Source organism: Dermacentor variabilis, chromosome 1 (genome assembly GCF_050947875.1).
Source record: "Dermacentor variabilis isolate Ectoservices chromosome 1, ASM5094787v1, whole genome shotgun sequence".
NCBI classification, from domain to species: Eukaryota; Metazoa; Arthropoda; class Arachnida; order Ixodida; family Ixodidae; genus Dermacentor; species Dermacentor variabilis.
This window is the reverse complement of record NC_134568.1, coordinates 230633434-230892546: the sequence shown is the minus strand read 5'-3', so window position 1 is coordinate 230892546 and position 259113 is coordinate 230633434. Positions and strand designations below refer to the sequence as shown.

Sequence of the window (259113 nt, the reverse complement as noted above, 5' to 3'; positions counted from 1 at the left end):
ATCGCACTCGCAGGGCTCCCCCGGCTACTCGCCCACGCCCACGCTATTGTCGCCCACGCTATTTGTGCGGATGACATTACTATTTGGTCGACACGGGGTTCCGACGGAGCCATCCAGGACCGACTGCAGCAAGCAGTCGATACAGTTTCCGAGTACGCGAGAAAATGCGGCTTAAGATGTGCTCCGGAAAAGTCGGAGCTCATAATCATTCGCCCCCGGAGCCGTTCCTCTACTCCCCCTATCACTGTGCACGTGGATGGCACACCGATACCACAGGCTAATCGTGCTCGTATCCTCGGCCTACACGTCCAAGCGGATGGCAGGTCAAACTACACTGTTTCCCTTCTATCCAGACAGATTGAGCAAATTCTGGCCATGATCCGGAGGGTCTCCAACAGGCGCTATTTGGTCGACACGGGGTTCCGATGGAGCCATCCAGGACCGACTGCAGCAAGCAGTCGATACAGTTTCCGAGTACGCGAGAAAATGCGGCTTAAGATGTGCTCCGGAAAAGTCGGAGCTCATAATCATTCGCCCCCGGAGCCGTTCCTCTACTCCCCCTATCACTGTGCACGTGGATGGCACACCGATACCACAGGCTAATCGTGCTCGTATCCTCGGCCTACACGTCCAAGCGGATGGCAGGTCAAACTACACTGTTTCCCTTCTATCCAGACAGATTGAGCAAATTCTGGCCATGATCCGGAGGGTCTCCAACAGGCGCTCGGGCCTTCGAGAAGAGGACCTGCTGCGCTTGGTGGAGGCATGCGTGGTCAGCCGCCTTACATACCATCTCCCATTTCAGCGGTTGACCCAAGCGCAACAACTTCGCATAGACGCAATGATTCGCAAAGCGACGAAGCTGGCCTATGGCCTCCCGAACTATACTTCCACACGCCGTCTCCTTAACTTAGGGACACATAACACACTAGGCGAGCTGCTAGAGGCACATTGGGTCAGCCATCGCCAGCGCCTCCTACTCACTCCTACTGGCCGCCATCTTCTCACAGGGCTAGGATACTCTGTCCCACCCCTTGAGTCTGAAACCCGCCCAATGATCTTGTCGTCAGCGATACGCCAAGCACTAAGTATTCATCCATTGCCACGTAATATGCACCCCGAGCATGACAAAGGGCGGCGCAAAGCCCGTGTCCGATACATTGGCCGCATGCTTGCAAACATCCCAGAAACACATACTTTATACACGGACACATCACGCACTCATGAGGGCTATATACCTCGGTAGTTTTGGATAGCACCGAATCCCTGAGAGACTCTGCTGCAATGCGCGGAACAAATGCCGCTTACGGAGAAATTCTCGGTGTTGCTCTTGCAATTCCATACGCCATCCGTGTTCCTGAGGAAGTGTATATATTGACGGACTCACAACAGGCATGCCGGGCGTTCCTATCAGGACATGGCATCCCGAGGGCGGCGCACCAAATTCTCAAACAGATCCCGCAAAATACACCAACCACACCTCCCCGCATCCACTTACTCTGGACCCCTGGTCATACCTCGCTGCCGGGTAACGAACGCGCACATACGGTTGCCCGAGAAATTTCCCTCCGGGCGACTCGGCGTGGTGAGGCGACTAGTTCAGAGTGGGGGGATCCCTTGCTTCGTTACAATGACATACTCCGTCATTATACACGCATTCGTCGCACCCACGCCGCACCACCGCCGTCCTTCTCGCGGGAGGAAGCAGTGGCATTACGCCAGTTACAAACCGCAACTTTTCCAAAGCTTGTCTCTCTCAATAAATTCTACCCACACTGTTATGCAGATCGTTGCCCTGGCTGTGGCAGCTCGCCCACAATCTTCCACGTCACGATTGAGTGCACTGCAAACCTCTTTCCTCCCTTGCCAACTCTCCTTTACCCCCTACGCAACAAAGAGTTGTGGGACGATGCCCTCCGCGACGGACCTCCCGAGGTCCTCCGAGCTGTGATACAACGGGCTAGAAACATCGCCGGAATCATCTTAGGGACCCTGGACTGAGGGTTCCTCCCACACTGCTCTCGCCATTCAAATATTATTAATAAAGATGTTTTACTCTCTCTCGGCAAGACGTTGCGGGTCTTCTGAGAGAGGAGGTCGTCACCCTCACCACGCCCGGACAGAGAAAGACGGACTGAGCTTGCTCACGTTCTGCGGTGAAAAACGCGGTGAGTGGCGAGGAATCTGGGGTTGCATTCTCGAAGCTATCATATTCAGTGATGCGAGCACTCAGCAAGATTTTCTTTAATTATGGAATTTTACATGACAAAACCACTTTCTGATTATGAGGCACGCCGTAGTGGAGGACTCCGGAAATTTCGACCACCGGCGGTTCTTTAACGTGCACCTAAATCTAAGTACCGCGGGTGTTTTCGCATTTCGCCCCCATCGACATGCGGCCGCCGTGGCCGGGATTTGATCCCGTTGCTCAGCAGCCTAACAGCATAGCCACTGAGCAACCACGGCGGGTTCAGCAAGATTTCGCGTGACTCGGCATAGGACGTGTCGGCGTCTACGGCCGAAAGTGTTCCTCACACAGTGCCAAACACGCTGTCTTAGCACAGTTCCAAGAATGCTGTAGCCCGTAGACACTCACGCGTCAGGTGTTGAGGCAGTGCAAATCTCGCGAGAGCTAGTGATTGTGTCTCCGAAAGTCATCGGGAATTGTACTCCTGGAGCTCTTTTTGAGTGGCATACAATGCATCGTGAACACGGCACGGAAACAGCGTGAAACAACGGGAATTTTCTAATCAGTTCCAGCGAGCACATTTGTATAACTTCTTGTCTAAGAACAAAGGTTCTGTCCCAAGTATTGAAACAGGAAAATGCCTTGACAATGGCGTCCAATTCGTGAAGCTATGCAATGAGAAATACTATTGTAACTTTCTTACAAAACCATTAGAAATATGAAGTGACTTAATCATCTCACTAAGTGTTTGAGGCTATGGTTCTACATAATCTGGTTCACTACATATGACTGGTTACAAGCTTCTGCAGTTCGACAACTCAGGCACATATCAAATCTGGGGAGCCACACTTAAACAGCACTTAAGGTTTGAGGTCGCTTAAGGTTTGAGGCCTCGGTCGCTTCAAGGAGACTTTAACACGATTGTAAGTCTGTTTTATTGGCACTCGTAGGATTACGCCTTCACCCCGGAGCTCCAATATTTCAGAGTATACATTACTGCAGCCTTCGATGTCACTTTGAAACTGATGTTGCTGTCTACATTGGGATTAGCACAGGGAATTAGCACATTTGCTGTTGATGCACAGCAAAGTGCATCAACAGCAAAGTCTACACGGTGATTTGGAACACGCGTAAAGAGGGACGGGATGTTACCGTTGGTGACTGTTCATGACGGGATGTCGCTATAATGTGTTTTTGCTGGTCCGAATGACACGGTGCACCTCAACAACGATGAGAGTGCTGGCAATTCTTCGACGCTGTGCGATATAACGTAAGCAGTCGTTCCCACGCACCTAACTTGCCGACCTCCCGCTTGTATAGCCTTTGAAATTGAGAGGTACATTTCGAAGTTGGGTGGTGCTAGATGTCGAAGGCGAAAGAGGTAGTGGCACCAGTCCACGCATTGATGCCTTAATCACCGTGATATAGTCCGAGGTGTGCCATGTTGTATAGATCAGGCGAGATGTGTGGAGAAGAACACTTGCGGAATGTTGCATATCGTCTATTACTTCCCCTGCACCGTATAATGCAGTCTCCTGGTGCCCCCTGTGCGCTTATGACCCCGGCTGACACCGGACAGTGGGCGAGGCTCAAATATGCAAGACTCTGGAAGATATAGAGAAATATGGTTCAGAAATTTGTAGGACCAGCACTTCAATTAAGCACAAGGAATAAGACGCACGCATTGCGCTGCTATGTCTAAGCGCTGGTCCCACAAATTCCTGAACTATGCCACGCGTAATGAAACAAGGTTCTACGTCATTGAAATATGTCGGTTACCATACAGATGTCTGGCATAGGAGAGCCAGTGGATTCTCTAGTAAACAGCCCTTGCCCATGCGAAGACTGTCTAAGTTTATGATGGAGGCTACACCTTTTTTTCGTTCACGTATACTGGCGATGCAGACAGCACAAATTTCGTGCTGCCCTTTTCTTTGTCGCGGTTTTCTTGTAACGAGTGCACAGTGCATTCTACGTGAAAACCGGCGATGTTAACGGTATGCGCCTGGTATGAGAATCCAGTTAGTGGCTAACCTGAAGTCAAATAAATCACGTGGTAATTGAAGTGTGAATTATTTTGCAGCGGGACAATAACGTTACGCTTCCATCTATTAATAGATAGTTTTAGAATAAGGTTTGTCACCTGACGTACGTTAAACGTAAGCACCTTTGCGGGACGTTACGGTGCGTGTCCTTTCAAGTCTTTTAGTTTACCGTGCGGAAACGCAAACGTAAAGAAGACGTTATAAAATAGGGCGCCGTCCGGTGCCTCGTGCCAAACGTATCCAATCCAAGACGATCCATTAACGACCATCCTGCTGTTGCTATGTGGACGCGTCTCGTTAGGCCTACCGGCGCCAGAATCGCCGAACCATCTCAGAAAATGGACGCGCTATGCGCTCATAACTAAAATTTCAGTTGAGTTTAGAGAAAGCGAAAGCTAATTATGATAGTTACTGGCGATCAACGCGAGTGAGAGCGTAGCCATAAAGAGAATTCACGCTGAAGCGGGAGCCATGGGTGCCGCCATGTTCGACAACGCTATTTCTTAGCGTCCGTAGACATTACGAACGTTAAACTCGCCAAATAACGTACGTTATCATAGCGCACGTAAACCACAGATACCCAATAACGTTCCGAGCATGCGCAGTGACGACGACGCTATTTCTTTACGTACGTAATTTTTTTACGTTTGGTTGCAAACGCTAAACTAAAACTGTCTATTGTCAGCCTTGCTCGTAAGCAACTAGTGTTGCATGTGGCATGTAGTCTGTTGGGTGTCGTTCGGTCGTTCGGAATGCAGTCTTCACTTCCTTTGATCATGCTCCACACAGTAATAAATGAAGATCAGCACTCGCCCTCAACTGAAGCACTTCGACCAGCCTGTTGTTTCTTCATTCCAAATGAGTGTTAGTTTCTTTGGCACCGAATTCCCGAACGTTGACATCATAGTACACTTGTGTGTTGTCAATGATCACGAATGCAGTCAGCATTAAGACAAAGAATTGAACCAGTTTCGGCATGGTGACTACCTGCATGGATGCATTTCTCGGCAGTTAATGAAAGCTGAATGTCATCAAAGAGAAGTGCTACTGACCAAAAAAGTTTCACCGTTGTTTCTTTTTTTTATTTCAGAGCCAATATGATTTTAACAATCCAACAATCGAGATGTGTTATTAGCCAGACAAACTGGCAAGCAAAATAAATTTTCACACATCAGGATAACAATTAGATAACGTGCCCCTATTTTCTTAATCTTTTCTTAACCGTCAGCGCTTATTCGCGTTTCATCAATTTTCTGCAGAAAGAAATGCACTGAACATGAAAGTGATAGTTACTCTTTATATTGACAATTTCTGCGAGCCATTTGGTGATCGTATGTTAAAGGAAACCTTAAACTGTATTTTGCTTGTGTTACTGAAGGACATGAGGAAACTCAAGTGTTGACAATTATTACGTTAGCAATTACCAACATTTTTTTTTCACATTTAACAAAACGTAGTAGCTGTGCGCAACCCCTGCTGAAAGCAAGCGTGAAAAAAATGTGTGACTGGACCGTCACTGTCGGAGCCTTTTTATGAGAACGGCAAGAAACTCCATGTAAATAATTCTGCATGTCTCATATTGCTCGCTCTGTCTATCTATCTCTCAACGCCTATAATGAATTTCAGGCCTGGGATCATGTAAAAGGCAACGAGAGGATATTGAAAAATTACCTATTCACTGAATCGATGCTAACGACCTCACCTTCCAGTGTTGAAGATTGGACGTAAGATGCCTTTTCAGCACAGAACTAATGACAAGTTTTGGACACTCAACGCGGATTAATTTTGGCAAGAAACACAAATTATAACAATGACAAGAAACTGAGAGGCAGGACACAGACTGCAACTCGCAACTTTGATTTCGAACAGGAGAAAAGCAGATCTGACAACGCATTACAAAGGGATATTAAAATAAGCTCTACTGGAAAACTGCAGTTCCAGAATACCAAGAAGGCCAGTGTAGCTTGGGAGCGGAGGCTTAGTACGTGAGAGAATGCGCAAAAACGAAAGAAGGATGCCGTCGGCACTCGAAAGTTTCTGCATTAGCTGACCGCGACGTTATGAATTCAGACAGCGTCTGCTTAGATAAGTTGTGGCCAGACGAGGAGCAATTTCATTCTGATGGAACTTAAATTGGTTGAATGAACTCAAATTGGCATGTTTCGAAAACAGTCGTGCGCAGAGACGACCAACACGGGCAAATATACTTTGAAAACAGTGACTTCACATTAATCTACCGGCACTGCAGTTTGGGTGCCAAGTTCATAACAGTAAACCTCGACCGTCCGTTCTACCCACTAGCAATAAACCCCATTACGCCAAGTAAAGCCCGTTTCATATGGTGCGCATTTGACTGCGTTTTCGCACTTGCGAATTCGCAGATGTGGCAAATGGGCTGTCGGACCCTTCGTGCGTGCGATTTTTCGTAGTTCGAGGTGCTGAACTTCTCTGCGAAAACGCACATGAGGCAAGGACTGGGAACCAATCACAACGTGGATCGTAGAGACGTCACTGTGGCCTTCCTACTTAATTTTTGTTTTGATAAAGTAACGCACTTAAACACTAAGAACTTTCACAAAAACAGTTTCTAAGTTGCTTTACTTTGTTCTTACCAAAGCAAACTGACGCCAAGAATAATTCAGTCCTCCGCTAGGTGCTCGAGAATGCCAAAAATTGCAGCTGCCGCTCTGGGCGCATGTGAAACGGCAATGCGAATTTCGCATTTGCGGAAATCGTAGCTGCGAAAAACACAGCGTAAGATCGCACCATGTGGACCGGGCTTAACTGCACATATAAAGCTTTGAAACAAGGTCTAACTTCTGCAGAGATGTTTGTTACTGCTCTTTAGAGTCCCATTAAGTAAAAAGGAATGCGCCTATATTCCACACGGTATAAACTCGGAAAGTAAGAGTATATCTCACCATTTCAATCCTGGTCAAGCAAATTGCCTTTGTCGCAATTTCTGTTGGTAGTCTCTGTAACTGTTGCTGTTTATTTTTTTTCTTCTCGAGACGAACCGATCAGGCCAGCAGAACGCTTCATCAGTTACATGTTGTTGGGCTATGAACAAATTCTTGTCCGCGGTAGAAACAAGCCCTGCCTACACGTTTCTACCTTGATCAGTAAAACAAGTGCGCTTAATGATCATTGCCGTATCTCTTGTTAGGTTCCATAAGAATGTTTTTGCGCTGTCCCATGAGGTGAAATAAAGGTACCGCTTTTACCGAGGTGTACCACCTGACTGCTGAGGAACTGTACAAAATGTGTACAAAACGATTGCATCACTGCAACATACCGCCCAAGAATATCTCCTCAGTACCAAATAAAGAAATTGCCTTATAGCCCACGCATGCGCTACCTTCAGAGGATATATAAAACGCTTCCATTAGCTCACCAGTAGAGGAATCATTGCTTATCTTGATCCGACCACAAATGTATCCGAGTAGACACGTCGATGGGGGTAACGACGATCACAGCGCATCGCCAAATCTTGTCTCAAGATGATTACGGTACTTTCAGCGATGACGGCAGGTGTTGCAAATCTAATACAACTACAGCACGACAGAAAGACAAAGGACACGAACGAAGTGAACACACGAAGCGCTGACTCTAGTGCAATTCTAGTTCTTGGGCTACCGATGGTGCCACCCGTTGCCTTCCATAGGGTTCCTCGCGTGACACGTGGCATATATTTCAGGGTTGGCGTCCCTTGTTGCTGTTCAGGCCTTCGTGCTTGTGATGCCTCCTGAGGTTCTCTTGCAGAATTGCGCAGTGCAAGAGCACTGAATGTACATCACATAGCGATCCCTATGAATAAACCGTTGTGGCAGAATATGGCATTTGTGAACACTGCATAACATTAATTTTATTTATTCAAGGTCCTCGCAGTCTCCGAGGTGGAGTATCGGGTGTTTATTTTTGAAATATTAACGTGTTTACTGATGTGTTTGCAACAAAAAATTGTCTACTGCTAAACGACTAAAATTAGAATAGTATGCTAACTAAATGTCCAGGGAGAAGCGAAAACGAAAGGCTTCAAGATACTTAGTTGTTGAGCTTGTTGGCGCATGCATGTTATTTAGAATGAAAACAGTGCAAATAATAGGTAAAAAAGGGGGGCACTGCAGTGTCTGTCTTTCTTTTGTTGCCTTGTTATTTGCACCGTTTTCGTTCGAAAAAAAAAAAAAACTAAAGGCATACCTTGCTTGGAGAAAGTACCTGCTCTGACCTACCATTCTGTGAAATACATTCTGATGAAATTTTCAAGCTGTGCACAGTGAATAATAAGGTACCCTATAGTGTTAATGAACGAAAATTTATGGGATGTATGGGGACGAGTGATGGATGGGATGAGTTTAACGCAAGGGACGACGTAGCATTAAAGAATGATGGTTAAAAAACATGAAAATTTAGAGTCCTCATAACTTTTCCCGCTTCCGCTCCGTGGGGAAACCAGTGAAATTATGTGTCCTGACTTCTTTTAATACATCGTTAAACAGATTCATAGATATATTTCGACGCTGCTTAAACTTCGCCTATACTTGGTTTTGTTTAAAGGCAACTTGATTTTCTCTGGATCATTGGGAGCAGAAGTCTTAAACCGGCGAAATCCATCTGTTGCGTGAAGAGAGGTGGACAGCAGTTATTGTTCGTGAAAAAAAGAATGTGCGTATATTTTATTAAAATGTAATCAATAGACGAATAAACAAATGCGCTTGCATTTTAAACTGAAAAAATTGTCTACGACATTATTCAACGAACCAGCTAACAGAAAAGGAAATATATATATATATATATATATATATATATATATATATATATATATATATATATATATATATATATATATATGTGTGTGTGTGTGTGTGTGTGTGTGTGTGTGTGTGTGTGTGTGTGTGTGTGTGTGTGTGTGTGTGTGTGTGTGTGTGTGTGCAGTTCACACGCTGTGGACATTGTGCATTGCCTAGGTGACAAGTCGAGTACTCTGTTGGTTCACCTTTTTCAATGTACATTTATTGGAGCATTCATCATTAAATGGTGGGGCGTAGACCAAGTCAAATCACACGTTGCAAAGGTGTGGTTTTTATTGCTTTATAGATTAAATGCGCGCGTAAACGAAGGGAAGAAATATGGCAAGGCAGGAGCAACGACAGGAATCGGCAACATTTTTTATATACATATATTTTACCGATTGCTCCAACTTGTTTGATGGCTGAGATCAAATTCGAACTAGAATTACGTTTTTTAAAAATACAACCTTCTTCACATTTCTTCAGCTGGTCTCATAAGTTGAATATAAATTTCTAGAATGCCTCGGTAAGTTTTCATTTTAGTACTGCGTAGACCGCTTGTTCAAAGAAATCGTAGCAAGATCACTGCATTGCACTGAAAACTAATATTTTCTATTGTAGTTTAATTTAGAAAGCTTTCATAACCTCGGTACACCACAATTGTGTCATGTAAAATTCCATTTCATACGACAGTATTCAGGGCACTCTATTTTGCAAAGACGCCAATCTCTTGTGCCAAACCCCTTGAACTGTAAAGCCGATTTTGCATTTCGCCAGTGCTCCCGAGTCTCCAAGTAACCCGAAATTTCAAACATCGGCCAGCGAGAGCAATCGCATGTAGCTTCGTCCATTTCTAAAAAGAGCATGATGTTTAGCGGTTGCAAATATTTCGACTCCACTCCCACACCGCGGTAACAGCAACATATTTTGCATCAAGCTTTATATTTTATCATAAATCGTTTAGTTGCTTTTTACAAAACACGTCAACATACGAGAAGTTCGTACAAAGGCACATTTCCTGTTGGCTAGATTAGATGGCTCAGAGCTTCATTTAGCCTTAAAGTAGACGTATATTTGCCATTTTTTAAATACCGCAATGTGCACTGCCCAGGACAGTTGATCCAGTCCGGCACCTTGTATTCAAACGAAGATTTGCAGGTAATTTCTGCTTTCTTATGACACATTAGCTGGAAAACGTGCTGTGTTCGGAAGTTTTTGCCACTGCAGAAACATTTGCCACAGCAAATAAGAATAGGTGGATGAGGCAAAAAAGGTCCGCAGAGGTTTTCGAATGCAGCATCGCAAAATGGGGCCGTGTTAGGGTTGGCGTCTGACACCACGTGGCGACAGGTCATTCGCCCTACCCTCTGAGCCGGAGCCCACGGGCGACCTCATCCCCTTCACCCTACCCTATGAGCCGGAGCCCACGGGCGACCTCATCCCCTTCACCTCTCATGGTCGTGGCACCGTGGGTGCTACCTCATCCCCTTCACCTTCTCTTGGCCGGACCCCACGGCGCCGGAGAGGTCATTCACCCGACCTTCTCCCCGGATTCGTCGAAAAGATGATCGACTTCTCCTTCCCGTGCTCGGTATTGCAGGAGGAGCGGCCCTCTCTCCGTGTCTGTCACGTGTCATCGACGGAAGCAAGATCCCGCCCACACTTGTAGAGAGCCTATTTAAGGGGCTCCGAAATGTACTTTTGAGAGACTTCATACTTGAGACTTCATACTTCATGCTTTTCTTATTTTCTTTCAACTACCTTTGAATAAACAGTGCAAGTTTCGCACTAGCAAATCGTCTCGCCCCTGCTTGGTCGCCATGATCTACCGGATGCCTGCAGCCCGCCGACAACGCCACGCTACCCAATAAGTAATGTCGGTCGAGCTTCGATAGGCAGGCGCCGCTACTTCTCGGCAGCAGTACGGTACGCTACCCTGGAGTACGCAACAGCCGCAAGGTTTGCTGCCTCGCGGCTCCATTCTAGTATTGAAGTAAAACAGCGACGCCAGCACGCACACGTTCATGTTAAAACTGTCTAGGTTCAGCATAGCAAAACGCATGCATGTGCAGCAGTATGCGACCTGTGCTTGCAATGCGCATGAGCAGAACGTTGAGCACACGCTGACAGTGCATAAACCACTGCCCAACTGCACACAATATTTATGCCTACGCTAGCCTAAACCACTTTTCATTGATTAACTTACTTCATTAGAAACGAATGAGATACCGCAGCATCGTAGTTGCTTTCCACTCTCCCGTGACATAGCAAGTCGCGCATACCATCCAGCATGGATATGCATAGATGTACAATGACTACAAGAGATAACATGGCTTTTCAGGGACTAAAACAATCAGTCCGCATTATAATATGTTTAATAATGTCCCGCCGTCCGATTGGCGAACGCATTGACAGAACTAGCAACACAAACGTCGTGATGTCAACGGTTGTTTGTTGTGACAACGTGTGGGCGTTTTGGACATTACGTCACGCTAAAGCGAGGTTATCGCAGAAAGTGATCGAACAAGAGTGCGGCTAAGGTTTCCTTGACGGGATTGCAGCAGGACAGCGCGACTCACAGGCAAATTAGCAGCCCTTGCATTCAAAAACCACTTGAACAGCGCCTCTTCCACGGCTTCAAAGGCAGGAGACCGCAGCTTCTTCCGGCTACCTTTCACGCCACGTGCGACAGCGCCAGCGATGACTTCTTTGCTGCTAAGGATTGTAGAGAGGGTACTCGGCGCGATGCCGAACTCTTTGGCCACTTGAGTTTTCTTCGTGCCTGACGCAATAGCCCTGATTATGGCTGCCTTCTGATCCAAGGCGATAACTTTCCGTTTTAGCTTCAAGCTGCTGCCATTAATTTCTCTGTCGTGAAACTGGCGACACGGCTGAAAAAGCACTTACGGACAGCGTACGGAACAACGCAAACAAAGGCACGCAACGGAACAGACTCCACACTCACGCAGACAAGGAGGATCTCCTCCCCACCACCATGTTTGGGTTCCGGGCTGGACTCTCTACCCAAGACATCATGTGGCAGATACAACACGACATACTCGACCCGGGTCCCATCCGGGCGACACGCACCATTCTCGGCCTCGACGTTAGTAAAGCGTTCGAGAACGTGTCGCACGCTTCTATACTGACCAACCTCTCGCAGATGAATGTAGGCACTCGCACCTACAACTATACTGCCAACTTTCTTCACAACCGCACTGCTGAACTCCACATTGGAGACCTCTGCAGTGACAAAGTCACCATGGGCACCCGGGGAACACCACAGGGAGCTTTGTCCCCGTTCCTATTCAACATTACTATGCGAGGCCTTCCCACACTTCTCGACACCATACCCCACATTAAGCACTTAATATACGGCGACGACATCACCCTCTGGACAAACTCTGGCTCGGACGGGGAGATACAAGATTCACTTAAACAGGCAATCGACACCGTCCACACTTACGTGCAGGCAAACGGTCTCGTTTGTTTGCCCACCAAATCTGAACTGTTAGTTATACGAGACAGGCGTCTTCGCCGACCCGTCCTCGACCCTCAAGAGCCGATCACGCTCCACATTGCCACCCACCCCATAGCCCCCGTACAGACCATCCGCGTTTTAGACATGCTGGTGCAGAACAACACGCAGAACTCGGAAGCCATCCAACGCCTCCGAACCACAGCCCACCAAATCAACGGCCTAATACGCCGCATTGCCACTCGCCGCAGGGGAATGCGGGAGACCGACCACTGCCGCCTCACACAAGCCTACCTCATTAGCAGGATTGTCTACACATACCCTTATCACCACCTCCGCCGGAAAGACGAAGAGGCGGTAAATAGCATCATCCGCTCGGCGTACAAGGCGGCAATGGGACTGCCCCAGTCCGCCAGCACACAGCGTCTCCTCCAGCTTGGAGTATACAACACAGAGCTGATAGAGGCACGCAAGACTGCACAGATACACCGTCTTTCCCGCGCCGAACACGGTCGTTACATTCTTAATCGTCTTAACATCAACCCTACAGGTGACATCCACCCCACTGCTCCCCTCCCGACTGGAGTCTGCAGTCGGCTGGTCATCAAACCCATGGCCAAGAATATGCTACCCGGCCGCCACGATAGGCGCCGCCAACTGAAGGCAAAAGCCTTAGACGTCACCTACTTCGCCGACGAACATGCCATGTACGTGGACGCGGCGAAATATAACACATACGTAGCCTGCGTAGCGACGCCAACCACCACTCTCATCAATGCTGCTACAATGCGCACACACTCCTCCACCGCTGCCGAAGAGGTCGCGATCGCGCTAGCCATCGCGGATCCCCGCACAAGCACGGTTCTCACTCTAAACAAGCCATCTAAAATTTCTCAAAAACTCACTCTGTCTCCCCGCCGCACACATCATCCGCGGTTGCGCTCTCGACAGAACTGTAAGCTTAGTGTGGGTGCCTGCTCACGCGGGGAACTCTGGGAACGAAGGGGTCGACCGTTTAGCCCGAGGCCTAACTAACCGGGAGGCCGGCCCCTCGAACCAAGATGCGCTCGCAGAGGCCCCCAAATCCTATGTTGACATTACCAACTTCTACAAGGAGACGAGACGCGTGTACCCGCCTCCCCACCCCGACCTCGAACGAGCGCAAGCCACCATGCTTCGCAGACTGCAGACGGATTCAATTCTCAGTCATTCTAGGCTTTATCTAATCACTGGAGGGGATTACGACACCGTCTGTACTAAGTGCGACAATGGAGTGTTCGCCACTCGGGCACACATTCTCTGGGGATGCGAGGGTAACCCTCCCCCACAATCATTACTGCCAGCTCCCTCCGAGGAGGGTCGGAACCAGCTGCTGACGAGAGCAGACAAAAAAACGCAACTCGCACTCGCCTCGTGGGCCCAAGACGTCGCCCCCAACGTTACTAGACTAGGTTCAGTTGTCAAACACTCCGTAGGCGCCGTACATTGCGGGTCATCGCTACTAGATAATCTAGTAACGTTGATTGCGGGTGGCCCCTTGTCTTGGTTTGCCGCCAGAAAGCGTGAGCACCGCAAGTAGCTCTACGCGGGCGCAGCTCTGCGTTGGCGAAGGGGCTTGAGTCCTCAGACTTCGCAACTTACGTACTCAGCAAGTGTTTTCACCGATGCGTCTTTAAATGTTTGTATAGTCTCACGTTTAGGAGATTGATTAAAAAACTTTACGTAGCTGTGAAAATGCTGCTGCGCTGCCCCAGAGTGCGCTGTGGAGTCCTTAGTCCAGGGCCGCAGCAGCCCCGGCCGTCCACTGCGCTCTATATTAATCAGCTGTTGCTGATGAGTAGCTCTAAGTAGCTGATTAGTAGTTGTAATCAGCTGTTGCTGCTTAGTACTAATTAAGTATTAATGTGAACGCATGTGGCGATGTTAGCGCGACCACACGATGGTCCAAAAAAGTCACGGGAGCCCAAGCGAACCAATCGAGGCAGTTCACGACGCCAGTCAAGGCAGAGTGAATTAGGCGAAGTTAATTAAGGCACAGTTAATTAAAATAGAGTTAAGGCACTCGAACCCACGGTCGTTGAAGCCTCGACCTTTGGTGGTGGCAACAAATTACACAAATAGATGAACTAATTTATTAATGAGTGAATTAAGAAGTACACTAACAATTATTGGATAATTATAATTAATAATGAATTAACCACGCATTACCTAACTAGGCGGATTTATAATAATTTCAATATCTCAAAGCTACGGCAAACATTACCTTGGTTGTGCCCAGCTACGCGGCATTCGCATATTTTAAAACTGGCTGAAGTTAGCTGGGACACACGGTATATACACACTCTCAGCACTTCATTTCGGGATAAAAAAAATGAAGCTAGCACTATTTCTTTCATCAGAGCACCGCATTCACAAGTGCAATGTTGAAACCTGCGTGAGCTTTGCTCCCTTGCGAGCAGACTTGCACATTCAAAGTAAGTTATCGCTGCAGGAACGGAGCATAAATATGCATTCGCGTCACCAAATAAAATTGGATGATACGGCCCGTAAGCTCTTCAAAACGCACACGGCATTTAAAACACATTAGAGTGTCGCAAAAGTGCACCGAGACTGCAGCAAAACACGCATGTATACAACGCGCCAAAACACATAAACAACGGACAGTGCTTCGTCGCCCTGTCCGCGCCGTGCTGACCGAGCAAAGTGCGACAGCAGTGCCACGAGATGCGAGGATCGGTGGTGGGTCCACGCAGTCACGGGAGTTTGAAAACTGAACCTAGGCTATTATAGTAACGTTGGTCGCCCCCACCTGGGAGCCACACTATGCCTACCTGCCCTACCTTCCTACCCTACAGTGGCAAATAAAGTTGTTTCTCTCTCTCTCTCTCTGCACGCAACGGACGGAGTGGCTTGGCTGCTTGGCCAGCTTGGCTTGGTCTGGAGCGTTGCCAGATGATGAGGGGCCGCCGCGGGAGATTTGAACTGACGCATCGGAGGGCCGCAACGCGTCGCGCAATTTAAGAAATCTATATGTTTTGTACAAAGCGGATTGTTAGGTGCGATTTTGGAATGAAGATTTTTCGTTATATCCGTTGATCAATGAATCTTTTTTCGTTAAAACGAAATTTAAAAAACACGGGTTTCTATGGGGACTTTCAAGGGGAATTACAATTCTTTTGTGATATCCATTATTTCGTTATAAGCCGTTTCGCTATAACGAGATTTAAGTATATATATATATATATATATATATATATATATATATATATATATATATATATATATCAACGCATGAAAAACTAGACAGTTGCTAGCCGCACTTTGTCCTGTAAACTTAATTGTATCTCTCGCTCTTACTAAAAATATAAATTTTGGGATTTTACGTGTCCCAGCCACGATGTGACTATGAGGCGCGCGTCTCTGTTATTCGTGTGTAGCTTTTCTATTCAGTAAATTTTCAAAATTAACATTCAAGCGAATCACCTCGAGTGAGTGTGGTAAATTTGGCTTTGATCGTCCATCGTAAAGCATATAAACGCAAATAGCATATAAACGAGTGTCATGTAGTTGATTTTCATTTCAACTTCCTCTATGACCAACATTTGCCCATGATAATTCATGCGTAAGCTTTCCAATTATTACGCATATTTCTGCTGCAACAGAGTTTTCCCTATTCAGTCGTACGTTTCAGAAGTCGTACGTTTCACTGCGGAAAAAAAAACATCTAAACGAGATGCTGAGCTATATTTACAGGGGCATTAGGTATGCATGACATGCGCATAGAACTTGTGCGTGCTGCTATGAGGGGAAAAAAACACTGAACGCTCTTGTTCATCGCTACCACTTGTAAGCATACTTTAATGTCGTTAACGGTAGCTACAAATGCTAGAGGAGAAGCCAGCTAGGTTAGAAAAGTAATTTCTACATCTAATAAGTTTATATGGAATATTCAGTCCACTGCCTTTTGTGACTGCTTGGAAGCGGTAACTCAGAAGGAAATCAATTTGACAGTGCGTGGGTGTGGCTGTTTCACTTCAGCATTGTACTACATACAAAACGTCGAAAATAGTCCGTGCAACGCTCATTTTACCCGGCCTCGTACCAAATCAGAGAGAGAGCAAGGACAGGAAAGGCAGCGAGGTCAACCAGACGAGCACCCAGTTTCCTACCCTACACTGAGGGTGGGGGAAAGAGACATAGCAAAAAGGGAGAGTGCATTGAGTGCGTGTGGGAGGATGCACAGGAACTCTAAACACTCCAAAAAAAGTTTACACCCTTTGCAGTGTATATTTGCCACACAACATCACACATAATCGTCATCTGTCTTGCCCGCATTTGCTTTCTTGAAAACGCTGCGCTCGTTACATTCCTGTCGAGAATTCTCTGTCATGCTGATAACGCGCATGCCGTTCGTGACCTGGAAGTACCGGGCTCGGAGCGTTAAAGGAAATGCGGGCAAGAGAGATGACGATTATCGTTGTGTGGCAAATACACCCCAAGGGGTGCATTTGTTTTTACACTCTTAAAACGGCACCCTTTGGGGTGTATATTTGTCCCACAACGATAATCGTCATCTGCCTTGCATGCGTTAATTTCTTTCCTTGAAAACTCGGCGCTCGCTACTATCCTGTCGAGAATGCTGCGTCACACTGATAACGCGCATGCCGTTCGTGACTGGGAAGTACCGGGCTCGCAGCGTTAAAGAAAGGAAACGCGGGCAAGGCAGATGACGATTATCGTTGTGGGACAAGAGAAGCCCCAAAGGGTGTAAAATTTTCTAAGAGTGTAGAGTGTACACTCTTCACTCTCGAAACAGTTGCACCCTTTGGGTTGTGTGTTTGTCGCACAACGATAATCGCCATCTGCCCTGCTTGCGTTTCCTTTCTTGAATATGCTGCGCTCGCTACTTTCCTGTCGAGAATCCTACGTCACGCTGATAACGCTCATGCCGTTCGTTACTGGGAAATACCGGGCTCGCAGCGTTAAAGAAAGGAAATGCGGACAAGACAGATGACGATTACTATTAATTGTGTGGCAAGATACGTCCCAATGTGTGTAATTTTGCTTAAGAGTGTATAGACTGCTTTTATGCTCAAGAGAACGGTATGCCAGGAAGCGGAGAAAAACAAATTGAGCACATATTACTAGAATGCCCCGCGTACCGCGACGAGAGACAATTTTTTGAGCACCATATGGACGTGATTTGCCACGAACCGTTAACGTTACCGAGCATCTTAGGTCCAATGCCCGGCCTTTCAAAACAGCGACGGGTTTTGGATTTATTGTTCAAATACCTGACAGAAATTGGTCAAATAGGAAAGCTTTAAAAATTGCATCCTTCCTATACAAAAGCCTAAATTAACCGCCATGTCACTTGTAAATATTAGTATCAGGTCAACTCGGACATTTCATATTTATTTTTATCCTGTTTTTCTCCCACTCTTTTCTGGAATCTTTTAATCCCATTCCCCATCCCTATACAGAGTAGCATGCCAGCGGTTATATAAGCGCCGGCAAAATTCTCTGTTTTTCTAATAAAGAGCCCTCTCTTAAAGGAAACGCATTTTGGGAGAGCTATCAAAAAGGGCTAGGTAAAAGGAAAGGCGGCGAGATAAAACGACTCCCGAAAGCGAAGGAACGTCTAGCACTGACAAAAGAGCGGATTGCCGCCGGGATGATGGGACCACTGACATACAGTATGTCGCCATGACGTCGCCGCCAGCCGCGGGTGGTGGCCCGGTGGCTAAAAGGCGGGCGCAGACGGACGGTCGCTACAAAGGGCTCCCCTCCTGGTCTGCCGAGCTAAAGGGACGGAGAAAAGAACGGAAGGGTTAAATTTCGAGATAGGCTGGCTTCACGCAGTCACATTGTGTATAGTTTGCCGCGAACGACAGAGTTATGTCGGAACTCGAAACCACCCGAAGGGTGCCGTTGTAGGAAGGAGTCAGTTCTTGATGGTATCGCGTCGCAGACAGAGACGCGTTGCTGTCAATTGTCAAAAAGCTAAACACACGTTAGTTGCGGGCGACACATGGGGATCGACGTCGGCCGAAGTTGGTCGAGCCAGGAATTAACGTAGCCTCTCAAAGTGTTGCGGGCACGCCGGCGGAGTGTTGCTGTGATGCCGAAGCCCTCGAGTGGGACGCTGATTGATTACCCATAGAGCATCTCAGCTGCGCCGACTCCGAGGTCGTCCTTTATCGCAGCCACAGTAGCACGAGAGGCGGCTTCACCCAGTGCTTTCTATTGAGCGTGGCGGTCAATGACGCTTTGTCGGTGAAGGCGCTCGACCATGCCCTAGCTCGCTTGGTGCGATGAAGCTGAGGTGTTATGAAGCGGTGTGCAGAGCAGTCGTGCAAGGGAAGAAAGACGCGAGCTTTGCAACTGCCGGCCTCGGTTGGTGGTAATCTGAAGTGAAGGCGTGACAACAACGGTGGACAATGATTAAACATTGTTGGAAGTGGCGCCCTGTGTGTGTGTGTCTGTTCCTTCTTCGTCCACCGTCGTTGTCGCGCCTTCGCTTCAGATTATGCTTAACCAACACGCCCAATTATCCATCCTAACGGTTGGTGGTTATGCGCAGAGGGCAGCCGTACCGCAACATCAACGTAGCAATAAATGTTTCCGCCATCGTCTCAACCGTGATGTCTTGCAGCGGAGTTGCCTCAGGCCACCTGTAGTGCCGGTCGACACACGTGAGGAGGTACCTGAATCCTTGGCAGAGAGGAAGAGGTCCCACCAAGTCAAGTGCACATGGTAAAACGTCTCTCTAGTGGCTGGAGTGGCTGTACCACTGTGCGCGTGTGCCAAGCATCTTTGTTAATGTCTGACTGAACGAAGTGGCTCATGATAAGCCTCTAAGCCTGCGACGCTCCGATGCCGGGATGGCTTAGTCCACGCAGGAAATCAAATATTGGCCGCCGAAACTGATAGGGCACGAACGGGCGAGAGACTGCCTAAGATGTGTCGCACGTCACCAAGTTCAGCGAGCTTGAGCGACGAGTTTTGCTATATGACGGCTAGGGCGCTGGTGCTTGAAAATAATAATAATAATAATAATAATAATAATAATAATAATAATAATAAAAAACTATCAGACGCCGCATCGATCCGAGAGAGTGCATCAGCTGCCTGATTTTCGATACCAGAGGCTTGTGGCAGATGTCAGTAGGAAATTCAGAAATAAAGGAAAGTTGTCAAAGCTCGTTCTGAGTAGGATGAACTGTTGTTCTTGAAGACGAAGGTTAAGGGCTTGTGATCAGTCAGAACGTAAAATGTGCAGCCTTCAAGGAAGAAACGGAAATGTTTGAGAGCGCAATATATGGCCACACCTCTCTCCCGAAGGTGCTGCAGAGAGCCACTGTAGGTTTCCGGTGCTTTGAGAAGAAGCCAAGTGGCTTCCAGTCTGTGCCGTGGTGTTGCTGCAGCACCGCACCCACTGCTTGTGATCGACACGTCTACCATGATGCAAGTTGGCACGTTGGGTAATGGATGAATCAGCAGCGTTGCGCTCGCCAACCGTGTTTCGGTTTCCTAAAAGGAGTGCTTGTGCTCCGAGGACCAGTGGAAGATTGGATGGTTTCTTGGAGTCGCGACAGCAGCAGGTCGATAAGTGGCTGAAGAACTTACGCACAGGATGGTACGAATTAGGCACCTGTGAAAATCTATGAGCTCCAGAAACTCGCGCAACTTTCGAAAGGAAGTTGGAGAGGGGAAGTCCTAGATTGCCCGCATCTGCGATTCCAGTGGCATGATGCCTTGGGGTGTGATGCCTTTGGGTCTGATGTGATGGCCATGAAAATCCAGGGCTTCAACTCCCAAAATGCACTTCTGAGGTTTTAGGACCAGGCCATGTTCGTCGTCTTTCGAAGCGAAGGCGAAGGTGCTCTTTGTGCTCTTCTTCTGTGCTGCTTGCAACTAAAATGTAATCAAGATAGACAAAAATATATGGCTGTTCACACGCGACCTCATCCATTGAACCTTTGGAAAGTTTGTGGTGCATTCTTCAAGCCGTAAGCTCAAATAGGCCAAATGAGGTTGCAAGTGCCATCTTCGGAGCGCCATTGCGTTCAATAGGAATTTGATGGTAGGCAATCACCAAATCGATTTTGCTTTAGATTTTGGTTTTTGTGAGCCGACTGCCGAAGTCATGTATGTGCGGAAGAGGATACTGTTCCAGAGTAGTGACAGCATTCAAAGCCCCGGTAATCACCTCAAGGCCGCTAGTCGCCATTGTCCTGCTTTGGTATATATGCAAAGGCGAAGACCATTGCTGGAGCAAGGACAAATAATGTCAACCTGACGCATATGTGCTCGAACTCACATTGGGCGACATCTAGCCACTTTCCCGCAAGCCTCTGTGGACAGGCGGCAACAGGTAGACTAGTGGTGATGATGATGTGTCACCTTGTGTTTCACGGGCAGCTCCTTATTTCGGAGCTTCATAAGTTGGGGGCACTCAGCAAGTACTTTGTTGTACATTGAGACAGGCCAAAACGTAGATCCCAGAGGAGCAGGCACGTACGCAGGATTTTTTTCGGGGGGGGGGGGGGGTAAGGGCAACCACAGGTAACTTTTCTATGCAAATGAGGGGGAGGGTACTTGTGCTAGCCCAAATGTGAATAATGCCCATCATTCGCCATAGAGACGCGTAAAGCTGCAAAAGAGAATTGGAATAACTTGTTTTTCACAGGTATACGCCTGTGAGATACACCTCTTCTTTACTTGGCAAACAAAGAACATCAAATGGACTCACGCATGAAAGATGCGCAGGAAGAACCTTGCCAAGAACAAGTTAACCAGCGAAAATGCAAAATAAAGATTTGTAGTAGCGTTTTTTTAATTATCTCTAGAAGAATTATAGAGAAATGTATATTTGCGGAACAACCAGTTCTTTTGGATCCCTCCTTTGCTCCTCTACCAAATGCCAAAACAGACTCGTGTTGTTATTTGGGAAGTTGCGTAACGATGTGTGGTCACCAGTCCCGTACAACCGCGTAGAGCGCAGGACGCTGCGGTTCTAGACGTACTGCGCCCACCGCGGAAAGTTAGAAAAACACCCCTATTAGCACAGCAGGGAAGTGGCTACGTCAGGCGACTCGATAACTGTAGAATAGTCATTCAAAACACACGGAATTATTCTCCACTTACGGCGCCGTTTTCTCTACTTCCTTTTTAAATAAAAAGACGTTCATCCATAAATATTTTCACCAACAATTTTCGCTTTTCCTCCCTGTTTGGTTGTTGCCTTGGCTTTCTACCTTAGTAGATCGCTTAATTTCTAATCTCCTTGCGACTATTGTTCCCAGTTGCCAATTTCGCACGAGAAGTGCTGTACAATTAGGGAAGAACCAGACGAGGTAAGGGGCGACAGTCATATTGCTTATGCGTTGAACGGTTATTGCAGGGCCTGATGATGGACCCTGTTTCGCAAAATTTTATTTTCCACCTTATCTAACCCATGTCACGGATATATATATGGTTCCGAGGATCTGCCAGCGTCGCGGCGAGCCGTTACCCGAGGAAATAATGAAGCAAAAGGAAAAGTTAAACGCAACTGGCATTTTCTCCGGCCGCAACTCGTTCCATGAGCATACAGACTAGCTCACTATGAACAGAGTCCCTTTCCTGGCCCCTGGATCAGTCTAAACGAAGAAGGTTATTTGAACTAACGAAGCAACAGCGATGCGCGTGATCGTTGAATAGATGCTGACATAAAAATTGTGTTGGGTATTATAACTAAAATATTGTAATTAAAACAATAAACTAGGCCCTGCCTGCTGCAATCGATGGTGACAACTGAATTCATGATGAGTTAGTCGCGCGGGCACCGAATCGATGAGAAAACTGGTCTCCACACCCCAGGAGATGCCGATAACTACCGCCCTCCAAAAGAAGTGAAAAACATGACAACCATTCCACTCTGTGAAGATGCAACGGCAGCGAAAGCTGACGAGAGTCAAAGCTCTCAAACGAAAAGCAGTGTTTCACGTCCGCTGCGGGTCGGCCTGAAGCAACGTTACTCTAGTAACGTTGGCCTGTAAGATAGTGCAATATCGGACCGACCAGCGGCGGAGGTGAAGCAGGCGTTAAGCACTCCCCATACGTGGGCCGATCTCGAAGTTAGTGCAACACCGGGCCGACCCCCGGCGGAGGTGAAGCAGGTATTAAGACTCCCCATACGTGGGCGGATCCCGAAGATAGTGCAACACCGGGCCGACCCTCGGCGGAGGTGAAGCAGGCATTAAGCACCCCCCATACGTGGGCCGCTCCCGAAGATAGTGCAACACCGGGCCGACCCTCGGCGGAGGTGAAGCAGGCGTTAAGCACCCCCCATACGTGGGCCGATCCTGAAGATATAGTGCAAAACCGGGCCGACCTCCGGCGGAGGTGAAGCAGACATTAAGAATTCCCCATACGTGGGCCTACGTGGGCCGACCCTGAAGATAGTGCAACACCGGGCCGAGCCCTGGCGGAGGTGAAGCAGGCGTTAAGCACGCCCCATACGTGGCTCCATCCCGAAGGCACTGCAATGCCAGGCCGACCCCCGGCGGAGGTGAAGCAGGCATTAAGAACTCCCCATACGTGGGCCGATCCTGAAGATAGTGTAACATCGGGCCGACCCCCGACGGAGGTGAAGCAGGCATTAAGAACTCCCCATACGTGGGCAGGTCCTGAAGATAGTGCAACACCGGGCCGAGCCCTGGCGGAGGTGAAGCAGGCATTAAGCACCCCCATACGTGGCTCCATCCCGAAGGTAGTGCAATACCGGGCCGACCCCAGGCGGGGGTGAAGCAGGCTTTAAGCTCTCTCCATACGCGAGTCCGTGCCGAAGATGTGTGCCATTATCGAAGATATGTGCCAAGATATGTGCCATTGATCTTGGACCCTTTTTGCACTATCACCAGGAACGGGCCACATGATGATTTTTTTCTGTTACCGGACGCCAAAAAAACCTATGGAAGTTAGTCATACACTGCTTTCGCTGTAAAAGGCAGCAACATGTTGACCGCCGAGTAGATTGATTTGTCGGCGCTTTAGGAATGTGTGTGAGGAGTGGTGGCGTGGGCGGATGGGGGGTGGGGGGTATGCCGCTTAATTTTGAGGAGGGGGGCGCCCCCCCCCCCCCCCTGAGTACGTGCCTGGCATCAGTACAAGTATTTCAAAGCAACTTCTCGTGTTTGGGCCGTTGTGGCTCATTAGTTCTTGAAACTTGCCAAGTTCAGTCTTTAGCTCTTATAGATTGCAATATATAGTAGTGCTTTACTGATAAAAGATTAACTAGATCAAGGACACCAATTCATGACATCACAACGAGCTGGTGTGGGAACTTCAAGGTGACGTCCCTTGCGTCACCACCAGTATTTCGCTCTTGTCTCTTCTGGCTTGCCAAGCCTTTCCTCACAGCAAGTAGGTTTCTTTCATAGTGTACAAGGGTAATTTACTAATGCGGCACACTAATGCAGCACAATTAACTTTTCTTTTTGGGCTTAAGGTCCCTAATAGACAAGATTTCAACATTTATTCAACTACAGAAGGAGAGAGTGTAAGCTTTTATTTTCAAATCAACAAGATTTGAGTCCGGCGTCTTCTTAAAGGGTCTGGGCACCTGCCGCGGACACGGTTCCGAGACCTTGTCTCGAAGCGGCTTCCTTGGCTCGCTGGACGGCTCAGAGTTGTGCTGTCAAGTTCGGGCTGAGCAGTGCGGTTTTCCAGCGCGACCGGAGGCTGGCGGTGGAAGAGACGGAGGGGTCGGCACTGCCCGACTTGTTTGTTAAGTCCCGACATGCCCATAACATGTGATTTAGTGTGGCAACCTCGCCACACGCAGAAAGGTGTTTGATTTGAAGCATTAGGCTGACATTTTGTCAATGAATTTTCTGGGCCTTCATATAAGAACGGATTTCTAATTGGTGCTGGCATACTAATTTGGTGTTCCCTTTGATAAGTAGACCACGCTGCGCATGTCATTTCCCAGGTATTAGTTATCGACAGCTGCCAACATTATTAAGTAACAACAGTAAACTCCCAAGCTTGTGCAGTATCGGATTTTATTGGACAAAATTCGTAAGCATGTTTGTGCTAAATTTCATGGTATTCAGTCTTTGATTCGATATCTGGCTTTTTCTTCTTGATTCAATCTGATATTCAATTCAAAATATCATATGTTTGGTATTTACACATGCCTGACAGATGTGTCAAGGTCTTCTATGATATTATTATTATTGTTTATTACATATATTTAATGTAAATACTTTATACTGTACATCCAGTAGTTAACAGCATATGAAAAGTTGTAAATTGTTAGCATAAACACAAAGGCTTAATTCCTGCCAGATACATTTGCAATGTGAAATTGTTTCTATGCAATGCGCTTCACGAAAGAAAAAAAATTATCCATCCAACTGACATAGCACAATGTTACAAAGGATACCAATATGGGCTTCTCAGAAAGAAAGCTTTGCGGGGCAAGAAAAAGAAGTCTGCCCAGGTCCCAGGGATGAATCCAAGACAAGTGTTTTTCTGGGGCAATCACTCTACTATAGGAGTTAACCAAGAGGCTAACAGAGTGTATGGCAAGGCTGAATTAGTAACTTGGAAGCACACAGACACAGACCACGATCTGTTTGCAGCACACTTATACTTTTTAAGCACTTATATGATCTGCTCCATCTTGAACAAAAATGCGCCCATAATATTGTCTAAGTAAGGCACATAACACATCGTAGAATAATGAAAGGGCACTTACTAGTTGAATCGCTGAAAGTGGAGGGACCCTTTTCAACACTCTTGGTACAATTCTTGCTGTGCTAGACACCACGTGGGAACGCAGTCACCAAAAACTACAATACTGACAGAAAAAACTGGAGGACGTTTAAGCTTCGCCTTCAAGAGTGGAATGCGATAGCATTCAGAGATCCCCGACTACTTCTCATGCTTCCCAGCAACTACAGCTTATGTAACCGTAATGTTTACCGGAAAACGCTGGTGGCGAATGCTATGCACGAAGGCGAGCTGTATGGTACAAACGCAACCTTTTGCATGGGTTAATTCCAGATTTAGTGCACAGCTGCGCCCAAGAAATTACATCATTTTCAGGTTTCTGTTATTGTTTTGCACTTCTAATACTTAAGCCTGAGAAGATTTAACATAAAAGCCATGCATTGTCAGTGTCTTGTTTCATGACATTTCTTTGTGGGCTGTCATTCTCAATATTCCGAGAAGTGACAACTTTGTCAAGAACGTAACACACGGTATGATCAACTTTAGTGATAGAATGGTGTGGCAATATGACCCCATTATGCTGCATGTCATATAGCAAGGCATGGCATATACATATACCTAAATATATACGGAAATTTTCGCTCACGGCCAACTCCGCCAACACCAACATCGGATTTTCTGTGACACGGGGCTCTTAATGCTATTGCGTTAGAAACATTGTAGAAACTGCTTCAGGTAGTGGTCAACACTGCAGTTATGGTGTGAAGCCTCAATTCTTCAAAAGCACAACAAATAATTTTTTGTATCACCTTTTAATGTGATCAGTTTAAAACATACATACAGACATGGAAAACAGGGGGAAGGCGGGAGATGAAAATTCAAGACGATGAGAAAACGAGAACAAAGTGAAGGCAGGAGCCAACGTTTTGACAAGTGGGCTTGTCTTTTTCAAGGCAGACATGAAGTAGGAGGCACTAAACACTACTGAAATTGAAGGTAGTGATGATGAGCTATTGCCAACCACTCCCATGTGCATCAGACAGCCTCGTGCAGTGATTAAAGCCACACAATGACCGTGTTCCTGAAAGCTGGCCATGTTCCACTAAATCTGCCCATTCGATCCACTAGTCTGCACTTCTCTGTATTTGACATTGGTTAAGCCTCATCCTCTACAGTCACTTCTCTGGGAATGTAAGCAGTCCCTCTTACCTCCTCTTATCCTCAACTAATTACTTAGCCTTGAGTGGCAGGATTGTGGTGTGGATGCATGTGTCAATGGTCTGTGGTAACACATGAGCTTTGATGACATGAGCTGCCTCCTGCTTCCCTCACAAAGCCAAGTAATACACTTGGCACATATATTTAACTGATCACATTAAAAAGTGATGTAATTAACTATTTGTTGTGCTCTCGTTGAATCTAGGCTTCATGCCACAATCAATGGGTTAACATCAAAATGAAAAAAAGAAAAAGAAGTTACGTCTGCCCTCATTTATGAATTATTGCTACCCACAACAGCCACCCCAAGAACTTGGTCGAAATCTCGGTATGTATTGTGCCAAAGCTGAATAAAGCATCCAGACAACACTTGGGGTTCAATAACAAGATGTATTATTTAACATGTACATATCTCAATCAGTATATGATCAATCAACACAGAATAACATTTATAGGTGTTGCCAACAATTAAGAATAAGTAACACAAATGGGACATTAGAGAAGAACACATTACAACTGAAGCATGGTACTCCTAATATTTAAATTGAGCATAATAAGAACAACATAACACACACACAACCAGGTGAAAAATATATGCAGTATCTCGGAGATAATTTCTTTTTAAGGAGCCTAGTTTTCCCGCTTTTCAAAGTCCCATATTAATGTGTCATGTGAATTCTAGCAGATTTTGACAAATGGAAGAGCAAGCACCTTTCTGAGAACATTAATAAGCCTGTTTAAAATATCATTCTAGGATGACAATTATCACATGCACCAGCACCGCCACACTGTTATAAGTTATGTCCATCCTAAGAACTCCATGCAGAGAAGTGAAAGCAATGGGTTACGTCAGCCAAACAGGGACCACTTAACTCTGCCTGGGAGAAAGCAGAGATTGCTCACAGTGAGCCACTGATCATACTGCAATCCTTGCAAATGGCATTATGCATTGGAAGAATAGCAGTGGACAATGGATGAGTCCTTTACCCATTTCTCATTCTTGGATGGCTCACGCAACCCAGTTTTCACTGTATTGCATAGAAGGTGAGGCAATGTGTATACAGTCTTGTTAAATGATAAAATAAGGGCATAAAAACAATGGTGTTGCGACACTAAAAAATTAAGGCATTTTTGCCACATCTTGTATATGGCACCAATCACACAACCATCACTGTAATATGCATCAGCCAATGCCTTTTAAACAGGAAACCTTCAGTTAGAATCTTAGCAGCAAAGCTTCACTTGAAGCTAGCAATATTCTGGAAGCTATACCATCTCAAGCCGGTGCACACGCAACTTGTGAGAGCATCTGCACAGGACGGTCAACAGAAAAATGTAGTTCTGGGGGCAGAATTTTGGCTGAACAAAACTAGTGAAAAATTCCTCTTTCATGAAGTAGCACCTTAACATAGGTATGCTAAAACCCTACCAATACTACACACAGTATATATGTGCTTGTTGTGCTGTTATCTATGAAGGCATCAGTCATTTGCGCAAGCAAAGCACCAGCTACTGTGGACTGCCTTCAAACCCAGGCCATTCTTTAGTTACAGAGTGATTAGATTGGAAGTTAAATTGCTTGCTGCACCAATGTTTATTGGTAGAACCAAAATGTCAAGGACACCATGGAAGACTGAAGTGCCCTGAACTTGCAAATAAGTGCCTTTTGACATATTTGAATGATGCAATGAGTAAACATCCTCATTTTATACACTTTCAAACAGCACTACTGAATGTGCTTTTAGCAAGCTAATGAACATGCATACATCCCAATGATAGCAAATGATAGCAATGCTTTAGATGCAGCATGACTTTTCATTTTTAAGCAGAGTAAACTGCACAGCACTGACTTTCTAAAAGAAGTAATGCTACAATTGCCAAGATGATAATGTGACAAACAGTTTGTCTACAGGTACATAAACACAGTTTTTAATGTAGATATTGGCATGCTACCCTCTTTGTGCTATCATCTTCGTTAACAGTATTGCACTTTAAGTGTCCACTAGGCCAATTTGTTTTAGACTTTCCTTCAAATAATGTACAAACATCTCAAAGGCTTTCCAGTATACTATAGCCACAATAAAATACAAGACCATTATTAGACATGGTTTGCATAACAGTAGTTTTAGAATAGGGAACCGAGAACTGGCAGTACACAGAGCTTCGGCTGGCCAGCGTTGGGTTTACAAGAGTAAGATGGCTTTAGAATAGCAAATGATGTGCCTGTTATCCATTTGGTGCATGCAATTTGATGCAAAGACAATATCTGTACTATGTCTGCCTGCTTCAAGCTCTAGAAATTAAAACTGAGATAAAGAGATGAAGCTCTTTACATAATAATCGCTTGTTCCTGCTGATCTGTGCCAGAAGGATTAAAACACACTGCACTTGTTCTGACATTGCATTTCCATGGTGGTGAATCCATAGGGGGCACATACAACCAAGTTAGAGAAACAGTTATTGTAATGCAGTCTTGAACAGCATTACTCTAATGCTCAATCTTTGTGGCAAAGGTAAGATGATGGAAAGCAAAAGGCTGCTGTACCAATCACTTCTTCAGAAATTAAGGCACAGTGCACAGCAGAATAAAACAGCAGTAAACTAGTGGCTTCTGCAGTGACCAGTGCCACAACATTAACCAAAGTCAGCTTTGCATGGATGTGCCATTTTTCAACTTCTTGTAGGTCAAACACTAACAGAAATTTTAAAAGGTGGTTTGTGCACTGTGCTTCCGCAGCAGTGAAAGGTTGCTCAGTTGCATACCCAAAGTGATAGGGTCCTCTGTTCTGAAGCCTTCTGAAACAAGTTCTAGGACAATTAGCTAGTTGTACATATTAAGAAATTATAAAATATCTTAAAATCTTAAACAGCAGCACAAAGCTAGAGAGAGCGACAGAGTCGCAATACCTCCTAAAGATGTATCAACTATTAATGTGGGTAACTTCACAAGGAAGTTGCAAAATTTAGCGAGCTTTCAGTCAACTAACAACTTTGCCCTCCTGGAGTGTTAGTGGTTTTTTCAGTGATGTAAATAGACTATAAACTATTCAAGGAAAATTCTTCAAGGAATCTTCATTAAGTTTAATGAAGTTCAATGCCTCATTCCCATTTTATCCCAAGGAGGATAGGCACCTCTACTTGTCAGTATTTACAAAATCATACCGAAGAGATTAGTGAGCCATCTGGGCACATCAAAGCTGCTTGCCTAAATGATCTGATACAGTTTCTGATACAGTTTTAGGAAAATTTGGAGTTGCTTTGCCTTTTTGCATTTCAACTGCTGACTCACCAATGCAGCCATTAACTTAAAGCTATAGTTTAAAAAATAATAAGGAAGACATCTACGAACAAAGCAAAATTACAAGTCATCATCATCACTTTGCAACTTAAATGGGGCGTTTTGGGCTGCAAGCTGGCGACATTGTTCAAGAAAAGTTACCAACACTGAATTTGAAAAACAGCAACCTATTTACGGCATATGACATACAGTGACCTAAGACGGAGTCATTAATAAAAAATAACACAGGTGGCCAAGTCACCTGCAGTACTGCCTTTCAATGGTTCAGAGTTCTCATAGGTAGTAGATGTTACGGTTTTTTACTTTATTCTTTTTTTTGGTATGCAATCATGAACCAATAAACATTCTCCAGCACTTGCTCTGGCTGCCAAATGTACAAGCTATTGTTTACAAAACAAGAAGCAATGCTAGAAAATGTGAAAGAATTACTAGCCTATGCCTTCCTTACTGCTGTACATTAAGTGTTCTCCTAATGTCACAAGTGTGAGAAAAATGTTCACATTTATTAACCAAAATTAATCTTGACTAGTCCATAATTCTACTGAAAATTGCAACTGCTAACACGGTTTAACTAACAACACAGAGGCTGAAAACTTACTGTGTCATCAGCTGGACAGGTTCAGCTTTTACAATCAGCAGCGTTCAAAAGTTACAATGTAAGCTGTGCAGCAGCATCTGCTCAACATGTGCACTACACTGACCTACATATAAACTCAAGGCTGGCAAGCTACAGGTAATAATGAGTATGTGTCTCAGATAGTACAGTTACTAATCTGTACAATAATAAAACATACTAGAGCATTTTTTTAGCAAAAGGAATGTTAAAACCCAAACAACGTAACAAAGTAAAAACAATCCTGAGCCAAGTCTTACCAAATATTCAACATAAATCATCAATAAATGGGATATAACCAAAACCTGCAGAAAGTATCTGAGCAAGAACATTTTTCTCTTTTAATTAACAGCTACATCAGCTTCAAGACAACTACATGCCAAATTTTCTGCGATGTAATTAAAGATTACATGCAAAGCATTACTCAGAAAAACAACAAACACTTGCAAAACACACCACAAAACAGAACCACTAATAATTTTAAAAAGTTTACTTACCTTATCTGTACTAAACAAATGCCACTAATAAGTACACAGGAGCTTATTAAGAACATTAAATTCACTTCAACTAACTTTTTATGTAATGTTAGATGTACACCACGCCAATTGCAGCTTATTCAGCTTGTCACATGCGCCTGTAGTAACAATGTGACCTCTTATAAATATTTTATTGCAAAATGCATTAATAGAATAATGACAATAAAAACTATTCACCTTAGAGGAGGTTCAGAGCTAAGTTTCTTCATGTGAAATGGCCACGAAATGCTTGGTGCTGCTTTGTTCTTGTTTTTTTTTTATAAAGAAAGCAAGTTGAATGGAGTCTACTACACTAAAGGTTATTCACATAAAATTTGCACACTAATTTTGAATGTGCCTTGAAAGGTTGCAATTTGGAAATCCTCACATCAATAAAACACTTACACAAATTAGTTGCACCAGTGATGCCTTAGTCTAACATTGCAAACAAAAGTATGGAGACAATGTAAAAAACTATAATTTTTTTTTCTGGCACAGCCCTAGAGCCAACAAAGTGGACATGCACTGCATTGGTTGAAATGCATAGTACATGTCTTTTGCCACTTCATTTCAAGCTGTATATCTAGGCTCACAAAAATTAGTTCTTTTTCTCATAGCCCCCATGGTCTACAGACTTTTGCATGTGCTTGTACCTGTTATCCATGAGAAGGAAAGCAAAAAAAGTTATTGGGTAAAAAAAAAAGTTTCGAAGGTGCATTTTTAGTACGTAGTATATACATGCCCAGAAACCTGTAGCTAAAGCTACATGTAACAAGAACAGCTGTAGAGAGCAGCAAGAAAGAAAGAAAGAGAAGACAGTACACAAGCACCGGAGTAATTACATAAGGAAGCCCAAAGAACATGTTGTGCCACCTGGCTGCTCAATCAAAACGCTAGGTACTACAAGCGACAAAAGTTTTCACGCAAAGGCTTCTGCAAAATAAAAACTGAGTTCCCACATATTTTGTGCCTACAGCCAGTAGAGCAGTACAACAATGTGTCAGCTGCTCATAATAGTGAAAGCTGTAAACCTGAAGTTCAGACTACATGCTACAGAAATATTCAGCTTTATTGCATATCCCGTGCCTTGTAAACTTATGCTGATAGTACACACTAATTTAATGAAGCTCTTGAAGGTAGAATTTACCACTGTGAATAATACTAGTGCTTTTGCAAGTGGAGTAACTATGGTTAGTAGTACTTTAATTCTCATCTCATCAACATTTTAGTGTATGTAAGCAAATGATAAATATGTTGCTTATGTGTACACAGCATGTGTCCCAAAATACACCTCCCATCCCTCATGTGTTCAATTCAATGTGTTAGCATAATATTGCAACAATGGACATCAATCTGTGTGACGTGTTGCACCTTCAATTCTCAGCCACCATGCATACAGTAAAAGCTCGTTAATTTGAATTCTGCGGAGATGCTACAAAAATTCACATTATATGAAATTCAAACTAATGGAAGTCAGAAAAAAACTGCTCGGTTAAGGTATGTATATAGTCCGATGTAGCCTGAGCACGCACGCACACATGCTACGTCACGTTGGCGAGAACATCTATAGTTTGACGCACTGGAGCAGCAAACGTAATCGCATTCGGTCAACGCGGTCTGACATGCCGGTCATTGAGATAGCTCTTGCTCCACACTCCACAATGCTCAGCGCAGAGAAAAAACGTGCCCACGCCGCTTCGCCCAACGTTACTAGACTAGGCTCAGTTTTCAAACTCCTGTGACTGCATGGACCCACCACCGATCCTCGCATCTCATGGTGCTGTCGCACTTTTCTCGGTCATCACGGTGCAGACGAGGCAGCAAAGCACTGTCAGTGGCTATTTACATGTTTTTGCGGTGTGTATGCATGCGTGTTTTTCTAGTCTCAATAATTTTTGCGACACTCTTGTGCATGTTGAATGCCGTGTGTATTTTGAGGAGTTTACGGCCCATATGTTCAAATTTTATTCAGTGATGCGAATACATTTTTATGTGCAGTTCCTGCAGCGAGCACCTGCCTTGAATGTGCAAGTAAATTCTGCTCACAAGCGAGCAAAGCTCACGTAGGTTTTAACATTGCACGTGTGAATGTGGTGCTCTCATGGAAGAAAATAGTACTAGCTTCATTTTTTTTTTCATCCCAAAATTAAGTGCTGAGAGTGAGTATACATCGAGAGAAGGTGCCTTTTATTTATTCCTACTGTTTTAAAAGTGCAGTGATTGGCTTGCTGACCTCAACTGCTGATGAGTAGCACCTAATTAAATTATACATTAAATAATTATATTAACCGATTGGCTTGCTGACAGCTACAAGTGTAGATTACTAGCAACAATTTATACTAATTAATTAATTGTTTAGTTACATGATTAATAAATAAAATTCAAGGGGCATTTAGTTATCCCTACGTGGATGAATGCGAAATCACTGCCACCGCCAAAGGTCGAGGGCTCAACTCCCACAGAAGATAGTGGGTTCAAGTGCCTTAATTAGCCATATTAAGGGGAAAGCCTTAGATCTCTATGTTTCAAGGTTGCACTGTGACATACAGAAAATATCACATGACTCAAGGAAGGCCAGAAGCAAACCCAAGCATGTCCAACCATGTATAAGAGATGATTAATGATTAACAAAGTTAATTAATTATTGATTAACGATTTGATTAAAGTGAATTAAGGTCAATTAAGGTGGATGAAGGAGTATTAAGGCTGAATAGGGTGGACTAATGCGGATTAAGGATGACAAAGGTGAATTAGAGTAGGCTTTACAAGGCTTTTGCCTTCGCATCTCTTAGGCGATAGCTAGGGGCGCCTGGGACTTTATTAATTTTGCCTTAATTAACATCAAAGTTAGTGGGTTCCACTCCTACCAATGGTCGTGGGTTCGAGTGCCTTATTCAACTCTATTGTCATTAACTGTGCTTTAACTAACTTCGCCTAAATTCAATCTGCATTGTTAACTTTCGATTAATTAACTACGCCTGAATTGATGTCACCTGCCTCGACTGGCTGCCTTCGGCTCCCTTGACTTTTTGGACCATCGTGTGGTCACATCAAACTACGCCGGATTTCCCGTCTCATGAGCTATGTAATGTGTTTGCATTCATAATTAATTACTACTAATGAGCAATAGCTGATTACACCTACTAATCAGCTACTTACAGCTACTCATCTGCTACTATTCAGCAGCAGCTGATTACTAGAGTGCAGCAGATGGCCAGGCCTGCCGGGGCCCTGGACTAAGGACTCCAACAGCGCACTCTGGGGGAGCACAGCAGCATTTTCACAGCTCAGTAAAGTTTTTCAATCAATATGCTAAACGCGAGGCTACACAAACATAAAAAAGACACATCGGTGAAAACATTTGTTGAGTTTGTAAGTTGCGAAGTTGAAGGACCCGAGCACCTTTGCCAACACAGAGCTGCACCCGCGTAGAGCTACCTGCGGTGCTCCCGCCTTCTGGCAGCAAATCAAAGATTTGCTGCCAGAAGGCGGGAGCACCGCAGGTAGCTATATCCGCCCCCGCAGGTATCTATATCCGCCCCCAGCGCATATATCGCTGGCACTGGGGGCGCCAGCGATATATGACGCCTACGCAGAGTTCAACAACTGAACCTAGTCTAGTAACATTGGCTTTGCCAATGGTCACAGACAGCCTCAACGACAGCCATTCAAAGCGGTGTGCGGGTTGGCGATTGTTCTGCATCTGTGACGAAGAGAGTTGCCGACGGTGCGCGCGTCGAAGTCTAGAGGGGACGGCATTTCTGCTGGCGCAGCGTAAGCGGCCTCGCGTGACTGGCCGCAAGCAAGACGCACCGAAAACGTTGCACTATAAATGCACCTCTGCGACGTCGATGCGTCCAAAAACCTACACTCTTAAAGAAATGTACACCCTTTGGGTGAAAATGCATCTCTCTCCAGTCAGGCCTAAACAAAGGGCCGCAAATGGAAAGAGCAAAGCTGCACGGCGAAGCCAGCGTTGCCACCGTGCTCCCGTGCATTGGCACTCTCCCCATCCACGATGGCGCGGAGTTCGAATTATCGGTGGCGGTGCAGATTTCAGTGTGAATTAGCAGGATGCGTTACATATGGCTTTCTCTGCATTGTTGGATGGACCGCGGCAGCTACTTCAAATATCCGAAATTCTGAATTAACGAGTTGTGAATTAACGAGAATTTACTGTATGAAGCTCCGAATATGCAGTGTGCAACACAAAATTTATATTACCGAGTACATCCTGCTTGCAAAGTCATATAAACATTAAACGTCAAAAAGTGGCAGCAAATAGGTGATCACAATATTTTATCTAGCAAATGAGAAACACCCAAATCGTAACATCCACATACAAACACTTCATCTTTTGCAGATGACAACCAGATGACACAGATGCCCTGTTATATGAATTTATGCACATTGGCACAAATTTTTATACATGTTGATAACATCACTGCCATTGTACAACATATCACTGCATTTTTTATAGGAGAGGTAATGCGACCTTAGTGAAGACTGACACCAGGAAAAAAAAAATATGATTTCCTTAAATGCTGAATCACCAACCCTTTAAGAAGTCTTCTTGCATATGGTGATCAGAGACAGACACTGACTGGCAATTCTTATTTTATGTATTAATCCATGACAAAAGATAAAACAAGGTATATTAATAAGCAGGTTATTAATGTATTTTTCTCACAGAAATATCAGTTCAACTGCACACACAGTAGATGCTGGTGATGCTACAGTGATTCAGTAGACAGGTGCAGCATTAGTGCAAGTATCAAAAGAACATAAACAAAGCCATAGATAGCCTGCTGGGACTAGAAATTGGGGCATTCCCACAATACAGGATTAGCAACACCTATTCAATTTAAGGAATACTTGTAGCTAGGAAACAAAAGCTTCACCTTGTTAATTACTTCAAAAATGCAGCAAAGCATATTAGTTGTCAAATATTGGAAAAAGAATCTCCTTAAATGAGTGAACTAATGGCATGTCTGACTTAGGTGCATTGGTGCAGTTTTTCCTGGCTTTTCTATACCAAGATGTGCTTCGATTGCATTTCATCAATTTGACTTGTGAGAGCACCTCCTCTCCAGGTATTTAAATAACTGTCCCAATGTAGTCCAGTCATACATACCAGGAGTGACCATGTCAAAAAGCAGGTAATCTAAAAGCAAAAGTGTAACAAAAACACAAATGCCATGCACATAAGACTTCACAATGGACACATGGGACCTATACAAGGACAAATCTTGTGCAAGTTTATGCATTTGTGCTGGGTAATTTTGCATGATACATGCATTGAGAAAATCAGCAATGTCCAAAACAACACAACAATGAAAGCACACCAGTCTCGTCAGCACTATCAATATGGATAACAAATAACACAGTGCTCCTTGGGAGGCGTTTGCTGCCAACTCTCCATGTCTTGTTCTAGTGTCACTTCAGATCACATCACACCAGTTCAGACTGTAAAGGCAAGCTTTAGGAAAATAGGTCTTATGTCAGGTCACCCCACTATAAAAATAAGTTTGTTTGGTCTTCTTTCTTTTTTTTTAATACAGAAATATTCCTGTGCTCGATTACCTACTGAAAATAATTATCTCAAAACTAAACTTTTAGAACATTAGCACCAAGCATCGAGCAATATTTCTTGCCTGAAATATTGCTCAATGCTGTTATTCATAGGAAAAAGACAAAAAAGATTAGACAAGCCACTGCAAGGCAGCAATAATGTTTCCTTTCTTTCTCACCCATTTCATTACTTAATAAAGCACTTGGAATTTGAGCATTCCTGCTGCGCAGGTGCAACAAAATAGGAGAGTTGACTTGGTACACAAATGTAAGCACTGTCATCTTAAAGGCAGACAAGAAGGGCACAAACTGCATCTCCAGCAAGGCATGCTTCTACAAAGCACCGCTTTCAGGGCTCAGGTGTGCACAGACAGGCTGAAAGTTTTTCCAAAAGAACCAACTGGGACCTCCTCATTAGACAAAATATGCTTAAAGCTGCACAGAGGATACACTAAAATTCCGCATAGGATAAGTACCATTAAAAACTTAAAATGATGGTAAACTTTGCATACAACCTTTTGCATGTGCCTGTTTTCATTACTCTGCAACATCAGTTATTCTGCTTACCATAGTCTCTGGGCAAGTTCAGCGTAGGTGTAGTTGTGTGTGCCTTTTGATATATGTACAGATTTACAGCATAAATTGGACTACATGACTCATCTCCACAAGTAGTAGAAAGTTCTGATTATTTACAGTTAAAATACCACAGAGAAAACAAGCAAATACTCTGACTTAGGCACGGTTCAACTAGTGTCAAGTTTCATATGTCAATCAACTAAAACTCATAGAAGACAGTACTTCTGATGCACTAACACAGACTCAGATGCAAAGCGCCTTTCTCAGGTTACATTATAGAGTCCTCATAATAATCTTAACGGAAAGCACATGAGCAAGCATCAGTTTTATAAGCCAACAAAGCTACACGACTAGGTAATTATACTCAAGTAAGGTGTTCCCTCCTGCAGAGTGCCCAAGGCACTGGGAACATTTAAAATATACTACTACATACTGTATATGATTTAAGAGCAGCAAGGTTAAAATATGTGTAACAAGCCACAGTTAATTCAGTATAACACATTTCAGATAAGGTCCTAAAAATATTACAGAACACCAAACACACCAACTGCCACCAATAAGGCATCAGGAGGATATCTGACAGGGAAGATGCTTCATGCCATCTCAGCAGTTACCCTACTACAAACTCCAGAACTCACGTAGAGGCACTGAAGCATTGCTGAATGTTTTTCCACAGCAATATCTGAAAGCAGGCGCCCAACTAAGACATCACTGGCAAGTGATCACCATGTAGAACCACCAGTCAACTTCACACAGTTATAACACAGGAAAAGAGGGAGCCACAGAGCCAGATCTCAAGGCCCAGTCTCAATTATATGGCACTGCATAATGACATGCATTTACGGCTGATGCAAATTCTCGGATGAACAACAAAGGCAGCAGCCCCAGATCTCTTATGCTGGCCAGGTGTAGTGACAAAAGGGCCGGTGGCTCTGTTTCTGGCACCTGCAAGAAAGAAACTGGCTGTCACAGGTAAGCTTATTCACCTTAACACAGATCCCTCTCAAGTTTCCTTCTTTTCTTTATCGGATAATGTTCTTCACTAAAAAAGAACAAAAGACTGGCCTCGCTCTGGCCCCCAGCAGTTCAGTAGCCTAATGTCAAATCAATTTAATAATGATTCAAGGGAAGTTAATAGCAAGCTTTTTTTCTTGCAGATAAGAACAATCATCGTAAAAAATAATGCTGCTTGGAGGTTAAAAAATCATAAAAATCATACAGATTGAAAAAATATTACAAGCTTGTTACAACCATAATTTTCACGAAATAGCCAAGGTCAGAACAGTTATGCTAGGTTATATTTAAATGCATTTAAGTAACGTAAATGTTGCTACACCTTTCATTGTTGCAAATTAAATCAAAAGATGTCACAGGCATCTTTTAATTTAATTAAACGTGCCTGTGCCGCAATACTTCATGAGACGCCGGTGGCGGGGCACTCCCCAGAGTGATGCCATGGGCTCCCGTGTTCCCACTAGCAGTGGCCGCACCTGTACATGTGTGTTCTTTTGCGCTCTGAACAAACTTACCAAGATTATACACTGGTTTTATGAAGATTGTGATGGTGCACAGAGGAATCCTGAATGAATAAGCCAGTTAGAAAAAACTGTTGGCGACTGCATTTTGAGTCATTGCTCATTCATGAGAGATCGACCCTCCCCCCTTTTTTTCCTGCAAGGTATCACAGCTACATCAAGTACATCATGAAATCACCCACTCCTGAAAAAACAACACCCTTGTACATGGAAGCAGCATGTTCAGCAGCTGAACTGCTTTACCATCTCTGCACAGCACAGCTAGAAAAGACAGGTCCAGCACTGGGGCGTCTTGAGCAACGGGGCATGACAGATGAGATTTAAAATACTAAAGCTTGTACGGATAAATTTTGACCACCTGGGATTCTTTGACATGCACCTAAATCTAAGCACACAAGCGCTGTTGCATTCCACGCCCCTGTAGAATGTGATTGCTGGAGGAGGGATTCTATTTTGTGACCCTGTGATCAGCAGCAAAACAGCATAACAACCATGCTACCATAGCGAGTTTTAGGAGTGAGGCGGGTACTCACATGGTTGCCGTATGCACCTACTAAGCAATGGCTTGCTAGAGCTGCCCTTAACATCTGCCTTAAAGATAAATTAAATTATAGGGGGTAATGCCCTGAAGCACTTCACAGGATATGAGATATGCTGTAGTGGGTGGCTCTGGATTAATTTTGAGCACCTGTGTTTCTGTACCGTGAACCCAAAGCACAGAAAACAAGCATTTTTTAGATTCTGCCGCCATCGGATAATGGCCACCGCAACTGAGTGTCAAACCCTCAAACTCGAGGTCAGCAGCAGAACCACTGAGCCACAGCGACAGGTAACACTTAAACATAGCAGGAACTTATTGCAAGTCTCCCAGCATAGAGCAGGTGTGCGTAGTAACCATTTCTTGGCCAGCAGTGTACAGTAAAACCCCATTGATATGTTTTAGGGAACCATGTAAACAGAATGCAAGATCCAGAAAAATGCAACATCTGACAATGCTTGCAGCTGAATTGCTGATAAGACACACAGAAACCTTATTTGCAGTTGAATAGGAAGCCAACAAACTACGGAAAACCCAATCAGTAAAACTTGCTACCACTGCCTGGCAGTTAGATTGAATGGTAAACACCTTTTTTGAAGTGACTAACTAACAACACTAACTGAAGCGTGTAATTTCAACCTAGTGCTTGGGGTAAATCTTCGATAACAAAAGCCTCTTTTCGTGCACTCACAGCCCTTTTTCAGTTTCTGCGCAGCCTTATGCTATATCAAAGCAAGTGCGCAAGGTATCGAGAGACATGAGACAGCACCCATGAATGTGTGTGTTGTGCCAACTGCTTGTGCCTACGTCCACCTCTTGGCTTTTGACTCCATCAATAGTTTAGATCGGTGACTGGCGATGATCTGAACATGGCTATCGTACTGTGTTCTGCATGGCAGGTTCTGCAAAATAACCGCTATCAGTGGTGACATGTGATGGGCAACATAGGTGCCGCCAACAAACAATACAGTGTCAGTGGTGTGTTGGTGCAGTTTTTGGACGGAACAACCAGGAAAGGAAACATAACAAACAGGAAAAACAACTTAACAAACCCATGTCTATAGAGACACTAAACGTGATTGGCACTTCAGAGCATAAGCGGAGAAAATGTAACAAAACAGAAATGTATCAAAGAAGCTCTACTGTACTTAATTTGCTTAATTTCTGCCCCAAGGCCGAACTGCAACACTGTTGTGAAGTATCACTGATACGAAAGGTTTTACAGAAGGTCCACGGGAAAGGAAAACAGTGTAAATTAACGTCTTACTGAGTGTGTGTCTGGGGGCAGGTAAGAAGTCATCATACTGATGCTTGGCCGTTGGGAATGTCAGTCAGCAGCTGCACCAGGAGTGGGGGCAGATCACTGACAGATCCACCCCAGTGCCAGCCACATGGGATCAATGGATGACTGAGGCCCTCTTGCACCCGACGGATGCTACCTGTATGCACCAAAAAGCCAGCCACAGTACAATATGTGCTGTGTTCAAAATAGATAAGTAAATTATAAGAAGAAACACAAATGAGGTGAACCACACCAATGTAGAGTGGGGAAAATAATTTCTTGAGCAAATAATTTCGTTCGGGACCATTTTATACAGCTCTGCAGGTACATTTGGTAAACATTGCTCCATCTCGCATCTATCAAGCATTAGCTGTTTTGCACCTTCAAGGTGTGATATCCTTGGGATTCTACTTACGCACAAGTGTCATGTATTCGTTCCTCTGAAGCTCATCCTGCTTGTCGCAGTAGCTCAACAGTTAAGTTGCTATTCTGCTCACAACGGTCCATTGACTCTTCAACCTTTCTACACTCTTGCGACTCCACTGGTCAGCACTGCTGCCGGAACTTATTCTAGAGAGAATCATTGCTGTACCTTTCTGAGAATACAAGGGCTTGCAAAAGCTGAGTTATGCAGATACAGCAGTACACACCAATTAATTTGATTCCGCTTAATTATATTTTTCTCTTTATTCAATCCCTCTTAAAGGTCACCATTTTATTTCCCAGTGAAAGGACACAAATGTGTGTGACATCAGCACAGGAAAACAGGAAGCCTAGCCATGAAGAAAATTTGGGAGAGATGTACATTTTGCAACACGTGAGCTTGACTTAAGTGAGCCCCAAAAGTGTATGTGCACGTAGCTAATAACACAGTCACACACTCGCTTTTAAAGACCATTGAAATTGAAGTCTTTTGAAATATTGTTGTGGCTCGGGGTAGTGTTTAGGCCAAGAATCCTCCAGGCACAGGGATGAGTACATCCAGGAGTAGGAGTGAAGGAAAAAGGTTTATTTTGCATTTACACTGGCTCCAGATATGGAAACTCACTCAATGTAGGAACACATTAAACGTCTTAATCATATCTGGACACGTTAGTACGCTCTCACTTCATCAAACATCTCCGCTTTTCAAACAGTTCTTTTCCCTAGGAGACTAGACTAGGGAATCTGATGACTGTATCTCGGCCAATCATAATCATCGAATTGGTTGCAAACTCCATCCCATGATATTGCACCGTTCCGCCGTCTCCATCTCCTATGGTGCACCATCGCCCCCGCATACGTTGCAATCGCCTTGCAATCTGGGAAACCAAGGTGGATGCAGTTCCCACGGTACTTCTCGACATTGGTCCCTTTTATCAATTAGTGGACTCTCAGTGACGGTCAGCTTGCAGTGACCCTTCACGGCTGTTACCCCATCTACAGAATGCGTCGGTTATTGTTCCTTAAGGCAAGCTTCTTTGTTGACCTGTCAACAGTCTGCATCAATGTCTGGATGGGTGCTGAAGAAAGGGGGGAAGTGCCTCACGGGAAACACCTAAGGAATTTCCTTTGCCGTGTTGAAACATAAGAATATGCACGCCTGATTGGCCCCTTTGTGTGAGCATGCAGAAGGGATCCAATAAGGCTTGGAGTTTTCAATGATCTCTGATTTTTATGTTTATTAAACCATGTGACTGAGGCATAAGCAGAGACTACGATGCCTCTAAGGCATTACAGGTATTTTTTTTAAAGGGGCACTTCAACACTTTTTATCGAAGCCATACAAAGCATTTCAAATGAAAGGACAGAATTTTAGAACTATTTTGCAGCAAAAAGTATTTCAATGCGTTAGTAGGCGCAGAGTTAACGGCATTCAAACGTCACCCTGCATCCCCTCCGCAGTGCTCCTGCTCCTTCTTCAAGGGCTTCCACTGCGTAGGCTACAACAGAGCAGGATGGTGCCCACAATGTTTTGCTCACCAAATCCCACAGTGGCAAGCAGTTTAAATTGGGTTTTAGATGGTCACATACACAACACTACTTCTGGTTATGGTGCCAACAACACGCTAAGTTAAATTCGAAGACAGCCATTTAACAAGGATTGTCAAAGCCACTCATCTTGTTTAACCGGCGCCATTCATTTTGACCACTCTCACCACCTTTGCAGCCCACAACTTCACACCGAAGTAGGTGTTTCGCATTCATTTTTATTCAAAGGCCAGTGAAGTGCATCTCCCACAAATTCCACAGCCTGGAATGCGACAAACAATGTCTGCACCACTTGTGTTCAAGTGAGTAAATCAGGGTGTCTACCTACCGGGAAAACCGGCAATTATCAGGGATTTTGCACAGTCTGGAAATATTCAGGGAAAACTCAGGGAATTTGTGTTTATATCAGGGAAAATTACCGTATTTACTCGAATCTAGGCCGACCCCGATTCTAAGCCGACCCACTAAAGTTCGAAGCCAACAAAAAATATATATATATTACCTTGAACGTAGGCCGAACAAAAAAAGCGAGGATAGCGTTCACAAAATGCAAACAGCATTTATTGAATCTGAACGTGCAGAGCTCATTCAACGTTGTTGTCACTGTGTTCCTTGTAACTGTCACCTTCAAACAGTGCACAATCTTAGGTACCATCAAGCGCATTAGATATGCTGCACTTTTTAAAGGCGCGCACGATCAAAGTACCTGGGATGTTGTCCCACGCTGCAGCTACCCAGCCCGCCAGCTGCGATAGCGATGCACGTTTGATGCGGCCTGTTGCCGTTAGCATGTGGTCTTCGTCAGTCAACCAGTCCAAGTAATATTTCCGCAGACGATCCTTCAAAGGTTTGTTGATGCTGACATCAAGTGGCTGCAACTGGCCCGTCATGCCGCCCAGTATCACAGCGAGGTCCGTGTGCGCTTGGGGGAGCGCAGCCTTCATGTTGTCGGTCAAGTGCCCACGGTAAGAGTCGACAACAAGGAGCAAGTTCTTTGTCAAAAGAGCTCCTGGACGCCATCGCCACACAATCTTTACTCACTCTTCCACCATCGCACCTGTCATCCACCCGTTCTCATTTGCTGGCACAATGACATTTCTTGGGAAAGTTTCTCGAGCAGGCAGCGTCATCCTTTTAAATATCATATAAGGAGGGAGTTTATGCCTTCAGCTGTGGAGCACGGCATCACAGTTGCGCGCTGCTTCTCCTAGCCTGCAGAGCGCACTTTCACCTCCTTGGCACCCTTTTCATTCATGGTGTACGTCACTGGCATATCAAAATACACAGCCGTCTGGTCGGCGTTGATGATTTGCCCAAGATTGTAGCCTGCCACTTCTCTCTTTCGCAGCACGTAGCACTGAAAAGCCATCAGCTTTTCTTTGAATACATTTGGCAGCTTCTGGGTGATTGAAGTGCGACGTCAGAGGCTGAAGCCGAAGCGCTTCATGAATTTCTGAAGCCAGCCCTGGCTGGCTTTGAAATCCTTTGGCGTTAGGCCTCGCTCCCTCGAAAGTTCCCTAGCTTTCGCTTGGAGCACTTCTGTTGTCACTGTAAGGGCAGCTGCATTTTTAGTCCGAACAAAGTCGGCCAAAACTGTCTCCACTTCGTGGTGACGGCCTTTCTTTGGTCCGCTAAATGCCATCCTTGTTGCAGCGCACGCAAAAAGCTGCTGTCGTTGTCCCCTCCAATGACAGACGTTTTTCTCGTCGACGCCGAAGTCCGGCCCGGCATGAAGGTTCGACAATGCCTCTGTGGCTATCACGACTTTTCACTTGAAAGCGGCACTGTAGTGGCATCTCCTGCTTGGTGCCATAGTGATAACATCACGCTGCACACCAATACGGCCGACACGACACAGGCCAAAATGGCGACCTCGCGTGTGTACAGTAGGCTACTGGCACGGCTAGTAGCGGCTGCGATACTGACTTTTCTATATGGCGCTAGCTATGCACCATATTTAGCAGTTTCAATGAAAAACTGGCACGTTAATTAATATCCTCGAAGCTAAGCCGACCATAGAGTTTGGAATAGGATTATTTGAAAAAAATCTATCGGCCTAGATTCGAATAAATATGGTAGCTATAATTTTATTGAAAGGGAACGAAAGCCGTGCTAATGCTGATCGAGTAACAGAGAGGAATTGTACAATTCGTCTTTGACGCTGCGTCATCGCCTGAAGGAGTTGCCAGTGTACAGTCAATGACAGATTTTCCGGACAGCCGATTTTTGCTACATGCCCGATAATTTGGATGGCTTCACAGCACCACCATGTACCCCATAGAGTCAATGTATAAGAACCAGGCACGTACCCATGCCCCCACCCCTGAAATTAAGCGGCATACCTCTCCCCTCCCTGCCCACGCCACCACTCTTCACACCCATTCCTAAAGCGATGACAAATCAATCTATTCGGCGGTCAACATTTTGCTGCCTTTTACAGCGAAAGCTGTATATGACTAACCTTCCATAGTTTTTTCGGCATCCGTCAACAGAAAAAATAATCATGTGGGCCGGTCCTGGTGATAGTGCAGAAAGAGTCCAAGCTCAATGGCACATACCCCTGTGGGCTCGGGAACCTGTAACGCACCCTTCGGGACCTTCGGGGTGGGCCCACGTATGGGGAGTGCTTAACGCCTGCTTCACCTCCGCCGCGGGTCAGCCCAGCATTGCACTACTTTCGGGATCGGCCCATGTATGGGGAGTGCTTAATGCTTGCTTGACCTCCGCCGCAGATCGGCCTGGCATTACACTACCGTTGGGATCGGCCTACATATGGGGAGTGCTTAACGCCTGCTTCACTTCCGCCGGGGGTCGGCCTGATATTGCAGTATCTTTGGGCCGACCCACAGTGGAGGTGAAGCACTTAGCTTTTTGTTTGAGAGCTTTGACTGTCGTCAGCTTTCACTGCCATTCCATCTTCACAGAGTGGAATCTTTAATTTTTTGCTGCTTTTGGATGGCGGTAGTTATCCGCATCTCCTGGGGTGTGAAGGTCAGTTTTCTCATCGATTCGGTGCCCACGCAATTAACTCGAGATGAGTTCAGTTGTCACCATCTATTCAATGATCACATGCATCGCTGCTGCTTCGTTAGTTCAACCTTCTTTGTTTAGACTGATCCAGGGACCAGGAAAGGGATTCGGTTCGTAGTCAGCTGGTCTGCATGCTCGTGGAACGAGTTGCGGCCGGAGAAGACACCAGTTGCGTTTAACTTTTCCTTTTGCTTCATTATTTCTAGAGTGGCGGCTCGTTGCGATGCTGGCAGATCCTTGGAACCATATACCAGTGATATGGGCTAGATAAGGCGGAAAATAAAACAATGTGAAACAGCATTTATCATGAGACCCTGCAATAATCATTAAACCAATAAGCAATATGACTGTCACCCGTTACCTAGTCTGGTTTTTCCCTAATTGTACAGCACTTTTCGAGCAAAATTGGCAACTGGAAACAAGAGTCGCAAGGAGTTGAGAAATTAAGCGATCTACTAAGGGAGAGAGCCAAGGCAACAGTCAAACAAGAAGGAAAAGCAAAAATTTATAAATTTAACCATTGTGAAAATATTTATGGATCAACATCTTTTATTTAAAAAGGAAGTAGAGAAAACGCCACCGGAAGTGGAGAATAATTCCGCGTGTCTTGAATGACGCTTCTACAGTTATCAGTCGAGCCGCCTGATCTAATCTTCCGCGGTTGGCTCAGTACGTCCAGAACCGCAGCGTCTTGCGCTCTACGGGGTTATACAGGTCTGGTGACTATGCATCCTTACGCAACTTCCCAAATAACAACACAAGTCGGTTTTGGCACTTAGCTAACAGTAAACGAGGGATCCAAAAAAACCTGTGATTGTTCTGCAAATATATATTTCTCTACAATTCTTCCAGAGCTAACTCAAAAAATGCTACTAGAAATGTTTATTTTACACTTTCGCTTGTTTACTTGTTCCTGACAGTGTTCTTCCTGAGCTTCTTTCATGCATGAGTTCATTTGATGTGGTTCCTTGTTTGCCAAGTAAAGGAGAGGTGCATCTTACAGGCATACCTGTGAGATACACCTTATTTCAATTCTCTTTTACGGGTTTACGCATCTTTATTGGGAATGGTGGGCATTATTCACATTTGCACTAGCAAAGGTACCTGCCCCCCACATTTGCATAGAAAAGTTACCGTGGGTACACCACCCCCCGCCACCCTTCCCGAAAATAAATCCTGGGTGTCCGATAAGAATGCTAGGTCGAGCTGCTTCGACGTTAGCTATTAAGCTTTTTGGCGTTCGAGCCGTATTTTTTCTTTAAAGAATTTGCCGCTGTCAGCAATGGCACCAACTCCGCCTTTGTAATCTTCGCGATTGACTTCGAAGCTCAGAAAGTACGGCGCGTTGCATAATGCCGGTTCCCGAAATTCAGCTTCGCCTCAACACAGAACTTTTACGCGGTGAAGCATACGCCAAGTATTGCGGTGAAGCTTAAGCGTGGGAAAGGGTAATGGTCACGGAACACGGTATGTATAAATACACGCGTGCACCCGCCGTCTCCTATTACAATAAATCGGACGTGTACAACTGGGCAAGAGGATGCTTCAAATGGTCCATGGGGCGAACGCGCGGCGCAGGACAAGAACAGAAAGGACCGATGCATTGAGGAATGAACGGGCAAGGAAGTGTGCCACCACTTCTTTGAAGGGGCTTGAGCTCAAAAAGCGAAGTGTTGGCTGACGCCGAGATGCAGATGTCCCTCATTACCAAAATAAACGCTTTAAAGCAGTGAAATGCAACACTGAGGCGTCGTTCGCTGGCTGAGAGTATGTCAGGACAGTTGAGGTTGACTTTCCAGTTGCTGAGAGAAAATCTCACTTGCGACAAAGTTCTCGCCTGAAACCAATGAACTTGCTATAAGTTGATAGATATAGCTCATATTCGAAAATATTTGATTCTGTATGCATCTCTTTTCATTCGTATTTGAAAATGTTTGACTTGATTTACAATGGGCTTAACCATTTTTTTTTCGAAAATATTTTATTCATTGTGCATTTTACTAACGTCTCCCTTCTGTTTTCTTTTTGAATAAAATAAACACTATTCCTCACTATTCAACTGGATTAAGTCGTTTTTAATTTTTAACATGCATACTAGAGAGTGACAGCATCGGGCAACATGGTGTTCGTCAGTTTTGACATAAAACAGAGTTCTGTGTCTTTCAGGGAATTTTGCAAAAGCACTCAAGGAAAACCTGGAAAACTCAGGGAATTTGGAAATGTCAGCTTGGTAGACGCCCTGGTCAACGCAAAAGTGAAAGATACACTGCACCGCGCAGATGCGCACTGTGATAGTCATAGAGTTTCTCACTATAACACCTAGAGGGAAATCTGGTGCCACCGTCTACGGGAGTTTCCTAAGGGGCACTGTGCCGTCATGGGAATGACGGTGTATGTGTCTGTGAGGCTTGTGCTGGCTGGTGTTGTAAGAGGCTTTGTCTAAAACGTGGATATGGTTACACAAGTAACGCATTCTTAAAGTAAAATCTTCATAAAATGTTTCCATTCACGCATCTTACATCTTTACTCACCTACAATGCATGACCAAGCGAAGAAAAGCAAGACATATGAGAAACTGTTTCAAAGTGAGCGCGAATCTTGTCGTCTGTCCTCTAACTTTAGCGGCCCGCTGATACTTTTTATGTATCATGTAATTGTATGTGCAATAACAAGTTCTCATAGTCAAACAAAGCATGTTTTTGTGTAATAATAAAGCTAAAACAGCTTTTTATGTGTTGTTTTAGTAGAAAATGAATGATTGTGACAGATGGAATGGTGCTTGCCTGGCTCTCCGAGAACGATGCCAATCCGAAGTCACAATATACCAGCATTCCCATGCGTACCACAGCGCAACAACGCCAGATTCCCCTCTAGGTAATATAGTGAGAAACTCTATGGCGATATTAGTCGGCAAAACTTCAGCAACGTCACGACTCGCCACAGCCTTGTGGAGGCAGCAAAACTCAAGCAGACGACGGCTGCTGAATACGGGAAATACAAAACTGAATTTTGTGTGAACACTGAATGCAGCGGTACAGTCGACTCCCGTTAATACGAAGTTCACGGGCACCGCAAAAAACTTCTAATTAAATGAACTTCCAATTAAGCACAAAACACAAAAAACAGCACTTTATTTGTGGCGAAATCGAGTATTTTCTCTAAGAAAAATAGTCGGTCATCTTGCTTTGCTTCTTCTTGCCAAATCGCGCTGCTGAAAGCAAGTTCTGCAGGCTGTAGATGTGGCGGAACGCTTCTTCCGCGTTACCTTCAGCGGCAAAGAAGCGCTCCGCGAGAGCAAGGCCCGCAGCTACATCGGCAGCCGTAGGCTGCGGCTCGCCTTCAACGTCATCGTCGCTTTCCTCGGTCGCTTCCTGGGGCCGAATAATCTCTACGATTTCGCTATCCGTCAGCGCACCGCACGTTTCGACCGCCTTGTCTACGGCGACGTAATCTTCACAATTGCCGTCCCCGAGAGCATCACCAAAATCAGTGCCGTCAAGCTCACTTGTTGACGCTTCCTCCGCTGAAATTTCAAAGGCATCCACCGAAGAAGCTGCCACAAAACCGCAAGCCCTGAAGCAGTTTGCGATTGTTTCTTGCTTCACACGATCCCATGCTCGCGCCAACATGTGGATGGCACTAAGCAGGCTCACCTCGTACTTTGTGGAGCTATCCATACACAAAATCATGCGCTCGAGGAGGTGCCGCCTGTACAGGACTTTAACATTCTTGATGATGCCTTGGTCCATTGGCTGCAAAACAGCCGTTGTGATTGCAGGCAAAAATGCGAGGCGTATTGCACTCAAGGCTGGCACATTCACGTGAGCACTGCAGTGATCGACAAGGAACAACACCTTGCGGTTCGAAGCAGCAAACTTGCAGTCCAATTTGCTTATCCAGCTCTTGAAGATTTCGGCCGTCATCCACGCTTTTTTGTTGGCCTCATAGTCCACAGGCAGCGTCTTCACGCCTTTAAAACATTTCGGCTTCGCGGCTTTCCCGATCACAAGTAACCGACATCGTTCCGTGCCAGTCATGTTTGCCGCGATCAGCACAGACACTCTCTCCTTGCTGCATTTGCCCCCAGCACAGTCGTTGTCCTTGAATTTCAGGGTCTTCTCTGGTAGAAGCCGATATAGAAGAGTGCAGTCTCATCTGCAGAAGAGTGCAGTCTCCCTAATCCAAACCAGCAGAGCATTCTCCAACTCTGGGTAAGCGCCGGTGCGCATTCGCTTCCGAGAAGTCTTGAACTTGTCGTTCTCAAATGCATCCATTATTGTGCGCTTGTTCTTGATGTAGTTTGAGAGCGTGTTCGGCTTGATCCCGTACTTCCGTGCTATGTCTTGTTTGGCGGCACCTCCCTTCTCAACTTCCTTCAAAACCTTGACTTTCGTTGCCAGGTCGAGCGTGCGATAAGAGCCATGGTTTGCCATGGCTATAAACTGCGCGACTAGGTACAGTCAATTCCGAATCCCTTGTGGAACAACCTAGCCTAAGAGCTTCCCGCACAAAGGCGCTCGACCAACACACGCCTCGACGCTGCGCACGCTGCAAGACTAATCTCGCACAATCTCGCCACTGCCAGTATGCAGCGCTGCGTGCATCTATGGCACCCGCGAAGCCTCCGCGATCAGCTCCGGCCACGCGCGGCAGCCGCGCGTGGCCTCCGGTGGGAGCCGCTTCGCCTCCCGCCGGAGTTGATCGCGGAGGCCATGGCAGCCGTAGCAATGAATAATCGCGCCGCTCCAAGAAGGATGGCGTTGCGGGCGGCTGCGGTGGCAATGACACCAACGCGGAGCACGGAACTGTTGCAACACTTGAAAAATTGCACATTCTACCAAAGAATGATGGTCACCTCGAGGATCCCGGCTGAAAATTAACTTCGAATTAAACAATATTACTGGATGAGGACTTCGAATTATCGAGCGATTTCTTCTATAGGATTACATGCAAAACTGACGGGACCAGCACTTCACTTCTAATTAACCGAAAATTCAAATTAAGCGGCTTCGAATTATCGGGAGTCGACTGTATTTCGTAATATTTTAAGACATCAAGTATCATGAACATTGTTAATGTTGAAAACACTTTCGTTGCCACTAATAAAGTTAATATTGCTCGTGACGTTCTCACCCGTCTAGCCTATAGTCATATGAGGGTGCCATGGTGACATCATGTGCAGTTTAGATGGTAGGGGTTTGAGAGAGCCACAGAAAAGCATGACCGATCTTCACAGAGGTGATCAAGGCAGAAAGCTGGGCTAGTTGGTGTGACATCATTAATCAAAAGACTAGCGCAAATAACAGGGACACAGACAGAGGAGGGGACAGGACGAGCGCTCGTCCTGTCGCCTCCTCTGTCTGTGTCCCTGTTATTTGTGCTAGTTTTTTTATTAATGAAGTTTACAGAGGCATTGTGCGTTCCCCACTGCATGGAATTGAGTAATATTTGGCTCAGGTGTTCACGGACGCATTTTCTCTCGTCTAGTATGATTTATTTACAACGGCCAAAGAGCGCCGCAGAGCCCATTTTAGGATAAGACTTCAAGAATGTCTTTGATTTCTAATGCTCAAACTTTAAATTTCTAACAAACATTTTACATGCATTCCCTAAAGTTACAGGAGTTTCCTGAATAATCTCAAATGTCTAATTTGTTAACAGCCAATACTATGAGATAACTACCAAAAACACCATGCACCATATTTTAACTGGTTCTACTAAAACAAGGCACCATAAGTAATGGAAAGTATGGAACATGAGACAGCAACGCACAATGTAGCTGAAGGCAAGGAAGATTCTCTGGCATACCTGTGCAAAACTTGCGCAACTTGCTGGAGCACCAGATTTGTGTTGTATCATGGGGCTTTAACTTGCTTGGCCATAGCAGGTGAAACCCCATGTCCGAAAGCATTCGTACAGCTGAACAACATGCAAGATAAATACATAATCATAATACTACTTTATTTAATGGCAGGTTATATACAACTCTGCATCCAACATGTCCAATACTAATGCTCTTACCACGAAAATAAGGGCAAAGGAAACATGATGGAGACAGGCGACAAGATAGGACCTAGTCACCTGCAGTATCTCCAACCGGAAGTATTCAGTCATAAAATGTTCATGCTCTATTTCATTTTAAAGAATTTATGAAACATGGTACTGTAATTGATACATGAAGTTCGAAATGCAAAAGTAAATAGACAGCTGGAAAGAAATACGAAAGAAAATTTTACAAAAAAAAATTAAATTAAAGCACGTAACTAAAGAAATGTACACTAGGCAAATTAATGAAAGTGACATGTTGCAAATGTAAGTGCTCCCGAAAACGTATGCAAGTCTGAAAACTCCAATTGAGCTGATCTGAGACATGACACCATAAATTTTACATGCAAGCTAACTTCAGAAGTGAGAGATCTTAAAAGGTCTTAGATGACTGTCCTTAGAGACAATGGGCAGTCATTTGGTATGGTAAATATATGGTAAGTCATACTTTGAAGTAAAATAGCAATGGCAACTGGACGATTCCACAAGAGATTAAAACAGGTCCAAAAATGGATATTTTAGATTCCAATGAATATTTCATATTTTATGTGCATACCACTTGGTAGCATGAAAGTTAACTTCGTTTCTCTAGTAGTAACTGAACAATTTAGGAGGAAAAAAATACCCAAGTTCTTCAGTGTGGAAGCACCACTTTTATGCACCAGACACTCTTGCAAAATTAAGATAACAAATATGAAATGTTACAGCTACAAAGAATACGTTCTTTTTGTGTAAAGCATATATGTAAAGAAGAGTAAGCTAGCATTACTTGAGGCTTCTGGGCAGAACAAATATTTTTGAAATTTTTCTAAATAGGAGACACTTTTTAAAAGTTGCAACTTTTTCAGAATTTTAAAGCCAATGTACGTAGCTTTTTGAATCCTGGTGGACTGGGAAAACTTAATATGTTCAACAATTGTGATGAATATTGCTGCTGTAGCACAAATACATATTTTTACAAATTTTTGCCTCAAATTTCCCCATTTTGACAAAAATGAACCCTATTTAAAAATAAAATTTAAAAAATGTGTAATTTTTCTCAGAATATAGCAAACAGCTGTTCACAGACACTGGAAAAACAACATTAAAAAACTTGTTGCTTTATTTGTTTGCAACGACAATATAGGTGGTAGAAATGAGAACTTTACCAGGACGCAGCCGTATGCTAAGAAAACACAATTATGATTTCAAGCACGGCGTTCTACAATGTCGAACTTTCTGCTGCAATTTCAAGCATTTAGTCCTCTCCTTGGCCATCGTTCGTGCCCCTGTGTTGTTTGCACTCTCGAATGAGGCTGTTGTAAAAGTAATTTCTCTTCAACATATTGGCAGAGTGTACTAGAATGGGGAGTGGGTCCACAGGAGGATGCGGCAGACAGAGCAAGTGAAGAAAAAAACGTTGAAAATTTTGGCAGTGCTTTAGCTGCCTTAATCAGAAGCTGCACCAACTCCAGTTGTTTTGGATGCACTGTCTTCTGTTGTCCACTTGACAACTCCAAGACAGGGCGCTGCACATCCCATCTCGGAGGCAATGCGTTAGATAATAATGTTTCAGGTATAGGCAATGGTAGCATCATCTGTGATTTCATAAAAGGAATGCCTGAGCATGAAGCACAGTGTCAACCTGATGCGGACTTCCTCTTGGGTCAATCAAGTACACTCTAATCTTGGCCTCTGCTTTGCGCACACGAAAGTACAGTCAATTCATGCATCGGATTGTTATCAGTAACTACTAAATCGACTAGAATTCACTAGTTTCGGTTTTGAGGAGGCACTGGCAACATGGCCGATGACTATGCTGGTGATGTATCAGAACAAAAATATCGATTTATGCTTGACTCGGTGGCCAAATTACACACACGGCGCGCTGTAAGACATCCAAAATTTCAGTCATCCTTGTACATTAATTTTATGAAGCTGGTGGCGGTGCCGTGAAGCTGTTCAAATAATCAAGCATGTATAAATTATCATCCGGCGACTGTGCCTGCCATGCACATGATGACAACCAGGTCTGCCAGAATTGCTTCAGAATCAGAGAAATGCTGTCTTTTTTTGATGTCTCCCCTGCTGAAATGGTTCATGAATTTGTACCAGAAGAAGATGAAGTTGGAGGCCGAAAGCAGTACGTACACTCACCTGAAACTTTGCCTTGCATGCACTGCAGAAGTCACATTCGCAATGTAGAAACTTTCATCCACAGCAGAAGCACGCTGAAATCGGTTGCACTGCAAGGGCCAAATGTCACTTCGAAGTGCCTAACCCCCATTTGAACCCTTCAGATACAAAACGTGGCATGTGGACTCAATGACAACTTTATGGCAACTTTAGCCTATGAGGCATGCTCCTCCTACCAAGAGCGAATGAATGGAAGCTCTTCTTCCTAATTCGTCAGCCTATGTGAGATACAAATCCCGACACTGCCGCAAGAAGCATTGAATATGGTCAGCACCAGATGCGCATGAAAGAAGATGGTCGAGTCCAGCAAACATCCAGACAGCTGTGGATTACTGTATGAAAGATGAACATGGATGTTCTTGACAGATTCAGACTCGGTGGGCATTGCCCAAAATACTGAATTACTAACAGAGCCAAAACACAAAATGGTAACCATGAAATAGAGAGCAAGGAAGCAACACATGGCAGTGGAGAGAGGGTGGGGTTTCCTAGGAGATAATGGAACTCAATTGGTGAGAACTTTCCCTTGAGATGCGGCTTTATGGCAGCATGCACCATGATGCTGTCAAGCCACACCTCAGCGCTAAATTTGCGTAGAACCAGCACTCCACATTTAGTGTTAAATTTTTAGAATTCTCAATGCAGGCTATATGCGCAAAAATATGGTACTGTATCACATGACAAATTAGTTGGTATAATTTGCACTGCTGTTTAAAATCTGGATTGCCAGAGACGTGGCGCTGCTGCAGCCATATTGCAGCCCTTTCAGCCTTACAGATGTGCCGGTACGTTTTTGCATTTCTGTCCTGCCACGTTTCTTTTGACATTTGTTTCGTCAAATAGGAATGTGAGGACCACATGCATCCATGCAAATATTTTCATTTCTGCACAACTAAAAGTAAACCGGTGAGTTTGTTTCATAATATCCAAGAAAAAAAAAACGATGCTGGAGGCACGTTACCTTCAAGAACACTCGACACTGAAAGGGTTAAAACAGTAACTGAATCTATTAGCCTCGCAATAAGGCGGAGGGTGACTTCGAGGCTAAGGATTCTGGGAAAAAAACGCCTTATATTTGAATAAATATGCCGGTATTTGTTTTAACTGATGGGAACAAAAGATATGTTGCCAAGAGATTTATGACCTCATTCGGTATGAGAGATCTATTGTCTCTTTAAGGAGGCCAATCCAGATGCACCTATTGGGCTCTCAAAAGTTTTATTCCCTCTGGCTGAAAATGGTTCTTCTTGCTCCACAACAAGAAATGTGCCTTTGCATTTATTGCGCCAATGCCACACAATGTGTTTCCACGCTAGATGATGTCACTGATTATGCCTACAAAATTGACCACTTCAAAGAACTGTCTTTGCACCTCGCCTACAACTGACTGTTTCCAGGGTGATTGTGACTATTATGCAAAGGAGGATGCTTTGAATACTATAACTATGGGTATCTCTGAATTGACAGAGGTAAACTATGCAGTGTGGAAAAATGGAGAAATCGTCAAAAAGACAGCACAGGCGACTTTACTTTCTGCAGGAGCTCAGTGTATGGCTTGTTGGTGGATCACCCATGATTAAATAAGGCACATTTGAGCATCATCAATACACGATGCCAAACAGAATCAACAGCACAGATCCTGTGTCTTCCACTTTGACTTTGCCAAGAATTGGACAGCTATTGTACCGAACAAGGTACAGTCCTATCATAGGCACAAGGAACAGGTATCTCTATTCACATGTGTTGCCATCAGATGATCTACTCAAAAATTAGCTTTCATCAGTGATAACACATGCCATGATGCTGCGCATGCTTGCTTCGCACAGGAAAAATCTGTGAGTGTATGAAGCAAGAACTTCAGCCCGACACACATGTTACACACGTCTGATGGTGCCAGTAGTTACTTCAAAATAAGTACAGTAAAACCTCGTTAAACCGTACCCGCTTAAACAGTAGTTTCGGTTTAAAAGCAGTAAAGTCAATTCCCCAACTCAGCGGCCATTGAACATAATGAATTTTGTATCCGCATAAACCGTACCAGCTTATTGCGTACGCATCGGTTAAAATGTAGCGTTTCCACTTTTCGTCGCGCAAACACGGCGGTGCGTCGTCTCCATCGGGCGGCCCGGCAGAACAACAAGCCTCAGAGATCGGTACAACGGCCTCCAAGCGCCCTGTGCGTTTGCACGTGAAGCCACATCAACATCAACATCATTTCAACGCCTGGTCAGGGGACAGGGCCCTTTCATTGAAGAACAGGTAGTGGCGGCAAATGTAGTGATTAGGGAGTTGGGGCGAGCCCTCAAGTGTGATGTGGTGGAGGTGAACAGAATGATTGGGAGGAAAAACTTCCCCCCTTTCGGCCGAGATGGCATTCACTACACTACACCGGCGGGATGGCAGGTAGGAACGAGGGTGGGTCGTAGGGCTCAGGCTTTTTTGCAGGCACGCAGGGCGACCCTGCAAGCCAAAACGTAAAAGATGAAGGACAGGGGAGGGGGGGCAGGACAGGAGCACGGAGGAGGAAGAGGAAGAAGAGGGCAGTAAATGTGGGGTTCATCAACATGCAGGGGGGAAGAAATCGCATTAAGTGGGACGAAATAGAAGAACAGTTACAAACGTAAAATTTTCAGGTATATGGAGTTGCAGAAACCCATTTAAGAGATGAGGAAGAGCCACCATTCATTGCGGGATTCACCTGGGTTGGGTGCAACAGAAAAAGGAAAGAACGCAGAGGAGGAGGCCTTGGGGCGCTAGTGAAGGGACAGGACTGGGAAAGGGTAAGGGAGAGCTGCAGTGAGCACATGTGGCTCAAGGACACCGTAGGGAATGTTGAGACAATCCTGGGAGTTGTTTATCTGAAAACGGGGAATGATTTGAAAGAGGAGAATGCAAAACATTTCAAATGTATGGCCAAGGACATCAGGGAGTTAGCTATGAAACGGGAGATAATCATCCTAGGGGACATGAATGCACATTTGGAATACTTTGACGGCGGGGCGACAGATGCAACAGGGCAGATGCTAGTAGATTTTTGTGAGGCTCATGATTTTGTGATAGTTAATACTGAAATTAAATGCGACGGGAAAATAAGATGGGTAAGAAATAACACCCACTCGACAATCGACTACTGCCTAATGTCCCACAAGCTGTATGAACGGTTGGGATGTATGGAAATTGATGAGGAAGGTACAAAAAGCCTGGGGAGTGATCACAAACGAATCAAAATCAGTTTTGGAAGGACAGCACCACTGGTAGAAACTAAAGAAAGGAAAGGTATGAGCAAATTGAATGACAGGCAGCTACAAGAAGTGGCCAAAAACATTGAAAGCATGGTATCCAAGCAACCGCAAAGGGCATGGACATAAAACGAGTTAATAGGTATTTTTAAACGAGAGCTAGAGAAGGGACAGATTAGGAAACTAGGAAGTAAGCAGGGAAAATATAAACCGATAAGCTGGTGAGACCGAGAAGTTAAGGAGGCCATAGAGCAACGCAAAGATGCGTGCAGAAAACACAGAGCAGCGAAGAAAAGGGGAGCCACACCAGAAGAGGTGGAGACAAAATGGGAGGATTACCTTGCAATGAAAAGAGAAGCATTGGCATTAATTCAAGCCAAGATAGCAAAAGTTGGGGTACAGTGGATGTTAGAGATACGAAAAAAAGACAGAAATGCCTCTAAGAAATTTTGGGAACACATAAAGCAACAGAGCAAGAAGACAAAGGTGGTTCAGCGCTCACTGACCACACCAGAAGGAACAAAGGTAGAGGGAGAGGAAGCTCAGGAATATATTAGGTTAACAATAGAGGCAGCATTTGCAGAGCCAGTGGGTAGCGAAATGGAGAACAATGACAACAGCAGGACAGAATTAGAGGACGAGTACAGAAAGATGACAAGTAAGGAATGGGACAGAATTGAACACAAGGTTCCCGTGGGAACAGCGACAGGACCTGATGGCATACCTATGAAATTGATAAGCATATTAGGCCAGAAAAGTAAATTAAAATTACGACAACTTATTGAACAAATAGTAGTAGGGGGAGATGTTCCACAGGACTGGAAATCAAGCAGAATGATATTAGTTTACAAAGGTAAGGGAAGCAAGGACAACATTACACCCTACAGGCCAATAACTATCACATCAGTCATATACAGAGTAGCAATGCAGATGGTGAAAAGGAGAATGGAGGAATGGGCAGAACGTGAAGAGATCTTGGGAGAACTGCAGAATGGATTTAGAAGAAACAGAAGGCTAGATGATAATTTATTTGTTATAACACAGTGCATAGAGATAGCGACAGCCAGGCAGAAACCGCTATGGATAGCTTTTTTAGACATTAGAGGAGCCTATGATAATGTAAACCGAGAAAAGCTATGGAGCCAGTTGAGGGAATATGGTCTAGATAGAAAGATCATTGAGTTCCTACAACAAGTTTATACAGATAATGAGGTAGAGATAACATGGGAGGGGGAAACTACAAAGCCAGCTAAAATGAGAAGAGGTCTCAGGCAGGGCTGTCCATTGTCGCCTCTGCTCTTTATGATCTACATGAGCCAAATGGAAAAGAGACTAGAACAGAGCACAATAGGAACTGACATAAGCTATATGCTGGACGGGCAGAAGGTAGCTCAAGTACTAGCCGGACTGATGTATGCAGATGATATTGTACTGCTTGCTGACACCCGAGTAGGGCTACAGGAACTAATGAGCATATGTGGAGAGGAGGGGGGAAAATTGGGACTACAATTCAGTAGAGAGAAGTCTGGGATAATAGTATATAATGAAGAAAGGGGGGAACCATTGGAAATACAAAGCACTAAGATTGATCATGTTGAAAAATACAAGTACTTGGGCATATGGCTAAACGAGGGCAAAAAGTACTTGGAAGAACAGGAAAAAATTATTATTGAAAAAGTGAAAAGGAACTCAGCTGTAATGAAACACAAGGCACTTTGGAACTATAATAGGTATGAGGTGGTTAGGGGCGTATGGAAAGGGGTTATGGTACCTGGCCTCGCATTCGGAAATTCAGTACTGTGCATGAAATCGGAAGTTCAGGCATGCATGGAAACGAGACAGAGAAGTGTAGGCAGGTTGGCCTTAGGAGCACACGGGAACACCCCTAATGAGGGAGTGCGGGGGGACATGGGATGGACGTCATTCGAAGGTAGAGAGGCAATAAGTAAACTAAAATTTGAACAGAGACTCCCAGCACTGGAGGAAAAAAGGTGGGCAGGAAAAGTGTACAAATATCTGTACATGAAAAGTTTGAACACAAAGTGGACACTCAGGACGAGGAAGCTGAGGAATAGATACCTACAGCCGAGGGAGGGGGTCCAACGTGGTTCTAGTGTGGGAAAGGAGGTGAAGGAGACTGAAAGAAAAATGTGGGAAGAAAGAATGCTCGGAAAGCCAGCGCTATCAATGTATAGGGCACAAAAACAGGAGATTAAGAGAGAGCTCTTATTTGATAACTCGCGGGGCAGCTCACTATTATTCGAAGCTAGGACGGGGGTTTTGAGAACGAAAACATACAGGGCTAAATTTGAAGACGTGGACCTTCGGTGCACAGCTTGCGGAGCCGAAATGGAGACCACTGAGCATATAGTTCTGAGATGCACAGACCTTCGCCCGACCCTGGCAGAGGGAACAGTGGCAGATATGGAAGGGGCATTAGGTTTTCCCGGGGAACGAGGGCAAATAGACGAGAAAAGAGTGGCAGTAACGAAGGGGAGGCTAGAGGATTGGTGGAGGAAGTCAAGGGATAGATAATACCATAAACTGGGGAGATAATGTTTCCTCTACTGTTTTAGATAGTTATTTTGGGGGGAGGAGGGGAGTGAAAACTAGGTTAAGGAAAAGAGGATATAAAGAAAGGAAAAAAAAAATAAAATGGGAGAGGGAGCAAAAGGCTAGGTGGCGCCAGCCGCCGCCCGTTACAAAGGGTATAGCCGCCATCCATCCATCCATCCATCCATCCAGCATGGACGCCGTGCCAGAGAGCGTTGTGGCGTCGTGCCAGCGAGGACTCGCGTCATGCCGAAGCTAGGATAAAAAAGACGCCGGGTGCTCAGCATAGAAGAAAAATTAGACATCGTCCGTGCTACCGAACGTGACACGAAGAAGTTGGCGCTGGCCCGCGACATGGATCTGCTGTTGACTACAGTGTGTGGCATTTGGAATGCGAAGTTGCTCGGCAGCGCTGCTGCGACCGCGAAGAGATGTCGGCTACGAGGTTCAACTTTTCACCATCGTTGCCGCTGTTGTTGCCGAAGTGTCAACTAGCGACAGTGATGAGGACGACACAGAAAGCGACAGCACGGGCTATTCAGGCCCGACAGTGGCAGAAGCTGCGCGTTACGTCAGCCTCATGAATGCGATCGTCGCAAGGAGAACAGGGGCGCGATAACGTAACTATTCCAAACGAAAAGTTTTCCGAACTCCGGCACCCGGCAATGAAAAAGGCGTTCCGGGACTTATGCAGCACTACTGTGCGCGTGCACGGAGAATCGTAACGCCAACGAGGAATCTGCCGTGCGAGTGTTTGCCGAGAGGAGGGGGGCTGGCTCAGAAGCTGGCACGCAGCTTCAGTAAGTTTGAGGCCGCTGTCGTCGTGCTAGGCCGCCGCGACATCAAACGAAAATAACACTTACGTCCCGCGAAGTGAATAAATACTGCATGTTTTTTCTCCTTTCATTGCACTCTCTCTGAGTTCGGTTTTCGACAGGTAAGTGGGCGATCTCATGCTATTTCGCTTAAACAGTACTACCGTTTAGTACGTACTTTTTCCGAGCTCCAGCCGACTACGGTTTAACGAGGTTTCACTGTACCAGTTTTACAAGTTGTCACAGAACAACCACATGTCAACTAAGTGGCTTTTTTCAGCCACAGGACATGGCAAAAACTCTTGCGATGGTGTTGGAGGCTTAGTGAACCACCAAGCCTCACTCTACAACCTAAAAGTAACGAGCACTGTTGTCATTAAAAAATGGTGGTGCAGGTGATTGCAACGCTGACGCAAGTAAAATTGCTTTAAACAGATGCAAACGATGTAGAGAACTTTCGCTGAATGATATGTCAAGTGCGCAAGTGCCATGATCAGAGTGGGCCAGCCATGCGAAGACAACAACGATACGCAGCAGCAGCTGCACGAGCGCGTTGAAGAAATAATTCGAACAGCAACAACAACAAGCGAGCAGAGAGGAAATAAGAAGAGGCCAGGGAGACGTGGAACAACAAGCCTGTGTGGAGGAAGGAGTTCGCCAGTGCTCCAAGGCACAGGAGTGAAGTCGTCGGGCGCGAGGCCCTAGCTTCGAGCCTTCTAATCACACGCTGTTAAAAAACGAATCAGTGTAAATCTTTGCCACGTGTTCCAAGCATACAGTCTTGGCCTCTTTGGTTAAAAGAACATCAAAGCAAAACACTATATCAGTTTAGACGGATAAAGCATTCTTTGAAAACTTCATTGTCGTTAATTTAGAAATAGCCTAAATAACCTGGTTATTAGAAGAGAAAATGAAGGTCACGGTTTCAGTTTTTGAATTTCGTGCCGAATTCCCAATGCCGGTACGCCACTGTGACATCACAAATTACAAAGTATTTTCTCATATAAGGGCCAAATTGGCTCAGCAAAAGATGCTGAAACTCGCCATGTTCAATCTTTGTCTCCTTTAGAACACAATGCAGTCTATCATTACTGCTAAAGAATTAACTAGGCCCTAGAAGGTGCTGTCGAAATTCATAACGTCAAAGCGAGCTGGTACGGGAATTTCAAAGAGGCATCGCCACCCATCTTTTGTTATTGCACTTTTACTGGCTTACCAAGTGTCTTACCGTGGTAAGGGTGGTGTTTTCGATATTGTAGAAGAGTAGTTTACTGCTGCAGAAGAAATTGTTTTTCTCTTTACTATCCCTTTAGGCAGCCCTGATGGCACCAATTTTGATCGCGTTTCATTAGTGTCTCAATATGCTGCAGGCCATATGGAAAATATTGTAGGTAATGGAGTGACACAATTCAGTCACACTACGTAGTAATACATATATTAACACTCACACTGGTGAACATATGGCGATCGGGGAACAAGTGGCAAACCAAGCGTGGACAACTTCATCGTCCTCTTCTCCCTTCGAGCCAACACACCAAAAAGTAGTAGATGCTACAGGGCCTTCCCCCTAGTGAGGAAGTAACGGGGCTGCTGAGCTGTGCGAAAGGAAGATATGAAGGTTGTATCTGTAGCAAAACGCACTCTAGGACAGCGATATGTAGATTCAAAGGCATTTGCGGTGGCGTGCGTGCTTATCGATTAATTGCCTAAATGAGCCGGTTTAAGACGGTCAATGTATACCGTGTCTTCGTGCCGGTTGATCATCGCTGTAAAGTGTTTGGGCATATGGTTGAGTACCCTGAAGGGGCCATTGTGTGGTGGTTGTAGCAGAGCAAGGACTCCGTCTCGGCGTATGAAGCTGTGTGTGCAGTCGCTGAGGTGCAGGTTGACAAACGTGTTCTGATGAATGGGGCGAACAGGTAGTGGAACAATGGTATTCATCATTGCTTGGAGTTGGCTTACATAGTTGGTGATTTCGAAGGGTACAGGTGATGACTGTGTACCAAAAAACTCTCCGGGCACGCGGAGTGTTGTGCCAAAAGCAAGTTCTGCCATAGGACACTACATGTCGGTCTTCAGTGCAGTCTGGAGGCCGAGCAGGTAATGTAGGTAATGCCGTAAGTAATGGAGTGACGCATTCAGTCACACTATATAGAAATATATATACAAGGTGTTTGACATAACTTGAGAAGGGATTTAAAAAAAGTGGTTAACCGCAACTGAATGAAACCAACGACATATGGTTTGCCGTCACGTGGCACTTTTTAGGATATTTTTCATATTACGCTTAATTAGTTCATTAACTAAGATCAATGATGCAAAAATTTTTATATTCTCTTTAGGGCCAAGTGCGTTTCGTCACGTTGTAGAGCCAATTTCAAAACAACCGATGCAATTTTTTGTGGTAACGCACATGCTGCGCGGTGATTTTTTCCAGATTTAAGCCGGCGAAATATGAAATAAAACCACGTGACTGCGCTTACACCATAGGCGCCGACTATGGGGGGGCTCCAGGGCACGAGCCCCCCCTCCCCTCTCAAACACACACCTAAAGTGTCATTACCAGATTTTTGTCCCCCATATCATTTGATGTTTCTTTTGACTTGCCTGTGCCTTTCCACTTAAAATTTTATTGTGGCTAAAAGCTTACTGCATCACTGTTGGCACGGACATGCACAACTTTTAATTTATACATATATATATAACGATCAAATTATCTATAACGCAAGTTACGCACATTTTCGGGAAGTAAAATGAGCAGCCCAATTTATTGACATATCTTCATTCTTATGCAAGCGAATGAGTATTGTACATAAACGCGCTTTTATAGTGAAATATTCCTCGTAAGGCCAATACTGTGCTGCCTTTCTCTTGCGATTATTGCCACGTTTAGACAAGTCAGAGTCACTTTTTTCTTTCTCCCAATGCCTCTTTTTATTAGCACCATGCTGCATCCTGGCAAAGTCCTCACTTCTACCTATATTGTCGTTGCAAACAAAATAAAGCAACATGTTTTTTAATGTCCTTATTCCAGTGTCTGTGAACAGCGTTTTACAAGTTTTTGACAAAAATTAAAGCCCAGTTTTTTTTACTTTGCTTTTTAAATAGGGTTTGTTTTTTTCAAAACGAGAAATTTTGGGCAATTTGTGCTACAGGAGCAATATCCAACACAATTGTTGAACAAGGTAAGTTCTCACAGCCCGTCAAGTTTCAAAAGGCTAAATGCATCGGCTTAGGAGATAAAAATTCAGAAAAGTAGAAAAATTTAAAAAGTAGTACTGCATATTTAGAGATTTTTCAAAAATATCTTCATTTTGCCCAGCAACCTTGAACAATGCTAGCTTACTCTTTACGTATGCATCTTAAAAAAAAAACATATTCTTTATGGCCATATATTTCTTATCTAATATCATTGTGAATTTGTGAGAATGCTTGGTACATGAAAATGGCACCTCCACACTGAAGAATTGTAATGTTTGTTTCAGCCTAAATTATCCAGTGACTAAAGAAAAAAAGTACTTTTGTGCTAAGAATGATATGCACAGAAAACATTAAATATTCTATGGAATCTAAAATATCAATTTTCGGACTCTTTTTGATCTCGTGTAATCACCTAACAAACAAAACAGATGTAAAAAAAATTTTTTTGACTGCTCACCGTTTTCAGTAGGTGGCAAATCTCCCATCAGAAGAATGTTGTCCTCGCCTACAAATTGTCATTAAAAAAAAGGTTAATAATGAGAACTTGCACTAGTGTAATGTATGTCATCAAGGTGACCAGGAATATAGCTTTATAAGTTACATGAATAAATAACACAATTTACTTTAGTATATTTTTTATTAAATCATTTCACGACAGTGTTGAAAGACACAAAAAATAAGCATCAGTGTGTACAAGGGCTCCTAAAATTAAGCAGATAACAAAAAAGGTTACGATAAACACACCAGGTGGATTTTTTTAGAAAGCTTTAAAAAAAATGCTATATCTAGAAACATACATATATCAAGAGTATAGGTTTTATGCCACATAAAGTACTATGCACAAGTGCACTACTGTGCACTTGTGTGTACTGTGCACTATGCACTACTGAGACATTCTTCAAGAACAGCAAGAAAGTGACTTTTAAACTGCAGTTGTAACTTATGCAATTTGTAATTTATGCAATTGTAGCTGAGCTGGATCTCTGACTAAATACAGAGTAAACAATTAATCATGACAGAAAGATTTTGTGCCAGTGCTCTCATAGGGTAACTTCTAACCAGGAGAAAAGCAACAACATACCGCGGAGTCTCTGGCTGATAACTGCAACAAAGCTGGGAAAGAGGAGGCTTATGTCATGCGCCTTGAGTGACCGCAGCAGAATGCTTACAACGACAAACTCCAGCCCAGGTGCCTGTCAAAGCAGCATCAACAATACCATGTGAGCGCTGTCCATAATAGTTCACATCAGATGACAGATACCAAAAGTCTAGATATATTTTTGTTGTGAAAGCAGCAAGCTATAGTGGTAATCACAACTTAATACTATGCAAAACCAAATTTGTTAAGACAGCACGCCACTAGAACAATAAAAGTATTTTCATGTTACTGCATCATTAATGAAAAGATATGTGACTGTGAGATGTTCCTAGAATAAAACGAACTTGAGTTGGGTAGAAGTGTTTGAATGGCCTACTTTCCCTGTAGTTAATAAAATAAACTGCTTCAAGTTTTTTTGCCTACATTCTGCAATGAAGAGTTAATTACAACTAGTGAGAAGTTATGAATACAAGATGATGCAGAAAAAAATGAGTGACACTCCTACCTTGAAGCGAGCAACACAGGGGCAAGGCCCCGTAAGACCATTGCTGGAGTCCAAGTCAACTGCATAGCATTCGGAGAGTCGAATTCCCTGCCGACCACTGAACAAGAAGCCCGAAAACTGCAAACACACCAAAGACATCCACGCACCAGGTCAAAGCTTTTCACATAGTCCATTATACCTGAACCAAGTACACTGTCGGAAGTTAGAATGTGTTTATTTACGTACTGTACACATACTATATAGCAGTACCTTTCTAACATCTATTCTTTCTGTAGAAACGTGTGAATGGACAAAGTTATATCAAAGTTGACGCAGTTAGGCTTCCTTCGGGCTCTCAATAACAGTAAAGAAATTACACTAAGGCTTTGCAGCATGCAGCGTGCATGCATGGAAGCTGCTTAAGTGACAGTGACGGAAAATCATAGTTTCTAGTCGCTGCACACAGAGGTTTAATGTGAACGCATTATATGCCCCACTCAGCAAAAATCTGTCATAGTTGGCGGGACCAAAAGATGGTACCAAAAATGGTCGACAGCGCAAAGAGTAAAAACAAGTAAAAAAATGCTTCGATTGATGTCGAAAACCTCGCGGAGGTTCCTGTAAACAAAGTAAATTATTGGCTTTGAAAACGAAATTTGGTAAATTTAAATCTGGGTGGGAATCGAACCCGGGCCACCGGGGTGCAAGGTGAGCACGCTTCGCCAATGCCATGGCGGCTCCACAGTTCTGGCTGACTAAAGGTGTCGCCTAGTGCGTGCGTCATTGGTCATGTGATGGCACAGCCAATGGGGAGGAGGTGGTGCCATGTCATTAGTGTATAATATGAGCGTGTACATGGCATTCTGAGGTTTACAAATAGTATAATGCTTTCACATTCCCACGTGCAAGCAGTCTCAAGTGTCTCTCCCGAATTTTATTTCTATCTTTGCTTTTCAAGAATGGCACCAATGTGTTACCGTCTCTGTTTTGCCATTTTGTGCCACTACTGCACTTCTTTACTTTCAGCTTGTGTGCCCACAGTACGGAAGCGTGCCACCACTGTAATTGTAAGAAGATGGTTGGAAAAGCTATCACTACTATCCAAGGACTGCACAAAAATTAAATAAAATGAAACATAGAAAGTAAGAAATGGCATGTAGTTTTTGGTGTAGGCTCTCAATTCTGACAGGGGAGAAAGAAAGGGAGGAATGTCTGATGCAGATCCTGGTTAAGGAAGTGGGGCACTGTATGGGGAGGATCACATGCCGCCTCACAACACTGTCTTGCAACATTTCATTAGCCTTTACAGTTGAACGCCTTCATAACAAAGTGCTTGGGACCTTCAAAACCATTCATTATAGAGGCCACTTCGTTGTAGAGGTTGCACACCGCACATCTCGCAGCAGAATCAGGACAGAATTATTCCTTCAATATAAAGGTCGCTTCGTTGTATAGGTGCTTGAGTGTATTTCTGTTAGAAAAGTTCCCGTAGAATCATGTAGACTACTACATTGTTTTGACAAAGGAATCCTTCGCTATCCATTAACATAACAAAAAGAAATTTCAATACCAAATGTTTCCGGCTATTTTACATCACCTATTCAAAATGATGCTGCATACTGCAATGGATGGCAATTTAAAGGTCCCGCATCTTGCGCCATCTGACTAAGTGCCAAGCATCATCAAACTCTATGCTGCACGCAGCCCACCTTTTGCACAGTAATGTCTCTGCTGCACAGCTATACATGAGCTACATGTGTTGCCTACCATGCGCTGGTTGTCAGTGTGTACTCTGGCTCCTTGCCTAAAGATTACTTCTACAGGAGGACAAACGAGTGCAGTGGACATAGCAGCAATATAGAGTTAGCAACCTCATTGCAAGCGCTTTCACTAGCTCTCTTGAAGTGTGTAATGACAAAAGTGTTAAGTACTGCAAGACCCATTCTTATGAACATGCAACATGTGAATGATTGTTTGAAAGAACAGAATCAGCCAACCACAATGCTAGTCTGGTGCACATAAAAATTACTTTAACACGGCCATGCGTGGCAGAAATATATTTTTCAACCCCATTTGCACAATCAACAAAACTACAGTGAACTTGTATAAGAAACTATACAAAAAAAAAATCAGCATATCATGCATTCATCTATAATGTTTGATCATCAACATTACAATGAATTTGAGGACCAGAAAGTGTCTGATAAATTGTGCAGCCAGCCCAAAATACAAACACTTAACTGTGAAAAAAAAAAGTTATTGCCCTTCGTTTAGCCAGTGGACTTTTGCAGTGTTTCATAGTTTCTAATTTTGCATTCACATGATCTTAACTCTTTTGTTATGATAAGAAAGCATTCATTTTTTCAGGGGTCTGAGAAAAATTTTTTTGTCACCCTAGATAACACTTTAGCATATAATGTAGCATTATAAATTGTAGAAAACTTATAAGCATTTCCAAATACAGAAGTTGCAAGAAATAAATCTTAAAATAGTAAGCAATATTTTGCAAAGCCGGCATTTTCATGGCTACATAAAAAAAAACTGTAAACAGCATATCTTGAGAAAAAAAAGTCAGAAGTAATTCCGAATATACCTTTCACAGATAAATGTTTCAAGAACACCACCAACTGGCCCAAGCTTCTCTTCTAGTACACTGAGAAAATAATCAGCACACAACTGTTCTTTGGATAAAAAACGAACAAATAGTCTTTCCAATGCCCAGGCCATGCAGTGAAGTAGTGCCTCAAATTCGTGAGGAAAGGTAGACTATATTTCTGACAGCAAGTGTTCATTTTTCGTTTTACTGGTGTTAAGGGGATGGAGTTAAGTGCACCTGCATGCAAGGGCAGAGATGATGTGTCCCCACTTGGCGGATCAGTGGCTTTCATATACCCTCGACCATCCGGGCCACCTCATTCTTTGCTGCTTCCTGGTAGAGGGCCTTGTCAGGACACATCGGGTCAGCCAACTTAGAGGGTCATGGGAGGGAAACCACTCCTTGGCGTAGTGGGGATGAATGTAGAACAAAGGAGAGTAGGATTTGCACATTCCACACATAATCCCATCGCACACACCCGACAGAGAAGCCTTTTCATGTTGATGAGCGTAACGATGAGTGACACCATGTCCCAGGTGTTTGGCATCTGTTCCACTCATTGCTGCACAAACTGAACCGTAACAGACTGCCCCGCTGCCGAAGGAGATCCTGAAGGGCAGGGGATGACATCTGCTGGCCAGAGAGATGCTGCAGATCGGTGCTTGTAGTCATCGTCTGTTGTCACACAGCTTCCTTGAGCACGAAACACTGTGGGCGTTTTCTCACGTCGCTCAATATCTCAGTCTGAGTCTAAATGCCTCAGAAGACTCTGCAACAGTTTCCCGTTCATAGAATGCGCCTGCAGTACTACACCGAGATTCAGCCACTCAGGCAACAAGCACAAGACAAATGCTCGCTGAGCTCCCCCACATTTATTTCCCACTCAAGAGTGACAGTTTTTCAGAACTTACAGCAGCACTAAATGCACACGTGAATTTGTTATATGCTTCAAAAGACATGAATCAACCCAAATGCGCAAACCAAAATGAGACCCTTCCAATCCCTACGTCACAAAGAAAAAAAGACGAGTTTCATGAAACGTTTGAGGCTGATTCTCGATATAGGGGCTTCGAATCAAGCCAATGGCATTGCCATTGGGAGTCCCCTTTTTCTAGCATATCTCAAAAGAATGTTGCTGTAAAATGAGAATTCAGCGCAGGAGAAAGCCATTCTTAGAAGACATTCTCTGCAACCATTTGAGAGGACAATGATCTGTTTCAATGAAGAATCTCAAGCCCGCATGATAGTAAGACAATTTTTGAACAGCCCATACGAGACATGCACGCTGTTTCTGAGTGGCGCTGTACGCCTGTTCTCGACTAGTGAGTTTCTGACTTGCGTAAAGGATGAAGTGTTCCTCCTCACTCTCACTCTTTTGGAATAGTATGACGCCCATGCCTCACTCGCTTGCATCGCATTGAACCACAAATCCCCTCGTGCAGTCTGGCGATCTTAGCAGAGGCTGGCTTGTCAGCACACTCTTCCGGGTGTTCAAAGCGGATTCCCTTTTTTTTTGTCCCAGAGGACGCTCTGTGGCTCAGTTTTTCGAAGAGCATCACTCAGAGCACTAGCTAGTTCAGAATACCTAAGGATGTACCACTGATAGTGCTTGGCGACCCCTAAGAAAGATTGGATATTGGTCTCTGTGCAAGGCTGTGGGAAATCTCGTATCGCAGCCACCTTTAGCTCAGAGAGACAGCGATGGCCCTGCCTGATTACATGACCGAGATAGATCACTTAGCCGGGAAAATTGTGGTCAAAATATTAAGGTATCCCTAGGCTGTTACTGGAAGTGGGCCTACTGTGTAGACTATGAGCCGGCGAAAGGGCTCAGTGATGATCAGCACTAGTTTCAACGGCGCTCTTGCCTTTTCACCCAGCTTCTCCACGTGCTCACATGTGCTGCAAGTCCTTACGAATTGCTCTGCATCACGGAAACAACCTGGCCAATAATACTCTTGTATTAGTCAAGCCTTAGTTTTCTTGACACCTAAGTGACCAGCCCAAGAGCTTCAGTGCTGCAAGTGCAAAAGATGTCGATAAGCCTGAGGCACTATAAGCTGGGCAAATGTGACACCCCTACGATCAACATACTTCCTGTACAGTAGCCTGCCTCTTCCATAAAAATTCAAGTTTTTCCATGCCACACCTTCATTTAGGTTGCTTCAGATGTTCTGTAGGCTGGGGTCCTGCTTTTGCTCGGACGTCAAAGCTGAACTGTCTATCCCTAACAGCCGCTGTAGGCCTTCTGAAACAAACCTGGTGACTGCTCTTCCAATAACTTGGCTGCTGCCACTACCGGGACCTCTGCCTGTGCAAATCCAAACTCCTGCGGTTCGAACTCTGTGGCATTCTCAATCTCCACTTTCTGAGGTTTCGAACAGCCGTCCACCTCCGTTAGTGGCATTTCTGCGACTGCTTTTGCAGTTAACTCAAGAGCTTTTGATCTCGTTAGTGCCATCACACCAGCCTCTCCGAACATTAGCCCTTTCTCGTGCAGATTCTGATCCGACCTAATTGAGAACAGGTAAGGGTACTGCGGAGGAAGCGTAGGCGATACGAAAGCTCCCATCTCAAGTGTGCTGGAAGACATTCACTGTGAGCTTCTACAGCTTGCTTAATCCAGACGCATTCACCCATGAACATCTCAGGTTCCACATAATAGCTGTGAACCACGTCCATAGGGTCCATAGTAGCCGCAGAGTCACGCAGTATGCGACGTGGTTTCCTGTTTACCAAAAGTTTGCAAATGTACGGTTCGAGCAGCTTCATGTTCTCATCACTGCAACTGACCGATAAAAACACTACCACTGCCTTGTTACAATGTGCAGCAATGAGTCCTGGTTTGTGACAGTTGTAGCAAAGAAAGGGTTTCCTTGCTTCCAATTTCTTTGGCTGCTCTGCCTTAACTTCAGGGGTCCCTTCCTACCAGCAAGTATTACATTTTGAGGTACCCTCAATCATAGGCTTGCGCTTTCTTTTTTTCGGCCTGGGCTTCAGCCTGCTGAGCCTGAAATTGGCATAGCCTTTTTGACCGTCGCTGACTTCGCGAGCCCGACACATCACAAATTACTCGGCTAGTTCAGCGGCTCTGGCTAACATGCTAACTTCTGGCCTATCTTGAACCCAGTACCTCATGTTCTCAGGTAACCGGTTATAAAATTGTTCCAGTGCAAAGCACTGAAGAACCTTCGCGTCATCACCATAGGCTTTTTGTTCCTTGAGCCATTTCCCCATATTTGACATTAGCTTATGTGCAAACTCTGTATAGGACTATTCCTAGCTTTTTCCATTAAGTGGAACTTCCGCCGGAATGCTTCGACTGACAGCCTCTACTTCCTCAGCAAACTGGACTTTACCTTATAATCCCAAGCTTCCTCTTTGGTTAAGCAAGCGATTACGTCCATTGCCTTGCCAAGTAACAGTGTGAGCAGATGCTGTGGCCACAATTCGTGGGAGAACCCTTGCTTCTTGCACGTCTGCTCGAAGGTGACAAAAAACAAACCAATGTCCTCTCTAAGCTTAAAAGGCCACATTAGCTCTGTCATTCTCAACGATACGTGCTCTCCTGCACTGTTTCCTTCGCTCCTCTGCCCTGCTGCTCGAGCGCGTTCCATTTCAAGCTCAAGTCGCTTCAATTCAAGTGCGTGTTCGCTTTCCTGATGCTCTTTCTGTTCTTTATGTTCCCGTCCTTATCAGTGGCATCCAGGCGCAACTCCTTTGCCAGCTCAAACTGCGGTTTACGCAATGATTTCAAATTCATGGCTGTTTACAGTGCTATTCTCTCTACTGTACACAACTATCTTGTCGCAATCTAACTAAGCGACAATAGCTTGAATTAGTTGTTCTGTTCTAACTCTTCAACTAAACCTGACAAAACTCGGCAGAGAAAGTCTCACACTCCCCACCTTGCAGCCAAAAATCCGGCTTAGACCACAGCAAACGCTGCATTCAGTTGCGACTTGGTGGACGAGGCTCGTAGATCCATATACCACCGCTGCCACCAGTTGTTAAAGGGAGGAGGTTTTGAGATCTTCAATAGTGTTTGCTTAGAGCTCGAAGCAGGCTGATCATCAGAAAGGGTTCGGCAAGGAAGATGAGGTGATGTAAAAACAAATAACGAGTTTAATACATCACTACAGGTAAGTGGTGCGCTCCAAAAAAGAAAATACAGAATCTTTCAGCGTGTGTCCACCTGCACACAATGGCAAAGAAGATGTGTCTCCACGTGGTGGCTCGCTCGCCTTATTATACCTGCCACCATCCGGGCAACCTCATTCCCTCTTACTCCCTGATAGAGGGCCTCGTCAGGCCACGGAGGGTCAACCCACACAAGATGGACACGGAGGGAAACCACTCCTTGGGGTAGAGGAAGTGAACGTAGATCACGTCAGGTCAACCCAAACAGAGGAACAAGGAAGGGAACCACTCCTTGGCATAGAGGTTGAACGCAGGAAAGAGGAGAGTAGGATTTGCACATTCTGCGCATAATCCCATCGCACACACCCGATGGACATGTCTTTTGACGTTGACAAGCATGACGATTAGGTACACCGTGTCCCAGGCATTTGGCATCTGTTCCATTCATTGCCACACAAAGCGAACCGTAACACTTGGCACTCCAGATGGCACATCTTGCAGTTTCACCTCTTCTGCACCTTCAAAGGTTGGCGTTGAAGTTTGGCGTTGGCGTTGAACAACAGTTTTACTGACTGTCGTATGGCTGTGGTTTATAAAATTCCCCTTCGCTGTGGCCAGTTCTACGTAGGGCAAACAGGACGGTGTATCAATCAGAGGCTAATGGAACATAAAAGGTTGTTAACCGGTGGATCGCCTTCTAATCTTTCGCTACATTGCCGAGATTGTAACTGCACGCCAGAGTTAGATGAATGCGCGATATTGTACAGGCATAAGAATGAAGATACGCGTCTTATGGTAGAGGCATGGCATATCTATAATGGTGGAAGTGCATGCGTGAGTCAGCCTTCGATTACTTTACATAAGGAAGAGATTAAGTGCCTTAACAGTTATCTCTCGCGTAGACCGGCACGTGTACCCGACTGACACGTGGTGTTACCATTCCTGAGCATGCGCAGATGAGTTTTGTGTCTTCCTTCTTTTTTCGCCTGTGCTCCCTTCAGTTGATAGTCGGCGTTCGTGTTGTCCACTTCTCTACTCTTGTGTCCTGTCTGCATGCCTCACTTCTTTTTTTGCATAATAAGTTCTCGTACCAGTGTTGTCCAATAATTAAGGCAAAAAAAGCAATAAGTGACCTTCTTCAACAAAATTTATTTATTTCTCAACATAAGTCCCCTTGGAGCGTTACACACTTGCTCCAGTGGTGTTCCATTTTTATGATCCTGTCGGAAAAGTAATTTGTAATGAGGCCACGAAAATACTCATCTACAGTGGCAATGACTTCCTCATCTGATGAAAATTTCTTATCCCCAAGCCAGATTCTGACGTCTGGCTAAAGAAAATTGTTACAGCTAAAGAAAATTGTTACACAAAGCCAAATTTAAGATAGGGAGAATGGGCCAGCAGTTCGAACACTAATTCATGCAATTCAGCCATCAATCGCAACTGCAGAAGTGTGAGCCAGTGATTTTTCTGGGTGAAAGAGGACCATATTGTGACTCCATTTTGGCCTTTTACTTCACAGCTCATCATCAAACCCAATGAGAAGTGTCGCATAAAATTCTCTGTTGACTGTCTCACCCTTCTGCAAAGTCAATGAAAACTATGCCTTGTGAATCCCCAAAAACAATGGCCACCACCTTCCCGGCCAACAAAACGGTCTTCGCCTCCTTCAGGCCCCTTCTTTGACTGCTGTATCGACTTGGGTGTGTAATGATGTATCTATATCTCTCTCATCCACGGTCACAAATTGACACCAGATGTCTTGTAGATTGTGTGTGAGCATTGACAAACACTGCTATGAAATGTTTTTACGCATGTGCTTTTGGTCCATGGTTAACAATAGTGGCACTCATTGTGCACACAGTTTGTTTTTTCACTGAGCGCCATCTTGTGTTAAACTACCAATGAGCCTACTTGACAAGAGCCAAACCTCAGGTAGGTAAGCAAGAAAAGCTTTGCTTCAAAGAAAAAGAAAATGAAAGAATGCATGTTCTGGCACACAACAGTTGAAGTACCGTTAAACCTCGATATAACAAACGTCAATATATTTAAATTTTAATAACTTTTTGTCCAGAGAACACCATGTATTTAGAACCTCAATATAACAAAGTGTGTTTTGTGGGGACTTGTCATATGTAAGAGGCATGTGGCACAAAAAGAAAAGAAGAGGATGATGTGCGCCGACCGGTCTGAACAGCACAAGCCCTCGAGGCGTGTGACCCGGGGTGTGATCGGAGGAGAAGCGGTGCCAAGCTGGGATTATCGACGTGGCTCTGGGCCAAGAAGGTTGGAGTGCCAGCTTCGTACTGGTGACGGGACCCATGGAGGTTCGGACAGGCCTGTGACGCTGGCGACCCAGGGTGTGGCCGTCGACCTCGGCGACGTTCGAGCGAGGCTCCCTGGACCTACTGCAGCCTCTCACGGCAGTGTCGGGCACTCCAGGAATTGGCTCCCCCTTCTTCGGCAGACCAGCACGGACGGTAGGTAGTCCCCGGGGCGTCCCGCCGGCACTCGGAGAGGCAGCGGCGGAGCCCGGTGTTAGGCCTAGCCAGGCAAGCCTGAGTATTACATCACCGACATAGTTCGGGACGCCGGCATCTGAGACGGAGGAGCTGGCCGGCCGATACCAAGGAAGCAAAACTTGCGGAATTGGCGGGAGCACTGACGGTGACCAAGAGCCGGCGCACATCGGACTTGGAGTGACGTACGCCAATGGAACCTTGTAAGAGCGTTCTTTTTTGCTAGTGTGCAGCCATAAGGCCAGGGTTGCCGGACTTTCACGCGAAATGCGCTAAGGACGCACGTAGGCGAAGATAAGGACACTGTTTTGGCTAAGCAAGTGTGGATTTTTATTTTTTGCCGACTGAGTTTTGACTTTTCCTTTTCGAGTGTGTTTTATTTTGGGGTTGTTATTAGTAAAGTCTGTTTGCTGTGCTCGCCTGCATCTCTAGACTCCATCTCTCCCAACCTCCGCACGGCCCCAAGATCAGTGTGACAGGACTCCTTTGGACCCCCTGCTCCGTTTCACACGCGACTTAGGCCATTCGCTCGCGCAATCGCTAGGGGTATGCCATTTCAGCCTTGTTTTGGATAGTGTAGATTCCCTGCGGCTGCTGCTGCCGGAGAGATGCAGAGCCTGCTGCTTATGCACACAGCTCACACTGCACCATGCGCCACACGTATGAACAGAGCCTGAGGAGTTGGGCTCTCTCACCCTCTCTTTGGCACCTATATCCTTCGGCATCTGAGGTACGCGGGCACCTTAACCCAGCAGACACTTTCGGTGCTCTTGGCTGTCGGACGTGTGGACCCACTTCGAAAGCAGAAGCGTCACTGTCGAAGGCGGAAGCGAATAATCCTATGATGGAAAAATAATGCCTTGCAATCATTTAGGCTGCAGCGAAGTTTTGGCCTTACATATATGGCAGGCACTTCAAAGTGGTAAGCGACACACTTCAAAGAAAAAAACGGAGTTGAAAGTATAATAGCACAGTCACTGTCAATAAATGGAAGCGCATTATTCTGACGGAAAAACAGTGCCTTGCAATCATTTGGGCTATGATTAAATTTCGGCCTTACACATATGGCTGGCACTTCAAATTGGCAAGCGACCACCACACCTTCTGTTGGTTGGCAAACTTAAAGGGACCCTGAAATTATTTTGATGGAATTGTACAAACAAACTGAGTTGTTAGAGTAGGTCCTTCTGATCATTAAGTGACCCATTTAAGTGCTCGGCAGAAAGCACGAAATTTATTATAATGTGTAATGACGAAAATTGCACAAACGTTACTATGGCCGTATGGCTCTTGAAGTGAGGGAGATAAAGACCAAAGGGTCGGTGTCGCTGCTTTGGCTCGCGCTGTCATTTGGCCGGGACTGCTTGGCTGCTATCTGCACTGGACCCATAACCCACTAACAATCAATAGACCTCGTAGCATTTGGTGAAAGTGCGGGGTACCCGAACGCCTCGCCCTGGAACTCTGGAGCCGCACTCTGCCCACCACTCCCGCCAAGACCATGCCAGATGACGCCGGTGAGCGACCCACTTCAACTGGACCAGTCACCTGCGCTGCCGTTCATCAACGAGACCCAGCTGCATTCAGTGGCACCGCCGATACTGACGTCGACGACTGGCTTTCGTCATACGAACAGGTGAGCAACCACAACAAATGGGACAATCCGACAAAACTCACCAACGTTATTTTTTATCTTGCGGATGTATGTCACAAACCTCTGGTTCCGAAACCAAGAGGCCACTATTGCGACATGGAATGGCTTTAAAACTGCTTTCGTGGAGGTATTTGGCCGTCCGGCTGTGAAAAAGCTTCGCACCGAACAATGCCTCTGCCAACAAGCGCAACAACCGGGCAAGAATTTCACTAGTTATATCGAGGACGTCATCGATCTCTGCAACCGAGTAAGCTGCATGATGACTGAGGAAGAGAACATTAAACAACTCCTCACGGGCATTGAAGACAAGGCTTTTCAAATGCTCCTGGCTAAGAATCCTACTACCATTGCAGCCGTAGTCACCTACTGCCAAAGCTTCAACGAATTACGCTGGCAACGAGCACTCGCTCACCAAACTGTTTCTCACATGGCCTCCCTTTCCAGTTTGGCGACTGCTCCCAGACAGAATGATGACGGGTCTCTGCTACCTCAAATCAAAGCTTTCATTCGTGAAGAGGTGACCGGTCATCTCTCACTGCTACCTCTCATCCAGGAGCCTATCCAACCTTTGTCCTCGGCCGTGCAGCAGGCCATCCGCGAGCAAGTTGCAGAGGCTTTTCCGCCAGCCTACCAGCACACTCCGGTTGCCGCACCGCTGATGTACGCTGAAGTAGTGTCGCGTCCTAGACCAACGATACTTCCCTACCTGATGCCACCACAGCGCCCAGCACTTTTCCATGTGCCTCAAGTGCCCCCTCAGTACTTCTGGCCGCAAGATCCATGGTGCATGCAGGACATGTGGCGTGCTTTTGTCGCCGCCGCCTGCCACGTCTGGAAGTCGTCGTTGATCGAAATGTACCTGCAGCCCACCAAGATGCTGATTCGAACCCATTGCCAAACTTCTGGACCGATCGCCAGAACTTTAGCAGCCGTCGTTCACCATCACCGCGTCGCCGTTCGATATCACCGATGCGTTGTCGCCCGCCTTCCAACAAGGGTACCTATGTGCTGCAGCTTCGGAGGCAAGAGCTGCACAATTGTCGAAATGCCCAAGATCTTCACTATCACCGCAAAACATTGTAGAAATACAAGTTGAAGGGGTCACTACATTCGCACTCGTCGACACGGGCGTTGCCATTTCAGTCATACATGAGGCTAAGATCAGGAAGGTCACCACATCACTTTCTGGCCTTGTACTTCATACTGCCACCACAGAGCCTGTCGAACCTTCAGCCGCATGCACTGCTAGGATCATTATTCAGGACTTACTTTACACGATTGAGTGCCTTGAGCTGCATTATTGCTCTCGTGGTCATCCTGGGATGGAACTCTCTCTCGCATCACAGAGCCGTCATTGACTGCACCCGTGCCGAAATTGCTCTGTCTCTCCTTAACAACACTCTGCTGGCCGCCTCTCCCGCCCCTGTAAAAATTATTGTCGCCGCCGATACTGATCCACTGCCAAGCACCTCAACACCAGTCCCTTTGTTTTGTCCATCTGCACCCGACGCCAAGGTACTGTTCACGCCCTCATCTACTTTTCTTCATCACAAACCTCTACCACTTCCATCTGCGTTCTTGATGTAGATGCTGGCATAACAATTATGCTAGTACACAACCCGTTCGCATACCCGCTCGCTCTCCTTTGCGACAAGTCCCTCGGCTCTGTCGAGCCCATTGACATATCCGAGTGTTTGGATGTGCCGGGCTCCTATTCTGGACTCTCGCTCGATGCCATGACACCATTTCCGAAGAGCACCCAATTGGTTAGCCATGTCTTTGATTCATGCGGTGATGCCAACCTTTCCCTTGAAAACCACGAGCAACTTATGTCTCTCCTGGATAGTTTCTGCTCTTCCTTCGCCTGTACGAAACATGCCTTGGGTTGTACTGACAGTGTTTCGCACCACATCCACACCAAGTCCCATCCTACCTTCAGACAAAACCCTTATCGCGGCGGAGCGGCGTGTAATCAACAACCAAGTGAATGACATGCTCGAGCGTGGCGTCATTCAACCATCCCAGAGTACGTGGTCTCATCCAGTTGTGCTAGTGCATAAAAAGGATGGTTCTATTTGATTCTGTGTCAATTACTGCCATCTCAACAAAGTCACACGGAAAGATGTCTACCCCTTACCCTGAATTGACGATGCACTTGATTGTTTACAAAGTGCCGAGCACTTCTTGTCATTAGACCTGCAATCTGGTTACTGGCAAGTTAACATTAAAGTTAATGTTAAAGTTATTGTTTCGATTCTGAAATTGGCCTTTGCCTGATTATTCGAACCTGACCAGTCAGCATGCATGCACCTAACCCCTATGTAGCTCCAATAGTGACCCCTTTTAGTGGCAGCATGTCTTGGCGGAGCTTAGGGGACAATGAACATGTTCAACACATGCCATCTCTCTTCAAAATCGCTTATTTTCAGCATGCCCTAGGATGTCTGAATACAGTATTTACCTGATTCTAACGTGTACCTTTCTTCTAGAGCGCAGCTCTTAGATGCCCATTCCTGCAGCAAGCGTTGGAATCGGTGGTGTAACCGAGCGAACGAGCACAGCAAAAGATAAAAGACGCGAGCCACGAAAAGTGGAGACCAATGAGAGCGGCCCCTTCAGTGACGTACTTGTGGCGGAACTGGTGTCATGAGGACGCCCAACCACTCAATGCATACTCGTATCTGGTCTCAGCCGGACCGCTTGTTTCGTACTATTGTCTGCTCACGTCAGCGCTCGCTCGTGCTTGTTTGGTTTGCTTGGTTTGGTCTCATTCACGCTTGTTTCGATTGTCATGGTTTGCGATTGTTTTGTACTCTCATTGTATGCGCAACACGAATTGTGTAGTACTTTCTGGAAGCCAGGCGGCACCAGCAATTACACTGGAACCTTCGACGAATCATGTATAAAAGCTGACGCACTTGACCCACAGATCAGATTTTCAACGATTGCTGTCTCTGTTACATGTTTATCTCAAAATCTTTGGTTCAATATATGAAAACCTGCCTCAATATATGAAATGAAAACATGTATACAGCTGCACTCAAATTTTGCATTAGGGAGTATCTTAAGCGTATGTGAATGTTTCGCAAGAAAATTGGGCCGAAAATTGGGCCGAAAATTGCCTGCGCGGTGGAGTCGAATATGAAACCAAAACCAGCTTCACAGTGTGCGTGCTTTACTGCATAATCTGGATGAACTGCGGCGAAGCTGACTTTAGGAAATCGGGGGCCATTGTGCAACACGTATTATACCCTTGCCCATTTTTCTTGCTAAAATATTGGGTGCATGCTAGATTTCAGCTTTTATTAGGTGCTTAAATGTTATTTCTATGTTATTTTCTACTTTGTGCACATAGAAAATGGGCGTGCATTTAATTCAGGGGCGTGTTAGAATCAGGCAAATACTGCCAAATGAATCAGCGTTGTGTCTTGGCATTTTTTTTCTGCATCTTGTTTAATTCAACCCAGTGGATAATTCAATAAATTTTGTCAGTCCCATTAGGGTCAAATTAACGGAAGTCGACTGTATAACAAAGCAAATTGCTCATTTAACCAACTTTGTTATATCGAGGTATAACTGTATATTACACAGATGAAATGCAATAATTAGCCAAATATCCACAAGAAACATGCCCCCACAAAGCTAATGATTTCCGTTGATATTCCAGAATGGAATTGGGGAAAAAACTTCCATGAGAAGTTGGCAGCACTGGAGGTGAGTGAAAAGGGAGTTTTGTGTTCATTCACAAATAGAGCTACTATTCATAAGCAAATTATGATATCAATTCTCTGTCCATCTACAATCATTTGTGATTTTTATAAGTGGGACAATTACACTTAAGTTTAGCCATCAAATATAGGATGCTGCATTTCATTGTAGCTGAAAGCAAGCGTAGCACCAAAAAAAACTTTATCAGCTCTAGAATACCTCTCAGCAAATGAAGAAGCTGAAATCTCTAATCTAATATGCTTCACTCACCAGGCCAACGGGTCCAGAAGCAGGTAGGGGCGTTGCTTGATCCCACTGGCGATCATGAGGCTCCCATGAGGCTACTGCACTCAGCTGAGGGTCATTTAGCTCTTGCACTACCTGGACAGTAGACCACACAACACAGTATGGTTTTCCCAGCTTGGATGCCCAAGTTCAGAATACTCACAGTTTCAGAAATTCAGAAAGCAGAGAGAAACAGCCTATCAACACACATTCAATTGTTGTTGTTAGAGATATGCCACCTGAGACATTGCAAACAGTGCTTTGCAAGCACTGTTTGCAAATGCATAATGAATAATTTACAGGGTTTAATCACAAGATTATGCCCAGTCTATGATATGTCACAGTGGTAGGGCATCAGGTTAATTATAACCACCACAGGTTGTTATACATGCACCTAAACTAAGTATTGCGGCATTTTCACATTTCCCTTACTGATGCAGTTGCCGAAGCCAGGAATCATACCCTGTGACCTTGCGTTAGCATCAAATTGCTGTAGTTGAGGAGCCACTGCAGCAGGTAAACGTGCAATTCCTGTTCAACTAATGTGCCCCTATGCAACCTATTCGTGAAAGGTATTTTGCCTGTGTTTAGAAACAAATTCTCGCCAAGATTAGCACACAACTTGCTTCCTAAATTATTGTAAAACACTGTGCAAATTTTTCAAGCTGAGAACACTGAAAAGCTTACAAGCACATGACCATTTTGAGCAAGGAATGCTGCAGCTCCTAAAGGATTTAGTTCTTAAAACAAGTTTAAATACGAACCACTTTATAGCCCAAGCTTCAGCTACAACACAGCTTTCAAATGTGGTGAGGATGATAATTAGCTTGTCTCAAAGAAAATAATTAAATTATGGGTTTTTATGTGCCAAAACAACAATCTGATCATGAGGCATGCCGTAGTGGGGCGCTCCACATTAATTTTGGCCACGTGGGGTTCTAAAAAAAATTAAATTATGGGGTTTTACGTGCCAAAACCACTTTCTGATTATGAGGCACGCCGTAGTGGAGGACTCCGGAAATTTTAACCACCTGGGGTTCTTTAATGTACACCTAAATCTAAGTACACGGGTGTTTTCGCATTTCGCCCCCATCGAAATGCGGCCGCCGTGGCCGGGATTCGATCCCACAACCTCGTGCTCAGCAGCCCAACACCATAGCCACTGAGCAACCACGGCGGGTCACATGGGGTTCTTTCATATGCACTCAATGCATGGTACACGGGTGTTTTTGCATTTTCCTCCTATCAAAATGCAGTTGCGGTGGCCAGGATTTGATCCTGGGACTTCATGCTTAGCAGTGGTCTCAAAAAAGCTACACGACCGTCTTTGTTTTCTCTCTTTGCTGCCATGGTATACAATAATGCAAATTTTAAAAAATCTCGAGCTAACACTTGTTACTCCTAACACACATTTGCATGGCTAAGACATGCACCAAGTGCCTTGTATCATAATGTTGGAATGGCTCTGTTGAAACTTGCAGCTCAGGCTTTAAGAAATCTGTGTAATTTAGCAACAGCAATTATCAAAGTCTTATGACATAACCTTAAAAACACGCAAGATTTTCATGAATATTTGTATCTAGTGTAATTCAGTGTCATTATCAAACAAGCAGGCAAAAGGAATGTGCCTACCAGGTCAAGAGCATCCCTTGAACAAATTTCTTGGCAGGCGATGATGGCAGTTCTGAAAATAGAAAGCACAGAAAAGTTTCAGATAAGGTGAGGCTGAGGTATCAGCACAATTTTAAAGTCACCAATCTTTATCTGGTAAAACTTACGCAAGTGCAATATTGCACTTTCGCTTTCTTTGACAACCTGTAATGCAAGGTTTCAAACACCTTAGCCTTGTTAACAAATAAAAATTGCCCAGAATTAATAACTAATAGATCTGAAGATATCTTGAGTGATGAAGGTTAGTCTAGAAATACAAGTAAACTCTTGGGATAAATGCAAATGCTTCACTCATGAAATCAACCTGCAAAAATGGGCCTCTAACTAGTACTCGGTTAGATTTATTAGATGTGCATACATATAAATTTGAATGTTCCACTGGAGAGATGGTGCAGATACTATTGTTATAAAGTGTTAGCCTACCTAGTAAAGCAGAATACTCCTTTCTGATATTGAAATATTCATAAAAATGCAGATCCTAAGTACTCCGGGGATTAATATCACATGAAGCATTTCACAGCTAGCTGGCTATCAGCATCATTTAGGGTTCTGCAAATCATTAGCAGATGTACTGACATGTTTGCGTAAGGTGAGCAATTGTGTGTGTGTGTGTGACAACAGCAACAAAGCGTCAATGACAGTGGTGACAATGGTACAACATTGATGGCATGAGCACTGATTTAGTAAAAGAAACATTACTATTAAAGGAAATGTTACTACCTGTTCCATTGTGATTTGTGCCAATCCTGAAGGCAGTACAACATGGGGAAAGCAGGCGCACTGTCACTTTTGTAAGCAGCTTGCTGCTGGGGGACGTGATGCACAGGAAGGACAGTGGTAAGTTTGACAATTATTCATGCATTCCATTCATGCGTCTGTGGGCTAATGGAAACTGGCCTGCATGCACATGCCCTCGCTTTTTAAAGCACATTGTTGCTCTAAGGTATAATGTGTGTGTCAATCATCCAAAATCACTAGTTGGCATTGGCAAAAAAGCTGTTTGCAGTCATCTGTGGCCTAGTGGGTAGAGAGAGCATCGGGCTGTTCTGCTGGGGGATCCTGGTTCAGACCCACGATTGGACACATAATTTCTTTAATTGAAGAGGTACAAAATAAGGCGAGACAGGAACCTACCAGAATGCTTCACATCAAAATGAGGATAACGTTTGGACGGATAAATCACTTGTATGCATAATGAACACCATCAAGTATAACCAAGGTTACAACTTAATCCTGCAGTAAACAGCAGAAATCTGCGTGCGTGCATGCATGCATGTGTGTGTGTGTGATCGACGGTTCATTTATACATGCGCTCCCACCCACCAATCTCAATGTCATCATCATCATCATCATCATCATCAGCCTGGTTACGCCCACTGCAGGGCAAAGGCCTCTCCCATACTTTTCCAACTACCCCGGTCCTGTACTAATTGTGGCCATGTTGTTCCTGCAAACTTCTTAATCTCATCCGCCCACCTAACTTTCTGCCGCCCTCTGCTACGCCTCCCTTCCCTTGGAATCCATTCCGTAACTCTTAATGACCATCGGTTGTCTTCCCTCCTCATTACGTGTCCTGCCCATGCCCATTTCTTTTTCTTGATTTCAACTAAGATATCATTAACTCACGTTTGTTCCCTCACCCAATCAGCTCTTATCCCTTAATGTTACACCTATCATTCTTCTTTCCATAGCTCGTTGCGTCGTCCTCAATTTAAGTAGAACCCTTTTCGTAAGCCTCCAGGTTTCTGCCCCGTACGTGAGTACTGGTAAGACACAGCTGTTATAAACTTTTCTCTTAAGGGATAATGGCAACCTGCTGCTCATGATCTGAGAATGCCTGCCAAACGCACCCCAGCCCATTCTAATTCTTCTGATTATTTCAGTCTCATGATCCGGATCCGCAGTCACTACCTGTCCTAAGTAGATGTATTCCCTTACCACTTCCAGTGCCTCACTACCTATCGTAAACTGCTGTTCTCTTCCAAGACTGTTAAACATTACTTTAGTTTTCTGCAAATTAATTTTTAGACCCACCCTTCGGCTTTGCCCCTCCAGGTCAATGAGCATGCATTGCAGCTGGTCTCCTGAGTTACTAAGCAAGGCAATATCATCAGCGAATCGCAAGTTACTAAGGTATTCTCCATTAACTCTTATCCCCAATTCTTCCCAATCCAGGTCTCTGAATACCTCCTGTAAACACGCTGTGACTAGCATTGGAGAGATCGTATCTCCCTGTCTGACACCTTTCTTTATTGGGATTTTGTTGCTTTCTTTATGGAGGACTACGGTGGCTGTGGAGCCGCTATAGATATCTTTCAGTATTTTTACATACGGCTCGTCTACACCCTGATTCCGCAATGCCTCTATGACTGCTGAGGTTTCGACTGAATCTAACGCTTTCTCATAATTTTAGGAGGTTGTGGCCAAGTACTGCACCAGGGTGGCCAATCCTGCTCTGGTGAGGGAGTGCGTTACCGGTTCTGGTCACCGGAATCAGGACACACTCCAGACCTGTTTATGCAATTTTATCGACACGCGGATTTTTTTTTTAATCCGGTGGAAAATTGCGCGGCACCGGGATTCGAACCACAGACCTCTTGGACGCGAGGCGGGTGTTCTACCTCTACGCCACCGCAGCACTGTTGTACGCTTCTGCTATTTCTCTTTCCATATGGCTTATACCCACAAAGATGATCATTATACAGACGCATGGTTTGTGGCAGAAAACTAGGTCAAAATCTCTTCACCAAATTTTTTACCAAGAAAGTGGGAGATGCGAGTCTTACAGAAGTAAATACAGTAAAATAACAACCTGCACTGGAAAGCATTAACTTGACATAAAGCTCAAATATATTCAGTAAGATTTTGCATATGCCATAATGCTACAAGGACAACAATGCCACAGGAAATGGACCCTACACTACAAAGAAATACAGAAAGTGGGTAGGAACAGCTGCCTATCTACATGCATTCAATTACTGCTACTATTGCTATATTTGTATTTAATTCTGAGCTGTACAATTGGAGGTATGTCACTAGCGACATACAGTGGAACAGCAACAATGTGCACAAGAACTTTCTTTCAGCTAACAGCTAAGACAACTATTCTGGATAGAATGGCAACAAAATGTGCGATCTAAATGAACTGTTGTATAGTTTATGCTATGAAAAGAGCAATTTATAAAGAACGTGTATTGAAACAAAGATTGGCCACAATGATGGTTGCAATGTGCCTTGACACTTGTTTTGAATGCAAATGTACAGGTGTGGGATATATTAAAATGGTAGAAAAACTTTAAAACCGGCACCAGGATATGGGACCAAGCTGGTTAGTGTTTCATGGTGCTATGTACAAATCACAGCACACAAGCGGACAAGAAGGGATGAAGAAGTGCACTGGAATTTCTGTGTCTTTTTCAGATGCATTGCAACCTATCAGATACCATTCACTGCAGGATACTAAAAGAGCACATGCGCAAAATAAAAATCTACAACAAATAAGAGCTGCACCTCCAGGGACACTAAAGGCCACACTGGTGCATTACTGTTCTGCATCCATGTAGTACTTGTTTGCCAATAACTCTTGAGCCAAAGAAAACTAGAATTGAAGGCTAAACCTTCTTTGCTCAACTATTCTTGCTTTAAAACTGCTAAAAGAATGCCCAGGAATGGCGCATATTTTACTGTATATTTGCCGATTTGGGCTTTCTGTTTGCAGAAAAAAAGCCTACGAAAGTGGTCAGGTTAAACTCTTTTCCAATTTCTGAATGGCATGCAATTTTTTTTATCGACTGCCAACAAATAATTTGTCTTGGCAAGGCTATTCCATAAAATTCAATGTTACTAAAGCTGCCGGAATCTGAAGATGGCATCATAACACACCCTAAAGGGACTAAAGCAAAACACTAAATCAGTTTAGACGGATAGAGCGTTCTTTGGAAACTCTGTTACCGTTAATTTCGAAATAATAGCCTGATTATTAGAAGACAAAATAAAGGCCAAGTTTCAGTTTACAAAATTCGCACCGAAACCCTAATGCCAGTAGGTCACTGTGAGGTGACAGATTTTAAAGCATATTTTTTTTTGTATTTAGGCTGCATCGGCTCTGCAAAAGTCCCCTTTCATCAATTGCCAGCCAATAATTTGTTTTGGCAAGGCTATTCTATAACTGCCCCCCCCCCCCCAATGTTACTACAGCTGCTGGAATCTGAAGGTGGCATCATGACCCTCCCTCAAAGGGACTAAAGCAAAACACTAAATCAGTTTAGACGAATAAAGCATTCTTTGAAAGCTCTGTTACCATTGATTTTGAAATAATTGCTTGACTATTAGAAGAGAAAATAAAGGTCAAAGTTTCAGTTTATGAATTTTGTGCCAAAACCCCAACGCCAGTAAGTCACTGTGAGGTGACAGATTTTAAAGTATTTTTTCATATTTAGTCTGCATTGGCTCTGCAAAAGTTCTCGAAACTTGCCATGTTCAATCTTTGGCTGATTTAGAACACAATGTAGTCTATCTTTACTGCCAGAGGATTAACTAGGCCTTAGAAAATGCTGCCAAAATCCATGACATCACAGCAAACTGGTGCGAGAAATTCTAGGAGGCGTTGCCACCCGTCTTTTGTTATTGCGCGTTCTCTGGCTCACCAAGTGTCTTACTGCGGTAAGAGTGGCGTTTTTGATATTGTAAAAGAGTAGTTTACTGCTACAGAAGAAATCATTTTTCTCCTTAGTGTCCCTTTAACCTCAGCTATCTTTCTATTCACTTCTTCAGAAGTGAAATCTACCAGTCTGGCTCAACAGAACATTCTCATTTATTGTCCCTTTAGGCTGCTACTATTGAAAAGTCATGAACTTGAATAAATATGTGTGGCAAACTTAAAATAACTTCAATAAAAAGCGATAATAAGGCACCACCTTGCTGGAATTTGAGGCAAGAGGTAGCTGTAGAGTGAATTGTGTCTAACTCTGAACAATGCAACAGGTACTTGAGCTCCCATATCAGACACTCTAAAAACGAATTGTGATGGCTTATCTTATCCATGCTAGAGGCAGCACATGCGGCAAGTGCAACGTCAGTATTCTGACAATAACATAGATGTGACAGTAAAATTCACTGAGTAGCAGGAAATGCGGAGTATGTACCCCTAAAGATGGCATTAAGTAACTCATGCTACAAGCGATACTGGCAGCATGAAGCAAGTACTGAATAAATGGCACCTTGCTTTGTAACAGCATAGTAGCAAGTAGCAAAAAAAAAAAAAAAAGCTAGCTGTCCTTTGCGTTGCAGTGCCCTGACAACAGCTAGTGGTACAGTTTGATTTTGCACAACAGCAAACTTGTAAATACACAGTCAATGAAATCATTTCTTTTATTTCTTCCTGAACACTACAGTTTTTATACACTGTATACTTTAATGCCACAAACTGCATTGGCTAACAACACTAGGCGAGTCTTACACCCCAAAACTACTCCTGGGCTGTGAGTGATTTTGGCAGAGACCTCCAAACGAACTGTAACCACCTGAGGTTCTTTAGGTGGTGCCTAAACCAAGTCACAAATGTTTCTGTCTTCCACACCCATCAGAACACAGCTGGCATGACCAGGAACCGAATCTAGAGCATTGTACCCAGCAGCAGTGTGCCACAGCCACAATGCCAGTATGGCAAATGGAAGGCCATTGCACTGTAGATCAAACACCTGATCACATTTACCTGACCACAATAGTTTACCTCCCCACATATTACTGGAACGTAAACCATCCAAGCTTAGGCAGTTACTAACAAACAATTTCAGTCTTGCTGCTTAACATATTTTGATTGATTTACTTTGTAGCTTTTCCTTGCATTGTTTTTATTGGTTGTATATTACTGCATCGTATAAGTTGTATCCAGTTGCATTGTATTTTTTTATTGACATCACATGACTATGTTTCTGGTTTTGTATTCCTCCCCCCCCTTACGTAATACCCCAACAGGGGATTTAAAGGGATACTAAAGGCAAACACTAAGTCAAGCTAAAGTGATAGATTAGTGCCCGAGAATCTCTAGGGCGTCAATATTATCGCCAACAGAGCCTTAATAATTGAGAAATTGAGGTAAATGCAGGACATGATTAGACACTCACCCAGGACATTCACGCACTTGCCTGATGACAAAAGCACTTGTCAGTTAAATTCTGTCACTAGTACTGAACTAGTCGAATAAAACATCCTTGTATTGTATTACAAGATGAAATGAAATGCTACTTGTCCAGTTCTATTTAATTTTCAGAAAAAATAACAAATTGAAATTACCCTTGACAATGACGTGGGCGGTCGAAAGGTTTCATTTTCGCTCAATTCCACGTCGCCCATGCTCTTGCGTTTCACTAGTTTCGTTATCGCATAGTGATGCGCTGGTATTGCTAGCTCACGACACTCACACAAACTGCATGTAGCAGAGAATTCAACTTCCATGTGATGTCGCGGAATGCCCGAACGCCATTTGACCAAACAACAGCTGCAGTGGCGGATCCCCCTTGGTCTTGGCTCGATACCGCCGGCTGTCGGGTGCTGTTTTACTCACTGGCGGCAGCACAGGGAAATGATGATGTATACAATGTCACCGCTCCCCCGGTTTGGTGGCGGGAGATATGAATTTCGAAAAAGGTATTCGGACCCGTCAGATGTCATTTTGCTATAAACGAAGTCTTTTCTTGGCACGAAACAAGCATTGTGAGGTTTCTGGAATAGCATTTAAACAGTTCATGTCGACTTAGTATTTGCCTTTAGTGCCCCTTTAAAGGGCCCCACACCAGGTCTGGCCATTCTGAGCTGACAAGGGCAGACCATACATTGAGTGATAACGATCAGGTCTGCAAAGTATTACATTGCAACGCGCCATAGAAAGATCTGAAATTTCAAACCGAACGCCGTTGTTCCTTCTCCTCGCGGCCGCCGTGCTCCAAGCTGGAGGATGACGTACTCGCGTCCCTGCGCCTACGTACTTGAGTCTGCATGTGACATTGCTCGTGGTGACACGTGATTTCGAGAAGTATTCAAGAAAACATCTGTTATCTGTGTGATCTGTTGCTGCTTGACAAATTGAAGTTCAGAGAAATAATAAAACACACAAACGGAATGTCTGCATGTATTTTGTTTTACTTCGCATCGAAGCAAGAGAGATGTACTTCTGCTGCATCTGCTTGTTTCACAGTCGTGCGGTCATGTGCATAGGTACCGAAACTATGTCATTTTCTATCGTGCTCCAGCGCGTGATCATGCTCTGCGATACGCTTGTTCTGCCTCAGTATTCGTGTAGCACTGAATTATACCCCTAGTCATGTTTCCTTGTGCACAGCGTGCAAAATCGTGCACAGCGCGAACGAGACAACAGCTGGAGCGCGGTGCCATCAGCGAAAGTGCGTAGTGCCAAAAAAAAAAAAAAAAAAACGCAAGGAGAAAAAAAGGTGAAGACGTATGTGTCACGCGATCCTCGAGGTCTGTTACGGGAGAACACAGGGAAGGAATTTCGCTTGCGAAGGCTGCTAGACGGGGCGAGTGGAGAGAGTGTCTTGTTTGGCAGTGGAGCCTGCCTGCTGAAATCATGGGTGTGCGGCACTGAAATATTTGTATTTCAGCTGTTAATCAGCCGATTTGAAAAATTTTTCGGCAGAACGCTCCATAGAGGACACGTAACAACTTCCAGTGTATAACCAAAATTTGCTATGAGGCCTGGTGAGGGGACCTTTAAGGGTTAATAAATTATTATTATTATTATTATGATGATCTGAGGATTAAGGTTCTCATAAGAAAACAATTCCTACGAATACCTGCAAGAGGCATTTTGGAAAGCCAGATGGCCAAATTTCTCATGGCTTCTGTGGTTTCTCTGTAAGAACTTCTCCAAGAAAAGCTTATTGATAATGCTAGAGGCACATTATGTTGCCTAGTGAATTACTCATTCGTTCATGCTTTAATTGGTAGGACTTGCTAAAGTTACAGATACCGCAGCTTGAGAGGAATGCACACAAACCCATTCTCCAGGGCAGTGCGGCAGACTACTTCGAGCACTCCTAGGTTAGATGCCTTGTCACACGTGAGGCCAGCCAGGTTCCAAAGAGCAACCCAGAAGGAACCCACAGGGCCCGTCTCAATGCGGGCAGCCAACGGCCGTTGGCTCAGGGGTGCCACCAGCCGATACAACTCCATATCTCGCAAGGGGCTACGTTGAGGAACACCCACTCGTGGGGAGCGCGAGGACGGAGGCCCACGCCGCACTGTGATCTCAGATCGAAAAACCTGAGAAAAAGAAAGCAGTCTTCACTGCACCAACAATTAAGAAATCAACATTTTAAGTTTAAAAGGTAACGCTCCCAAGAATTGTGCTGCTCAAGTTCTACATAACACATAGTGGGCAGGAGTTTTGGTACATCTAAGCAAGGTTAACACCAGCCCCTCCACAAACAATGCACTCACTTGTTCCATTTAGTGCAGAGAAAATAATTTTGTAGATGCAGAACACTGGAAGTAAAATATGCATCAAATGGCATAAAAGGCTTCTGCTTTCTTTTAATATGTCCTACATTAATGGTACTTTTAAGTGGGTGAACAGCTACACTCAAATATTCTCGAAAAGTGCTCTTGGAAGGCCATGAGGGCTTGTGAGCCCTAACAAGAGCATGTTGGGAGCATTTCTAAATGATCCTGTTCTGGGAGCTCCCAGAATGCTCCGAGAATGATCCATTTCTGGAGGCATTTCGGAATGAGCCCACAATAAAGAAGCCATAAGTTTCTAAATCAGTCACAAACTAAGTACCATTTTCATTGTTGCATTAGAACAAGCATAAAAATTTACTCAGTGTATGAAACCTTTACACCAAATACAGCAAATGAATGCAGTCTGTTGACCTTGGCCCATAATTATTACCTACAGGTCAATTTCTTTTTCAAAGCAAGGGACACTAACATGAATCTTAAATTAGCATGCTGTGCAGCAGTGACTAACTAAGTTTCTGACACCTCTTATTATGAAAACACAGTTAAAATCTCACACCTGAACTTACATTAGTTTGTCTTACATTGAGCACAAAAAGTGCAAAAGTGTGAAAGCCCCACCCTGCCACCTTCCACCTATGTGGTAGCTGGTGGACCTCCCTGCGACCACAATGTTTTTTCTGCCTTTCTTTTCTTTAAGGTTTCCACAGGTGGCAGCATTATATAACGATGGGTGTTGCAGCATAAACAGCTTTCCTGCATGTGATGCACATTGTCTAATTAGCAGTTAATTTCGTTTTATTTTCAATTCTGAAGAAAGTTATGTTTAAATTAACTCAGTAAAACTAATTTGTCTTGTACATCAACACAACAGAGTAATACTTTTCTCCTCCAAGAAGCCCACATATCATAATGGGCACGACAACCAGATACTGAACACAAGATTAGTTCTTCAATCCTAGCTAATGCCACTGGTCTTTTTTTTAAACATCACTGAAGTATTTTCATATCATATCCATGGTCCAGATTTACACTGGAGCCAGGGCATATAACACATTAGTTAGAGAAGAGAAAAAAATTAGGTGGTAGCAACTGAGCACTGAAGCTAAGCAACAAAGCATTTCCATCTGGCCTACACAGTTAGGTTTGTCAATCAAAAGTGTTGAAGCAAGCAATAAAATAGTCATACTTGGAGACGCGAGGCTCCAACACCAGAAACCAGTGCCAGATCTTCAACCTTTTTAAATCCCCCGATGGCTTGACGGTAGTCAACAATGTTGCGTGCAATGCATCTTGTGACACCTGGCAGTGTCATCAGCTCCTCTTCTGTGGCAGTGTTGATGTTCAGGAGTTCCCAGCGTAGCTCTGTGTCCAGTACATGGAAGGTGGCACTCAAGTTGCGGCTGTGTGGGGTGAAAGGCCTGCATAACGACGAGAACCGCCGCCGCCTCGTGCTTCCTGTTGGGTGTGCCTGGCCCATAATGCTGCCCACGTCAGTGTTTCTTCTACCGCATCTTGGCTGCATAAAGATGGCAGTCAATCCCTTTAGGACCAAGCCGGTCTGCTCTGCCTGCAAGTTCAGCCATGTGTTATAGTGAATTTCAATGGCATAAATGACTGTAAATAATTTATTATTTTTTAGCTCTGTTAAGCCCAATCTGCAATTCTATAGTAATTTGCAGATACTGAATTCTGCAAAACAGAAGAATGTATAGTGCCATATGGAATACAATGTGACATACAACATGGTTTCATGACAATAATTAATCACAAACTGTAAGATATTAATAAAACCTGCATAAATTAAATCTCCATGAAAGTTACCTATGTTGTTTACAGTATTGCTTCAGTGTTGTCCTAAGGATATTTGAACCAATCAATCACATCTGGCAATAATTTCACATGACATAAATATAATTTCATGTGACACAGATGGCAAGATCACGTATCCAGTGGTAGGGCAGGAGCCTATAAAAGCATATGTGCCCACAACGTAAGGCACACTACATCCCATTAGAAAGAAAACAAATAAGGAAACAACAAATGTGAAAGAATTTGAATTGAAAAGAAAAACACATTGTGGGGAAGTGGTTAAGTCGCACACATAGAACAAAAGACACAAGAGAATAGATGGACGTAAGACAATGACACAAGTTTAACACAGGTGGCATTAAACAGACAAAGTTATGACATGAAATAGACTGTAAGCTCCTATTCGAATCTTGTATTTGCATTCAGGATTGTGAAAATAGTTATATTTTTAAACGCAAGAAACACTAGTAGAATGGATGGATGTGCTGCAAGTCCAGCAGATCTGGACATGAATGGTCAATGTCATGAATGTCTATGTATCAAAAAACTGCACTTCCAATGGAAAATTCAAACTACCATGTGTGCAAAACAAAGCAAAATTTGAGATTCAAGAACTGAGTGCATATTTCCAAGAAGGAATCCCAAATAGGATGAGTGCTTCAAACAGCAAAGCTTTCTGGAGCATGACTGCCATAATAGCTTGCTCTCCATTTGTACACCACCACCCTACTGTTGGGCCAAAATAAACACTGATTAAAAGAACACACCTGAATCACCATTTCAACCATACTACAGCTTGCACATCATTTTTTAAAGAATAATGTATTGTTTCTCCAGCCACCAAAGGCAAGCGAAACATAATGCTGAGGTTTACACACTAGGAGGCAAAATTAGCTTTAGAAGACATTCACCCTGCAACTGCTGCTAAAGAAAAAGCAGGGAAAGAAGCTTCTGCTAATATTATCTTGATACGGTTATTAGTACAAAGAAAAATAATGGTATGAAGAGGAAATGCTTTAGTCTGCTCTATCTTTATTTAAGTTGATAATGAAAACTTTACAGTATCCCCCCAAATATTATAACAATGGTGTGGGCAAATGTTCGAAGTTTTGAATCTAAACTGAATATAGCATTGTCTTGCTGTTGCCGTATCAATGCATTTACACGGCCTGCACGTGGAGGGTTAGATGGTTTTTAGAGACACGCTGTGTGTTTGGTTGCAAAAACATCAAAACCAAGTGGATGCAAAGTAACACTGCACTCAATCGGCTCTGCAGGAGCAAGAGCATAGTTCTGGCTTCTGCTGCTGGCATGCACACTTTGCTCACACACATTAACATTCCTGCCGAGCATCTGTGTGCAAACCACATTCTGGTGCACACACTACGCTGGGAGGAACAAACTCTAACCATCAAGGTAAATTTATCTAATCCTCTCTTTGGGGCGCTTACCAACGCCGATGGCTTCCTTCAGTTTCATCTCATGCACAATTGAGATGCGGCAACTGCAAATGTTGTTAGAAGTGCACCCTAACCACGGCAGCTTTCTGAGGCGCCTTCAAGCAAAACTGCCAAATTTTTCTTTTTCGACTTCTAATCTTTCATTTTTTTTTTGGAGGGGGGGAGGGGTAACCATTTATTTAGTGTTTTAGGAAAGCTAGTCATACAGAAGCCATTCATCATCGGAAAGTTTCTTTGTAGCCAGGCTCTAAAAATGCTGAGAGGCTATTTGTACAGTTTTTTTAATGACAATTGGTGACCTTATGCTTAAATGTGGTCCTTTGTACCTGATTGTTAGCAGTCTTTTTTGCACTGGTCAATATAGGCATCGCGCCCAATTATACCAAAATATATATTTCTGCCGGAAATGTATGTGCCCCATGTTTGACTATTCAATATTTGATTAGATATTTGAAACTTACTATATGCATTCAATATGTATTTAAAAAGGTTTATATTTGCTCACCTCTATATAAAATATTTTCCATCCAAGGAAAAGTAAAGCGTGCGCAATGCATCTCAGTGCAAAGAAAATGAAATGAGCCAACAATAGTTTCTTGCTCTGTCAGTACGACAAATGGCTTACAAGTTACAGGACTGCATCACCATAAATCAGTCACAAAAAAGAAAGCAAAAAAAAGTGTGATCCACATTGTCAATACAGTAGCAGCTATGGAGATAATTTATTGTACTTCTCAGGCTACTTTGAAACTGAAATTACTTACATTTGTAGCACATATTTTCTAGAATTGTGATTTAGCACTCCATCTCTCAATAAGTTACTTCAGTTAAGCCTTTTAAACATCTATCAAATCATAAATGTCCCAAAAAGGAAGTATGAAAGAAAATATGAAAGCAAACTACTCACATTCATCCTCACCGATAATGAGCAATGACCATTGCAATATGTGCTTTGAAATGCAAGAAGTTACAACACAAGGGTTCAGGTAGAGCAGAAAAAGCAAAGGGCTACAATGACAGATCTCTTCCGACTCCCACAAAGTGTATGAGGACACACGAACTAAGAGCTCCAAGCCCTTGACAGCCTCCCTAGTGTTGGGCGATGACAAAGGTCACGACAACAACTTGTCAATGGCAGTGCCACGTTATCTTATTATCGGACAGCAGAGCGTCTGAAAGTCTTATCAAAAAGCTGCAGAGATCAAGTTCTGAGGTATACAACAACCATGTACATTTATTATCAGTTGTCAATAACATTACACTTTGGCCATACGACAGCAGGTATTATGTACTCGTTTGCTTCTGCTGCTGAGAAGACAGCAGTCGTTGGACAGTGCGACGAACTTCCTAGAGAATCCTCAACATTTAGACAGGTGCAGCAACTGACATACATGGTGACCATTTTGAAATTTTACGGAATTTAAAAAAAAAATTGTGTATCGCAGATAACACAATTCTAGTGCTTGAGCTGGAGGATTATTCAGAGAGGTGGACATTACTTGCAAGGAAAATGGAAACACATATTCAACTAATTAACAAAAACTCACTAATTAACTTCTTAATTACTTTACAACACATATTGCAATTATTAATTGTAGCTGGTGAGTTTGCAAGGCGTTTACACTTGGAATAAGTTGCCAGAATGACACCAGTTTGGAGATATGCACCATCAAACCCCCCACAAAAATACACTGTTCCGCTTAATTTTTTCAACTCTTTTATGCATTGAAGCAGAAAAGTTAATCGAATGCCCATATATATCGTCCCACACTTTCGGAAATAATACATCTCGAAACTGGAGTCCTGGAAATTAATTTCAAGTGAATATGTCTTGCAACCTCACCAACTAAAAATCATATTACTAAGATCTTGATGAAGGCTAGTTGGTTCATATTTAGAACTGAGGTTGAACAGCGCGAATAATAACCCGCCGTGGTTGCTCAGTGGCTATGGTGTTGGGCTGCTGAGCACAAGGTCGCGGGATCGAATCCCGGCCATGGCGGCCGCACTTCGATGGAGGCGAAATGTAAAAACACCCGTGCACTTATATTTAGGCGCACGTTAAAAAACTCCAGGTGGTCAAAATTTCCAGAGTCCTCCACTACGGCGTGCCTCATAATCAGAAAGTGGTTTTGGCACGTAAAAACCCCATAATTATAACAGTGCGAATAAAACAACGTCACCAGGAAACAAGTACCACAGACAAGCAAATCTCTGTGTTATTTGTTTCCTTGTGTCCTTGTTTTATTTGCGCTGTTCAACCTCAGTTCTAAAATTCATAAACTGCAATATGTGCCATACAGTAATAAATAAGTTAATTAGTGAATTTCTGTTAATTCATTAAATATGTGTTTGAATTTCTCGTTCTACAGGTTTTCCCGCTCAGTTTAATCCAAACGTCATTGAAAATAATCCAGGTGCCAGCCAATTTAATCTGAGCGCCAGCATTTTTAATCCAAGTGCCAATAATTTAATCCAGACGCCACCACATTTAATCCCAGCACCATCCGAATTAATCCGCGTGCCAACTCATTTAATCCTTGCGCCAGCCATTTTAATCCAAATGCCACACATTTTAATCCCAGTGCCAGTCAATTTAATCCTGTTGGAAATTCGTTGAGAAACGAATAATTCTTGCAGAAGAGGTCGTAACAGGCGTCATGAATGCCGTCTATTCATTCATGTGATCACCATATTGCCGTCAGCACTATAGGAGCAAAGTTGCCACGCTACCGGTGCCGTCATGGCTGCTTCAGAAACACTCCCGTGTGTTACACCGCTCGCTCATTTCCTCCTTTTCGAGTCGCATTTCCGAGTGACAAGAGTGACCCACATAAATGAGTCAGAATCGTGACGGACATTACGCGAATTGGGTTGCGATCATGACATACGATTTCCTTTCCTATCGTCTTGCATATCGATCGACATCGTTCGCAAGGGTAAAAACTGGCTCATCATTACTCAGGCACTTGACATGATCACTAAGCGATTCAATATAGCTCATTAAGCTTGTGTCTTGCATACACTCTTATGCTTCCAACCAACATACATATCAAACGAAATGGTTCTCAGAATGTAACAGCTTATTCTTGAGTGACATGACTAAGTCACTAGTGACCTACTCGACGTCACCGCCGTCGCACATCTTCTAACCTGCCTACTAACATATCGAAAGAAATCACTTTCAAAGCTTAAAAACCTGCTCCCTATCATTGACTCCAGTGACGTGATCACTAATGAAACTCGTGACGTCACCACGCTTCTCATGTATGCACTATCCTAAACTGCCGGCATGTTTATCAAACGAAGTGCATGGTTGGGTGAGAACAATGATGACATCATGTGAGTCACTAGTGATCACCTTATTGGCTGCGTGATAGTGAGCCGGTTATTACCCTTTATAAGCCACTCCGTTTGATATGCATGCCGGCAGTTTAGGATAGTGCATACGTGAGAAGGGTGGCGACGTCACGAGTTTCATTAGTGATCACGTCACTTGAGTCAATGATAGGGAGCAGGTTTTTAAGCTTTGAAAACGATTTCCTTCGATATGTTAGTAGGCAGGTTAGAAGATGTGCGACGGCGGTGACGTCGAGTAGGTCACTAGTGACTTAGTCATGTCACTTAAGAATAAGCTGTCACATTCTGAGAACCATTTCGTTTGATATGTATGTTGGAAGCATAAGAGTGTATGCAAGACACAAGCTTAATGAGCTATATTGAATCGCTTAGTGATCATGTCAAGTGCCTGAGTAATGGTGAGCAAGTTTTTACCCTTGCGAACGATGTCGATCGATATGCAAGACGATAGGGAAGGAAATCGCATGTCATGATCGCAACCCAATTCGCGAAATGTTTGTCACGATTCTGACTCACTTATGTGGGTCACTCTTGTCACTCGGAAATGCAACTTGAAAAGGAGGAAATGAGCGAGCGGTGTAACACATGGGAGTGCTTCTGAAGCAGCCATGACGGCACTGGTAGCGTGGCAACTTTGCTCCTATAGTGCTGGCGCCAATATGGTGATCACATGAATGAATAGATGGCATTCATGATGCCTGTTACGACCTTTTCTGCAAGAATTATTCGTTTCTCAATGAATTTCCAACAGGATTAAATTGACTGGCACTGGGATTAAAATGTGTGGCATTTGGATTAAAATGGCTGGCGCAAGGATTAAATGAGTTGGCACGCGGATTAATTCGGATGGCGCTGGGATTAAATGTGGTGGTGTCTGGATTAAATTATTGGCACTTGGATTAAAAATTCTGACGCTCAGATTAAATTGGCTGGCACCTGGATTATTTTCAATGGCGTTTGAATTAAACTGAGCGGGAAAACCTGTAGTACCATCCACCTCTTCAAATAATCCAGCTCAAACACAAGACTTATGCTATCCAGCACAGGCAATTTTTTAAATTTCTGTAAAAACTAAAGGTCATCTTCCCGTAAAATGCACTAAATATACACCGGAAGGGAATATACATTATTCAGCAGAAAACAAAACTCATCACAACTAAGACTAGCCACCAGAGTGATCACTTCACAGGTGCACAGATGAGCTAGCAGTTGGGACAAGTTATTTGGCATGTAGTAAATGTGGCAGAACAGGTTTCGCATTGCATCTCTGCAAGCAAAAATGAAGCATAATGTTGAAATCAAACATCTATGAATTTGTACAAACAGGTCCTGAAGGCAATGACATCAGTAAAGGTGCCCGAGCATACAATATTAAAGGGATTATGTTCCCCACATTCAATTTCAGAGGATATTAGAGAGAAAACTGAACTACACTTTGTGATGAATAATATCTCAATGGCAAAAGGTACAACAGTTGTTCCCTAATTAGGCAAATGCGAGAAATACTTGCTTTACTAGATCTTGCCTTTTCTTTGGACTTTTTACAGACATCTGTCTAGGATTCTATTTGAAGTTATGCACCCAGCTCGTAAATCCCATGAACAAAACTTTTTCCATGGAACCTGCACCAAATGTATGGTGAGGAAAAGCCCAGCAGGGAAGATATTGACAAACTAAACGTAAAGACCGGAATATTAACAAAACTATCCCAATAACCTGTAGGTGAAATTGGTCTTGCAGTACACTTGGCTTATTTTTTTCCCGGCCAAAGCAATTACATACACCTTCAAGCACTACCAAATACATATTCAATAAGCCCATTATAAGTCACATTTGTGTACAAACACACTGCTAGAAAAGCGGGTTTTGCATAAATAGTTAAACAAACACCGCCATACCACTTGATGATGTGGTTATTAATGACAGTAATGTATTGCAACTGCGGTAATTTAATGTTTACTGGCTCAGGCGCAGCTGACGTCAAAGAGCGCCAATGAAAGTTTGGTTCTGCGCGGGCCTACGAACGATCATCCGTATCACCGTTATAGCCATGGTGATGGGATTGCTAAATGTGCGAAGACTCGGTGGTGTTCTACATGCGTAAATTCGGCTTTACAAACATTTTCACAATATCAAATTATTCTTTAAAGTGCATTCCATGTGTCAGTAGTAGTACATATGTTGGGAACAACTAAATCCAGGGTAAAACCTTATTCACAAGTCTTCTAATAGCCACGATAAGGAAATGGGCGTTGGACACAATGTAACCAAATGACCAGTAAAATATTAGCAGCTCATCAGTACTTCTGAAATCCGAGTAAACGGTTTCCAACAGACATGATAGCAGCAAGTCGCCAGACTTCCTTGTAAATCACGATCCGGTCTGCCAGCTCAAAACATGTATGCAGAGAAGATATAGTGAGGAAAACAAGCCGTAAACACTAAACAATATGAATGTAGAGTGTTAAATGAAACACTCGGAACAGTTGGACTGCGCAAAAGACCTCGCATGCGATTAGCGCACGGCAAATAAAATGACTGCAAGCTATCGCATGACAGAAATCGCCATGATAACACTAACAAACATAACAGCCTATCATACTAAAGACTGGTCATACGTACACGGAGAAGAGCTTAGAGTCGGGTAAGAAGTGAGAAATGCGATGTTTGTACGGGCAACGAAGCCCATCATTTGAAACACAGTCCGAGCTCTTATTATACAAAAGCGAAATGATCAGAAACCAGTATGATCGCGAAAATCGAAGTTTTCTCACACATGTTCGGCGACTTCTTTATTTCTCATATATTTTTTAGCGCAGCAACACGCTCAGTAGACAAGGAAATATTCACAATAAACGTACCGAGTGCTGCAATCTTTGCCTTCGGTGCTAGGTGCACATTGCGATGTTTAGCAACATACTATTCATTGAACTATCACAAAACGGTATGATCGTGATTAATATATATTTAAAGCCGCTAGCAAACAGCCTTAAGAAGAAAGTTTACAACGGCACCGACACCACCACCCTTACTTCACCAAGCGCACACCTTCGTACAAACCAGAGCAGCTGACATTTTCGACCTTCGCGACACCTGCCGGAGTTTTTGCTTCTCTACGACTGGCTATGCGTACTTAGGCAGAGCACGATGCACGGCTCTAGTCCTATGTCTAGCCGCTCACGGTCACGAAGATCGATCACGATTAAAATGAAACTAGATCGTTCGCACATCGGCACTACATTAATTATTCTGTTTAGGAGAGGCAAATTGCCTGTAGGCTATGTTGAGAAACTGCCAGTCAATGGTCGCGCTGCATATTAATCGATTCAGCGTCTTCTCCGCGGCAGTTTTTAAAGTGATCATAGGCAGGTATTTTTGTTAACTAGCTTGCGGAATTTGCAGAGGCCGGCTGTTATTGGCATACTCATTTACATTAGTAACAGCCTTCAAACGTATTAATAAAAAAAGTACCTGCTATATTGCAGAGGCTCTTGATATTAGGTAGCTGTTGCAGTATTCGAAGATTATCGAGAAAACATGCATGAATCAATTTTTGCTTTCAGCAAGCCGTATTCTTCAGCATACATGTATGTTAACATTTTATACGTACCTGTTGTCATGCGGAAACGATATAATTGGTTCGCGGAAGTATTCCGGTGTGTATATTTTTCTTTTTTTCCCATCAATCAGTAAACACATAAATGAAGGCTCCTTGTATACAGCACAATTTTATTGCACATTCACACATTAAAAAAGGCCAGCCAGGGAACTGCACTCAACCTCTCATTGCAAAACAGACAACAGTGCTCAAAAGTGCACTTGCCCACCCCCCCATAACGTAATCAATAAAATATACTCCTCTTTTACACATTTGCGATATCTTCTAAATATTTTGCACAGCCCCGTTCAGTTTGTACTGCAAAAATATAAATACTAATGTACATGTCTAAGGCACTGTTGCATATCTAGTGACAAAAATACCTTAATGTATTTGCAATTCCAAGCTTGCATTAGTAGCATATGCTTATATTCCTTACCTAAGCTCCTGCTGTGGCCACAAGAGTGCTGCATGTGATGCATAGTCGACAAACAGCTTGAAGTTTTTCAAGTATATATGTTTCTAGCTCCAGCTGCATAATAATGATTTCAGTGCTTCAGTGTGCAATTCCAAAACAAACAGATTCTGCACTACTAATAAAATAATTAACAAGTCATCTAGCACGCTTAAATGTCAGCAAATTTTGGGCCTGGAACATACAGATACACATCCCCAAGGAAATTAACAACAGATGCTACAGACCATCAGCAACAGCCATACTAATAAAAGCCTAATACTATATTTTCTGTACAAAGGCTTACACAGATATGCAACTAACCTCAAAAATATGATTTGTGTATGAAGTCAAACAAAACAGTTAAATTAAGACAAACAGTAAGAGGCAAAAAGAAAAAATCATAACACAAACTTGAACCATAAAACAAAGCACTGCAGTGATACCAAATCTCAGTAAAGAAAAGGCAGTGGGTGGTCTAGAAAAACACCAACCAAACCACAGCAAAAGTTCTATAAATGTTGCCTTTCTGCCAGCACATCACATTAGCAATATTTTGTAAATAGATTATCACATGATAACACTAGTTCAAAATATTTGTCACTATTCTAACTGCTGTATACATATATATACTTCCTAGCTCCCAGAAGTATCAATTGGCCATTACAGCTGTTACAATCCAAACTCACTGCACTCTCAATATAAATAATGTACTGACCAAGTTCATGGTTTCAGCTGGCATGGGGCATCTTCCAAGTGCTGGCAATACTTTAGTCATATTGACTGGTGGTTTTTAGGTAAGCATAAACACTGGCTGCAGGAATACAGCTGTGCACATAAGGCAAATTTAACAACAACTTGTACTCTATAATGTTAAGTGCCTCTGCAAAGGAGGGCCACCGAAGAACAATGTGACATTTTTGTCAAGTACCACTATTGTCGGAAATCTAACAAAAACGTTTTTTTTTTTTTTTTCAATTCTGGGGTTTCACATGCCAAAACTATGATCTGATTATGAGGCACGCCATAGTGGGGGGCTCCTGACAAATTTTTACCACCTGGGGTTCTTTAACGTGCACCCAATGCACAGTACCACAGGTGTTTTTGCATTTCACCCCAATCTAAATGCGGCCGCCATGGTCAGAATTCGATCCCGCAACCTCATGCTTATAGCAGCACAACGCCAAATCCACTAAGCAACTATGGCAGGTCCAGAAACGAATGTTTTGAGCATGCACTTAGATAGAGAAAACATTTTTTTTAATCACTCAAACATTACTTTCTAATATCGATTTCTCATAATTCTAGAAGAAGGCTGTAAACTTCCAGTTTCATGGGACAAAAATAATCTCCACTATAAGAACAAGAACTGCCATGATTTTGTCACCACAGTACCAAAACTTACACATACACACACAAACTTGAATCTTAACAAGCTGTTTGTCATGATGATTTGCAAAAAAGACAGCAATGAAAATTCAGAGACTGAAGTGCAGTGTAGAGTGAACACACAAGCATGTGGCATGAGAGAATTTCCCTCAGTGGCAAGTTGGAAAGCACATGGCTCTGCAGCACATGATCTAACGCAAACAGAGCTGGTTTTTCTTGGCATGCTGGTACAGTGTGGGCCACTATTAAAGGGAACACCCAAATGTGCGGTTCTCACATCGTTGGCAATCTAGCTGCAAATGTTAGCTGAAGCTATGCACTGCATGGGGGTGTAGAAAGGCGCCAGAGCCACCAACCACAATTTACCTTGTGGTGGTGCAAAGCCATGCAATTGTATATTTGCCAGATGCAAAAATTTATACATGTTATAAACTTATGCTGTCTTTAACAGTGGGCTGTACTGTACAGAGTATAGGCATCCTTTCTGCTTGCAGCTGCAGATGGCAAATCCTGAGATGTGAGCTAAGTGTTCTTGTATTGGCTCTAATAGTAGACCACACTATGCAACACTAAACAGTAAATGAGTCTCTCAACCTTTCTGATGGCATCTGTACAATGATATAGAGACCAAGGACAAAATATTAGTTTTTAATTATCCTGGAAAAAATTATAATTTTTTTTTTTCTATTTGCCACTGGCTCAGACAGGAGAATGCCTAGCCATTATCACCCTTAGTGGCCAGTAGTAAGAATAATGTAGAGACAAGCAAATGGGACTGTTATACTATTACATGAGCTACTCTATTATTACACTCTAAACAATCCAAGCAAATGTTCGTTTCTTTTAAGAAAAAACCAAACAAACAAAAACAAATGAATCTTGTTTGAATTTTAAATACACAGTTGTGCAAAAAAAGCAACCAATCTACAGAGCAACAAATAAATGTTCCCGAGATAGTTGCTGTGTCAATAATTGTCAAGTGGTCAGAATTAATCTAGAGCTGTCCACTATGATGTCTATCATAGCCTTTTTGTTGCTTTGGGACCTTAAATCTCGCCAATTATATTTCCCATCCTATTGAATGCTTTAGTTTTCCGACATTGACGGGGAATACTCACTTGAATGAATCACTCTTAAAGCTAAAAATCTGCAGAATCATGCAACAAAATTTCTATTAACAGATTTCATAACAAACATTAGACAACCTTCATATGTTACAACAAAACATTTAGCAAGGTGCTTACTAAAAAGGAAACCGATGGAAAAGGATTGTCATCACATCACTAATGCCTTACAGACGTTCATACAAGACCCAGGGCTCTTTCATGGCTGTGGCATTTGTTATAAACTAAACTGCGCGGTTTAATGTCCCAAAGCTGCACAATACACTATGAAGGCCAGCGTAGTGAAGAGCTCCAAATTAATTTTGACCCCATGGGTTTCTTAATGCGCATCCAAAGCACAGTACACACACATTTTGGCACTCCACCCCCCTGGAACACAGCAGCCTCATGCTCAGCAGCACAATGCCATAGGCACTTAGCCACTGCTGTGGATGGCATTTGCTGCAACTACGTGCAATAATGCACATAAGACCATTTGTAACATTTCGGTTTGACTGACTGTCACGAGTTCCTAAGAGAAAAATGCAGAGTCTTGGCTCACATGTCAGTTTTCCTGATAACACGTGTGTGTAGAATCAGAATGCACCAAAAATATGTGCATCCTACTGCTCACTCCCCTCTATGAAAAATCTTGTTTTACATGGCATGTTCTTTAAAACATTAAGCCATGAAAGCGCTGCTGTCAAGGTAGAATGTTGCTTGCAAAATGAATTATCAAGCTTATGAACTACACATTTCTAAAAACTTTCATTAGAGAATCTAAGAAAAATTAGTTTAGCCTAGCATTCAGAGCCTCACTAATGAGTGATTCAAGATTTTCCTTCAAGCTATTTGTGTGAAATAAAGCCGCGACAGTCAATCACAAAACACTTACAAAAGCAAATTCTTCTGCATGTAGCAAGAAAGTGGCCATGAACAATCAAGTGGATACCATACGCACACATCACAAAAGACACAGCGAGTAAAGTCTGTCTACAAGTAAAGTGATTTACTATATAAAAATATTTTCATTAAATAAAGGCATTAAACACATTTATAAATAAAAATAAAGCTAATGTATTGTCTAAGCTAAAACAAAACCATAGAATGGTGTGAGCAAACTGCAGTATGCTACTGCAACACAGTGAAACAGTGTTCACCGATATTTACTTTGCTTTTCACACATATCAAATATACGTCTAAAAAATGAAGTTCTGTACACCAGTATACAGTCAACATGTAAGCCGCCAGTTCACTGCAGTGACTGAATTTCAGACATGGGAAAGCACTGCTTACCACAGGTGTAAAATAATTTCAAAATATTTAACTTATGAGAAAGTAGCCTACCCAGAAGCAAGACCTCCAGGTGTTTCCATTCTAAAGTATTTTATTTCTCTGGGGTGTCCCCAAAGATAGTATACAGTGTGCCCTCCATGTCTATGAAAAACGGACCTATGACTTGTGCTAATTACAGCGAAGTGAATAATTCCTCATGGCAGTGCTTACGACATATGGCCTTTTGTGCATATCCTTTACAAGGCTGTGCGAAACCAGATACAGCACCTTTCCAGATCTGAGTAACAGAAAGGTCGTGTAAACAAAGTGTTAGCTGTTTTTGATACTATAAGTATCATATTTTACAAGAGGTTCAGGTGAAAGACGAAAGATGTACAGTTGCAGCGCTAAACAAAAAGCACATCACAGCACAAAAATGGAACATGACCAAGCACAATGGCCAAAATGTGCGTTAAACTTCCAACAGCGTGGACATGTTCAGCCTCGTGACTCAGAATGCACGAGGCTTGTGGCAAGCTTCAAGCACAAGGAGCAAGGCAATGGGCCCTTCGGCAACCAAGGCCCATTTGTTCCTTATGTCTCTGCACCAAGATGCGTGGCTTCAATCCTCAGCTTCAGCAGCACTTCTTGCTCACATTCCTTTTGAGGCTAAGCTTCAGTTCTGGTTGCCGTACTCCTTGGGGTACGGGCACCTTCATGGCTTTAATTTTACAGGAAAAGAAAAGAAAAAGAAGCAAATGGGAAGGACAAGTTTAATGAGTATTAGGCACATGAAAGAAAATTACACTTGTGGCAAAAAGTAGTAGTCAATATATCGGGTGATCCAATTTAACTGAAACAGGTTTTTTAAAAATAGCATTGAACCAATACAATAATGCTTTCTTCACTATTCGTTCTTTCAGTATGTCGGGTGCTACATGGTTAAGCAGCCAGTAACAGTGTTTGTTAATCATCAAAGATATGTTAATTAGTTTTTGCCATAGTCGGAGGAGGACGCTGCAAGAGGCAAAAGAAATTTACATAATTTTAAAAACACCATCCCCTGTTAAGGTATGCGTCAACAAATCTTCCTGTTTTGTTGCTTCAATACCAAACCAGAGCGTACAGGCAGCACTGGAAGCACTGCCCACGTTATTCTCGACACTGTCATGACGTAAAGCAGCTTGCTGCGATGACCTGCTGAGGTGCCCAATCTGTCGTTGCACGTTTGTACAGCAAGAGATGGTAGATCCCCAAGACATGGGCTAGGTGAGATAAGATAAGAGGTGCACACAGATGGTCAACCTGTTGACATAAAGAATCCAAATGAGGCAGGAAGCATCTTGTGGGAAATTCTTCCAGCACACTTCATGCACCTTGTTTACCAATCAAAGCAAGAAAAGGTGAGTTTTTGTCGCTAACTATCTTAACAATGGATGGTGTTACCACATAAATTGCTTTTGCCTCCTGCAGTGTCCTCCTCCAATGCTATCATTGCAATGTTGGTATTAAAATCAGTAATTCAAAAGTTCATTAATCAATGTTAGTTAATCGGTAAATGGACTATGAAGGTGACTCAACGACCTAGTTTCCGGCGTGACAAAAGAACAAATGGCGAGGGATCACCACACCGGTTAAATTTTATATTTTAAAAATCAGTTTCCATTAAAATAGAAAAGCTGTTTTTTTTTTGTGCGTGTGTGTGTTTAGGTGCATGCATGTGCATGCAAGTGTTTGTGTGCCTATGTGTGTGTGCACGTGTGCGTGCATGACAGTGCTGATTTTAAAGTAGGGACAGCACTGTGGGGGGGGGGGGGGTATTCCGTAAGTGTCCACCTAGTAGACTGTCCATTTCTGCTGCTGCTGAAGAGCCAATTGGCTGGTCTTGGGTATGAGCGAGAAGGATACCGATGCACACAGCCAGCCTCCTTCTCACTCGTACAGCTCCAGCCAATCAATGGAGCCCAAAATGGACAGTTCACTAGGTCAGCTCTTACAGAATACCCCCCTCCCCTCCCTCCCAGGTCAACAAAGAAGTGACTACAAGTAACATCTATTTCAGCACAGCACCACAGATGTACGAGAGTTCATTTGTGTCCCTAATTTCCCCGGTCAAACAAAGGTTTAAGGTTCCAGCTCTGAGTCAATTCAATATTTTCATAAACTACAATGATTTTTTTTTAAAAATGTGCTTTCTCCAAAGCACTACAGACTAAAACATTGTGTCTGCTTCAAGGAATCAACAATTTTAACCTTATGCAGCCATTTAATAGCCTACTAGCCTATTCATTGGGTGGAACTGCAAGCAGCCTACTAGAGGGTGCCAGCAATAAGCCCCAGCTGAGACTGTTTTCCTACTCCTCATCTGGGATAGCATGCTATGTACCGTCTTCAGGCTCACATCATCAGTTCTAATTAAAATTATTGTTTCCTTCTCTCCAAATAGAATGATTTGAAATAGCTGTAGAACTCTGACCACAGTTGTATGGCTAGGTGGACTTATTACCATCACACTTGTGAGCTGTAGTACGACACATTACTACATAAACAAGACTAAAGGAATTAAATATATAGCACAGAGAAAAGGGAGAGGGGGTGATGAAGAATATATAGTTATATGTTGATTCGCAAAAATAATTGACTATGTCCCTTATTTTTACAGCGGCAACACTCATTTTTAAGTAAATGATGTACGATATATGTATAGCAAAACTTCTCGGAACATAAACATATATCTAAGCTGTCACATATACATAAAATAACAGGTCCTGTCATCCCAACTACCTGTATAAAACGGGTACTTTTTTTAGCAGATGAGAGGGTAAAGATGCATCAAATAAAAACAAATGAACATGGTGTGCTTGTATCTAGGGAATACAGTAGAACCTCCTTATAATGAAGTCTCATCAGTGCCATAAAAACTGTCACTGTCTAAGAATTCTCGTTATAATAGCAGTCACCAATTTAGTCATTTATACAGGAAGAAATTTTGTTTGGACAGATACAGTTGATCCTCATTTAAAGCAGTGTAAATTTACACTTGGCCAATAAGTACACTCGTGAGCAAAAGTATACGGACCACAGGGTCGTTGATAAAACTAAAATTTCTTTGTAATTGACGTGCATAAACTGAAATTGACGAGTACACTAGAAAGTTTATAACATCAAGTTTGGGCTGCGGTCCTCAATTTAAAAATGTATTCACAGGCAGAGGAAAAAATCGGCTTTATCGCGCAATCCCTGGTCTGTATATATTTGCTCATGGGTGTACTTATCACTCTCCCTGAAATGCTGCAATAATGTCGGTCTATTCTGTTTCTCTCATTCATTGTTTCTCACAATGAAAACCAAATAACCAAACAGAAAAGGCACACACAAAAAAACTAACACCACAAGCATTATGCCTTTTTCATGTGCCCTCTATGTGGGGTTGTTTGGTTTATGCTGTGATTGAGAATGAAGCATTACCAACTAGCTCAATTTACCTTCCTTTAAAGGGACACTAAAGGCAAATACTAAGTCGACATGGACTGTTTAAATACCATTCCAGAAACCTCGCAATGCTTGCTTCGTGCCAAGAAGAGACTTAGTTTACGAGAAAATTGAATCTGAAGGGTCCAAATACCTTTTTTGAAATTCAAATATCCCACCACCTAATTGAGCAAGTGGTGACGTTGCATACAGCATCACCACCCTTTGCAGCCGTCGGTGAGTAAAACTGCCCCCGAGAGACGGCGATACCGCGCCAAGACAGAGCAGTTGACTCACCGCTGCAGCTGCTTTTTGGTCAAGTAGCGTAAACCATTCGGGCATCCCGCGACATCACATGGATCATATTTGGGGTTTTACGTGCCAAAACCACTTTCTGATTATGAGGCACGCCGTAATGGAGGACTCTGGAAATTTCGACCACCTGGGGTTCTTTAACGTGCACCTAAATCTAAGCACACGGGTGTTTTCGCATTTCGCCCCCATCGAAATGCGGCCGCCGTGGCCGGGATTTGATCCCGCGACCTCGTGCTCAGCAGCCCAACACCATAGCCACTGAGCAACCACGGCGGGTGACATCACATGGAAGTTGAATTCTCTGCTACTTGCCGTTCGTGCAAGTTTTGTGAGCCAGCAGAACCAGCGCAGCACTATGCGATAACTGAATTACAGAAACACTGAAGCGTGGGCGGCACGGAATTGAGCGAAAACGAAACCTTTCTACCACCTGCATCGATGCCAAGGGTAATTACAATGAGTTCTTTTTTCTAAATATAAAATAGAACTGGACAAGTAGCATTTTATTTCATCTTATAATACAATACAATGATGTTTTTTGCAACGAGCGGTTGAGTACTAGTGACAGAATTTAACTAAGGAGTGCTTTCGTCATCGGGCAAGTACTTGAATTTCCCTGGGGAGTCCCTTGTCATGTCCTTCATTTACCTCAATTTCTCTATTATTAAGGCTCTGTTTGCGATAATATTGATGCCTTAGCGATTCTCGAGCACTAATCTATCACATTAGCTTGACTTAATATTTGCCTTTAGTGTCCCTTTAAACACCATTTCTACAATTCCTTTTAGACATACTTCAAGCTACACAAGCAGGCTGATGAAATTGTCCCGTCTTTTTTGCATTCATTGCTCACAGCTCAGATTATGTGAAAAGCTGCGGTAATCTGACTCCCCTTCACTTTTCCTTGGTAACCTCGTCATCACCATCCAGCAGATTTTTGATGGCAGCACAGGCGTGAAAGACTCGGTTGAGTATTGTCTGATGAGTACGCCAGTTGTTGGGGTTTATAATACTGCACAAAATTTTAAGGATGTAAGAGTCCTCTATATGCATGAAGCTTGATAGTAGTTTGTGACCTTGCATATCACTATGGACTGCACAATCATTATTGCGGTCAGATGCAGAAACATCAATACAGAAGTCTGTGGCTTTTTGGAAGCAACCCGCAATGGTCTTAATAACATACCAATATAGTAAATAGGCTTCCTCATTGCAGTAAAATACATGGATGTCTGTACAAGATTATTTAGGGCAGCGGCTACTCTTCATTACACCTGTATATTCACAACTTGTGGTTTCACCGTAAGAAGGTTCTACAGTATTGCACCAGCTCAACCTCCTTACAACTCCGTCATGGGGTAAAAAGTGATCGCTATAAGAGAACCTTGCCAAGGGCTGACTTGTCCTCAAACTCAAAACGCAGTCAACAAGATGATAGATTGACTATTAACTTTTGAATGTAACAAATCACATTCATTGCCAGAAATTGCTAACTATGATCTTTAGTAGTGTTGGCCTCATGATACATCAGGTTTGGGAGGCTAACTGCACATTTACGGAATGCAACCTAGCAAGGGGAACACGCAGTTGTACTGCACGCTAACAGTTTAACTTATACGTAACCTCCATCACAAGTTCGGTCCACTAAGCTCATGCTTCCGTTCTGGATTTCTACTGCACTGACTACCTCTGTCACTTTAAGTCTGGTGCAAATGAAGGTGGACACAATCAGTGCGAGTAGCCACAATAAACTGACACTCACTTCAAAAACCAAGCTGGAAAAAAATAATTTAAAATAAAGCAAGTGCTTAAAGCTTTTCAAGAACCATTAAGAAATAAAAAATGAAGATTATGTTAAACTTGTGCACGTGGCCATACAGTCTTTAAAGGGACCCTGAAACGATTTTCTACAAACGTACTGAGTCGTTAGAATAGGTCCTTCTGATCATTAATTGAAACATCTAAGTGCTCCGCGTAAAGCATGTAATTTATTATAAGGTTTTAAAAATGGACATCGCCGCCAATCGCAGCACACTGCTCGGCGAAATTTTAAGCCACCCCTACCCATATGACGTCAGTGGGGCGAGCTATTTGATTTGCTGACCAGGGTGCGTGGTCGATAAGTTTTCCAACTTTATGGTAAACAAATGATGTTCGTAATAGTTGGAATGTTAGTTAATTTGTTTTTATAAAAAGTAAGTAACATAAAGAGAATGCACAAGAACAATATTTCAGTACGCTTAAGCACTTCCGGCACACTGCAAGTGTCATCTGCTTGTGTTACAACGTGCTCCGTCTTTGACGAGACCTCCGCAGTCAGTGTCGGTCTGTCTTTTCGCAAGCGCTATGATTCGACTTTGCTGCGTTGTGGACTGCAAATGTAGCGACTGGCAATAGGTCAAGCTGCGATATTGTGTCCTTCTGCAAGCCAGTAGACGAGCGGACTGGCTGCAGCGCATTGGACAGCCGCTATCCGATGGGCGCCAGGATTTGCGCGATTGCAGCCGTCACTTTACACCGGAAGATTACTAATGCAATAGCGTTTCGCGAGTCCGGTATTAGGGTAAACGCAAGCGCAAGGGGACAGGGCCTGGCCGTGTCCCATTGCGTGTCGTTTCAGGGGATGAACAGAAGCACAAATGTGAATGGTCTGCACAGTGCAGCCACTTGGTGGCATAGAGCTCAACCACACACATTAGCAGTAACAAAAAGTATTCTTCTTTGCTGCTGGCGTAAATTTTTCGCAGGAGTGTAATCGTTAACACATTGTTTTTGGTAATGTTTAAAATGTTTACACTTGGTTAGAGCAATATTAGCTCTTTCTTTGGCTGGTTAAGCTCTGCGCCAACGGGTGGCTGGACCGTGGAGACCGATCAGGCAGCTCACGCACGTCTACGCTTCATCAATTCCTTCATCAGCTTGAGTGTTTATGCTTCCACCGTTCGGTCAAAACGTTCTGCTAATGTGTGATTACCGGAATACCAGACATGTTTGGCGCTACGACAGAATGCTCGCAACGCACGCTGCTTCGATAGCTCTCACTTGGGGTTGACGGCCAAGCCGCTAGCGGAGACGTTTTGCACGGGTGGGGGCGGGCTCCAAAGCAACTGGTAGTGGACAATGTGACGTCGCATCGTGACACAGAACCAGTAAAGACAGAGCTTAGCCGCGATCGCTCGGCGAACGAGTTGAGGAGGAAAAGCATGGAGGAGGAGGGTAACTTGTAATCGCTTGTAGCTCCATTAATACGTAACACTTCACTTAAATTGTGGTGCGAATGTTCTACTTAAGCTGTACCCTACACGTCTACAAAATTTGTCTGAACCGTTTCAGGGGCCCTTTAACGAGGCACTTGGTTCTCAGTGCATATGGTACAGTGTGCAAGGTAATAAGGTAGGGAACTTAAAATTTGAAACAGTTCCAAAGATCACCATAAATACTCTCTTATGCATTGATCATCTCCCGTCAACTTCCAGGCATACATGCTAGCAAAGCTTCTGATGTGTATCCCATATTACAAGCCAACTGGCAGTGGCACAGCTGTGTTACAGTTCAGTTCATTCTAATCAAACTGGAAAATAATCCAAAATTTTCTTCCAGGTATTGGTTATTGAGAAATTGTGCATGCTCAGAAAGAAAAGTATAACAGGGGCTGTTATAAGCGGGTTCGACTGTATGACAATATTTTGTGGCTGGAATAGTCCGTCTGTGCTCACTTTTACACAATATATTTTTTACTCACCAATTCCCATGAAAAGTTCCTGGATATTAGTGGCCTTAAGAGCACTAGTCTCAACAAAAACTGCGCCATGCTGGTGGGCATATGACTCTCCAGCTGAAAGGGGCACATGCACAAAAAAGAGCAGATGTAATATGTGTCACAAAACAGATGAAAATTATTTCAAGCTGCAATGCCAACACAGACTACCTGCAACACACAGATTAACCAGTGTAGACAGTTGCCACACATTCTTACCAATATGCACTCATGTGTTCCATTTATTCTGCCTCACATATAATGACATCTAATTTAGTAGTGCCCAAACTGCAAAACACTGCTGATATTACAACACCCAGGCTCACCTATGGTACCACCCTAGTACCTCAAATAGCATACATAGTTGGCCATAAAGCGTGCTTTTTTCTTAAGGTCCCAATATACAATGATGTAAAAAAATTGTCAAATTTGATCAAATACCATTTCAAAGTGTATAACTGAATTTTACGTGTTGGTAAATAAAATCAAATGGAAATCAAGGTACATTTATCTTAATAATGTTTGCAGTGTAAAATATAGACAGCTTCATTCTGAATTGATAAATCAGATATTTATTCAGTACATCAAGCAGGATGCACATAAAGTTGACCCTTTTGCATAGATATTGTTTACAAAAGTTATAGTAATTCTAAGCTTGATACACGCACAAGAACTCCGCCAACAAAACAATAACTCAGTGCTAACGTGAAGAACAAAGATAGGAGTGCATGTAACAAGTGCCATCTCCCAACTAAAATTTTATTCGTACCTACCCAAAATACATACACATACAAAAGGAAAAAAACTTATAAAGCAGACTTCTGTTAATTTAACCCCGAAGAGACCGGCGAAATTGATCGAATTATCCAGCGGGTCGAATTAAACAAGATGAAGAAAACAACGCCAAAACACAGTGCCGATTAATTAAGCAGTATTTACTTGATTCAAACACGCCCCCGAATCAAATGCATGCGTGCTTTCTGAGTCCAAAGTAGAAAACTAACATATAAATGGCATTGAAGCTCCTAAGCAAAATATAAACATAACACGCACCCGATGATGTAGAAAGAAAAATGGGCAAGGGTCTACTATGTGTTGCACAATGGTGGCAAGTTTCCTTATGTCCGCTACACCGCAATACAGCCGTGCTATGCAGTAAAGCATACAAACGCTACAAAGGTTTCACATCCGATTGCGCCGTGTAGGCAATTTCTGCCCCAATTGTCGTGGTAAAAAAAAAAATGGCACAGGTTAGAATCGGGCAAATAGTAATCGGACATTGTGAGCTACACCTATTACTTGAAAATATTCATAGGCTTGCTGAAAATAGGCGCTTCTGAAGAGAGATGATGCGTGTTCAATGTATTCATCGCCCCTAGCTTCGCCGGCCATTAAAAGGGGTCACTAATGGAGCTACATAGTAGGAGTCAAGCACGTGCATGCTGACTGGTCAGGTTCGAATTATCAGGCAAAGGCCAATTTCAGAATCGAAATAATGAAAGTTTGCTCACACAGAAATGGATGGGCGCTGGCCGGGACCTTCGGTCGAGATCAAGTTAACCGAAAAGTCGAATTAACCAGAGTTGAATTAATGGAAGTCTACTGTACCACAACACAGAATTACTTGACTTCTTGCTGTGTTGCAGTATATGTATTTCTTTTTCTCCCTTTCTTCTGTATGTGTGCATATTCCAGGTAAATCTGAATAAAATTTTGGTTGTGAGACAGCACTTGTGTTGCGTACTCCTATCGTTGTCTCTTGTTTTAGCGCTGAATTTTGTTTGTTCAAAGAATCCTATCAAACTAGCCTGATTTGATGCCTTAATTAAACAAAATAAGAACACATTATTTTTTAACCCAGCCCACCCCATGAATAAACTTTACTCAAATATTACTTTCCCAAAGTTTAGTTGCACTTTTGTGAACAGTATTAAACAGCTGCTACGAGTTCATCATAATCATGAAATTGCAATTCTCTAGAGTGCTTCTTCAAATAGCAAAACAAACAGATGACACTTGGAATGAGGCACAGTGAATAGATAGGGAATTTTGAGACTTCAAACCAGGGCTGCGAACTCGATAGAAATTTCTTCAGATTAAGGTAATTTTCAGGTCCAAGTGGGAATAAGGAAAATCTTGCTAGTTTGAGGGAAACATTGGGTTCCGTATATAGCTGGAATTTTAAAGGTAATTTATATTTTTTTCCAAGATAACGTCGAATATCAGCAGCTTTGGCTATGTTTGGGCTACCACCTCCAGCTGTTTGGCGGTTTGTTCTGTGATCATCTCGTAACACTAGAGCCCTCGAACAATATTTTTCAGCAAAAATTAGCAAAAAAGAAGTTATTGAAGCAGTACATGTTCCGATGAGGTGCATTACATATAAGCGAAAGATGGGATTTCATTTGTCAGTTTGGATCTCTCCCAGTAACACTTCACCTTGCCAATTTGTTTGGCCACGGTTTTAGCCCACAGAACAAATTTTTGTGAAATGTGAGGTGTAAAGGCTATGTAATAATATTTCTCATCGTAAAAATGGACTTGATGACAAAAACAACAAATATTTAGCATTATGTAATTATTTGGACAAACGAGGGAAATTTCGACAGGAATAGAGAAATTTCATGCATCAGATAGGGAAATTCTGACTTTTCGTGTTGGCAGCCCTGCTTCAAGCTCACGTTTATGTACAGAATGTTTTCGTATGTTTGGGCCAGAACACTGTCATGCAGGAGCAAGATGTTTTTCTTTATTTTTTCTCATGGCTACACACAAATAATGCACGACAGGCACCCACTGTTGTAAGTTTTGGGTAGTAGGTAATCAATCAGTAGAACACCATTCCAATCCCAACTATTTATGGCCATGATATTTGCTGCAAAGGGCTATTTAAATTTTATGGGCAAACAATTTTTGTGCTTCCAAGTCTTGATCTCTTGCTTGCTATTAACCCCAAGAAGTTTGAGTGGAAGCTTCTTGTGTGTGACGTTGGCTGGGAGACTGCTGCGCTGAGCACTTCCTTGCTACATAGAGGCTACTTTACAGAGGTTTAACCTGCCCTGCTCGAGTTTTTAAAGTGAGACTGCAATTTGTACTACAAAGTACAAAATATACAAATGCACTATTCACCGTGAGAATAGGCAAAGTAACCATGTGGCAGGCTGTTGGAACCTGGCTCAGTGTGGATTACTCCTCAAATCAATTGCTAGCCATCAGTGCACGTGCATGTACAGCATGTGTATCTGTGACAACTTTGTTCCGTGAGTGTAGTGCCCTAATACAATTAGGCAGGCAGGCAGGCTAACGAACTTCAATATAATGAAATTCTCAATATAACGAAGTATTTACCTTTTCATAACCTATTGTTCATAGAACACCATACATTTAGAACCTCAATATAGTGAAGTGTGTTTGTATGCGATTTCAATATAATGAAATTTCACTGTCACCACAAAGGAATGCCGAGACAATAAATGGAAACTTCCGCGGACGCAGATGGTCAAATGATTGAATTACAAGCGGCTGTTTGCAAACGCATTTCTTAAATCGCGCACCACAAGACAAGAGCAACATCGAAGTGGAGCCAAGCTGCATCATGTTCTGTATGAAGTCCAAGTGTGATAAAATCGTATTGCGCCCACGCACTGTGTGCTTTAGGAACGAGTGAAAGTGTGTGAGGGTGAGACAAGAAAAATGGTGGCTACACATGTGATGCCTTCCCATGCAAGCAAAGGAAAAGGGCAGCGATTTCGCAGTAACGTGATCAAGCGTGTGTGAGGAGACGGGGGGGGGGGCAAAGTGGGGGGTAAGATGGCACTTGCCTCGCTGTGGCTGTGCATGGCTGTAAGCGTGGCTGAGCGCATACACAGCCACTCACCCTGCTTTAGAGGTAATCTAATATTAGAGGTAATCTAACATTAGAGGTAATCTGCAACGTGTACAAAAAGTGGGCGTGCCGAGATGGCATGGCACTATGCAAGCTGTCTTCCCATGCGTTTAATATTGAATATTGCATAATCTCAAGTTTTGGCAACCCATTGGAGTGAGAGGCAGATGAAGCATTTGCTCCCCACTGCCAGCACTTTTCCTGATAGCATCGTCCCAGTGCGAGCGACGCTATCAGTTGCGGGGCCGGTGTGGCTAGCTTCGCTTAATTCATACCACCAATGTCGAAGATACCGTCGACGTACACAGCATTGTTAAGATCGGCCAGCTGGGTTAGTGACCTAGCCTCTCCTGCTCCACTGTGATGAATGGCTTCGTGAAGCTAACAATGCCTCACCCTCGGACAGACCTGCGGCGCCCGGAAGGCAAGACACCTTTGGTGGACCAGTTGGTTCACTGTCGCCTTCACGGACCCATGGGAGCAAGAAAACCTCGGAAAAAAAGTGTTCTAAGGTTTTCCGCCACGGACTCTGGTAACCACCACGGTCATATGACGGATGCTCCAGCTAACTGCAGGGTCATACGAGGAACCAGGACGAGCCAGCTTGAGTCGAGCATGGCAATCCCAGTCTACAAAGCTCCCCTCCTTTTTGTGTGTTCAGTGAAAAAAGCTGCGGGAGTGATTGTGTGAACCCTCGCCCTCAACACGGGTCCTTCGACTTTGGACACTCCGAATGGACAAAGGGGGGCGGCAGTTCTCCCTGGCCTAGGGATCTAAGGACAGAGGGGGAAGGGAACTTTTTTGGCTCCTCGGAATGCTTCACTAGAGTCATGCTAGACTGATGAGATGTAATATTCTCCACTTTTCATGTAGATATTGTAAAACCCAGAACTCCTCGTACTCGATGAGAACACACTCCACCTTTCAACAATGTCCTCAGTGTGGATCAGTCGGACGACGGCATGGGCCAGCTACCCCATTTGACATGCCAGACCGCAACTCTTACAGCATGAAACTATTATTCGTTGCCTACTCCCAAATTCATTAAAAATAATTGTTTTCTCATTCAAATTTGCTTTTTTCGATTGCCTGATAATTCGGAAAATTCTGCGACACCTTTCAGTGTAAGAAAAATCGATCGGCGACTGTACTTGTTTGCATAAAATGTCGAATTTCAATACAGAGAAATTTTGGTATAACAAAGAAAATTGCCAATTTTACCGACTTCGTTATATCAAGGTGTAACTGTAGCTTGAACACCCTCTCCCAATGAACTGCAGCATTGGGCCTTGCGCTGTTATCTCTGCACTGTGTTGGCCTGTGTCCAGTGCCCCCTGTGTGCTCGGTCGCATACTCCGTCATCCACGCAAATTTGTTTTGTTGCCGTCCAGCATTTTAACATCATGGAAGGCATCATGGCATTAAGTATGTGATGGATCAGTAATAATAAATGGCCGGGCATTATACAAGACGAACACAGCCATAAAGCACAAAGGAAGTGTGAAAACAGAGGATGTGTGGCTGAGTGCCAGGTTTGCCTGATGTGCTTATTTTACTTACAACCGGGATATTCTCCCCTTTTCACATAAAAAGTGATGATCTAGCAGAGTACCGTATCATCAATTTACTGCAATCGGAAGGTTTCAGCACCAGAAAATCGACCAATTTGCAGCAAAGCAACCCACCAATGTGGACCGCTTCACAGTGAATGTATGCTCAATGCACACCACCGGTCACTCATCCACAGGTTTTCGGCAATGTTTGGAACCTCTAGTACTGTATAACAGTGGGAAAAAAAAAAAAACAGAGGGCAAAGCAAAGTTATGTAGTCATGTGCTACAACAAAATTGATCTTTATTACTTCCACTTTGCCATACATCACGAAGGACTAAGCTCGGGCCCCTGCACATTAGCCAGCTGAGTATCCGTGTCAAGAACAAGGAATACAAGCTGGTCGCACAATTTCTTGATGCAGAGTTCTTTCTTTGCTCTTACTGTAGGTAGCACACACACTTTCAGGTGAAATTTGTCCGACGATACAAATAAGTGTTATTGTGTAAAAGAAATGGGGGACAATCTCGGCCAAATACATCTTGCATCGTTTTATATTTTCTTCTACAAAAGCGTCATGTAGCCTGAAACTAATAAAATAAAATTAAGAAATTTGACCTTGTTGGTACTTGACAAAATCAGTAATTGAAAAGAAGTGTACGAGGGCAAGCAAGAAGATGTCCACAAGTACAATAAAACTTGTACACACCATGGCTGCATTTCTTAGTTTTCTTCATTTTTTTTAATCAATGGAATATTTTTATCCTCGCACTCACAAAGTGATGTTTACAATTGGTTTCATGTTTCCTAAAAGTGCAGTAAACAGGAAGTTACATCAATGATCCCACTAACATTACATTTTTGCATTCAAAATTGATCATGAAGTGTTTTTACAGCAAGATAGTGCCCCCCCCCCCCCAAGCCAGGCTTGACGATTCCAGAACATGATAAAGCGTGGTGCAAGTACTGTTCAAGAGAAATAAGATTTTTCTTGTCAACAATACCTCGAATTATGGACAAGGGTTAGCGTTTATTTTTTTTCTTTCAATTCAGCATACTTCTTTTAGTTTTTATTTCAAATCAAACTTGAAGCTTTTATCAACTCAATCATTCGATTACATCTATCATATTCTTTTCCAGAAACCAAATTATGATATACATGAACAGGACCTCACATTTTTGATGAGCTATTTTTCCCAGAAGTATCAGTGCATTTCAATAAGAGGTGAAAATGTCACATGAAAATAATTTCAAGTGTTTCTCAAGGAAGCCTTCAGGGTCCCTTGCTCTTCAAACCGTATTTAAATAATAAAGCTCAAACTTCTTCAGACTAAGCTTGTGGTTTACACCGATATCAGTATATTTGTAGCTTCTCCATCAATGCCGAGACTATCACAAACGTAAACAAAGTTACACAATCCTTCGAGTCATGGACACAAAAGTTGAAATAAGTACCCCAAGAACCAAGGCAGTAATTTTTAGAGCAAAGAATAGGCAAATCATTCGTGATTACGCAGTTATCTTAGTCTCTACAAGAAATGAGTGTCAAATCTTTTAAAGATTGGGGAGTTTATTTTTTTGAAAAACACGGGATGACCACACGAATGTTGAATTTCAAAACTTTAGCCATATAGTGGGCATCTTGAATAGAAACATTGCATACTTCCAGAGTCGGACAAGTTTTAATGTGAAGCATTCTTCTCCAAGTGCAGCCACTCCTGTGCAAACAGCCAGGCCAGGTATACACAGTTTTGGTGGGCTAATCCTGGAGATAGTGCAGCTCATATCGCAATTTTTCATAGGCCGATTCAGGTGATAATGCAGCTCATCACGCCGTTTTTCGTAATCTGATCCCAGTGGTAGTGTAGTCTAAAAGTATGTACCACTGGGGCAAAGAGTTCTAGTTTGCTTTCCATCTTCTATCTTGTCATCAGAAACATTGTCTTATTATAAATACAAACACCACAGCACATAATCTCTACATAAATGTTCATTACACAACAGCTACATTATCCATACAACCGTTCTCTACAAATCATGAATGCTTCGCATCATGCAGACATCAACTACCAAATGGGTAATGCAGTCGATAGCCCCACAGGATATGGAGTGAACTGTATGCTTGCGATGAACTGCATGCTCATATGCAGATTTATCCCTGCATGGTAAAAGGAGACATTCAGGCGGAGCAACTGCTGGCATGCCTTTGCAAGGCTAGATTCACCACAGATTGCACAATCCTCTCCCTAAATTGAGTCTGCCAAACATTTAAATTTATTAATCTTTTTCCACTATATTATTGCCACTTGGTTCTGTGGAACCACAATGCAGACAATCCTGCTATCAGACATCTGAAGGCTAGAAAAAATAATTTTATAAATGATTTCTAACAGTCTGTCGAACCCTCCTTGTGCCTAATTTCTTCAAATAAATCTACTGGTACACATAAGCCAAGGAGTATATTTTGAATATAAAATGCAAACTTCTGGTTAAACGACACGGCAATTTTAAAGCATAACAAATCAGTCTATACAACAAAAAGGAGAGCTTTGCAAGGTGCCAACGTGCCATTAATGTATGACCTCCAATTGTTGGAAAATATCCTACCTGATTCGTTGCACCAATCTGATAGATCTGGTCTGGACATCACTCAGGCAGGGAGGTCAGATTCAGCTGATGCAGTTGTTTCCTAATGTCTTGCTCCAGTGCTTTAGTGGCTCGAGGGCCATATCTGGCCCTTGAGCCACTAAACACTACATATTATCATGTCTTTGTTATTGTTGCTTCTATGTGTCTCAAGTTGTTTTTGCCATGACACTTCCGTGCTTCTGTTTCCTCTCGTGGATGTTTGAGACCTCAGATTTGGGATACATATGAAGTTGAAGTTATAATTAAACTGTACATAGATTCTTTCACGATTCTGCTTCTCTTATACTATATTTACAATTTTCATGTCTGTCTGCTCTGTCATGCTGTCAAAGCTCTTGTAAGAAGGTTGAGAATTTCTCAAGCCATTTCATTGTGCTTTTTCCCCCCTAATTTGCGTTAATGTGAAAAAAATGTGTTTGGTTTGATCTAATGAGACTATGCATATGGCATATAAACACCAACAGAATGACACTTAATTCATTACATCATGTGGCTACAGAGCACCAATGAATATAGAAAAATAGAATGGAACCCCGTTGATATGTCCCTTGCTGTTGTGTTTTGCTGGCTGCTACATCATGTTTCCACAGTACCAACCTAAATCCCACTGAATCCCATGTGCTATGTTCCTACTTGATTTGTTGTCATTCTGCAATGTTCCCACATCTTATGTTGCATTTAAATGCGACAGCCACATAAATTTAGCATTTTGAAAAGAAATTTGCTCTCACACGTTGCTACAAAGATGATAAATGTGTTGAAACAAGCGATGAATACACTGCAACTAGCAACCTTAGTCTGCAATAAGCAATCAAAGTTGCACAAGCCAGACAAGCATATCGGAAGAAAACGTGCACAGGTCAGTTAACGAAGCACCCAAAGTGCGCATCGGCCAAAACATATAGGGATCCCCGCACACTGGGCCAAATCCACTAAGCACAGGACTACATTTATATTGGGACCAGCAAGGGCCTTACTATATGCATTGCGGTGCTCTTTGGTAAGCTTCACTGAAATAAAACTGTGTCATACCATTGAGCTTACAAAAGACATTGCAGTGAAGTTTATATAGGGTTTTATGGCGCAAAAGCAACTACGGCTATGATGAAGCATATCAAGAGTGGGAAGGGGCTGCTGTCATGCAACATTGTATGTGTCTCTTAATTATACACACATGTGCGTACCATCCCCGGTCACAGTAGGAGCACACTGAAGCGTCTAATAACTGTACTAGCAGCCACTTGGAGCTGTTACTGAAGTTGCTGTGGCCATTTGGGGCCTTCCTCACTGTTACACTTTCCTGCCTGCCATTTTTTTTTTCTTTTCGGTTCTTTTAAAAACATATCAACAGTCTTCTACTGTATCACTAAGTAGATACGATGCTCTGTTACCCCAAGTGAACTTGCCCAGTTCATCCACTGCAGTGGCCACAATGCAAAAACTGCAAGGACTTGGGCTAGGGCTCCCCTGCCCCTCTGCAAATACTGCAGACATGCCTACGTCATGGCTGGCTGGCCCCAGTCATCATCGTTCTGTCGATAGACGAGCCAAGCCAACTTATCAATAACGAAGGCGAAGGCAGCGCCACTTTTCTGCTCACTACAAACAAAGGCTTACCTACACATTGTAGGTCAGGAAAAACTTATGATAATAAAAAGTATACTGCATTTAAATACTAATAAAAATACCCCTAACTGCATACACTAGTAGAAGGTCACATGGTGGACCTCTTATGCAGCTTCATGCTTGTGCCGCCTGGGGCCCCAAAGGTCATTTTTCACGACTTTTAGTGATGAATTAAATATATAAATCTATGTTTAATGAGAAACACATGGCTCGTTTTAGCCACTACGATAGGGAATCATTCTATCAGCATGGTTATCTTGATTAATGTTCTGAGCGGCTGTCTGTCCCTTTAAAGAGCCCCTCACCTGACCCCATAGCAAATTTTGATTATACACTGAAAGTTTTTACATGTCCTCTAAGGAGCGTTCTGCCGCAAAAATTTTTCAAATCGGCTCATTAATAGCAGAGATAAAAATATTTCAGTGCTGCGCACCCATGATTTCAGCAGGCGGGCTCCACTGCCAAGCAAGACGCTCTCTCCACTCACCCCGTCTAGCAACCTTCGCAAGCGAAATTCCTTCCCTGCGTTCTCCCATAACAGACCTCGAGGATCGCATGACACATATGCCTTCATCTTTTTTTTCTCCTCGCTTCTTTGTTTTTTTCTGGCGCTACGCACTTTCGCTGATGGCACCGCGGGCCAGCTGTTGTCTCGTTCGCGCAGTGCATGATTTTGCGCGCTGTGCTCAAGGAAACATGACTAGCAGTATAATTCAGTGCTACACGAATACTGAGGCAGAACAAGCGGATCGCAGAGCATGATCACGCGCTGGAGCACGAGAGAAAATGGCATAGTTTTGGTAGCTATGCACATGACCGCACGACCGTGGGAACAAGCAGATGAAGCGGAAATACATCTCTCTTGCTTCGGTGCGAAGTCAAACAAAAAACATGCACACATTCCGTTTGTGTGTTTTATTATTTCTCTGAACTTCAATTCGTCAATTCAAGCAACAGATTGCACAGATAACTGATGCCTTGAATAATTCTCGAGGTTGCGCGTCACCACGAGCGACGTCACACTGCGGACTCGAGTACGTAGGCTCAGAGACGGGGGAGTACGTCATCCTACAGCTTGGAGTGCGGCGGCCACGAAGAGAAGGAAAAATGGCATTCGGTTTGAAATTTCCTATCTTTCTGCGGCACGCAGCGATGTAATTCTTTGCAAACACGATCGTTAGCGCGCATTGTATGCTCTGCGCTTGACAGCTCAAAAAGGCCAGACCTGGTGAGGGTCCCTTTAAGCAGTAACACTTGAGACTGACAGAGTCACTACCCAGGACATATCATGTCAATACATTTTCTTCTTATTTTCGCCATGATGACGCCAGCCTTCATCGCCATCTCCAAATTCTTGCTGTGAAGACCCACCTTGCCCAGTCATCATATCAGAACACAGTGCAAGCAGACCTTTGACTTGACATGAATGTAAGTGCATCCAGGATAGCTTCATCAGACCTAGTACTGTACTGATGCTCATCTCTACAGCAGCCTGGTGCTGTATTCCTGATCAATCACTTTTAAGTGACAACTGACTTGCAAATCCAGTGTGTAGAACACATCACTCCAGTCAGGTGCCACATCAGATGCCATGTCATGTAAGAATAAAAGTACCCCTGAAAGTGACAAATGGAGAACACGAACCATGGAAAACTTATGCATTTATTAAAATTCCGATTTATGCCACATTTTTTTAGTGGTTACTAACTGGGTGATCAGCCGGCGGCTCAGCTTAGAATGTCTTCCTGGCGTGCCTAAACAAACCTGCCCACGTTTTCACAGTTGCATATGAAGGTGCGCAGTACTTGAAGGCATTCCTTGTGCACTCATGAACATTTTCTAGTGCTGCTCCCTCCTCAGTCAAGAAATCTACCATGGCATGATAATTGATGCTGTTCTTTACTTCAGCTATTGCCAACCATCAGCCATCAAAGGATGTATGACATAGGATATAATCTGGGGTGAGCCATAAAACTTTAAAAATCAGTCATGAAGCATGATGCAATATTGCCGTACATCATCTATTGCATCATGCTTGGACTTTACGTCAATGAACACCCCAAACATAGCTAACACAGTGAAATGGCCACATTTCAATGCTTTTCAAGTGGTATAATATTGGTACAGGGGGAGAAAATATATGTATTTACAATATATACAGTTACGAAGTTGTAGCTCAGTAGTCAGGGTAACACCATCTACCGATCGTCGAGACACTTCAACCTCCTCTTTACCTCACACCATCCTTTTGTCCACAGCGGCACAAACTCGTACGTGACATCAACCCCCGGCAGCAGAAGCATCGTCTCGATGCTTCCTAGGGTGTCAAATCAGTGTGGGAGTTATAGGGCTTTAGTCGCGAAACGTGCACGATATCAGTTCTTGGTTGGGTAGAAGACGTCGAAGCCACAGGTGATATCTCATATTTGAGGCTGGCGACTTCGCGAAGAACTCGGTATGGCCCAACGTATCGCAGCAGCAGTTTTTCGCAAAGGCCGACGTGACGGGAGGGTAACCAAAGCAGGACAAGTGACTCAGGCCTGAAATGATGTCCCGACGACGACTGTCGTAACCGTGCTTTTGGTTAGTCTGAGACGCCAGAAGACGGTCACGGGCAATGCAACGTGCTGTGACCACGCGAAAAATGGCATCGTGAGCATAGAATGTGGTAGTGATGGCATCAGAAGGGAGCAGCGAGTCAAGAGCCAGGAGTGGGTCACGGCCATATAGTAGATAGAATGGAGAATAACCAGTAATATTGTGACGTGACGAATTGTACACAAATGTCACGAAGGGTAAGGGGCAGTCCCAATCCCGGTTATCATCGGACCCGTACATGGAGAGCATGTCCGCGAGTGTACGGTTGAGACGCTCGGTCCGTTTGTCTGCGGGTGGTAAGTCGTCGTGAACTTGTGGGACGTGGAGCAAGAGCGAAGAAGGTCGTCGACAACCTTAGAAAGAAAACAGCGGCCTCTATCAGTGAGTAGCTGACGTGGGGCACCATGATGTAGGATCACTTCATGAAGAAGGAAATCAGCCACATCAGTTGCGCAGCTCATAGGGAGGGCCTGCATTATGGCATAATGCATGGTATACTTTATTTACTCACATAATGATCGCACTTTTTTGTCAGAAAAATTGATGCAAATTCAGGGGTGCGATCATTACAAGAGTTAAATTTTCCGCGAAAAGAAAAAAATTTTTTTTCATTCTACGTTTGCTGCGGGATGCGGGTGTCCTGCGTTGATGCGGGACACCAAAACAAGAATGGCGGTCAGCGGAGCAAGGCGAACGCGCCGAATGCGATTTGTTTTTCTTCTCGTGAGTACATTACAGGCATTTAAATAGTTTTTTCCGTATCAGTAATGAATAATACTATTGTTAATACCGGCAAGTTTGTGGCAATAAAGTAGCCATGTCCACTTTGAGGAAACAGAAACAAATGGGCATGCTTAGCTGCCAGTGGCATAGAAACACATGGCCAGCATGCTGCGGAAACTACGGCATCTGTCTTCACTACTATCCTAATACGGCACATTTCCGGTAAGGGTGGGTGAATATCTTAGCTGTGTTACAAGCGTCGGCGTATGAATAGGGTACACTTCTAACGTATCAGTGTAAACGTGGCCACTATCATTGCCGCTCGCGATTTGTTGCGTGCCCACGAGTGCAGATGAGAAGAATCGAAAGGCGCCTTTTTTGTTGTTGTTGACCACAACCATTATAAAGCCTACACATAATAAAGGCAAGTTTGGTCGTACCTCTGTTTGTCATGGAAGTGCGGAAAGTAATGAAGTGAGGCATCTACTTAAGAATATTTGGTGCGTGCAGACCGCTTGGTTTGTCTTGAAGAGTCGTTCGCGTAGCACTCGACAGATAGTAAGCGCGATCGTTATTAGCTAGACTTGGCACACGACATATCGCTACAGCAAGTTTGGGGTGCGATCATTACACAGGAAATTTTAAAAATCGAATTTTGACGACAAAATTCAGGGGTGTGATCATTACGCGAGTAAATACGGTAGTCCGTCGCAAGAGCCACCCACTTGTTGCCCGAGGATGAAGTTGGAAATGGGCCAAGGAGGTCCAGGCCGACGCAGTAAAATGGTTCACTGGGGATTTCTATAGGCTGAAGGTGCCCAGCGGGAGACAATGGAGGCATCTTGCGGCGTTGGCAATATACACTACACAATTACTTTCATCCTGCGGCAATGGGAACCGATACAATGAATGCATATTGTCCTGCAGCACTACACAACCAAGGAGCTGTACAAACAGTTATCATGATGGTGTGGTGACACACATAGACAGGTGTAGTCCCTATCCCTTGAATTGAGCATCATAAGCTCAAGGATGCAATGTCTGCAATGGGGATGGTTTATTTGGCACTTCCTCATACATGAACAACATCTTGCTCCACTTGAGCAACCCATTATATGACAGTAAGCACATCATGTTCGTACTTATCTAGCATGATTTCAGCAGCTTAAGGAACTTTGCACAAATCATTGCAGGGGTAGGCAAATGAATTACTAACAAAGTCACTAAATGATAAATGGCATTATCAAAACAATTTTATGCTCCTTTCTGTATCAAGAGGAAATCATCCTTGCTGGTTAGTGTAGCCACATTTTTTTGACAGAGGTGGTTATGGGCCCTTCCAGCTGTCAACTTATCTGTACATCCATTATAGGCCGCGTGACAGTATTACCTACCTTGCACGACATCCATAGTTGCTCTGTACCAGCTTGGAGGTTGTCTAGATGTTTCAACACTTGTGATGGTTGTAAAGTACTAACAGTAGCAATACAGAATTATAGCAGTACAACCTTATTTATTTTATTATCACTGTTACTGTAATGCTGGCCTCTAAGTTTGCACGTGCAAAAATCAGTGGAAACCAAGTGCTGCCAATATGAACAGGGAAATTGATTAAACAATACAGCAAAACAAGTTTCTCATGGGACTGAAGCAACAGAATGTGGCAGCCAGGGATCATATCTTAAATGTCATTAGGACGGTTATTTTCACCTGTGCAGTGTAACTGGAAGGTGTGAAAATTGCCAGAACGCATTCTTTTAGAAACATTTCATGTTTTCCATAACACAAAAAAGCTGATAAGGAAAGCTTGTGCTAGAACATTGTGCTTCGGGGTCATTCAATCCTCCAAATTGTTGAATGACTGCAAAGTAGCTATATCATCGCACAAACTAGTTGCTATGAAAACTCACACAAATGAGTAATAACAACGAAATAAAGAGGTAATAACTCACTTGCTAAACTCACTTCTCGATGATCCTCCAAGTCGCACTTGTTGCCTGCTATACCCAGGGCAATGTTTGGGTCCCCATGAAGCTGTAACTCTCGCACCCAACTCTGCACTGCATTGAAACTCTCCTGAAATGTGCAAATATCATCAGCAACACCATATTCACATGCAAAATATACATTAAAACGCAAATAATAGAGAGAGAGTGAGTCGGCATGAGTTGGTAAGCTCATATGCACTTTTTCCGAAACATTTGGTGGGATTTGCAATAGCTGCACTTTGCCTATTTCAGCAATCAAGCATGTTGTATACAATAATAGTAGCACAAGAACAGCTTGCTATACAGTGTGTGCCATTATACTGCCCAGACTGCTTGCATGGTCCCCTGCGCAACATTAAAAGCTAAATGTGGGAGCAGATGCTTCATTCACGCTTGTGTCTGAAGGGTTTCACAGAAGCACAAGAACATGTCTTTCAAAGGTAGCAGCAATGTTCAGGGGTTTCTTTATGCTACAGTAAACTGCTCGAGTGCTCTACACAAGACTGATGGAATCTCCACAAGCAGGTGGCAGCCAGAAATCTCTATAACAACAAGACAGCGAGGCAATATATCTGAGACAGTGTGAGATAGTTACCATAGACGTGATGTCATAAACAATGACAGCAGCCCCAGCACCTCGGTAGTACATTGGAGCCAAAGCTCGATACTGCAAACCAACATGTATATTTTACGGACAAACAATATTTTTATGTTCTCTTTAAATGTTTTTTTAGCTGAACAATAAATATAAGAATAGCTGGAAAGTTTAATAAAAACAAAACTTTTATTCACATCAAAGTTCTTTAAAAACCAAAGTGTTGGGAAGATCATTCTTTAAATATTGCATGAAGAAATGAAAATCCCGTGGTTGAGTGCTAAGAGGGATTTTTGATAAGAAATGCAGTTAGTGTCCATACAAGGCAAGTTATATGAAAAAAAAAACTAAATTTTTTGAAATCCCCAGTGTTGTGCACACAATCCTTCTGCAAAATGTATTTACTCTCAAAGTTGTCATTTAAAGCTTGCCAAGCAAACATTCAACATGTACATAGAGTAACACCCAGTGTCATAGACGCTACCCAAACACTATCACAAATGCTTGTCCCTTGGATAGGATCATATTACAAATGCTACATTTTGTGGCTGCTATAACAGAAACTGTTCTCTGTGCATCCCTTCATGTACATGATAACACATAGTAGTTCTATTATCCGGGTCTTTCATTTGATGAAATGTCAGATGGCAGCTTCTAGCAAGCACCCGATGTTCCTAGCCCTGCTGTGAATAAATATTGACACCTGATAAGTTTTGTTTAAGGTGCCCAGAAAAAAAAAAACTAATGTTTTACACAAAATACAAACAAGTGAAGCTGCCAAATATGCAACTCTTGAAGCTGGTGCACCAACAGAGCTTGAGCTTGTAAATGTTGTGCCCCATTCTGGGACATATACGTAATGTTTGCACAGTATAGTGCCACCTGCTTTACCACATATTAATTTACAAGCAAATTATTCTGCACACAACGCTGTGCACACAATATAATATTGTATTCCTAACCTTTTGTGTCCCTTATTTGAAGCAACCTTTCATGTCTACTAGCCAGACGCAGCTCTAAAGGGGGCGAAGAGAGGCGGCGGCCAAAGCTCCATGATTTTCTCCCTTCCTAGCAGCATTAGGTGCCAAGTAATGGAGTGTCCTTGCACCTTCAGCAAAAATGGAGAATCATGCTCTGCAACTCCAATAGAAAAACCCTGATGCCACCCCTGCTACTAGCCCTGAGGCTCCCAGTATAAGAATTTAGTCCCATTACCCAACATGCCCCAGAAATGCTTAATAAAAAAACGAGAACCAACTTAACTATGCAGATCCAAAGAACAGTGGCATAAATAGAGAAAATAGATAAAACACACTGCATACCCTTTCTTGGCCAGCAGTGTCCCAAATATTAAATTTGAATGTACGGTCATGCAACACCAGGTTTTTCATCATAAATGATGCCCTAAAATAAAACCAGAGCATAAAATTAAACACAAGTATGCCCTTCCTGCAGCCCACAAATGAAACATTTCATTACTCCAAAGATTTGAGAGCATGCTGCAACATTCGTATCCAATTACCAGACACATACAGCTTATTATTCATACATATACAAGGGCCAGATGTACTATCATGGGCAAATGAAATGCAAAGAGCGTGCTCGAAGCATAACTGATGGTACAGTGCATGCCGTCAGCTAATCACCGTTGCCCACATGTGCATGCATATGGTTTTTAAAGAATTAAATTATGGGGTTTTACGTGCCAAAACCACTATCTGACTATGCGGCACGCCATAGTGGGGGACTCCTGAAAGTTGGACCACTTGGGGTTCTTTAATGTGCACCTAAATCTAAGTACACAGGTGTTTTCGCATTTCGCCCCCATCGAAATGCGGCCGTCGTGGCCGGGATTCGATCCCGCAAACTCGTGCTTTGCAGCCCAACATCATAGCCACTAAGCAACCACAGCGGGTTGCATATGGTTTTTACAGTGAGTGCGGGGCTGCTTGCCCTACTGCGATAATGCTGCCTGTACTCAGGGCTGGGCAAACATACTTTGCAACTGTATCATAATATGATACATGATACTCAGGCAACAAGTATTTGAAATACAGATAAAAGATACTACCGCAATTGTATCTGATATGATACTTTCCATTTGTATCTTAATATACTACAATACATTTGCAAATTTTTTATTGTACATCTATATAATGTAGCAGCAAATGCGCATGCACAATAATGTTTGCTTGGAAACCAACCTTGTTGCATTTGAATAAGATGTCAGTTAGTATCTCAATATTTTTGTCTTTCTTGCTCAAACTGTAATATTTTCATTCCGTTGCTTAACATGAAAGCTCTTTACATTCTGCGCTGTGAGCAGTTTTTGCTTGTCAGTTTTGTAATTGATGGGAGTTGCTGCTCTGCTTGCCGACCAGCTATAGCAGGTCGCCATCTAATTACAAGAATGTCAATAAGCCTCTGCACGATGGCACAAATACCGCTGTGGACTTTTACCTTGTCTGTAAACGTATCGCCGTAATGCAATACCAGCTTACAGGACAGGTGTACAGCAGCAACAGCGCTGGCCGAAAGATAAAGTAATACTGCTGCCTTTAGTTTTAAACAGGTGGCTTAGTGACAGCAGTATCAGCTTGAGAAGCGGAGTTCAGCCAATGTTTATAGTTATGTCGCAATAGCCAGTATCTTGTATCTTAAGATACATGATACATCTTTCAAGTATCGAAAGTACAGATACTGATACAAGTCTTGCCATACCTATCATGACACAGATCTAAGATGCATGTATTTTCGATACTGCCCAGCACTGCCTCTACTGTATTGTACGATTTTGTTCCCTCACCTAACCCACTGCAGTGCCATTCTCACCTTGCCAGTATGGTTATGGTGGCTAGCACCATTGTCACTCATGTAGTGCAATATATTTCTGCCTTTATTCACACAATGATCATACTCTGGAAGCTCTTTGACAGTTGCAGCAAAGCAATGTAGGTCAGGAAACTGAATATGTGCCACCAATATCATGCTGCAAGAGCGACAATGGTGCAAGCCACTATAATGTAACTGACTAGATGGGAATGGTGCTGCAGTGGAAATTGGGTGAGAAAGCAAGCATCGAACAACATAGCATAGGTGACATTATCACAATAGACAAGCAACCCCACACTCTGGAGCATAACTGCGAGTCGGCCTAGTTGGAACATATTCATATTTATACTTTTTGTGCGCAAACAAACAGGGACGAAGAATAGGGGCGCTCGTCCTTGTGTTGCCCCTATTCTTCGTCCCTGTTTGTTTGCGCACAAAAAGTATAAATATGCCCACACTCTGCATGAAAAAAATTTGTGTACCCATGTCGACAAGGACAAGCAGACGGCACCCACTATACCTTCAGTTATGCTTCGGGCATGCATTCCACTGTTTCCATTTTCCCTCAACAGTGCATTTACACACACATATATATAGCATGGCTGAAGAACAGCTCTACTTAGTCACAAGTGCACACTGACGAGCCAAAAGGTTTGTCATCATATGCAGAAACAGCACCGCACATGGGTCAGTTCAAGGCTGACTCACAGCGAAAATTTATAACACAAGATATCGATCCCTATCAAGGCACATATTGTTTCCTCGTTAAGCGCTCAGCTCATGTCACACGGGAACACATGAGCACGCTCAAACTCGGCGCTGATTGAGCCCTGTTACATGCAGTTCTGAAGCACCCTTGCATTCGAATCTGCTGTGCTCAGTCATGTCTCGTACTTCTGTCACGCTGGAAAAGTTCGACGCACACAGACTTCAACAACAAAGGTGAAACTGCCTGCGTGACAGGGGTGTAAGTATCCTTTTGAATGCTTGCACAGTTTTTGCAGTGCTGTTATAAAAACGTATATAGCATGTTACTCACTAGCAAATGAGTTTACTTTTCAACCAGCTTACTTATTGGGTACACAAGTTCCATTTGCCCACAGTCACGAAATGTAAAGAAAAAATAATAAAATAATAAAAATAATAAAATAAAATCTTTTCCCCCACTCATTGCACAAACTGAGCGTGATGTTGCAGGGTAGATGTTTCCTCGAATACAAGATATGAAGTTATGCTCAAAATGCTAGAACCTTAGGAAATCACAAAATAGACGCGCTACATGTAAAGCCAGTTTTCAGCAGCTAATATAAGCGTGTGCTATGTGCCACTTCAGAGAAAGTGGTATTTGCGCACCGGACACCAAGCAAATAAGGACGACTCACGTTATAAATGTATACCCACCCTATAGTGCTCTCCGCGCTGGAATTAAACGTATTGTATACAAACCGCTGCAGGATGCTAGATTTCCCAACACCGGAGTCCTGCAAGCAAATAGACCTGCCCGGTTAGCTTTCAGCAGGTTCTCAATCTGAATGCGACATTACATAGTAATATTCAGACATGATGAAGGAGCGCTACATCTGCAGTGTACGGGCCTGCAGCACAAATCATTACTATCACATGGCATATAGCAACAGGTTACGCGCTAACAGCTGACTCGGCGCGCAGTTCCGCTTCAGACATAAGCAGTTGACTTCATATGTCATACGGTTCTCTTACTCCAAGGAGGCAGACTTTGACTTCAGTAGTAGTATTCATCGTTGACAGTGACTCCTTTGTCCGGTGCTAAGATTTATCATTATCAATTCGAAAAGCTCTGAACACCTCCCCACCTACCCGACAAATCTACCGATCGATGCGCCATCTGAGAACCGGGGCTATGTGAGGGCAGAGAGGCTTCTCAAGCAGCTGCTCAAACAGACAGCGGGCTGATGCATCCATAGAGTTTTATACAATAATTAAAACTCTAGATATATGGATGCTGAATAAATGGATGGACGTTATGAGCGTCTTCTTTGGAACAGAACGGTGGGTCGCGCCACCAAGATCTTGCTATTATACTTCTTAATGTCCTACCTAAGTTAAACAATGAAAAAAAAGACACTATGAACCACCACGTCCAAACTTGCTGATCGCCTATTGTGAACTGTGCTTTTGTACGTCTCCGTCTTTTGTCGTTTCAATACTTTTCTTCCACCAATCCTCCAATCGCCTATTGCGGACATGTTTGCTTTACCACTGCTCCCGCTGAACCCAAGGGCTTCAAGGAGGCCAGTGGTGCCTAAATCGACCGCTGGGTAGACGGATCTTCACATTCTAATAAAACATGCTCCGTCGTTTCCCTAGCTTTACCGCAGCAAGCACATGCTTCTTCTTCCTTCTTATATCTCGCTTTATAGGTGCGTGTTCTAAGGCATACCGATCTCGCTTCGTAAAGTAATGAGCTTCCCTTTGAGTTATCATAAATGGTTTCTTTCCTGATTTCGTTTTTTTCCTCGTAAGTAGTTACTCATGGCAGTTTCATGCATGGTGATGCATGCATCGACTGAAGCTAGCGCCACCTGGCGCCTCTTTCTGAAGCAGCCTGGTCTGAAGTTACAGAACGATCACGGAGCAAGGAAAACACTACTTTTATGCGAAGCATACTAGCCGCACAACCACGCTCTTCCTTGCTGCGCCGCGCGCGGCCGCGTAGCTACCATATGACGTCATAACAGCTGCAAAAGCGGAGGCTCAACTCGTGCGCTCGCTTGCGGCCGCGTAGCTACATAGCCGGGTCTCAGCTCGTGCGCTCGCCTGCATGAGTTGTTTCTTCGTCTAGCCGAACCAAATATAGCCAAGCAACAGCAGTTCACCAGGCTAAACAGTGGTTCAACAACTAAAATAAAGGCTAGTTAGCTTCGCATCCTGGGCTTAAGCTTAGCTAAGCCACAGCCATTTTTTTACTTCCTTCGTGGAACGAACATATAATTATAACGGAATTGTGGAACCGCAGAACTATGGTGGAGGAATATTAGAGGTGTACGAAGTGGCCTCCAAGAGAAAGAGAGAAGACTATATTGCTAGTCACGGTGGCACGGTGGCGGCATATAGAGTTTCTCACTATAACACCTAGAGGGAAATCTGGCGCCACCGTCTACGGGAGTTTCTCAAGGGGCGCTGTGTCGTCATTAACGATAATCGTCATCTGCATTGATGCGTTTCCTTTCTTTAACGCTGCGAGCCCGGTACTTTCCAGTAACGAAGGGCACGCACGTTATCAGCATGATAGCATTGCCGACAGGAAATGCTATCACGCTGATAACGCGCATGCCGTTCGTTACTGGAAAGTACCGGGCTCGCAGCGTTAAAGAAAGGAAACGCATCGAGGCAGATGACGATCGTTGTGTGGCAGAAGGGGCACTCCAGAGCACTCTAAGAACAGTTTATACCCTTTGGCTTGCCCCTTCTGCCACACAAATATAATCGTCATCTGCCTTGATGCGTTTCCTTTCTTTATCGCTGCAAGCCCGGAACTTTCCAGTGACGAACGGCACGCGCGTTATCAGAAGGGGCACTCCAAAGGGTGTAAACTGTTCTATGCTGATAACGCGCGTGCCATTAGTTACTGGAAAGTTCTGGGCTCGCAGCGATAAAGAAAGGAAACGCATCAAGGCAGATGACGATTATATTTGTGTGGCAGAAGGGGCAATCCAAAGGGTGTAAACTGTTCTTAGAGTGAGGGTGTAACTTTGCCTAAGAGTGTAGAGTGTATCTTGCCACACAACGATAATCGTCTTCTGTCTTCTGCATTTCCTTTCTTTAACGCTCTAGCCTGGTACTTCCAAGTCACGAACGGCATGTGCGTTATGAAACAGAGCATTCTCGACAGGAATAAAGCAGCAGGCATGGCGTTTTCAAGAAAGGAAACGCAAGCAAGGCAGATGACGATTATTCACTCTTAAGACGGTTGCACCCTTTGGCGTGTATATTTGTCCCACAACAATAATCGTCATCTGCCTTGCTTGCGTTTCTTTTCTTGAAAACTCGGAGCACGCTACTTTCCTGTCGAGAATGCTGTGTCACACTGATGACGCGCAAGCCGTTCGTGACTGGGGAGTACTGGGCACGCAGCGTTAAAGAAAGGAATTAAACGCGGGCAAGACAGATGACGATTATCGTTGTGGAACAAGATAAGCCACAAAGGGTGTAATTTTTTTAAGTGTTGCTGTGTGACAAATATACACTCCAAAGGGCGTAAATTGCCAAACACTCTTAAAAAGGAAAAGGAAGCTTTGGAAAGGTGACGTCATCAGTTGCAATGGTCACGTGGCTTTCTTGCCCTCCGATGTTAACGCCGGAACTTCGCAAGATTCTCCGCTTCATAGCGCGCATACACTCTTAAAGAAGCTTGCACCCTTTGGGCTTATCTTTTCCCACAACAATAATCGTTCTCTTGCCCGCATATCCTTTCTTTAACTCTACGCGCCTGGTACTTTCCGGTCACGGACGGCGCGCGCGTTATCAATGTGACATTCCATTCTAACGTTCACGTGGCGCGGATTAGATCATGGGAACAGATTGGGCAGGTTAGGTTAGTTCGTGCGCAGAGCTAAAAGGCACTGTATACGGAAAACTTGCACACGTACAAGTGCAGAAACTTTTGAGATCGGAATGTGCAACTGCTTTTTCAGCGCGTCACAACGGCCTCTCAAGCTCTTGCACATGAATGGGTCGCATATGACATTACAAATTATAATCGTTGGTGTTAGGGTGCATGCAAATGCAGCTGAGCACTTGCCCCGTAAAGCTCGGAGCAGTCGGTGAGATTGGTTTCGGGGCGCCGAGTGGTTGGGTATCCAAAGAAGCTTTCGCTTTTTTTATAGCTTTCGAGAGTTTAGACGACCAAAAATCTGGCGTGTTTCCGTTCGAACATCCAAATGCGCAACAACGAAAGCCAGGAGTATACACGTGTGTGTAGGCGAAAGTTATTCTCGACATACACAATAACCACACGCATTGCCGAGAGGTGGTGTAAACATGGCGCCGCCGGTTCCCTGGTCCCGCCCGGTCGCCGCGGTTGGCTACAGCTGGGGGACTACGTCACGAAAAGTGGGAGGCGCGGGAAGCACGGCATGATGAAAGCATCGCCAAGCTCTACCGAAGGATATAGAACGTCTGCTCCTGTCGCCGCCTATAGTCGCTTTGGTCGCTTGCCGTGCACATGTAATCTCGGCACCAAGTCGGCGAAGTTTCGTGGTAGCCGGGTTGGGTTTGGTGTGTGTTCGCTCTTCGAGCTTGTCCGTCGGGGTTGGTCACCTTGCTGTATTCGAATTTTCTTTGTTCGAGGTTGCTGATTACCGATCTTCGCTCCAGCATGGCAGACGACGAAAGTGTGAGGAAACTTTGCATCTGCATAGCTGCTTGCTTCGGAATCGTAGCGTTGTTTTATGAAGTGCAGTAGCTTTCAAACCCCTGTACCAAGTGAAGATTGCGTTGAATGTGGATTTAGTCAGGATGTGAGTGATGATACGAAACTTAACGAATCAATTTTGTCGATGATCTGTTGTAGCGGTGAAACAGAATTCTGCCTATTTAAAAATTTGCGTCGTGGTTAGGCTTAGCAGAAGCCTTGTCGCTGGCTGGGTAAGTCCAAACCCTTTAGACGGCAGGTAAATGTTGCCTAAAATACCTCGTAGTGGTAGCTCAAAACATGTGACGTTGCTACTGCATGTGAGTCTTGACACATGAGGCTACTGCTTTCCATGTCGTCGGCGATTAAGCGCGCCCTGTAGCAATATGTCGGCGTTGAACCCTACGTGCTTGTAACACGAAGGACACGCTGACTTGCATTTCCGTGCAATAGTATTTTTTTTAAACATGCGGGAGCCCACAAAGTATGGATAGGACTGGTGTTCACTTTTTGGCGTGTACCGGCATTCGTTGTGTCTTCGTTAAATGTCCACTCGGTTGCGTCACGTTGACACGGTTCTTGACGTAAGCCATGTGACATGTTGCTTGACCTCGTTGTCATGCGGCCGAATCGTAAAGCGGCCCATTGTAACCGAACCTAATGATAGTGTAGGTGGTGTGCACGTCGTTGTTTCTTGCTGTGAAAAATTGGAACTCTAATACCGACATAGAAGTCGAGATTACGTTTTAATATCCCATGTGAGAGTGTTTTGCATGACAACTTTGTTCCATCATGTGGTTCCTGTGGTCGTGATAAAGCATTGCTTGCTTGTTCTGTTTGATGAGCAGCTCAAGGCTGATAGAAACAGGTTTTTGGCATATGGGGCACCTTTTTCATTGCTGTGGCTAATAATGCCGAAATAAAAATTGTGCATAATTTAGATGGTAATTTCGTGACTTCTGATGTTACATTGCATCATTAATACATCACTCCTTTGTCCACCAATTGCAGTGAGCACCAATTCACCCTTATCAAGAAAATGAGAACATGGATGTCGAATATGTACTTTGCCAGAAAACTTTTATTCATTTTAATGGGGCATAAATGGAAGTAGGTGTTCATTATGCAGCTGAAGTTCCCACATGACTTGCTTGCTCGCATGCACTACGGCACTAGCAGGCACGTTAGCGCTAGTCACTGTCCTGCCCAACCAAGAGCAAATACATACAAAGAGCTTCACAGGTGCTGCCATATTCATGACTGCAGTGTTTGCAATGAAGTGGGGATCAGGTTCACAAAGGCGCCTACATAAAAGTTGGCTTTCTGGTGCTTTAAAAATTTTCCATAAAGCAGAAATAAGGCTTCACATTACCGATACTGTCATTTTGGTTGATTGTAGCAGTCGCCATGGCTTGCACCGTTGTAATGTCATCTGATGGTGTGCATTGCAAAGGTTGCATTGTGCAGTGATGTGTAGCTAGGCTGGTGAAGCATAGCTTCAGACATTACCTGTGCTCCAGTGTCGTAACATTGTACTGGTTGAGTAATACATGCAATGTTTAATGACTGCTATCAATTAAGTGAACCATGCTCGTGTACAGATGTGTTAAAATTTATGCATTATTAGTAGTGTGTGGCTTGTGTCCATGTATAAGCATGGGGTCATGGCTATGAAATACGTAGATGTAATGTGGCTGGCATATGAATAGCACAGCATGTAAGCTTGCTAGGTGACTGTTCCTCCATGCTTCCACATACAGATGTAAGCATGCTTCAGGTTTAAGCTGGAAGCAATGGAGCTAGGATGGACTGGTGAGAGAAAAGTCGAGGTGACATAATGTCTATGTTGAAGAGTCTATGGAGCTGCATCAAACTTGGGCTATATTTTGAGATTCCAATCCGGCACTTCAGGTGATAAGATTCTGCCCTTAGATGCGGACCTTACTATGTCCTTGCTCTAGAGGTGATCGAATTGCACGATGTTGCTCTAAGAGCTGGCTATTCATAAAGTTTCAATGGATTCCGGGACATTGTGGCTTACACGGAAATGAGCTTGCCGATGAGGAGGCAAAGATGGCCCACATTAATGCCACGCCAGTGTCCATCCCATCCTCACGACCAGACACTAATGCCCTAGTGTACAGACTTCTTCGCAATAATATCGCAGTATATTAGACTTTGCTAAGTCATTGTCATCGCCACCTTCATGCACTTGACCCAGAGAAGAAAAGGATACCACAAACATGAAAAGGTGCAATGCAAGCTTGCTGCACAGATTATGATTAGGTGTGGGCTTCACCAGGTGTTACCTACATCTCATCGGCCTGGCGGACAGTCGAAATTGTGAGGAATGTGGTATTCCTGACACGACAGAACACCTTTTGTGCATCTGCCCGTGATTTGATGTACAGATAAAATTGCTGACCGACATCTTGTCAAAATTTGTTGGACCATTAACTGAAAACATTCTCTTGGGACCTTCACCTAATCCTCGTCATCAGCCTGACTGTCTGAACGCTCTCAACAAATTTTTGTATGAGAGCGGACTGGAGAAGAGACTTTAAAGAGTCTTGATGGCATGCAAGATTTTAACCACCCTCGTCATCCTCATAATCGTCTTCTCCATTCTTTCTTTCTACACCTTTTCCCCTTCCCTAAACGCCGAGTAGCAGTTCAGAACATTGATTCAGGCCGACCTCTCAGCTTTTCTATCATAATAAATACCTCTCTCTATCAGTCTTAAATTTCTTCTGAAGCTGAAGTTGGGGTTCGTACACCTTGAAATTCTTGACAACCCTTGAATTTGGAAAGAGAGATTCAATGGCCTTTCAAACTCCTTGAAAATATATGTTCCTTGAAATGGTTTGGGGGTGACCTTTGAACATTCAAAAGTACTAAACTCTGCATCGGGGCTATGCTATGGTCATTATCGAGAATTGATCCTAAATATCTTCTTTTCAGAGTGTCGCTAAGCGATGCAATGTGGTGTGTCCACAGCCACTAACGGCAGGTTTGTTTAAATTACCACTGTTATTGGCAAAGCTAGATGAAGCCCAAACAATAAAAATACTGGTAGGGCTTGGTGCTCTACAGCTATTTTTGTTGTGCTAGTTAGTTCACACTGCAGCTATCATGGCTCCATTTTCCTACGTTCTAGAAATGCCTGGTGGAAAGTAAGTTTCAGCCATTTGATTTCAATGTGACAAACATCTTTGGCTTAAGCTAGACACTACTAACCATCATACTAGAAAGTGATTGACATTACAATGGGAAAGTCAACTAGTTGTGTGTCTTGAACTGGGACTGAAGCTTTCACAAGCTTAAAACAAAACCTGTACAGTACTGTGCACTAATACAGTGTTGCCCAGTAATGAGTACAGGCATTTGCACAGGCAGTGTTCAGAAAAGATATTCAACTGTTCGTGAAGCTTGTGCCAAAGGTCGGTCTGAAATCTACTGCGAGCTCTTGTTTGAGTGAAAAATCTACACAACTAGAAGTATAGCTCGGAATAAGTTATACATACGATGGTCAAAAACACTGATGAATAAAGATAAACCATGGCTGGAAAAAGTAAAGTTGCTGTTGATATTAGTCTAGTGCAATCATCAAAGCACAGACTTTTGAGCATGTATCAAAGTGTGAGGCATTGTTAAGTTGGTGTATATGTCGGATCAGCAAATTAGACAACCAGACAAATGCTTCTGTGTCTTTACTGCTGATATTTAAAAATCGGCTCCCCGATGTGCTGAAAATTCTCAGATCTGACGAATTGTTAAAGTGCAGTTGTTTCACACTGGTGCTCAACGCAGAATTCAAATGGCAATGTTTAATAACGTGTCAATTTAACAATAGAAGGAGTCCCCTGAAAACCGCCCTGAGCAGACCACTCTGGTTTCCATACTTGGCAAATAAAATCCATGTGTTCCATCCGAAAGCAATGCCTTGTGGTAATTTGTGATATGTAATGCCTGTTTGGCCATTCTCCCACTTTCAAAAGCAGAACATTGCCAGAATAAATTATTGAGGTCTGTGTGGCAGTGCAGCTTGCACTTAGTGCATGTTTGAATGTTGGGTCATCACCATTTTGCTGCAGAGTTTGGTGTATAAGGTGAATTTGGATAGGCCTTACTGATGAAGACTTCTTGGGAGCGTGAAAGTGGGGTCTTGCTTGAATAGGGGACAGGTGGGGTAAACTGTTTCAAGTGTAATTAACTTGAGGTACAGAGGGATGCACATGCATGAACATGGTAGCTGCTGAGGATGCTTTGTCGCTTTGGAGTTTGTATGGGTTACTGTATTTAGCATTGAGACACTCAGTGAAAGACCTTGCCACTGCTTTGATAAATCACTCATCTAACAGTGGCAGCGTTTTGCTAGAATTGCTTGTTAGGGTTGCATTTCTTGCAGCACAATACCATGTCAGTTGTTTAGGGTATAGCTTATCACCTCTAGGCTGGTCTGCTGCTTGTCCTCAAAATAAGGAGTAGGCAAATGTCTGCTGGAGGAATACAGACATGGCAGTTTTCACTTCAGTTTTTTGCTTGAAATTAAGGTTCTCTACCTCAAAACCAAAAAAAGTACTGGCAAGCCCCAGAGTGGCCCTAAATAATTATAATAAACATTCCTACAAACCACTTTCGGTTTTGCTTCCCAGGAGGTGTTTGTGTCATGGAAGTCGTGATACAGAAGGTGGTCATGCGAGAACAGAACATCGTAACGTTTTGGCACCCACTCTGAATTAGTAGCAGACCGAGTGAGCCGGAGTGAATACCAAAATGTTCTGCTCTCACGTTAACACCTTTGCGTCGGGACCCATGCAGCTCCTGGGAAACAAAACTGGATCGTAAAAAAGTTATTTTACTACTTTGTTTAGTGTGCTTTGAGGCTTGCCAATATTTTCTCTAGTGTTTTGCTGTTGATTAATTGTATTGAATGCAAAAAATGAAAAGTAAGAAAATGGCATGTCAGTACTCCTTTAAGGTGACTAATCTAGTTGTATAGCAGAAAACTAGACAAATTGTAGAAAGCAGTCACTTAAAATAATTCATGGTTCTTCTGCAGATCTTCGATCCATCATTGAAGAAGAAAAAAAAGAAAAAGAAGACTCCTTTTGACCCCAGTGCATTGGAAGATGGCAGCGCAGCCGATGTTGCTCAAGCAGAGAATGGCATTGAAAAGGAGGATGCTGAAAAAGAGAACCGTGAGGATAAGGATGATGGTGAGTTTTTAGGTGATGTGGGCCACTGGCACAGCAGTTAACATGAGTCTAGGCTGTTATAGCGATGCCTTTTTTTACACTTTTCGCATTCGTGAGTGGCTGAGTTCGATGCTCTGCCTTGGGTGGAGCGTCACTTTACCGCTGACAAACACAAAAAGCATAGAGAAAAGGAATCGCTACAAATTTGCAGCCTTGCTTTAAGTGTGAATTTTACCTGTCAACACTAGCTGCAGTCGGTCACTTGACTTATATATCCAAGGCTATGCTTGGCAGCATATCATTTTGGTAAAGGCGCATTTTAAATTACGAGTTTCTGTAGTCATTGATAACATATATATAGAGGAGGAACAATGACTGTTAAAACTATGATTCAAGTCCATGTGTTACGATTTACAACACTGCACAAGCCATTTTTGAGATGTAATGTGTGCCAGTGACCAGATAGCAGAGCTATGCAGTTTTGTTGAACTAAAATGCACAATGCACATGGTGCTCCGTACACGAAATATATTAACTCAAGTTCATGGCGTATGTTCTTTTTGGGCCATGGTGATGCACATTTGCTTCGGCCAACAACAATGTGCTTTGTGCGCCTTTCATTGTAAACTTCTCTTAAATGAAATCTTTCTTTGTGCACAATCCTGCTCTGAACAAACTTTGAATCATTGAGGACTACATTATCTAAACTGCTTGCAAGTGACAAAATAAGAACCTCTATGGAAATATTTCATGTAAAAGATCATGCGCGGATAGTCAACCTTTTGCATTGTACTGTGGCACCACCTCATTGACTCTGCGAGAAATGAAATGGAATGCAGGTGTACTGTGGGAAGCGTGGTAAAATTTTTTGTGGGTTTATCAGCTATTTTGACTCTTTGTTACCATCAAAAGCAGCTTCCTAGGCAAGGTTTTGTCTCTGCCATAACATTGGTTCTTGCAACCAAGCTAAAAGCTTTGACTTTGGACAAGCAACTTCATTAGGACTTTGCAAAGCAAAAAAGTGAGTCCTGATCTTTAGTCCTCATATGAAATTTTCCAGAGTATTTCTGCCATTTGTCAGCATGTGCACTGCCATTGTGACATTCAAGGTACTGTATTTGAACAGTAGCCTGCTGTATTTCAAAGGTCCATAGTGTAAACATCTCTCTTTGCTCTGTTACGAGAGGCAACAAAGGCTTATTGATAATCACTAGACTAAGTGGCTGTACAACCAAAGTCAAATGTTCTGTTTTTTACTACGATTAATGGTGAATTCCACCGGTCGATCTGGCGCATGTTTTTTTGCTCCGTGGCTAAGAAATAGAATTCCATTGGACGATCTAGAGCAAGTTTGCATTTTTCACTGGTTGATTGAGATCAACTGGCTCCACAACGAGGCGCTCCTCGTTGATCCGCCGAGCAGAGATGGATTTCACTGGAACTCTGATGATGTGTTGGCATCACTTCCGGGTTGATCGTGTGGCTTGGCTGTTTTCAGCCCTTTTTGATGTGTTATTTGGTAATTCTGTGCAGTTGTTTACATTATCAAAATGGCGTCGTTCAACTGTGTGGCAGTGCTTCTTGCCTTGAGCAATTCTGACAGCAGCACTAGTTCCTAGGAAAGTAGCAGCAGTGACAACTAGCAGTTGTACGTGGTTTACGAAATAGTATTTAAGGTGCAAATACAGAAATCGCGACATGGCTGGCGGAAATAGCGGTTGCCGAACTTGCGTTGTTCTCCTTGCTGTAGCATGTTTATATTTCACTGATCGATCTGGATTGGGCCGCCCCGTGCCGAATTTTGTTGATCTCTCGTGGATTCAACATCCCCCCCGCCTTAGATCAACCAGTGGAATTGACCCTAACTTTTCTCGCTGAGAAAGCACTTGGGACAGACTCAAGAGAATTAAGCGAGGTCAGCAGTAAGTAGAGAGCAGTACAATCTCTTTTAAAGAACAGTCACCTTTCTTGGACATGGCAGTAATGTTTCCTTGTTTGAGCTCATGAGGAAGAATATTTGATAGCGCTATGTTATGAAGTATAGCAGGAAGAAAATCTGGTATCAGATGAGTGATCACTCTTTTAATATGGAGATTGCATGCCATCCAGCCTTGTAGAATCCGCATGAAAGGTAACACGTCTTAAGGTGGTGTTGGCAACATGAAAAATGAATGAGAGGTCAGCAAATTATGCTTCATGATCATGTTTTAGGGTGGCATCAGCAATTTCTTTCAGATGGCTGTAAATGTTATTGTGAAGCTATTACTTTTTTTTTGCATGTCCTTCTGTGAGAGTGAGAATCGAAGTCTGCCCAACACCGATAGGAATTTTGAGAGAGGTCTTTGTAGGCAGGAAGTACAAGTCACCGAAGACCAATGGACAGTGGTGATAGCATCAGATAACAACTTCAAATAACCTGCATCAGATAACATGAGTTGCTGGTCATGCTTCACAGATAACAAAAAGCCATTCTGGTCCTTTGATTTGTTGTGAAACGCTAGCAGGAGCAGCACGTCATCAGCATTGAATGTTGTCTGTGCTGGTGGCACACATGATATGCTGCGGTTTCAAAATTGTGATCCTTGGCTAGTAAGTTTTGAGATGTCGTTGTGCACGACTTGCATTCATTGGTGTGATTTGTTTGTGTTAAGTGTGCTGCCATAATGCTCCCTGCATGGTTGTGTAACTGGGCTGTCCAAAGGCTGCATTGCAATGCTTTCTGTACTTGGCATATTCTGCAGGAGCAGCACGTCATCAGCATTGAATGTTGTCTGTGCTGGTGGCACACATGATATGCTGCGGTTTCAAAATTGTGATCCTTGGCTAGTAAGTTTTGAGATGTCGTTGTGCACGACTTGCATTCATTGGTGTGATTTGTTTGTGTTAAGTGTGCTGCCATAATGCTCCCTGCATGGTTGTGTAACTGGGCTGTCCAAAGGCTGCATTGCAATGCTTTCTGTACTTGGCATATTCTGCATACACATGCATTTAGTGATAATGAAAGTTCGTCGGGGCTTCTGATAAGTGCTTAAATCTCTTGGTATTCGCATGTTGATAGCAGCTTAGCACTTGGTAGGGAGTCCATCTGGATGGAAGCAAAATGTTGTAAGCTCTAGAGTAACATTTTGTGAGTAACATTTTGTGTGGCCTGGGCTGCTAGTGCAACATTGTGATAGTGTGATGCCTATATTCCAAGGCAAGTGCTCAAGGTCCAAGTGTTCCTGAAAGAAGTATGCATACCTAGTAATGATTAGTCTGTTGTTGCAGCATCAGTGTTATGGAAATGCTGAAGTAGTATGCACCTTTTAGATATAGGTACACAATATTTTAAGAGTGGTGCTGGAAATTGACTACGACCAGTAGGATTTTCACGTGTGCATCAGTTCTATACTGTCTGTGTATGGAGTGGTTTGGCTTGATTGACCCCAGTCCACCAATGTGCACAGCAATTTCTGTATACGTGTAGGTGGCGAGCTGTTGCAATTTGACATTGTACAAGTTCATTGCTTGCATGCCGTTTGTCAGTTTACTGAGGCTCAGGTTTTTGCCAGTCCAAAAGCAACGTTGCCTTTTTTGTATGTTTATGCAGACCCCACCCTGGACTTGGATGACTTTTCTGGACTGAAAAAGAAAAAGAAGAAAAAGAAGCCATTCAGCTTAGATGATATGGATGCTGCTCTTCCTGTAGGGGTCACTTCATGCATTTTTCCGCAATTCAGTTTGTCACTTGTACCCTTGTTTTCATTGGCAAGATGGTGTCTTTGCTTTCTGAGTACCATGCAACTGCTGCAAAGACTTCTTCGTCCACTCCACACCATATCATAGCTTTCATTGCCAACTCCCAATGAAGCAGCACTAGTTAAGACTAGTTAGTGGCAGTGCTGGCAGCTGGAGTACTGATAATTTATTCCTCTGAGTAGTCCTCACCAATGATAGGGATTCAGCTCATGCACAGGGGCTAGACTCGTGGCCGTAGAAGTGGCAGTGTGCCAGCAATCACCTGACTCGCTGAACAGAATGCTCACAAGTGCTCATTGGACAGAATGGCAATAGTTAATGCGTAGGAAGAAAGTCCTGAGATGAGTTCACATAGCATGGCCTAAATTGCCAGTACCATGCACTGAAGGTTGCATGCGACACCTGCACTTAGTGGCATTGCAACAACGTGTGATGCACATAGGGCTGTGCGATGAGCAAATGTGAAATTCGTCCATGGCATTGACAATTGTGAAATTGTAGGTAAATATAACATCTCACCAACAGACAGCACTAAAAAAAGAGTTAATGAGCTTTTTGCACAGCTGGCATTGTAAAAAAATAAAATCTTTCACATGAACCTTATTTTCTTAGACTGGCCAGTTTGGACATTTTTGCAAATCCGGCTGTGTCCGGAAAATTGGTCATAAAAAAATTACTGGAGTTCTATCTGAAATTGTGTACTGACTGACTAGAACATAGGTTTTGCTTTTAAAATTTGACTTGAAATCCAACTTATTTGTGAAATTATAAACGGTTGTGCGTTAATGAGTTGATAATTCATGCTTCTTTGTTGCGATATGACATGTTGTTGCATACAACAAATGAATGTTTTTTGTGTTTAGCCTTGAACCTATACTAGCATCTGTGACTATGGGTTCAATCAAGAAAGAAAGGTTTTACTAAAATACCAATGTGGAATTTCAAATTTATGTTTGGGTGTCTGATTTTTGCAACAAGCGATAATTACTTGTGTGGCAGGGTCCAAGCCAGTGATGAAGGTTGAAAAAGAAAGGAGAATGAAGTAAATTGTTACAATTTATTTTGAAATCGACAAATATGTGCAGGAAATGGAACCGAAGGAAGAATTGTCTGTTATGGCTGATGAAGATAGGGACGAGGAGCGGGATGGCGCTTTTGATGACGATTTGGACTTCAACCTTCCCAAGAAGAAAAAGAAGAAGAAGAAGATCACATTTGATGCAGTCGATACAGAAAGTGGTGCAGCTGGAGATGACGACAATGATGATACAACATTTGGTGAGTCTAGCACTTTCTCACATGTGTTGATCAATGCACTGCATGTATTTTTGCTTATACAAATATTTTTGTTGCTGCGCTCTATTAAAGGGTAGTGGTTATAACTATGTAAATGCAATAAATTTTGCGCAGGTTTGTAACTGCAGTACATGCTGCTTGTGGTGCAATACCATACCTGCCAACCCGTGAACATAAAAATTTGTAAAAATTTCACGGACATCACAAAAGGGGAAGGAGGGAGGGGCTAAAAGCATGCATTCTATTAAAGAGCCCCTCACCAGGTCTGGCCATTTTGAGCTGACAAGCACAGAGCATACAATGCACGATAACTATTGTGTCTGCAAAGTACTACATTGCTATGCGCCACAGAAAGATCTGAAATTTCAAATCAAATGCGCTGTTTTCCCTTCTCGCCGGGAGGATGACGTACACGTGTTCGCGTTGTGACGTCGCTTGTGGTGACACGTGACTTCGAGAATTATTCCAGCCAGCATTTGTTGTATGTGTAATATGTTGCTAGAATAGACGAATTAAAGCTTAGAGAATTAATAAAACGCACAAACTGAATGTCTGCATGTTTTTTTTACTTCGCGCCGCAGCAAGAGAGATGTACTTCTGTTTGGTCTGCTTATTCCCACGTCGTGCATTCGTGCGTGCAGACACCAAAACTGTCATTTTCTACTGTGTTCCAGCGCGGGATCATGCTCTGTGATCCGATTGTGTCTGGCTCAGTATTCGTGTAGCACAGATTATACCCTCCAGCCAGGTGTCCTCGTGCATAGTGCGCAAAATCATGTGCTGCACGAAACGAGATAGTTGCAACAGCTCTCACGCAATGCTGTCAGTGGAAGTGCGCCGCACTGAAAAAAAGCGAGGGAAAAAAAAAATGAAGGCGGGGCCCGTGACGTATACGTCACGCGATCGTCGAGGGCTGGTATGTGAGAACACGGAAGGAATTTCACTTGCGGAGGCTAGACAGGGCGAGTGGAGAGAGTGTCTGTATTCGCGGTGAAGCTCTCCTTCTGATATTGGGTTCGCGACACTGAAATATTTCAACTCCACCCCCCCCCCCCCCACCCCCCCAATCGTTTCAGGGTCACATTTTTTATTGCAGATTTAAATTATTCAGGGCAACTTACGTGTAAAAGTAATTATTTTGTCTTGCACAGTACACTGATGCACTTTGAGCTGGTGGGGCTCTAGCAGGCTGAAACACATTTTTTTGTCTTCGTATTGCCTAGTGTTTTAACACTTCCAACAAGCGAATGAATGAAGGTTTTACTTGCTGAGCACTCCACTACTGCATCGAACCTTCGGACGCATCAAAGCTCATGTGCAATAGCACATGTGCATCAAAGGGATATAATATTGCAGTTTGACCACGAACGTGCCCCGCAGCTCAGTTGCTAGAGAGCATGCTCACTTTGCACCAGCGCCTTATTGTAGGGAAACAGAACCAAAGTCAAGCTTGCGGGGCCCTAGCGGCGGCCGAGAGGTGCTATGGCATTTTGCTATTGCCTAATGTATTAAGATGCCAAGGGGAAATTGAACCAGCTAAATTGGTGTGCAATGCCTGGATTTGATACTGCCAGAGCGAAAGTAGATGCTCACTTCGCTTGTGAATCAAGGCCATTTGTCAACAGAGCTCACTATCAATGCATTTGGGTGCCCCCTCACCCCCTCATCGTCCTGCGAGTGGCTGCCAGCTGAAGCCTCGGCTACTTCTTATCCTTGACTGCAAATGGCGGTAGTTGTCTGCTTCTTGACCCATGAGAATGACGAGACAGAATACAAAAAATCACTGCCCCGTCCAGTCCGTGAAGATGGTCGAACAGCGAAGCTGTGTTAGTTACACTGAGTGTTGCACCATGCAAGTCAAAACTTCACAAGCAGTCTCTGTTGTAAATCTTTAGTTTCACCAGTTTTTCACCTAATCTTCGCTTTTGCGTGCATCATGGGGTGAGCATGCTTTAGGAGTGCTTTTTTGGGGTTATCTCTGGCATCTGGCATTAGGCATCTCTGGCACGCAGCTCGGAGTCGGCCCTACGATGACGAGCCCATTCACGAGCCAACTTTCATTGACACTCTTGGTAGGCAGCTTCTTTCTCAGTACGCACTACTCGTGGTCTTCCCATAGTTGTAGCTGGGATGGAATATGTGGTACCACTAATCCAAAGCTCAACATATTGTGCGCAAGGCCCACCACTGCAGGTGCAGGCGCTGCAATCGTTTTGACGATTGGTTGGATTGGTTTGACGATTGATGTGGCTGCCGCACTTCTTGCTGGCGTAAGAGATGCCTGCAGCCATTTCGCTCCTTCCTACTATTGCGTTTCAATCGCTGGGCACTGTTCGTTGGTCGCGAACCGCCAGCATAACATTTGTTTCTTTCGCGGCAGGATGGTATCTATCGTTGATAAATATCATGCCGATCTGGCTTGATTGCTGAAAATGCACTGTGTGACAACCGTATAAGATTCGCATATAAGATAGCATTTCTTTTCCTCTCCTGCAAGGTCACGTGGCCCCTTTTTAGCGAAGTCTGATAACGACGCCACAACGCCTGCATAAACAGCTTCGCTGTAAAAACTGGCTTGACTCTGAGAAGAATGCTTTGCACGAAAATCGTTCCTATCAGGCTGTGACATGACTTCAGAGCAACACAAGGATGCCTGGATTAGCACTGTTATTCGCTTCCTTTCAAACCCGTTGACTCTGCAACCACCTTTTCGAGCTTTGGGCTGTCAAGCTTCTCATTTCAAAATGTGGGATGGCCTCCTCTATCGCCAGAACTGCCTCTCTGATGGCCGCAAGTGGTTTCTGGTCATACCTCGACATCTTCGTGGTGAAATATGTTCTGCCTTCCACGCTGACCTACAGTAAACACATGTGGGTGTCTTCAAGACATACACCTGGTTTCGCTCCAGGTTTTATTGGTATGGCATGCACACCTTTGTGTCCAAGTACATTAGATTGTGCCCTAAGTGCCAACACCACAAGGTTCCTTCTCAGCATGTCTCTGGTCTACTCCAGCCAATCCCGTGTCCTGCCAGGCCCTTCGATCGCATAGGCATTGACCTGTATGTACCCCTTCCCAGCATGGCTTCCGGAAACCGTTGGATAGTCGTCGCCATCGACCACTTGATGTGATAGACAGAAACGGCTGCCCTGCCTGCTGCCACAGCTCGTGATATAGCATCCTTTCTCCTGAAAAACTTTGTTCTCCGTCATGACGCACCTCGCGAAGTTCTGAGTGATGGAGGATGTGTGTTGCTCTCCGAAGTCGTACATGCACTCCTTGCTGAATGTCGCATCGTTCATTGCGCCACCACTGCCTACTATCCTCAAACTAAAGGTTTGATGGAAAGATTTAACCGCACCCTTGGCGACATCCTCTCCAAATACGTCACCTCTGATCACACTTATTGGGACCTTATTTTGCTCTTCATGACATACACCTACAACACTGCACCACAGGCGACCACAAACTTTTCCCCATTCTTCCTCTTGTATGGCCATGAACCTTAGACTGCACTCGGCACCATTCTTCCGTACCAACCCGACTCATCTGAATGTACGCCTATCTCTGAAGCTGCCTGCTGCGCCGAGGAATGCGGTCAGCTCGCCTGTTTCTTTACAGCTGTCGACCAATGGCAACAAAAGTCATGACGTGATGACCACCTGCATTGGCACTTTCTTCGAGATTCCCTTGTGTGGCTTTGGGTTCCAGCTGTTCCTGCTGTCCTCTTCCAAGGTTGTCTCCAAATATCAAGGACCCTCCCGTGTTGTAGGTTAGACATCACCTGTGAACTATATTGTCGAGCCTGTCACGCCACCTATGAACTAATGCTGTTGTGGTCGTGAAATTGTCCACATTGTTACATCTCAACACAGCCAAGGGCATTAATTAGGTGTTTACCACTAGGCAACCCCACTCATTCATCAGCACCTATCCAGAAGTCAACACAGCATTGGCACCAACAGTTGATGGGTCAACAAAAGGCACCTCTCCCTGGACCTGACAGCCTGAACTAATTGATGAATAGGGCCAGCGTTGAATGCTAAAGCGGGAATGGCTTTGACCTCAGATTCCCAGGTTGGTAAATATGCGGGGGAACGTACAGAATCGGAGGCCGGAGTTCAGCGGAACAGTGCAATATCATGGATGGGATATTGCGACCGACTCGACAATTGTAATTGGCCGCGATAGTAATCAGATTCCCTAGTCTAGTTGCCTAGGGAAGACGTTTTTAAAAGTGGAGACTTCTGATGCAGGGAAGTGGTGCCGACGTGTCCTGATGTGAACACAGATGTTTAATATGCTCTTCATGGAGTGCCCACTTCCGTATCTGGAGCCAGTTTAACTAGTGTAAAATAAACCATTTTTCTTTCATTTCTACTACCGGATGTACTCGTCGATGGGCTTGGAGGATTCCTGGCCCAAACGCCACCTCGAGCTGCAACAACGTACAGCTCCTGAAGCCTTGTTAGGACCCACTGATACTATGTTCACCAGGAGTCGCTGGGATGGCTCCTTTTCCGATGGGGGCATCAGTAGTGAAGAGGAATGCTCTGCACTGCAGCCATATAGCCAGTTCTCCAGGGAGGCGCGAGCTCAAGATTGCTTGGGCTGCTCTTGTGCCCTGTCCCTTGCTTACTTTGGAGTACATTTATTAACTCACGTAATTTTGTCGCAAAATTAATCAAATTCAGATAACTTGCTGTGTTTGCATAGATATAACGTGTCGCAGAACGTGTCTCATGTTAAATTAGGGTTCAGGACATGTATAATATTTTTTCCTTTCTCATAGAGACTGAAAATCCCCTCTTGCGTTATGTGTGGTCACCTTAGTTGCATGCAATTAAGCATGATTTATTTTTAAAATTAGTTTGACACCTAGTAACCTTCCATTTCATTTTCCATTCTTATCATGAATCGTTCCTAGGAGCCAATTCCAGCAATGACAAACGGCCATAATAATGGAAAATTAAGTGGGTAAATTAGAGAATACAGCCCCTCAGACACAGTGCAAGCGAGGCATACCAAACCACATGCAAACTCAGTGGTGCACACCCATTGGGGGGGGGGGGGGGGAAGCCTGCCTCGCAAAAAAAGATGCACACACTGAAGTATCACCAGTTTTTGAATATTTGCCTGCAAACAAGGGGATTGCATGCCTACAGGAAAGCCATGTAGGTGAGCATCTCGTGGTAACAGGTTCAGAGATAAGAAACTACATAGCAATCAGTTTTCAAATGCTCCCGATTGAAATATGTGCAACAATGCCAAATATAAAGTGTGCAGTTGTGGACGTGAGCATGTGATAGTAAGCTGAGTGAAGGGGGAAATGATATACTCTTAAACCACCACGATGGCAGCCACTGTAGTGTGAACCGAAAAATGCATTCTAGTGGAAGCAGAACAGCAGTAAAATTGGTGGGGGTCTAGTACCACAGGAGTACTGACCACCCTGGGTTTGGGCTTAGCAAGCCACAGGGTCGCGCGTATTGCCTTAAGTTAGCAGAAGCTGTTTGTCTCCGACGACAAAAAATACTGAAAAAGGGGTGCCACTAGCACTTCTGTGCGAGAGGATGGCTCCCCATGACACAATGCTAGGAAAAGTCCCTGCAGCCATGCTGCTGGCTCTCGTGATAACAGTCTCCGTCAGCTTGGGCCTCCAATAACTGTGGCTCAGCATAGTATGTGCAAGCACTAGGCACTGCTCTTCGGTAGCATTCGGAAAAGGACCCACACAAGGTAAGCGCTTGCCGTACATGCAAAGTCACCGTAAGAGGGCTCAAGTCTGAGACACTAACAAAGGGGCTGGCAGCGGAGAGGAAAATGTGTACGTACAAAGTGCTGCCCTGAAGAGATCGCCCTCGCACTCGCTGTCGGTAGCAGCAACCGCCATTGACAGTGAGAGTGCTGCCACCGCAAACCGGTCTGTGCATGGCTGAGGCCACCACCAACAACCATTGCGAGTGGAGAGAGAGGTGTAGGGACAGCACAACAGGTGAGTGCCCACACAAGGGCACCTAGGGCCAGGCCACCTCAATCCCCACAAATTGCAGCACAAATTTTTAATTTTTTTAAGTCATGGGAGGTTGCCGCACCTTGAGAGCAATACTGGGCAGCATTTAATTCTAAAGAGATGAGCTTTTCAAATGCTTGGTCACTGCCGTCTATGTTTTTCTGTGACCAGTTTGGACTTGTTTGCACAGCTGTACTATTGTAGCAATATGAGTGGAAACACGCAAACGCGTGGCAAATAGCCTCGAAACCGGGTTAGTGCGATACGCGGATGGCGCTGTCGAAAACTGAAGGGAAAGGGGGGCACTCTTCCACTAACTCTTGGCACTCCCGCCTTGCTAGCGTTGCCATGAAACGGTTGCTGATTGTGTTTCACCGGCTGCTAGCGTTGGGTAAGGTGGTTATAGTACGCAGAGCGTGGCAGTGTGTTGCTTATAGTTCTGTGCAAAAAATATCTTTCTCTCTATGACACACATGGAACATCTGGCAGTAATACCGGCTTAGTACTATAGTACCTGTAATAGCATTCACGCGCAGGAAAAATCAGTATTCTTTTATACCTATTTTGCTGTATCCTGGTTCTCGTGAACGGAGAAAAGTTGCACACAGCAGTCAGTTGAAAAGTTTTTATTGGGCGTTTGCGACATGGTAACAAACTTTGAATGCACATAAAAAAAGTACCCCATTATATCAGCATCAGATTGCCTTTTTCTTGCACGTTTGGTGGGCTTATAACTGCTCATGGCTCCGCTGGCTTGAATGACGGCCTCCATTCTTTCTGGCAGAGACCCATAGAGAGCCTCGATGAAGGCTGTGTCACCTTGAAGACGTTTCCACTGTTCTTGTATAGCGTCCCACAGTTCATCAGCGATTGCCAAGTACAAAGAGAGCGTGGAAAGCTTAGCCTTCATACATGCCCAAACATGCTCTATTATGCTCATGTCTGCACCCTTCCCACACCACTCAAGGTGCATTACCCCTTGTTCATCTAAAAGACACGGCTCAACCTTTGCTGTATGTGCAGGAGACAAGGCCTGTTGGAATAGATAGTACCCACCTGGGTGTGGGCCATTCAGTGCCTATGGGATCATCTCATGCTCCAGCAATGTGCAATACGCAACACTAGTAAATCTCCCAGAGATTCTTACAAGGGAACTTAGGCTGTCGCGCGAAATAGCTGCCCACACACTTACTGACGTGCGTCCGCTTGCGGCCTCCTCCTTGATGTTCTACGGACAGAAGCGTGTGCTCTCCATACGCCACACTCTTTTTTAACGCGACAGCGTTAAGGAGCCCGTGTTGCCAAAAATCCGTTGCCAGTGTCCCGCATCCGGGGTCAGACGTCACATCACCAAAAAGGTATTCGAACCGCACATACCCAGGCTGTTCATGGGATGCAAGGAATTCACTGAACTAATTTAATTTATCAAGCTAAAATACGTGCCGAATTCGTAAACTACGACTTGCACACAACCTACAGACATGATAGCTCTTGGTCTGTAATTTAAGTGTACAAGAAAACATAATTCTGTTACGCGAAAACTCAAACAAACCCTTTCCCAGCGTTTCTACAGAGCACAGACCGGAGACTGCGTCCGACATTTGCACACGCCAGCACGTAAATATCCCAGAGTCCACCGAGCAGCGCGACTGCTTCCTTGAAAGACTTCCAGATGGCGTTCGCCTCTGCCGCATTGCGGTCCTTGCAAAAGGCCGCGTTTTGACCAGAAAGCCTGCCTTCGTGCATAGCATTCGCCGCGAACGTTTCCCAGTAAACATAACAGTTTCATAAGCTGCAGTTGCCGGGAAGCGCGAAAACCAGTCGGGGATCTTTGAATGCTATCGCGTTCCACTCTTAAAGGCGAAGCTTAAGCATCCTCCAAATTTTTTCTGCTGGTACCAGCGGCTCGAGAAAGTAGATTCGTCGGAGATGACATATTTCCAATCCGCCATTCTCCAGCTGCGGCGATTGACAGCGAACTTCAGGCGAGCAGTTTTGCTGGCAGCTGTGAGAAGGGGCTTCTGAGCTGTAATGCGACTTCGGAGTGCGGCTTTCCTTAACCTTCGTCGTACCGTGCTGTCACTTACATTTGCCAGGTCGAGAGTACTGTGCATGACCTTTGCACTTTGAAGTGGCTTCTCATTGACTGCAGCAGCAATTTGTAAGACTTGGTCCATTGACGTGGTGCGGGGGTCGCCTCTTGCACGCCACATCCTTCATCTCTGTATGCTTGGACCATCATGTTGACGGTCTTCAACTGGCAGCCTGTCAAGGCAGCAATGTTGCGCTCCGTGTAACTTTTGACAATTCGACGACTTCTTCCCACTTATGCAAAGGCACTCGCGACATTGTTAGGCACTGAAACACAGATGACTGCTAGGCACAGGCAGCCATGGTCTACTTCATAAGCATGTTCCACGAAAAAAAATAATAAATAAATAAAACGGACATATCAATGCTCAGCCAACACCACCTGGATATAAGCAAATCCTGTGTATCACGGCAGGCTACGTCACGGCCGAGCCCTCAGTAGTTACATAGCCTGATGGGTCATTGGATGTGGCTGTGTCCGCTGATATGAACTCGTATCATCCCTAGCAGCTGGTGACGCGCAATCAGCTGCTGTTTTGTAGCAACGCTAGCGAAGCGGTAGTGCAAACAGTTAGCGGAACCGCGGCGCCCTTTCCACTTTGTTTCCGACAGCGGCCGCCGCGAATCGCCCCACGTCGGGTGCGAGGCCATTTGTCACGCGTTCATGTGTTCCCGCTCATATTGCTCAGTGTAGTACACGTATGGTGGAGATCCTCGAAAGGTTAAAGTGGCACTTATTAAGTCAAGCTAAGTATATTTGTGTTTCCTTTTGTTCCCAGTTCCACTTGCACCGAGAACAGATCTTTTGAAGTGAGAAAAAAAATGCACGTGTAGAAGCGGTTTGGCACCACCACTTGAGGGAAAATATACTACCAGCTTCCATGACATAACATGACCTGTTTATGTGGCAAATTTTAGCTAATCACTGATAATAAAATATGGTTATTACTTTGCATTTTAACATTGAAGAAAATGCTCTTAGGGCGATTTCATAGAGAGGAGTATTTATTATGAGAGAAAAGCTGGAGAGGTCGGCCTGAGTCAATGTTCTGACCTGCTACTCGGCATTGGAGGAACCTGCTGCCTCTTCACACTAGTGTTTTTCGCTTTGTTGGCACTTTTTATGGGACTGCGGCTTCCTCTGTGCACACTGACTTGAAGCAGGTGAATGTCTGGTACTTGCTTGCCTCGCCACACCTTTCCTTCACTATGATGGTAGAGCAATATGATCCTAAGGCTTCTGTACTTGTGTATACATATTTGTGCACATTGCTTTTTAGCAGATGACATGGACACCAAGTCGAGCACCACCAGCAGTTCCAATACGTGGTCAGGCAGCGACAGAGATTACACGTATGATGAGGTGAGTTTTCCGAAATTGGTTGCATTTTTAGCGAGTTTAAGGACCCAATTGTTTATTCTTTTTTCTGTTTCCATTGGCTCCTCAGGGGTGCTCTTTCTGCTCGGTGGTAGGTAGTGCTTTGAAATAATCAGCCAACTGGGATTGTAACACACTTGATAGAACAGCCTAGCAGACTAAGGCAGCAGTACTATCACATATGCTGTTTACATGTGTACTCTTGCCTGTGTTGGCACCATTCTCTGTCATGTGGTGCTGATGAAATTGCTGGTCAGTGCTTGCATGGCATATTAAAGGAGTACTGACACAAAATTTTTGACCTGGTTTTTTTCCACTTTAATAAGTAGCTAATGACCCAGTAATCACGGCACGAAAGCTCATTTACTTCAGAATGTGACAGGTAATGATTTGGAGTCTTGTTGGTAGTGACCACTCCAAGTTTCGGTTTCAGAGAGCAACGAGATGGGCCAGAGAATGAATGTAAACACAGCTAGGCACAGGATCGCAAAAACCTCTGACATATGCGAGTTTGTCTGCTATGCCTGTACGTTCTTTGCGATGTCCTCGCCACCATCTACGTCATCGTTTTCGTCATCGTCCAGCAGCAGCATTTTCCTGCAGGCTGGAGTCGCCACTGTATTAGACGTGGCCAATCACTTTCGATTCGATCCACTAGAAAGCAGCGACTCAGATATTGCGGTTGGCGACAGCAAGGACGAACCTCGAGACCCTCGCATCGGCCATGTTCAATGGTCAGTGCAGCGCAGTCAAGCTGATTGTGCGGGAAATCTGCAGACACGACAAAAACTGCCGCCTAATTCTGCAGTTGTACAGACTTGGAGAGTGTCCCACTACAAGCAACTGAGAAGGGCACATACAAGCAGCATGGCAGCGAACGAAAATTCGTGACCTAGCGTTTTCTCTGATGTTTACAATCCTTCCTTGATATCAATGTCGCGAGGTGTTGCATTTTGCAGTTGGCTGCGCACATACTTTAAAATTGATTTTAAATACATTCTAAGCTATATTTGCAGATGATGTGTATGTGCCCACATAAATCGATCTCGCGTGTTATCTCCACTTTAAAATTTTTGTGTCTTTACTCCTTTAAAGAACTTGGAGATTTGCACATGCCCCATTTATTCTTTGGGATGAGTAAACACTGTTACGGAAGTACAAAACTTGAAAACTTGATCTCGCCGTCATCGAGTTCTGCGCATGTCAGTACAGCAGCGTGAGCATCTGTGAAACTGTCAAATGAGACGGTGTCCGGAATCGCAATGCAACCACTATGCAGGTCTTGGCAGAACACTTTCGACGTCAGTAGGGTGCACATCGGAAGGCGACAAATCCTAGGCTCCCGGCACCCGCTTGCCAGCATTCCCCAGCGCAGTCTGCGCGGGTACTGTCGGTACCATTAGACACTTTACGCTATGTTTCCGTATGCCGTGTTGGATCACCGCAACCTCGACACAGCACACAAAGCAAACACCACCACGCCGACACCAGTCGCACAAACAAAAAATGTGGCCTACTCGCAGCGTTGTGCATGAAGAAACAAACAAATCAGCTGCTGGATTGTCTTGACATGGCTTACTAAGCTGAGACAGGAACTGCTGCAGCCACGAACCAGGCAGAAACAATGATGATTAGCCCGATTTGCAGTAGCGCCACTTCGTGGAGCAGCAAGGAGGCTCTATTCAAAACAAAAATGGCATTCAGCAAATCGAACCTTCCACCGGTCAGAGTCGGTGCATGGTGCTTTCGATTGAGTTGGCTCAAGGAGTGTCCGAAAAATCAGATGAGAGGTTTCAAGGCGTCCAAACTTTCAGCAGTTGGTATACATTATGGTCTATGGGGAGAATGGCGGTGCAGCGAAGCAGACCGAATAATCGAGCATGTCTGAATTTTTGGAGTCCGAAAAATCAGTCGGTGACTGTACATGACAGGAGCATGAGAAAACTCACCGCGTGGAATGGGCACAATGCCCTCTGGAGCTCCCTGGGCATTGCCATATTAGCCTCTTGAGAGCTGTAATTACCTGTGACCCCCCTCAAAAGCACTGCAGAAACTGCAGCGCTTTGTCTTCTATTAATGTGCGAGTCCAGGGGGTCATAGATAGTAGATAGAACAGTAGAGAGGAGGGAGGAGAAGAGGCAGTTCCCATATGGGGGGGGGGGGGGGGGGGGTTGATGTGAGAAGGCAAGGGAACCCTGCTACTATAGACAGGACAGCGGTTACGGGAAAACTGGATAAGCTTAAGTTCAAGGTGCGGTACGGTACGTTTCCGCTGTTTCTGAAAAATAAACATGCAAATACGTCAAGCGGACAAATTACGCAGGGCATGCAGAAGCAGAGCCGCATTACAGCGCACTGCAGGGTCCAAGCGACACTATGGAAGTGGTTGACCATGAAATCAACACTTCTGTGCCCGCTGTGGTAGCTTTGCAGCTGTGTCATTGCTCGAGGTCACGGATTTGATCTCGACCGTGGCAGCCGCATTTCGACGAGGGCGGAATAAAAATGCTCATGCACTTAGATTTAGAGACATGTTAAAGGACACGATGGTGTCAAAATTAATCCGGAGTCCGCCACTATAGCGTGCCTCATGAACCGATTGTGCTTTTGGCATGTACAGCCCCATAATCCAATTCAAGTTTAATACTTCTGCCACAATGCGATGTGCCATGCGAGGCAACGACAATGCTCAACCCTCTCAGAGGTTATGAAATAGTGAACGCCTCCTCAAGCAAACACCTCTCCCTGTGTGTTCTGTATACTACGCATGCAGACAGCAGTGGTGCACGCACGGTAACGTTTAACATCAACTCGCCACTATTGTTAGACTAAATGTTGAACAAATTAAGCTTTCGCTGTCAACATCACTGCTAATTATCGGTAATCAAAGCAACCAGCACAGAAACCTTCACTTACATAGATTCCCACAGTGTTTGGGATCTGCATAATTTCTTCTTCGTTGAACTTGTTAACACTTGAATTATTGGCAGACCACTGCTGTTCTCTGGAACCAGTAGGTCTGCTTCGGTGTTTCCTGATAAATGTTACACTCCATTGTCCTTCTTGTTACTTATTTTTATGTTCTGTGGACCAAGTTGTTATTTATTCTGGGATATCCTCAGTTTTCTTTGAACATGCTGGTGTAGCCAATGCGAAAAATTAACCTCATATTGCATCGTTTTGCCACTGTAGCTTTTACAACGGGTGTTCAACATTATGAGGGAAAAAAACCCAGACATGGTGGCTGGTGAGAAGAAGAAACTGGTGATGCGGCCACCTCAGGTACTGAAGGTGGGCACCAAGAAGTCCTCTTTTGCCAATTTCCTGGAGATCTGCAAGATGTAAGTACAGCCGCTGTGCTTGTGAAGTTGCTTGACGTGCCAAATTGTAAAAGTTGTGATGTGCAGAATTTATGAATGGACTTTTATTCATATTGACCTTCTATAGATGTTTGTGACAGTTTTTTTTTATAGATAATTTTGTGTGCCACCTAGCTTAAACAATTTGAAAAAATAACAAGTGCTGCCTGTAGCAACAGCCAGCAGTTTTTTTTGCACTCAGTTTTCACAAGTTGTAATTTTTTGTACAAAATATTTAAATTAGATAACTGTTCAAGGATGAATTTTGCAGTTTACATTGACGTGAGAAATTTGTAGATTTTGGCTGAAAACATCAAATTAAGTTGCATGCAAACTTTAAAAAACAGTTGCAACTACTAGCTTGTGTATTGCTTCGGTATTGTTTGCCACCTTCATGTTGCTGGTAGGAGTAGAGGTGATAATGTTAGTTTTATCAGGGTCATAAAGTAGTGTGCGCATTTCTCCCTGACTGCACCGTCGTAAAGTACTACAGTTCAGGTTTCATTCAGTGATTTTCTTCCCAGGGGCCATTAGATGTCGCACGGTTATAGCACTAGTACAGTAGAACCTCATTCATATGTTCAGGAAGAAGCGTGCTAACCGGAAAGACGCACGATCCGAAGTAACTAAAATACTTTGACAGACTCAACTATTGTTGGCATCTACGTAATGCGAAGCGTCGCGCTGATCGTTGCAGCATGAGAAGCCTGACGCGTATCGAGCTGGTGGTGCTTCGGTGGCCCAAGACACGTGTTGTTGTTTTTGGATTGTGTCGTGTTTTAAGAGTGCCACGGGATTGAAGCGAAATTGAGCTGTTGGGCGATGCTGGATGCGAAACGTGATGCCCACATCACGCTGCCTGTAGCAGGGACCTGCGGCGCCTTTGGATTATCGCCTACTAAAAGCGTGCAGTATGCTACCAATAGCACTATGCATCACGCGCTGTAAAACAGATAGGTGAAGGTGCTTATCGCAATAGGTTTGGCAGCGATAGCTGTGAATGCGGTGTGCGACAGTCCGGGCGGAGATTTGCTGCTACCAGAATAAAAAACTGGGTGCACCGTCGTCTTCAATTGAGATGGACGGCTATATACTGTTCTCGAAAGCATGCACACTTTGTGCCTTTTCTTCTTCATGTGGAATCTAGCAGCCCGAAAACGTAGAGGGTGGTCGCAGTCTGCAACAGAGAACGGCGGCGAGTTTCAGTTATCACCTATTAAAAGCGTGCACTAGGCTTCTGATGGCACCAACGCGTTGTGAAACAAATAGGCAAACATGCTTATCGAATTTAGATTGGCAGTGATAGCTGTGAATGTCACGTGTGCCGACCCCAGAGAAGGTTTTCTTGTACCGAAATGAGAAACTAATTGTTCGCCACTGTTTTCACATGAGATTGGCGGGCGAGTATTGCGACGAAGCTGCCGCACGGGCAGCTATATACTATTCTCGATCGCACACCTCGCACATTTTCTTGTTTACATGGGATCTAGCGGCCGGAAAACGTATTATACTATCGCAGTTTGACGACGTACTGAACGTTGGTGCCGAAAATCGTGTTTGCAGGGAACGTATGAACCGGTAAAAAAATGAGATGAACTCTCTTGGGGCATTTTTTGTGTTCTCGATTGTGAACGTTGGCGCCGGGAAAATGCGCACCGTATTTATTCAAATTAGGCTGACAGTATTTTTTCAAATAATCATATAGCAAACTCTAGGTTCGGCTTAGATACGAGGATTTTAAAAAACATGCCAGTTTTTAATGGAATATGATAAATATGGTGCATACCTAGCAGCATCTAGAAAAGTAAGTATTGCAGCTGCTATTAGCCATGCCAGTAGCCAACTGAAGTACATGAGCGACATCGCTATATTGAGCTGTGTCGTATCAGCGTGCAGTGTGGCATTATCGTAATGGCATCAAACGGGTGATGCCACTGTACTGCCGCTTTCAAACGAAATGTTGTACTGGCCGCAGAGGTATCGTCAAACTATCAAGCTGGGTGGGACTTCAGCATTGATGAGAAAAATGTCAGTCTTTGGAGGGGGGCAATGGGAGATGCTTTTTGCATGCGCTGGTCGCAATGAGGGATGGCAGCGATGTAGAATAAGCTCGCCATGTTCATATTCAGTAAATGCTTTTTCATTTTGTGATCGCTGTCCTCGCTTTTTTGTTTGGCCTACATTCGAGATAAGTGTTGTTGTTTTTTCCTTGTTTTTCCTTGCTTCGGACTTTTGGGGGTCGGCTTAGAATCTGAGCCGGCCTAGACATGAGTAAATACACTACGTAACGGGAACATATTAACGAGGTTCTACTATTTCCAAGTGTAATTTTTTTCTAGGCTTGCCAGAACTTTGAGCACATTAGTGATTTTATGGACGTGCGCAAAGTGCCTTTAAGTCAGATGCCTGTGTGCTGTGCTAGTGCCAAAGTAGGAGGGCACCTGGAGGTGGAGAAGAGGAGCGGGGGCCGGGGGAAGGTTCACTGGGTTCACCTCTTATGTCAGTTGTTACGGACTCTTGTGTGCGCTACGAATGTACCGGATTCATCTGTTGATCGAGAGGCCGAGCGCAAGCCTACCAACCCCGGAGTCGTCTGCACACGCTGGGCACGGGCTAGGTGTACCCAGGAAACTCCCGAAGAAAGTTTTAAGCACCTTGCGACTAATGCAGGTGTGTCAGGCAAAACGGCATAGCTTAGAAACTCCGAAACAGCACGCATACGCTTGCGTGTAACCCGCCTTCACAAAGTGATGCGTCACTATATTTCTTTCTCCGCTGAAGCTATACCAAATTTGGGGTTCACTGAAATTTGCTCCAAATTCTATTGCAGCTGTAGCACCAACTGCAAATTCAAGCTTCTTATGTGGTCATTTTCGTTCCTTTACAAAATTGGCCTTCCTTGTTTATTCATTTATGTTCTTGATCATCTCAATGAATTCAAAATCAGCCTTCGCTGTTTGCAGTGTTAAAGTGTGCCGCATGTTTCACTCCCGTGATATAGTCATACGTCACTAATAATGCAATCAGCTGTGCGATCGCTCTGGCAAGTGCATTTCTCTTATACATCTTGCTTTTCTTTACTGCAGGTTGCATCGTCAGCCCAAGCATGTGCAAGCATTTTTACTAGCAGAATTAGGAACGAGGTAAGTTATTTGTGCCAGTAAAAAAAAAAAAAAAGTTAACTGAGAATTTGTATACAGTCGAACCTCGATATAATGAACCTCAATTTAACGAAATTCTCGAAATAACGCACTTCTTATTTTTCCCAATCTCTGCCCAATTGAAAACCATGTATTTCTTTTTCGCGATTTAACGAGGTCTCTTAATACTGTACTTCCGATTTAACGAAGCCGTCGTGCATCGCATGCACGTACCAGGAGCCTCCTTGACAGGCAGACGAAAACTTTAGCTGGGCATACAGTGATTTGCATGCGCCCTTTAATGCTCAAATTTTCCCAGCGTGCTTCAATAAGTGGAGCAGAACGTGCCGCTGCGCCATCTATCGTGTCGTATGAAACTCTCAGCGTACGCGCTCATGTAGTACTAGCCGGAGTGCTTCAGAAGTTCCGGAACGCGTCGCGCTATGATGTCACCGGCCTGTTGGAACGGGAAAGCGTCAACCGGAAGTAAGTTTACAAACAGCGGTCGTTGGGCACGTTTTCTCAGTTGGTTACCGTATTTACACAATTGTAAGTCGACCACTTTTTTAAAATTTGAAAGTCTGAAGTTGAGGGGTCGACTTCCAATTGAAACCAAAACATGGCCCCGCTAAAGAAGCGAGACCAACGGGAGCTACAACGTAGTTACTATTTTATGTTTGCTCTATGGCCCTATTGGTATCTTTTCGCTATCCCGCGTGTTTGTTTGCTTTTCGGAAGGGTTTTGCAACATTTTTGAGAGTTTTACAGTGCATGCAACACTCATGGGGAGGTGGCGATAATTGATGGAAGCGCCGCTGTTCCCATTTGCGGCGGCACCCTCAGAACGGCGGCGCTTGCGGGGAGTATCGGTAGTTATTTAAGAGCAGACACCGCTCGCGGGTTTCTTTCTCTGTTGAAAGGCATTGGTTTGACGCGTTCCACTTGACTGCCGGCTACGTGCTACTTCTATGCTTCCCCAGTCGTCATGAGTGCTCCAGGCCCACTAATCGTTCGGCACTCGTTCACAGCAGCGTTCAAGAGGGCTGCCATCCGTTACGCCGAAGAAACATTAAATCACAAACGGCTGGTGCGAGAGTGGCGACTGCAGCGAAGCGAAATTTTCACCTGTGACGCGTGCCGAAGTGGACGCTTTCCGGAGCTGTAGGCTAAGCTTGCAGCGTACGTCGCTGAAATGCGCGATCAGTCCCTGCCAGTGAAGTGCGGCATGGTCATGAAACAAGCCCGGACCTTAGCCTTAATTTTAAGGCCCTGCTCCGCCGTGAGTACAACGACGGTGACGAAAGTATGGCGTACACAACAGATGTTGACTCGTGGCAGCTGCTCTGCGATATTAAAAAGCGGCAGATGAAGCTGACGGAGTTCTTCGCTTCCACCTGAGTTGCATAGAATTGCTCTGCGGGAAGTTAAAATATTCCAGCGTTCATGAATCAACGTCATCATTGCTTTACTGAGCGCGGTATCATCCGATGGTAAGTGGTGGCCTCATGAATCCACCAAGTTAATACTACTTCCAATTTTCTTCTAAAGAATATTCAAGTTGATAGCTCTGGTATGTGCATAATTTTTTTTCTTTACGCCACGGGTTGCCATGTCTTCGTGAAAGGAATTTTTTTTTTTTAGTGATGACAAATCATGATGTTGATGGCACTGATGGCCACATCTAGTGGCAGCTATGAGCACTAGGCGCGGCGCTTGCTGCAAACCTGCCCTTCACCGTATGCGTAATGGAGAAAAATGCGTTCGTACCCGCTGGCTATTGGGCATCACGCTCTTGGTTGTGTTATTAGTTTCGGGGTTTATTGGTTATCTTTGTAATTTTGCTATGTACAAGGTGCCATATGCCAGGAGTGTTCTAAGAACCTGCATCATTATTTGGACTGCTGAAACATGCGAACCTCGACTTAACGAAACTCGTGATTTAACAAAATTTTCTGCTGCAAATTGGACTTCGTTATATCGAGGTTCGACTGTATATCCTGTCATTTGGTGTGTGTGTGTTTTCTTTTTGCAAGCAGTTATGTGAAAATTATTTATTTGGGCTTCGTAATAAATTGGGCTTGTGCAAATATTTGATATTTTCGAATATTCGATCAAATATGCTATTCGATATTCACTTCGGCTCAAATTTTAGGTTTCGATGTATTGGAAACAAACTAATGTCCTACAGCTAAAGTCGAAATTCGCATATATCCCGTACTCCAATTTTTCTGCTAACCTTTAAAAAATTTCTGGTGCATATTGTGTAGGCAAAAATGTGGTAAATGCTAAATTGTGCACAATTAAACCTTTATATAACAAACCTCAATATAATGACATTCGATACAGCGAAGTATTTAACTTTTCATAACCTCTTGTCCATAGAACACCATGTATTTAGAACCTCAGTGTAATGAAGTGTGTTTCTATGGGATTTCAATATAAGACAATTTCATTGCCGCCGCAAAGGGATGCTGAGACAATAAATGAAAACTTTCACATACGCAGATGGTCAAATTACTGAATTGCAAGTGGCTGCTTGCAAACGCAGCTCTCAAATCACTTACCATGCGACAAGAGCGACTGCTGAAGTGGAGCTGCATCATGTTCCGTATAATTTAGTGGAGCTGCATCATGTTCTGTATAAAGTCCAAGTGCGATAAGATCCTATTGTGCCCTGCGCACTGTGTGCTTTTGGTGCGAGGTTGAGACAAGAAGATGGTGGCTTTGAGTGCCGCCCATCTGAGGTGGGGAGTGGGGTGCGTCTCGGCCGTGTCTGCACGTAACTGAAAGCGCGGCGGAGCGCATACGCAGCCGGGCGTCCTGCTTTAGAGGTAATCTGCTCCCTATGCAGAGAGTGGGCGTGCCGAAATGGTGTGGCACCATGTAAACTGTCTTACTGCGCATTTAGTATTGAAGGTCAAGTAATTTCGAGTTTCGGTGACCTGTTGGAGCGAGAGGCAGACAAAGCATTTGCTCCCCCCTGCTGAAGCTTTTCCTGATAGCATCGTCCGGCCCAGTGCAGGTGACGCTATTAGCTGCGGGGGTGGAGTGCACGTGAAAGCGTGGCTGGCTTCGCTTAATTCGTACCGCCGTGAAGATATCAGCGTGCGTGGCATGAAACTGCATCATTCGTTCGCGACTTCCAAATTTATCAAAATGAATTGTTTTCTCATTCACATTTGCTTTTTTTCGATTGCCCGATAATTCGGAAAATTCTGCGGCCCCATTCCGGCGACTGTACTTATTTGCATAACAGGTTGAATTTCAATACAACTACCGTATTTATTTGAATCTAGGCCGATAGTTCTTTTTTTTTTTGTTTTCAAATAATCATATTCCAAACTCTAGGGTCGGCTTAGATTCGAGAATTTTAAAAAGCACGCCAGTTTTTCATTGAAACTGATAAAATGGTGCATAGCTAGCGCCATCTAGAAAAGTCAGTATCGCAGCCGCTACTAACCGTGCCAATAGCCAACCGTACACAAGCGAGGTCGCCATTTTGACCTGTGTCGTGTCGACCGTATCGGTGTGCGGCGTGGTGTTATCGCGATGGCACCAAGCAGGAGATGCCACTGCAGTACCGCTTTCAAGCGAGAAGTTGGGATAGCCACAGAGGCATCGTCAAACCTTCAAGCCAGGCGGGACTTCGGTGTCGACGAGAAAAACGTCCGTCGTTGGAGGGGACAATGACAGCAGCTTTTTGCGTGCACCGCAACGAGGATGGCATTTAGCGGACCAAAGAAAGACCGTCACCACGAAGTGGAGACAGTTTTGGCTGACTTTGTTCGGATGCAAAGAGCAGCTGCCCTTCCAATAACAACAGAAGTGCTCCAAGCGAAAGCTAGGGAACTTTCGAGAGAGCGAGGGCTAATGCCAAATGATTTCAAAGCCAGCCGGGGCTGGCTTCAGAAATTCATGAAGCGCTTCGGCTTCAGCCTCCGACGTCGCGCTTCAACCACCCAGAAGCTGCCAAGAGATTTCGAAGAAAAGCTGCTAGCTTTTCAGCGAGTGCTACGTGCTGCGAAAGAGAGAAAAGCGGCAGGCTTCAACCTTGGGCAAATCGGCAACGCCGACCAGACGGCTGTGTGTTTTGATATGCCAGTGGCGTACACCATGAATGAAAAGGGTGCCAAGGAGGTGAAGGTGCGCTCTGCGGGCTAGGAGAAGCAGCGCGCAACTGTGATGCTGTGCTGCACAGCTGAAGGCATAAACTCCCTCCTTATATGATATTTAAAAGGAATACGCTGCCTGCTCGAGAAACTTTCCCAAGGAATGTCATTGTGCGGGCAAATGAGAACGGGTGGATGACGGGTGCGATGGTGGAAGAGTGGGTTAAGAGTGTGCGGCGACGGCGTCCAGGAGCCCTTTTGACAAAGAACTCGCTCCTTGTTGTCGACTCTTACCGTGGGCACTTGACCGACAACATGAAGGCTGCGCTCGCCCAAGCGAACACGGACCTCGCTGTGATACCGGGCGGCATGACGGGCCAGTTGCAGCCACTTGATGTCTGCATCAACAAACCTTTGAAGGATCGTCTGCTGAAATACTACTTGGACTGGTTGACTGACGAAGACCACATGCTAACGGCAATGGGCCGCATCTAACGTGCATTGCTATCGCAGCTGGTGGGCTGGGTAGCTGCAGTGTGGAATGACATCCCAGGTACTTCGATCGTGCGCGCCTTTAAAAAGTGCAGCATATCTAATGTGCTTGACGGTACCGAAGATAGTGCGCTCTTTGAAGGTGACAGTGACAAGGACGAGTCTAGCAGCGACAACAACGTTGAATGAGCTCTGCACGTTCAAATTCATGAAATGCTGTTTGCATTTTGTGAATGTTGTCCTCGCTTTTTTTTGTTCGGCCTACATTCGAGGTAATATATATATATATATATATATATATATATATATATATATATATATATATATATATATATATATATATATATATATGTCTAAGTTTTTTTTTTTTTTTTTGCTTCGGATTTTAGGGGGTCGGCTTAGGATCGGGGTCGGCCTAGGTTCGAGTAAATACGGTAAGTTTCGATATAATGAAGGAACTTTCGTATTTTTTTGTCCTTGTTATATCGAGGTTTATCTGTACAATTGAATCCTGGGACAATGAAGTCAACTTCAACAAAATGTTTGCCACAACGAAGATTTTTTAATTCCTCGTCGATGACCCATAGAACACATTGCATCGAAATTCTCTCCAAAATGAACTACTTCGCGGACACGTTTTCACTGCAACGAAACAAGATATGCCGAGACTGTCAGCGACGCGAGACACCACCGACAAGGCCAGCAGGATTACTACAGCCCATCAAGCTTCCTTGCCAACCATTTCAGCAGATCGAGATGGATTTGTTGGGACCCTTTCCGACATCAACATCCGGAAATAAGTGGATCGTCGTATTGGCAGACTACTTCACCCGCTCCATCGAAACTAAAGCTCTGCCAAAAGCAGCGCAGCCAAAGTGGCGAAATTCTTCGTCGAGAACATCCTGCTGCAACACAGTGCCCCAGAAGTCCTCATTGCCTACAGAGGAACTGCCTTTACAGCAGAGCTCATTCAAGCCATTCTGCAATACAGTCCGACAAGCCACTGGAGGACAAGTGCCTATCGCCCGCAGACGAATGGTCTTACGGAGTGCCTGAACAAGACCCCTGCCGACATGCTAGTAATGTACGCCGGCGTCGAGCACAAGACAAGGGATGCGGTCCTGGCGTATGTAACGTTCGCTTACAACGTGGCGGTGCAAGAAACAACATCGATTACAGCGTTCAAGCTGGTTTATGACAGGAACCCAACGACGACTCTTGGTGCCATGTTGCCGCACATCACTAATGAAGAAAATGTCAACGTCGCCGCTTATCTCAAGCGCGCTGAAGAAGCCAGACAGCTCGCCTGCCTACGCATCAAGAACCAGCAGAGGACCGACAGCCAGCACCACAATCTTCGAGGACACTGTGAAATACCAGCCCGGCGACAGTGTTTGGACCCCGATACACCGAGGACTTAGCGAGAAGCTTTTATGCCGATATTTCAGACCCTTTAAGATCATCCGACGCATTGGTGCACTCGACTATGAGGTCGTGCCAGACGGCATTTTGCTATCGCAGCGCTGTCGCTCACGACCTGAAATAGTCCATGTTGTGCGACTTAACCCATTCTACCAGCGCTAACGAACTTTGGGACTTTGCATAGCTGAGCTTTGGACTTCCTTTGGACATTTCTTTTTTCTTTTGTTACTTTTTCTTAGTAAGTGTGCTTTTGTTTTCTGCTCTCCTTTTATGTTTACAGCATAGGGATGGTGTTCTTTAAGAGGGGGGTAGTGACACGTGTACTTGTTTATCGAATAACCGCATTTCGTCATCTAAGAAATATAATCACTCAGTGCAGGATGCGCCTGCATGTATCGGAAGTTTCTGGAATGTCATCGATGGTTCTGACCGCTGTCTGTTGTCGCCGAACCTTGTGTAATCTGATTGCGTGTATGTGCAACACGAATGGTGTAGAACTTTCTGGAAGACACGCAGGCACCACCGATTACTTTGGAACATTTGATGGCTCATGTATAAAAGCTGATGCGCTTGACCCGAGGATCAGATTTTCGACGATCGCAGACTTGTTTGCTGCTGTCATTGTTCCTTGAGTGTAGCCTATTCTTGAGGGCACAGGTTCGCCGAATAAAATGCTAGTTTCATTACAGCTTCGCTGCTTTTGTCACCGTCACTACCACGCGACAATATAATACATTAGCAATGCAGGCTAAAACGTGCCAGAAAGAACAAAACCCACTGTAGGCTTGCTTCATTGAAAGCCCAGCTTGCAGCTTGGCTAACTGAAGCCAAAACGCGATACCTCAACCACTCACTCCCTAACTTCTTGAAAAATAACCGTGATAGATTCTGGCGGTGCTTGAGTGACAAGCACAAAAAAAAAACTGACCGAGATGCCAGTGGATGGCCGTATTGTCAATTATTCTACCAAAACAGCACCCCCGTTCAATTGATTTTTCCACGTGGTATTCACTCGGGAACAACCTACGAACATGAGTAATAATTATCTTCCTATGATATGTGCCGATTTTAAACTGTCGAGGCTGTGTTTTCTTTGTTGCTGAATCTTAAAACTAAATCATCTAGCGGTCCAGACGGTATTCCTAACATATTTCTGCAGTGGTACGTTGATCCTATTCCACACGCCTCTACCCATCTTTTTGTCTATCGTTGAATGATGCAATTCTTGCTGATGGTTGCCGTATGGCATGTGCAGTTCCTGTCAAAGAAGGTGGTCATCTGAACGTTGAAAACTAACAGCCTGTATCGATAACTTACGGTCCCTGTAAACTTCTAGAGCATTTCATCATGCATTACACAATCTCTTTTCTAGAGGAAAACAATATTTTTACTACCTTCCAGCATGGTTTTAGGAAAATCCCTTCGACTACCACCCAACTCGTCGCCACTATTCATGACTTTGCAATAAATAACACTTGATAAAGGAGGTCAAATAGATGCTATCTTCTTAGGTTTTAAAAAATCCTTTGACTGCGTCTGTCATGGTAAACTAGTCGTGAAGCTTTCTAGTATTGTATACACATTAATCTAATCAGTTGGATCCGCTCCTACTTCACCAACCGAAAACAGCCTGTCGAAGTCGATGGTTGTAGTTCTGAAGTTGTGTGTGTGTAACATTGGGAATTTCCCGGGTAGTATCCTTGGCCCTGCCTTGTTATCTTCATCAATATCGTTTCATCAGTAGACACCTCTGCCATAAAATTAAGTTTGTGCAGATGACTGCATTCTTTACAAGCCAATTAAAAGTGAAAACGAGCCAGAGTGCTTGCCGAACAACCTAAGTTGTCCCTCTGATTGGTGTAACACATGGTTGATGGAATTAAACATTATCAAATCCGTCTTTATGAAAATCTCAAATAAAATTAGTCCATTCGCATCTAGGTATGCGTTAAAAAATAATCCCTTGATTGAAGTCAACAATTCTAAATACTTGGGAGTCAATATGGGGTAGCCATACTGACAACATTTGTAGATATTCTTCTAGAAACGTGGGATTCTTAGACACAAGCTAAAGAACACGCCATCCCATATCAAACTTCTTGCATACAATACTTTTATCCGACCCCATCTAGAGTACGCATGCGTGGCCTGGGACCTGTAATTTAAGAAGGATGTTTATAAACTAGAAATGGTCCAGAAGAGAGCACCAAGATTCATCTATAACACCAGTCACAAACATGATTCGTCTTCACTGGTGCCTAGTAACGACATCCCACTTTTGGAACAGCGTAGAGCTATTGCCAGGCTAAGGTTTCTTTTCTTGCTCCGCACTCGGCAGTTCAATATCAATCATGGTAAATACCTTTCTCCCACTTTTTCCTGGCTGACCAAGCATAGTCACAATCATGACCTGACACCATACTTAGCATGTATTAACCTTCTCAAACACTCATTTTTTTTCCGCAAACCATCAACAGTGGAATGCACTTCCTCCAAATGTTTTTTTCAGAATGTGGCCTTCCTGACTCGAAAGCCACACGTATAGCGTATTTCTAGGGCGGGGGATTTCAATTTGCCAGACTTCAAGTGGAACGCCGGATGTGCGGCTGGTAATAGGTCCCGTATTTACACAGAGTTCGAAGAACTGCTCGGATTAAATGGATTGCAGCAATACGTACTGGAACCTACGCGAGAAAATGCAATTATAGACTTAGTACTTTGCAACGAGCTGAACATGATATCAAAAGTTACTGTTTGCCCAGGTATTAGTGACCACAGGGCAGTTGTCATAGAACTTAACATACAGCGAGTAGGGATGGCGCAAATTCCGCAAAGAAAAGTGTACAGCTACTACAGAGGAGACTATGCTGCTATCAGGACCGAACTTACTTTCCAATATATGTCAAACACACGCTGTCCGTTAACTTTGTGGTCAGCATTTTGGGACAAAATACTTAAACTATTTGAAATTCATGTTCCATGCAGGTACCTGCGGCAACGAAAAAAACTAAAACCTTGGTTTAACGTAGAAATACGTAAACTTGTAAGGAAAGCAAGACAAACTTATGAAACGTTTTCTGCCGACACCAGTCTGGCAAATCAGAAACACTTGCAAAAGCAACAATTAAATCTACCAAAAATACCTTCTTTGTTAAATTAAACAAGGACTTGAGAGAAAACCCAAAACCTTTTGGGAAATATGTAAAACAAAATCGAAAAGAAGACATATCAATACCATCTTTAACTGTTGACGGCAAAACCATGATGTCGGACTATCAGAGGGTGGAATGCTTCAACCAGTACTTCCAATCTGTGTTTTCGCTATTACCTGCTGGGGAGACTTCGCTTTTGAACAACGCCAATCAAGGCGATATGATGCCAGACATTGAATTTGATGTTAGTGGTGTCGACTCTTTATTACGGCATTTAGATGACAGAAAAGCAATCGGACCTGATGGAATATCCCCAGTGGTCCTTAAAGAGTGTCATAGCATCATTTCTCCGTATTTAACGATCATTTATAAGCTTTCCCTTGAAACAGGCCTCATTCCCCAAGATTGGAAAACGGCAAGCGTGACACCCGTTTTTAAATCGGGCGATAGAAAACTCGGAGAAAACTACAGGCTGATTTCACTAACGTCAATATGTTGCAAGATATTCGAACACATTTTATATAGTAACATATCCGCATTCCTTGATGCAAATGCTTTCTTTACACCTTCCCAGCACGGATTCCAAAAAGGTTATTCCTGCAACACACAACTAATAGAATTCCAGCACTTAACTAAAACCATTGATAACAATAGTCAGGTAGGCGCGGTTTTTATTGATTTTCAAAAAGCTTTTGATATTGTGTCCCATAAGCTCCTAGATGTGAAGCTTTCTGCATTAAATATAAACGAAAACGTTCAAAATTGGATACGAAACTACCTAAATGGAAGAACCCAGTCTGTCGTCCTAAACAACGCTGCATCTTCAATAACTGTTTCTTCGGGCGTTCCTCAGGGAAGCGTACTGGGCCCCTTGTTATTTTTAACCTACATAAATGACATTGTCGAACTAATTACATCACCCATAAAACTATTTGCTGATGACTGTGATTTACAGAGAAATTACCACTGAAGATGACAGATACATTGCAAAACAGATTTAGATAAGGTAGCGATCTGGTGTAACAAATGGAACATGAATTTAAATATAAAAAAGTGCAGTAGCATAAGTTTTCCCAGAAAATTATCCAAATTTCAGCACCGATATAACATCAATGGCACGTTTATCGACATGCAGTCGGAATATAAGTATCTAGGAGTCTATTTTACCGAATCACTCACTAAGCATAAACAGATTGACACTGTCATAGCAAAAGCTAGTAGGATGTTACATTTTATTGACAGAAATTTTAAACAGGCAACACGTGAAGCTAAAGAAACTTTATACTTCTTATATGTTAGAACTATACTTGATTATGCTTGTGTAATATTGGGTCCCTATCAAGATTACCTCATTAATAGACTGGAAAAACTACAGAACCAAGCAGTAAGGTTTGTTTGCAATAATTACAGCCCGTACTCTAGCGTTTCCGAAATGAAGGCCACTTTAGGATGGGATCTACTACATATGCGCAGGCAGAAGTTAAGGCTTAAACTATTGCACCAAATATATAATAATCGGACAGGTATTAATCGCTATAACTATCTCCTGGAACCAGATTATATATCGACTCGCTGTGATAACAACAAAAAGATCTCAGCCTATAACTGCAGAAGAAACTTTTTACTACTATTTTTTCCCCAAATCAATTAGACAATGGAACAGTTTATCAAATGATATAGTAAATGTGTCAAATAACAAACTATTCTATTCAATGCTGTGACGGCGCTCTTGTAAAACATATGTATGTGTTATATATCTTGGAACCTGTTTGTTTCACATTACTTGTATGCCTTTCTCTAACAGCTATTGTAGTGCTTCTGTTCGTGAGTATATCTATCCAAAAGCTTTTCTGTATTACTGGTTATATTTTGTTCCCCCCTACGTAATGCCTTTATGGCGATGTAGGTACTCTGCAAATAAATAATTTCGGGTAAACTTCATTGTTGACAATGCCATACTTTTGTCTATATTTTGACAGCTCGTGAACTAACTTGCGATTGCTTTTGTCTTTTTGCGCATAAAATTGATTTTACGGAGTTGTACAATTTTTTTTCCCAACGTATCTTTGTTTTCTAGTCTATGCTTGTCCGAGTGGTAATGCTTGCCGTATGCTTTTGTATAACTTTTTCACTGTCCCATTTTTTGCCCCCCCCCCCCCCCCACCCACTTGGTCTTCGGACTGCAGTATGTACTAAATGAAAAAATAAATAGTATGGCCGCAGAAAGAAGTGTGAAAGAAAGGGGCGTGCGCAGAAGGGTGAAAGAAGGAAGAGACAAGCCTCTGTTGCTAGGCGACACTTTTGTGGGCGGAGCACGCACTTGCAAAACCTGATGTGTCGTCTCCTATGCAATAAATTCTCTCCTGTGTGGACACAATCTCGGGTCTTCCAAAGCCATGCGCTGTGTCGTCAACTTTCTGTGCCTTGTCGCCTGCTAGCCTACTGTTTTGGCTGCCTTGAAAGGGTACATGGAAATCTAAGATTTCAGAATATTAGTTCGTAGTGCTGAGGTGTTGTTATCATGATAGGAAACTGAATAACGATGGTTATTCTGAGGTTCATAGTACTGAAATATTTTAGCATTAAAACCATATGAAGTCAGCAGGGGATTTCTGAAAATATTGTTAATGGGGAGTTCGTAGTAACAAGGTTTTACTGTACATTGATTTAAATCTTTTTGCTTTTCGGTATTTTCATTAGCAGCCTCACTTGCTGGCTAACACAAGCATGTTTGACAATGAGGTTTGACCTCATTAGCTTCCAGAATGTATGTCATGATGCATTAGTAAAGGTGTCTCCTCTAGCATAGTGGATCAATGTTCATTTCTGTACAAGGGAGCTGAGAGGTCAACAAAATACAACCCTTCACTTTATACTTGGAAAGTGTGAGCATCAGATGCTTTATCGTTTCATCACTACATGTATGTTGTTCTGCATTGTCTTCTGCGTCATGCTATGATACATCAGAAGCCACGTTCATTGGTGTCCTTTTACCTTTTGCAGTGGTTCTGTGGATGCAAATAACCAGCTAATCATCAAGGGGAGGTTCCAGCAGAAACAGATAGAGAATGTGCTCAGGCGATACATAAGTAAGTCATCAGCTTGCTTAAATGCTATATGTGAGTGCTGCAGCTGCTGTCCTGTTTGGGGAAAGTCTATGTCTAAAAACACCTGTGGAGACAGGTTCCCATGCTAAAATGCCTCCTTTCTAGTGCTTGATCTGACATTACCAAACAACTTCCTCTCTGACCTTGCAGAATGATTTTTTTTACTTACACATATGACATGTATTTATCATAATCTGCCCATTCTTTTGCACACAATCCCTTAAGTTTGGAGGTAAACAAGGAAAGCATAGGAGATAAAGTTGCAGACTGATTTTCCAGACCTCGCGGAGACCGAAAAATAGTCCAAAACATCACACAGTCTGAAAAACTCGTTCACCCTAAAAAATAAGTTATTAGGCTTATAGCTGTGTCACACGGGCAACTCGGATCTCCTTCAAACTTCCTTCCCTTAAAGGACCGCAAGGGAGTTTCACCTCAAAGGAGTTAGCTCCGTGTCACACGACCTATAAGCGAGCTTTGGAAAGCTGCCGCTCGGGCGTACGAGGCGAGCAGCGCCTCGTACGCAGTCATAAAAGAAACACGTTATATATTGCTAAAAAGTTTCGATTACTTGTCGTTTCTTACAAAATACAATTATTTATGCACTGCATTTTAAAAATGTCATCTATCTTAAAGACAAAAAATTCTGAGAACGCCCAGTTTGAGAGTCGAATGTAGCTGCTCAACTCAAATATCTTTGTCAGTGCTCAAATACTATATTATATGCAATAAAACAGTTATAATTGCTGGTAAAAGTTTAATATAATAAAAATGAGGGTGATTTCTTGACCCGAAATTCAAGCACGCTGGGAACAAGAGTAGTCCCTTCAGTCTGCAAGAGAGATCTTCTATCTCCTTTCGCTAAGAGCTTCCTTAAACTTCCTTTGCTAAAGGACTGCCATGTGACAAGGCGCGCATCTCCCTCGAGATGAAGACGTCCTTGGTAGAAGGGAGTTAAAAGGACTTTAGCCGCGTCCGTGTGACAGGGGTATTGAGTGGCTTAACACTCTCGTTACCATGCCTATTCAAATTGATCAACGGTGATTGATGCTCTAAATCGCCGATTTTGAACAGTTCGGACAAATTTTGTAGACGCGTAGGGTACAGCTAAAGTTAATAATTCGCACCACAATTTGTGTGAAACATCTCTTATTAAGAGAGCTACAGACTATTACAAGTTACCCTCCTTCATAGTCGTGCATTTTCTCAACTCGTTCGCCGAGTGATCAGGGCTAAGCTCCACCTTCACTGGCTCTGCGTCATGATGACACGTCATGTCGTCTACTTCCGGTTCTCTAGTAGCGAGCGCGTGAAGCCTCTCCAGCCTATCCAGCAGCTGCTTGGCAGTTGAACCCAAGCGCGAGCTATTGAAGCAGCGTGCGTTGCAAGCATTCTGTCGCACCACCAAACGTGTCTGGTATTCCGGTAACCACAGGCGAGCTCAACGTTTCGACGGGCTGGTGGAGTCGTAAACTCAAACTGATAAAGCAGCTTTAGCATAAACTTATGTGAGTGGCCTGATTGGTCTGCATGGTCCAGCCACCTGTTGGCGCAGAGCTTAAACAGTGAATCAAAGCGCTACTATTGCTGTAACCAAGTGTAAAACATTTTAAACATTTACAAAAAACGTGTTAACGATTACACTTCTGTGAAAAAGTTACACCAGCTGCAAAGAATACATTTCGTTACTTCTACTGTGTGTGGTTTAGCTCTGTGCCACCAGGTGGCTGCACTGTGCGGACCATTCACATTTGCGCTTCTGCTCATCCCATGAAACAATGCGGTCAAGCGACTAGGCCCTGTGCCCTTTCGCTTGGGTTTACCCGAATACCGGACTCATAAAACGCTACTGCGTTAGTAATCTTCCGGTGTAAAGTGACGGCCGCAAACGCGTAAATCCTGGCGCCGATCATAGCGGCAGTTCGATGCGCTGCAGCCACTCCGCTCATCTGCTGCCTTGCAGAGGGACACGATGTCGCAGCTTGCCATATTGCCAGTCACTGTGTTTGCAGCCCACAACGCAACAAAGTCGAATCATAACGCGCACGAAAAGACAGACCGACACTGACGGCGGAGCTCTCGTCAAAGATGGAGCACGTTGTAACACAAGCAGACGACGCTTGCTGTGTGCCGGAAGTGCTTAAGTGTAGTGAAAAATTGTTCTTGTGCATTTTCTTTCTGTTACTTTCTTTTTATAGAAAAAAGTTAACTAACAGTCCAACTATTACGAACGTCATTTGTTCACCATAAAGGTGGAAAAATTGATGACGCATCCTGGGCAGCCAATCGGATAGCTCGCCCTACTGACGTCAATCCGCCTCTTTCATGGCGCGACGGCGCATGCGCCCTGCCCTAACGGATTAGTCGCGAAACGTTTTCGAAGGGTCTTGCGCGTGGCCGCGTGCTGGAAAGTCCCTCGAAAAAAACAAAAAACAATCGCTCGGACGTGCGCTGCTGCAAGCACTAGTGCCTGGTACATATGGTACAAAACATGGTACATATGCGCAGATATGCACGTTTTACTACATTTTGACACTATTTCATATCAGCGATGGACTGTTTCCACAATATTTGACGATAACAATGACCTGCGGTGCTAGATGTCGATGCAAACAAGTGCACCACTTTAATAAATCCGATGCAGAAGGCTGCGCTCGTAAGACATTTTGAATATGCAAAACGTCTAAATAATGTGTAAAAAGGATACAAAAAGTGATTTCCAAGTGCAGAAATCGGTGACAAATTCCAAGGCAGCCGTGCCAACAGACTGAACTCAGCGTACCTTTATCGGCCACACTGTTTGCAGAACAGCACACTCAGGCCTGCTCACCTAGTAGTCATTGAGTGCTACATGACTTCAGGAATGACATGCTGTCCCGAAGAAGCCATTAATAATGATTCGCGATCCACGAAACGCACAACCGACGCACACTCAACGTAGGCGCAGGCACACAAATCAACCGGCAAAAGCCCCGGGACCCTTCCAAAACATTTTCAGCGGTGTGCGGCAGAGGGCAGCACAGGAAAATGAAAGAGGTGGATTGGGTGATTTACGTCATATGGGTAAAGGGTGGCTGGGAATTCCACCGAGCAGTGGGCTGTGATCGGCAGCGATGTACATTTTTAAAACCTTAGAATAAATTACACGCTTTACGCGGCGCATTTACGTGCGTCAATTAATGATCCGAAGGACCTACTCTAACGACTCAGTACGTCTGTGCAAAATCGTTTCAGGGTCCCTTTAAGCCATGGTAAGACTAAATTGCTGCTGGCAACATTGGTGGTCTCTGGCCAAGCCCATTCTCTAGCCAAGCCAGCCTGAGGGCACGTTGATCACGCGTGGTGTGTTATCGCTTGTTGACGCCATTTTGTTGTGTTTCCGTGCTAGTCGTGCCAGATCCAGATCCGGAGAGCGGAAATAATGGCTTCCAAGAAAAAAGAAGCAAATGCACTGAGCGACAAGATTAAGATTGTGGATGAAGTTGTGCACGGTGAAAATCAGGCGAACATCGCGAAAACTATGGGACTGTTAAAGCAGACCATGTGTTCACTTCTGAACAGCAAAGGCATCGCCGGCAAGGAAGTGTCGGGGAAAATTAATCTGAAGTGCTTCAGGCTCCGTGAGGCAACGTACCTGGATGTTGATTCCGCGCTTTTGATGTGGCTGCATGATGCCCGAGCTCGCGATATTCCAGTCAATGGACTACTGTTGAGGAAGCGAGCTGAACAGCTAGCCATGGTCCTCAGACATGAAAGTGTTACTTTCACTGATGGATGGCTGGACCGTTTCAAGGCAAGGCATGCTGTGACATTCATGCAAACCTGTGGTTAACGCAACAGCATAAGTGTGTACCCCGCCTCCGAATGGAAAGCAAATAAGCTGCCAACGCTTCTTGCCATGTACAAGGACAACAACATTTTAATGCAGACAGAAGTGGTGTGATTTGACCATGTTGTTTTGTTGCAACATGGACAGGACAGAAAAAAGAAAGCTGCTGTTTATTGGAAAATCAAAACAACCTTGCGCCTTGCGGCACATAAAGAATATGCCAATTGACTGCACTGCTAACACGAAGGCATGGATGACGAAAGACCTCTTCAATACCTGGCTGCTGCAGTTTGATAGGCAAATGTTCGAAGCAGAAGAGGAAGGTGCTGATTTTTTTTGGACAACTGTTCAAGCCACACGAAGCCACCCAATCTTGAAGCAATTGACCTGGCTTACTTTCCCCCAAATGCGACATCAGTACTCCAGCCAATCGATCAAGGTGTCGTGCACTCCATGAAAGCTGCCTACCATACACGCCTTGTTGAACACCTGCTCTTTGACATTTAAAGCAGTCGAGAATTGAAAATAAACATCAGATTCCCAGTCGAAGTGTGCACAAGCATTTGTTAACAGCTGAAAACTTATGTCATCAAAAACTGCTTCAGGAAAACTGGTTTTCAGAGAAATGAGACTGCTTGCAAGGAGTCATCAGTCCTAGATGATGAACCAGCGGACCCATCAGTGTGGCCTCAGGTCAGGGAGGCATTCGGACATGTTTTTACCGCAAGGTAAAACACACACAAAAGGAAGACACATAAGATGAAGACACGTCTTTTGTGTGTGTTTTAACTTGCAGCAAAAAACTTCTTTTAGCAAGCACCAACTAGGCCAACAAGCAGTTCTGTTGAGGCACTCAGAGCCGAGAGGTTCTCCGACTTTATCACATTTGACAACGGTCTTGTCGACAACGAACAACTGACGGGCGAGAAGGTGAGAGCCATGATCGAAGGCCATTCCAAGCTGTCACTAGATGACAGTGAACAAGAAAATGAGCCTCGTGCAGTCAGGCTGACTTCACAGCAAATGACCACATCGAAGAAGTGAAAGAACACTTTCAGCACCAGTAAGATGACTGCTCCCTTCAGGTGTTGCAGTTGACTAAAATGAGACAAAGTGACTGCATCCCCCCTCTAAGGGGGCTGCCAATCTCTTGTTAGAAATTTCTTTTTGACCAGATATGAGTAAAAATTTTTCTGGACATTCATCACTCACTTTTTGCAATAACGTTAGTCATCACGACCAAAGTTTCGGAAGTGAGGCGTTCCGATTCTCCAACCCCATGTCCTGGTGTATTCCACTGGCAAATTAGAAAAAGTCATTGTGAGAGGTGCTTTTGTATGGATATGTTAGGGTTAATTCAGATTAGCAGCGTAGGTGAGGGCAGCGGCGCGATCGGAGAGTGTTGTTCGCAGCGCACATTCTGTAACTAGATGCGCGCTCCGAGCAGCGATCTCCGATCGCGCCCATCAGTGCACTGCACGCAACTTGCCAAACGTGGAAAGTACACATGCATAAATAGTTTCCTTTGTGAATGGTCCCCCTACCCCTTTTTTTCTTTTAATTTGACGACGTTTCCCGGCGTTTCGGCGGTGGTCTCCAGTTCTGATATTACGGACTTCGGATAAAAAAGGACATTTTTCGTCGGATTATCAGGGTAGGCTATACCATGAAGTCCCTTGTGAAAAACTTAGAGGACACTTAAGCTTCGCCTTTAAGTGTGGAACGGTATAGCATTCAAAGATACCTGACTGTACTCGCGCGTCCCGGCAGCTGGAGCGTATGTAGCTGTAATGTTTGATTTGTGATAGAAACTCCGCCTCTTGCGGGGGGCCGCGATGCAGCGGAGGCGAGCGCCAGCTGGAGGTATTGCAAGGAACCGGACGCACTGTTCCGTGGTCCCCATGTTACCCACGTGCCGGCGTGCGCCAATGGCAGACGCCGCCATCGGTCGGTGAATTGTGGAAACGTTGGAAAGGGGTTTCTTTGAGTTTTTGCATCACAGAATTATGTTTTCTCGTATAGTCAAATTACAATTAGAGAGCTTCATGTCTGTAGGTTGTGTGTAATTTTGTTTACGATTTTTCCACGTATTTGAGCTTGAGAAATGCAATTATTTCAGTAAATTCCTTGCATCACATGGATGCCCTGGGTAAGGGTGGTTCGAAAATCTTTTTGCCAAAACAACGTCCGACGCCAGTGCGGGATTTTCTGTGACACGGGCTCCTCAACGCTAACGCATTAATAGTGCACTGGTATTCCACCAGTAATACCAGAACAGTAATATTTGATTTTGTTGAGTGTTTGCTGTAGTTGCAAGAACCGTTCTGTCATCAAAGTATAATTACTGAGGCAGTCAGCAGATTGTCAGATCCCTCTGCTTTGGCACTCGCTTGCCTGTAGGAACACAGAGCTAAAATCTTGCTGCAAAAACATGAGCTGGCAACTGTAGCTCCAATGTGCTGGAGGTTGCATGCTGCCGTTAAATTAGCCACAACATTTACACTCCTGCTATTGTCTACTTGTGCTGTTAGCACACTTGGCTACTGTTTTTAGCAAGCAGAAAACTCTACACATTTGAGTGTCAATCTTGAACATGTCTTTTGTTGCTTTTGTTTGTCCAGAGGAATATGTGACATGCCATACGTGCCGGTCTCCAGACACCATCCTGCAGAAGGACACACGGCTCTTTTTCCTTCAATGCGAAAAGTGTGGCTCGCGGTGTTCGGTCGTGAGCATCAAATCAGGTTTCCAGGCTGTTACCGGAAAGCGTGCGGCCATTCGAGCCAAGACTGCCTGAGAAGCTTGCCCACTTTGTGTGCTATCTAATAAAAGATTTTTTTTTTTAGCCTTTGAAAGATGGATAAAAAATGAGGCTTGTGGACCAACATAAGCTTTATCATGTAAAAGTACCTGGCATAAGCTTCACATTTCACATTCTAATTTAGAATTTTTTTAGGCGTGGAAATGTTCCACCAAATGTACCATCCTGTGTCAAATGCAGTTTTCAGCATCATCCTACTTTATTGCTCGTAATTGCTCGAATATTGAAATATGGGCTTGACGGTTTTGTGTCAAGTGGCAGAACTCAGTGGTAACATCGACGCACGCCTCTGCCTGTTGGCATAAGCGAATAGGGTGGAATTTGAACAAAATTTTTAATCTTTGTGAGATCTGGCACATAAAACTCGTTTATATTTGTTCTTTTTTTTCTACGACCTTGTTGCAAAATTCGAGCAGGTACAGGAGTGAAAAGTGCAAATAGATTTTTTTTTTCGTTTAAAACAAACGCACATACTGTGTAAGCAGCCTCAAAACAACCAATTCAGCTCGCGTCGCTAATGACAAAACATTGTTTATACTTCGTCCTCAACGTGAGCTAAGCGTTTACAACTTGATGTCGCGATATACGCGTAACGGGGGAATTAGAATCGAAGTATGCAGTCTGGGCACAGCTATGCCGTAGAATCACTATGGTGATTCTACGGCATACTGGAACTCTGACAGCGCGAAACGGCACGAACTACACAAGAACGATACACGGACAAGCGATGCTTGTCTGTGAATGATTTTGAAAGCGGTTGTAAGGAAAACGTCAAATCAGTATAAGAATTATTTCAAAAGTCCGCTTTCGGCAATTCTGCACCAGTAGGTAGATTACCGAAAGAAAATGAAGGCCAAACTGCTATTTTTAAATTTCGCCCCGAAAGTAGACCTCTGCTCTGACGTCAGGGATTAAGTATTTGGGCCACAGTGGTGGTGCTGTAAAAGTTGACTAAATAGAGAAGTTTTGAGGTAGAGAAAAAAAATACAAGGACACCTATGCACTTACGAGTTCAGAATGCGAAAACAATGTCAATTCGAACGCCGCTGAGCGGTCCGAGTTACGAACTCGCGTGAAGCGAGCGCTTTGAGACGCTTGACCATCCATTGGGTAAGACACGGCTTCTGAACGTGTGGTCGTAGGTTAGAAACTCGCTTACGCCAATGTTTTTTGTTTTTTTTTCTTTCGAAATGTTTATACATTAATTTATAGCGATTACCTAGGCGAAGTTAACAGGCTTCCGATAGCGAGGGTGGCGTGGAAGGTAAAAACACTACGTTCCTGCTGTTTGGATCCGACCGCTGGTACGATCTGTTGGGAACTCGGCGCTGACGCCCGTGGTTGTACCTGGGTCGCAAGCCCCAAGGGTAGCGTTGGCCTGGCGGCCTGGGGTACAACTGGAAGCATCCGAAGGTCCCGGCAAAGCATGAGTCGACTGGTAACAACAAAACAACTTGTTTATTTTAACATCGCAAAGAGTTGGTGGTCAGGTTTGACCGAAGTAGAGAGACGGGAGAGCACTTCACTCAACAGAAGAAATCGGAGCCCTCCTTTTGGCGTCCGGGGGCAGCTGTTTTTATACTCTCGCAGTTGAGGGCAAGAAGGAACCCCTCAAAAGACGAGCACGTGAATGTACAATGGGCTAATGGTGACGCACACTGTCGTAGCGATGCCGTAGCACCATGTCGTGGCGCTGCGCACGATCTCGTAGCACCCTGTCGTGGCGCTGCGCACGATCTCGTAGCACCCTGTCGTGGCGCTGCCGGTCGGACATAATGACTGGAACGAGATCCCTGCTTTGGCATCGCCTGTTTCGGGCCCAATAACTGGAATGAGATCCCTGCTTTGGCATCGCCTGTTTCGGGCACAATGACTGGAACGAGATCCCTGCTTTGTCATCGCCTGTTTCGGGCCCAATAACTGGAACGAGATCCCTGCTTTGGCATCGCCTGTTTCGGGCACAATGACTGGAATGCGAGGAGGATCCCTAGGCGGTCGCATCGCCGCAGACGCGCCTGGAAACACCTGGCGATGAGTGTTGCGGCGACGACGATCGGGCCAAAATGTCTGCCGCCCCGCCGCAGTCGCGCCGGCAAAACCACGTGTCGCAGGCGAAACGCAACAGACCGCCCCGCCGGGGGAAGGAGATCCCGATGGACAGGGGACTGCATCCGCTGTCCGGAGGGATGTCGCTCGATGATGCTCATAACCGAAGTCGGGCGTCCCTTGACGTTTCTTGAGCGCAGCGCACAGAGAAGGCCTCGTTCTCTCGTTCAGGTTCGCACGGGACACTGCAAAGTGACTTCGGGAGAGTTCACATTTTTGTTCTCGTTCCCGGCAAGCGTTAGAACTACGCTGAAAACTCAACCGCTCAGTCAGCAAGCACGGCACAACCCTCACTAAGCCCTGCCAGGCTCTTTCCCCTTTTTATACCACTGCCTAGTTCCTTACAGTAGTCTAGCATCACTCAGAACGCGTCCACAAATTGAAAAATTGCACTAGAAAGCATATCATCACTTTGAAACACTAAACAAAAGCAATATGTTAAAAAAAAATCCTGCCTCAGGAAGAAAAACATCAGTAACAAACAATTTTGAGGCTGATTCCTACGTTAGGGGCTTCGACTTAAGCCATCGGCGTTACCGTTGAGACTCCCCTTTTTGTAACGCACCTCAAAGGAATATTGTTGTAAAGCGAGGCTCCAGCGCAGGAGGCGGCCATTTTTGGGAGAGATGGTCTGCAGCCATTGGAGAGGGCAGTGATCCGTCTCAATGATAAACCTCGAGCCGGCTAGATAGCATGACAATTTCTGAACGGCCCACACGAGACACGCACACTCTTTCTCGGTGGCGCTATACGCCTGCTCACGACTGGTCAGCTTACGACTAGCATACAGGACGGGGTGTTCTACTTCTCCATTTTCCCGTTGGCACAGTACAACGCCCATGCCTCGCTCACTAGCATCGCACTGAACAATGAACCCTTTTGTATAGTCTGGCGATCGTAGCACAGGCTGGCTTGTTAGGGCACTCTTTAGGGCGCTAAAAGCTCTTTCCTTGGTCTCGTCCCAGACGACTGTTTGAGGCTCTGTCTTTCTTAGAGCATCCGTCAGGGGAGCCGCGATATCAGAGTACCTAGGGATGTACCTCTGATAGTAGCCGGCGACACCCAAGAACGACCGAATATCGGTCTTGGTGCGCGGTTGCGGAAAGTCTCGCACAGCGGCCACTTTTATTTCAGAGGGGCGGCGACGACCCTGACCAATCACGTGACCGAGGTAGACAACCTCGGCCTGTGCTATCTGGCACTTAGGAGCCTTGACTGTCAAGCCTGCTTCGCGCAGGCGGGTTAGCACTGCCCGCAAGTGTGTCACATGCTCAGACCAGGATGCGGAGAATATCGCTACGTCGTCTAGATACGGTAAAGCGAATTCTTGCTGTCCCCGCAACACTTTATCCATGAGGCTTGAAAAACAGTATGGCGCGTTCTTCAAACCAAAACTCAACACTTTAGGACGGAATGTTCCCATTGGTGAAATGAACGCCGCATACCTACTAGCCTCTTCTGTAAGTGGAACCTGCCAATAACCCCTGACAAGATCTAGGGTGGAAATAAACTGAGCGCTACTAACTTTCTCAAGGCGCTCCTCGATGTTAGGGATCGGATAAATTTGATCCTTAGTGATGGAATTAAGCCTGCGGTAGTCGACGCAAGGACGAGGTTCCTTGCCCGGTACCTCAACTAAAATCAAAGGGGAGGTATAATCACTCTCACCTGCCTCAATAACACCGAGCTGTAGCATTTTCTTTACCTCAGCCTCCATAATATCGCTCTGGCGGGGTGACACCCGATACGCCTTGGATCGTACTGGCTCTGGGGAGGTAAGTTCTATATCATGAGTAAGTACCGAAGTCCTACCAGGCCTCTCAGAGAACAGACCTTGAAACTCTTGTAATAGCTGGTGTAGTTCGGTTTTCTGCTCGGGCGACAGCGGTGCTTTACTGATAAGGTCACTAATGACTTGACCGGTGTCTTCCCTGTTCGTCACTGAGCCTAGTCCCGGAAGCTCGACCGGAAGCTCTTCAGGAACGTTTACCATCATGCACACCACTGCTTCCCTTTGTCTATAAGGTTTGAGCAGATTACAGTGGTAAACTTGCTGTGCTTTCCGCTTTCCTGGCAGACTTACCACGTAGTTAACGTCCGACAGTTTCTGAACAATTCGCGCTGGGCCCTCCCACTGCACGTCTAGTTTGTTGTTTAGCGATGTGCGCAATATCATGACCTCATCGCCAACCTCAAAACGACGGGCCCTGGCTGTCCGATCATAATAAACCTTGGCCCTCTGCTGGGCCTTTGTCATTGCTTCACCTGACAACTCCTGTGCCCTTCTTAAGCGTTCGAGGAGCTTAAGCACGTACTCCACCACGACTGGGTCGTCGCCCCTACCTTCCCATGATTCTCGAAGCATGCGAAGCGGAGATCGAAGCGAGCGACCGTACACCAGTTCAGCTGGCGAAAACCCCGTAGCCGCATGCGGCGCGGTCCTTAAAGCAAACATCACCCCAGGCAGACCCAGCTCCCAGTCAGTTTGATGTTCAAAACACAAAGCTCTCAACACGCGCTTCATGACGGAGTGGAGCTTCTCAACGGAATTCGACTGTGGGTGGTACACTGAGCTGTGTAACAGCTTTACCCCACACCTTTCGAGAAAAGTTGTCGTCAAAGCGCTAGTAAACACTGTGCCCTGATCTGATTGAATTTCTGCAGGAAAACCAACTCGCGCAAATATGGACAGTAGTGCATTAACTATCTCAACTGAGCTGAGTTCTTTAAGCGGCACTGCTTCAGGGAACTTTGTCGCTGGGCAGATCACAGTCAAAATGTGTCTGTACCCCGTGGCTGTTACCGGCAGAGGTCCCACAGTATCAATAACGAGCCGTCTAAAAGGCTCCGTAATGATAGGTACCAATTTCAACGGCGCCCTCGATTTGTCCCCTGGTTTGCCCACCCGCTGACAAGTGTCACATGTCCTCACGAAATGGTCTGCGTCCCGAAAACACCCTGGCCAATAGTACTCTTGCAAGAGACGGTCCTTAGTTTTCTTAACTCCTAGGTGTCCGGACCACGAACCCCCATGTGACAAGCGCAACAGATCCTGACGATAGCATTGAGGCACGACCAGCTGATCGAACTCCACTCCTCGGCGGTCTAGATACTTCCGGTACAGGACTCCACCTCTTTCCACAAAACGCGCAGTTTTCCTGGCGATACCTTCTTTGACATTGCAGCGCACGTTTTCCAGGCTGCCATCCTTTTTTTGCTCGGCTATCAAAGCCGTCCGGCTGACTTTTAGCAACCTATCAAGTCCGTCTGACGTAGGCGCGATGAGCAAATCAGTAGATAGCTCTTCTAACTTTCCCGCGTCGGGCGTTTCCTCTCCAGTATCTGGCGCCTTTACCGTTACAGACTCAAGTTTATTCAGTTCGGGCGTGCTCTGAATATCGGCTTGCTGCGCCTCTGACCCTTTTTCATTGTTCGATAACGTCGGCCCCGCAACTACCGCCTTTGCAGCGAGCTCCCGAACCTTCGATCTGGTTAAGGCCTGAACACTAGCTTCACCAAACAAAAGCCCCTTCTCGCGCAGGAGGTGATCGGACCTGTTTGAAAATAGGTACGGGTACTGGGGTGGCAGCATAGATGACACTGCCGCCTCTGTCTCAAGCGCTCCGAAAGGTCCTTCAATAAGCACTTTTGCTACCGGCAGACACACGCTATGAGCTTCCACGGCTTGCTTGATCCATGCGCACTCGCCCGTGAACATATGGGGTTCTACGTAAGATGGGTGAACTACATCCATCGTAGCTGCGGAATCGCGAAGCACTCGGCACTCTTTCCCGTTCACGAGGAGGTCTCGCATGTAAGGCTCGAGAAGCTTCATGTTCTCGTCAGTGCTGCCTATTGAAAAAAACACAACTTTTGGTGTTGTTTCCGGACACTGCGCCGAAAAGTGACCCGGCTTCTGGCACGTATAACAAACGCCCGCTCGCCTCATCTCGAACCGCTTTCTGCGTTCGGCTTCGGCTGCCGCCGTCTCCTTAGGTTCGGTCGCACTGCTTCCACTCGCATCCGCACTACGCGTGTTCCCCTTTGCTCTCATGGGTGTGAACTTCGGCCTCTCAAACTTCGAGCCAAATTCACCCTTTTGACCGTCCTTAGCTCCGCGAGCCCGACGCGTCACAAACTCCTCGGCTAGCTCAGCGGCTTTAGCCACCGTACAAACGTCTGGCCTATCCAAGACCCAGTATCGCACGTTCTCAGGTAACCGACTATAAAACTGTTCTAGCCCGAAACACTGCAGAACTTTATCGTGGTCACCAAACGCTTTCTCTTCTTTGAGCCACTCCTGCATGTTCGACATAAGCCTATACGCAAACTCTGTATATGACTCACTTCTGCCTTTCTCATTTTCCCGAAACTTCCGACGGAACGCCTCCGCAGACAGCCGGTACTTTTTTAGCAGACTCGATTTTACTTTGTCGAAATCCTCTGCTTCCTCTCTATCCAAGCGAGCGACTACGTCGGCCGCCTCGCCGGGTAACAAAGTGAGCAAGCGCTGTGGCCACGTTTCCCGAGAGAACCCCTGCTTCTCGCACGTTCGCTCAAAGTTAACCAGGAACAAACCAATGTCCTCTCCAAGCTTAAACGGCCGCATTAGGTCAGTCATTTTGAACAATACGCGTTCTCCTGCACCGTGTGCCTGACTTCCATTACGAGCGCGTTCCATCTCTACCTCAAGACGCTTCATTTCCAAAGCGTGTTGACGGTCACGCTCTTGTTGCTCTCGCTCTTTCTGTTCTTTACGTTCACGCTCTTCTTTTTCTTTTTGCTCTTTAAGTTCGCGCTCCTGTTTCTCTTTTTGCTCTTTAAGTTCGCGCTCATATTTCTCTTTTTGCTCTTTAAGTTCGCGCTCCTGTCTTTTTGACCTCTCCTCAATAGTCTCAAGGCATTCCGACAGCTCGTCATCCTCAGCCTCTAACTCAAGAATAGCCTTTAGCAGTTCTGGTTTTCTGAGTTTGTCTGAGACATCCAGACCCAACTCTCTTGCAAGCTCCAACAATTTCGGTTTGCGCAACGACTTCAAATCCATGGCTGCTCTGAATGCTGCTTTCTCTACTGCTTACTATTGTCTTGCCGCAAACTAACCCGGCAGCAACGACAACCACAATTACCAGCTCTGTTTCTGACACTAACAAAAGCCTGGCAAAGCTCAGAAGAAGAAAGTCCCGCACTCACCTAACCTCGCAGGCAGGAATTCCGCGCAGTCGTTCCGCTGCAGGCAACCAGTCGTCACACAGGGCTCGTTGCACTGCTCCCGGATCGTCGTTGAGCTGCTCAGCATACTGTCAACTGCATCTCTTTGCTGCTGGCCTCCGTTGTCGCGATCTCGCCGCTGGCAGACAGTTGTTTGAAGTCGTAGGCGATCCCACCGCTGCCACCAGATGTTTGGATCCGACCGCTGGTACGATCTGTTGGGAACTCGGCGCTGACGCCCGTGGTTGTACCTGGGTCGCAAGCCCCAAGGGTAGCGTTGGCCTGGCGGCCTGGGGTACAACTGGAAGCATCCGAAGGTCCCGGCAAAGCATGAGTCGACTGGTAACAACAAAACAACTTGTTTATTTTAACATCGCAAAGAGTTGGTGGTCAGGTTTGACCGAAGTAGAGAGACGGGAGAGCACTTCACTCAACAGAAGAAATCGGAGCCCTCCTTTTGGCGTCCGGGGGCAGCTGTTTTTATACTCTCGCAGTTGAGGGCAAGAAGGAACCCCTCAAAAGACGAGCACGTGAATGTACAATGGGCTAATGGTGACGCACACTGTCGTAGCGATGCCGTAGCACCATGTCGTGGCGCTGCGCACGATCTCGTAGCACCCTGTCGTGGCGCTGCGCACGATCTCGTAGCACCCTGTCGTGGCGCTGCCGGTCGGACATAATGACTGGAACGAGATCCCTGCTTTGGCATCGCCTGTTTCGGGCCCAATAACTGGAATGAGATCCCTGCTTTGGCATCGCCTGTTTCGGGCACAATGACTGGAACGAGATCCCTGCTTTGTCATCGCCTGTTTCGGGCCCAATAACTGGAACGAGATCCCTGCTTTGGCATCGCCTGTTTCGGGCACAATGACTGGAATGCGAGGAGGATCCCTAGGCGGTCGCATCGCCGCAGACGCGCCTGGAAACACCTGGCGATGAGTGTTGCGGCGACGACGATCGGGCCAAAATGTCTGCCGCCCCGCCGCAGTCGCGCCGGCAAAACCACGTGTCGCAGGCGAAACGCAACACTGCGCGTTGTGGCCATGGGAGGAAAATAATTGAAAGAGCACCATTATAACTCTGATACTGAAGTTGCAGGTGTGTGTGTGCGCTGCTCGGGGCCCTTCGGTGATGGGGGGAAGGGTGGGGTGCTCCTAGGGCGGCGACCAATATAGCGCGCGCACACTTGCACACGCGGCTCGAGGCATTGCGGCTCGAGGTGGCGTTCGGGCCAGGTAAACCATCAAGCCCATCGACGAATACTTCCAGTAGTAGGAATGAAGAAACAAGGGTTTTTACATTATAGTCGGATACAACTTTAGAAAAAAGGGGGCGTTTATTCCTCCGAGGCGGAGGCACACGAGCATCCACCAATGGGCGCGCACTCCGGACTAACGTCGTGAGCTGGACGGCCGGTGACTCCGCCGACGGAGAAGATGGCCGCCCGCGCTTCGAACTGGGCGAGGTCGCGTCAGCTGTGTGCTTCAGCCCCTCGTCAGAGTGAATTCCAGAACTGTTTGTGATGGTCTATCATGCCGGAAATGTTACTGCGGGCTTACGATGCGGCATTTGTGCCGCGTGCGTTTATTCTGAGCCGTGATCTGGCGAAGGAACATAGCAGCGAGCATCGCTGGCGCTGCGCTACGCTTTGCCTGGAAACAGGATCCCGCGGCGTCCACTACGAACACACATCCTGCGTGTTTGTTCCACGTTGTTTTATTTCGCTCCCGAGTGGAGTTACGACGAGAAAAGTTTTCCAAAGACTGGTACCTACTGTTAGCGGCGGATGTGTTCGTCTACTGTGTCGCTGCGTTTTTCGTCGGACGGCGTGAAGTGGATGGGGCAAAACCATTCTCAGGAGAAATCACAAAAGAGTGCGCGCATGAAACAAACCAACGAGTGTCTCAACAGAAAATATTTGCAGAAGAAGCCTTCAACGCAAAGATTTGTCGCCGTCAACTTAGCGTGAACGAGCATTGTCAGCAGTGAGATAGCCGAGCGTCTAGCGACGGGGTTCGAGCGTTGTGTAGCACCGTCGATTGATTGCTGTCCACCAGTGCTCACTGCACGCGCAAGCTGTAGAATGCGTGCTGTGAAATTTGAAAACACAAAACCAAAAAATATAAATTTTATGCGATTTAAAACCAAGAGTACTTATTTAAAACAATGAATGAAGCATTTTTGTGCCTTCCTGCCTCGACCGTATTCTCGCCCCAGGTTTGTAATAGTTGCGATATATGCATTGTTTTATATAAGTACTTTTTCAATAGCAACTGATTCATTTTAAGCTTGGAAAACGAGTAGTAGATGCACTGTGTACAAGTGAACAAGCGCAAGAGCCATGCACAGCTGCTCTTTCTACTTTTGTCGCTTGCAATGAAGCTAAAGAGCAGACGACGGGCAACGTTGTAGAAGGCACCGGGTTATTTTTCACTCGCGATCCGGCATGTGCTGTAGCATATGAGAGCTCTACTAAGCCAGTCATCAAAATACAAAAGTCTTTATTTATGCCAAGAATTACGCGTTTCAGGAGCACGATTTTTTGACCGGGACTATTTTAGTCGCGGAGGCAATCGGCTGTCGCGCTTCGGTCATCTGGGCGGGGCCTCCCCTTTTTTCTAAAGTTGTATCCGACTATAGGTACGTACACTGCTCCTGTTACGGAAGCCCACTCCATGCACGAGCACGTTATACGTCTGAGTTCACATTTGGACTCGTCAGCGCCTCTGCACGAAAAGACCCCGCCCCGCTTTTAATACCGTCGTCTTCCCTAGGCGACTCGACTAAGGAATCTCATTACTTTATCGAGGCCAGTCACCATCGTCGAATCGGTCGCAAAACCCCGCCCATGGTATCGCTTCGTTCCGCAGCATTCCCACCTCCCATGGTATGGAATAGGTGATCGTAAGCAACCTTGGAATCCAAGGTCGAAGCCGTTCCCACGGTGCACTCTAGAAAAAGCTTACACCCTTTGGGGTGTATGTTTGCCACACAACGATAATCGTCATAACCCGTCGTGTTTGCTCAGTGGCTATAGTGTTGGGCTGCTGAGCACGAGATCGCGGGATCGAATCCCGGCCACCGCGGCCGCATTTCGATGGGGGGCAAAATGCGAAAACACCCGTGTACTTAGATTTAGGTGCACATTAAAGAATCCCAGGTGGTCGAAATTTCCGGAGACGTCCACTACGGCGTGCCTCATAATCAGAAGGTGGTATTGGCACGTAAAACCCCATAATTCAACGATAATCGTCATCTGTCTTGCCCGCATTTCCTTGAAAACGCTGCGCTCGTTACTTTCCTGTCGAGAATGCTCAGTCGTGCTGATAACGCGCATGCCGTTCGTGACTTGGAAGTACTGGGCTCGCAGCGTTAAAGAAAGGAAATGCGGGCAAGACAGATGACGGTTATTGTTGTGTGTTAAATATACACTCCAAAGGGTGCAACTGTTTTTAGAGTATAGCATTCGACGGTCGCCCCTTTTCATCATTTGTTCAGGCTGTCAGGTAGGTAGAGCGGCCTTTTGTGGCCCCGTCAACAGTCTGTCAACGATGCGTTGACTTTGCTTGTTGTCTCATGACTAAGAATGATCGCTTTTAGTATACCGTCGTGAAATACACAGCCAGAATGATCACATGACTTTTGTGAGAACTTGTGTCAAGGAAATGAGAGCATAGCACTTACTCGGCGCGTGTCGGTGGCACAGGCGCACACAGTATCAGGATGACGTCACAATTGATGGGGGGGGGGGTTGCCTCGTGACAACCGTCTAATTAAAGGGACAATAAAGGCAAGTGCTAAGTCAACGTCGACTGTTTAAATACCATTCCAGAACGCTTGCTTCGTGCCAAGAAAAAGTTTACGAGAAAATTGCATCTGGAGGGGCCCAATTACCTTTCTCGAAATTCAAATCTCTCGCCTTCCATCCGGGTGACTGGTGACGTTGCATACGCCATAGACGTGTGCGCCGAGACTTCTGCGCGCCATTTAAATGGGAATAAATATTTCTACGTCAATCCAGCTTCGTTTGAGATTTTGTGTTGTCTTGAATTCTTTTGCCTGCAGTGTGTCTCAAGCATAGAATCATGTTGAGCAGGGGAGCAGTGAAGCAACGCAATACAAACAAAAGTAACCCTGTTATCCACGCGTCTGTGCACGCGTGTCGTCACAAGTCAGCGCAACGTAGGATTCCGAAACTTCCAAAGCGCAGAATCGTGGGTTGAGGGCCGTGGGCACTGTATATTTGCGGGTAGAATCGGCGATATGTCTGAGAGCGGCATCAACACGAGATATGCAACTTGTAGCAATATAGAAATTTCTGACCCCGATGTGTTTAAGATGCCGGTTGGAAGTTTTCCTATTATTCCGGCCGTTGCATTCGAAGGAGTTTTTCTATATGTAAAAAAAGAAATATTTTTACATGCCTACTGCATGGTGCGGCTTCTTTGCAGGATTCATATAAATTGCAACTGACACCAATAGCTGCGCTGAACTATAAAACAGTTTCGACGTGCAGGTTCAAAAATAATTTTTTTTCGGAAATAATTACACCATCCGAGCAATGCCTTCCTTTTTACTAATCCGAACTTCGTTCATTCAACCGGGTGACGACGAGTTAACAAATTGAGCAAATTTGTTTTCTACCGCATCATAACATGTCTCAGCTGAAAAAAAGAATTTTTTCACCTGCTGCAGAAAAAAAGTATTTTGATTCTTCTTCGGGCCGGGAAAAAGACGTTATAAGAAAAGTTACATAAGCAAAGGGTGAATAATGTTGAGAAGAAGTGATTTCACTCATTGTGCAGTCTGGAATGTGCGTTATAACCTCTGCCGATTGCTTGACAGCTTAAAGGGCCCCTCACCAGGTCTGGCCATATTGAGCTGACAAGCGCAGAGCATACATTGCGCGATAACGATCGTGTCTGCAAAGTATTGCATCGCTACGCGCCGCGGAAAGATCTCAAATTTCAAACCGAACGTTGTTTTCCCCTCTCCTCGCGGCCGCCGCGCTCCAAGCCGGAGGATGACGTACACGTGCTAGTGCGCCTGCGTACACGTGTTTGCACTGTGCCATCACTCGTGGTGACATTTGACTTCGAGAATTATTCAAGGCAACATCTGTTATTTGTTTAATATGTTGCTTGAATAAGCGAAACCGTAGAGGGGCGCAGCATATCCCAGGAAGAAATGGATACAAGCAAGGGATGGAAGGAGGTCAGACACAGAAGATCAGACCGGCGAACCTCCCAACATCGCGAGAGCACCTTGTCGCCGACGCGGCTCGACAAGCTCAACAATAACCCATGGAAAGGCAGGCTAGAGCAAATACGCAAGGCAAGCAGAATGGCACATTTGCCAAGAGGGGATTACAAGATTGTGATCAGACCGCGTGGAGGACTTAAAATATCCGAGCACGGTATAGTTCACCTCACAGCTGCGGTACAAGATGCGGCAGGCATTCCTCGAGACGAAAGGGAGGAGGACATTGTCTGCCCCAACAATTATCAAAATATCCTCATCGTCAGTACATTGGATGAAGAGCGTGCAAACAAATATCAGGAAGTAGCACGTATCAAGATTCAAGACACGTTTTACGAGACCAATGCTTACGAGACAGCGCCTGACATGACGGCCAAAGGAGTCATCAGAGGAATCCCACTCGACGAGGGCCCAAGAGACATCACAGCAGCGGTGGTTACGAATAAAAACCCAGCGGCGATAGCAACAAAGAGACTCAGTAATACTACCACAGTGATTGTGCTCTTTGAAGGACACAAAGTGCCCACGTACGTCCGATATCGGGCAGCGCTACTCCCTTGCTCCCTGTACAGGAAACAAGTGGATTTCTGTCAGCAATGCAACAGACTTGGACACAGAGGAGATGTATGTCCCAACCCTGACAACAAGATTTGTGCGGGATGTGGAACACCAAACCCAGATAAAGACCACAGGTGCCAAGCTAAATGTCAGTTATGCGGCGAGGACCATCTGACCGCAGACAAGACGTGCAAAGCCAAATTCAAAAAGCACTTCATCGTTAAACAGAGACAATGGCACAGACTGCAACGAGAACGACAAGAACATGAAGACGCTATCTCGAGAGAAGACAGAGCAGAGTCTCGCGGAACGCCTGGCCTCCTAAACGCCAGGGAACGACGCTCCAGATCGAGAACAAGGTCTCCATCCACCAACAGATTCTCATCCCGGTCCGGCTCCAGGACACCGGGGACACGATCCAGATCCAGGTCCAGAACTACGGCATCCTCTTCAGCAAACCAGACAAACACGGTGAGCTGGGCAGACGTGGTCGATGGTGTGCGCCCGGGGGCTGGTGGGGAGACTGCCGTTAATAACGAGATCAAGCAACTAAAAGACGAGAACGCGCAGTTGAGGGTTTTGCTAGCACGTATGAGCGATGAAATAAAAATTCTCAAGGAAGGAAAAAACCAAATAAATCAGGTAACTCCCGCTCCACACGCGAGCACGAAAGAGCCATCTGAAATCCCGGACAATAAAATGGACGAAGGGGATGACCCCCCTCCACTCAAACGCAAGGCCCAAGCCGTCAGCGATAAACAAGATAACGCAGTGGTAGATAAAGCATTAGTCGATATTCAAAAGACCCTAGCAGAGATACAAAAGTCAAATGAAAAACGGGACGAAATGATGAATCAAACGGCTAAGGCAATAGCAGCAATTATGAGTAGATTAGACATCCTAGAGACAAACCAGTCACCAGGTAATGGACTCCCCTCCGTTGCGTCAGAAGCACCACAATCCTTACCCACTTCACAACCACATAATTATATAAGATCAGCTTCTCTCCAACCTCCCGTTTCCCTCCCGTGGTCGCACCCGAAATGAGGCGCGCTAAAAAAGGGTTCAGGATATGGCAGTGGAATTGTAGAAGTTACGAAAACAAAAAGTCAGTTTTGCAGCAGTATTTAAATGACAAGGATGCACCGGACGTCATAATTCTGCAGGAAACACACGGGATTGAAAAGCTAGCAGGATACAGATCTTTTGGCTATGCCGAAGGGGACACCAGGGCATTAACCACGCTGGTAAAAAGAAACATGACTTGCGTGCAGCACAACACAGGCATAACGCACATTGACAATATTCTATTGGAACTCATCCCACAAAAAAAAAAAGACAGGACGTAGCTTATTCATTCTCAACATTTATAGAAACCCCATGCTACATAAACAAATTCAAGAACCTATTCCAGAAAACACTCAGACTTGCTGGAGAAAATCCGGTAGTTATAGGAGGAGGCTTTAATGCCCCACACACCACGTGGGGATACTTATATACCAGAGCAAAAGGAAGGGACTTATGGAACGACTCGCAAGAATTAGGCCTCACGCTCGTCACAGACCCCGCCACTCCAACCAGAGTAGGCACGGCGCTAAACAGGAACACAACCCCAGACCTAACCTTTACCAAGAATATTGAAAAGGCGACGTGGCACAACATACTGGAAGATTTGGGTAGTGACCACCGCATATTGGAGTTACACGTCAGAGAAGGGCCGAATAGACCCAAGGAACGACAGATCAAATTAGTAGACTGGGAACTATTTCGTAGAACGCGTGAGACGACACAGCAACGATCAATCGCAGACATAGAACAATGGACTAAGGAGCTCAGTGATTACGTCAAAGCTGCCACAAAAATAGCACCACCTGAATCTAACTTGGATAAATGCGGCAGCAGACTTCTCCACATGTGGGAAGCTAAGCAGTCGCTTCAGAATAGACTTAGCGTTCAGAAGCATAAGAGAAAGTTAAGAAAGCGCATAGCGCTCCTCAACAACAACAACAAAAAATAGAAGAACATGCTAAGCAATTGACCAAACAACAATGGGACGAAATATGTAATTCCTTGGACGGACACTTAAGCACCGGCAAAACCTCGCAGATGCTCAGGTTCCTGCTTGACCATGACAATAACAAGAAAAATCACACGCAAGTCATTAACAAGTTAATACACGCATATGAGGGCACAGAAGAGGAATTTCTCAATGAATTACAGCAGAAATACTTAACACAGGCACCCCCTTGCATCTATCCTAGCTACAACGGGAATACAAACGCAAAGTTAGACGAGGAACTCACGGAGGCAGAAATCCTCGCGGCCTTACAAAAGTTAAACACCAAATCTGCCCCAGGCCCGGACGGTATAACCAACACGACTCTCAGGAACCTCGATGATGAATCGATAGCCAAACTAACAGAATACATAAACGAGTGTTAGGTAAAGGGAGAAGTGCCAGCTCAATGGAAGAAAGCGACGAAAACGCTCATTCCAAAACCTGGTAAGAAGCTTGAGATCGACAACCTCAGACCACTCTCCCTAACATCCTGCGTCGGAAAATTAATGGAACATGTAATTTTAAACAGAGTAGACAACTTTTTTAGAGGCTAATAACATATACCCAGACACAATGATAGGATTTCGCAAAAATCTTTCGACACAAGATGCGATGCTCCAACTTAAGCATCAGATAATCGATTATAAAACGCGCTCGACAAGGGCCCCATCTTGGGCCTTGATCTTAAAAAAGCTTTCGATAATGCCAACCACGCAACCGTATTGGAAAACATCGAACGAATAGGACTAGGGCAACGGACGTTTAACTACATCAAGAGCTTCCTATCAGATAGGAAAGCAGTCATCTCCGTCGGAGGGCTCAAGTCGCCCGAAATCGACATAGGGGGGGGGGGGGAGGGAGGTGGCGGCACGCCGCAAGGCGCTGTCATCTCGCCGATGCTGTTTAATCTCGTCTTGATGGGACTCCCCGAAAAATTAAATCACATAGGGTCCCTGAATCACACAATCTACGCGGACGATATTACTATCTGGACCTGTGATGGCAGCGACGGATCAATAGAACAACGACTCCAGACTGCAATTAACACAGTAGAGGAACACCTCATAGGAACAGGCCTCACATGCTCTGCAGAGAAATCTGAACTTCTATCGTACCGCCCCACACTTAGAGGCAGGCCGCCTCCCAAAGGATACAACAGAAACAAGGCTCATGAGGAAATCAGGCTACACACCAAGAACGGGCGGAATATCCCAATAGTCAACCAGTGGAAGGTGCTGGGTCTGGTAATCGAGAACAAAGGCACAAATAGGGAAATCATAAAGAAGTTAGACACAAAGGTAGCAAACACCATGAGATTAATCAAACGAATTACTAACAAGCACCAAGGTAAGGAAGAAAGTATCATACGGCTGATACAATCATTCGTAATCAGTCATATCACATACATAGCAGCCTTCCACAATAGGTTTGCAGCTGAAAAGCGTAAAATTAACAACATGATAAAAAAAGCATACAAACTAGCACTATGGATTCCGACCAGTACGAACACGGATCTCTTGCTAAAGTTAGGACTCCACAACACACTGGACGAACTCATAGAAGCACAACAAACGTCTCAAGGAGAGCGACTAACCGAAACCAAAACGGGGCGGCATATACTAAGCAAACTAGGAATGAATTACCACAATCTATACGGGGAAAAGAGGACGATAACGAGATATATTCGTGACAAACTCCTAGTACCAAATATACCCAAGAACATGCATCCAGGTTACAACGACGGCAGACGCAAGAGTAGAGCCGAGAAAATTATCCGAAGCTTTGGGTCAGACGACAGAGCAATTTTCCTAGACGCGGCTGAATACCCAGACAGAAATAGCTATGTAGCAGTAATCGTAGATCACACCCAAAAACCCCTTAAAAGCGTATCAGTTAATACCAAACATTCCGAGACAGCAGAGGAGGTAGCCATTGCACTAGCATTGGTCTCCACGAATGCTCACTACATCATTAGCGATTCTCAAGCGGCCATTAGAAATTATCCAAAAGGTAGGATCTCTCCTGAGGCATAGGCATGGCACATCATCAGAGTCAATGAAGCAAAATTCTCCAATGCAGAGAAGAACGGCAGGCAATTGCTCTGGTTCCCAGCGCATACGGCTCCAGACATTCCCGCAGTCAACCTCAACGAGGTAGCACACCGCGAAGCTCGAGGTCTTACTCGCCGAGCTGAGCAAAGAGTGACTTCCATCGGTCAGGAGAACGCGGAGGAGGAAATCTGGAGAGAAAAAGATATATTAACAAGATTTAGCGATATTACCAAATTCTATCAAAATCGGAGGCGAGTATTACCACCGCCTCACACTAAACTGAAAGAGCTGAGTCCGTTACTTGGAGGCGACTGCAAACAGAAACTTATACTACGAGTCCCGTGCAACTAAAAACTTTCTACCCCGATATATACGAGAGCGATATGTGCAAGCTATGCAAGTCTGTTAGAGCCACCCTTCAACACATGTTGTGGGGATGTGAAATATACCAAAATAAAATGGCAGTCTCCCCAGAAAATCTACGGGCGCGGTGGTCGGCCGTGCTGCTCAGCTCAGAACTCCAAGACCAACTTTGGGCCGTCCAGCGAGCCAAGGAAGCCGCACGGGAGCAGCAGCTCCCAGTGGCCATCTAGGCGGCCCCAGGCCCGGGCCTCCCAATCGCCGGATTCCAAATAAAGTTATCACACACACACAATAAACGAATTGAAGCTTAGAGAAATAAAACACACTAACCGAATGTCTGCATGTTTTTGTTTTACTTCGCAGCGAGAGAGATGTACTTCCGTTTCGTCTGCTTGTTCCCACGTCGTGCAGTCACGCGCGTTGACACTGAAACTATGCTATTTTCTACCGTGTTCCAGCGCGGGATCATGCTCGGTGATCCGCTTGTCTGCCTCAGTATTCGTGTTGCACTGACTTATACCGCTAGTCAGGTGTCCTCGTGCGCAGCGCGCAAAATCGTGCACTGCACGAAACGAGACAATCGCAACAGCTCGCGCTCGACTCCGTCAGCTGAAGTACGTGGCGCCGCAATAAAGCAAGGAGAAAAACAAATGATGGTGGGACCCGTGCCGTATACGTCACGCGAATCCTCGAGGTCCGGTATGTGAGAACGCAGGGAAGGAATTTCGCTTACGTAGGCTAGACGCGGTGAGTGGAGAGAGTGTCTCGCTTGGCAGGGAAACTCTCCTTCTGAAATCATGGGTTTGCGGCACTGAAATACTTCTATCTCCGCTATTAATGAGCCGATTTGAAAAAAAAATTAGCGACAGAACGCTCCCTAGAGGACACGTAAAACTTCCAACGTATAACCAAAATTTGCTATGGGGCCTGGTGAGGGGCCCTTTAAGGGCTGAACTCAGCAAAAGTTAGTCATATGTCTTTTTTTTTTACGTAAAGAATATTTTATAAACACAATCTCATTCAGAAAAAGTGGAAGCAAGGTTAACATACCTAGAGAGCGTCACGTGCGTCGGTGCTGGCTTAGCAACTCTAGACGAATTCACTGACGCTTTACTCAATGGCGAAATCTCGTATAAATCGAGACATAGCAAAAAAGAAGACAATTGCGACTACGACGCAAAAAAAAAAAAAAGAACAGCAAGGATCTGCATATTCGTGGAGGAAGGAATATACAAACACGCTCAACATAGACGCTATTAGATATGTGCCCATCTTTTAAAACAAGAATATGTCGGCTGAAAAGCAAAAGGCTTGCAAAACGGTTTGTATTTCTCTCATTTTCAACACCTCTGTATTCGGTCCTCTCGGCCCTTAGTATGAAAAGGCCAGAATTTCAACCAGTTTAGCTGAGAAACGGCTTTTTAAATTTGTGGTTTGGTTTCCACGCCGCCGCCGGTCGAAACCGACACGGCGCACACCCCCTCTAGGCGTATTCCGTCGCGCGCATTGCACCTTGACCATTGTGCTTTGGCGGCGCACGGTCGCGCGCGCTTTATCTTGAAAGCGACTGCTTTGGGGCACAGTCTAGGTGGGCCGACGGCTTGTAGCTTTGGTGCGCTGTGTTCTCACCGCTGCATTTGCGTTGAAGCGATAGGAGCACAAAGGTCGCTTGGCTCGCTGCTGCCGCGATTCCTCACGCCAGCGTTTTAACAGCGAGTGCCCACGGCCAATGCTTATATACAACTGGGCGTTCTACTCCGGCGGTTCCTGCGTGTGGCACGGCCGCGCGAGCCTTGTGTTGAATACGGTCTGTGATGCGGACAGTATAGGTGTCAAGGCGCACCGAGGGCCGATAGCGCCTTGTGCGCTATAGCACCCATACGCTTGCGCGTCACCATCGTTCACGAAACGAAACGTCACTGGAACCAGTGGCGTAGCAACAGGGGGGGCCGGGGGGCAGTGGGCCCCGGGTGCAAGGGGCCAGTTGGGGGGGGGTTGTCATATGCCTGAAGACACCCCTCATTCCGCCGGCTTGACTGGGCGCAAATGGCAAAGAACGCTCCAGTATCCAGTAGCCCGAGCTCATGTACCCGATGCGTTGCGCCGCAGAATTGTCGGCTGCAGCTCTATCAACACCCCACGAAATAATTGCACGAATGTGCGGGCTAAAAAATTTAATTCGCGAAATGGTCGCTAAACTATTCGCCTTAACGGAATGTTTCATCTGGGGTGCGCTCGTGCCGTGCGTTCATGCTTGGAGCAGGAATCGCTAAACATACAATGAGGCGTTGTGATGTTCAACTCGCTTTTACTTCCCCTCTCCCGCTCGCTCCGAGAAGCCACTGCGAAACCTGCCGTTATGTTTCACGCTTTCCTTCTTACCCACGAAAGTTTCAGAAAACTGTTGTTGTTGTGTGACTTCATGTGACGAGTACAGCGTCTGTGTCAGCTGCACAGAATTTTACAAAAAAAAAAAACGTGAATTTTGTAAGGATATTTCCCGATATTCTATGAAGTTATGTATCTTTGTGATTACTATGGCAGATAAGTAATAATCATATCCTTAATAATCCCTTAAATAGTAATTATAGAGGAAGCACTTCAATTCCATGCAGAATTGAGGATTCAGTCATATTATTAAATCAACAAAAACTTCTTAAACAAAATCGTTTTGGGTGCTACAACCTACAGTACTTTGGCACTGCGGGCGGCGCCCAGTATTGCAGTAGCGAAAGAAATATGAAATAGTGGACCAGTGAGGTTGGTGCCTCAACCCTCTCCATTGCGAGTGCAGACCAACAGGTTTCGCTGGCACGGACTTCATCGCGGTCTTTTTTTTTTTTTTTATGGTGACGCCAACAATCGACGTGAAGCGTGCTCTATTCTGTTCCCAATCTTTTGGTGGTACCGCAGCTCGGATAATCACGTTTGTCCGTTTAGCAGCAAATAAAAACAAGGCTTTATTGATCACAATGAAGAGAACTCGTAATTGTCATAACAATGACGCCTGCGCAGCAGGGAGGCAGGTGGCGTTTTCCGTTTTTCTAATATGGTGGGGAGATCAGCGTCACTGAGACAATTTAATCTTCGTTTTCGTTCAGGGCGACCCACAGCCAGAATACTGCGGGCCATAGTACCTACGACGATTTTTGTGAAGTTGTTGTTGGGCAAGATATGAATGTCGGCCTTCAATTTTGCAAATGCAATGTTGCCGCTAAAATAAATTTGGTAATTAAAACATTATTAAATGTTTTTTTTTTTACTTGTGACGTGAGCCGTATTTGCCACGGTGCCGCATTTGTATTGGTTACCAAGCCTTACAGTCTGACAGAAGATGTGCACATGAGTTTATCACAAGTTATCAGTGCAGCACCCTGTGTTATTTGGCGCAGAAAAAACAGCGTGCATTGGCCTCGAGCTCCACCCCTGGGAAAGCTGGCGCCACCGTCGGCCTGACGTGCTATTAGGGATCACGTGGACATAGCGACCGCATCGGCTGCTTCGGGAGCGCCGAAGCGAGCTGAAAACGAGAGTTTAAATTCCCTCGTACGCTGCGGTCCTCATTTAGTGGCGAGATTTTCCCGATTCGAGTGTCTTCTTTACAATGATTGAAAGCATTACAAAAGGTAGTGGCTGCCTTTGAAGGCGAGCAACATGGTAGGCTACTGGTCGGTGCCGCAGTGCCGGACGTACGCAACGGAGCCCGGTGTCAGACTTATTCATACGTAGCCGCAGCACAAGAAGCTGCGTGAAGCTTGGCTCGCGAAACATAAAACCGGTAAACAGTCATCGGCTACAACTCGGGTATGCAGCAAGCACAGAAGATTTCTGCTACGGCGCCGGGTCTGCGATGCTCGAAAAACGCGTACTGAGACGCTCGCCCGAGTCCGCTGCCCGACTAATGTCATGGCGGTTTGGTCTATGAACTTGTCGATGCTATAGATACTGGCAAGTTCACTGGAGTGGAAAGGAAGCGGTAAGAAGCACATTAAAAAAAAGCATGGCACATGATCATGTTTGCGTTATGAATTAATGCACTGGATAACAAAAAAAAAGAAGCCGCGGGAAATCGCAGGCTGAGAACACCAATAAATATATAGTGCGAGGCAACTCGAGAAATAATATTGAAGCGTCCAAGAATTAAAAAAAAAGAAGAATGAATCGTCGCGACGGCACATCACAGTCCCCGTAGGCGTCGAAGTCTCTACAATGAAATTATTTTTGAACTGCTCTGATAGCGTCCACGCAAAAATGGTTGCTTGTATACTGTCAAATGCTCATATTTTGCGGGCTATAAAGCTCACGGTATGGTGCGAAAACGCGCACGCGGCCAAAGCGAAAGAGTGCGCGGACACGCATGCAGACGCGCAGTCGGTCGCTCCGAAGCTGTGCGATCGCTGCATTGAGGCTTCATTCTATTACGCTCCATTTAGTTATACAAACAATAAGAACATATTTCACATAGTTTGCTCTCAGAGTTTGCCTACCTTTCACGCAAGAAGTCGGTTCGGGAGACTCCATCGCGGCGACCGCGCACTGTGGCGTTCGCTGTACGTATTCGGTAAAGAGATAGCGTCTGTAAACGATTCTGTGCTTTCAGTTTGCCCAAGATTATTATTTAGACAGTAAAAAACTTCTCTAGTTTTGAAAGTGCTTACAGAAATGTCCGGGAGAGTTCCCGCGTGGTGTTTTCAGTGTGCGCTGACAGCAAAACCTATGAGGAGCGCGCCGCGTGATCCCTCATACTACGCCAGCGAGGCGCTTCCGGTAAATGGCGACTCCGTAACTCCTCACCGCCAATACCTGCTGCATTCGCGATTTCTGGGAAAGAAAGCGAAGGAGAGGGGGACCCGGCGGACGTGCGCGGTATCCAAGGCGGCTGTACTGGTGCTGAAACCCGGAAATTGTCGATATCCTCGCCTTCCTCGACTACACAGGAGTCGGTGGGGGGGGGGGGGGGTGACAGAAGACCTATGGGCCCCGGGTGCCAGACGACCTAGCTACGCCACTGACTGGAACTTTTTTTTTTTACAGCCAAGCTGCTTATCTGACGGACCTGTATGAACGAGTCGTATGCGTGGTCTCGTATAGGGAGCGGGGGGTGATGGATATCTGGGCTGGCCGTGGTGGAAGGAAAAAAACTGAGGAGAGGCCCTACCCATTACCTCCTACACTACCGCCTCCGCGCTCTAGGAGAAGAGTGCGGAGGAAGTCACTTGGTTAAAACACGTTGGCGGGCTAGTTGGTTAGAATCCATGATGGAGTGTATAAGCGCGACTGAACGAGGACGTAGAAAGAAACAGATACACCGAGGCAGCGCTGTCTCTGTGTATCTGTTTCTTTCTACATCTTCATTCAGTCGCGCTTATACACTCTATCATAGAGGAAGTCAGGTCACATCACGTGGTATTTTCTCCTTTTTTGCTTTATGTTCTTTTCTCTTTCGCTGTAGCGGCCATGTTCTCGAGCCACAATGACGGCTTTGTTATGGTTGTGTGCGCTCACACTTGTTGCTCCGTGGGTTTACTACCGTGACAAAGGCGTCGTATGTGCTGGATTGCGTTCTTCTCCGTGTTTTGTACCGCTGAGTTATCTAGATTGTGCTCTCTCAGCTGTTATTCTGGCTAGGTGGGACTGGAAGAAGTAAAAAGCGTGAAACGAGCGCGCATGCAACGCCGTAGACCACGCCACGGACGAAGGACGACGTGGGGATATTTTTCCCGTCTTCCGTGGATTCATGTTAACGTCTCATCACAGACTGAAGCCGCTGTGCTTCAGATTATGTACGCTAAACACCTTGCACGTCAGTGGTAGCTGTGCAGCGTTCCTGCTTTTGACAACGGACGATGCATTTGTGGCATGTAAAACAGCCATGTGGAAGGATGGAAAAGAAGCGCATGCTGTGAGTAATAAAGGGACGAACCCCTTTTACTGCAGTAATATTATCTGCGTGCTCGAGGGACACAGGAAAGTGAAGGTTGGCGGATGCGGTGCAATAGCGAACAAGGCTCGACAGAAGAACGTACGCTTGCACGTACTTGCGTAGACCCGGTCAACACGCTAGCCGCACGCATATACTGTTCTAAACTTTAAATTAACATTCCTGCTAATCATAACTCCCTAAAAGCCCTTCCCATGGCAATTCGTCAAACGCTACGCATTCGACCGCTCCCCCGTAACATGCGCCCCGACCAAAACCGCGAGCGACGAAAAGCCAGAGCAGCAGCCCTTCATAAACGGTACGGCGATGAACAGAATGCAATATGGGTAGATGCTGCATGTGATCAGCACGGAGCCACAGCGGTTGCTTACACACCGAACACCCCTCCCTTAATACAGGAACTACCCCCGGGAACAGACCCAAAGGAAGCGGAAGATATCGCTATAGCGCTAGCGCTCGGCAGCTTCAGTGCTACCTACATCCTGAGTGATTCTACAACTGCACTGCTAAATTATGCTAGGGGCAGAGTTCACTCTGCCACCTTCCACATACTGACCCAGAAACCTCCCTTCTCCCGCAGCGCTGAGCTCATCTGGGTGCCCGCGCACTCGGGAAAGCCCGGCAATGAGGCCGCCTATTCTTTAGCCCGAGGGTCGAGAAACCGGGCACAGGCGGACCTCATGGGGGGGTTTCTCGAGGGAACGTGCGTGTACATTCACTGACCTCATCGCGAATGCTCGTGCCGAGAGGCAAATATGCCCCCCCCCCCCTTCTCTTCTCTTACTACCAGGGCGAGAAAACTTATGGCGCCGCTTGCAAACGCGCACGCTATGCTACTCAATCCCTCCTATCCCACTACCGACTCGTCCCGCCTTCTTGCCCTCTGTGCAATGCGCCGAAAGCAACCCTCACCCACATACTCCTGGCCTGCCCGGCTTCTCCTCCCTCCGGCGGGCCGGTACCACTCCAAGCCTGGGAGGACTGGGAGATCTCACTACGCTCCACGGACCCGGCAAGGCAGAAGATCGCCGCCAGCCGGGCTGCCAGCGTCATGGACATGTTAAACATGAACGTTTGACTGCAGTGGGGTCGTGTGGGGACCCAGGGGGCCTGGCAGGTCCCAAATTCCTTTGCAAAATAAAGTTTTTTCCTCCTTCTCCTCGGCACCGCAGAACTTAGTTTCCGTGAAGCTTCACTTACCTCACGGGCCGCGGTCAGTGTATTTAAACGCGTAACGACGTTCTCCTCTGCCGCACCGTTCGTCGGTGCGCTGTGGCTCATCGCACCAGTGGCGCATTAAGGCGGGGGCTATGGGGGCTGCAGCCCCGGACCCCCAACTTTCAGGAACCCCGCTCGACCATTTGAAAAAAAAAAGTTGCTTAGCGTGTTTGCTGCCTACGTTATCATCGAAAACCGACGGCCGGGAAAACTTCTCGACACCGTTGCGTTCGTTTCGCCGAAAGCCCCGAGCTCGGCTCTGGTCTTTTCGGTGCAGGGCGTTTCGGCGAAACAAATCTGAGCATGGCACCTGTAAGAGTTGTAGGAAGATCTCACCGCTGGCCTCCAGTTGTAAGGTTTGTAGTCGAGCATGAACTATGTGGTAGCTGGCCCATGCCGTCGTCCAACTCAGCCACGCTTGGAACGTGGTTGTAGGGAGGAACTTGGTCTCATCGAGAACTAGGAGTACAGGGTTTATTTACTTATTTACATTAAAAGAAGAGATACATTTCGACAGTCTAGTGTGACTCCCAAATGGAGCACGCAAGACGAAGCATACAGCACACGAGCACAAAGCTACAAGCACACTGCTTCTCGAGCACGAGCACACACTAGCAGCCGACAAACTGCTCCTTAAAAAGCCTCTGTCCTCCCTAGATCCCTAGGAGAGGGAAAACTGCTGTCCAACCTTCGTCCAATCGGACCGTCCACAGTCGTTGGGGCGTAGTCGAACCGCCTTTGAGGGGGGAGGGCTCACACACTCACATACGCACTTTGGTTTCCCAGAACCCGAGTTGAGCGGGTCCTCGTAGCCAGGTGGTCACGCCTGACCCCAGCCGGCGCCTCTTCATTCCAGAGCTGACTTTCTCCGGTAGTCGCCACGAGTGTCAGCAGACTGTGACGAATCCTGGGGCCCGAGGAAAAACGTACCGCAAAGCACCCTTTTGTTAGAGAAGCTCTTCTTGCTGCAAAGAGACCATGAAAGCCACGGAAAATCAACCAACAATACACGGTCCGCCAAACGTGGCCAGCCCTGCTGCCGTCGCCAACTCTGCGAAGAAGGCGCATGGTGGATTAACGCTGCCGTGGTCTCCAATTCTCCGAAGGAAGTTCATGGTCGGTTAGCGCTGTCGTCTTCGCCGGTTCTCTGAAGGGCGCCACCACGGCGGGTCGATCGAAGCACCTGCAGCGGGCTGAGATAGCTTTGCAGAGCAGTACCCCTGCAGGTCGATCGTAACACACCAAAACATCCTAAAGTATGCCTTTACCACAAATAAATTCTAAATTGTGTAAGCAACAAATAAAGCTTCAGATTACAATGTCTAATAATAGCAACAAGCAGAATAACCATTTGCAGACGCGACAGAATCTCCAGAAGGATGTCGTTTGCGCGAGGGCCCGGCGGCGATCGAAGCATCTACCATCTTTGTGAACAAATGAAGTGAACTGCAATCTTTGATCCGCCGGTAAAAAAATTGGAGGACGCTTAAGCTCCGCCTTGAAGAGTGGAACGCGATAGCATTCAAAAATCCCTGACTGCATCCATCTCACGCTTCCCGGCAACTGGAGCGCATGTAACCGCAATGTTTACCGGGAAATGCTGACCGCGAACACTGTGCACGAAGGCGGGGTTTGTGGTAGAAACGCGGCCTCTTCCGTGGGCCCCGATGCGGCGGAGGCGAGCGCCAGCTGGAGGTATTGCAAGGAGCATTAATTGCAAGGAGCCGGGCGCACCGCTTCGTGGCCCCCAAGACACCTACCCCCGCGCTGGCGCGCGCAAATGGCGGACGCCGCGGCCGGTCTGAAATGTAGAAACGCTGGAAAACAGGTTTCTTTGAGTTTTCGCGTAACACAATTATGTGCTCTCGTATAGTCACATTACAATACTAGAGCTATCATGTCTGTAGGTTGTGTGTATGTCGTAGTTTACGATTTTCCCGCGTATTTTTGCTTCAGAAATTCAATTCTTTCAGTACATTTCTTGCGCCACATGCATGGCATGAGTATGTGTGGTTCGAAAATATGCCGAAACGACGTCCGACGCCGACACCCTATGTTCTGCGACACGGGCTCCTCAAAGGGAAGCTGAAAGCTTTTCCAGAAAAAATGAGTGAAGAGCAGTACGCCGTGGTTTTCAAACCTCTGAATTCGAATATCGCATCGAAATTGAGCGAAAGAAAGCGCAAACATAATTTATTTCGACAAAAAGTGCAGCAGCAGACACGCCCAGCTCGCGCGCCTCGTTTCCGCCTGTGATTGGTTGGGCGCCTCGTGACGTCAACAATGGTGTTCGTCCGGACCGACTGCTGCCGCTACACAAGAAGCACGGTGCTAAGTAGTTTGGTGGTGCTTTGCTGAGACGGTCATGGAAATTTTCGAGAGCTTGCGTTTCTCTGGGGAGTTCGGCGTTAAGTCCAAACTCTACGAGAGTGATTTTGCGCGCGACGGTGACGGGCGACGGCTTCGAGCAACAAAACGGTCCTTCGCTTGAACAAATCGCTCGGTGTTGTCGCTCGATCGCTCGTTTCTAGAAATCTAGAACTCGTCGCTCGTCGCCCGGAAATGCTATGAGCGACTAGCCAATTGCGCGAAGCCGAAACTGGATGTACATAACTCAAATACTGCTGTTTGTCGCACGGAACGAGCAAACTATTGAATTTTACACGTACAAGAATAAGAACCTAGTGCAAGACCTTCAGAAATATTTTGTGCTCCTTCTTCAGTAAAATACATCAACTTAAATTGATAAAGCATGCGTCACGCTAGTTTCGGCGCGTATATTGCTGCCCTCATACCGGGAAGTCGTCGCTCAAAGCCGTCGCTCGCGTGGAGTTCGGCTTGCAGACGACGAGTGAACGCGATAGCCATCGCCTCGCTTGTAGCGCTGTCGCTGTCGCGTGCAAGATCACTTGTAAGGGGTTTATACTTGTACATACTACACGTACGTACATATATGTACATACTACATGTACGAGCCGATTGCGAAGAGCCGGCCTCTCCAAGAAGCAAAAAATGCTGGTGCAAGCACTGCTTTCCACGCGAACGAAGGCGAAGTGTTAGCATCTCCTTGTGTTGGAAATGTTCTTTGGCGAGTATGTTTTTTGCTAAGCTGCATTCAGCGTTCCAGTGAGTACGTTTCCGGGCAAACAACTGTAGTGTTATGTTCCTGCATGCCTCCTCGTAGAACGTAAGCGGTGATGCGGTCTTCAGCATTTGTGCGCTGCCCCAAAGCTGTCGGCAATCTACACAGACGGTTTAAACGCGGGAAAAGTTTACCGGCTGTTGTAGCACGTGTAGTATAGAACCTTCATCAGCGCGCCATCTGCACGCTACTCGTATACCCGGCGAATTCCGTCGGCTACGTGAGATGGTCGGTTTCTTATGTGTGCGAGAGAAGGGGGAGCGCAGCGTCTTGGCGTGAGCAGGCTTTCCAGCACATGCAAGCTTTACGCTTGCACTGCGTTATGGTAGCTGCATGCAGGCCGTTTCACAACACACGTGCGAATAGAAAATTCGAGGCGCTTGGCGATTAAATCTGCGTCAAGGGTGCGCGATAAACATGCACCTTCCGTTCAGCGTGCTAACTATTTTTTTTATGAGAACCCAAAGCACGCATTATTGATAAACTCCGGCAGTAATCGTCACGGAAGTGGTTAGAGCACAACACTGTTGTTCTTGAATGCTTGAAGTTGTTTCGCTTCACAGCAGCCTCCCACTTAGCTGAAAGCTTCTTGTCTTGCAGGAACTAATGGAACGTCGGAACATCGTCGCGGCCGCTGGTGTTCGTGCAAGCGTAGGCTGCACAGAACGCCGGCATGATGGGCCTACAAGTTCAATTGATGCTACGCACGTCAACTACCACTCCTATATACACACAAATAAAGGAATGTAGGATCGAGCAAAGCAGATTAGGACGGCACGCACGCAGAAATAAGCCCGGTCAGGCACGGTCGCGGAGACTGCGAAGGAGCGGAACACCAGTGTTGACGTCACTAAGCCGCGGTTTCCGGTCTCCGCTCGCATCGTCAGCGTCAGCAGCAGCGCGCGGCGTTCGACGGGGGGCGGAGCTACAGCGCAATCTTAACCGACGATTGCATCGCTCCTAAGTGAAAAATCCTCCCCAAAATTTTACCTTCATGGTTTATAAGGTTCCCGCATCCGTATATGAGCGTCTTATTAAATTCGACAGACTCTTCAGCTTCCCTTTAAGAGTGAAAAAATAAACGAATTACTCGGGGAATGAAACATTAGTGCTTTGAAAAATTTGGAGGACGCTCAACCTTCGCCTTGAAGAGTGGAACGCGATAGCATTTTAAAATCCTTGACTGCATGTTTCTCACGCTTCCCGGCAACTGCAGCGCATGTAACGGTAATGTTTACCGGGAAACGCTGGCCGCGAACGCTATGCACGAAGGCGGGGTTTGTGGTAGAAACACGGCCTCTTGCATGAGCCAGGATGCGGCGGAGGCGAGCGCCAGCTGGAGGTATTGCAAGGAACCGGGCGCGCCGATCCGTGGCCCCCCGAGCGCCGGGGCGCGCAAATGGCGGACGCCGCTGTCGGTCGGTGAATTGTGGAAACGCTGGGAAAGGGGTTTCTTTGAGTTTTCGCGTTACAGAATTATGTTTTCTCGTATAGTCAAATTACAATCCGAGCGCTATCGTGTCTGTAGGTTGTATCACGGCTATATATATTAACTATAGGTTAGCCGGTATACCCCCAGGTAAACGGGAATAGCATCACGAGCGCCAATTTCTCCCCTGGTGCTTGGTAGGCCAAACTCGGAGAGGAGCAAACTAAGAAAAAATGAAGCCTGCTTCCATGGCAACGGTTTTGTTGATGCGCGTGGGGGAAACGCCATCCCTCATGTCGTCTGCTATGCGCTTGACAAGCACGCGACTTTCTCTGCAGCCGCCAACGGAAACCAACACCGCTTGCATTAAATTTTTAGATTGTTTTCCTCTTTCAGATTTTGTTTTGAACACCCTTCGGCTGCGAATTTTCTTTTCTTACTCCCAACATATGCGCAACCCATCTGTCTGAAAACTTATCTTTTTCTGTTCACGATGCGCCAGTCAGCATGCCATGCCACGCGGCTAATTTGTTTTGGCAAAACATATGTAGGTGGAAAAATTGGGTTTATTCACTGTTTTATGAGCAAGCTATTGCACAGCAAGGCATCCAATACACAATACAATAATGTAGAGCTGAGTATCTCATTAACCATCACAAATGGGCGCATTCGTAAGACAGCTTGTTAGAATTTCTCATAGACAGAAAATTGCTACACAGGTCATGTTTGTTTGCTGTGCACAACACAACTCTACCAAAGCAATTTTCGTCGCAACAGTTATTTGTGAATAATAAGAAGATTATCAGGAGCAGCAGATCCACACTTTTCGCATACCAGTAACAAAAACGTCCTTTTTTATTCCATAGAACGGGTATACTTGCTAGTCCAAACAACATGCTATACCTAGTCAATTTACTGCATAGCTCTCCTTGTGCTAATGTGCCAATAAATAGCCAGCAAATTATAATGAAAATGTCTTTTTTCATGTGGTTTTGTTTCGCAATACAACAAGATCACTACAGCTTCATTCAGATCTGTAACGTTGCAAAAAAAAAGGTATGCAAAGGAAATTCCTCGCGAGCACATTGCAGATGTTTCTTAAAATTTGTAATACACTTTGTTTGTTCTATCGTGATCTAGGCATAAATGGCACAGTTCCAAGACAATAACAAATAGCGGGGCATGGAGAAGTATTTTCTAAAAGCAACGCAAGTCGGCTGCATTCAATGCACCAGGCCGACCCGCTCCGAACAATTCTCTTTTGAAGGATTTTAAAGGGACACTAAAGGTTACTATTAAGTCAACGTGGACTGTTGAAATACCATCCCAGAAACCTCGAAACGCTTGTTTCGTGCCAAGGAGAGACTTATTTTAAGAGAAAATGCATTCTGAAGCGTCCGCGTACCTCTAGCGCAGTTCAAATCGCCCGCCCTCCGATCGAGGAGTACTGACATCATGGTCTCATAGTGACGTTGCGCCATCGGTGAGTAGAACGGCGTCCGCAGACGGCGCTACGGCTTTTCTGCGCAAAACGCGAACGCGCGGCCAGAAACAGAGCCAAGACAGAGCCGACAGCAGAGCGAAAGCGGGAGTATGGTGGCTAGCGGAAGGAGAAAGGAATTACGTCCCACATTACGTCCCACGGCACACGGAGAGTCCGTTTTCGTTAAACTATAGGCTGCGGCGAGCTCGCAGCGTGGTCGGCGTGGTCTATGAGAAGCGACGAGCCTTTTCGCACTCGCAACAGGGCATAAAAATGTGCGAATCGACGCAAAACTCGGCCTAGAAACGTGCTTCGCCACAGCCAGGGCTCAATACGACCCAAGCTGGCACGACCCAGATGTCGTTTCCCGCACCGCCACCAGGCGCCGCTACTATACCTCAAACTCCAGCGCAAGACGCCCATAAGCTGGTACTTCATTCTATGACGCTAACTTCGACGCTTGTCGCAATGGACCCTGACACCGACAGATTGGCTCGCGATGGTGGGCTCAACTTCAGCGATTTGAGCACCGACGAGCGCGACCTGCTGCTGAGGGCTCGCACTGCCGGCGTCGTTGCGTACTACGACGGCGGCCTCGACACCGGCTCTCCGGAGCGGGAAAGCAACGAGGGCTTCCCACGACATCACATGGACGTGGCATTCTCACTGCTTGTTCCAAATGAAAGTTTCGCGAGCCAGCAGAACCCTCGCAGCACGACGCGATAACGAAACTACTGAAACTCCAAAGCGTGCGCGGCGCAGAGTCGAGCGCGCAGAGTCGAGCGAAAACGAAACCTTTCGAACACCCATATTACTGAAGGGTAACGTCAAAATGTTATTTTTTCTTAGAATCGAATAGACGTAGACAAGTAGCATTTTTTTCCGTCTTATAATCGAATGAAATGATATTTTTAATACGAGTCGTTGAGTATTAGTAAAACAAATTATGAGGAGTCCTTTCGTCATCGGGCTAGTACCGGAATGTCGCTGGGGGGTCTCTAATCGTGTCATGCATTTACCTCAATTTCTCGGTTACTAAAGCTCTGTTCGCGATTATATTGACGCCTTAGACGTTCTAGAACATTGCTCTACCACTTTAACTTGAGTTTCTGGTAACCTTTAGTGTCCCTTTAAAGACCTCTCCTCTAATACGCTGAATGTTTCGTGCGACTTGTTTGACGCATAGGACAGGCATTAGAGCTACGTTACGAGTTTGATCACTGGCTGGAGGTCATGCGTCAGGAGAATTTCGGTGTCGACACAATAAGGAGGCTAAAGCATTTCAACTTTTCCAGGGCACTCGTGTCTGCCGCACCGTGCTTTCTTTGCTTATTAAAGGGAAGCTGAAGAGTCTGTCGAATTCAATAAGACGCTCATATACGGATGCGGGAACCTTATAAACCATGCAGGTAAAATTTGGGGGTGTTTTTTCAATTAGGAGCGACGTAATCGTCGGTTAAAATTGCGCTGTAGCTCCGCCCTCCGTCGAATGCCGCGCGCTGCTGCTGACGCTGACGATGCGAGCAAAGACCGGAAACCGCGGTGTTGTGACGTCAACTCTAGTGTTTTGTTCCTTCGCAGCCTGCGCGACCGTGCCTGACCGTGCTTGTTTCTGCGTGCGTGCCATCGTAATCTGCTTCGATCGACCCTGCATTCCTTTGTTGGTGCGTCTGCCTGTATGTAGAGTGGTAGTCAACGTGCGCAGCATCAACTGAAGTGGTGGGCCGATCGTGCCGGCTTTCTGTGCAGCCTACGGTTGCACGAGCACCAGCGGCCGCGACGATGTTGTCTTCCATTGCTTCCCACAAGACAAGAAGCTTTTAACGAAGTGCGAGGCTGCTGTGAAGCGAAAGAATTTCAAGCCCTCAAGAACAACAGTGCTGTGCTCCAACCACTTCCGTGACGACGATTATCACGAGAATTTATCATTAAAACGTGCGTTGGGTTTGCCAGTCAAGTCGGCTCGTCTAAGGCCCGGCGCAGTGCCGTCAGTGTTCGCGTACACAAGGAGCGTACACACGAACTCGCCCAAACCTGGATTTTGATTTACTGCGAGCTCCTTCGTGTTAGCACGCTGAACGGAAGGTGCATGTTTATCTCCCACCCTTGACGCAGGTTTCATCGCAAAGCGCCGCGAATTTTCTATTTGCACGTGTGTTGTAAAACAGCCTGCATGCAGCTACCATAACGCAGTGCAAATGCAGAGTTTGCATGTGCTGGAAAGCCGGCGCACGCCAGGACGCTACGCTCCCCCCTTCTCTCGCGCACAGCGAGAAACCGACCGTCACGTAGCCGACGGAATTCGCCGCCTTTACGACTTCGGTTACGAGTAGTGTGCGGATGGCGCACAGATGCAGGTCACTACACGTACTGCATGAACCGGGAAGCTTTTCACGCGTTTAAACCGTCTTTGTAGATTGCCGACAGCTTTGGACAGCGCACAAATGCCGACGATCGCATCCCCTCTTACGTTCCACGAGGACGCATGCAGGAACACAACACTACAGTTGTTTGACCGGAAACGACCTCACTAGATCGGCGAAAGATCGGCGAGATCACTAGATCGCTGTGCAAAAAACTTACTCACCAAAGAGCATTGCCAACACGAGGAGATCCCAAGACTTCGCTTTCGTTCGCGTCGAAAGCACTGCTCGCACCAGCATCGTGTGCTTCTTCGAGAGGCTAGCTCTTCGCAATCGGCTCGTACATGTAGGGAGTAACGCCGAACTCCTCAGAAAAATGCAGTCTCTCTAAATTTTCCATTACCTCTTAATTTTCCATTACAGCACCAAACTACCTGGCACCGCGCTTCATGTGTAGCGGCAGTGGTCGGTCACTAGAGCTGACGTCACGAGGCGCCCGACCAATCACAGGCGGAAACGAGACGCGCGAGCTGGGCGTGTCCGCTGCTGCACTTTTCGTCGAAATAAAATATATTTGCGCTTTCTTTCGCTCAATTTCGATACGATATTCGAATTCGGAGGGTTGAAAACCATTATGTACGCATGTTCACTCATTTTTTCTGGAAAACCTTTCAGCTTCCCTTTAAGATTCGTCACTTTGCCGAAAGGAGACTCCCCCACCCCTCCCACTTTTGTTACATTAATGAAACCACTGAAGTCTAGAGTGCTGAGCAACATCAGTACTTGCACAACTTTACTGAAGTAAGCTCAAGAAGATTCGAAGATTCTAGCACAAGATCCATGTATGGTAGTTATGCAATAATCTTTGAAGAGGAGGGTGCAAGTGTGGGAGCAATGACAGTCTTCAGAAAGAATACGTCGCACGATGTTTATGCAAATATTGAAATATGCCGGAATATTTTCTAAAGATAGGGTAATCAGGAGACCGCCCTAAGGTGTATCGAAATTACAAAAAGAATATCAGTAAGAAAATTTCTTAATTGTCACGCTTTTGCAGCTGGTTTTCTTTCACGCAGTTTTTGAGATCCCGATTGATGTCATTTATGTGCAGCATGAGCCACGAATAGCAGAACTACTGCAGTAGGTCTATGCGAGAATTAGTAGAGCAAAATATTTCTTATTGTACCCTGCTGTTTAGCTTATCTTTCAGTACAGTGGACACACCGCACAACTGCGTGACCACACTAACGTGCTCCGGAAAACATTTATCCATGTCCTTTCCTTCCTCTTGCGATAATGGAGCGTCACCTGGCACTGCAAGAGTTGGTAGAACTCCAAGCTCACATGATACATGAACTTCTCTAGTGATTTCCTCGTGGGTGGTAATCTTTCGGCACTTCTTTAACTATGCCGACTTGTGATACCTTTGCATATCATCTCTGAGTCGATTGATGATGCCTGCGGCATCTGGCGAGTATATTTTCCGCTTTTGGCCTCGCTGCGGCAGTGTATAGCCTGTAAAGATAGATACATCATCAGAACATCTTGTCAGGCTAGTTGGCAAATTTTTCGCCGACGTTACACGTTGGGTCAAGGAACACTACACACAGGCACACAGGACAAGCGCAGCGCCCTGTCTATGCTTGAGTGTCATGTTCCACTGTAAAGAGAATTGGATTGGCAGCACATGCGTGACCTATGGTATCGCTTTACGTTTATGGTAACACGACATGAAACTTGTGTATTCTGTATTCCTGTTCGTTAATTCAGCTGTTTTTCTTGTTCAGTGCATTTGTTTGTATATTGTGTCGGATGTGGTTGTTGAACTTAGCCCATATGTACTTGTTTTTTTTTTCCACTCCTGTAATAGCTTGCAAAGGCTGTCAGTATAAATAAATGAAATGAAAATGAAAAGCCCGTTCATTATTAAATTTCTAGTGCACGTGATAAAAAACGGAACTGTCTTCGTAAAATTGTACTTTCAATCTATGCAGGTTAGTTCCGATTATATTTGGTTTCAGGATTTCAAGTAGAAATACGCCCCGAAAATTTAATAAGCAAAGTCCCAAGTTTAAGTGTTGCTACATGTAACATGTTAAGCACTGCTGGTTTCTCAATAGCTGGCTGAGGATACTAGGCATCAGTTTTTAGAGCTTGTTTGTTGATCGATGAAAGTTTTGATTCTTCTTGTTAAGGATTAGGTAATTGAGCGTTTTATTTACTTTGGCTTCATTTCTACTGCAAAATACCCATAAGAGCAAAATTACCTTCCAATAGTTTAAAGCTACTGGGCAACTGAGCACTAGAGTTTTCGCTCCGGAAGAATTTCAGCTATAAGGCGGCAAACCAAGCTTACGGAGGATGACAGCGCGCGGCAAGAAGCGGCTTCGCTGTGTCGTATGCTGTAGCGCCGAGCGAGGCGCGACATTTTACGAACGGGAATTCGCTCATTGGCAGCGAAAACTGTTCGGCTTTTTAGTTTAGCCTATAATCTGGAACATCGAGCACCGTAGACGAGCAAGCGATAATGACAAAGGGACAAGCACGCGGTTTCTTGGCGCACGAAGAGCAAATTTCGCTGCGTAACGTCACAGGGCATCCGGCGGCATATTTTCATTTGCTAGTAGGTACAGCGGGGGCGTGGAACTTGCTGAGACGATGGACGTCTGCGCGCATGCGCGAGTTAGAGCGATTGCGAGAGAGGAAATGTGGGGACTTTTGCTCCTTGAATACACGACTCTCCATAGGCACTATGGAGGAGTTTCTTGTGCGCGTTTGTCCCTAGGCGTGCCGGCAGAAGTCGCGGGGCGCGGTAGTGCTGAACTTAGCATCGCTAGCTGGCGGCTAGACGCAGTCATATTTATTCAATCGCATTCTTTACACATTAAAACGACGTGTCATTATTTCGCATTATTGGCGGCGCCTCCAGGACACCAAAGCGGCAACGGGAACATCAAAGCTAGAACCCGGACTGGTCCGTGGGCTGGGGCTGTTATGATTGGGGGCTCAATCCCATCGCTCGTGATCCGTTGTCAAGGTTGGAGTCGGGCATGAATTAGAAGGTAGCTGGCCTATGCCGTCGTCCAACTTATCCACGCTGAGGACGTTGATGAAGGGAAGGACTGCTTCTCATCGAGAACGAGGAATATGGGTTTATTTACAGTATTTATATCAGTCTAACATGACTGTTTGAGAAAGTACATCAGTCTAACATGACTGCTTGAGAGAAAGTGACCTGAGCAGCCGCACAACAGCGGTTTTTAAGCACTCGGTCCTCTCCCGATATAAGGTGATGCGAACGTTCGTTTAGTCATCGCAAACTAGCCGCCTCCCCGCGGCACGGTTTACACACACACACGCACACACGCATACACACGTGTTTACGGTCCGAAACCGACACCACACGAATTTCATAGAACTCGGAGTCTTTCCGGGTAGCGCGTTGTCTTGCGTCTCGGTCGGTGCGTGGGAAGGAGTGTCCGTCGGCGTTCCCGCGGCAGCTCCCCCGCCCGTAGGAGATCAGGTCCGCTTTGTCGTGTTGCGCACAAAGCCTGCTTCGTCGAACTCCTTCAGTCCCAACGCATCCTAGCTGAACCGACGGAGAGGGGAGGATGCGCGTATTGATATTGACACAAAGTCGACTTCGCCACGCCGTGGCTAGAGGTTGGCGGCGATGCTCCCGAGATGTTGCTTCCATAGTCGCAACTGGTTGGCAAAACTTGCACTGCAGCTGGCCGTTCTTAACAGGGCCCACAGAGGCCTGCGCGTGCCAGGGGAGTATAAGATCGGCCTTCCGCTATCGCGGACAGCCAATTTTTTATGCGAACACCCCCTGGCACGCTTCGGCCTCCGCGGCCCCAACCCACGGGCTTCCCTGCTTCTAGCTTTGATCCCCCCGCTAACGCTTGGGTGCCCTGGAGATCCTGCGCTGCCTGCTTTCATATAATCTGAGGTGCTCTCCTGAGGCCTTCGTTTGCCGGTTACATGTGCCCTCCTGGAGCAGTGCTTCTAAAGATTGCAATCTATCGTCGCGACTAAAAAAGCGACCCGCGACTAAAAAAAAGCGACCCACGACTTATACAACACTACTCAGAACCTTGCCCCTTTAGACACAGCGATTACCAAATGGGGCGTCCGCGCCACTGCCTCACCACGTGGGCAGCCAGCGGCGGAGCGCAAACAAACTGGACCGCACTCCGCAATGCCGGTGCCTAGGGGACAAACGCATACAACACGCGAAACCTCCTCCGTTGTGCCTAGGCAGGCTCACATATTCAAGGAGCGAAGGCCCCCAGATTTTCTCTCTTGCACCCGCTCTTACTCGCGCCTGCGCAGAAATGTCGAGCGACGTCAAAAGCGCCACGCCCCGCTTTACTTATATAGGTGTTCTGTGGCTGTACCTACAATTCATTTTAAAGACGCCACCCGGCGCCGTAGCAAACGACGAGTAAAAGATCATGCTCGCCGTGCTCGTGACACTTGCGCCGTCCCTTAATTGTCAAGTGGTTTTTATACGAAAATATTAAACTACGGAAGCACAGATTGGCAACCACAAAAAACTTGTTTTCCTTACTTTCAACGATCAAGGACCGCTCTTCCGCTCCAACAGTCGGCACAGCCGCGGCCACGACAGGGTCGGTGTAGTCCCTTCCTCCGAAGTGGTCCGAGCAGTGGCCGTAGCCATTGTACATCCTGCTCCCATGTCAGCTCCGCCAGTACTCCCCGTTAGCGTCATTTCGCCATATGCCGCATCTGAAAAATGGCCAACATACCGCGTGGTCATGATTAAATAACACTTAAAAGCGAAGCCAATCTTGAGAGTGTGGGGATGCGTGACTCTCACGCCTCCCCTGAGATCTAGTTTTCCCGCATGGCTCGTCTCCTGCAGGGCGGCTTCGCCCGCCGCGTGGGCTGGCGCCCGCGGCGCTTGGAGTGGTACAAGCGCGGTGCGAGAGATGGCGCGAGCGTCGCGCCGCTGCGGGGTTACTCGGGCGTCGGGAGACAAGGCGCTCGGGCTGTTGGGTTCGAGACAGCAAGCGGGACGGTCGTGCCGCACGTGCAGCGACCCTCTTCCCCGGCGGGTCGGCGCGCGGCGGGGACGTCCCGCGCGCGCGCGCGGCGACCCATGCTTCTGCGAGACCGCCTCGCGTGGCCGCCTTCGAACGCGCCACGATTCGCGTGACCATACACGCGAAGGACCAGGCGTTGGGATCCAGCATGGGGCGAACATATTCGCTCGCTTCCGGTCGCGGTGAGTCAGACTTCTAGATTTGTCGCGCGCCCATCGGCATGTTTTGTGGATAGCAACTCGGCTAGCAGGCACTGATCTATGAAAGGTGCAATAAATGCCCTTGTGATTGTTTGCACTACTGTGTTGTCGTTCCTTTGTCCCAAGAGTACGGGTGTGAGAGACCCCACAAGAGTAAGAAGAAGCGACTAAACCATTCTGCCGCTTAAGGCACAGGTTGAAAAGTGAAGCGAACCTAGGGCGTCACATAGCTATATAACTCGAACTTCTTGTAATTCAAAACACAAACGGTGACTAGCTGCTGCGTAATTGATTTTTTTTATTTCTGCCGTGTTCATAACCATTCAAAGGTGGTAATGTAATTAAAATAAGCTGGTCACCGGAATGCTCTCCAGCGCAACCTGTTTGTGCAGCAAGCATTCATTAAGAGCAACCGCTAACATATACCGAAGCGAAATTACCGTCTGCGCGTCAGCTAGCATCAATCTACCAAGTATGTTCAGTTTCTTACAACGTCGCAAAAATGTGCGTCGCGCCAGACGAAAAAAAAAAAAGAAAATGCAGATCCCTCGCACGGTGGGAATCGATGTAAGCGAAGCTTTGTCTGCTGTTTGCGTCGCTTGTACTCGGCCTCCCGCACTGCAGTGTCTTGGCGTAATCGTAGATGCAGGGCCGGATTAAGAAAAATTGAGGCCCTGGGCTAATGCCCATGCAGGCCCCCTTTCCCTATACTGACCCCCCCCCCCCTGTCGCCTGCTACGCTACTGGAAATATGCCATGTTTCATTTTAATTCCACCAAATTAAAAAGAACGAAGTGCGATCAACGGGATTAGTATTAGTGTTATTATTATAAGTAAAACAATAAAACTTGCTTGAAACGCGTGCTGTTGTAAACACCAACACGTATGTTCACTTTGTGATTAATCTGCATTCTGTTTTCAGCAAAAGCTAGGCTTTAAGGAAAAGTTTAGTGTACTCAAGACGAACAAGAACGCAGAAAAGACAACACAGCTCAGATGTCGATCCTTGTGAAGGTAGGCTTTGTTTGCATCACTAAGTTTAGTCCCGTGAGGAGACGCATGGTTGTATCCAAAACATTATTTATTAAAATTCAAGCATCATACTGCAGTAATCGTTATACACGTTACTATATAAATATGAACTAGATATATACAATACTTAAGGTAATTCAAACACCATAAAAATGCACTAGAATACAGATGAAAATTACCAACTGTAATTACAAAACATTATTTGAAAATATTTTCGTTAAAGGTAAGACCAAGCAAGGACGACATCAAATAAACGTGGCACTATCAAAAACAACAAAAATACACTTCTTTATAAGCACGCTAAATATCACAAGAAGAACAAACAAGAGACGAACAACGAAGATTTGCATATCTTGAATTACACTGCTCAGCGTTTCATTGGCAACGTGGAGGCTGGGAGGCGACACAACGAACTTATTGGAACTATTTGTAGTATAGTGTCGCCCCCTGCCAGATCTCCGTGTTATCATACATTTATGTTGTGTAGTAATTTAGCTAGATGACGCACCCCCCTTCTGTCATGTGACGAGCTGGGACCAATCAGGAGGTGTCATCTGGCGTGTGAAGTCTTTTTTAGTAATAAACGGCCGCGAGCCGGCTCAGTCTTCGCTCCGGTTTTCATCAGGAGCAGTTAGCTCCGCGTCTCCCTCACTGCGTCGGCGCTCGCCGCGCGTTCTCTGGGCACGGGCCCCCACTTGCCTGCCGCTGCCGACACAACATCTTATGGCGACGAGGATGGGATTCCCGCTGCGGTTCCGACCGAAGCCCCGGGAAACCAACGAGCTTCGTAAGTGAAGCGTCCCTTCCTGTGCCTGCACGGCACGCAAACGCCGCCGACGCACTTGGCGTCGCGAGGCTTCCGAGCCTAGGCCTTCCCGCCCCTTTGTTCTTCCTTGCCCCATTCCTGCTGCGAGCTCCGGCTTGTTTTCTGCACTGTCTCCTGCACGCTACCGGGCATGGCTTCCTTTTCGGCGAACCTTCCCGTTTTTCTTGAATTGCCAGGGCCACCGTTAATTCCATGGCATCGATGGAAAAAAATTTTTCAGGCCCACCTCGAAGCGGCCGGCGGTGGCGACTGGACGGGCGCGCGACGAGCGTCCGCGCTCGTCAGCGCTCTCGGGCGTGAGGGACAACGGAAGTACTTTGCAGACGAGGAGCAGGAAGCAGCAAGGCAGTTAACCGGCGCAGCGTCACCGTCAAGCGAAGCAGCAAGGCAGTCGACCGGCGCAGCGTCAACGTCAAGTGATGCGGTCCCGCCATCGTCAGAGTTCCAGACACTCTTGCAGCGGCTTGACCGGCTGTTCGCCGCGTCAACAAATGTTCTGGCGGAGAGGCACGAATTCACCAGTCGAAGGCAGTTCGAGGGAGAAGGATTCCTGGAATTCGTGACCGCACTGAAGAAGGCGGTACATTGCAACTTCGGCACAACCTACAATGAGCGCGTCCGAGGCCAAATAATACATGGGGTAGCGAACGTCAGCGTTCGCGAAAAGTTATTAGCTCATGGCGAAACCCTGTCCCTGGACAAAGCAGAAGAAATTGGGCGCTCTTTAGAAGCCTTGCATTGAGCGAACCGCGCGTTCGGCTCCGAAAATGTACGAAGAATTGAGGTATTGCAACCTGGCGTTCCGTCGACAGGCCAAGATGACAGACTTCTTCCGAGAAGCCGCCAAGATGACAGACTTCTTCCGAGAGGCCGCCAAGAGGGCCGACTTCTTCTTCCGAGAGGCCGCCAAGAGGGCCGACTTCTTCTTCCGAGAGGCCGCCAAGAGGGCCGACTTCTTCTTCCGAGAAGCCGCCAAGATGGTCGACATTTCGCACATGGCTCCTCCGGGAACCGTGGTGCATGCGATCGGTGTGGCAGCAGGAGCCATATCGCGTCTTACAGGAATTGTCCAGCAAGAAATCGGCGATGCAACGCCTGCCACACGTTGGGCCATTTCGCTGCGGTATGTCGAAAGACCCAAACAGCGGTGCAACACGTCACTTCCGCAGAAACGCTGTCTTCGTCAACTTCCGCAGGGCAGCCGTCCGCGTCTGTCTTGACGGTAAGCGCTTTTGAAACTAAAAAAGATTTGGAAGTTCCGGTCGTAGTTAACGGCGTCTCCATGCGACTGCTGGTGGATACGGGAGCGTCTGTGTCATTCATGACGGCCGAAGATTTTAGAAATCACTTTGGCCGACAGCACAGGCTGTCACAAACAGTGGACTTGAGAAATTTCCCCAAGCAATGCATCGACATTCAAGGCCTGTTTCAAGCCACTGTCCAGTTTTTCCAAAGGTCATGCTCCGTCACGTTCCACGTAACGACTACAGGAACATCACTGCTGGGTTTAGACGCCATCCAACGCTTGGGCATACAGATCGACGGTACGTCGCTGACATGTCGTCTACGTTCGCTTCCTTCAGTACGGAGCCCCACAGGTGCGCCTCCGGGTTTTGATCACCACTTCAGTGACGAGTTGGGTCTCGTCAACAACTTTGTGCACCGAATTCATCGGCAGCAAGATGCGAAACCAGTATCTTCAAATTGCGCCGACTACCCTTGGCTCTCCGTGACCAGGGCACAAATGAATTGCGACGTCTCGAGGACTGCGACGTCATCGAGCACGTCGAGGCTTCTGAGTGGGTGTCTCCACTCGTGGTGGTGCGCAAGAAGGATGGAACCATGCGGCTCTGTGTAGATCTACGGGAACAGGACAGTCTTGCGCCTCAAGTTCAAGAAAGGGTCTTGCAGAAACAGTGGCAAACTAAGCAGTGTGTAGACAAACGTAGAGGTGCTCAGGCAACTCGTGTCAAGGTGGGAGACACCGTCAGAATTAGATTTAACAGGAAAGGATTTTTTAAATACAGTAAACCTCGTACAGTGAAGGCCCAGATAGGACCATCTATTTTTGTACTCAGTGATGGGAAGACGTGGCATGTGTCTAAGTTAACCCTAGTGATGAAGGATCCAGCAGGTAGTACATTGTGTACAAGTGATAGACTTTTTGTACTCATATTCAAAGCTGGATAGTCGTTCCGATGACTCGTCTGTAGTGACAGCATCTTCTCATAGTTATAAGCATCAGCTAAGTAGTTCGTCTGGCTGTATCACTTCCGAGTCTGCACAGTCAGCAGTCGTCTCTGGTTCCGTGGGGGAATCGGTAGCCTCCCAGGACTTGTTGGGACTTCGAGAGGAGCTTCCTGGGCAACCCTCTCCAGCTTTGAGCTACACCCACATTCAATTGTCCAACCAGCGGGAGGGAAGTAGTAGTGGGACGAGTGGGTCTTTAAAGTCGACCAATACGCGTCGCAACCCCCAAAGTTCTTCTGAGGTACGCACGCGTCCTCATCGCGACAGAAAACGGCCTCCGTGGCTCGATGATTATGTTTCTTGAGTGTAGAGCGTATTGCCGTCTTCGAAATGCCACGGCTAGGGGCCTCGCTGTGACATTTAGGAGACAATTCACATGTTTCGTTCGCACAGGTATAAAATGTGTTCCTTGTTGCGGTGCAGTGAGTCTTGTGCCGTGTTCCTTGTCAGATTTGTTTTGACTGACTGCCTGTGTTTTGGTGCCCAAGACTGGTGCGCGTGTATGTGAACTTGGGCGGGGACGGACTGAATTTGTTGTGGACTTAAGTGCGTGCCTTGTGTGCATCTGGTACGCGTGTGTGTGAACATGGGGGGGGGGACGAACTGAATTTGTCCTTGGACTTAAGTGCGCGTCTTGTGTGCGCGTTTCACTATATGCTTACTTTGTTTCCAGGGGGGGATGATGTAGTATAGTGTCGCCCCCTGCCAGATCTCCGTGTTATACATTTATGTTATGTAGTAGTTTAGCTAGATGGCGCACCCCCTTCTGTCATGTGACGAGCTGGGACCAATCAGGAGGTGTCATCTGGCGTGTGAAGTCGTTTTTAGTAATAAACGGCCGCGAGCCGGCTCAGTCTTCGTTCCGGTTTTCATCAGGAGCAGTTAGCTCCGCGTATCCCTCACTGCGTCGGCGCTCGCCGCGCGTTCGCTGGGCACGGGCCCCCACTTGCCTGCCGCTGCCGACACAACACTATTCATGTATAGCGCAAACAGTCCTCTTTTAAAATGGCATCTTTCGCGCCTTCGCTTTGGCGAAATCAGATACAGTCTGTTCGAAGGATAGATCGCGGAGTAGGTCACTTTCAATGGAGATGATAGCAAGCGAGTTCACCTTGTCGTCAAGGAGGCTCGAACAAAGGCGATTTTTTATCAGGGAAAACTTGGAAAACGATCGTTCGGTCTCACCGTTTGCCACGGGTATGCTTAAGTACATTCGCAAAGCAATAGAAAGGTTCGGAAACACATCAATAAGCTTTCTTTCGTGCAGCAACTTCATTATTCCCAGGGGACTTGTGTCCTGGCACACAGAGTTGTGCAGAAAATTCGCAAACTGAACGATTTAAGCGGAAAATGCTGGCTCCAAATCATTTTTGTAGGTTTTCACCAACTTCCCAGCCTGTGCCAGAGAGGCCTCGCTGCCAACTTCTGTCAGCAAATTTAAGAATCCGAACCTTTCGCAGAGTTCAGTGTAGGCAGCCTTTCGCACTCGCAAAGCAGAGCCTAGACTGTCGAGTACAGCATTGTAGGTCTCTACGATAAACTTTTTTCTACCTTGTAGCGCACTATCGCTTTTTCCGTCCGGGTGCTTACTCAAAACGATGCGTTTTCCCTAATCCTGATAACATTGATTGGTACTTAGCGTGCGTGCTCTCTCTTCGAAAGTATCAAAGAGAGATCGCAAAGAACAAAGCCTTCTAGAGAACTCAGCAGATCTGCAGCAGTTAAAATGTCTAGGCCTGGTTTCTGAAGTGCTACGCTCGTTTTGTCAAAGCGCCCCAAGATTTCACTCCAGTAAATCGCCATGAATGCAGCCTCTAGTTTTGTCATTTTCTTGAAGAGAGAGTGCGCTTCGTTCCTAGTGTCACCGTTTTCTTCCTCGTTCTTTGATATAGCTTCAAGGCAACACAAGACTGCATTCAAATTTTTCAGAATGGCCGTACATGATTCAGCGTGTCTTGACCACCTGATCTTGGAGAGACTTTTCAAAACAAGCTGCTGGCCAGTTCCGCCCATGCTGTCCAAAAGATACCTCCATCGCTTAGGTGAGGCAGCAAAGAACACATACAGTCTCTGAATTACAGTGAAAAATTTGACTGCCTCAAGGCAACTGTCAACGCCACACGCGCCAACTAAGTTCAGTGAATGACCAGCACACGGGACGTAGACTGCCAATTTGTTCAGGTGTTTGATTTGGGCTTGCAGTCCTTTGTATTTTCCTGACATATTACTCGCATTATCATAAGCTTGGCCCCTACAATCATCAATCGAGATGCCATTGGTCGTCAAGAGGGACATCACGGTATCGAAAAGATACAAGCCGGTATGCGATTCAATTGAAACAAATCCAAGAAAGCGTTCGTACACTTTCCCATTTATATAGTATCGTAAAACAACTGACAGCTGATCAACGTGAGTAAGGTCTGGAGTCGAATCAACAATTAAAGAGAAGTATTTTGCGCGTTTTACTTCATCAACGAGACGTTCCTTGACAGCCTTTGCCATATGCTCGATAAATTCATCACAAATGGTTTTGGACAGATACGATGGGTGACCTTTTCCTTTGTTCCCGTAGCGTTTGATGTGCTCCTCGAGAAAGGGATCAAATTTGGAAATGGCCTCAAGCACTCCCATATAGTTGCCATTTCTCGATGAACCAAAAATCTCCTCACTGCCCCTAAACGCTAGGTTGCGCTCAGCTAGAAGCTTAACTACAACGACTACGCGCTTCAACACCTCTGTCCAGTAAGCAGTCTCAGTGACAAGATGCTTAACCAGCTCCTTGTCAATTGTGCTGCTCGAGTTAGAGCGGGCGAGCCATGCTGCCACGTAGTTTCGGTGCTCGACGCTATTTTCATGTGCGAAAACCTTTTCTTCTCTTTTCCAATCAGAAAAGCCGTGCGTGGTGAAAGCACTGGGGTTGCTTGAAATCGAAAATAGTTTGCACATGAAACAGTAAAGGGAACCTTTGGACTCCGAGTACATTAACTAGTGTCGCTCGTACGCCTCCCCATTTACAGCCTTTCGCACGAAAAGATGAGGTGACACATAGCGTTTCTGAGTTTTGTATTGCCTTTCGGAAGATGGAAATTTTTCTGCACGATTTTGAAAATGCAATGGCCTTTTCTCAAGGCATACACTCCGAAATCTGTCAGTAATAACGTCTGGCCATTTAGCAGGGTCACTTCGGAGAATCCCACAACGTACCTCTTGCTGCGGGGTGTCTGTACTTCTCTGTTGGCGCAACGAGAAGCCGTCTCATTCGACCTCTCGAGGCACACTTTGTGGGTGGGAACATGATTATTTGAAGCCAAACTAACAGGAAACAAGTGAGTCGGTTCTTGGAGTGTTGTTTCCTGGCGCTCGTCTGTATAGAAAGAGGCTCATCGGGGAGGTTTGGCACCTGTTGATCAGCAGTAGTAGAAGAGTTGACTGTTGGGCTAATTTGTCGTCCATATTTGAAGTAGTAACTTAGCGCGAATAAAACCACGGAAACAAGAAAGACGGACAAGGACAAGCGCTACTCACAACTGTTTAATGGAAGGAAGGATAGTACACACACACACACACACACACACACACACACACACACACACACACACACACACACACACACACACACACACACACACACACACATATATATATATATATATATATATATATATATATATATATATATATATGTATATATATATATATATATATATATATGTTGTGGGGATGCGCTACTCTCGCGCGTCCCCTGATATGTTTTTCCCGCATAGCGCGTCTCCTGTAATCCGGCTTCGCGGCGTGGCCTGGCGCCCGCGGCGGTCGGAGTGGTTGAGGCGCAGTACGAGAGATGGCGCGAGTGTTGCGCTGCTAACGCCTAACGTGTTGCTAACCTAACGCTGCTAACAGGCGGGGTTACTTGGGCGCCGCAAGACAAGGCGCTCTCTCTTGGGTTCGGGACAGCAAGCAGTACGGACGTGCCGTCCCGCGCGTGCGCCGATCCATGATTCTGCGAGACCGTCTCGCGTGGCCGCCTTGGAACGCGCCACCGTTCGCGTGACCGTACGCGCGAACGACCAGGCGTTGGGATCCAGCATGGCGCGAACATATTCGCTCGCTATCCGGACGCGGTGAGTCGGACTTCTAGATTTCTCGCGCGCCCATCGGCATGTTTTGTGGATAGCAACTCGGCTAGCAGGCATTGATCTATGAAAGGTGCAATAAATACCCTTGTGATTGTGTGAACTACTGTGTTGTCGTTCCTTTGTCCCAAAAGCACGGGTGGGAGGACCCCACAATATATATATATATATATATATATATATATATATATATATGTATATATATATATAATGTACTATCCCTCCTTCATTAAACAGTTCTGAGTAGCGCTTGTCCTTGTCCGTCTTTCTTGTTTCCGTGGTTTTATTCGCGCTACGTTACTGCTTCCAGCAGTAGTAGAAATCGGGCCTGGCGGACCGGACACCTGGAGCTCTGTGGCAGGGGCCCGACCGAGTAGCATAGACGTTGCCGACTCAGGAACAGGACAGGGCTCCGTTAGCGTCGGTTGCTCAGAAATATGGACGACCGAGGTTGGCACCGTTTTCACAGGATCCAGACAACCAAGATGAGTCAAACCTTGCTTCTTGCTAGAAAACCGTGGTGATGGAGTTGGCAAGTCCTCCACAGAAACACATTTGGTACTATTGGGAGTTTGACACGGACTCTGGGTTGAGCGATCATACTGCTCCGCGGAAGCTGCATTCAGTAGGTACTTTGTCATCTTTGGTTGCTTCTTTTCACGCTCTTCTCTTTCTAACTTCGCCTTTCGTTTAGACGCACCACTTTGATGATTCCGACCGAGCATTTTCGCATGAATGGATGCTAATTGTTCACCGGGCACTTCGTCAGTCGACGCGATCGCAGGTGTCCAACGGTGGCCGTCCCGATGACTGGCGCTCGCTGCCTGGATGGTCCGTGGCTGGCCGAGAGTGGCGAGTCCCCCGGGAGCTCCTCAGGGGACGGGCTTATGCAAACTTAACAGGCGGCTCGGGGCTGAATCGCGACTCCTAGCGCGGGCGAAGTTACGCGTTCTCCGTCGCCTCTGAGTCATCTTTTTCTACTTCTTTCTGGAAAGTTCGGCGGACAGTTTGACCTACGTTTTCCGTCGAGCGCGCGCGAGGGTGCGCAGCCACTAGGAAGGAATGGGCCCTGGAGACAGGCCTTTGTGTCCAGCTCTCCAACTTCCCCCTTCACTCTTCCACAACCCTAGCCCGAACAGTGAACATTCCATGCCCCACGGCACGCGGACGAAAGCACGTGTGACGTCTTCTTTCCTTTCCTGCCTAGCTAGACTCTGCCATCAGACTCATCATCATCTGCTATCGGACTCATCCTCCCCTGCCCGAATTGCCATCACGGTAAAGTCGAATGGGAGGCACCGTTGGGTATTGCAGCACATCCTTTCTATGAGAAGATTTAGGTCCCCATCCCACATTACATGTTTTAGGTGTTTCCCCCTTGCCCCTCCTCTCCAGACAGCACTGGACAGACGGACTGACAGGAAACCACGAAAACTCTTCCAAGCAAACGCACCTCGCTTCGTAAGAAAGTGGGCCCCGCCGGGGTGGCAGGGGATTCCTGTTTTTGCAGCTCGATAAGCTCTCCCCAAATGATCAGGCTAAACGCATGCTGTTACATTAGGCGGGCGGCCCCGTCTGCTCGTTCTGGTTTTCTCGCTTCATACATGTCGTTCGAAGTTCCGTTGCCCATGGTTCCATATACTATGCAGCTTAGCATAAATAAAGCCCCCCTTCTACTGTCCGAGGTGAGGCCCTGGGCTGCAGCACCCTTAGCCCCCCCCCCCCCCCCTTAATCCAGCGCTGCACGGTCGATGCTTCGCAGCGTTCCTGGCTCTCTCTCGACTGTCGTATTCTGGGTCTTCGCGTAGTCGCCACCTCTTGGCTTCGGCCCCTGTGGCCAAGCAGGTCGGATCGGCCCGTCGTTGATGTTGTTTCTCCCGCATGGCAGCAAGTTTAACTTCGCGATGCGCAGCCTCGTCGGCAGTACGAGCTTTCCTAGGCCGTCCCATGGCGTTCACCGCATTAACCGACCGAGCGCCGCTGAGCACACGCTTTCATATCCTTTTCAAGGTCAAGCGCATGCGCATTCCTAACCGTTATCACGGCGCATGCGCAGATTTTAGCCCGGCGGCGAAACATGGCGAAACCGGTTGCGCGCAGTGTCTCGGTCGGTAGGCGTCGGTGGAGTTCTGTGATACGCGGTCCATTTTATGCCGAGCAAGAAGAGATTCGCTGTTAAAAAAAGATATTCACTTGAAAGCGCGGAAGACCTTTCGTTTCGTCCTATAGCTGTTTTGACAAGCACATAATGAGCGTCATAATGACTGTACAAAAAGTGTGCTTGCCTTTCGTCCGTTGGGAAACGGAAAAATTTCGCCCTTGTGTTGCTCCCGAGTTGCCACACCACAGAGCCGCGCAGCATGCCTTCTTGTACTCTTTTCTAAAATTTTCCGACATAGCCGGAACATTCGCAGACGCAGAAAGTTTTAAACTGCAGAGCATACGAAAAAACGCGCACGGGCGTAGAAAGCGGCAGGAGCCGACAAAGAGAATGACAGCCGAAGCGATACGAGCGAAAGCACCACCCGTTGGCGCATGAAGTGACCAAATAAAGATTTGCCGAAAAAGAAAATAGCCAAAAGCCCATTTTAGTTCTACACATAATTACGTCACTCCACTTTACTGTTATGTAGTTTGAAAAGATAGAGCCACATATGCAAAAGTGTGTTAATTTTCCTATGGCTACCAGTGTCATGGCGATGCTTTATTGCCAATACCGAAACTAGCCCCACTGTCAACTCTCTGGTTGTATGTCGTAGTTTATGATTTTTCCACATATTTTAACTTGAGAAATTCAATTAGTTCAGTAAATTCCTTGCTTCACATGGATGGCCTGGGTATGGGTGCTTCGAAAATCGTTTTGCCGAAACGACGTCCGACACCAACGCGGGATTTTCTGCGACACAGGCTCCTTACAAACCCCATGCAAGCGATCTTGCGCGCGACTGCGACAAGCGACGCGATGGAGATGGCTGTCGCGTTCGCTCGTCGCCTACAAGTCGTACCCCATGCGAGCGATGACTTCGAGCTATATCTCCCCGGTGTTGCCGGTATGAGGGCAGCAATATAGGCGCCGAAACAAGCGTGACGCGTGCTTTATTAACTTAAGTTGATGTGTTTTACTGTAAAAAGCAGCATAAAATATTTCTGAATGTTTTCCAGTAGGTTCTTATCCTTGCACTATAACAATTCAATCGTTTGCTCGTTACCTGCCACAATCAGTAGTACTTGTGTGATGTACATCCAGTTCCGGCTTCGCGTTAATGGCTAGTCGCTCATAGCACTTCCGGGCGACGTGCGACGAATTTTAGATTTGCAGAACCGAGCGATCGCGCGACAAGACCGAGCGATCTGTTCAAGCGACGGCCCGTTCCTTTTTTTGTAATTTTCTCGTGACGCCTTTGGGTCACTGGTGGCCCATGTTCAATAGGCACGGTAACGAAAGAGTTAAGCCTTGTGTTCTGGGGACTCTCTTTGAGTCTTCGCTTTGTAATTTCAGTGAAAACATGCAGGTCGCAAGTATCCAGTAAGAGAAGACTAAAGATAGCGCGAGAAGAGAATAACAAAAAGCTGCCAAAGCTGACAAAAAATTTGAAAAGTTTCCATGAGATGTGGCTGAAAGAGTATGGATTAGTGCGACCGGCAAGATGCGAGAAGACTGATTTCAAAGAGCACTCAAGCTCTACCGACCATGTTGGAGCGTCTGTCGAGGAAGCTGGTGCATTTTAGACGCCTTGTGCGCTTCCTGCATTGTGTAAATGTCAGCCACATACTGAAGAGAAATCCTCTACAGCAAGGGCCGAGCAGCTGTCACAGCTTGCCCTGCAGGGGCTGTATGTGCAGAAGTGTTCGACAAGTTACAGAGACTGTCTGCAGGCAACGACACTGGGGCCAGGTGCTGTCTATGAAAGGAAACTTTCCCCCGAAGAATCGCTATTGGGGGCGTGCTCCACCACTGGAAAAGTTGGGGCCACCGTAGGTGTGACGTGGCATGAGGGATCACGTGGACACAGCGGCCGCGTCGGCTAAGTCGGCTGCTTCGGAAGCGCCAAAGCGAGCTGAAAACGAAAATTTAAAGTCCCACCTGCGCTGCGGTTCTGATTAAGTGATGAGATTTTCCCTCCTTGGGTGTCTGATTGACATTTGAAAGTACTATAATAGCTAGGGCTGCCTTTGGAGGCTTGCAGCATGGTAGCCTACTGCTCGGTGCCGCAGTGCCGGACGTACGCAACGGAGCCTGGTGGTAGCCTTATTCACAAGTAGCCGTAGGACAAGAAGCTGCGTGAAGCTCGGCTCGCGAAACTTAGAACTGGCAAACAGCCGTCGGCTACTTGCACTGTAAAATAATTTACACCCTAAAAAGTGAAAGAAGGGTGTAAATGTGTCTATAATTCACACCCTTAGGGTGTTATCTATATAATGGACACCCTAAGGGTGTGAGTTATAGACACACTTATACCCTTTTTCACTTCTTAGGGTGTAAATTATTTTACAGTAAACTCGGGTATGCAGCAAGCAGATGCAGACGCGAGGAAGATTTCTGCTACGGCGTCGGCACTGCGATGTTCGGTAAGCAGCAGAAAACGCGCACTGAGACGCTCGCCCACGCCCGCTGCCCGGCTAATGTCATGACGCTTCGATCTATGAACTTGTTGATGCAATTACTGGCAAGTTCACTGGAATCAAAAGGGAGCGGTAAGAAGCACATTAAAAAAAGGCATGACATATCGTTATGTTTGTGTTATGAATTAAAGTACTGGATTACTAAAAAGAAGCAGCGGGAAATCGCACGCTGACAAAACCGATAAATATACAGTGCGACGTAACTTGAGAAATAATATTGAAACGTGGAAGAATTTAGCAAAAAAAAAGAAGATCGAATCGTCGCGACGGCACATCACAGTCGCCGTAGGCGTCGAAATCTATATAAAAAATTATTTTTGAACAGCTCTTTTAGCGTCCACGCAACAATGGCTGCTTGTGTACTGTCAAATGCTAATATTCTGTGGCCCAAAGTTCACGGCACGGTGCGAAAATGCGCTCTCAGCGAAAGCGAAACATTGTGCGCGGACATGCATGCAGACGCGCAGTCGGTCGCTGCGAACCCGCTCGATCGCTGCATTAGGCTTCATTCTGTTATGTTCCATTTGGTTATACAGATAGCCCACTATAAGAACATATTTCACATAGTTTGCTCGTAGCGTTTGCGTACCTTTCACGCAAGAAGCCGGTTCGGGAGACTCCATCGCGGCAACCGCGCGCAGTGGCGTTCACTGTACGTATTCGGTAAAGATCTGTACTTTCAGCTTGCCCAATATTATTATTTTGGCAGTAAAAAACTTCCCTCACTTTGAGAGTACTTACAGAAATGACCAGGAAGGTTGCCGCGTGGTAATTTTTATTGAGCGCCGTAAGCCAAATCTATGAGGGCCGCGCCGCGTAATCCCTCATACTACGCAAGGGGGGCGCTTGCTACAGATGGCGACTCCTTAAGCCCTCGCCCCCAACCTTCTTCAGACACCACCGACCAATGCCCTGGACAATCTCCACGAAGACCCGAGGTAGGATTTTCCTGCACTGATAGCGATCCGGCCGTGTGGCCCGCAGCTGTATCCAAGAAATTTCAATCCCTATGTGTCGAGAAATAAGGCCCCACGGTACCTTCAAAATCTTTCGGAATGTTTTGCAGCTTCAGAGGGACAATGCACGGGCCAGAAACGGTACCTGTCTCCATAACTTTTTGTGAAAAAGGCTGCAAATGGGGAGTCATTTGAGCGACACCAGCGCCTGTGCTCTCAGTCGAAAGGATGCGTATTTTGCTTCACATGTAAATTGTTGGCGGCATCAGACAGTCGCAGCGCTTTTGCTACTCATAGTTTTTCCGACTGCAAAAGGCGGAAGTATAAACAAGAGCGCATGAAGATAGCCTTCAGCACCGAAATGCCGTCGTTGCTTGGTTAGCTCGGTCTACTGCTGCCAAGACTATCGCCAAAGGACTGGTCGAGCAATTTGTCACTCACGCAGCTTATTGGAGATACGTTCTAAAGCGCGTCGTGGCAGTTATCAGGCTACTAGCTGAGCGAGGCCTGGCGCTTAGAGGCGATGATGAATCGTTCGGTTCCACCAGAAACGCTAATTTTTAGAAATCCTTGAGGTGATCGCAGAGTTTGACCCGTTCCTAAGCAATCACATTGCCCGCCATGGCAATTGGAGAAAAGGTCACCATTCCATATCTTCGCAGTCGATCTGCGATGAGTGTTTTGACATGATGGGGCAGAATGTAAGAAAAGGTGTTGTGGAAGAGGTACAACGAGCCAAATATTACTCTTTAATTGTAGATTCAACACCCAACATTGCCCGTGTGGACTAGCTATCCGTTGTGCTTCGGTACTGCTTGCAAGGAAATGTACATGAGATTCGTTGGATTTGTTCCGATTGAATCACGAACTGGCGAACATCTGGCTTCCGCCGTGTTATGTCTTCTTGATGAGAACGGTATTTCCATTGACAACTGCAGGGTCAGCCCTATGACAGTGCAAGCAACATGTCGGGGAAATACAAGGGACTTCAAGCTCACATAAAGGATAAGAACTCTTTGGCCGTTTATGTGGTGTGCTTCGCTCACTCCCTAAACTTAGTTGGAGCGTGGAGCGTGGATTGCTGTGTTGAGGCAGTAGATCGAGTTCTTCAGCCTAACGCAGAAGTTGTATGTTTGCTTTTCTGCATCGCCAAAACGCTGCAGCTGATTTCTATATAGCGTCAAGCAAGCGGGACAACGTCCTGTTCTGAAAAGCCTGTCGAACACACGGTGGTTTCGGCGTGCAGGTTCTTGCAAACAAATTGTTGGCAATTTCCGATGCATCGAGATTCGTTTGCGTACAGGCGCACGAGGAGGCGGAGAATTGCGAAACTCGCATTGAAGCACGGTCTCTTCTAAAGAAGCTGTTCAAGCTGGAAACGATATTCATGGAAATGTTGTAGCTAGAAATTTTGTAGCGGTTCGACAAGGTGATTGTTAAACTTTAGAAACTTGGTCCAGACCTGTAAGCTGCTGTGGAGTTGCTAAATTCTTTAGACGGGTTAGTGAGATCTCTGCGACTACAATTCCAAGATCTTGGGGTAAGGACAAAGACACTTAGTGTAGATAAGAGTTATCAGTGTGAACGCACTCGATGCACTTCAACCGAGCTTATAGCAGAAGAGGAAATGTGGCAGCAGAAAGTTCGAAAAAATTTGGAGCACGCTTAAGCTTCGCCTTGAAGAGTGGAACGCGATAGCATTCAAAAATCCCTGACTGCATGCTTCTTACGCTTCCCGGCAACTGGAGCGCATGTAACCGCAATGTTTACCTGGAAACGCTGGCCGCGAACGTTGTGCACGAAGGCAGGCTTTGTGGTAGAAACGCGGCCTCTTGGGTGGGTCTCGATGCGACGGAGGCGAACGCCGCTGCCGGTCTGTGTGTGTGAAGGGGTTTCTTTGAGTTTTCGCGTAACAGAATTATGTTTTATCGTAGTCAAATTACAATCCTGGAGCTATCATGTCTATAGGTTGTGTGTATGTCATAGTTTACAACTTTTCCACGTATTTTAGCTCTAGAAATTTAATTCAGTAAATTGCTTGCGTCACATGGAGCGCCTGGGTATGAGTGGTTCGTATTTTTTTGCCACAACGACGTCCCACGCCGGACGCCGGACGCCGACGCCGGATCTTCTGCGACACAGGCTCCTTAACGCTATCGCGTTAATAGGGACTTCTAATGTGATTATTGACAACTTAAGCACAGCGTTAAGCGCTCGGATATCTGCGTACACGAGCCTCTGCCAGAAATTTCAGTGCATAGCGCTTCTCATGGAACTCCATTGCGTTGACGACCTGGTCAATCAAGCTAGTGGATTAGTGGAAGCGCACAAGGGCAATCTCGACTCTAATTTTTCCGATAGTCCAGTTCTTTCACGACCTGGAGAGTTGCAGTTGCCAAGACAGAAGAGTGAGCGGTCTGCTCAGAACGTTAGAGTAAATAGATATTGTATGCGTTTTTCCAAATGTCTCCATTACTCTTAGGTTATACCTAACAATTCCTGTAACAGAACTGCGAGACTGAGCGTTCCTTTTCAAAACTGTCGTTAAAACTGCTTGCGCTCCACTCGGCGAGAGGAAGTTGAATTCCACAGACATCATGTCGATCGAAAAGGACGTGCTGAGTTATATGCCTTTTGATGAAGCCATATGTGAATTTGCGAGGTCGAAAAGCCGCAAGATGCCCTTTTAAATGTTATATTTGTTCATGTTTTAGCTTAATGGTAGTTTCTCTCAATTGCTTGTTTTTGGTTAGTGAACAGCGTGAAGGAAATCGTTCTTTGTTCCCATTTTGTCACGAGTGATAAAGTTTAAGTACGCCGTGATTGCTTTTCTTTTTCGCATTGAATGTAAACATTGCTTTAAAAGTGAGATCATTGTACATTATTCATGTGGTTATTTCGATGTTCAAATGTTGCAGTTGTACATACCTTTTGTTGAACGTTATGCGTTTATAACTTGAAGATTGAATGCCTATGAAAATGTTTCTCGTCATAAGAACACGCGCTTGTTTTTTGGTCTGTGCTGCGGGCCGATGCGGCACTTCGACTAATTGTGAATTTGTGATTTACTGACGCTTTAAACATACCGACGTGTACGTCAAATAATAACCGTTAAATAATGCTAGAAATCACGCCAAGAAATTAGTTTCCCGAACCCATAAAAATGATGTATATTTTATCGCTAACCATCGAACGTAACGTGTGGGCTTCGAAAAATTCAGCGTCTTAATCCAGTCGCCGTCATCACCATCATCGTCGTCATTAGGGCTCCAAGGATGTAGTTAGCCCCGGGCTCCGAAATTTCTTAATTCGGCATTGCGTCACCCCTCCGCTGTGAGTGGGTGCCCGAAACGATACCGACGAAGCCATGGCCAGTATGCGTGTTTGTTCTCATAAATTGCAGATGGGCTTGCCATTCGACTATGTTATTGTACCTTTCCTTTGGATAACAAATATTTTTCTTATTCTTCAAGCAGCATGTATATCCCGTGTATATTTTTGCGTATATAGTTTTCAACAGTAGGCCTTGCGAAACGCAGAAAAACATGTAACCTTCCTATACTTGCCGCTTCAAACAAATAAAAGATATCTGCCCCATCCGGTGACCTGCATGTAAGTACTCAGATTACCGGGGAGAGGGGCTAAGAATCTTTGGGTCTGGACAGGCCGCCAATGGAAACTGACCCTGTCAACCTTTAATTGCCGAACTCTGTCGAGTGAGGCTAGCTTAGCGGGACTCTTTGAGGAACCATCAGACATTGTTTGGGATATCATCGGCCTTAGTGAGACTAGAAGAACTGGTGAGGCTTACAGATTGCTGAATAACGCCCATGTCCTCTGTTATAGAGGTCTGCCAGATATTAGCAATACGGGGTAGGATTCCTAATCCATAAGGACATAGCGGGCAACATTGACGAATCCTGCAGCATTAATGAGAGGGTAGCTGTAGTAATCAAACTTAGTAAGAGGTATAGACTAAAGGTAGTACAAGCCTACGCTCCAACATCCAGTCACGATGATGAGGAAGTAGATCAGTTTTATGAAGATGATGAATTTGCGATGACAAAAGTGCAAACTCAGTATACTGCAGTAATGGGCAACTTCAATGCAAAAGTGGCGAAAAAGCAGGCTGGTGAAGATGCAATTGGCAACTACGGCGTCGATTCTAGGAACGCTAGAGGAGATATGCTGGCAGAATTTGCAGAAAGGAATAAGCTTCGAATAATGAACACCCTTTTCAGGAAGCGTAGCAACAGAAAGTGGACCTGGAAAAGCCCTAACAGTGAAACAAGAAATGAAATTGACTTCATGCTTTCTGCTGATCCCAGCATAGTGCAGGATGTAGAAGTGATAGGGAGGGTAAAGTGAAGTGATCATAGGTTAGTGATGGCTAGGATTCACCTCAATTTAAAGAGAGAAAGAGTAAAATTGGTCAAGAAGAAACAGGTCAACGTAGAGGCAGTAAGGGTAAAAGCAGACAAATTCAGGCTGGTACTTTCAAACAAATGTGGAGCCTTACAACAGAGAGATGAAGATGACATAGAGCTAATGAATGAAACGCTAACTAGGCTGGCTTCAGAGGCAGACTCAAATGGGAGGCAAGGCACCAAGGCAACCAGTAGGCAAGCTCTCCCAAGTAACTAAGGGCCTAATAAAGAAACGACAAAGAATGAAAGTGTCCAACTCCAGAGATAAGATAGAATTCGCGGAACTGTCAAAACTGATCAATAAGGCGAAAATAAGTGATATTCGAAATTATAACGTGAATAATACTGAAGAAGCCGTAAAAAATGGACGCAGCCTGAAATCGTGAGAAGGAAACTTGGCATAAGACAAACCAAGATGTATGCACTGAAAGATAAGCAGGGTAATATCATCAGCATTCTCGAAGGTATAATAAAAGCAGCGGAAGAATTCTATACTGACCTGTACAGTATCCAGAGGACTCAGGAGTACTCCATTCGAAACACTAATGAACAGGATACAGAAACTTCTCCTGTAACTAGAGATGAGGTCAGAAGGGCCTTACAAGACATGAAATGGGCAAAAGCGGTAGGAGAAGATGGAATAACAGTCGATTTAATCAAAGATCGAGGAGACATAATTATTGGAAAACTGGCGGCTCTTTATACGAAGTGTGTATCGACTGCAAGGGTCCCAGAAAACTGGAAGAATGCAAACATTATACTAATACACAAAAAGGGAGACGTTAAAGAACTGAAAAATTCTAGGCCCATTAGCTTACTCCCAGTATTATATAAAATATTTACCAAAATAATCTCCAATAGAACACGGGCAACACTGGACTTTAGTCAACCAAGGGTACAGGCTGGCTTCAGGAAGAGATCCTCTACGATGGATCACATCCATGTCATTAATCAGGTTATCGAGAAATCCGCGGAGTACAATAAGCCTATATATGGCTTTCGTAGATTACGAAAAGGCATTTGATTCAGTAGAGATGCCAGCAGTCATAGAGGCATTACGTAATCAAGAAGTACAGAACGCTTACGTAAATACCTTGGAGAATATCTACAGAGGTTCCACAGCTACCTTAATTCTACACAAGAAAAGCAGGAAGCAGGAAGAAGAGCTATCGGCCCCGGGTGCCAGACGACCTAGCAACGCCACTGGTTTCACAGTTTACTGAGCAAAGTATGTGGAGTGCTCGATGACTGATTCTGCCATGCAAGTAGTTGCGGCAGGCTGTTTACGAGTCCGAGAGTATTGTTAGCGACTGTTCGATCCGATAGCCCTCCGTTGCCGCTAGAGCAACGGCCACTTCTTCAGCCTCGACTACCGTGCAGTCTTGTAGCGAAAACGCTGGTCCTTTCTCGTAGCGCGAGACTACGATATGCTACCCTGTGAGTGATGTTGGCTCTCGATTAGACGAGTAGTTTGTGGACAGGAATTTTTAACGCGATAGCGTTAAGGAGCTCGTGTCGCAGAAAAGCCGGTGTCGTCGGCGTCGGTGTCGGCGTCCGCGGCGTTGGCCGTGAGCGATAAATCACGGCAGGCACTTCATAAATAAAAAGCAACTTCCAAGATGGGCTGGGTGGGAATCGAACCAGGGTCTCCGGAGTGTGAGACGGAGACGTTACCACTGAGCCACGAGTTCGATGCTTCAAAGCGGTACAAAAGCGCCTCTAGTGAACGCGGTGTTACCTTAGAAACGAGCTGTTTCTAAGGCTCAGGCGTGCGTCGCTTGCTGAGGCGCACATTTCGTTGTCGCGCCGAACGCTGCGTTGCTCGACGCTCACCGCGTCCGATGCGGGGCGCGTAGTCGCTGCGCCGTAGCCCAATACCCCTTGGCGGGTCGACGGGAACGCTGTCGCGTTCCACTCTTGAAGGCGAAGCTTAAGCGTCCTCCAATTTTTTTAAGTCCACCGGCCAAATACGGAAGATGCTGTACAGGGTTTTGAATATTTGGCAGCACGTGTTCAGAAAAAGATTTTGCGCTCACCGCTGCACTGTTCTTGCTGAAATGTTGCAGAACGATCGCATTTTGTCGAAGACGTCGTTTAGCATAACACTTGGCACGATTAGTCGCCTGCTTTTTTAAGACAAAGATGAGAAACTTTTTCGCCTGTGGGAGAAATGGCGTCTGAAAAGCCGGCCCTGGCACAGACTTCTGTTATGGTGTACCGGAATAGGGTAGTGTGTCGTCCGGCGGCGGAAACGTGCCTCTTTTTGCGATGACGACCGGCCGATGATGGATGGCTGGAAGCACGGTTGGATAGATGGATGTTATGAGCGTCCCCTTTGGAACGGGATGGTGGGTTGCGCCACCAAGCTCTTGTTATTATACTGCCTAATGTCCTACCTGGGTTAAACAATAAAAAAAGAAAACAACGCTATGAACTCCCACAACCAAATTTTCTGATCCCCTATTGTGAACTGTGCTTTGTACGTCTCCGTTTTTTGTCGTTTCCCTACTTCCACCAATCCTCCAATCGCATCTTACTAATCCTATATTGCGCACATGTTTACTTTTCCACTGCTCTCGCTGAACCCAAGGGCTTCAAGGAGGCCATAGTTCATGCTCCATAGTTTGGATGGGAGAGTGCGACGGTGGAAGCTCCGACAAATGGGGCTTCGTCAACACCACATAGCAGCGACAGCAAGAATAACTTCGAGCAACCTCCACCGCTAGAGCCTAGGGGGCGCTCCCGATCCGGGGGACGCACTTGCTCCAGAGGGAGCCCCCGGAGTCGCTCTCGATCCAGCGGGCGCTCTTGTTCCAGAACCAGGACCAGATCACGCTCCAGGAGTCGCTCAGGATGCCGGCGCCTGGGCCGACCGAGTTCGAGGAACGCCGGAAAAGGTAACGCGGGGCTCACCACCAGAGCATGATAGAGGTAACAACAGACTAGCACAACTTGAGCGCGAAAACGAGATGATGAAGAACACAATAGCTCGCCTGATGACAGAAATTGCCGAGATTAAGAAGGGAAGTCAACCCGTCATGGCTGACAAGCAACCAGCCACTCCCCAGCCATTGGAAATTCTCATGATTGCGAACAGCGATACAGAGGCCCGCTAAAAACAGGGCAATCGCTAACGAGCAAGAAAGACCACCAGGCAGGGCCAAATCGGAGATTCGCGAGTTGCTCTACGCTCTCAGTGACAGCATTAAGCGGATAAATGAAAAGTTCTCGCTCTTCCAAAGCAACATGGCTTCCATTGAGGAGCGCACTAATCAGCGGATCAGCAAAATTGAATCCTTCTTAGAAAACGTTGCAGCACCTGTGCTGGTACCTAAAGCTCCTACAGCCCCAGCAATAGCATCGACTAGTAACAGCTCGGGGGCGATCGGCCCTCCGAAGGTTAGCACAGCAACTGAAGAGCAATACGATGGCCACTCAAGTTAGCTCATTCAAGATGTGGCAATGGAATTGAAGGGGTTTCCTTCTCAAGAGGGCTCCCCTGCAACAATATATTCGCTCACACGCAGTGAAGCCAAATGTTATCATTTTACAAGAAACATTAACATCTAACGTCACGCTATCTGGCTACAGGCCCGTAGCAAAGCACGAAGAAGGAAGGGGCATCGCCGTACTGGTTAGCAACAAGCTGACCCACATCACTCACGACCTTAAGATGACCGCAAGTAAAGTCGAATACAGGATGATAGAGATCATCCCTAGCCCAACGAACCGCGAAAGTATATTCATCCTGAATGTCTACAGTAGTCCCAAAGCTCCAAGACAACGCTTCAAAGCCCTAATCACCAAGGCCACGCAACTAGCGCGCGACTCCCCTTTGATCATAGCTGGTGCCTTCAACGCGCCGTACCACACTTGGGGCTGCCCATATAACACTAACAAGGGGGTGGACCTCTGGCGTGAGGCTATAAACCTAAACTTGATGCTAGTCACGGAACCAGCGTTCACCACCAGATGTGGAACATCGTCGAGCCATGACACGACACTGGATCTCGCCTTTGTCAGGAGCATTGCAGCGGTCAAGTGGACGAACCTCGGGGTAGACTTTGGTAGCGACCATTATCTCTTGGCCACGTACCTCCAAGTCGAGCAGAAGAGACAGCGCATGTTCCAGCACACAGACGGGTACAAATTTCGCAAAATTAGGGAAGAGCGAACGGAGAATGAGGACAAGCCTAGCCTCGAACAATGGGTTGTACAGGTTAGACACGACATCAAAGCTACCACCAAAGAGGTTTGTACCGACCTCCCAGTGGAAAAGATGGACAGCCGTCTGGCTCACCTGTTGGAGGCCAAGCAGTCCCTCCTCGCCAGGTGGAAAGGACAACGGCTCAACCGCAGGCTCAGAAAAAATATATCGGAAATCAACAGAACTATAGAGGAACACTGCAGAGCCCTCTCTAAACAGCAATGGGATGAGGTGTGTAATTCCATCGACGGGCAGATGCGCAAAGGGGGCACCTGAAACCTCCTAACGCATCTCCTCGACGAGAGGAACACTAAAATCAACCAACGCAACGCACTGGCGCGCACTCTACACAAAGCCAAGCGAGAATATTCGAGCAAGAAAATTTTATCCAAACTCGTGAAGAAGTACCTATCAGTCGCATCGGGCCATACACCACCTTCCCCTGACTACGAAAGCTCCGAGAACCCTGAGCTCGACGCAGAATTCGGGATTGAGGAGATCAGGCAGGCGCTCCACACCCTCAACGGCAGATCGGCTCCGGGTCCGGACAAGATCACAAACAAAGCTCTACGGAACCTGGACGAGAAGTCCATCGAATACCTAACGGACATCATTAACCAAGCATGGGGCAGTGGTAAAGTCCCGGAAATGTGGAAATCGGCCAAGACCATTCTCATCCCCAAGCCAGGCAAGCCACCCAGCCTCGATAACCTCCGCCCAATTTCGCACACATCCTGCGTGGGGAAGGTTGCTGAGCATGCAATCCTAAACAGGCTTTCACGCTACCTGGAGGACCACGGCATTTATCCACACAACATGATCGGCTTCAGGGTCGGAATCTCGACGCAGGATGCGATGAAGCTCATCAAGCATCACATTATTGACTGTAATACGCGGGCCACGAGAGCCATACTAGGTCTAGATCTTGAAAAGGCATTTGATAACATTCTTCACTCGTGCGTTTTAAACACAATCTCGAGCCTTAACCTGGGGAAGCACTTTCATTCCTACACGAGATCTTTCCTGTCAGACAGAGAAGCCACCCTTAAGATCGGGGACCTGACTTCAGACATGATCAAGCTGGGGTCTAAGGGGACGCCACAAGGGGCAGTCATATCCCCAACCCTCTTTAACCTCGTCATGATTGGTCTATCCAGGACAGTCTCTGCTATCGACGGTATCAGTCACACCATATACGCAGACGACGTTACCATCTGGTGTACGGGAGGTATAGTGACGGACAGGTATAGACGGCCCTGCAAGAGGCGATTGATGCTACCGAGAGATACCTTGAGTCCACGGGCCTTCGGTGCTCATTGCACAAGTCGGAACTGCTACTTTATCGACCCAAGCGCAGAGGCCCGAAACCAAAGGGATGGAAGCCACTCGCCGGATGCGAAATAAAACTGCGCACAAATGACGGAGGCTATATTCCGAGGGTGGATGCTATCCGGATTCTCGGCATGATGGTAGAGTCGAGTGGTTCAAACAACCAGACAGTGCTGCGACTCACTAAGAAGATGGACAATGCCATCAGACTAATCAGAAGAGTGGCCAACCGGCAACAAGGCCTTGGAGAAGATAACCTCGTGAGACTGGTACATGCGTTCATAATGTGTCATTTCACTTACGTCGCGGCCATGCACAACTGGCAAAGATCGGAGTGGGATAAGCTCAACGGATTATTCAGGAAGGCAATCAAGAGAGCTCTCGGCCTCTCCATATACACTTACACGGAACGCTTACTTCAACTTGGCATGCATAACACGCTAGAGGGAATAGCGGAAGCACAGGAGAGGGCCCAGTTCGTCAGGATATCTACCACACAAGCTGGAAGACACATCTTACAGCAGCTGGCCGTTCCCCCTCACAGTAATCAAAACAAAGTTCTGCAGCATCCCTCGAGAGCAGCTGGACCGCATCACTGTCGCCCCGATCCCACGAAACGTCCATCCAGAACACAACCTGGGAAGACGTCGGGCGCGCGCGAAGGCTCTCCTGGAAAAGGCTCGTGAACGGGCTTCGGAGAACAGTTTTGTAGACGCAGCGCGCTACGCCGACGGAGAGGCCTTCGCTGTAGTTAGCGTAGATCATGAAAGGCAAATAACGAACGCAATCTCGATTCGGACGACGTCCTCTGAGATCGCAGAGCAGGCTGCAATAGCGATGGCCTTATTGGACGACAAGAGGAAATCAATCTACAGTGACTCGATATCAGCTGTTAGGGCATTTGCCAAAGGAACCATATCCGAGCTGGCCCTAGGGATACTAGGAAGCAAGGAGATCAAGCCACACACATTGATCTGGTTTCCAGCCCACATGGGACAAATCGAGGGTGCCCCGCCCAACCTCAATGAGTCGGCACACGGAGCTGCGCGAGGGACCATCAACCGCGTAGCTACCGGGCAGCGTGACGCTGGGGGTACTGACAATCGGGACTCTCCTTCCTCGTACACCAAAATTACTAAGCACTTTTACTTGGCTCGGAGGATCTACCCCCTCCCACATTGCAAACTCAACAGACCTCAGGCTTTGACACTAAGGCTTCTACAGACGGAGGCATACCAATACCCCCTACTTCTTCACAACATGTACCCCGAAATTCAGACAACAAATGCATGTTCACTATGCAATGACTTAGCGAACTTACCACACATGCTCTGGCGATGTCCCGCGTTACGCGGCGATGAAAGCAACACTTCTTCACGCTGGGATGCGGTCCTACACAGCCCCAACCTCGAAGACCAGTTGAGGGCTGTCCAACGGGCCCGCGACGCGGCGGAGAGGCTCGGCCGTATAGGTGTTCTGTGGCTCGGCCTCTCTGTCCCGACGTGGGAGCGGCCCGCTGCGCGCTATTGCGCACCCCAAATGACCTTAATAAAGTTTTCCATCCATCCATCCATCCATTCATCCATCCATCGTTTCCCTAGCTTTACCGCAGCAAGAACATGCTTCTTCTTCCTTCTTATATCTCGCTTGATAGGTGCGTGTTCGGCCCATACCGATCTCGCTTCGAAAACTAATGAGCTTCCCTTTGAGTTATCATAAATGGTTTCTTTCCTGATTTCGTTTTTTCCTCTTAAGTAGTTACTCATGGCAGGTTTCTTTTCCATTGCCGCCACCCATGAGATTATTTCAGCCTCTCTGACTTTCCGCTTGACCTTCTTTGTTGCTGTGTTGCCCACCATACAGGCCGCATACTTGCTGGTAAGCTTCCTAGTTCTTTTCCTCCACTGTGAATCAATGTTTTTCCTGTACAGATACCTGAACACCCTCCCAGCCCATTTACTTTCTTCCATATTCCTCAGCCGTTCTTCATACTCAATTTTACTGCGAGCTTCCCTCACTTCAAAACTAGTCCAGCCTATATTTATTTATTTATTTATTTATTTCTTCATACTGTCAACCCTCTGCTGAGGGTTCTTACAGGGAGGGTTTAAATACAGGCAGACCATATATACAGGTGCATCAAGTGGCAGCGGAATCAGAAAAATACATGTTTAACAATTTTTCAAATTCACAGACATCACTGGCTTCTGCCACAAAGCTTGGTATTGCGTTCCAGAGTTCAATCACGGCAGGGAAAAAAGAAAAGCGGAACACATCACTACGAGCAAAGTATGGACGTAAAACATATTGATGGTTAACACGACTGCTTCGTTTTCCTGGAAGATGCACATACTCATCTTTGTTGATTTTTAAATGTCCATGTAGTATTCTGTAAAACACTTTCAGACGATTTTTTAGCCTTCGTACTTCTAGTGTTTCCAGTTCACAAGACTGCAACATCAGTGTAACGGATTCTAAACGGCGGTACTTTGAGCATATGAAGCGCGCGGCACGACGTTGAACTTTTTCTAACTTTGTAGTCATTTCTTTCTGATGAGGGCTCCAGATGACTGAGGCGTATTCAAGTAAAGGTCTAACAAAGGTTTTATAAGCCATCAGCTTTACATCTCGCGAAGCTTGACCTAGTTTTTGCCTTAAGAAACCTAATCTCTGATTCGCCTTCGAGCACACATTTTCTATGTGCGTATGCCATGTCAGATTATGCGTAACTGTAACACCTAGATACTTAAACTGGTTAGCACGAACTAACAAATTACCATCGATGTAATAGTTAAAAGGCAGAACGTTTACTTTCTTAGTCATATGTGTGTATGTTGATTTATTGTAGTTTATATTCATACCCCATAATTTACACCATCGGCTGAAATTTTCTAAACAACGACTAATTCTGAGTTGATCCTGAACATTGGTTACGGTAGAATAAATTAGGCAATCATCTGCAAAAAGCTTCATTTTTACCGGTTCTGCAATAACAGAAGAGATATCGTTTATATATATAAGAAATAACAGTGGGCCCAAGACTGACCCCTGAGGAACACCTGAAAGCACTTGGAGTGGACTCGACAGGCTGCCATCTAAACTTACAGTCTGTTTACGATCACTTAAATATTCTTTTATCCATAGCACTAATCTTTCATCGATACCTATTTCTCTCAGTTTAAAGATCAGCTTATTATGCGGAACCTTATCGAAGGCTTTTGCAAAATCTATACAAATGACGTCAATCTGATGCTTCTCATCTAAGGCGGCAGCGAGATCATGAACTACTTCAATTAATTGTGTAATGGTAGATAGTCCAGTACGGAAGCCATGCTGGTTTGAGTAAAGTAAACTATTCACTTCTAGAAATCGTAAAATATGTTTTGCGATGATGTGCTCCAGAATTTTACAACTGATACATGTGAGTGAAATAGGACGGTAATTATTTACAAGTGTGCGATCACCGCCTTTGTGCACTGGTATAACTACGGCCCTGCGCCAGTCTGTGGGTAGAGAATGCGTATGTAATGATTTCGCGAAAATTATCGTTAAGTAGTATGACATCCATTCAGCATAGCGTTTCAGAAATTCAGGACAAATTCTGTCAGGTCCACTAGATTTTTTTCCATCTAAACTCAGCAGCAATTGGAACACCCCTTCTTGTTTGATTTCTAGATTTCCCATTGGGTAACGTGTTATATATGGTAAATGCTCGTCTGTATTCATGTTTGTATTATTAGTAAACACAGATTGAAAGAAGTAATTAAAATGTTCGGCAATGTCCGCAGACTTTGTTAACTTTATGTTGTCCTTTACAATTTCTTCAATTTTATCCTTCCTACTGCTAAGATGTCTCCAGAATTTTTGTGGGGAACTTTTTAGGAACCCTGTCAGTGTTTGTTCAAAGAATTGCTTTTTGGATAGTGTCAGAGTATGCCTCAACTCTGCGCGAAGTCTCGGTATTTCGTCCGAACCTTTTTTCTTTTTACGCAGTCGCTTTAATTTTCTTTTCATGTGAATGATGCCGCGGTTAATCCAAGGTCGGCGTTGTTTAGTCTTTTTTTTTCGAGTTGGCACAAATCGGTCCACACAATGCTCTACTATATCCTTAAATTCATTCCAAAGCTCATCTACAGTTTTTTCCTTTGCATGGTGCTCAAATTGGCCAAACGAGAATTCCAAAAAATCTAATATTGAATTGTCATCAGCACGTTTGTAGTCCTTTACAGTAATTATAGGGGAGCATTTCATACGGGGCACACTGCTAGTAGCCATATTCACTACAATCATTCGGTGATCGGAAATACCTTCCTCAATTGTCAACAAATGATGTTCTATATTATTGGATAGGAACACTAGGTCCAACAATGACCGCGACCTAGAAGTTATTCTTGTGTCCTCTTGAACGATTTGATTTAGATTAAAAGAAAACATTATATCCAGTAGTTTATCAGCGCTGGATGCTTCAGCGCCGCTGCATAGTAGGTCTTGCCAGTTAATGTGCGGTAAATTGAAGTCTCCGGCCATAATTAACCGCGTGTTCCTATGTACATTGTTGCACAAGAATGTGTTCAATCGGTTTAGGAAGTCAAGCGAAGTCGAAGGTGGCCGATATATTGCACCGACTAGATAAACGACACTTTGAAAGGAAATTCTGCACCAAACTGTTTCAGGGATGTCACTATCAATTAGAGCCGCGTGGACAGAATTCTTTATTATGATACACACCCCTCCTCCACGTGAATCGCGGTCTTTCCTAAACATTTTGTATCCAGGGGGAATAATTGTGTCATCTTGTATCCCACAGTGCAGCCAAGTTTCCGTTATCAAAACCATGCAAGGGCTCTGGGAAAGCAGCAGAAATTCTAGGTCAGTTGTTTTGTTAACTATGCTGCGTGCATTTAAACAAGAAAACGTAGCTATGACGTAGGTGACGAGCCGGGCGTCACCATCGAACTTGTTGAACCGTCTGGGTCAGGCGGGCAGCCTGCCACTTCAAACTTTTTTTGCTTTTCTTTACCGAATCTACTTTCTTTATATCCATATGGTATGCGCTTATCGTTAGTGAGGTCCCAAGTGTACATTTTGTCTTTTATTTTAAGTTTATCGTAGATAAGCTTGACTTTCGTGCCTTTTGACCGATCCGATGCTGCACTTTCCCAAAGCTTTCTTCTTATTTCCGCTGTTTCCTTAGCATAGTCTTGGCTAACCCGAACATTAGTGCCCTTCAGTTTAAAACAGTTCTTTAGAACACTGTCCTTTTCCCTGGAATCAAGGAACTTCATAATAATTGGTCTTGGTTTATCCGGTTTCGCTTTTCCAATTCGGTGAATTCTCTCTACTGTCCTGACGGGGACCCCCAAAGTATTGTCAAAAATACCGTCTAGGACCTGTTCTCTGAGTTTGGTTTCTGTTTCATCAGCACTTTCATTGATTCCAAATACTAGGAGATTGTTGTGCCTACTTCTGTTTTCGTAGTCAATTAACTTCAATGCTTGCTGTTGGACAACCGATTCCAATTTATTAATTCTGTTGCTCATTTCCTCGAACATTGTCAAAATTCCTTGTAACTTATCAGTTTTAGCATTAACAGCAGCAATTTCCTCTCTTATACGGTCCATCTTGCGGTCGCTTTCATCCAGTCTATCGATAATGACCTGCAACATTTCATTAGCCTTGGGCCCAGGGTTCTGTTCTATGTCACCTGACACAAGCAATAACATGAGCATCGACCAGCAATCAGACAAGATAGCAGAACACTTTTGAGGGCACCCTATATCACCCTGCACAGCTTCATTTGTAGTCTTCCCGTGAGCGCCCAATGCGAGTGGACCCACTGACCTTTGGTTCCCGTCGAGTCCTGATTGTACCCCTGATTTAAAGCAAACAACTGCATTTCCAAAAGTAAGTCCTGGAACCATTACACCTTTCCACATACCTCGGAGGACCTCGTACCTATTGTATCCCCCCAGCGCTCTGTGCTTCATTATGGCTGCATTTCTCTTCTCCTTTACTGTTATGGTTTTTTCCTTTGTTTCCATATATCTATTGTCTTCGTTTATCCATATACCAAGGTATTTATATTCTGTTACCCGAGGTATTTCTTGGCCCTGTATCTCCACTGTCTGTTCACTGCTTTCATTGAATACCCATAACACCTGATTTTCTAACACTAAATTTCAAACCTAAATTGTCGCCTTCCTGTCCAAAGATATTAGCCAGACGTTGCAAATCACTTTCCTTGTTAGCTAGCAACACAATGTCGTCCGCATAAAATAAACCTGGGAGTTGCTGCTCTACTACTGTACCCGCCTCTTTGTATGAGAGATTAAACCCGATATTACTAGAGTCACTGGAAAAAATTTCAGAGTACCGCAAAGGTCGGGATTTGGCAACACTGAGCGGCCACCGCCATATACCTTCCAAGCCGACTGCGTCGCGGGAAGGCCGCCGTGTTGGAAGAGCTTGATATTCGGTGACACATCGGGCTGAGTGTTTACTGAAGTACAAATACTTTGTGCCCGGAGATAATGGTTGCTAAGAACGAAAATAAAATGTTATTTTGTGCGAAGTAATGCAGCCGGTGGTTGTTTTGCACGCCGATCGTGTTTACAGCTGGAACTGTGCTACGATTGTGGGCAGCAGCTTAGCGCTGCTATCGGGAGCTTATGCACGCGTTTTTTTTTCCTTCCGCGGAGCGAGCTACGAAAGAAGCATTTCGTCACTTCGAGCCGGAATGAGGCAAGCTTGTGCTTTTGGGCATGAACATCATGGACCGCCGTCGACTTTTATTGAATGCTTCCAATCAGGACGAAACTAACACCTGACGGTGTCACAGGCACGTACGTTTTCATTGTATAATTTCACAAGCTAAATCGGATACATTTAATTTAGTTTGTAAACGGATACCGCGCGTTCTCGATTCTGCCGGGCGACTTCGCCCGCCGTATACGCACGACACACTGCGACTGCCGTGTGCGCACCGGTGTTTGCGCCGTGATCGTAACGCGATCTGTGCACAGCAGGCGTAAAAACCAACTTCGATGACCATTTTGCGCACTAAATCTTGGGGAAGGCCAATATGAGCCATTTGTGTGATTGCAGCAACGTATATGTACTTCTGTACACTGATAATGAGCGAGAGTTTGCTTCATTGCGATTTATGAGCGCGGCTGTGTAGTGTGCTCCCATGAGCGGCTACTCTTCTCAACTTATTTATGACTGTTTTCTTAGACTGCCGAGATTTGCTGCCTGTGTAAAAAAAAAAAAAGCAGGAACGCCCGCTGGTGACACAGCACTTCTTTTTTCTAAGTTACATAGGCGATGTATAAAATTCTTGTGCTTTTAGAGCGGTTTATGTAACATTCATAGTGACAGAGTGAAACTAAAGCTACTGGGTGTTCTGTTGTTTTGTATTTCTTGTTATGCATCAAGCACAGCGTTATTTGGGTATACATCGTAGCATTTCAACATAAAATATAATATGTATGCTGACTTTAGTTCATTGCATGTGCTCGGCTTACAAGCTCAAAATTTGAAGCATGTGTTGTTAATATCACCTGGCCATTGGTTTCAAGCTCGAAATGCGTATGTATAAATGAGCGAAGGATAAGTGAAAAAAAAAGAAGTATCATGGGCCTCGTATTGACCATGTTTTTATTGACTGCGATCGTCACGATCTGCGAAAAATTGCTGTGGCTTAGCTAAGGTTAAGCCCAGGATGCGAAGCATACTAGCCTTTATTTTAGTTGTTGAACCACTGTTTAGCCTGGTGAACTGCTGTTGCTTGGCTATATTTGGTTCGGCTAGACGAAGAAACAACTCATGCGTTACTCTACTTCGCCTTCAAGAGTGGAACATTTTTCTTTCTCTATGAGTGGAACGCGACAGCGTTCCCGTCGACCTAAGACAATGGGCTACGGCGCAGCGACTACGCGCCCCGCATTGGACGCGGTGAGCGTCGAGCAACGCAGCGTTCGGCGCGGCAACGAAATGTGCGCCTGGGCAAGCGACGCACGCCTGAGCTTAGCTCGTTTCTAAGGCAACACCGCATTCACTAGAGGCGCTTTTGTACCGCTTTGAAGCATCGTACTCGTGGCTCAGTGGTAGCGTCTCCGTCTCACACTCCGGAGACCCTGGTTCGATTCCCACCCAGCCTATCTTGCAAGAGTTAAGCCAAAGCCACCTAGAAACAAGCGCAGCTGCTTGACGCCGCGAGCGACGGCGCGAGTTTGGAGCCCCGTTTCTCCTTTGTCGTGACGTCACGGTGTCACGTGGTCAGCCTTGAAGGCGACGCCGCGAGCGACGGCGCGAGTTGGAGCCCCGTTTCTCCTCTGTCGTGACGTCACGGTGTCACGTGGTATTGAAGGCGACACCGCCGCGCCTGAGGAGCTGGGTTGAGCTCTAGTAACATGCTTCGCATAAAACAAGTGCCATATGGGTCGAGTGACTCGAGGCGAGAGCGCGCTCACGTGCGCGGAGAAATCATGCGAGTACCTAGTGCCCGTGAGGACGTGGAATTCTCGCGCGACAAGTGTGTCTTCGCGTGCCACGAGCACGGAATGACCGCGCGTGTTGAGCAACAAACGCGTACCCGTGTGCCCGCGTCAAACGTGCAGGACGGGAAAGATCCCTGCAATGAACTCCTATTTTCGTAGCATCGCTAGCAACGCGTGCACTTCGCCTAAATATCTTCTAAAACAGTGCCGAAAAGCACAAGCAAGGTGTACTTATAGCTCGCACACGCGGGTGTTTTTTGTAGGCTTGAAGTTCTCCCGGCCGATTCTGTGTAACTACGCAGAACGACGCCCTCGGTCATTTTTCCCGGTCGGAATCTAGAAAAAAGTCTTTCCAGACTCAGTTCGGTTGCTGCATCCGAAGGCGCAGCAGCCAGGCATGATTTCCTTGCAGTCAAACGCGAGCGCGACAATCGGAACACCAAAAAACGTAGGAAACCTGCGCTGCCTGCGCTCTAACTCAGCCGGCCCGCCCGGTGCTTGGAAGGTATATGGCACTCCAAAGTCACGTGGTACGGTTGGGCCAATGAACGCATCGGCGGCGCGAGGAAAACGAATGCGAAATTTTTTTCCAGTGATTCTAGATATTACTTCCTTCTAGCCCCTCTCCATCCTCACCATGTACATCATAAACAGCAGCGGGGATAAAGGGCACCCCTGCCTCAGTCCCTTGTTGATATGAACTTTCTCCTCGCTCCTCATCCCTTCCCATTCAACGCAAACGGTATTTTCTAGGCAAATCTCTCTCAAAAGCTGTAGACAATCGTTACCTAAGCCTTCCCCTTCCAGAATATCCCACAAAATGTTGCGGTCTACGTTGTCGTAGGCTCCTGTAATGTCTAAAAAGGCCACATACAACGGTCTGCTTTCTGCTTTTGATATTTCAATACACTGAGTAAGAACAAACAAGTTATCCAAACGCCTACCTATTCTGAAGCCATTCGGAAGCTCTCCCAAAATGCCATTATTCTCTGCCCACGCTTGAAGCTTGAAGTTTGAGGTATATAGTAGCGGCGCCTGGTGGCGGCGCGCGAAACGTTATCTGGGTCGTACCAGCTTGGGTAGTATTGAGCCTTGGTTGTGACGAAGCACGTTTCTAGCCCGAGATTTGCGTCGCTTCGCGCTTTCTTCTGCTCTGTTGCGAGTGCGAAAAAGCTCGTCACTTCTTACAGACCACGCTGACCATGCTGCGAGCTCGCCGCAGCCTATAGTTTAACGAAAACGGACTCTCCGTGAGACGTAATTAATGCTGGAAGCAGAAGGAATCGGCGACGCCGATCCGGAGAGACCTAGCTCAGCCTCGAAAAAGCGTCACCATCGTTACTTCTGCGTCGTGAGCTGCCATGAACAAGAAGGCTTGAATCCCAACATCAGATTCTACCGTCTTCCTTCAAGGCCTCACGAAGCGGAGCATCGGGCGCGCTGGATAGCTGCAGGTCGTCGCGCTGGGTAAGCGAAACTTTGCGCCATGCTGACTGCTTCGCCTGTCTTGAAGCTTTTGCACCTACAGTCCTGACGGCAGACCGACATAGCAGCAGGCATGGCTGGTGATTCACGATTCGAGACACGGCCACAGCGACAATTAACAATTCGACCGGTGCGAAGTGGTGAAGTGACCAGGTGTGGGCAAATGAGCACAAATGGTCGGGCTGATTCGGTGACAATTCATTACCCCACTAAGAGCAGCACAGGTTAGAGAGTTAAATGTGCTCATGCTTGACCTCAAGCCAGCACGTTGAGGCAGCGCAGCAAGGTAGTATTGATTGCAGCACATCGATGATCGAGCGCTGTCATTAAAAGCTACATCAAGCGAGTAGCGCACTAGCTCGCGCTGCAGCGCGATTCACACGTACGTTACTGCGAGCTCATATGCATTGCATCATTTGTTTATCAGTTGCTAAAGGGACAAATGGCCGCTATTTCAGTGAAGGCATAACTACTTGTTTAGCGGCATGCAGTCAACAAAGATTGCAGGAGACCCGCCGTTTCGCGGCATGTCGAAAGATTCAAGAAATAAGCGGTGAAGTTTTAGTGCGGTGTCAATAGCAAGTGAAGCGAGTCGCGTACGAAGTTGAACTTCAGGTAAGGATTGCACGCTGCTAGATACAGACGCACAAACGCGAGGAAATGCTTGATATAAATGAATTCACAGCAGCGATAAGCAGACATCATGTGTACGGAACTTCTCGAGCGCACGACGGCAGCGGTCTTTCAGCACGCCGCGATGTACGAACTGCTCGAGCGCACGATCGTACGAGCCGCGACGGCAGCGGTCTTTCGACATGCCGCGGAAACGGCGGGTCTCCTACAATCTTTGTTGACTGCATGCCGCTAAACAAGTAGTTATGCCTTCACTGAAGTAGCGGCCTCTGTCCCTTTAGCAACTGATAAACAAATGATGCAATGCATATGAGCTCGCAGTAACGTACGTGCGAATCGCGCTGCAGCGCGAGCTCGTGCGCTGCTCGCTTGATGTAGCTTTTAATGACAGCGCTCGAACATCGATGTGCTGCAATCAATACTACCTTGCTGCGCTGCCTCAACGTGCTGGCTTGAGGTCAAGGATGAGCACATTTAACTCTCTAATCTGTGCTACTCGTAGTGGGGTAGTGAACTGTCACCGAATCAGCCCGACCATTTGTGCTCATTTGCACACACCTAGTCACTTCACCACCTTCGCAACGATCGAATTGTTAATTGTCCCTATGGCCGCGGGTCTCGAATCATGGATCACGTACCCGTCATGCCTGCTGCTATGTCGGTCTGCGTCGGGACTGTAGGTGCAAAAGACCGAAATTTAGAACGCAGATAATCAAACAAGCTTCAAGACAGGCGAAGCAGTCAGCATATGTCGCGAAGTTTCGCTTACCCAGCGCGACGAACTGCAGCTATCCAGCGCGCCCGACGCTCCGCTTCGTGAGGCCTTGAAGGAAAACGGTAGAATCTGATGTTGGGATTCAGGCCTTCTTAATTGTTCATGGTAGCCCACGACGCAGAAGCAGCGACGGTGACGCTTTTTCGAGGCTGAGCTAGGTCTCTCCGGATCGGCGTCGCCGATTACATCTGCTTCCAGCATTACGTCTCACGGAGAGTCCGTTTTTGTTAAACTATAGGCTGCGGCGAGCTCGCAGCATGGTCGGCGTGGTCTGTAAGAAGTGACGAGCTTTTTCGCACCCGCAACAGGGCAGAGAAAAGCGCGAATCGACTCAAAACTCGGGCTAGAAACGTGCTTCGCCACAGCCAGGGCTCAATACTACCCAAGCTGGTACTACCCAGATAACGTTTCGCACGTCGCCACCAGGTGCCGCTACTATACCTCAAACCTGTGATTTGATGTGATTTTTTACTCAGAAGACGAAGTGGAAATAGCGGCCAAACAAATTGAAGAGGAAATATCAGAGAGTACTGAAACTGATTGGACTTACCCAAAGTTAATGAGACTATTTGAGCGTGAGCTAGGTAAGGCGCGAGTCAGGAAAACAAGGCAAGGGATACGAAAACCCAAGAGCTGGTGGGATGAAGAGGTTAAGAAGGCCATAAAGAAACGTCAGGAAGCCTCCAGGGAACACAGGTATTCCAAAAGTAAGGGAGAACCTGAAGCAGAAGTAGAGAGGAAATGGGTAAACTACATAAAATGCAAAAGGGAAGCATCTTATTTGATCAACGAGAAAATCAAGACAAAAGGGTCCCAATGGCTGTCAAAAATAAGCAATAAAGAAGATAAACAGGCAGCTAGAAAATTCTGGCAACATCTGAACTCCTTGGGTAATAGGACAAGCCTAGAGCAGAGGTATATAGTAACAGCTCAAGGTACTCGGTTAGAAGGAGAGGCGGCAAGGGAGCATATAGGAACCATGATGAGGGAAAAATTTACAAAACAGACAAATGGTACATGCAGTACGTCGGAGAGGGATAGCCCGGTCGACCCACTGCTTTCGCTTGGACAAAAAGAGTGGGAAAGGGCGGAGAAGAGGGTACCAAGTAGCACATCGGCAGGCCCCGATGGTATTCCAATTATGTTAATAAAGAAATTGGGCCCGAAATCTAAGAAAGCATTGAGGGAGGTGGTGAGCAAAATGCTAGTGGATGGTAAAGTACCTGACGAATGGAGGCTAAGTAGGATGAGAATTATATATAAGGGAAAGGGGGACAAAGCTGACATAAATAACTACCGGCCTATAACAGTGACGTCAGTGGTTTACAGGGTGGTTATGCAGGTTATAAAGGACAGACTGCAGGCATGGGTAGAGAACGAGGGGGTACTTGGAGAGCTACAAAATGGGTTCCGGAAGCATAGGAGGCTAGAAGACAATCTGTTCTCGCTAACACAGTGCATTGAAATAGCTGAAAAGGAACACAGACCCCTATGGCTGGCTTTTTTGGACATCAAGGGAGCCTATGACAGTGTACTTCAAGAGGGCTTGTGGGGCATTCTGGAAACTTTAGGAGTGCAAGATGGAGTAACCAATTTCTTAAAAGCTATCTATAAAGGTAACCGGGTGATTATACAATGGGAAAAGCAGGTTTCGGAGCCTGTGATGATTCGGCGGGGGCTTAGGCAGGGGTGCCCATTGTCACCTCTGATGTTTATGCTGTACCTACAAGGTCTAGAGGCCAAAATACAGCAAAGCGGACTCGGCTTCAACCTATCATTTCTCAAGCAAGGAAAATTGATTGAACAGTCATTACCAGGACTGATGTACGCGGATGATATTCTATTAATGGCTGACAATGCAGAAGATCTGCAGGAATTATTGGACATATGTGGTACAGAAGGAGACAGGTTAGGCTTGAAGTTTAGCAAAGAAAAATCAGCAGTCATGATTTTTAATGATAACAGTTGCGGCGAGCATAAGATACAGGAGGCCACGCTGGAGATAGTCGATAAATACAAGTACCTTGGGGTGTGGATAAATAATGGCATTGAGTATCTGACAGAGTACGAAAAATATCTAACGACTAAAGGTAACAGAAGTGCAGCGATTATGAAGAGTAGGGCACTGTGGAACTACAATAGGTACGAGGTAGTACGAGGGATATGGAAGGGGGTAATGGTACCAGGCCTGACTTTTGCCAATGCAGTTCTATGTATTAGAACAGAGACCCGGCAACAGTTGGAAATTAGGCAACGTGGTGTGGGTAGGCTCGCTCTGGGAGCACATGGAAAGACACCAAATCTTGGAGTGCAGGGGGATCTGGGATGGTCTTCTTTCGAGGGCAGAGAAGCTAGTAGCAAGATAGCATTTGAGGAGCGATTGAGAAAAATGGGGGAAATTCGGTGGGCTAGGAAGGTTTTCAGTTACTTATACACGAGGAACGTTGACACGAGGTGGAGGAAGCGAACTAGAAAATTGACAAGCAAATACTTGGGCAGTAGCGGGGGAACAAGTAAGGAATCATCTGTCAAGAAAAAGGTTAAGGAGGCAGAGAGGGGTATGTGGAGTACAGAGATGCAAACCAAATCGGCATTGGAGACATACAGGACGTTTAAGCAAGAAATAGCCAAAGAAAATATTTACGATAACTCTAAGGGAAGCTCATTGTTGTTCGAAGCCAGGACAGGTGTACTGAGGACTAAAACGTACCGAGCCAGATACCAGGAGATAGATTTGGTGTGCGAGGCGTGTAGAGAGGAGGAGGAAACGGCGGAACACGTGATACTTGCTTGTAAACAACTTCACCCTGCAGTTGAATCTAACGGGGAACTATTCAAAGCCTTGGGTTTTAAAGACAGTGAAAGTAGAATAGACTTTGAACAGGTAGAAATAACTAAACGGAGGCTATCTGATTGGTGGACAATATCAACGCAAAAGTAAAGGAGTAAATACATAGGTATGCATGCATATAGAACCATTAAAGGCTAGGTGGCGCGCGCCGCCGCCGCCCGATTCAAAGGGTTGAGCCACAGTCATCCATCCATCCATCCATCCTCTAGAGTTACTGTATATGCTACCACAGGTTACCTGCGGTAGCATATACAGTAACTCTATCAAACTCCAGCGCAAGACGTCCATTGTGGCGTTTGACCGTTTTTTCTTTTTCGAGAAAGAGGACAACCGTTTTTTTGTTGTTGTTGTGTTCGTTCCGTTCTCTACGACGAACTTTCGCGCATTACGGAAATTTTGCCCTCAAAAATAGCCATCGCATTCTTATTATGCGATCCCTCTCATATGGCATTACAGGGCAAAAAGGCCATGCCGACGCCCATATAGCTTATTTATTTATTTATTTATTTATTTATTTATTGAATACTACGGACACGGGGTCCAAGCAGGGAGGGCGACATATGGTACATACAAAGAAAATCAGATTGACAAAACAAACAGATCAATGAAAAACAAGATTAGGAAGTGGATTCAATTTATACAATTCCATTCGGTTACAGTTCGAGGAAAAAAAAGAAAACTTATATGTGTTTGTTCTTGCAAAGTAAGGGGTTAATGCATCATGTCTGCGGTGGCGTGTAGTTCTGGTCGATAACTGCGATAAATGTTCAGATGGGTCAAGGGATAAATTGTTAGTGTGAAGTAGTTTAAGGAATTCAAGCCTCTGTTTTTTTTTTCTTCTAAGTTCGAGTGGTTCAAGGTTGTTAATTTCCATAAGTTCGGTGGGGGAATCACATCTGGAAAATTTGTTAAATATAAATCTGACCGCTTTTCTCTGAATTCTCTCAAGACTATTGATATTAGTTTTTGTGTATGGATCCCAAACTATGCAAGCATATTCGAGCTTAGGTCTAATTAGGGAGATGTAGCATAGCATTTTAATGTTAGGTGGCGCTTTCTTAAGTTTGTGTCTCAGCAGGCATAGTTTTCTGAAGGCTGAAGCGCAAGTGTTAGTCATGATCATTCCATGATAGTGCATTGTTAAGGGGCACTCCTAGGTATTTATAGCTAGTGACTTCATGAAGAGGTGATGGACCTAACTTATATGTATAAAGCAGGGGTGATTTCTTATGTGTCATTCGCAGTAGTACGCTTTTATCTGTGTTTAGTGTCATTCCCCAGCACCCGCACCATGCAAGATATTATTTAAACTACAACATAAACTAGTTTGATCATGGAGAGAAACAATATCTTTAAAGAGCACACATCATCGGCAAATAATCGAATCTGTACACCACTTTCAACCGTGTTAACAATATCATTAATATATATATATATATATATATATATATATATATATATATATATATATATATATATATAGAACAAAAAGAAGAGGACCGAGCACACTTCCCTGGGGAACACCCGATGTAACCGGAAGGCAGCCCGATTTTTCGCCATTTATCTCAACGAATTGTTTCCGTGTATCCATGTATCATGCTGGCATAGAGTTACTATACTCATGCTGGTT

At 45.4% G+C, this 259113-nt stretch overlaps 3 protein-coding genes across 15 annotated transcripts; 1 reads left to right on the top strand and 2 right to left on the bottom strand.

Moving 5' to 3' along the window:
- Positions 1–24038: 24038 nt before the first annotated feature.
- LOC142558599 (endonuclease/exonuclease/phosphatase family domain-containing protein 1-like) lies at positions 24039–99745 on the bottom strand. 5 transcript variants are annotated; one of them, XM_075670762.1, is made up of 11 exons: positions 99524–99745; positions 91220–91600; positions 89570–89835; positions 81517–81568; positions 79870–79980; positions 65004–65120; positions 64481–64592; positions 63857–63904; positions 51180–51290; positions 40356–40527; positions 24039–37960 (listed from the first exon to the last, which is right to left on the bottom strand). In XM_075670762.1, exons 2-10 carry the CDS (start codon positions 91553–91555, stop codon positions 40388–40390), a joined length of 1293 nt encoding a protein of 430 aa, XP_075526877.1. In that variant the 5' UTR covers positions 91556–91600; positions 99524–99745; the 3' UTR covers positions 24039–37960; positions 40356–40387. The 5 variants fall into 5 exon arrangements, with proteins under 5 accessions (XP_075526877.1, XP_075526895.1, XP_075526902.1 ...); XM_075670780.1 differs by having other exon boundaries at positions 91220–91549; XM_075670787.1 differs by lacking the exon at positions 99524–99745 and adding an exon at positions 98967–98985 and having other exon boundaries at positions 91220–91549.
- A 619-nt stretch (positions 99746–100364) lies between these two features.
- Positions 100365–132403, bottom strand: LOC142558564 (ras-related protein Rab-31-like). Of its 8 annotated transcripts, none has more exons than XM_075670745.1 (7): positions 132192–132358; positions 131874–131953; positions 128963–129044; positions 127641–127712; positions 127023–127133; positions 112010–112102; positions 100365–105202 (listed from the first exon to the last, which is right to left on the bottom strand). In XM_075670745.1, the coding sequence occupies exons 1-7, from the start codon at positions 132228–132230 to the stop codon at positions 105197–105199; spliced, it is 483 nt and encodes a 160-aa protein (XP_075526860.1). In that variant the 5' UTR covers positions 132231–132358; the 3' UTR covers positions 100365–105196. The 8 variants fall into 8 exon arrangements, with proteins under 8 accessions (XP_075526860.1, XP_075526829.1, XP_075526845.1 ...); XM_075670714.1 differs by having other exon boundaries at positions 127010–127133; positions 132192–132353; XM_075670730.1 differs by lacking the exon at positions 100365–105202 and adding an exon at positions 105241–105786 and having other exon boundaries at positions 132309–132403.
- A 3244-nt stretch (positions 132404–135647) lies between these two features.
- eIF2beta (eukaryotic translation initiation factor 2 subunit beta) lies at positions 135648–181033 on the top strand. Of its 2 annotated transcripts, none has more exons than XM_075670690.1 (9): positions 135648–135846; positions 140927–141083; positions 144652–144746; positions 145886–146078; positions 155484–155563; positions 158771–158919; positions 162024–162080; positions 174256–174341; positions 180810–181033. In XM_075670690.1, exons 1-9 carry the CDS (start codon positions 135829–135831, stop codon positions 180983–180985), a joined length of 1011 nt encoding a protein of 336 aa, XP_075526805.1. In that variant the 5' UTR covers positions 135648–135828; the 3' UTR covers positions 180986–181033. The 2 variants fall into 2 exon arrangements, with proteins under 2 accessions (XP_075526805.1, XP_075526798.1); XM_075670683.1 differs by having other exon boundaries at positions 135649–135846; positions 155481–155563.
- The last annotated feature ends 78080 nt before the right edge of the window (positions 181034–259113 follow it).

Excerpts from the sequence above, each read along its gene's own strand:
- LOC142558599 (XM_075670755.1), bottom strand. Across the intron at positions 65,121-79,869 it reads CTTCTGGACCCGTTGGCCTG|TTTTCGGGCTTCTTGTTCAG; the intron begins GTGAGTGAAGCA and ends GTGTGTTTGCAG. Across the intron at positions 63,905-64,480 it reads TATCAGCCAGAGACTCCGCG|GCGAGGACAACATTCTTCTG; the intron begins GTATGTTGTTGC and ends GACAATTTGTAG.
- LOC142558564 (XM_075670701.1), bottom strand. The coding sequence starts at position 132,230 with ATGAATACTACTACTGAAGTCAAAGTCTGCCTCCTTGGA. Across the intron at positions 131,954-132,191 it reads TCAAAGTCTGCCTCCTTGGA|GACTCCGGTGTTGGGAAATC; the intron begins GTAAGAGAACCG and ends ATTTGCTTGCAG. Across the intron at positions 127,713-128,962 it reads ACACTGCTGGCCAAGAAAGG|TATCGAGCTTTGGCTCCAAT; the intron begins GTATGCAGTGTG and ends GTTGGTTTGCAG.
- eIF2beta (XM_075670683.1), top strand. Across the intron at positions 155,564-158,770 it reads GAGATTACACGTATGATGAG|CTTTTACAACGGGTGTTCAA; the intron begins GTGAGTTTTCCG and ends TTGCCACTGTAG. Across the intron at positions 158,920-162,023 it reads TTCCTGGAGATCTGCAAGAT|GTTGCATCGTCAGCCCAAGC; the intron begins GTAAGTACAGCC and ends TCTTTACTGCAG.